A 288,358-nucleotide genomic window follows, 5' to 3' on the forward strand; every position below is an offset into this window, starting at 1 on the left:
GTAGAATGCATATTGTGAAATTAGAAACACTAAATTAAAACTTCCAAAATAAATCACTTATTTAATTAAAACATTTGTATTTATGTTGATGATTACTGATTACACTACCAGACGTCTCCGGTTTTCTTTTTTGGTCAGCTCGTGGATTATATTTTCTTTCGTCTCATGTTCTTCTTTGTGTATATGCAAAAGAGCTAACCTATTCAATCTTTCCTGTGCAGCCATATTCTGCAAATATCTAAATATTTCAGGGACGAAAAAGAGCTTTCTGGTATGACAGTGGTTACTAGTAAGACAGAAAACAGTTTCAGCACTCTTATGTATTGTTGGTAAAATATCACTGTCGCGAAATGTTAAGTGCAGAAATGAAGTCAATTGGTTCAGAATGATTGTTCTCAGAATTTTTTAAATATATATATTAATGGGAGCATCAACACATTGTTAGAAACTATGTAGTTGAAATTACAAGCAAAACAATGAGCTACCTAAATCTTCGTTTACATGGTTGCCACAATTAATCACAAGTTTTAAATTTCAAAATTTCTGTGGGGGAGGAGGATTTATCCCCCAGTCCTCCCCTCTGCGTACGACCCTGTGGATGTAATATTTCTTCAGATGTGTCTTGGTGCAGGCCAGGACATAGCTTCTACTTAAGTTGCTGCCCCCCTCACGTCTGAGTCAGTATGGAAGCTGCTGAGGTATGTCGAGTAGGCCCTAATGACATTCGGAGCACGAGTGTGTGTCTAAATTTACACAAGGTGATACAGGGCAGGTCGCATTGCAGTAGCATTTTCTAGCCCAGTAAGGAAAGCAATGACAAACTACTTCACTTCTTATGGTGTCTACTCTTCATTACAGCGCCGCCATAGGCTTTTGCGGTTTCCTATAACGGCGCGCTGAGTGGCTCAGACGGTTGAGACGCTGGTCTTCTGACCCCAAATTGGCAGGTTCGATCCTGGCTCAGTCCGGTGGTATTTGAAGGTGTTCTAATACGTCAGCCTCGTGTCGGTGGATTTATTGGCCCGTAAAAGAACTCCAGCGGGACGTAAAGCCCATTATTATTATTATTATTATTATTATTATTATTATTATAACAACTGTACAACCTCTTGTGGTGCTGATGGAGCGGTGGCGTAATGTTAGAGCCTCCAATACAGACGGGTCTGGGACTTACGGGGGTCAGCAGTTTTCCACGCAAGGATGAATAAATAAATAATTTTACCGGAATGCCATTCTGAATGGGAACGGTTGCATAACGATGCTTTTGCAGAATCGGCTGAAAACAATTTTACAATTCGTAAGTAGATATCAGGTGAATGCTGCAATTATTATTATTATTATTATTATTATTATTATTATTATTATTATTATTATTATTATTATTATTATTATTATTATTGTGTCGAGTCTAGCATAGCCGTCTCTCGTAACATGTGTGGCACTCTCACAAAACGCACTGAAAAAAATAAATCATCATGACAACCTCTACCGAACGAGTTGGCCGCGCAGCTGTGAGCTTGCATTCGGGAGATAGTGGGTTCAAACCCCACTGTCCGCAGCTCTGAAGATGGTTTTCCGTGGTTTCCCCATTTTCACACCAAGCAAATGCTGGGACTGTACCTTAATTAAGGCCACGGCCTCTTCCTTCCCACTCCTAGGCCTTTCCTATCCCATCGTCGCCATAAGACCTATCTGCGTCGGTGTGACGTAAAGGAAATTGTAAAAAATTGTGACAACCTCTATAACTAACTCTAAAAAGCTCTAAAAAGCTGCAAGTGTTCCAAACTTACGCACGGCTATCTGATTATCTAGGTACCTAGGTGTTAATATAAGAAAGATCTTTATTGGGGTAATCACATAAATGGGATTGTAAATAAAGGGTACAGATCTCTGCACATGGTTATGGGGGTATTTAGGGGTTGCAGTAAAGATGTAAAGGAGAGGACATATAAGTCTGGTAAGACCCCCAACTAGAGTATGGTTCCAGTGTATGGTACCCTCACCAGGATTACTGTCCGGCTCCATGGCTAAATGGTTAGCGTGCTGGCCTTTGGTCACAGGGGTCCCGAGTTCGATTCCAGACATTTGCACCATAATAGGTTAATTTCGCTGACAGGGGGACTGGGTGTATGTGTCGTCTTCATCATCATTTCATCCTCATCACGACACGCAGGTCGCCTACGGGAGTCAACTCGAAAGACCTGCATCTGGCGAGCCGAACTTGTCCTCGGACACTTTTTACCAGGATTACTTGATTCAAGAACTGGAAAAAATCCAAGGAAAAAGCAGCTTGATTTGTTCTGGGTGATTTCCGAAAAAAAGAGTAGCGTTACAAAAATGTTGCAAAGTTTGGGCTGGGAAGACTTGGGTGAAAGGAGACGAGCTGCTCGTCTAAGTGGTATGTTCCGAGCTGTCAGTGGAGAGATGGCGTGGAATGACATTAGTAGACGAATAAATCTTAACTTTATTCATGAACACAACAGGCGTTCAGCTCCAAACACATGTTCACAATAAAATAATCCAACCTAAGCCACCTCGTTCACACAATAATTAAAATAATCGTAACACAAAAGAAAATAATAATAATTTCTAACTACTGCTACTGTCCAGCCGTGTCATCACCCCTGGTGAGAAGAACGCCGCCCTCCCGAGGATGACACGACCGGCCCTATCCGTGGGGTCCTAAAATAGACCCAACAATCCTATCAGATAACAATGCGTTTTCTCTTCTCACCATTCCATTGCGGCGGTCCTCGTGTCACTGGAGCCGCTCTCCTCCCATGTCCCGCCTATCTCTTTTTTTTTTCCTTTTTTTTTTTTCGGGGGGGCCCCCGAAGCCCGCTCCCCCCGCGTGACCAACGACTCAATCTACATGGCCTCCGACATGCTATTATTTCTAAGAAGAAGAAAGAGATAGCAGGGAAGAGTGGGAAGTGATACAAGGAGTATCTGCCTGTTTCCATGTCAGACACGCTACCAGGCGAGATTGTATTAGGTATATGGTGTTGAAGTATGGTATTGAAGGGTCAGGGAAAAACCACATAGGCAGAAAGAAGAAAGAGCCTACATGTAAAACCTGACATCTTGTGATAGCACATGCAAGGATGTGGGCTGGAAAAAGACCAGAGTTTGTGTTAGTTAGGAACAGGTAACATGCACAATACATAAACCAATTCCTTGCCATTCCATCACCTGGGGATCAGTCCGTCTGGGCACTGCTGTGACTAGCACGGTCCTTGCCGGCTGCGGAGCCATGCGTCGAGTACCACTAGGGCCTGTCGCACGACTCCACCTCCTTGGGGTACCTCGTACCCAGTCTCCGATCCCGGAGAATGAGGCCAAGCCCGCCGAGGCGGGGGCCTCCTGGAAGGGGGTGGGTCATGGCGCCGGGCCTCCTTCCTCTCTGCCCGCGCCATGGCCCGGTAGACGGGGCAACTGCGATGGGAGGCCGGGTGGCCCCCCGAGCAGTTGGCGCACACCGGCGCGTCTCTAAGTGTTGCGCAGGCCGTGTAGTAGTGATCACCACCACAGTCCCGCTATCTCAACCTCCCATCTTCTACTTATGGGCCCGTCCCCCACCCCGCCTTTTTACGGGTATGTCCTACACTCCCTACCCATCCTCCCTTCCCATCTCCCACTATACATGAATAGTGAGAAGAAAAAGCACATGCCCTGTGTACTCCTTGGACGCGTCATGAAGCACATCTGATACTCCGGAAACGAGCCCTTCAGGGCACCACAGTAGTCATCCCCTGTCTCTTCATGGCACGTCCAGCGTCTTCCCTTATATTAGTAGACGAATAAGTTTGAGTGGTGACTTTAAAAGTAGGAAAGATCACAATATGAAGATTCAAGAGGACAAATTGGGGAAAATATTCGTTTATAGGAAGGGGAGTTAAGGATTGGAACAACTTACCCAGGGAGATGTTCAATAAATATTCAATTTCTTTGAAATCATTTAAGAAAAGGCTAGGAAAACAACAGATAGGGAATCTGCCACCTGGGCGACTGTCCTAAATGCAGATAAGTATTGATTGATTGCTTATTACGAGTTACTATTTCTTCCACCGAACGATCATTTTCGAACTAGAACTTATAAAGAACTATGACATGATATGACACAAGACAGACTTACTGAAATCAACCTCCACAGTATCGAATTTGAGCAGCTTACATCATCCACAGATGTCGGTGAAATCATCAATACTTTTGGATCCCAGAAAGCACATCGCATGACCGTGTTTCATTGGACCTTGATATGAATACAGTAACGTTTATAAAAATAAAAACATTAAAAATGATGTATTTCAATCCCTACAAAATATTTAATTTTTAAAATAAAATCTATGAATTAGTTTTATAATCTGACAATTTTCTGCACTTACAGCACACTATTATAGTTTGTATTAATTTTTTTGTGTATTTGCTGCAGTTAAACGTAAGTGTGTTATTGATGGGTTTGATACAATTTCTTTGAGGAGCCCGAGCATGTATCATATTCGTTACGGCTCTTGTGTTGGAGGATCCAACAGCCCCAGGCTGGAGATATGACTGGCAAAATGTCTGGTAGATAGTGATTACCTCGTTCTGATTCTCCCGTGTAACAGTATTTACTGCCGCCACTAACGTCTAACGCTGATGGACGACCACCTCGAGTTTCTCTTTTACAATCACTCGCTTGTCTCAAAGTTCACTGCACCATTTCAACAATAGTTACAGGTATCACACACACTTTATAAATAAGACTGCAGACTCATAATTTTCTATCACAGAAATTGAACCACTGCGCACACCTCCTTTCACAACTTATTTAGTAGTCCATACCTCCATCTTGATTCCGTGTAGCTGACGTAAGTAAAATTGAAGTTCAGTATAACATTGTTGCTGACTGCGTTACCTCGACTTCGGAGTAATATAAAAGAGGAAAACTTCCTTCCTGGCTTATCCACGGGGCATCCGGACATTTGCTGTCACCACCAAATCACGGGCATTTGCGGTCACCAAGATATATTTGTGGTCATTCACAGAAATTCCCCAGCAGTCACAGGAGATTTGCGGTCAGTGCAGCAGAGGGTGAGCCTCAGTAGCTTAATCTCGCGTATCCCCGCTAACCAGCCTGGGCTCCTGCTCGCTTGCTTCGAAAACGGCATTTTTCTCTCGAGTGCATTATTTAGAAACTGATACCTTCAGCCATCATTGTGCGCATCACAATGGTTGTATGTAGAGAAAGCGTAGGGAAAGTCAACATGGAATCGTTACTTGGGTGTGTGTGAAGGAAAAGAACTGTTTGTAATTGACCAGAGCGCCACTGCATTAGCGCTGCGCCTCTTCCAGCGGCTGTTTGTATCTCGGAAGTGTTCGGGCACCTTCGCGTGCCATCGTGTGAGCGAGGGTTGACGCGAAAGCAGCATGGCTGCCGGACTATGATAAAATGTGCTACGCGGACAAGTTCTGTAAACATCTAAACCATCGCGTGAGCGACAGGTTAAACAAATGTATCACGATGTGTATATAGTGTAAATAAACCTAGTATATGTATAATTAAGTACAGTTCATCTTTTTATGTGTATGAACCAGCATGTGGTTCCTAGCACCACGTGTTCTCAGGGACCTGTCCGTATGAGGTCGGAACATGGTCATACCGGGCCGGATTCTTTAAAGTGTCGTAATGCTATAAGTTTACGTGGTCCTCCGGTGTTTGTGAGTGTATGTTTCGAGTGCTGACAACCTGTGGAGAGAATATTGGAGCACGTGTATCATCATCCCTACGGCATGCTGAACTGACGAGGCGGACAAAGCATAAGTGCACATCACAGCAGTATACCAGAGGTCAGTCATTCCTTTAATTTTTCCTGTCTTTCCTAACACATATCATGGAGTCTAGTGAGAAAAACCTGTTAGTGAAACAACGAGCGGTCATTAAAGGGTCACTGACACGTATCAGTAAATATGTAGACAAGTTTGTGGCGGGCTCGGATATTAATGCAGTACGTAGCAGGTTGAAACAATTGCCTTCACTCTGGGAAGAATATAAGCATGTTCAGTGTAAACTCGAGATTAATGACGACGAGAACTACGAAAATCATGAACGGGATAGGGAACAGTTTGAAGAAAACTATTACGATTTAGAGGCGAAAATGACTACACTGATAGAAAAGAGCACAGCCCCCGAGCAGAATATCGATCAGTTATCTCAGCATTCTTGCGGTAATTCCCAACAAAATTCCATGGAAATACGATTGCCCGTCATTGACCTCCCTACATTTCATGGGCAGTATGAGACTTGGACTCATTTTCAAGACACCTTTCAGGCTTTAATTGTTGACAATTTAAAACTATCAAACGTTCAGCGTTTTCATTATCTACTTTCAGCACTCAAGGGCGAGCCTCATCAATTAATTCAGAACATTCCTGTTTCTAACTCTAACTTTGTAGTAGCTTGGGAAGTCGTATGTAAGAGGTACAACAACAGAAAACTGATAGCAACACAACATATCAAGGCTCTATTGTCATTACCTACATGTCACAAAGATATAGCATCAGACCTTAGGAAGTTGAACAACCACTTAGTAAGCAATTTAAACGCTATTCAGAACCTCAACCTTTCAGTGCCTTTACACGAAGCCTTACTCCAGCAGCTGATGTTAGACAAGTTAGATCCCGCTACCCGTAAAGAGTTCGAAATGAAAGCTCCAAGCAATGATTTTCCGAGACTCGCTGAGGTATCCACCTTTTTGGAAGAGAGGGCACAAGTGTTAGAACTGATGATGGCAACACGGGAACAGAGGGGGAGCGCGGCAAATCCAGTTAAGCACCAGTATGTGAGAAACAATGAAAGCCCAATTCGAGTTAACTCATACGTATCTACAAGGGGGAAGTGTGACTTTTGTGACTTAGATCATCCGTTACATCGGTGCGAAGGATTTCTGCAAGCTAACACAAGAGAACGGTATGATTTTGTCAAAAGAAAGGGTTTATGTTTTAACTGTTTTAGGCATCATAGTGTCAACGTGTGCAAATCTGATAGCTGTAAGACTTGCCAGCGTAGACATCACACTTTGATTCACTTTGACAGTGCCACACACAATCAAACGACTACAAACAAGGATACCCAAGCTAGTAGAGGTACCGGTATTAGAGACGACGAACAGGGTGAGAGTAATGCTAGTTACTGCACACTAAAATTCAAGCCACAGTCTCAAGTAATGCTGTCTACTGCAATAGTAGGAATTGCAGACAACAATGGTCGAATTCACCAGTGCCGAGCTCTACTTGACAATGGATCGCAATCACATTTCATAACCGAGTCACTTGCAAGTAAGCTGAGGCTGCAACGACATAGAAACTGTATTCCAATTAGTGGTATAAGTAACACTGCTGTCACCGCATCTCAAAGTGTTGACGTTCGTATCATTTCTAATGTGTCCAGATTCGAAACTGTTATAACGTGTTCTATACTCCCTCACATAACAGGTGATATTCCCGCGAACCATATTGATTGTAAATCGTGGAACCTGCCTGAGGATATCACATTGGCGGATCCTCACTTCAACAAGCCAGGACCAGTAGACATGCTCATCGGTGCGGAGATTTGTATGCAGTTGTTGCAGGAAGGGTGGCGGAAAAACTGCAATGAGCTACCCATCTTGAAAAATACTGTATTGGGATGGATACTGTCAGGTCCAATTAAGTCGCGGGCTCGGACTAGTGAGAGAGCAGAAACTCCACCCACTTCATCATTTTTCCTCAGACAGGACGATGACCTCAATAGGAAGATGGAAAAATTCTGGGCAATAGAAGAAGTGACAACTAGAAAAATGCCCCTAACACAGGAGGAGCAGTACTGCGAAGAGCATTTCGTAACTCACACCAAACGGGACAACAGTGGACGTTTCATTGTAAGGTTGCCTACGAAGGCAGAAGGTCTGCAACTTGGAAACTCTTACAAAATAGCGGAGAAACGATTCAGACTACTGGAACAGAAGCTTGAGAAGAGACCTGATCTGCGAGCTGATTACGTGAATTTCATGGAGGAGTATGAGACCCTGGGTCATATGAAGCTGGCCCCAGATATATGCAAAGACGAAGGAGCATTCTGCTATCTCCCACACCATGCAGTTTTGAAGGCAGAGAGTACCACTACTAAGACATGGGTTGTATTCGACGCGTCTTGCAAAACTGACAGTGGCGTTTCCCTCAATGACACTCTCGCGGTGGGACCTACTGTTCAACAAGATCTACTATCAATTGTGACAAGGTTTCGCACACATCAGATTGCGATGACGGCAGACATTACAAAAATGTACCGTCAGATCAGAGTAGACGACAAGGATGTTAACTTACAGCGTATAATCTGGCGAAAACATCCATCCGAGCCTCTACGCACCTACCAACTGAAGACCGTAACATACGGTACATCCTCAGCGTCCTTCCTAGCCACAAGGTGTCTAACTCAACTGGCTGAAGAAGAAGCCCACGTGTTCCCTACAGCATCTCGCGTGTTGAAGCGGGACTTCTACATGGACGATGTATTGTGTGGTAGCGATACAGTGGAAAATGCTATAGAGCTGCGAGGAGAACTACAAGAATTGCTGCAACGCGCAGGCTTCCCGCTCCGCAAGTGGACTTCGAATCACTCCGCTGTACTTGAGACGATACCAGCAGAACTGAGAGAATCACAGTTACCCCTACGATTTGACAAGGAAGACAATATTAAAACGCTAGGATTGCTGTGGCATCCCTTGCTTGACAAGTTCCAGTTTGAGGTTCACATCAAGGAGAACAATGGAGGCCCTACGAAACGAAATGTGCTTTCAATTATAGCCTCTATATTTGATCCACTAGGGCTGATAGGACCAGTAATCGTAATGTGTAAAATTTTCATGCAGCAGCTGTGGCAAGAAAAACTAGAGTGGGATGAACCACTACCATCTCCTTTACTTGAGGGCTGGATTAAAATCTTTACTGATCTTCCAACACTGAACAACATTCATGTCGACAGGTTGATTCTTTGTACGGGAAGAGTCGTCCAGATACAAGTTCATGGCCTCTCCGACGCGTCTGAACGGGCCTACGCAGCATGTGTGTATATCCGCAGTACCAATCAACACGGTGAAGTTTCGGTACATTTGGTATGTTCGAAATCCAGAGTTGCTCCTCTGAAACAACACTCTCTACCTAGATTAGAACTGTGTGGGGCTCTTTTGTTGGCACGTCTGGTGGATAAGACTACCAACACCCTGAATCTGAAAATTGACAATACTTTCTTGTGGACTGACTCGACCATAGTACTCTCGTGGCTTGCAGCTGAACCCACGAGATGGAAAACGTTCGTCGCAAATCGTGTCTCTGAGATACAGCAGTTAACTAGAAGAGCCGAGTGGGGTCATGTTATGTCAGAAGACAATCCGTCCGATGTTCTTTCAAGGGGAGAAGGACCACTCAGCCTACAACATAATGAACAATGGTGGCATGGACCGGCGTGGTTGGTGCAAGACGCAAGTACCTGGCCCACTAAGGATTCAAACGATTCTGCAGACGAACTTCCAGAAAGAAGGGATACGGTACAATGTTTACTCAGTGCCACTCCATCTGACGAAGTCACGACACGGTTCTCATCTCTCCGTCGTCTACAGAGGGTGATGGCTTATTGTAACAGATTTGTTTTCAATTCCAGAAGACACAACGTAAGAAGAACAGGACCATTATCTGCAGAAGAGCTAGCAATGGGACTTCAGATATGTATCAAACTTGCTCAACGTGTGACATTCGCAAGGGAAATAGGCGAGTTGAAGTCGAACTCATCAGTTTCACCGCAAAGTTCAATAAGAAATCTGGACCCATTCCTAGATGGGAACGATGTATTACGAGTAGGGGGACGCTTACAAAATTATTTGAAACCATTTGCAGAAAGGCATCAAATCATATTACCTCAGCGTCACAATATAACCAAGTTGATTGTGGCTGACGAGTATATTCGGCTGCTACATGCTGGTTCGAATCATGTAGCAGCCTCTCTTTAAGTCCAGATATTGGGTAGTGAGCATAAAGAAAGTGGTACGGAGTGTCATTCACCAATGTGTGAAGTGTTTCAGACTACGAGCCTCAACAGCAACGCAGCTCATGGGGCAGCTACCGTCTCCTCGAGTGACTCCATCGCGCCCATTCTTGAATACGGGAGTTGACTACGCTGGCCCGTTGTACATTAAACAGGGTGCAACCAGGAGCAAGGTCAAGGTAAAATGCTACGTAGCATTGTTCGTTTGCCTTTGCACCAAGGCAATACACTTGGAATTAGTTCGTGACTTGACCACACAGGCCTTTATTGCCGCCTTACGGAGATTCGCGGCCAGGAGGGGGAGGTGTACAAACCTATACAGTGACAATGCTACTAACTTTGTAGGAGCTAGAAATGAATTGTTGAAGGTGCACCGGTCGGAACAGTGGAAGACAGATGTTCTGAACAACGCAGCGCAAGAGGGATTCACTTGGCATTTCATTCCTCCTGATTCGCCTCACTTCGGGGGACTCTGGGAAGCTGGGGTGAAATCCATGAAACATCATTTACGAAGAACCGCTGGCAATGCCTGCTTGACATACGACGAGATGTATACCCTACTTTGCCAAATAGAGGCATGCCTAAACTCAAGACCGCTCGTTAGACTCTCAGACGACCCTGATGAACCCTCATACCTGACTCCTGGCCACTTTCTGATCGGAGCCCCCCTGCTATCCTTCCCTGAACCTGACCTTAGTGATAGTGTGCACTGTTATACTTCCAGATGGCGCTACATTCAGGCGCTGCAGCAGAACTTTTGGAAACAGTGGTCTAATGACTATCTTAATAGCTTACAACAGCGTCAGAAATGGTTGACGAGTCAGCCTAACCTTCAACCTGGAACTATCGTCTTAGTTAAGGACGACAACAGTCCTCCTCTCTCTTGGCGACTTGCAACGGTCGAGGAAACTCATCCTGAGAAGGACGGACGAGTGCGTACGGTTACAATTCGCACCAGCAATGGAATTTTGAGGCGTTCTGTACATAAGTTATGTCCATTGCCAGCTCAAGACTGATACTTGCTAATACATTCAGTGTTTCATTTCATGTTGGTGTTAAATTCTTTGCTCTTGTATTGTAAGATTTTAATTATGATCAGTGTCCTTTATTGTTTGTGTCAAGTGCGGTACTTTTTATTGTAGGACTTGAATTTGTTCATTTAGGTTTCATTATTTGAACATCTGTGTACATTTTTGCTCAGTTACTTTGGTTGAAGTTGTGCGTGTTTCATATCGGTATATGTATTGATGGTGAAAGAACTTCATAATATGACTATGTGTTCATTTTAAATTCAACATTTCTTGTTATTGTTAAATGTGATACATTTAGGTGTGGCGGTGTGTTTGTAATTGACCAGAGCGCCACTGCATTAGCGCTGCGCCTCTTCCAGCGGCTGTTTGTATCTCGGAAGTGTTCGGGCACCTTCGCGTGCCATCGTGTGTGCGAGGGTTGACGCGAAAGCAGCATGGCTGCCGGACTATGATAAAATGTGCTACGCGGACAAGTTCTGTAAACATCTAAACCATCGCGTGAGCGACAGGTTAAACAAATGTATCACGATGTGTATATAGTGTAAATAAACCTAGTATATGTATAATTAAGTACAGTTCATCTTTTTATGTGTATGAACCAGCATGTGGTTCCTAGCACCACGTGTTCTCAGGGACCTGTCCGTATGAGGTCGGAACAGAACAAGTCATGTTTTTTGGAATCATACAATTCTGCAATTTATAAACAAAGTATGAAACATCCCAATGTACAGTATATTGTGTTGAAAATTGGATTAGATGAGATGACGGGTTTTTTAGTAACAATGTCTTGAAGTTGACGCATGGTTGAAACGCATTTAAAAACGGACACTTTCTTGCGTTCCACCTGCGACAGAAAATATTCATATAATTACAGATTCAAAATCTATCGTAAAATGAAACTTGAAGTGAGGAAACTGATAACGTCATTGGATTTTCTGTAGGCTTATTGGTTATTTAATGAACAATCTCCAAACTCCAGTACATATAATCATTTGGTCGTCAGTAAATTATGTTTTAAATTCCTGATTCCCATTACACATCCAGAATGTTAATCTAGAACGATCGAGCAGGAGCTCAGGCAGGTTCGCGGGGATACGCGAGATTAAGTTGTGTGTGTTTTTATGTTTTCATTCCCCGCCCGTAGGGCGGTGCGGGTCCCCTAGAGATTGACGCGCGCTCTCTCTCTCTCTGTCGGGCCGGGGAGATTAAGTTAATGAAGCCCACCACCTGCTGCAGTGACCGCAAATCTTCTATGACTGCTGGGGAATTTCTGTGAGGGGGCACAAGTTTATCGCAGTGACCGCAGATATCCGGCAACCATCCACAGGACAAACATACTCACCACTATACACTGGTAGTGTTTTTTATACTGCTGATAATAAGAGTTTGTGTCTGACATTTCTTAGGATACGTTTATGCTGCAGCCTGGCTGCTGGCACATCGCTAAGCCTCGCTGCTCGATGTTAGGCGATGATGAAACAAACCAATGGATCTCAATCGGTGCTTTTAGCCTGGAGCCCGGCTCATAGCTGCGCTGATGGCTGCTATCCTCGCCACATCCATGGTCTCAAACACGTTTGATTTTCGAGCCTGGCTCTTCGCCGGCTGTCCTGTAACTTGGACTGTGATTGGTTATTTCAAGGTCACCCGCTCTCCCACTCTTCCCCTCTTCGCACTCTATACACACTTTCAGTGATCATTTGCTCACTTGCTATCTGAACCTGTCTTCGAATGCAATGCGATTTGGAACCCGTGGCATGCCCAAGAGTGACGAGCGGCCAGTAGACCTTTTTCTACGTTTTATGAGGGAGAGTGGCTTGTTTTATCATGTTTAAAAGTGAAGTTTCTATTTTTGTTTTAATTGGTTTATTGTTAACTAATTTGTTTACTCTACCGGGCGTTTAGCTATGAGCTTGCATCCTGGAGACAGTGGGTTCGAACCCCACTGTCGGCGGCCCTGAAGATGGTTTCCCGTGGTTTCCCATTTTAACGCCAGAAAAATGCTGGGGCTGTACCTTAATTAAGACCACGGCCGCTTCTTTCCTATTCCTGGGCCTCTCCTACCCCATCGTCGCCATAAGACCTATCTGTGTCGGTGCGACGCAAAACAGATAGCAAAAAAAAATTCTTTTTCTATCGACTGTGTGTTTATCTTTGCGTATTTTTAATTTGAATTAAATATATTATTTTACTTCTATGTCAGTGCCTTATTCAGTTTTATTACGTTTTACTCTTTTTAATTTTAGAGGAAAATAAGGCATTGCGAATTAGATCCACTACTTATTTTGAATTCATAATAATTTTCCCCATCATTATCATTTTTCTAATTCTAGTCAGTGGGTTAATTATAATTCTTAATCTATTTCGTCTTATCTCGTACCACCAGGGGCCGATGACAGCCTACTTTAAGCAACAAGCATCATCATCATCATCATCATCATCATCATCATCATCAAACTATGGAATGACGTTGCAAAAGAATGCGGAACGATTACGTCAACTTTGTTCTTTTATTCTTGCCATTTAGGGGACCTCTATCATTACAAGCAGGTGATTTATATGAAGTACCTCGTTTTTCATGGAAAGTTCGACAGTTATTTTTTCAAACTGTAAACATATTTTGTTTAGGAGACCTAACTAAAGTCAAAATGATATTCTCCATAAAAACTTATTTTACATTATTCAAAAGTACACTATTAAATTACGAAATGAGCATTTGTAACGTCATTCTTCAATCAACTCCCGCTGTAGAAATGCACTGAAAAATCCAGGCGAAGCATTTTACACTTTTTATTTCACATTCAGTACACCAAATTATTGTAAGATACACTCGCCAACAGAACTGCGACTCACTCGTTAAAAAATATCTGAATTTATTCCGCACTTCAGAAGCTTCAGCTGGTGCTGTGTTGTTTCTCCTCGACGGGGTAGCTCTTGGAAGTACGTCTTCGTAGTCTAAGTGTTCATACCCTTTGTTTCTATAATCAAATTATGCAAAATACAAACCACCTTAACTATCAGTTCCTCTGTTTTGAATTTTCGACTACAGCTGAGAGCTGCCAGCAGCGTGCGCACGGAGCTGCTGCAGGGTAAAAGCTCCATGGCGAGCAGCGTGGCTATAGTCAGCAGCAAGATGTTAGGGCGGCAGCATAAACGTACCCTTAGAGGGAGGTCCGTTTACTGCCTGCCAAGGCGGGATAAAGGGAGTGGCTGTGTGGTTGCCATGGAAACGAGGGTGGGGCGACTGCGGTTGCCATAGAGATAAAACTTCAGATCAGCTCGTCTTGCTGGGAGTTGCCAAACCTGTCACTGTCACTGATAAGAACCTGATTGTTTGTATAAGAGTGATCGCAAATGGGACGACACCGCCTGGCCAGGTAGTCTACAACAGATCACAGCGGTCAGAATGAAGGAGGGAACAAGTGAGCCGGAAGCGAGGGGTAAGAGTATGTAGAAAGGAATGCTGGAATGTGGCAACATCGTGATATGGCACGTGCAGTGCTCCTCCCTCCAACCTTACCTGTCAGACGCCAACTTTAGTTAAGTCTAGTATAGTCTTGTCTGCCTCTGGTTCCTCACCTTTTCTTAGAATTCCCTAGACACAGAGTCCTACTACCGTCTGTATACCTTTCGTTGATTCTCTACGCTCTAGAGCTGGGATCTTGGTTTACTAATGTCGTAGACTTGGATAACACTGGGGAACAAAATATTTTTTTTTTTTGTTTTGTTTTTGGTGTCTGGAATTTTAAAACTGATTCTAGGTATATTTGCGCTGCTGAATCCAAAACTGCTGTCCATTTTGCTCTAACAGCTCAAGCTTTTTAGACATTGTTAATTTTATGCTAATGTATTAATTTATTGTTTCTACACATTATACATCTGCATGCGTAAATTACATGTCTGGAATGTTTTATTTCTTTGTAGATATATAAATGGTTTCATCACGAAGAACATTTATTACAACCCTGATGTTTTTTGTTACATTTATGTGGAGTACGCGTTCTCTCCGTGAAAACAAGTTATAACGGACTTCGTGAAAAGAGACTATTTTTCTTACTTCGAACTGAAACTGGGGGATGAAGATAAGTCATGGGCGCCACATTTCATATGTAAAATGTGTACGGAGGACATGCAACAGTGGACAAATAGACAAAGGAAGAGCATGAAATTTGGTATTCTGATGGTATGGCCTGAACAGACTACCACCAGTAGCGTAGCCAGCATCGACCGATAGAGGGGGGGTTATAGTTACAAAATGAAGGTGCTTGTGCGTGTGTGGTGCGCGCATGCATGAATGTCATTTTAAGGACATTATACAAATAAATTCTGTCGACATTCAGATTGCAGTACCGATACCCTACAAAACCTTACATTAAAATACAGAACAAGAACAATATGATCTCGATGAATAATTCTTACGGCGAAAAGTATGTTTACAATCTAAAATTCAACTTTTGAGGCTTCTTAGAAAATAGATTAAAGAGAAGATCTGTTGGTTTTTACAATTAAGTCTCTGTGAATGTTCAAAAGAGCCAACCCATTGAGTCAACTTCCACTTGTTTATTGCCAATTTCTGTTTATTTTATTTTGTAAACATTTCATGGGGAGGGGTTCTGACCCCCAGTAACCTCCCTGGCTAGCACACTGATGACTGTTAATAGTAAATATAAAGGGCATCAACTGGAAAAACCGGAGTCAGTGTAGGTACTCTAGCCTTCCTGAGCTTTATGAAGCGACACATACAAAGGGCACTAGGAAAGTTTTGATGTGAGTGAACGCTTTAGACTTTTTCAAAATAATCTCTACCACACTCAATACACTTTTCCATAAGCCCACGTCGAAACCAGTCACTGAACCAACTCTGCCACTTTCCTTCGGTTACATTTTCACACTCTAATCCCATTCTGCCAGAAGCTCCTCGTCGGACGCAAAACGCCGCCCTTTAAGCGTCATCTTCACTTCTGAGAAGAGTGCGAAGTCACATGGGGCAAGATCAGGACTGTATGGTGGGTGATCAAGCACAGTCCACCCTGATCTGGCAAGAAAATCCATTGTTACGTTCGCACGATGTGCTGGAACATTGTCGTGAGTCAAGTGTTGAGCCGTGACTTTGGACGGAGCTGCTTGAGAGTCTGGATGACCTGAGGCAGACAAGTCTCACCGTACCACTTCGCAGTAACTGTCTTTAGTGTTTCTAGCACAGCCCGACTCAGGATGCCCCGTTTAGTGAAGAATACTGCAATCATCTTTTTCTTCACTGACCTTGACTTTCGCACAGTCACAGGAGAACCCTCATCTTCAAACAGTCACACATTGTTCTGGGATTTTGTTGGGACATCATAACAATAAAGCCAAGTTTCGTCACCTGTAACGATGCTATTGTTCCGCGAAGTCCCATTTTCAAACTGTTTTAGCATTTTTCGGCACCATTTCAGTCGATGTGCCCTTTGTTCCTCTGAAAGTGAATGGGGCATCCAAAGGGAACAAAAATGTCTTAACATGGAGATGGTCGTGTAGAACTGAATGAATAGCTGGTGCAGGGATGTGGAGAGTCTCTTCTACTTGCCCATATGTCTACCGCCAGTCTTGCTGCAACATTTTCCTCACAGTTTCAATGATTTCCTCAGTCACTGATTCAGACGGTCGCCCAGAACGAGAATCGTCTTCAACCCCAAAATCTCCCCTCTGGAACTCTTTGTACCAGCAGAAATTTGTTGTCCGATGTGGACAGTCTTTCCTTAGCACAGGAGTCATTTCCTCCAGGCACTGGTCAACAGTTAATCCACGAGCAAAATTGTAGCGGATAATTGCGCGATATTCACCTTTGGACCACACTGACATCTTAACTTGCTTTCAACCCCACTGCTTGGTAACAACCAGTGTGAAGGTCGCACTTGGCTGTGTTCTAGACCGGTTTGCACACCTCTTTTCATACATCACCATAACAGGGGTGTCCAGCCAAGCGTTTTTGCGTATTACAAAACTTTCCTAGTGCCCTTTTGTAAATAGGGTAGTTAGTGGAAGGCTCTGATGGACAACATGAGAGTGATTATCAAAAGACCTTCTTCAAAAGGTTTCAGTCTGACTGAATTGAATGATCTAATTACTGAACAAGAAATGGATAAAAACCAACTTAACATAAATAAACGTTATACCAAAAGTACTTGTTATCTTAATGAAGTCTGGTGCTTCTTTGTCTACGTTGTAGGCTTAATTACAATATAATAATGTATGTCCCAGAATACTTGTTGTATTAATGAATTACTGGTGTTTCTTTGTCTATGTTTGTTGTAGGCTTAATTTAAGAACCTAATATGTCACAACGTGAGAAGGAGAGCGGATAGGAAGGAACTATTACCATTTTCAGAATCTACAACCCAAGAACAGCCCAAAAAGGGACTAATAGGCCTATATTAGATACCAACATTTGTGTTCCCCACTGAGATCTTTCTGTATCCATTATCATTGTAGACCTCACCTTCTAAGCCAACAACTTCCCGCCAGTTAATTGCCCATCAATTTCCAGCCTTTTTTTTTTAAAAAAATGTTTATATTCGAAAACCAAGGTTCTCGTGTTACAAACAATCCTCACTGTCTCATAGCTTTCCTCTTCGAATTCCCCCCACCCTCATTCATGGCCTTAACTCCAGGCGAATGTTTTAGGGTTGCCATCCGTCTGGGTTTTCCCCGGACAGTTCTGAAATGAAATCAGTTACGCGGAGTAATGGAACCCCGGACTCTTAAATGTTCCAGAATTCGAAAGCTTTAATTGTTATGTACCTTTCCATTAAATATTTCTTCTCTTTAACTATAATCTAGCCAATGATGTAATCCCTCTGTTCTTTGACTGTCGATTACCGATAATAATTAACCTATTATTTCCAACACCAACATCATAATACCATTGAAATGTATATGAAGTTTAGGCGATACTCGCAATTGCTTATTCTCAAAATTGTCCCGAGTTTTATGAATATTTACGCTCTAAGCCCTTGCTACTGCAAGCTGCCGAAAGTAGAGTACAGAAAGTATTCATGTCAGTTCATGAGTGAACAATGGAGTTGACTCTCTTTGTACAATATGTGAAGTAGTTGATGGAGAATTTATTGTGAGAGCTGTTCAAAGTCATAACTTAGTGTGGTAAATATTAATTTGTTTTGTGTAATTTTTTCCTTTGGCATGAATATAAATCATCTTACAGTGGTTGTTTTAATATATTTCAGCAGGTAATCCTTCAAGTTATTAAAATTCGTATGTCCTTCTCTCCTTTCTGTATCCGGGAACTAGAAATTATAGGGTGAATACCGAGGTCGTACTCGCAGGGTAAAAATGGAAAGTCAACATTGACACCCAGGCAGCCTGAATTGAATAGCTTCAAATCGAAACAGTTGCACACGGTAGCTGACGCCGTGTTATTATTATTATTATTATTATTATTATTATTATTATTTAACTAGAATTGTAACCAGAGATTAGAAAACTGGAGTTTCCAGCATGTGGCGAGAGAGCTGTCATTGCTGCTGTATTTATTCAAGAAAACAAACTGTACCTTTATATTATCATTTCACCTGCCACCACAGACTTGTAGTGGAAGCGACTAGTAGTGGAAGCTGCGTTGCTTCTGTTTCAGTTCCCTGTTCTGCCAAGGCTTGCTATTACGAGTATCTAGAATAGGACTGAACTAATCTAAAGTACCTGGAATTAAAGTCTGTGTAATTTCAAATGTCGGGTCTTGACTTCTCCGTGAAGTCAGTCATGGTAGAACACTAAATGAACTGTGAACATTTGGATTTATTCTTTATGGGTGTTTCATCGTCTCAGATTTTGCCGCCGATGCTAAACGTTAATGGGAACCTGTGTGATTAAGTTGTACTTAGGAGTGTGTACACATGCAATGTTGTTCGTATCTTCACGATAAGATTTGTTATGAGAACCTTTAAGTGCATCCTTGAAAGAAACGACGCGCGTTACATTTCGGCTTATCGTCCATACAATCGGTTTGGACTTGCAGCTTCTCGTAAAGAACATTTACAGCTCATCCTCTCTGAAATAATTCGATAAACGACTTTCAAGCCAGTTAGTGTTTGTTACGCCCACTTATCAAACATATCCCTTGATAAATTATTCCAGTCCCTGATTCCTCTTCCTATAAATGACTATTTGCCCCAATCTGTCCTTTTGAAATCCAATTGTATCTTCATATTATGATCTTTCATACCTTTAAATGCTCCGTTCAAGCTTATTCGTCTACTAATGTCATTCCAAGCCATCTCTCCGCTGACACCTCGAAACATACCGATTAGTCAAGTAGCTTGTCTCCTCACTCCCAAGTCTTCCCAGCCCAAAGTTTGCAACATTTTCGTAATACTACTACTTTGATGGAAATCACCCAGAACAAATCGTTTTGCTTTCCTTTGGATCTATTCCAGTTCTCGTATCAAGTAATCCTGGTGTTGGTCCCATACACTGGAAGCATACTCTTAAGTGGGGTCTCACCAGAGACCTATACGCCCTCTCCTTTACGTTCTTACTACAATCCCTAAATACCATCATAACCATACGAAAAGATCTTTAAAATATTTACATCGTCGTTGATGTGATGTAATGGTTCCATTACACTTGTAGGTGAACTAATGGCAGGAGCGGTATACCTAAAATATTGATCAGAATTCGCCACCGGTCTAATTTAGATGCAACGACAGTTTACGTAAAATATCTAAAACATGATTTCATTTTAATTAACATAAAATACTAATCGGGGAGAAGTGTGATTAGCGCAGTGGCTTATCAGCTGACTTTCCAACTGGGTCGATCCTGGGTTGGAATTATCACTTGAAATATAACGTAGATTCTAATTGGATTTCCACATGTACAGTTGCCATAGTGACTGAACCATACAACAAATTCTTGCGAATGAAAGCCGCTTCTTACCCCCTTATTTAACAATAAATTTACAGATTTCCTCCTGTACTCAAGATCTACAGTAGTTTCTTTTTCTTCTGTTGACTGAAAGCATAACTTGAACTGGTTTGTCAGGTGACTGCGGTGTCACTTCACTGGATTGACGGGAATCACACTCTCGGCTCAAACTTGGATCCGTAACACCTCTCGTACCTGGCAATGGCGTGCTGCCTTCTCTTTCAGATAATTTAGATGGGGTGTCACTGCTTCCACTATCACTTTCACTATCACTATTTCCCTCTAGACACGACTCCGAGACAATGCTGGCACCCATGCGATGATTTTCAATTAGTTGGATCACAGGTAAACTAATCTCCCTTTCTTCCGAAGTTATTTCAGGGGAAGAAGAGAAAACTATTTTTACGAAAATAACGTAATGCATACTCTAGAGTAGAGGTGCTCAGCTGGGGTCCCGTTGAGGCTAGCCCAGTGCGGCCGGGCTGGCTTGACGTAAATGCGGGCAGCTTACGTAGCAAGCATACGTCACAGTGAAGCGAGAGAGCGAACTCACTTTGTAAGAAATGGAACAGTGACGTTCGATTATCAATACGAAGCTCTCCTCCACTACTCAGCGAAATGCTGAATGGGATTTAGTATTAGGAAAAAACAACGTTATAATCGCAAGAAAACCGACCTGTTCAAGATATTCCGATTTGATTTATACATACGGCACTCGATATAAACAGCCAGTTTTATTTTCTTATATTTATGTATTCAGAGAAAACGTAACACATTATAATTTTTGTTTTACAGTTCACAAAGGTACAGGGTTTAAGCGTACAAGCTACGATTTACAATTCCTTGGATGGGAATGACAATATTTCCATTTCTTAGAAAGTAACATTCCTATTATTCATTTAGCGAAAAGTAATATATTTACATAATTCAGCAAATTTATTGCTTGATTTTGCATAGTGTTGTAGGTCTAGTTGTGGTATTTGAATTTCTCTGTTCACTAAATTTGAAAATAGTATTTAAAACTTATGAGGTGTCCGATGACAATATCGAACCTCCAAATAGCGAGGGTGTTTCATCACGAGTGGGGACATAGATATTTACTATCCAAGATTAAAGTACAACAACAATGTCAATGTATTTACCAAATAGATGTACAGTAAATAAATAACCTAACTGATGTTATTCCCTGTAAGCATAATTGGATTGTTGGTGAGAGTATCAGGTAATTTAAACGCAAGCAACCACAAGCCACAGCTTATCACCTTAACTCTGTATTATACTAGAAATGCTTCTAAAGCACCTCTTAACATTTAATAGTGAAATTGTAATTCATTACGTACATTACAAAAAATTAAGGTTGTAGGCCTCTTTATTGTATCCGATCAAAATACATAAACTGCAATGCAAATAAATAACTTATTTCTTACATCGTAAACTGAAAATGACGTGGATTTCTGCCCTCTTTCTTTCATTATTTTCTGCCTCCATTTCAAACTTGTAGTTCGCCTCAGTGATCGAGAGTGTCTGGGAGAACTTCGCCCAATCTTCACGGCCTGTGACGTAGCCACGTCACTGTGGCTGAATAGCATACGCTCATCGCCTGCCTGACCGCCCGCGTACAGTGCTGGGCACCCGCGGGACGAAATACCAGGGGTGAGCACCTCTGCTCTAGAGCCTAGAACATTAGCCAGATTCATAACTACTCTATCAAAGTGATACGTGTTAACTGCTCATGGTAACGCGCTCTCTTCAACTTGTCACTTGGGCTGTCCACGTCCAGTCTTATTAGACATTTCCGTGTCGATTTCAGGATCTTACAGCTCGAAAGGCAGCTAAATTTTTCTACATTGCTTTCTTATGGTCCTCCCATCCTCTCTGCGAAATTTCATTGTCAGTTTCGATATTAACTTATCGATAGTTCCCTTGTAATCTTAAAGAAGACGCTGCTTTTCAATCTGCATCTCCTATCATATAATGTGTTGCTTTTTCATACCACAGACCCACTGTACAGCGACTCTGTCTTGAAGTCCGGCTCCATGGCTAAATGGTTAGCGTGCTGGCCTTTGGCCACAGGGGTCCCGGGTTTGATTCCCGGCAGGGTCGGGAATTTTAACCTTAATTGGTTAATTTCGCCGGCACGGGGGCTGGGTGTATGTGTCGTCTTCATCATAATTTCATCCTTATGGATGCGCAGGTCGCCTACGGGAGTCAAATGAAAAGACCTGCATCTGGCGAGCCGAACTTGTCCTCGGACACTCCCGGCACTAAAAGCCATACGCCATTTCATTTCTGTCTTGGAAGAGGTGTAAGTTTGTTTAGAATTAAGGAATAAAATATCAGCAATAACCCCATCATGTGGTACGTAATCTATGTCAGCAGCATGGTCGATTGCAGGGTCCGAGACGGCAAAAGTTTGTACGATCCCAAAAGACGTTGTTTCTTTCTCTTTCCAGATCATTAATATTTAAAAATGAAATCTATATGCCATCATTAATAATTTCGTGTGGCTATTTCTAGCCGAGTGCAGCCCTTGTAAGGTAGACCCTCCGATGAGGGTGGACGGCATCTGCCATGTGTAGGTAACTGCGTGTTATTGTGGTGGGGGATATTGTTATGTGTGGTGTATGAGTTGTAGGGATGTTGGGGACAGTACAAACACCGAGTCCCGGGCCATTGGAATTAACCAATGAAAGTTAAAATCTCCGACCCGGCCGGGAATCGAACCCGGGATCCTCTGAACCGATGGCCAGTACGCTAACCATTCATCCAACGAGTCGGACATGCGATTATTTATATCGTGTCTGTAGCCAAGGACCTGCGGTGTTACGAGGAATCCAAATGACAAGAGTATGACTTATCATTTTTTTTTAACTCCATGTAGAATGGACAAGATTCGAATCGCGAATGCCTTGATGAGAAGCTAGTGCCAATGTCAGTTCGTTAGCACGCCCAAACTTCAGCAATCGGAATTCTGAAGAGGTATAAGGTGCTTAGCCTCCAACAGCAGGTTGATTTCTGGAGGCTAAGACGCTCGGTCATAGAGCTAACCCTTCTTTCGCACCTTATCTGTGGGTTTCTATGGACTTCCATATCTAGCACGAAAATACTTCCATTTTTGGGACTGACAGGCTGCTTAACGTAGATGGTCGAAATCGGAGTTGTATCGCGGTGCAGTCATTTAGCATTATTAAAAGTCTTGAATTGCGAGACACGTGTCAGTAAGTAAAATTCAGGCACTCAAGCACCTCTTTAAATCTACTCTATAGCAATCGGAAAGACTTTCAGCATATATCATTAAGAAGAAATGTAGGACATTAAAAAACCAGGGCGTGTCTTTTAAATATGTAATTATTGTCTCCATTATATTTTCAGATACATCAGTGATTTTTGGTTAGTTTTCCAGCCCGACACCTTAGCTGATGGTTTTCTTCCGTTCAGAGGGCTCCGAGTTCGAGTGCGTTAATTTCTGTAGCTCAGAGACTGGTTGTTGGTGTTCGTCTTAATACACACCTCTTCATTTAAGCACAATACATCAATGATTTTTTGTTAGTTTTCCAGCCCGACACCTTAGCTGAATGGTTTTCTTCCGTTCAGAGGGCTCCGAGTTCGAGTGCGTTAATTTCTGTAGCTCAGGGACTGGTTGTTGGTGTTCGTCTTAGTACACACCTTCATTTAAGCCCGATACATTACACTACTAACCACCATGGAAACGCACAATAGTGAGTACATCCTTCTACTTAGGTTTGTCGTCAGAAAAGGGATCCAGCTTGAATCTGGCCTTACTCCATGTGTATAGTACAGGCATTTTCCAGTTGTGCACCTTGCTTCTATTAAATGGCGTCGGCACTGTATTTAGGAAATATTTCTGTCCTGATTCATAGTTCCGAGTTCACTTTAATTTACAGAGGGCAAATATCTTGGAAACCTCCTTTGTTATGCAACTACATTCAGCTGAGCGATAATGCCGGTAGAATTGTGTAAGAATTCATTAAAACGCTATTAACTCTCTAGTGCATAGCAGTAAGGTTATATTTCAAGGTTATCGTGGTGAGAACTAGCGGATACGATTTTCTTTACAGTACATCTTCTATATCCGTAGTTGAATGGTCAGCGCAGCTGTCTTCAATTCAGAAAATCCAGAGTTCGATGCCTAGCGAGTCGGGTATTCAACATGCAATAGTCGAATGCATCCCTCTCCATTGGGTTGAAATCTAGAAGGGCATCCGGTTGTATGTGCTACGAATATCGCAACCGAGACCCCACCAGAGTGCGAGGAAAGCAACGGAGGATAATAATAATAATAATAATAATAATAATAATAATAATAATAATAATAATAATAATAATAATAATCCGCTAAAGATATCGAATAAACCGAGAAGAATTTCAGTCATGTTAACAAGTCCAGTAGAAAAGGGTACTCATGTTATTATTAATGTCGTGTGTCTATTTCTAGCCGGGTGCAGCCCTTCTAAGGCAGACCCACCAATGAGGGTGGGCGGCATCTGCCATTTGTAGGTAACTGCGTGTTATTGTGGTGGAGGATAGTGTTATGTGTGGTGTGTGAGTTGCAGGGATGGGACAGCACAAACACCCAGCACCAAGAAGGACCTGGGACCTGCAAGAAGTGAACATAATGTAACAAGATATCCACGAGAGAGCCACATTCAGAAAGAAGATGCAAACATTTGAGTAGTTTCAGGAACCATAAACAGTGACCAAGAAGAAGCAAAATTGGGCGGATGAAAAGAAAGAAAGAAGCTGCAAGCAAGAGAATAAAGGGAATTATGGAGCTAAAAGAACTGAAATCCTAGTTATTTACGAGATCCATAGTTGGCCAAAATCGATTCAAAATAATAATAATAATAATAATAATAATAATAATAATAATAATAATAATAATAATAATAATAATAATAATAATAATAATAATAATAATAATAATTTGAAAAGTGGTACGAGAACTGGAACCGGGTCCACTCAGCCTCGAAAGGTCAACTGAGTAGAGTGGGGGGAGGTTCTGTTCCAACTTCACCGAGCTCGATAGCTGCAGTCGCTTAATTTCGGCCACTATCCAGTATTCGGGAGATAGTAGGTTCGAACCCCATTGTCGGCAGCCCTGAAGATGGTTTTCCGTGGTTTCCCGTTTTCACACCAGGCAAATCCTGGGGCTGTACCTTAATTAAGGCTACGGCCGCTTCCTTTCCACTCCTAGACCTTTCCTCTTCCATCGTCGCCATAAGACCTATCTGTGTCGGTGCGACGTAAAACAAATAGCAAAACAAAATTTTAAAAAAATAATATTGCAACTTCAACCACCCTCGAATCGGAAGTAGTGTTCCGCGGTTTCTCGCTTGTCCGGGTAAATGTCGGGATGGTACCTAACTTAAGGCCACGTTCACTTCCTTCCCACTCCTAGCCCTGTTCTATCCCATGTCGTGATCTTAAGGACTGGACAGACTGGGGACTTGGGTTCGATTCTAGGAGCAATACAACAAATCAGACTGATCTGACACCAGTTTTCTTAGCTTAGACAATCTTACATGCTTTGGTTTTACATACGTAATTATATACATATTGCATAAGAATCGATCTTATTTCAGAGGGAACTCTCTACTCTTCACAAATGTCAAGTGATTTAACAGTCTATACTGTATAATTCCCTCTTTTAAAATGTCTTGACGCATCACCTTTAAACTGAGAAGTGAAATACAGTTGATACTTAGCTCGGTTGGGCGTCTTCTCTCTTCTTTCTCGCGTGTTTCCCCTCCGCACATTTGGTTGATTACCCAAAATAAAATGAAGATCCACAGTCTCGACCTCCGGGCCTTCTACATGAAAGTAGAAACCAACTCAAAATCTAAATTCATTTTCCTTTAATTATGAAAATGAAAACCTACACCCTGTTTTCCAGTCATTGACCGGGTCAGGGATGGAATGAATGAAGCAGATATAGGGAGATACGATGCGGTCGCCACTCCCAAAGTGATTTATTAATGACTGATAGATGCTATGAAATGATAATGGAGAGTGTTGCTGGAATGAAAGATGACGGGAAAAACCGGAGTACCCGAAGAAAAACCTGTCCCGTCTCGCTTTGTCCAGCACAAATCTCACATGGAGTGACCGGGATTTGAAACACGGTATCCAGCGGTGAGAGGCCGACGCGCTGCCGTCTGAGCCACGGGGACTCTGCCTTTAGTTATATTCCTGCTAATTCGAACTCCTGCGCTGGTTGTTAGTGTTTCTGCTGCCCTTCACAGTCCTGCGAACTCAAACAACCTAGTCCTTACTGAACTTCTCTCTAGTCTCATGTTCCTCACTTCGCCTGGACTTTCGGTTTATCCTTTTACCCAGTCTTACGTTGAACTCCCTGAACCACTTCTCGGATCACTCGTTACTGGGCGATATGCCCGAACTTTCCCTCGTCTACGGAGCTTCTCCCTGTTCGGGTTCTCAGTCCTCACACTCTCACTATTCTTTATTGTTCTCTCTCTGCGAACTTCACTCTCACGCCTCTTATGAAGCTACTTCCGGCGCGCCCCAAAAATTCAGTTTATATATTTTTTCTGTCCTTCTGGAAACTACATGTGTTCTCCCAAATAACAACCCCCACTGCTTCATAACCCTGATGTGTTTTAACCTGATTGGTTCTCGTGCTCCTCCCACCATCACGCACCTATTCTGGAAGGTAGTCGAAGGATATATATTTTCTACAGCAGACGCCGAAGTAGCTACCCAAACTGAGCTGGACGCAACACATGCAGGAACTCAAACCAACCCTACACCTCTAACATTCACTAAACTTTCACAGACTCACCCAAACCAAGCACATCAGTCAGCACAGACAGACGATCTGCCAATCATCACAGACTCACCCCTCTCCCCCGCACCAGCATCCGAACCCGGGACTGAGACCCCATTAGTCTCACAACCGTGTACGGAAACACACTCCAGATACACTCAGACTGGGAGCAGGCGTAAAAAACCTGCCCCCAAGTTCAAGAAATCACCAACATCCAACACCAACACCACAGAGACTCGAACCCGCACACCTTCCCACACATCACTCATCACACAGTGCTTCAATTGTCTTCGACTGAACCACTCTGCAGCCTCGTGCTCAGAGGCTCAACGGTGTAATCGGTGTGGCGGTCCCCATCGTCACACTGAGTGCACTGTACCACGCAGCCAGCCGAGGTGCGCGAACTGCCAAGGCAGTCACGCCGCCTCATTTCCTGGCTGCCCGTTCTTGAAGAGGGCAATTCGAAGCCATTACAGACGCGCCAGGCACTTACAGGCTCACCACAACACACCACTGACACCACTCGAACCCAGGACCATCCACCAATGCACATACCACCCAGCCCTGCCAAGCTTCCCACGCCCTGATCAGCCTACTTTCCAAGCTAATAACAACCACGGATCAGCCTTTACTCCCTACTATGCCTGCCAAGCAACTGATCCTCAACTAAATCCCGCCCAGTAACAAGAAGCAAAGGCCTCATTTCTCACTTCCTTTAAAACACTGGAACATACGGAAGCCGAGGCGGGAGCACTACATATTAATGCTGCTTATTCAATATGCTGTACTTTCCAAATTTAACACCTACAGATGCTGTCAAGTTATTAATTAACATCCGCAGATACTTGCACTTTTAAAGTAAAAGTGCAAGTTGCGAACTCAAGATGCGATGAAGCGTTACAAATTTCCTAACGTAACAATAAGCTAGGCTAACCCTGCTCCAACAGGGTTAGCCACATCGTTCACTAAAACAAGCTGTGCTAGCCATGTTTACTGAATGTGAATTTTGCCTTAGGCACCTAACACACAAAAACACTACTCACACCAACAGTTAAGCAACATCGGGAGTGGTCACCCACTGGATGGGTGTCCGCAACATGTACACACACATACATTCAACAACAACACGTCACTATCAATATACTTAATACTATCAATATACTGAAAAATTAACACACAACAGATAAATCAAATATTCGACAATACACACAACTGCATAACTAACATTAAAGGCCGACAGAGGAGTCTCGAAGAGACACCGGTATCGGCACAACACTAACACCTATCTCTCGAGATAGGTAAAACATACAGAGACCTAGGGGATACTGGGTTCTCCCTTCATAGTCTGTATGACGTATACGGTCATACCTAAAAGTTTTGCGACAGCAAGACGCTGACACAGTATTTCACCACATTGTACATAATACTGTTTCCTCTAAGGTTTTGCTTCATGCTGAATTTACTGCATTAAATAATGCTTAAATACACTAATATGTAATCACTACACACTTGTTTACTTCACTAACACTTGATCACTATTACTTCATGAAGCTGGAATACATTGCCCTTAATTTTAAATACTCTTTTTGAGACCTCTTTCTCTTGGAGGTCGCGGATTCGAGACTAGCTCGTGTCCGTTTGCTCCACACTTAGGGACGGAAAGGCGCGTTATGACCCGCGATCATGACACCCATCGTTGCCATAAGACGTACTGTATCTGTGTTCGTGCGACGTAAAGCAAATTGTACATTTATATATAATTTATTATTTTGGTTTAGGTCCCACTAACTATTTCAGCCCGCAGTTCTTTTCATCATCATCATCATCATCATCATCATTTGTTTACCCTCAGGTTCGGTTTTTCCCTCGGACTTAGCGAGGGATCCCACCTCTAACGCCTCAAGGGCAGTGTCCTGGAGCTTCAGACTCTTGGTCGGGGGATACAACTGGGGAGTATGACCAGTACCTCGCCCAGGCGGCCTCACCTGATATGCTGAACAGGGGCCTTGTGGAGGGATGGGAAGATTGGAAGGGACAGGCAAGGAAGAGGGGAGGAAGCGGCCGTGGCCTTAAGTTAGGTATCATCCCGGCATTCGCCTGGAGGAGAAGTGGGAACCCACGGAAAACCACTTCTACCCACCTCTACTCATTTGACCTCCCGAGGCTGAGTGGACCCCGTTCCAGCCCTCGTACCACTTTTCAAATTTCGTGGCAGAGCCGGGAATCGAACCCGGGCCTCCGGGGGTGGCAGCTAATCACGCTAACCACTACACCACAGAGGCGGACCCGCAGTTCTTTTACGAGTCAGTAAATGATGTGGATGATTTTGTCCCACAACATAACTTGGTTATAATTTTAAAGCACCTGTGTGATTGAGATGCGACTGAAATATGCATGCTTATACATTATTAATGCAGTGAGATCGCTGTTCCGATCAACGGTTTTCTGTATGAAAAAAAAAAAAAGCCGAGTTCTCGGACGGAACTATCTTTACATCGGTTTGTTTTCAGACCGACTAAGTTGTACGGTTGAGTGAGCTCAGGATATCGTATTCGTAAGTTAGAAATAGCGAACATCAAAGTAGCGAGAATAATCATTGCTGTTACAAACACGTGGGCGCCTCCGTGGTTCAGACGGCAGGGCGTCGGCCTCTCACCGCTGGATACCGTGGTTCAAATCACGGTCACTCCGTGTGAGATTTGTGCTGGACAAAGCGGAGGCCGGATAGGTTTTTCTCCGGTTACTCCGGTTTTCCCTGTCATCTTTCATTCCAGCAACACACTCCATTCTCATTTCATAGCATCTGTCTTATCAGTCATTACTAAAATCACTTTGGCAGTGGCGCATCGTATTAATAGCCTATATATGATTCATTCATTACATTCCTGACCTGGATACTGACTGGAAAACAGGTTGTAGGTTTTCATTTTCACAAACACGTGGCAACAATGGCAGGAGGGTGCTCAGAGCATGAAGATAAGTTAGGAATAAACAGGCTGGATTAAGGAGTACGCATAAACAGACTTAAATGGTGAGGTCATGTGAGGCGAATGGAGGAGAATAGGTTACCTTTGAGAACAATGGACTCGATCATGGAGGGTAAGAGAGGTAGATGAAGACCAAGACGACGATAGTCAGACTCAGTTTTTAATAGTTTAATCATAAGAGGCGTAGAACAAGACGAGGCCACCGCGCTAATTGCAAATAGAGCTTTGTGGAGTGCTAGTAATTCACAGAGGCTTGCAGACCTCACGCTAAAAGGCATAACAATTTAAAATGAAGATGTATGTGTATTGTATACTCGTAACTGGTCAAGGATTCGCAGTGACAGTTTTGATTGCATCTTGAATATGGCCATAATGTCCTTATATTTAATTTAGTGATCAATAGGTGTCCCTTCACATGGTTGAATTCCATTAAAATAATACATACGGTATTTCTGCATGTGGTGAATAATTCAGGCCTGATAGAGCGGCAACGCAACCATATTTCCACTTCCTGTTTCATTACTGACGAAAGTAGGCAATATCATGATCTATGGAATACTGATGGTCAGATGTGTATGTATGTATGTTCAGTCTTCAGCCCTAAGGCTGGTTGGATCCTCAACAGCTCTGCCATCAGCTGTCATTGATGGCCTAGGCATCACTGAAGAGGCGTACTAGGGAAATGAGGAGTGAGGTAGTTTCCCGTTGCTTTCCTCACCGAGCCAGAAGTTGCTATTACATATCAGTCTGCCAAGCCCACTGAAATGCATGCATCAACCGACCCTATGAGCAACGTTTTCACACCATTCATTGCAGGGACTGGCTGCACAAGGAATGGCATTACTAGCATCGCTCATACCTCAGTCACTTTCATATTGTCAAAGCCAAGGATAAGACAGAGACAGATCAATGAAAGTAACAAAATTGCTCTAGCCCATACCAGAAGACATAGTGCACTGTAAACACTAGGTCCTGCCAGCAAGGTAGGGAAAACGTTTTGGAGAGAAGGAAAATGAAATAGGCCTCTTAAATCCAGTGGCGTAGGAAAGAGAAACGCTCTGACGCTGAACATTCCAGTTTGCTTCTGCTTAGCTCGTAAAATTTCATTCTTAAAGTAAGAGGAATTACGTACAACGTGTAGGCCTACCTAATAGCCTTTGTGTTGGGAGCCTCGTTCAGTTTTTCTGGAATTATGCGCTGGCCTTTTCGCGAACAAGAAACATCGGAATAGGGGTAGCGTGCCTGCTTCTTACCCGTAGGGTAGAGCCCTGCACGGATGCAGATATCCGCGAAGTTACGTGTCTTGGCGGATACAAGCTCTATGGCAGTGCGGATAATTTTGCTGATAATTTGTAAATAATGATGTTTTAATTTTTACTCTGGTATTCTCTTATTTTTGCTTGTGATTAGGCGACCCTTGACAGTGGTATGGGAGAATGGAGATATATTAAGAGCCTTGAGACCATAAAACAGTAAATCTGACCTGAGCCTACCTGATTCCTGCCTACAGTTAATGGAAGGATGGATCAAAGGTCAATACGTTGGTATTTGTCGCAAGAGAAAATCCCTGGTAAACCTGTGACTGTAGGGGTTCTGGTGCCAGGTGTCAGGCCTGTTGTGTTCTGCTAACAGATCTATCCGTTTCAATACCTTAGGTGTAATATACTGTAATTAAATATTTATATTTTCGGCGGATAACGATTCGCGGATGCGGGTGCGGATGAAGGAAGTGCGGATGCGGATATAATTTTGTATATCCGCGCAGGGCTCTACCGAAGGGCTCGGGTTCGATTCTCGGCCAGGCCAGGGAATTTAAAATGGATCTGAGGGCTGGTTCGAGGTCCAATTGAGGAGCTATCTGACGGTGAGATGGCGGCCCCGGTCTAGGGAGCCGAGAATAACGGCCGAGAGAATTCATCGTACTGACCACACGACACCTCATAATCTGCAGGTCTTCGGGTTGAGCAGCGGTCGCTTGGTAGGCCATGTCCCATCAGAGCTGTTGCACCACGGGGCTTGGTTTGGTTTGGTTTGGTTTTAAACTGATGTACAAAGTCACATAATGACACACCTAACGTATTTGATGAGTTTGAAGATGTCCTTTTGTACACTGTGTATTATATTTAGTAGGCTTTCAGAACAAAGAAGTTTTTTGATCACATATATAGTTAATATTCCCTCCGCTTGACGTTCAGGTACGCAACTGTTCATGTAAAACAATGTTGTAAAGGTGGTCAGGAAAGATGCATGCGCGAAGCGCGGCGCGTCAGAATTGGATCTCCGTTGCCGTCATGCTGCGTCGCCATTCTCGAGGGAAGGGGCGTAGTTGCAGGCAGTGTGATATCATCACTGACGTGGCATGAAGGCGGCCATGGTTGGCATTCGGGCTGATATACGTGGGATTTTTTCGAATGAGGTTCGAGTTCCACATTCCTGGCTTTGATCATGATATCAACAACCATGTAAAACCACTACCTTGCTTTCGTTTTCGTCTTGAAGAGACGTGAGATTGCCGCAATTTTTCTATGATAGTGTTCTTTAATGTCCCAGTAACTTCTGACATAATGCCTCTTAAGGGCCAACTGACTGTGTAGGATTCGATCCCAGAGCCTTAAGGATAGAACTACGCTAATACTAGGCGTCTCGTGATCGGTGGTGGTGATGGTGAAGTTAATTTATTCTATTAACTTCACTAAATAAAATACATTAAATAAGTTTGGTGGTCATTGTTTTAAGAACTAAGCAACCTCCCCTCTTATCATTAATCAGAATAAAAATGAATGTTTCCCACTTACACACAAGGAAAATGCTGGCTGGGGCTGTGCCTTAGTGCCACGGCCGCTTGCAATTCCTAATCCTTTCCTATCCTTGCGTCGCCGAAAACCCTCGATATGTTAGACTACTAGCAAATAAATAAATAAATAAATAAATAAATAAATAAATAAATAAATAAATAAATAAATAAATAAATAAATAAATTCGGGTATACGACGTTGTTCATGGTGATTCGTCCGTCGAATGAGGACATTAAGAAGGTTATCTTTTTTTTGACTTCATAAAAACTTACTATCAAGTATTTACACTGAAGTGAGATAAATGCTTGCCTGTTACTATTCTAACATTGCCATGGTAAAATAAACTAACTAATTAAATTATCAACGTTAAATTGAATAATTAATAATACAATTAATGTTCCTCAGCCGTATACGGTGGCATTGATTACGAATATAAACTTTACTTTCACCTTAATACGCATCCTCGTAATTAGTAATACACAAAGAAAATAATATTATATCGTGTGGTAGGAACTATTTGATAAGATAACCTGAATCTTACCATTTGGGTCCAGGTAACATTTTCAGTCTTTATTTTCTACAACGATTTCTGAGTTTCGTTACATTATTTAATTAATTTCAACATTTCTCCATATGGGTAGATATCAGTCCTAATTCTTTTCTTGACCTGAATTTCCACATTATAGCTTAATATCAGTATAATATTGGACTCTAGTAATACAATTTCAAAAGGAATAGCGCTAAACAAACGAAAGCACCCGGGAACAGGTATAACACCGCGCTAAATTTTACTACATTTTTAGTAACCTTATTTCCAACTCAATAAAAATGTAACTACTACTTCCGCATAACAATACCGTAGTTAAAATCCGTTATACTGCGTGAGAAAATATTTAACTTCTAGTTTGCGAAACTGCAGCCTGCGTATCTGGCGGTTTATCTAAAGGTCGTAGTACAGGCCCTAAATATGTTACCTTGACAATTATATTACCAACATTTCCGTATTGCACATTCCTTATTTCATGAATATTTTTTTCTGCCAGTGTAATTGTAAGTGTTACGGAAATATCGTGCATCACAGAGGTGTAAGAAGGTGGCGGGGTGAATGGGCGGACAAGGAAATGACTAGAGTATTAGTTAAAGCAATAAATTCTGAAATTTATATCTATCTTTTCTGTTTAAAATTTGATAGATTGAAAATCTGAATAAATAACAAGTGAACTCATCAGCTCTGATAACAGCAATGGACTATAAGTCCAAAAAACAGGTATAAGGACAAGAGAAAATAATCCACACGATAATCTACAATGAATGAGCAATATAGCTGTACACCGGTACACTTTCATAAGAGCATATTTGCTCCACTAATTTACATCCTAGGAGACTGGACTCCAAAAGTTACTGTAGTCCAGCATCTCAGAGGCACCAAGCTTCTTACAAGGTTGTGCTTGCCAAACTTCAAATAATGTACTTGCTGTCACTTCTGCTCAACAGTTTGTTACACACTGCCTATAAACCATTACAAATAAACAGGGGCAATGACTGCCCATTCTAAATGGCCTTAATGTAAAAAATAACAGGTTAAATATGAATAGACAAGAACAAACGGCTAGGAGGCGAAACACTTGTACTCCTTTTTGAAATACTTCTAAGATCGTAAGTGGGCTTATGGCCCAAAGTTGCAGAGGCTAAGCCTATTCTACAGAGGGGTGACTAAACGAGAAATATTAAATCCCAAAAGTGTGTTAAGAATTTAGAGGTTTAGACAATTTTAGTCACCCCATACCAAGTTGAGGGGCTGCCTGGCCGAGGCGGTAAAGGCGCGCTCGGTTCGCCCGGAAGTACGTGGGTTCGAATCCCCGTCAGGAAGTTGTAAAATTTAAGAAACGAGATTTCCACTTCCGGAGGTGCATATGGCCCTGAGGTTCACTCATCCTATACCAAAAATGAGTACCAGGTTAATTCCTGGGGGCAAAGGCGGCCGGGCGTAGAGCTAACCACTCTACCCCATCACGTGCCGAGGTTAACAATGGTAGAAGCCTTTACCTTCCACTCCTCCAAGGGCCTTCATGGCCTGTACGGAGGTGACTTTGCTTTGCTATACCAAGTTGAATGGGAATCAAGAGAGGTGATCACTCTTTGTTGCCTTAATTTACATGTTTCCCAGCAGGGATTAGAACAGATTCCACAGACTTACCGAAAATCTACCTTTAAACCTCAAGCTGTCTGCCAGAGCTATCACATATTAAGAAAATGCTGCCATTACCTTGTTTGCTGGACTTTCCCAACGCCGAACTACGGCCTCTGTCTCCTTAATACACGTTGCACACAATCCACTAGAGCGATGAAGGTGGCAATACAGCCTTTAAGCGCCCAGCTTTTATAGCGTTTCGAGGGGAAGTTTCCAGAAATCTTTACAGATAGGCCGGATGTCTGTACACACCCGCAATTCCGATTGGCTCCAGATCATCTTACATGCGGTGCTGGATATCCGCGCATGTATGGGATGCTACAGGGTAGATTTAATATATTGTAAATTTAGACATAGGGGGCAATAGTGGCTTGTTATCTTTATTACTAACCGATGGTATGTACTATGGTGGAAATAAATGTATGTATGTATGTATGTATGTATGTAATTGGCTCGAGAAAATATTCACTAAAATATCTGATTGGTTAATAACTAAGGAAGAAGGAAGCAGTAGGAGTGTTGACAACTTTGGTACATGAAAAAAACAATCTACAAAAACATAAGGTTTTCCATCTGTTGCAATACACATTTCTTAATAAATTATTTAGAGTTCGACCCGCTAGAGGGAGCAACAAAACCGATGATAATCTAGCGGTAGAAAATCCAAATATCTTGTATAGCACTAGTTCAAGTTCCATAAGACAGATGGCCTTCTAGAAGACGCGCAGTTTAACAGGACGGAGAAGCTGTACCCCCGGAACAGACCTCCACACCGAAAGATTTGAGCCACACCTTTCCCATCACGGAAACAATCCCAGTACAAATAAATGCCATGAGAGATTTGAGGCGTAGATCGCGACTAGGAAAGGCCAAAAAATAGCCTTGAACCGGAAAAGAGCCTCTTTACAAATTAAAAATAGTAAGGGACTAATTCTATAAATAATAACATTCAAGTGCATGTAATAAGGGTTTATTAAAATAATAAAATAAAGGTAGAAAAAAAGGAAAATAATCAATAAAATGATAACGGGTACATACATAAGCAGTCCTGGTCCAGTTGATGGCACAACATTGTTATGTGAGCATGAAGTTACCAAACCCATAAAACATTAAAACTTTCGGCGAGCTCACTCGGTTAAGTACAATATCATTACTGAATGTGCCAGTACTAATATTGGTGCCACAGATCTAAGAGATCGTTCTTTCCACGAGTATATTTCTTTTTTCTGCTATTTGCTTTACGTCGCACCGACATAGATACGTCTTATGGCGACGATGGGATAGGAAAGGCCTAGGAATGGGGAGGAAGCGGCCGTGGCCTTCATTAAGGTACAGCCCCAGCATTTGCCTGGTGTGAAAATGGGAAACCACGGAAAACCGTCTTCAGAGCTGCCGACAGTGGGGTTCGAACCCGAGTATATTTCAATTCATTTTTTCACACAACATCGTTCCGACACTGCCCTCATAGTAACAATCACCACAGGTCTAACTCCCACGCAACAAGGAGAAAACCCCGAGCAGAAAATAAAATAAGTAAGATATCAGTATGGCACAAAGAGAAACAAATCTGGACCAAGGAGATAATGTAAATAACCAAAGGGGAAAATCCCCAGGCATGCAGATAGCCTAAATGAAAGAAACATAAAACATGGCGGCCCTATAGGTAAGCGAGCGGCCAAGACAGGTGCGCAGACAAAAGAAATAGCACCGTACGAAAATGCAAGAATAAGATACAGAAACAAGATCAAAATGTAAATTCAGCTGATTGATACGTCATTCTTTCACTCCCCTCTCATACTAACATTTGCGCACACATTCAGGCACAGCCGGGATCGGCAAGCAATATGAGCACCAGCGTCAGTTAAACGACGAACTCAATTTCCCAGCAAAGAAAGGAGAAGGATGATAGTATAGGCTATTCTATAAGTCAAAAACGCTACTCCGATCTGCGTGGGGTCCATTTTTATTCTTCACTCAAAACCAAAACAAAGATTCGAGTCAAAGAGATAAAATTAACATCTCGTCGGAAAGATACGATCATCCGTGTCCAACATCGAGGGAGCTGCCCTCTCTAGTATAATCACGGAAGTAGTTAAGTCATTCAAGGTGAGGCCGGAAAGGGGCCATTAGCAATAACAGAACAGTAATATTTATGAATTTGCCACGCAGATATGGCTCAGATTTTACCACGGTCTGAACAGGTTTGAAGTCTTGAACCTTGGAGCACAGAAATGTTTAAAATATCTTGATGGAGTGTCTCTTCTAATGGTTTTTTGAGGTAAAGTTATCTTGATGGTGTTTGCGAAGTAGTAGAAGTCCGGTCAGTTGCGCCCAAAGTTGACGGCAAGAGCGGCCACCACTCCCGATGTCAAGATGGGTTCCCCCGGACCCCCAAGGTACCCTAAGGTACCATCCTCTCGTATATTGAGAGGAAAAGCCAAAGCGATGGTCACCAAGGACCAAGTAGCATAGTTCGGCCCGAGGATAGAGTAGGTGGTTGGAGTTCAGCTTCCAAGCTACTCCCAATGAAAACAGTCTCCAACTTGGCAAAAAAGGAGTCTTGGCCGGAGCGAGGCGGTCCCATACCCCGCGCCGGCATCCCTCGCCAGTTGACACGACGTAGCCTCGGGTGAAAGTAGGGCACTCGAACATGAATTTTTGGGCGACAGTAACTGATTCATAGACAATGTTACATGTGGTGCAGGTAAGATTGGTGGTTTGAGGACGAGTGCACGGGGTTTCTGGCTCAGGTTTGGAGGCAGGGGTGGTAATGGCAGAATTGAAATAATCTAAGGGAAGGTATTCACTAAAGGATTTCAACAAAAATGGAAATTAACCTATGATATAACTTAAATACCTACAGAATTTCACAAACCTCAGGGGCAGAAAGCCTCTTTTAAACTTGCTTACCTAAAACTTAAACTAATAAGATGTTAATGAAAGAAATATAATTAAATCCGCAACGCCATCACTTGGTGGCATATAATGAAAAGCAACAGTCTTCAGACAGGTTTTACTTGAGACAGGTGAAAACAAAGAATCCTTTCTGTTTCAGGGTTACTCACCATGAGGATGACAGGAGTAAGAAAATCAAGTATATCGCATGCAAAGTCCTTGAAATCTGGGAGAAGCTTGCCTGCTAGAGCAAAATTTTAAACCATGACCTGATCTCCAACTTTTAAATTGGTGGGTCTCCGTCCACGAGCATACATCATTTTTACTCTCTGATGAGAGGCTTTATTATAATTTTTAGCTCTTCTCCACAGATCCCGGATATTCTCTGGGTCTATTATCTCTGGTAAAAGCTTATTAATTGACCGCAAATTGGACAAGAGAGTGCTGGGAACAAACTTAAACATAACAGATGTGGGAGAAAACTTGTGTGACTCAGGAACGGCCGAGTTAAAGGTTAATGATAACCATTGTAAGGAAGTGTCCCAAGAGAATGATCTTCGTGGTGGAAAGCAATCAGGCAGGGCAGATCGAAGATTACGGTTAACTTGCTCAGCTAGAGATCGCTGTGGGTAGACGCAGACGTCGTGACATGTGAGATAGGTAGACCGAAACAGAAATTACGAACTAAATTTAGAGGTGAACACATTAGCGATATAAGAAACAATATATTGACGGTCCAAAAAATGCAAAAATAGTATTGAGACAAGAAATGGTGGACAGAGCAGTGGCAAGCCTAGTCGGAAACAGCCATGAGAACCGTGTGAAACAATACACCCCCCCCACACACACATTGATAGATTTATTCCCATTCTCTTTAGATTTAGGGAAGGATCCGATTAATCTGTGTACAATCGCTCCATAGGGCGAGATGCTTGGTGTGATGACAATAGCCCTTAGTAGACAACGTGGGCTTGCTAATCAAACAAGACTTACATGCTTTAACCAGTTCCCTAATCTCGCCGTCCATACTCTTCCAAATAAACATTTCCCTTATCTTCTCTCTAGTTTTGAAGATGACCGAGCTCGATAGCTGCAGTCGCTTAAGTGCGGCCAGTATCCAGTAATCGGGAGATAGTGGGTTCGAGCCCCACTGTCGGCAGCCCTTAAGATGGTTTTCCGTGGTTTCCCATTTTCACACCAGGCAAATGCCGGGGCTGTACCTTAATTAAGGCCACGGCCGCTTCCTTCCAATTCCTAGGCCTTCCCTACCCCATCGTCGCCATAAGACATATCTGTGTCGGTGCGACGTAAAGCAAATAGCAAAAAAAAAAAAAGTTTTGAAGATGCCCAGATGTCCCCCCTGATGGGGTCTCATGGTAATACTTCAAAATCATAGGCACTAGAACAGCTGGAACCACAATTTGCACCTTCTGATCGTGCCTCGAAAGGGAACACAGGACCCCGTTCCTCAAAACATACCCAGAAGAAAGGGTTTCCATAATAGGAGCCATCACCGGATCTTCACGTTGGTATTTCGCTATATCATGAAATAGCATAACTGCATCAGTCAAAATTGCACTTATACTAGGAGGTATGGAAACAGAAGGTGAAGGACTTTCCTCCGGGTCAACAGAATGGAAAACGCCAGCAAACATTCGGCTTAATCCATCGGCGACCTCATTCTTAGATCCCCGAATGTGTCGCATATCAGACTGAAACACTGAAATTCGAATAGCCCAACGGGCGATTCGCCCAGTACGGCGGGATCTAGCCAAAACCCAGATCAGAGCCTGATTGTCGGTCTCTAATAATTCAAATTTAATATGCTCAAGGTAAAGACGGAGTTTTTCCAAGGCAAATGGAACGGCCAGTCCTTCTAACTCGTATATAGTTGGCTTCTTGAGGTGATACGTTTCTAGACGCACAGGCGATGGGCCGCATTCCGAGTTCAGATTCCTGAAGAAGAACCGCAGTGACCGCAGATGAGGCGTCTGTTTGTACAATAAACTTCTTGGAGAAATCAGGCATAACCAAGACCGGGGCGTTACAGGGAGCTAATTTCAGATCCACGAACGCAGTTTGCTGCGACGGCCCCCATTCAAACTTGACACCTTTCCTACGGAGGTAATTTAAGTGTGCCGCCCTATTAGCGAAGTTGGGGATGAATTTCCTGAAGTAATTCACAATGCCGATGAATCTAACAACCCCTATAACATCTTTGGGAGGTTTGAAGTTACGGATTGCATGCGTTCTGGAATGATCGACTTAAACTCCGTCAGGTAACACAATATGCACCGAGAAGGACATATATGGTTTAGCAAAAGATACCTTCGATAACTTGACCGTCAATCCCGCTTTAGGAAGGCGTTTTAGAGCTTCCTTGAGATGAGCTAAGTGTTCTTCAAAGGTCTCAGACAAAATAACATCATCGAGGTAATTGTACAGATATTCAAATTTAATATCGGAGAAGACCCTATCTAGCACCCTAGTAAGAAACGCCGCGCCTATGGAGAGCCCGAAACGCACGCGGTTGTATTCATACAAATTCCAGTCGGCAGCGAAAGCAGTCAGATGCTTCGATTCTTCCGCCAGAGGTATCTGGTTATTGGCTTGGTTAAGATCTAGGATCGTGAAGAACTTAGCAGTATGAAACCAAGAAAAAATGAGTGCGTGTCGAGAAGGGGTACTGATTGTAGAACGACCTGTAATCAATTACTGGCCTACAGCCGCCTTGAAATTTCGGCACCAGAAAAATGGTTGAAGAATACGCCGACTTGGAAGGTCGAATGATACCCATCCCTCAGCGTTTGGTCTATAATTTCTTTTAGGGCCTTCATTTTAGGTGGAGATAGCCTATATGGAGGAAATCTTACGGGAATCGATTCCTAACCTCGATCTTATATTGAATTAAGTCAGTCGCAACAAGCTTTTCCTAAAACACGTTGGAAAATGACATCATTTACGAATGCAATTAGCCTGATCCTCAGGTAGATGGCTAAAGTCTAACGACATCTCACTCTGGGTAGGCGAAATCATAGAAGACGATACAGAATTTCATTTTAAAAGAGGTATGTGGAAATTATTCTTAAATTTGAACGTGCAGGATTTACTATTAAGATCGAGCATGACATCGGAATGTGACATGAATTCTACCCCTACTATCACAGGGCATGACAGTTCTTTGGCGACAAATAACCTTCCATGTAAATTTAGAAATTAGAATTTTAGCCTGGATAAATCCTAAAATTTGTAGTTGAAGAATTAGCCGAAGCACGTTTTTCAGAAGAAGAGACATATTCACGACATCTACAACAAAAGTTTAATTAGGAATACCATTCTTCAGAAATAATGGAGCCAACACTTCCTGAATCTAAAAGAGCCGTGACAGGTTCGTTATTTATTTCAGTTTTGAAGAAGGTGACGAATCCTGGAGTATCGGTGGCAATTTTGAGACATTCTTTAGGACCTTTAAAGATGTTTTAGAGGATTTTCCCTCAGAAAATACGATGCCAGAGTTAAACTAGACTGAGCCTAGAGAAGCAGATAGTGGCGACGACTCGGCCGGCCACCCTAGTCATTACCTATTGCTTTGGTTAGCAGAGGTAGAACCAGAAGTAGAGAAAGAAGGTGTACTATTTGCTGGGTAGCATTTTTTTTAGCGAGGTGTGTGAATGACCCGCATTTGAAACATCCTTGTGAGGACGACGCTCCATTTTAGGTCCATTAGTGTTTAAAAAGGACACTTATTTCTTAGATGGTTCGCCGACCCACATGCATAACATTTGCGAGGAGAGAAAGTTCGGCGAGGTAGTTGCCGAGAAATATTAGAAAAAGGTGGTGGTTCCCGAGCGACTCGCAGAGTATCTGCATATCTCACTCTTTCCTCGGACACGGACATAGCCTCAAGTTCAGCAAACGTTCGCGGATGGAAAGCAAAACATAAATATGATCTGTAAGATGGCGAAATCCCTTCAGTGATAGTCTGTACTATTTGACTTTCGGAATAATGCAAGGCAAAACTCTGGTGTAAAACTTAATGTCCTGTACAATGTCCGCTAGATTTTCATCTATCCTTTCGACATGGAAGTAATATTTCTATATCAGAGATGATAGAGCTCTCGCAGGAATGAAATTTGCCAACAAATGAGCATGAAATGTTTCAATTGAACTCCTTCCCGATATGACTTTGATGATCTCATCTGAGAGGACACCAAGAGAGTATGGGTAAATGATCTGTAAGATTTGTGAGTGCGTCAGCGCAAGCACCAAAGCATGCTCCTGGAATTCTAAGAGGAATCTTAGGAAAATATGACGTCACTTGTTGAATTTACGATAGATTTCGAAATCCCCTTAAGCAACATGGCTGAAGTGTGGGGTAAGCTGTTAAAGCCGGTGATATGACCGAAGGGGGCGTCGAAGATTGAGGAGGGTAGAAACCTGCATTACTAATTTTAAAAAAAGGAGGAAGGCGTTATGGATCACCAACGGGGTTTACAACTTGTTTGGATAGGGCAGACGCTTGTGGTTGCTCAACCGATTCCCTACTAACAGAAGACTTGTTAGGGTCCTCTTCTGTACGGACATGCAATTGGGCAGCATAAGCGCTCTTCCCACTCGCATTATCGGACAACAGTTGATTAACTTTATTAGATAACTCAGAAGTTATTCAGCCAGTGCGTTAGCCATACTAGACTGTTCATCAATGAGTTTCAGAGACAATAGATCCCACACTCTATTTTAAAAGTGAAATAGCCTAGCTTGAACACGTTTAAATTGGTTACCGGAGGGTTCACCTCCTTCAAAAAAATCAGAACAAATGAAAGTTCAGCAATGTTAGTGGTGGTCGTGGATAAAGCGTCACCAACTTCCATCTCCCCATAAAAAGGAATACTAATAGGCAATTCCAAGGAATCTTTAGAGTCTACATGCATCTGTTGCAAACGTGCCACAAGACTGGACCTTTCTGATAGCTGGTTCATAAATGAGTTCTTCCTTGCGCGAATACCAAGGGGAAAGAACCTCTCTAGGAAGAGATATAACGAGCGAAAATTTTCACAAAATTCAGGAAAATCAGAAAACAGAAAATTTCTAGTGTTCAATTTCAAATTATAAGAAAAGCCGTCAAAAGGGGCTTCGTCCAGGCCCATTCAACCACGCTCTTCTACCACTTGTTACGGGAATACCGTGGATCACAGAGGTGCAAGAAGGTGCCGAGGCGAATGGGCGGACAAGGAAATGACCAGAGCATAAGTTAAAGCACAACATTTTGGAATGTTATTTCTTTCCTTCATAGATAAAAAAATCTGAGAAAAAAGTGAGCTCATCACCTTTAATAACAGCAATGGGCTATAAGTCCAAAAAAACAGGTACAAGAACAGGAGATAATTATCCACACGATAATCTACAAGGAATGAACAAAATAGCTCTACACTGGTACACTTTCATAAGAGCATATTTGCTCGACTAATTTACATCCTAGGAGACTGGACTCCAAAAGTTACTGTAGTCCAGCATCTCAGAGGCACCAAGCTTCTTACAAGGTTGTGCTTGCCAAACTTCAAATAATGTACTTGCTGTCACTTCTGCTCAACAGTTTGTTACACACTGCCTATAAACCATTACAAATAAACAGGGGCAATGACTGCCCATTCCAAATAGCTTTAATGTAAAAAAGAACAGGTTAAATATGAAAGGCCATTAACAAAAAGTTAAGAGGCGACACATTTGCACTCCTTTTTGAAAAACTCCTAAAACCCTAAATGGGCTTATGGCCTAAAGTTTCAGATGCTGAGCCTATTCTACAGATGGGTGACTAAACGAGAAATATAAAATCCCAAAATTGTGTTAAGAATTAAGAGGTTTAGAAAATTTTAGTCACCCCATACCAAGTTAAATGGGAATCAAGAGAGGTGATCACTCTTTGTTCCCTTAGTTTACATGTTTCCCAGCAGGGATTAGAACAGAGTCCCCCGACTTGCCAAAAGCTACATTTAAACCTTAAATTAGGATACATAAACTAAAATAAGTTTGAAACCTTCCCCTCAAGCTATCTGCCGGAGCTATCACATATTAAGAAAATGCCATTACCTTGGTTGCTGGACCTTCCTAACGCCGAACTACGGCCCCTGCCTCCTTAATACACGCCGCACATGATCCACTGTAGCGATGAAGGTGACAATGCGGTCTTAAAGCACACAGCTTTTAGAGCGTTTCGAGGGGAAGTTTCTAGAACTCTTTACAGATAGCCTGGATGCCTGTACACGTACCCAATTGTAATTGGCTCGAGAAAATATTCAGAAAAAAATTCTGATTGGTTATAAATAAGGAAGCAGTAGGAGTGTTGATAACTTTGATACAGGAAAAAAAAATCTACAAAAACTTAAAGTTTGCCACCTGTCGCAATACCAATTTCATAATAAATTATTTAGAGTTCGATCCGCTAGGGGGAGTAACAAAACCGACGATAGAGACATCTAGCGGTAGAAAATCCAAATATCTTGTATAATAGTGGTTCAAGTTCCAGAAGACGGATGGCCTTCTAGAAGGTGCGCAGGACGGAGAAGTGTACCCCCGGTACAGTAAGGATAACTTAATGCAAGTATCGAACAAATGGATTCCAATAATGGAATGCTCTATCCCCAGTTTCAGGTGATTCGGAACTAGGGAATGGCAGTATTCTAATCTATTCTAATAATGACAGACGTATTGAAACTTGACGCCAGATAGAATTCGGTCAAGCAACCGCGTGAGAATGGCTGTACCGGTAGATAATGAGCACGGAACTCGCTTAAATTCGTGTAAGTTGCAGTGAATGAGTAGCGAAGTCGGTAAAAGTCTTTGACTCCTCGGTTAACGGGATCTGATAGTAAGCTTGATTGAGATTAAAAAAATAGGAAATATGTTGCCTTGCGAATCCATGAAAACTATGAGTGTAAATCGGGTAGCAGTACAGATTGGAGTATGACCATTTTATTTATCACTCGGTAGTCAACAGCAGGGTAAAAACCACCTTGTAGTTAAGGTACAAGGTAAATAGGTGGCGAATGAGCAGAAGCATAATTAGAAGGACGAATAATCCCATCACTGATCATTTGGTTGATCATTTCCCTCAAAGTGCTCATATTAGGAGAGGCGACATGGTAATGATAAAACCTCACTGAGGTAGAATCCGTCTCTTCAATTTTATATTTGATGACATTAGTAACTCGTAACATCTCCCAGAATACATCAGGATAAGTTTCACACAGGCTGCAAATTATAACCGCCTGATCATCAGGTAAATGGCTAAGTCCTAATGGCACCTTATCCTGAGCAGGCGACACAACACTAGAGTAAACAGAATTACAGGTAAAAAGGGAAAATATGAACCAAGGCGAACGCTTTTATAGCCGTGAAAGTAGACCGGCACGACACATGAAATCAGCATGCAGAATAACATCACAGGATAATTTTCTTATGAAAAACAGAAATTTTCAAGTGAACTAAGAAATGCTGACCTTTCACAGAATATAAATCAATACTTCTAAAGTAAACGAGTTTGCGGAAAGACAATTCTGGACTGAGAGAGAGTAATCAGAAATTTGACAAGTGGACCACACACGCAAATACCAAGTTTCACTAATAATAGTTAGTACATTCTCGGAATTAAGAAGGTTAGTTACAGGTTCGTTGATAATTTCAACAAAAGAGAAGGGGGCGGACACACAAGTATTAGCTGAAATCTTAAGACATTCCACTGCACATTGGAAAGAACCAGAACAAATGCCATTCGGAACGGATGGAAAACAGGTACTGTATATTTATTCGACGCTGATTTGGGAACAGGTGGCTAAGTCACACGACCAAGTCAAATGTGAGTAGGTGTAAACTCAGGGTTCTGGACCAGGCCGGATCATACCCAGCCGCGCCGGCTCCGGACCAACGTCAACTTTTAACCATTCACATATAATTTTGCGTATTTTTCTCAGAATTTCATATCTCTTTCCCCAAAAAACCCATTTTAAAGAAAAATATCAAAAGTTAAAAAATTTCTATACAGTTAAAAAATTAAAAAATAATCAAAAAATAATTAGTTAAAAAATAAAAATTAACAGTTTTAGTAAAAATGACAAAAGTTAGTATTTCTATAAAATTAAAAAATTAAATAAAAATCAGTTTTTCCCAAAGGTAGTTGAAACCTTGGTATTTGATAGCATAGTACAGTGCTTTTCGTACCTATATGAGGTAGGCGAAACATGGTAGCCGAAAGCATAACAAGGTACTTTTCGTACCTATGTGTACTTTAAATTAATAAGCGCATTACATTTAGGACATATTAACTATTATTATTATTATTATTATTATTATTATTATTATTAATGTTATTACAGTATATCTAAAAATATTTTAAAAATGAAAACAAACAGTAATTAACTAAAGAAATTCTTTCATTTTCTCATTTAATATAAAACATTTTCAGTTACCATACTATGTTTAATATCATAGGTTAAATTCTTTTCACCCAACATAATTATACAAGCAAGTGTGTTATCAGGAATATTAGCATTAAATGTCGCACAGAGCTTCATAGTAGTTTTCTGAGCCGTTATCACATTTCTTCGCCTAATCATATTGATAACATGAATGGGGTAATAATTAATGAACTCCCGAGGATTAACAGAAGGAACTGATTTTAAAGCAGTTATGCGCTTAAATTGTAAAAATTCATTATGGGCTCTGAGATAAGTATTAGGAGGACTTATATTCCACATATCTTCTGGAAATATTTCGTTTCTTCCGTTTTTCACGTAAATATTTTGAAGTTGAACATGGTCAAACTTAGAAGAATCTAGATCTTGATTACCGGTACCTTTTTTGTTAGTTTTAAACACAACGAAATAAAATACGGAATATCAAACTGCATTGAATTGTAGTAGTTTGTAATATCTATTTCAAGTTCCTTTTTCTACTAAGGCCAGAGATTTCTTGAGTTTTTGAGTATTTTTGGTTCACTCAGGATTTTTGCCTTTCTTTCTTGGTCAAAAGCTGATTTTAAACAATTTAAATATTTAACAATTGGTATTCTTATTTCCATCGAATTTACAGTAACTTTTCCTTCTTTAGGTCGAGTTCCAGCAACACCCTCTCCTGTTGCATGTTTAGTGAACCATCTTTAATTAACCCTTGGAGGTCCATAAAGGATACCTTTCTTACCTATCAGCAATTGGCATGAGATCTGTCTTTTGGGTCTTTAACGGGTTCTTCGTCACTTGCTGAGGTAAGAGGCGGGTTTTAGTAATTTAAATCTATCTACCAAATGAAAGATCCAATCTAAAGAAAATTGTGATTTATTTAAGAATTATTTAAATTGAAACTTAAAAAAACAAAAAACTCGAACTTATCTTGTTTGACCAAAATAATCAACAATAATTACAACGCAGAGGAGAGATATGCTGGTTTGAGAAGCTTTGACTCAATTGCCTGATGGGCATCCTTACTAGAAACCACTGTCAATAAGTTAAGAATGAACTAAAGAAAGTCTGGAGATCTTTAAATTCGGCTTTCATGTGAAACTACATGTACCATCATAATGATTCGTGATGGTCCAGCCCTCGTAACACGAACTCTGGACTCTTAGTATAATTAAAGCAGTCCAATCGGCATGGACCCTTAGTTGAATCGAATCGATGTGACCTGCGACTATGTCATGGACCGACATCTAACTTTCTAATTTACTTTAAAGTCATTGTGGATGATGACCGCAAGGAAAATGATGCTATAATGACATATGGCCTGAATCTAAGTCACTGAGGTTGACGACCCCATGACCATCCAAGTTTCTAAGCTGAAGGCTAAATACAATTAAGTTAAAGTAGTTGATGACCACGGTTTCCACTTTGATAATCCCCGCACATTTATGCTCGAATCAATCAAAGTCAAATAATACAACAACCAACAACTCTCACAATACTTTGTGGCGGTAAAATCCTGTGCATTCGGACACGTTCTCTTAATCGTTACGTTAACAATTGAACTTTCCCATCAAAATAAACTGAAATTTCCAGAATACATTTTCAAGCTAATCACTTGGCTTAAAGTTATTTATGAACTACGGTTTCCACTGAGTTCACTAAATAAATTTAAAGGATTTTTATAAATCCTAATTAACAACAAATTCTATCGCCGCGGACGAATGGTTTCTTTAAAAAGTCCCTACTCAAATTCTGACGTAGTTATATTATAATGTTTAGCGTCGTAGTAACTGGACACAAAATACATTTCATTCCTTTCCATTATTATATTTGTTTCATGACTTCACACCATAAGTTTAATTTAACATTAGCTATTATTAATGAAGACTTCGTAGGCCTCCATACGTAATACCGTCGGGGTCGGAAAAGAACAAGAGTGGGCAAGGGAGGCCGAATAAGATAGATGAAAGGGAGGAGCCTGGCGCACGTAAGTGGAAGTAATGCCAGGACTCAGCTAAGGGCCTTGTGGTCGCACACCCACTCTCCCAAGTTCAGAGCCCTTTGGGCCCATTTTAGTCGCCTGGATACCGTGGGTGTTATTTTACAGCCCCCACCCAGCATATGTACCGCCGAAGGGACAGAGGGTTCTCCACTGAGAGCTTGGAACATTCCGCTTAGTCAAGCTTCTCGTTTCCTTAATGCCAAGTCTCCGCAGACTAGAGTTTGCAACATTTTCGAAACACTACTGTTTTGTTGGAAATGTCCGACTCCTTGGCTGAATTGTCAGCATTGAGGACTTAGGTTCAGAGGGTCCCGCATATGATTATCGGCCGGGTCGGGGATTTTAATCGCATGTGATTAATTCTTCTAGTTCGGGGACTGGTTGCTCGTTATATTCAGACAACATACCACACTAACAGCCACCACAGAAACACGTAAGAGTGAGCATATCTCCACATAGGGTTGGCGTTAGGAAGGGCATCCGGCCGTAAAGCATGGCCCATTCCACGTGTATTACATAATTCGCACACGCGACCCCACAAGGTGTGAGAATAGCGGAACAAGAAGACTTTTGTTTGAAATCACAGGGTCCCATACACTCGGAGCATACTCTAATTGGGGGTCTTACCAGAAAATTACACGCCCACTTTTATATCCTTACGACAACCACTACCTACTCTCATCACCATATAAAGAGCTCTGCTTCCATTATTTACAACTTACGCACTTTGTGTGATTTCCCAATGCAGACATTTCATTATATTAAGACTAGGTTCTTAGATTGATCCCCAAGAGGTACATTCGTACCATCAACACAATAACAATTAAAACTCAGAGGACTTTTCCTCTTGGTGAAACTCATAACCTGACTTTTCACCCTTTTCCACCACTTTCCCCCTCCTGTCCATCTTACAATATTGATGTTCTTTTTGCATTCGCTCAAAATCCTGGAAGTTATTTATTACTGTATACAATATAACATCGTCTACAAAAAGCCTTATCTGTGATTCCATTTCTTTACTCATATCATTTATATACTGCCCCCTTTTCCGTGGTCGCTCAGCCAGCAGGCACGAGGCATCCCAGTGTGGAAAGTTCGTGTGACCGATCACTCTGTATCAATCCAAACCAAACCCCATGGCACTACAGCCCTTGAAGGGCCTTGATCTACCAAGCGACCACTGCTCAGCCCGAAGACCTACAGATTACGAGGTGTCGTGTGGCCAGCACGACGAATCCTCTCGACCGTTATTCTTGGCTTTCTCGACCGGGGCCGCTATCTCACCGTTAGATAGCTCCTCAATTCTAATCACGTAGGCTGAGTGGACCTCGAACCAGCCCTCAGGTCCAGGTAAAAATCCCTGACCTGGCCGGGAATCGAATCCGGAGCCTCCGGGTAAGAGGCAGACACGCTACCCCTACACCTTCACTCTGTATCAGAGCATTTAATTAATAATTTATAGTCATAAGGGATGTGAATGGATAGGCTTGTGGCAAATGACACAGCAAATACAAAACAGGGTGAACATTTATTAAATAAAATCAATCAATAAACAATATTATTTCTTGATGAAACCATCTGCCGTTGAATCATTTAACAAAAATTTGTAATCTCACTTTTTTTCAACAAGTTTGAAATTTGTACAGTAAGCCTTTGGTTTTCTTTCTCCCTGGTTCCTATCTCTCGGATGTTAGTTATATTACCTGAAAGAAAAAAATCTCTATTAATTTTAAGTCTTGAAATTATTTCCATAATGATGGATTAATATTTCCTAACTTCTTCACATCAGGTAAATAAAGCTTAATCACTCGAAATTCCCCCCTCTCTCGAGGTTGAATATCATTAGATTCCTTCTAATTCTAGCTCATTATTAATCATTCATTATTGTCCCGGGGTTTCCGCGGATCACAGAAGGATAAGAAGCGGCTAAGGTGAATGGGTGGACAAGGAATTAACTAGAGCAGAACTTGACATATTTTGAAATTTTATTTCTTTCCTTTTTTTCTTTTGTTTAAAATTGGAGAATAGAAAATCTGAATGTACACTGACTGACAGTGACAATGCAACACCAAGGAGGAGTGGTTCGAAAGGGATGAAAGTTGGGGGAAAAAACAGAGACGGCACGGATGAATAATTGATGTTTATTTCAAACCGATATGCAGGTTACACAATGCGCACGGCATCGACTCAGTAGGATGTAGGACCACCGCGAGCGGCGATGCACGCAGAAACACGTCGAGGTACAGAGTCAATAAGAGTGCGGATGGTGTCCTGAGGGATGGTTCTCCATTCTCTGTCAACCATTTGCCACAGTTGGTCGTCCGTACGAGGCTGGGGCAGAGTTTGCAAACGGCGTCCAATGAGATCCCACACGTGTTCGATTGGTGAGAGATCCGGAGAGTACGCTGGCCACGGAAGCATCTGTACACCTCGTAGAGCCTGTTGGGAGATGCGAGCAGTGTGTGGGCGGGCATTATCCTGCTGAAACAGAGCATTGGGCAGCCCCTGAAGGTACGGGAGTGCCACCGGCCGCAGCACATGCTGCACGTAGCGGCGGGCATTTAACGTGCCTTGAATACGCACTAGAGGTGACGTGGAATCATACGCAATAGCGCCCCAAACCATGATGCCGCGTTGTCTAGCGGTAGGGCGCTCCACAGTTACTGCCGGATTTGACCTTTCTCCACGCCGACGCCACACTCGTCTGCGGTGACTATCACTGACAGAACAGAAGCGTGACTCATCGGAGAACACGACGTTCCGCCATTCCCTCATCCAAGTCGCTCTAGCCCGGCACCGTGCCAGGCGTGCACGTCTATGCTGTGGAGTCAATGGTAGTCTTCTGAGCGGACGCCGGGAGTGCAGGCCTCCTTCAACCAATCGACGGGAAATTGTTCTGGTCGATATTGGAACAGCCAGGGTGTCTTGCACATGCTGAAGAATGGCGGTTAACGTGGCGTGCGGGGCTGCTACCGCTTGGCGGCGGATGCGCCAATCCTCGCATGCTGACGTCACTCGGGCTGCGGCTGGACCCCTCGCACGTGCCACATGTCCCTGCGCCAACCATCTTCGCCACAGGCGCTGCACCGTGGACACATCCCTATGGGTATCGGCTGCGATTTGACGAAGCGACCAACCTGCCCTTCTCAGCCCGATCACCATACCCTTCGTAAAGTCGTCTGTCTGCTGGAAATGCCTCCGTTGACGGCGGCCTGGCATTCTTAGCTATACACGTGTCCTGTGGCACACGACAACACGTTCTACAATGACTGTCGGCTGAGAAATCACGGTACGAAGTGGGCCATTCGCCAACGCCGTGTCCCATTTATCGTTCGCTACGTGCGCAGCACAGCGGCGCATTTCACATCATGAGCATACCTCAGTGACGTCAGTCTACCCTGCAATTGGCATAAAGTTCTGACCACTCCTTCTTGGTGTTGCATTTGCTCTGTCAGTCAGTGTATAACAACTATATAAGGTGCTCGTCAGCTCTAACAATATAGTGGACTTGGAAGTCCGAAAATCAGGTACAAAACTTGAGAGAATTACTAATGTTAATTCACACAGAAAAGAGTTGAATTATTCTTGGCAGGTACGAAATTTACAAGAGCACGATTTGCTCCTATCCTTCACACTACAAGGGAATCTGCACTCCAAATAATAGTCCAGCCTCACAGAGGCATCAATTTCACATGGCGCACATAAGTTCCACCTGGCAACCTATCGGTTGTCCTCCATTACAGTATTCACATACAGTTGCCCCGACGTGGGCTTATCTATTGCTCAGCAGTTATATAATTTACTGTTCCCAAACGGAACTAACACCAGAAACACATACTGAATAAACAGGGGTATGGTTGCCCATACTAAATGGCATTAATGTGAAATCTTGGTTGTAACAGGCCATAAACAAAATGCAAGGAGTTGAAACACCTGCACTCCATCTAGAAATAGTTAAAATCCTTAGAGGGCTTATGGCCCAAAGATAGAGAGGCTAGTCCTAAACTACACCACGGTGACTAAATGAGGAACGTGAATGCCAAGTAAGTATTAAGAAAATTTAGAGGTTTAGAAACTTTGGTCACCCCATGCCAAGTTGAATGGGAACCAACAGAGGGTACTCACTCTTTATTCACTTACATTATGTATTTCCCAGCAGGGAATAGAACAGAGTTCTCATACATGCAGAAAATTCTACATTTAAACCACCAAATTTAGAAAATTACATTAAATAAAAGAGGTTGAAATCTTCCCCTCAAACTATCCACCGGAGCTATCACATGTTTATGAAAATTTTGCCATTATCTTGAATCGCTGGGCTTTCCTGGCGCAGCCGCGCCGCTGCCTCCTGGTTCACGTCATTTCACCCTCATCACACTGGAGCAGTTCGGACATTACGGCCCTAAAGGGCCCAGCTTTTATAGTATTTTTAAGGGGAACCTTCCAGAACTCTTTACTGATAGGTTGGATTCCTGTACACACTCCCAATTTTATTTGGTTTGATAAAATATTTACAAGTTTTTGATAGATCGATTACAATTGAAGAAGGAACCAGCTGAAGTGTTGACAAGTCCGATACATAAACAAAACAATCCACAAAACCTAAGGTTTGCCAGCTGTAAAAATAAACATTCCTTTATCAAATAATTAGAGTTTATCCCGCTAGGGGAAACAAATTAAGCAATGATATAGACATCTAACAGTTGAAGACCAAATCTTGTAGTACACCAGTTCAAGTTTGTTTACCTAGTTGGCCTTACAGAAGGCTCGCAGTTTAATTGGCCGAGGAATGTGTACCCCCGGTACAATTATAATGGAAGCTTGAATATCTCCTAGATTATTCTGTTCTCAATTTGAATTAAATCAAATTCATTCTGAACATTTGATCATATGGACTCATGCCATTCCGTCTGTTTCACCGGTTGAATTGCACGCATTCGCTTCATTAACACATTTTTCAACTCATAAAAGATAGCTGAGCAAATTAGTTATCAGCTATTCTCGATCTTTATTCTCGTTACTTCATTACTTCAGTATTATTATTATTATTATTATTATTATTATTATTATTATTATTATTATTATTATTGATTAACTGAGATTTGAAGATCATGACTAAACACTTCTTTCTTTCTTTCTTTCTTTCTTTCTTTCTTTCTTTCTTTCTTTCTTAATCCGTTTATCCTCCAGGGTTGGTTTATCCCTCGGGACTAAGCGAGGGATCCCACCTCTACCCCTCGAGGGCAGTGTCTTAGAGTGTGAGACTAACGGTCGGTGAATACAAGTGGGGAGGAGAACCATCCGGGCGACCTCACCTGCAATGCTGAACAGGAGCCTTGTGGGGGATGGGAAGATTGGAAGGGATAGACAAGGAAGAGGGAAGGAAACGGCCGTGGCCTTGAATTACGTACCATCCCGGCGAAGAAGTGGGAAACCATGGAAAACTACTTCGAGGATGGCTGAGGTGGGAATCGAACCCCCTCTACTCACTTGACCTCCCGAGGCAGAGTGGATTCCGTTCCAGCCCTCGACCACTTCTCAAATTTCGAACCCGGACCTCCGGGGCTTGGCAGCTAATCACACTAACCACTACACCACAGGGCGGACGTGTCTTAACACGTGGAATTTATCTGCGAAAAATGTAGTTTCTACCATTAAACAATTCATGTCAACACGTAGCTGGACTCAGTTAATTCAAAATTAAGCCTGTCTTCGACAGTCAAAGTTACCAATTGGAAATTCTAAATGGACTATTAATTTAACTTATGAATAAAAGTTACACTGTCCAGGTTTTGTGTCGCATTCGAAGGGAATCAAAATAGGTATTGTAGTATTTCCAACGAGCTAGAATATAATACACAGAGTGGCAATTCCAGCTCGATTAGCGCTCCGGGCGGAGGCAAACAACATTACAGCCACCATGATATAAATGTACCAGCTAACGACAGCAGCTGTCTGGAGCTATTTGAGTAATCTTTATATATAAAATAACTTGTCCTGACTGACTGACTGACTGACTGACTGACTGACTGACTGACTGACTGACTGACTGACTGACTGACTGACTGACTGACTGACTGACTGACTCATCATCGCCGAGCCTAAACCGCTGGACATAAAGAAATGAGATTTTGGGCATAGATTCATATTACGATGTAGGTGCTCGCTAAGAGAGGATTCTTGGATATTCCATCGCTAGGGGGGTGAAAAGGAGGGTGAAATTTTAAAATGAGTGTACCTTTATCTCAAAACTTTGAATGTTTACAGGCGTAAAAATTGGTATTTAGAATCTTCTTTACAAATAAGGAAACACGTATTTTTTTGTTTTCAGAAAATCCCAATAGGAGGGGTGAAAAAGGGGTTGAATACCTTTAATCAGGATACCGGTACTTATATCTCAGAAACTGATGATATTACAGACCTAAAAATTGATACTTTTGATCTCGTTTAAAAATAAAGAAACACATATTTTTTTTGTTTTTGGAAAATCCAATTAATGTGAGGGTTTAAAGGGGGGGGGGTGAATATTTAAAATGAGAGCATTTATATCTCAAAATGTTTGAAGTTTACAGATGTAAATATTGGTATTTAGAATCTTCATTAAAAATAAAGAAACACGTATTTATTTGTTTTTGGTAAATCCCAATAGGAGGGGTGAAAAGGGGTGGAAAAGGGGTTGAAAACCTTTCATGAGGATACTTGAATCTCAGAAACTGAAGATATTGCAGACCTGAAAATTGGTGTTTGTGATCTCCTTTAAAAATGAAGAAACACGTATTTTTTGTTTTTGGAAAATCCAGTTAATGGGGGGGGGTGAAAAGGGGGTGAATTTTTAAAATGAGTGTATCTATATCTCAAAACTTATAAAGTTTATAGATGTAAAAATTGATATTTAGAATCTCCTTTAAAAATAAAGAAACTCGTATCTTTTTGTTTCCGGAAAATCCCAATAGGAAGGGTGGAAAAGGGTTGAATGCCTTTAATGAGGCTACTTATATTTCAGAACCTGAAGATATTACAGAACTGAAAATTGGTATTATGGATCTACTTTAAAAATAAAGAAACAGGTATTTTTTCGTTTTTGGAAAATCCAAAAAGGGGGGTGAAAAAGGGGGTGAATTTTTTAAAATGAGTGTGTCTACATCTTAAAACTTTAAAAGTTTACAGATGTAAAAATTGGTATTTAGAATCTCCTTTAAAAGTAAAGGAGCACGTATTTATTTGTCTTCTATAAATCCCAATAGGAGGGGTTTAAAAGGGTGAATAATGGGTTGAAATTCTTTAATGAGGATACATGTATCTCAGAAACTGATGATATTACAGAACTGAAAATTTGTATATGGGATCTCCTTTAAAAAGAAATACGTATTTTTGTTGTTTTTGGAAAATCCAATTAATGGCGGTTAAACACGAGTGACAAATTGGGGTGAATTTTTTGAAAAACTATTTCTACAGAATATCTTAGAAACGTAAAATGTTACAGACGTAAAAAGTGGGTATTTGGATTCTCCTGTAAATGTAAAGAAACATAGTTGATTTGGTTTTGGAAACTCCACTTAAAGGGAACTAAAAAGGGGTGAATTTTTAAAATGAGAATTTCTACAGAATATCTAAAAAACTTAACATGTTACAGAAGAGAAAATGGTATTTTTTTATCTCTATTAAAAAAGAAAATTGTATTTTTAGTTTTCGGAAATACCACTTGGGTGGAGGGGGTGGTAAAAGTGACTGAAAATGGTATTTATTTGTCTTCTATAAATCCCAATAGGAGGGGTTTAAAAGGGTGAATAATGGGTTGAAATTCTTTAATGAGGATACATGTATCTCAGAAACTGATGATATTACAGAACTGAAAATTTGTATTTTTAATTAGGCTACTGATATCTCAAAAATGAAGATATTGCAGACGTCAAATTTGATATTTGGAATCTGCTTTAAAAGTAAAGAAACACGTATTCTCGGAAAATCCAATTAAGGCGGGAAGCGCGGGTTTAAGAATTGAAAAATTAATTGACTTAATTGTATGAGATTACATACATTTAATAACAACTAAAGTTTTTACAGATGTGAAAATTGGTATTTGGATCTCCTTTAGAAACAAAGAAAAACGCGTTTTGGGGGAGGGGGGACATCTTGGTGGGCGGGAGTGAAAAGGAGTTGAATTCCTTTCATGAAGACAGATAAATCAAAAACTGAAGTAGTTACAGTCGTGATAATTGGTACTTAGAAGATCCTTTACTATTAATGAACGAAGTATTTTTTGCCGGAAAATTCACAAGGGGTGGGGGGGGGGGGGGAGGAAAGTGAAAAGATGTTTAAAAGAGTGAATTCTTTTTTATGGGGATACTTACAGTATATCTCAAAACTGAAGGTAATAGACGTGAACATTGGTGTGTGGATTCTCCTTTAAACATAAAGAAACACGCCTTCTTTGTTGGGGTGGGGGTAAATAAACTTAACCGCGGTGGGGTGTAAAAGGAGGTGAGACCAAATGATTTTGCTGTTCATAATGTACTTATAAGGAGCCTCCTTTGCTCAGGCGGCAGCGCGGCGGCCTCTCACAGCTGGGTTCCGTGGTTCAAATCCCGGTCACTTCGGATACTCCGGTTTTCCCTGTCATCATTCATTCCAGCAACACTGTCCAATGTTTCATTTCATTTGTCACTCATCTATCATTGCCCCCAGATGAGTGCTTCGGCAGCCGGCACAATTCCTATTGTCGCCGCTAGGTGGGGTTTATTCATTCCATTCCTCACCCTGTCGAATGACTGGAAACAGGCTGTAGATTTTCGATGTACTTATTCTGATCATAAACGGATCATTTTTAATCTTTCCAGGGTTCGTTTTCAACAGCCATCTTTTCCTTAGGAGAACATTCTTAGATTACAGTAGATTCTCCTTGCATGTAAATAAAAATTTAAACACATTTGAAATAAACGATAGGAATGAGATTGGCCGTCAAATTGTTGACCTCTATAATAAGGTCAATAATGCACGGAAGTATGTCATTCGTATCGCCAAAACTCCCGCACACTTGCCTACGCGCGACAATGGTGCTGGTCACATTGTCAACAATGACAATGGCAGCAGATGTAATTTACCCACAAGTAGCGGTCTTGCATCTCGATGTGGGTTCCAGAACATCTGATAATAATAATAATAATAATAATAATAATAATAATAATAATAATAATAATAATAATAATAATAATAATAATAATAATAATAATAATGTTGTGGACCGTCGTCAAATGTGCGGACCGCGCTGGAAACAGGTCCTGGACGGGTAATGACTAAGAATGCAGTCCGGCCGCGGGTTCAGTACCGCCAAGGCGCCCAAGAGGACACCACGCCGGATGTCCTGAAGGATTTGATCCATATTAAAAATGCTTATAGGAAAAGATGGCAAAAATTTAGGGACCCAACTGACCGGGTGAAATACCTGGACCTAGCCCGGGAAGAACGAAATCGGTTGCTGGAAAGAAAGATTGAAAAATGGGAGGAAACTTGCCGTAATCTGTTAGAAAACGAGTCAGATCGCGAATTTTGGCGGATTCTCTCAGAAAAAGAGTCAGATAGCAAATTTCGGCGGATTATATATAAAACAATAAGCATTCAGTTATAATTTTCAGTATAATACCGTAGCGAAGCACGGGTTTCTTGCTAGTCTCACATATATGTCAAGTTCATCGTTGATAGAAATTATTTTGTAGTTTGGCTTTATTTATTGTAGCGTGAATATGCCTACATTCTGTTTCGCACGCTTTATTCGAGCAAAACAAACAGTGTATCTTATTTCAGGATTCGCTACTGTAGAGCACAAATTTTCACTAGAAGACAAATAGCTGACTAGGCAGTGGGTGTATAATATGAAGAGAGACAAGTGTTATCCCAAGCAGCAAAGTACTCTGTTCAGAACATTCAACCCTTGTGTCCAACCCTTGTCCCGTTTCTCTACGGGATCGGGTGTTTAGTGATAGGAGATGTTACCTGCCCAAGGTATTGCCGACAATCTAGAATTGCTCTTCTTATCCATACGTAGTAGGGGAGGAGACAAATAATCCCACCGCAGAACAGCATACAGGAAGTGTTTACTGGGATAGATTGATCCATGGACAGGAAGTGGTGCCTCACTTAAAGCCCACTTTCACACGATCCACTGCTTTCTACGCCACTCCACTCTACTTCTCAGACACACTGTTTTTCCTTGCTGTCCACTTCCGGCAACTTCGCGGCAAATTCTAGTCCCCACCATATCTTTTTCATGTCATTTTGACTTTGGACTATGCACGCGAACGTTATCCTTGGGATTTATATTCTTACGAGAAGAAGTTTGAGGAGAAAGATAAGTACTAGTAGGGTTCATTGGGTACAGTTCGGTAAATTTGGGAATCACTTCTTGGGAAACTTCAGTCCACATTTTAAGTTTTTAAATTTTATTTTAATAGTCTGTCGTTCGTAAATCCCACAGACAAGGACAATTTTGTATTTCTACTATTAACTTTTCAGCATCTATGAATGGAACCGACATTTTGAAACAAAAATTTCGAACTTCTGGCGCACACGATGTTGACAGTCTGAACGAACTAATCTGATTTAGTAAGCTTTCGGTACAGACTTACTAATAAACGGTGTATAACTTTTATACAAAGTTTATACACCTTTCATGTACAATTTGTTACTAATAAACCGTGTATAAACCTCCTGTGTATACATATGTTATAGTTATTCACTGAATTATCTTTTACAGACCAGGACCCTTGTATAAGCGATGTATAGCTGCGAGTGAAGAAAAAGAAACGAATGATCAGTTTATTTTAGTGGCATTTACTGTCTGCAGTAATATAATCGTGGTGAAATATCCGACTTATCCAGTGAGCACACATTGAAAGAACGGAAAATAACGTTGATGATCTCAACGATATTTTTAACCTAGAGTAGAAGACAGAACATTTTGAGCTTATGGAGACTGGAAATGATCGTAAAATAAAACACTTTAAGAGGCAGAGCGATCCATTTCTCTTAGTTGACGGAAGTTTTGAAAATTAAATATCGATTTACGAAGGAGTATCCTCGAATTGTAATTAACACAGTCAGAAATGATTAATGAAAGATTCTGGCGGTGGCTTTATATCTCGTGACTTCAAGTTCTCACAACACTACGCAGTGCGGAAAGAGGTTAGGAATTATTATCAATGGCAGTTGTTATTATGGAACGTTTCTTCTTAATTTGAGGATTCATTTTGCACCCTTCTGTCATTGTTCTTTGAACTAAGAACCCCCACCACCACTACCACACACACAAGCACGCACTCGCAAACTACACAACTTCACAAACACAATCCACTTGTCCTCAAGAATTGTACATTTATTACTGATTTTTATTTGATCAGTATTATACTACCGATAAAAGGAACACTGCACTGCATACGACTGTCTGGAGATTTAAATGTGCACTGTTTGGGAGATAGCCTACTGACAAATCAGCCAACCAGCAGTGTCACGCGCGAAACCTGAACAAACGAGGCGTTCTTCCTGTCATAAATTAAGAACTAAGCGAGTTAAAGCCTTGAGGTTTGTTTTAAAAATAACTTCCGTATCCGAAGAACATTTGCCTCGCTTAGACATGTGTTCGACGTAAGATTTGGGAGAGCATTGTTCCTGACTATATTTGATACGTTTGCGAAATAACTAGCTAGTTCGATAGAAGGCAGTTCGGATTGCAGAAAGGTTATTCCACTAAAGCTCAACTTGTAGGGTTCCAGCAAGATACAGGTAATATTTTACATTCAGGAGATCAAATGGACTGTATCGGTATTGAACAATCTAATGCTTTTGATAGATTAGGTCATGTAGTTTGCTGAAGAAAATGAGGGCTATTGGACTATACTGTATATGAATGATTGAAAGGGTGGCTAAATTAAAAAAGTACAACTCACTATATTATAGTAGGTAACAATTAAGATGGGGGTTCCCACACGGCTCTATTATTGGACCTTTATGGTTTCTCCTTTGTATTGTACCCATCAATATTGGTTCTTATTTGATGGGAAAGAGAAAAAATTTCATGTACGAGATAATTTAGCTGACCTTGACCGTGAAAACAGCGAGGGAGCAGTAGTTAGTCACGAGGCTGAAATTACTTTCTTTTTTCCAATGCACATGACAAGCAAGGCTATGAATTACCGGTGAGGGAAGAAGAGTGCGCAGAACACTATTCCAGAAAAGAAATATTCTCGAATTCTCCACACCAAGGCTTACGGACCAATGACCATTCAAACCGTACTTAACAATCAATAGAATTGTGTCCGAAGTTAACACCTACTGGGATGCGAGCTAATAGAAGCAGTGAACCAATGACTACTAAGTCTCTTTTTACTCACTCACTCACTCACTCACTCACTCACTCACTTACTTACTTACTTACTTACTTACTTACTTACTTACTATTTAAAGCAGAAACAGGTTCCAAGAATGAACAAGGGGTGTGTGTATGCGAGGATTTTCAAAAGGCAGAAGTATTCAGGCAGCAGTATGTAGGCCGGAATATTGTTGGTTACAAGGATAATATCCAGATAGAAGAGTTGACTAATACTAAAAAAAGTATTAGAATTTACCTATGAAAACGACATTTACAATAAGATACAAAATTTGAAAACTAGAAAAGCAGCTGGAATTGATAAGATTTCTGGGTATGTACTGAAGACAATGGGTTGGGATATAGTACCATATCTGAAGTACGTATTTGATTATTGTTTGCATTAAGGAGCTATACCAAATGAATGCAGAGTTGCTATAACCCCTGTGTATAAAGGAAAGGGTGATAGACATAAAGCTCAAAATTATACGCCAGTCAGTTTGACATGCATTGCATTTGAGCTTTGGGAAGGCATTCTTTCTGATTATATTAGACATATTTGAGAAATTAATAACTGGTTCAATAGAAGGCAGTTGGGGTTTAGGAAAGGTTATTGCACTGAAGCTCAACTTGTAGGATTCCAGCAAGATATAGCATTCTGTATGTGGATGTGTTGACGGTACTCTCGTTAACATTGATGTGTGTCATCATCTGAGAGGTTATTTTTAAAGTTGCCAAAAAGGATGTCACGTTCTCCTTGACAACTTCCACCACAGCCAGCTTCTTGTAATAACATTTCTTTCCCATGATAAAAACTTTAACGGTACCACAATTATACCGTCAAGTTCACCCCGAAAAGTAAAGCGTTAAAATCATAGAGTATTAGGCCTACACAGTTTGCTCATTGAATAAATTCGATCGGACCGCTCATTCGTAAAGACTTTTCACTTTGCGAAGAAATTGAAAAGTACAACCTAGTTCATGGTGGAACAGAAAGACTTTGCACTTTGCAAGAATTGAAAAGTGAAAAGTGCAAAGTTGAAAAGTTGCAAAGTTCGTTGGTGGAACAGGCCCCAGATATCATAGATTCGGGTGGTCAAGTGTGTTGTATCGCGATTTGTTAGGCATTTGATAGGATAGGTCATGGGTGACTACCGGCAAAAATAGGTGCAATTTGACTAGACAAAAGAATGACGGAATGGGTGGCTATGTTTCTAGAATATAGATAGATTTTTTTTACAGCCATGGACCTGTTCCACGAACGAACTTTGCAACTTTTCAGCTTTGCACTTTTCACATTTCAATTCTTGCAAAGTCTTTCTGTTCCACAATGATCTAGGTTCTACTTTTCAATTTCTTCGCAAAGTGTAAAGTATTTGCGAATGAGTGATCCGATCAAGTTTATTCCATGGGCAAACTGTATAATACTCCATGGTTTTGATGCTTTATTTTTCGCGGCGAACTTGACAGTATAATTGTGGTACCGGTAGTTTTTATGTTTTGATCATGGGAAAAAAAGGTGATTACAAGAAGCTGGCTGTGCTAGAAGTTGTCGAGGAGAAACGGGACCTCCTTTTTGGCAACTTTAAAAATAACCTCTCAGATGATGACAAGCATCAATATTAACGAGAGTACCGTCAACACATCCACACACAGAAGGAAATTCACCCTTCATTAGAAATACCGTCGCTATATTGTGTGGATTATCAGGCCAACGTACTATCTTAGGAAATGTTACATTTACTAGGCCCTATAACATCTACGACTTTGATAACAGTTCTGCAAATAATTGATTTTGATGTCCCATGCACTGCTGCTACACCGTGCAGCTGGGCATAATTTCCTAACCGATGTAAGCATATAAGAATTTGTTCTTTTTCCCTAAGGTATTGACATCTGTTTGTTACATGTTTCGATAAACGACCGATCATTTCAAGAATATAGTCAGCCTGTGTTGTGGTAATATGAAAACACTCAGAGCAATTCCGTCGAAGTGAGGTTATGAAATTTTTTTTTTTTTTTTTTTGCTAGGGGCTTTACGTCGCACCGACACAGATAGGTCTTATGGCGACGATGGGATAGGAAAGGCCTAGGAGTTGGAAGGAAGCGGCCGTGGCCTTAATTAAGGTACAGCCCCAGCATTTGCCTGGTGTGAAAATGGGAAACCACGGAAAACCATCTTCAGGGCTGCCGATAGTGGGATTCGAACCTACTATCTCCCGGATGCAAGCTCACAGCCGCGCGCCTCTACGCGCACGGCCAACTCGCCCGGTGTTATGAAAATTAATCCTGTCTTTGTATGTTCTCTTGTTGGATTCTTCATCACTGTCCTCACTTGATGATAACAAAAGCTCTCATCGTAAGATGTTTATATCACTAAACCAAATTCTACGCCGAGAAACTACTGACATACTTGTTAATTAATAGATGAGAACCGGGCGAGTTGGCCGTGCGCGTTGAGGCGCGCGGCTGTGAGCTTGCATCCGGGAGATAGTAGGTTCGAATCCCACTATCGGCAGCCCTGAAAATGGTTTTTCGTGGTTTCCCATTTTCACACCAGGCAAATGCTGGGGCTGTACCTTAATTAAGGTCACGGCCGCTTCCTTCCAACTCCTAAGCCTTTCCTATCCCATCGTCGCCATAAGACCTATCTGTGTCGGTGCGACGTAAAGCCCCTAGCAAAAAAAAAAAAAAAAAAATAGATGAGAAGGGAATAATTTCTTTGTAAGATTTCTGAAAACTTTTCACTTCATTTCTTTGCACTTTGCAATGCGAAACCGATGTTTTGTCTCCCGTTACGATCTGACTCAACATGTCACCTTCTTCGGCATAACGAGTCAAAAACGTCATCAAACACTCAAATCTTCTGTTTTTGTGGTCCTCCGTTAGGATTTTAGGTACCGGTACCCAGCGGGGGCACTGTTTCTAAAGTTTAGGTTTTCAGAAAGAACGGAGCGGGCGAGTCGATAATCTTGAACATTTGAGCAAGCACAGAACAAGAAACCTATAGGTTAGCAACAGAGCTGCAACTGAGCACCGTTGTTCCCGAGGCATGTCGGCACACGACGCACGCGCCAACTACAGTGCTAGTGTCTACAAGAAAACGGCCCTTACTTATAAAACACGCCTTGTAATTTACACGATTGTGAACAACTGCAAAAATACTTCGACAGTATTGTGAGATGGACAGCAGGCAGTGGTAATGATGATAACTGGGTTAAAAGTCACGTTGTGAGTTTCACTAACAGGACAAATCCTCTCAGTTTTAATTACTGCGTTGATGTGGTGAAAGTGCCTTATGGGGATCACTGTAAGTAGGCCTACCTAGGTGTTAATATAAGGAAAGATCTTAATCAGAGTAATCTCATAAATGGTATTGTAAAAAAAGGGTACATATTTCTGCACATGGCTATGAGGGTATTTAGGGGTTGTAGTAAGGATGTAAATGAGAGGGCATATAAGTCTCTGGTAAGACCCCAACTAGAGTATGGTTCCAGTGTATGGAACCCCTCACCAGGATTACTTGATTCGAGAACTAGAATAAATCCAAAGAAATGCAACTCGATTTGTTTTAAGTAATTTCCGACAAAATGCGTACGTAAATGTTGCAAAGTTTGGGTTGGGAAGACTTGGGAGAAAGGAGACGAGCTGCTCGACCAAGTGGTATGTTCCGAGGTGTCAGTGGAGAGATGGCATGGAATAAGTTTGAGTGGTGTTTTTAAAAGTAGAAAATATCACAATATGAAGATAGAGCTGGAATTCGAGAGGACAAATTGGGGCAAATATTCCTTTATAGTAAGGGGAGCTAGGGATTGGAATAATTTACCGAAGGAGATGTTCAATAAATTTCCAAATTCTTTGTAGTTATTTAAGAAAAACTAAGGAAACAACAGATAGCAAATCTGCCACCTGGGAGACTGCCCTAAATGCAGATCAATGGTGATTGAATGATTGAAATAATATGGAAGTCTGAACAGAAATAAAATAGCGTTTTCTTTGAATAAGAATATATATATATAGGAAGAATGAAATACTGTATACTATCTATCATCAATCAATCAATCAATCAATCAATCAATCAATCAATCAATCAATCAATCAATCAATCAATCAATCAATCAATCAATCAATTAATCTATCAATCAATCACTACTGATCTGCATTTAGGGCAGTTCACTCACCATCGCTCATTCACTCACCTATTCATTCGTTATTCACTCAACCATTCATTCATGCTTATAGGCTCATTCGTACTTCCATACGTGCGCCCTATAATATGATACATTAATACACAGATACAGATAATACTACACGCAGATTTAACGCCAGTGAAGCAATAATGATACTATTAAAATAACTCTCCTATGCCCTTTTTAGTTAGGCGTGTTGTAATTTTTATAATTGGCCTAATAGAAATAACAGACTAACTTTTAAAAAACATAGTTCCACTAAATACATACCGGTAAATATACGGACAGATCGGTATTATTACTTAGGGCTACGCGCAAAAGGAAATAAAAACTGCCGTAAATGTTGAGCTACCTAAAGGTATAGGGCCTACGGCAGGATTACACAACAAAACTAAATACGTATTATTATTATTATTATTATTATTATTATTATTATTATTATTATTTTGCCAACTTGTAGAAATAAAAATTCGTGGTTTCCCATTTTCAGACCAGGCAAATGCTGGGGCTGTGGCTTAATTAAGCTCACGGCCGTTTCCTTCCAACTCATAGGCCTTTCCTATCCCATCATCGCCATAAGACCTATCTGTGTCGGTGCAACGTAAAGCCACTAGCAAAAATAAATAAATAAATAAATAAATAAATAAATAAATAAATAAATAAATAAATAAATAAATAAAAACTGCCGTTAAGTGAAATGCTGACATTTTGAAAGGATTAGGTACGCAAGGATTAATACGAATATGGCAAGCAAGAAACTATCCAATTAGACCTACGGTATTTTTTTTAAATGGTTTAGATTTCAAACTTCTTTCAAATAATTTAAGAAAATCGATATGGAATGTGCCACCTGGGCGACGGCCCTAAATGCAGATCAGTGTTGATTGGTTGATTTCGATGTCTGGAGTTCCAGAGAAGGGCTTCAACCCACATTTCGCATTATAGGCCTATCAATTGGAGCACGGTATTGCTAATAGTGGAGTTTCATATGTTTATCTGCTTTTTGCTTCAAATTTCCGTGAATTCGTTCTCTTATCTATTCTTATCTGCTTTCAGGAAGGTGAATGTCATAAATATATCGAGGAATTCCCGGAGAATAATATAGGCCTATCTTGGCATTAATAGATGTAGTTTTATATTTCCAACGATGGCGTAATTTTTATAATTATTGTTACTGGGGGCTGTGAAATAGTCTACTTCGTGAATTCTCTCTTCGATTTGACAATGCTGAGTGACGTCACGTTTCAAATGGGACACTGAATGATTACGCATGAGGGTTGTGCCAATATTGAAAGTGTAATAATTATTGACCGTATATGACGGTTGTAGTGTGTGCTACTTTTTAGCAGTATTTTAAAAAAAGAGTGTAATGACTGATTTTGGAAATATTTTCTGTTGTCGCGTTGAAGTGAAGTTTTCTCTTTGACGAGCATGGAGTTGTGACGTAGACAAGTGATCGGCCTAGTCAGTCTGCAAGTCGGTTAACGAGGAATTCCCCCTTCTAGTTGCGCGGTTTGGCGTGGGGAAGTACCAAGGCGTTATTTTAAGCAACATGATGAAGATATTCAATACCATAGAAATTAAATTTTGTTGTTATTTAACAATTTTAATGGTAAGTAGAGAATGATAGAGAGCTGAACTTATTTCCAGAAATGCCATATGTGGGCAATGTTGACTTGAAAGTGTTGTGAACATAATATTTCTAAAGGATTCGTCTTCTCATGCGTATTGGTTGGAAAATGGGTGATTTTTTAAAGTTAATTTGTCATGCCGCTGGAATTAGTAGCCTATCTTGAAGTGTAGGATCTCACTGTATGCTCCGTATGGGGTTAATGTGTGCTTAGTTTCCACTCTCATAGGTCGTGACCTCATCCTAGCTATTGTTCTCTTCTGTTATTTAAGTCTTATTGTGTATTGAATAAGGGGAATATATGCTGAATTCAGTTTTATTTGGGCGTGTACTTGTGATATAAGTTCGAATTTGGTTATGATGGAATCTCTGTGCCTTGTTTATTAAATACAAATATCTAACCTTAACCTCTTGATACATGGCAATGTGGTGCTTCGAGCCTGAATCGTTGAAGTATTATTATTGAAGTAAACTGAAATGAGACTCATTGCTGATATTTTACGGTTTAAACTTCTTTTTTATAATCGATTAACGCGTGGTGCTTATAATAATGGGATTGTTTTGAAGAGAAAATTGTTGTTGTTTGGAACAGATGTAAATAATGCTACGTTCTCTACATGTAGTTTCTGTTGATGGAAATCACTGTCATGCCTACATTAATAAATTCAGCGTTTTACTGTTTCTTGCTAACATTATGAGTCGTAGTTTAGCCTGAGTAGGGTTTATGTACATGTAGAGGTTAGGTTACCAAGATGCAGTCTAGCTTATTCTGTACTCTGTTGTGAGGTTAGGTCTGACTGTTTATTAGGTTTTGGAGTCTTTGCTCTCTTTTTGAACGCTTTTAGGAGTAAATTGTGCTCATAGAGTGTCATTTTCTATAACACTGATATTGCAGGGGTTCTAAAATAGTGATTCACTCCTTGAATTTCAGCCTGCTGTTTTTTGAAGTCCCTTATGTGTTACCATGCTGTTCTTTGACCTTCCAATCATTCTAGCTCGATCTACCAGCAACTTTTCAGTATTGATTATCCCTATATGGTGCATGAAAAAGGTCGGTGATGGTCAGAAATGCTTTGGAATATGAAAGCCACTTTTTACACTATTACTGTTTTGGTTTCATATGCTATCACTATTTTGGTTTCATATTTTTATCACTAATATGTTCCTGGTACAGCGTAATGTGGTCGTTTACATCACCACAGCTACGTATTAATTGTTATGATATTGTATGTGCCTTGATTGGAGAGAGGCTATTCTGTAGGTTTTAATTTCGTGGGCTATTTTTGAAATATACCTGTAGATACACTTGTGGCTTACGGTTCTGAAATTAATTTACTTTGCAGTGGAGTATTAGAAGTGACTAATGTTTCAAATCTGATGATGAATTGTTCATGCATCTGTCTACACACTGACCAATGTTCGATTTTTTATGTCAATAGAGCCAACTTCCTATAAATTGTTGGACAACATTCCTGAAATATTTTAGGCTAAGGAAAACTTTGATAAATCAAATATTATTTAATATGGTCGTCACTATATAGAGGAATGTTCATTATTGAAACTGTGTTTTAGGGGTGTTGGTGGTGGTTGTTGTTGTTGTTACTTTGTAACCATACTATTGTTTTTCATAGTTACCTGCATGGTTTGATCAAAATATATAGAGGAATGTTCGTTATTGAAACTGTATATTTTAGTAATGGTGGTGGTTGTTACTATTCATCCCAGTTCTTACTTTTGGAAAAATTATGTATCAATATCTGTTAAACATCCTTTTATTTTTAATTGGTAAGTTAGCACATCTTAACACATTTCTACCAAAATTTACCTAATTAAACTGTTTATTAAGAAGCACAGTATTTTGCCTTATCCTGTTGTTTACCAACAGAAGTGTTTCTGTCTTAACTTGCTCCTGCTAATAAATCCAAGTCCACCTTCATGGGTTACTTCTGATGACAGTTAATGGTGAAAACAGCATTGTGCGATCATGCGTCGTGGCATGAAAATGTCTCCAACCTCCATAATCCCGAGAAAGATCATTCAGCGGTGCATGTCTGTACAAGGGTAGTCAACTCTGCTGCTGCTTCTTCCTCCTGGCCTTTTCCCAATTTCCTGGGGTCGGCACTTTGTATGAAGGGAGGGGGCAACGACTTGAAAAAAAAATGATGAAACGCGAATCATATAGGTGGATTTCAGGGGACATACAAAAACGTTTATGAATTACATCCTCCTTGGAAAACTGCTGATATATATATACACACATTTATTCATAGAATAAACACTTTCCCCATAAGGAGGTTGCTCATGAGGATAAAGAACTGGGTCTCTCTTATAAACCCAGACCGACTGCATGGTGTTTGTACTCTGCACTGCAGCAGCTGCCTCAGGCCTGCTTTAAGCGTGTATACAATCTTGTATGAAATCTAATAAAAGATGCTGGAAGTGTCATCCTTCATAATGAGGGACTTTATTAACACCATTAGGATTTTGTGCACACCAATAGCGAGAGTTCTGACTGTTCACACGACCCGTTAGATGAAACCAGACGTCATCCTAAAAGAACACTAGCTGCGGGTCGAATAAACAATCATTCAATGATGCAAGATACCACTCGCAATATCTCACTCTTGTGGCTGGGTCAGCAGGTTTTAAACAATGGCCCCATGTAAACCTGTGCAGTTCGATGTGTAATAGATTTGTGGCTCTGTGTGCAAAAGTAACCGAAACCTCTGCTTGTGCTAATTTTGTGAGTGATTTATTCAACATTTGAACCAATGTCATCTAGCTTATACTCTGTGAAAACTGTTCTCGAGTGTGTGTGTTTTTATTGAGCACTGAGTTAGTAGTTTCAAATTTATTTACAATTATGTGAATTTGTGCTCATGAAGGTGGCACTTCACCAAGAAATTGCGGAACAAATGCATCGCATACCCATTGAGTGGACTTGTACTTAAAATAACTTTTACGTATGAAAAATGGTGTTGTGGTGATAACCGTCTCACCATGTTAACAGCTGAGATTCAGACTGGCTATTGATGCTAGGTCGAACATGTGTAAGTTCCTTGCAGTGTCAAGAACTATGCGCGCGCCTCCCGTACAGCTGTTTAGTTCTCGGAGAGTATAAACGCCGCTGGACTGTCTGGGTTTATAAGAAAGACCTGTATACTAAATACGTTAATGACTATATAAATTGTCTCGGTATTGGTAGTGAGCCTTTCAAGGCTTCGAGGACCACATTCTTCGTCAATGATTCTGGTAGTTTTAATCTGAGTGGAATTCTTCAAAGGACCTCTAGCACCGATCATAAGGCTTATCACCTCGATGTTATCCCGTCCGTATTCACGTTGGTAGAAGGGGACAAATATATGGGACAAAACTATATATATTTTTATAAGAACATCTGGACATATACTGTCTATGACCACAAGGATCCTGAATTTTACAAAAATGCTAGTGGATGTAATGTTACAACTTGGTAAAAATAAACTGTTCATATGCAAAAATAAAAGACTGCTTGGACTCTTACTTTACGGAATGCAAAACATTGCTAGGGGCTTATCACACAAAGTGGGCTAGATTAACAATTATTAAATATAAAGGTTATGGTGCAGAATGCTTAACGAGTCTTTGATAATGTCTGTTATGTTGGTGTTGAGTGTACTTCTGGGGATACCTAACCCTTTCTAAATGTTCCAGGTGTATTTTGTAGTACCTCCCTTGCTACAAAATAGTAATCTTTTAACTGATCAATGCTCAAGATGGATGTTATAACATACATCATCATTAGCCTATAGAGTGTTATGCCTTTCAGCGTTCGGTGTGCAAGCCTCTGTGAATTTACTAAATGTTGCCACAATTCTCTATTTGCAACTAGTGCTGTGGCCTCATTTAGTTCTATACCTCTTATTTTTAAATCGTTAGAAACTGAGTCTAACCATCGTCGTCAGAGCAGATGGTTACAGGTGTAGAAGTGTTGTAAGGAAGCCTCTCATTTAGCTTTCATAAGACCCAGTCCGCGACAACTTCTTGGAGCATATACCATTGCATGTGGACAGTCGTGAGGAAGCCCAATGATTCTTTTCACAGCTCTTCTTGGTAACTTAACTAAATCATCTAGAAATATATTTTTAATCTTTACTAACAGTGCACACTGCAGGGGATATATGAGACTTGGCCAAATATACTAATTAATGATGGAGAGTTTCAGATCAGGTTCCAGCAAAGGTGCACTACATAATTTCAAGTCAAGAACTGTTAAGATCTATTCAGGCCTCTCTAGATTTAGAGGAATATTTAAGGGGATTTTATTGTACAGGCAACACTTCAGCTCAGAATTAGTTTGATATTACATCTGACATTTATTACTGACTTTCGAGAACACTGTTAGGATTGGGCAGCTAATTTGGCAGGAATTTGTGTCCAAGCAAAAATTGTAGCAGTTGGAAGTACAGTTTTGTTTGTGCACTGCTTGGCACATTCTCTAAATATTTTGGAAGAAACAATTCCTTCAGTGTAGAATGAATGTTAAAATACATTGGGTGTTATTAAGGACTTGATCAATTTTGTGAAGGAATCTCTTGAAGGAACGGCTCTTCTTATTAATTTAAAGCATGATAATATTGTACGTTTTCAACTCCTTTGTCCCATAAGATGGACAGCAAGGTCCTGCATACTCTGTATTATTGAACTTGCAGTGAACTACAGGAATGTTCCTCGATTGTAAGAGCAATGGGTCTGATCACGGAACCATGACAAATAGAACACCTAGTGTGATCACTCTGCTCTCTCAACACTGTCGTTGGTGGCCCTGCTGGAGTGTGGTGCTGCAGTCGCAACGAACCAGCTCCAGCAACACTTGCGCCAAATAACGTGCGTGCGTTAAGCCATGGTGATATGCTTATCAAGGGAATCTGCTTGTTTTAATATATTTTTTTTTTTTTGCTATTGGCTTTACGTCGCACCGACACAGATAGGTCTTATGGCGAAGATGGGACAGGAAAGGCTAGGAGTGGGAAGGAAGCGGCCGTGGCCTTAATTAAGGTACAGCCCCAGCATTTGCCTGGCGTGAAAATGGGAAACCACGGAAAACCATTTTCAGGGCTGCCGACAGTGGGGTTCGAACCTACTATCTCCCGAATACTGGATACTGGCCGCACTTAAGCGACTGCAGCTATCGAGCTCGGTGAATAATATTTTCACAAGGTCTGTATTAGTATCTGTGCAGTGCTTCATGTGTGCAATCAACTATTTTTCTATTATTTCCAGAAAAAAAAAAAAAAGTCATACTGTTTTGTTCCTGGTTGTAAATCTGGTTACGGAAGGAAGCTTGATGGTAGAAGATTTTTTTTTTTACACCGCCAAAAGAAAATAATGTTTGCAAAGTGGGCAAGACTTATTCCGCAGAAAGATAAGCAATTTTCGGCCAAAGGCAGAATATGTGACCTGCATATTTCTGAAGTTATAAAGGCAGACTATTTTGTTGTGAATGGTGAAAACGTTGAACTTCCTTGTTATTCAAGACTATTTAAATATTAAAGATTGGGAAAGTGCTGTGTCGGAGTTGAGCCCCTTCCCCGATCCTTCAGTAGAAAACTTTAGTTTATCATGTGGCCGGGTACGTTGTTAGGCAATCCTCATTTTAGCAAGCTTATATCCTCTGTCCGTTTTCTCTGTCACGCAAGAGAGGGTCAGTTTTTAGTTCTTACAGAAATTAAAGACTACGGATCCGGCGGTGGCACGAGGTGTCTGGCACATCCATCTATAAGTATGTGTGACGTTCTTTCCCAGACTGAAAGGAAAATTTATGAAAAACTGAGCTCGTTTAGGTCGATATTGGGTGATATTTTTTTACGAGTTCTTGACTCGATTGAGGCCATTTAAGTTGTGCCATCAGGAGCTGGCTGTGTTGAACACACTTTGGACATTATTTTTGAACTGATCTACCACTATTTAAAGTGCCGATTCTTCTTCAGAGCGAGAGAAATCTGCAGAGTCTATTCATAAATTACCTATCAAAAGTGGCCTCACACTAGTTTTGGTGGGTAATTTAAGTCATTTACTTTATTTGAGGAAACTGTTAGTGTTATTTGCAATCTGGTGTATGTTTAGTGTTTTATGTGCTCTGTTTGAAATTTTTAAGTATGTAAAGCACAACATTGCTCTCGCTTTTCGCAATGTTCCATTTCGTCTCGTATGTTCTCTTATGAAAATCCATAGATATTTCTTTGTGGGGACTAAGAATAGTATTTACAACTCTCTTGACATTAGGCCTAATATTCATAAGTCTAAGCAGCTACTGTAACTGTGTAGCGGTGGTCTTGGGCTCCACTAGCGCCGCTCTGCGGGAGTGCGCTTCAACTCGGTGAGTGATCTCACTAGGTATTTTATTCATCATGATAGAACTAAAGCAAATTCTTTTCTATCATACATACAGTCTTCTAATTTATTTTTCACATTGTTAGTTCTGGTGAAACTGTTTTGACATATTGATACTGTAAATACTGCTTTGCAAAGAAAGGATCTTCATTTGTAGAAGTTTTCTAAAAATTATTTCACTGCTCTCAGCAGCAGTTCATTATCTAAGAGACCATTTCGCTGACCTCTATACTGAGATGATAGGAGATGTGAATAAAAATGAGTAATCTCATGAGCGTGTGCTTGCTGAGTGTTTTGGGTGTCTCGCATCCGATGAGCTACCACTCCGCATTTCGGGTGAATAGAAATGTAGAGTGCAATCATAGCATAAAGTCAAGTGTCTGAAGCACCCACTTAGTGTCATTGATCAAGGTTAGGCACATGCCACGTATATCTTTCGTGCCAGGGCTAAAGAGTGTAAGTCAAAAGTAACTGAATTTTAGGACATAAAATGTTTTTAAACTAGAGACTGTATTAATTGTAGAGGGTTTCAAATGAATAAGTCTACATAAATGAATTTCAGAAAATTGTACCTTCTTTTTTAAGTCATATATTGCTGTTGCTTATGTCATCTCACCTTTGTTGTCCCCGCTCTTTAATATGAACACCATCATATTCAACTGACACGTTATCATCTTCTTCATCGTAAAAGTATCCGATTTGAGAAATCTTCATCTTGGATATGCTTCACGATGTTGTGAAGTATGAAACAGCATAAAAAGACACACGGAATCTTGCTTTGCAAAATAGCACAGTGCTGTTTTACGTGACCAAAGCATCTTTCTATCACGACTCGCCCTCTTGTGATACAAGCATTATAAGCCGTCTGTTCAGGAGTGACAGTGTTTTGAAACAGGGTTATGAGCCACAGAGAGATTGCGTAACCTACGTCACCTAGCAGGAGTACATTTCCATTACGCCTGGTCATAACTGCAAACATTGGAGTTTTTCCAAATTCGGGAGTCATGGACAGAGCCAGGCCATAATATATCTACACTGGTGAACTCTTCCTTTCCATTGCAAGTGGTCTGTACATTAATGCTAGGGACACATTTTCTGTTAATGTACTCGTCCCCATGAACATGGCTTTATAATTTGTATATTAGCACAGTCCACAGCTCCGATAGTGTAAGAGAAGGTAAAACTTTCTTGCCACTTAGCCTGTGCTTCGTGCATCTCAGCAACGTTTGCTGGAAATTTTATCCAATTATCAGCTTTCATCTCTACTGACATCAAAATCTGCAATTCTTTTTTTCTTTTTGGTAGTGGCTTTACGTAGCACCGACACAGGTAGGTTTTATGGTGACGATGGGATAGGAAAGGACTAGGAGTTGGAAGGAAGCGGCTGTGGCCTTAAGGTACAGCCCCAGCATTTGCCTGGTGTGAAAATTGGAAAATGTTTTTGACACAGTGCTCTGACCTACACCGATGTCTTCACCAACTTCACACGTAACTAATGTAATGTGTAATGTGATAGCCAACCAGGCAAAAACTAAGACAAATAGGTATATTAACCTCAAGGTTAAAGTCAGTAAGATTGCTAAAGACATCTGGTTTTTGAAAGAATGTTCAAGGTGCGATGTAATACCGAAATTCTTAAGGTCTACCCAAAGAAAGAACATATCAAGTTCAAAATCTCTTGACACCCAAAACAGAGTAAACAAAATATGGTTAAAAAATGAATTAAAGTTACTGTACAGAAAAAAATCGCTACTAAACTTACAGCTCTACAAAGCACACTGAAGTACATCCCATTTTACATCGCCTTTAGACTGGAGCGCCATTCAACAACATACTATTGAAAAACTCTCCAACATCTTAGACAGAAAGCAGAAAACTCTAGAAAACAAACTAAAACACCTAATAGAAGATCAAAAAAAGTTAACTGTTAATGGAAAAAATTCCTTTAAAGATAAACAATCCCACGACAATTAATTTATCAGACACCAATTTTTCTGATAATGAAATGAACTTACTCAACAAAGGAACTAAGTTCAATTGGCCTAACCCGTACAAAATGGAAGAATTAACTATCACAATAGCGGAATCCGAAGCAAATATAGGGAAACTGCCGGCAGAAATACAAAATGACATTAAATATGAAGTAAAAAAGAAACTCCCAAGTTTAGTATATGTGATGTAAATATTGTGCAACACACTGTAATATCCAGAATGGTATATGTTTGACACTAGATGGTTCTAGAAAGTTCGTTACATTATGACTAAGCTATTAGGCACTAAAATTTACGAGAAGGTATCTTGTGACATATCCTTCCAGAAGCCTGGCCAGGCAACATATATGAAGAGACAGCCTCGATATCCCAGCCTACTCACTGAAGACTTCCTAGATTACATGTTATAATTCTCATGTTTTGGTCCGTATTGAAATGTACAATGAAGTCAAATAAATATTAAAATTTGACTTCCTAGATTCCGACCACAAACCTGTACTACTCACTCTCGACGCAGCCCCTACCCACGAAACTGAAATCATCCCACTCTACCTTCTCTCTATAGACTGGCAACTCTATCACAGTACCCTAAGCAACAACATTAATGGCAATCTCAGCATTCGCTCTAAGGAAGATACAGACATGCTTGCTACATACTTCACTAACTCAGTACGGAATGCAGCTAACTCTTCCAGTGTGGGACCAACAGTTAAAAAACCGAAGACTAGGACTCTCCCACTATAGATCCTACAACAAATCAAAATTAAAAAAAAAAAAAGACACGTAGGCTGTGGAACGAAACCAGGGATCTTTGCCTGAAAAATCTCTGGCATCGTCAAAGATGCAACCTACGTGTCATGGTAGAACAGCACTGTAGAGCTGCATTCCAATCTAGGCTATCTGTATTAAGCGCTACCGACGGCTCTGTTTACTGCATGGCTCATAGGTGTACAGGTGCCCATTCTCCACGGACAGCAGGGAGTAGCTTACACAGGCAAGGAGAAGGCTGAGGCACTGGCAGACACGATGGAAGCAACATGCGTTCGCAGTACCTAACTTTCTCATGACGACTTTATTGGTGAGGTGGAGGAAAATCTGCTTGAAACAAGACGACCCCCACCCGCCTATAGACTTTAAATTTGTAACACCGTTTGAGGTCTTGTCCCACATTAAGAGGCCACAGAACAGGAAAACCCACGGCCTGGAACGAGATTTCAGCAGTCTTTTTAAAGAACTTTCCTAAGAAGGCAATTACGTTTCCGACGAAACTATTCAATGCCATTTTTTGCTTCGCACATTTTCGGGTAGCTGGAAAACTGCAAAAGAGATCATGACACCTAAACTTCAATCTGACCTGACGTTCCCACTGAACTACAGGCCTATCTCACTCCTATCTATCATCTCAAAACTTTTTGAAATAATCCTCTTATCTCGATTCCAGGCGATTATTGACGAGCTTAATCTTGAGCCAGATGAGCAGTTCAGCTTCAGGAAAAAGCACGCCACTACTTACCAACTCCTAAGACTAATAGAAGACATTACTAAGAACTAAAATGACAGTAGGTACACCAGAGTCTGTTTTCTGAATATCTCCCGAGCCTTCGATAAGGTCTGGCATGATGATCTCATTTTAAAAATTAATTTTGGCTTCCCTCCCTATCTAACTGCTCTCGTCCAGAGCTACCTCCCTGAGAGGAAATTTCATGTCTCAGTAAGAAAGGCGCTTTCATTGCCAAGGAAATCACATCTGGAGCACCCCAAGGCGGTGTGATAGCACCAATCCTGTTTAAAATCTATATGTCCGACATGCCTAAACCTTAAAAGGCTAAGCTCTATATATATGTTGACGACACGGCTCTCTCTTCAGTCTCATGGCAGGCACCTAGAGTCGAACAGTACCTTTGTTAAAGCCTCTCCACTCTCGAGCCCTGGCTCGAAAAGTGGAGAGTCAGAATAAATGTAAATAAGTGCCATGCCACCTTATTCACCAAAAATCCGGGAGATAGTAGGTTCGAATCCCACTATCGGCAGCCCTGAAAATGGTTTTCCGTGGTTTCCCATTTTCACACCAGGCAAATGCTGGGGCTGTACCTTAATTAAGGCCACGGCCGCTTCCTTCCAACTCCTAGGCCTTTCCTATCCCATCGTCGCCATAAGACCTATCTGTGTCGGTACGACGTAAATCCCCTAGCAAAAAAAAAATTATTCACTAAACATTTGGGCCGGCTCGAGGGCAGTTTGAACTTCTTTGGAGAAGTAATCTGATGGTCCCTAAGTGTCACCCTACACCGAGGACTAACCTTTCGGCAGCATATATCACAAATTGCGGCCATGGCCCACAGTAGGGTCTCAAAATTATTCTCTCTATTGAAAGGTGAAAACAGCCTATCTCCAGAAAACAAATTCTTACTGTACACTTCATTAGGAAGACTGGAGTATGCCTGCCCTATATGGGGCATTGCCGCCGACTGGCACCTGAATAGAGTGCAAGCCATACAGAACCAGGCACTTCGCCTTAATTATGGGTCATTCAACATTAAAAACATGTCTGGTCCATATTGAAAGGAGATAACATACAATAAAGTGAAATTTGATTGATCCACCTTTTTTTCAATACCTAATATGTTGTTAATAATATAATCACAACATTTTTTTATTCGGTACCGGTTTCAGTGTCTACGGACACCATCATCAGCTGAAACAGGTTGCGTGAACAAAGATATACAAATATGTAGTACATATAATAGACCCTTAGTAATAAGTGACATTAATAGGATGAAGTAAAAATACAATGCTTAAAAGAATTTAAACAAGTTATGTGCTTGTTGGTCAAAGTATAAAATGAAAGGGAAGATATTAACAAATGTTTAAAAACTTGATCACTTTGGAATGGTTAAAAGTCTCAAGCATAGCACTGCTAAACACTAGGTGAAAATAAAACACAGACATCTAAAAACTGACATAGGATGCAGTCCTTCCTCAGAGTATTGATAATAAGGTAACATAAGTAGGTTTGATGGTGGCTTGTAACATCAACTCATAAAAAGAAGCTGTCATTTATGAGGTACTCAAAGAAGTGGATCATATTGCAGGCAAAGAGAAAGTGGCAATATGGCCAGAAAATTCTCAATCCAATTCGGAACCTCAAACGGCCTGCTGTATGCATGGAGAGTGGCAAGGAGCAAGGGTGTCGATTGGTACATGCTTAATGTCAACATTCACAATGAGTGTCACATTACAACCCTTACAGACAGATGACGGAACATGGCTGAGAAATTTTACAGGAAGCTACCCCAAGCGGGTAATCCACTCATAAACTCACTAGGTAACTACGAAACCCAAGGCCTCAAGTACAAGAGGCTGAAAGTTATCCTAAATTAGACAGCGCCTAGTGCTAGGCCGCACACTGGTCAATCACTATATAAATTTCCATATTCTAACCCACAACTAAAAGCATTCAGTCGGGATAAATTCTTAAGATGGGGAATTCAAGACCGGTACCGGTCGACGAGCCATAAATTTCACGGCCCTGGGGCTCCTCCTCATTGTGAATGAAAGAACAGGTGTGCGTGTGTGCGGTGGAGTTGAGTTATTGCAGTGATGGCAACTATTACGATTCAATAGTAACAATTACGAATCACCCATCGTAATTACGCCTTTACGAATCGCACACCACAAATTACGATTTTTTGTTGATTTTTAAATTAGTGTATGAAGTCTTTAAAAGGATACACAAGGAATGCCATTACAGCTTGAATTTACAGAATATTATTTCCGGATTTCTCCATAATCATTTATACCCCTTTTCTGTCCCTCGATTAAGAATATTTAGAGTATTCACATGCCGAACGCAGTGTGTGCTTCCAGTACCGGAAATATAGGCACCTGTGAACTGGTATAACTTGCGGAGTTGTTGTCTTTGTTTGTCCCGTCATCAGACTTCCATGAAAGTATGCGAGTTCTTTTGTCTTTGTTTTGGTGGCAAAGTGGTGACAAACACAGTTTAATTGTGAATACTGTGTGGGTGACTCTTGGAGAAGTATTTAGTTGCCAAATTTACATATATTGCTTTTCTAGGATATATGGTAATCGTGTGTTACGAAATGCGATAGGTTTGAAATAATGAAGCGATTTCTTGTGCAGGAAAATACATGTGATTACATTACCGTGACTAGTGACGCTAGTAATGAACCAAAAATAGTTCAAAAATTTAGGGAGGAATACTCGAAAGAACGGCCCTGTTTACTGCGTTTCTCAAAATCTCATTCACACATGTTTTGTAGTATGGGTAGCCGCGATTTTTCAGATGCGCATGATGAGGAAGAACAAGACGGAATTCCGCGCTAATATGAACTCTGAACTGTTAAGTGCTCTGTTAGTGCAGAGGATGCACATGATATAAGAAGAAAAAACATGTCACCAGTGTACGTTTACCAAACAGGAACTACAAGCTTTCAATGATGTTAGTAATATCTCAAAAAAGAAAATCTACGACCGCCGCCGCATTCCCCCCCCCACGGTGCCTTAACAGCTGCATTACGATTTGCCTTTCTTGAAAGTTGGCATCTCTGTTATTGTTTAACAGGGGTTGTTTTGATCAGTCTTGTCTAGAAGTCGTGCTGGAGAGTGTTTGAAGTATGTGAATTGCTTTTGTTGAGTTGGTAGTTGACATGCATTGGTTAAACCAAATTAAAATAATAAGGGAGTTAAATTTACCTCTTCAATACAAATTAAATAGTGTTTATTAAATAAACATTTAATGGGACTAGTTTCGACCTATTTAAAGGTCATCCTCGGCCATATCACTTGTAGAACAACGTATTTGAAACACAGTGGTTTTAACCCTTCCACACGGACTATCACTGACTCGCTGTCTGGCAAAACATAAGGTAATAATTTGCTAGACAGCTATAGCTGTGGAGTACCTTCACTAAATAATTTATTGTGTGAAAACCATTCAAGATATCGCTTTTAAATTTTGTAACAGTGGAAAATACATTATAGTTATTCTAAAATGATACAATGAGATCACCTAATTACACGCAAAGTCCCCCCCCGTTCAGAATGATACATGATGAAGCATCCAATATGGTGCATAAAGTTAAATTGCTTGTTCTTGAAGTCCGTCTGAATTGCTGGAGCTAATGGGACTCTTATTTTGTTGGTGGTGCAGAGTACGTACGAATTCACCCTGAATCTCCTAATTTATTTCATTTTCGGGATCCATCGGATCAAGATAATTAGATAGCAAATCATACTTCCTCTCAGACATACAAATTATAAACAATTTTTCACTAAATGGGATTGTAAGATAAATTGACATTAGTTGGAGTCTTACGTAATTACGTCGAGGCTCATAGTCCGAAACAGAATTAACTGGAGAATTAAAACTGATAATCATGTTATGTCCAAGTAGGCCTAATATTTTAAAAGGAGACGATACCTGAATGAACATTTACTGTCCTGTGCCGTATTCCGATTTCTCTCAGATTCATATCCTGTCCCAACTGCTTCCCATACCATTTTAATTATCATACCTACAACATCAAATTCACTATCATTACATTTGTCGACATATTGATGTACTTTGTAACAAATAACCTCCGCACTCAACTAGTTATGAGCAGCCATGTTGCTGCAATGTATTTAATTTACATTCAGTCAGCTGTCTCTTCTCTCTAAGAAAACGTATAAAAGAACACTTTATTTTAGGATTCTGTGCATGCCAGTTGTATCTAGGAAGCGTAGGGAATTCACTGGTTCCAAAAAGTTATATTTTTGGCAGACAGATGGCAGAGGAAGTTGGTTTGAAAGTCGAGCATGCTTTATTACGCAACCCGGGGGAGACAATGTACGACTCCAGTACGCTTTACTACGCAATCCGCGGGAAAGAGTTAAGGATGGTCTTAAATCATAGAAAAGTTTGACACTGTGAAAAAATTCTTTGAACTTCTAGTGTTCTACTTTTCGTTCATAAACATGTAATTCCGAGGCTTATCACTCAGTTGGTGTGGAATGCCATACAGGTTTTTAATGTCATGCAGAATAGAGTGCTCGTATGCGATTCCATGCTAATCCATACACCACTCACGCACGATACTAAGTGATAGTCGAGCTAAACATTTAAACTACCGTGTGTTCAATTTGTAGCACCCAATATCTCAAATATGTGTTAATGTTATGTAACTAGCATATGTCTAGGTTATGGTAGACGGGCGGTCTGTAAAAACGACAGGGCGGTGCGCCAACTAAAAAGGTCTTAGGGAGAACACTGGGTGCAGGTAATTTAGTAGGTGTTATTGATATAGTCTTTGGTTGCAGTGATTTGGGAACTAAAACATCATTTTTAATCTTCTGCTACCGGGCGAGTTGGCCGTGTGGTTATGAGCACGCAGCTATGTGCTCACATCCGGGAGATAATGGATTCGAACCCCACTGTCGGCAGCCCTGAAGATGTTTTTCTGTGGTTTCCCCATTTTCACATCAGGCAAATGTTGGGGCTGTACCTTAATTAAGGCCATGGCTGCTTCCTTCCCATTCCTAGGCCTTTCCTGTCCCATCGTCGCCATAAGACCTATCTGTGTCGGTGCGACGTAAAGCAACTAGCAAAAAAATTAATCTTCTTCTCAGTGTTGTTCAGCAGCACCGCTGATGGCAGCACTGCATCTTGACCCAAGAGTGCTTTATCACTCATTGTTGGTTTCTGTTGCAATCCTTTCATTGAATTTGTGAGTGTCACAGGTGTAAGTTTAATAGTTTTTGTCACGAGAGGACCTTCAGATTGCTGCAATGCAGTAACAATACTAGTTTTAGTAACTTGATCACCAGTACCAGCAGAAACTAAGCGAGGAGCTGGTGTAACAGTCTGTACAGTTACTGGAGCTGGTGGGGCTTTAATAGCAATTGTGACATTGTCCCATTCCCAGTTGCAGGCACTGTTATAAAAGTTAGAGGCTTACAATTATAATTATCATTATGTGAAATAGTAGCTGAACGGGCCTGTCCAATATTATTTACTCCATTTGTTTCGGACTCCTTTGGAGCTGCAATTCTAATTAAATTTTCCTCATTCATTGAAGCCGAAGGATCTGCCGTTTCTTCATCTCCAGATTCTGAAAGACTGCCTCCTGACAATATTTCTAAGTGAAGAGTATTAGCATCAGGCTATTCATTCTGGAGAAGGCGAGTCCAGATCTACTACTTCACTGCTGTCCCATTGCCTGAATACTTTGGGTTGTGGAAAATGTTCCTGTAGCCCTGAAGCTTTAATATTACAACTATTTTAACTCAGAAATATCATGGTTGGATGTACAATAATCTGTGGATTATTAAACTGGCTCATTTCACTTCACAAATATCACTGATCAGTTTGTTACCAGCCCACATCAGTGTACCCTTTAGTATTGGTTAAATTAGAATGTTTTTTAACATTTCAATGCAAAAGTCTTATGTATGTTAGCACTCTTGCAAAAACATGAAATACACTTAATATAAAAATATATCCACTAACAATATTTAAACAGAATTAAGAGTCAGCAGAGCAGTGTTTAAATACATTCGCTGAACTAAGCAAAGTTATTCAAAGAAGACATATATTATAAAGTTCAACATCTGGTCATTCAATTTCACCTATTGGTTCAGTGTGATGGGTGGGCTTGAACTTGTGATGATAAAGAAATTTGGCTGAATCTTTGAGACCACAACTTGCAGATCCCCTACTAGCAACAAGATTGAGAATTAATTTATCTGCTGGATGCCATTGCAAAAAATGCTGACACACATATAAGTGGATGTGAAAGTTAAAAGCGTGTCCACTGCCTTTCTTGTTAAATTAGGATATTTGTTCCCAGTATACATCCAGAAATAATCGTGAGACGACTTTGACAAGTGTGACGTTACATTTGTATCAAACAGACTTTGGATCCAGTCATATTCACATGAAGGTTATAGAAATTTATCTTCAAATTTCCAGCAAAAGGTTTTTGAGATTTTCTAACAATGACTTTAATCATACTTAAGGCCAGGTGATTTTCTTCCCGGAATTCATTCAGGCACCGGAACATTTCAGTTACCTTTCTCTAACTGGTTTTTGCACAGATCCAGTTTTTTCTTAAAGGTGAGTACTTTGGTACTTTGCAAGATGATATTTCTATTCTGACTTTGAAGTGATACATTAAGTTTGTTCAGTTTCTTAAACACATCAACTAAGGAGCACAGTGTAAGATTCCATTTCCCATTCATGAACAGAAATGCAGATGTAGGATTACTGTCAAGCAGGCAAACTGAAAGTTCATCCTCCAACTCCACAATGCGACAAAAGACTTGACCACGCGACAACAGACATACCTCCTTGAGCATTAAAAATGTATCATGCATGGGTCGCATCTCATCGCAAAGAATAGAAAATGGTATATAATATTGGCTTCAGGTTGTAATGCTTTTGAAGCCATTGCCCCCCGATGTATCATGCAGTGTGTGAATATTGCAGATTAATTGACAGTACGCGCTCTTGCTCTGAATCCCTTTTTAGTACCAGGAAATGCAGGCGTCCGATCTGAGCATATACCAAACCAAACCCCATGGCGCAACAGCCCATGAAGGGCCTTGGCCTACCAAGCAACCGCTGTACAGCCTGAAGGCCTGCAGATTACGAGGTGATGTGTGGTCTGCACGAAGAATTCTTTTGGCTGTTATTCCTGGCTCTCAAGGCCGGGGCCGCTATCTCACCGTCAGGTAGCTCCTCAATTGTAATCACGTAGGTTGAGTGGGACTCGAACCAGGCCTCAGATCCAGGTAAAAATCCCTGGCCTGGAATCTGAACATATACCAATGCAATTATTCCATGAGAGATTATTGTCTTGGAAAAAAAAAAAAATTCACAAGAGATAAAATATCTTCTGTTGTCCTCCCTTTTAGAGCTTTACAAAATAAAATATCATCATAAATATCATTTTAGTGACAATAGCGAACAAATACGAGAAGTTGGGCATGATGTACAATATTCACACTTTCCCAGGTTCGATTCCCGGCCAGGTTGGGGATTTTAACCGTAATTGGTTAATTCCAATGGCACAGGGGCTGGGTGTATGTGTTGTCTTCATCATCATTTCATCCTCATCACGATGTGCAGGTCGCCTACAGGTGTCAAATAGAAAGACCTGCATCTGGCAAGCCAAACCCGTCCTGGAATATCCCGGCACTAAAAGCCATATGACATTTCATTTGCAGACTGTAGGCCTCATTTGACAGAATCTACTTGGTGCCGGTACAAATTCTTATTTATTTAGAGGTCCCTGTCATCTAGGCCAACATGTTTCAATTATTTTGGACTATCATGAGGAAGTGTTATTAATAATTGTATATTAATATTCAAGGGCATTGCATCAATACACTGATCCGCTTTGTCTCTTGACAGTGGTATGATTTTCACACTCATTGTACTTTTCTCCATGCATGGTCATGCTCATCGTTACAGCTTCAGAAGAAGGAATTTCTCACCAATAATGTGTGACTACATAGATTTTGTAGTTAGGTAAGATACCTCTAAGGATGCTTTTACTGCTTTCTTATGAACTACAGCATGTTTTTCTAGGAATTTGACATTTCCTTTTAATTGTTGCTTGTGGCACCAAAAAAAAATAGACACGTTTACTCACATGTGCTGGATGTTTTGTGTGGCAGTGTCTTGTAAATTTTACTGGTTTCTGACTATCGCTGGCTAAAGTATTCAAGCAAAGAACATAGTGTGGCCACTCCTGGTTATTCACAAGAATGTTAGTGAAACCTAGATTTAGATAATTGTCTTGATATTTTCACACTTTTATTTTTGTCAAATAAATTACCTTACAGACAAGAGTTGAAGCAGATATGGACTGGAAACGTACAGCTAAATTTTGCATCCTGTTCTTTATTTGGTATTTTGTCGGAGAACAGGCACTCGCTGAAACACTTTCACTGGATTACCTTTTACCAATGTGATTTAGCCACTTGTCGATGGTTATGACAAATACGTTTACCACTGAAAAAGGTTAATTGCCCCTACTCAGAACGTGCAGAAATCCATCATTACATGTAATGAAATTCATAATAATCCATCTGCACAGCACGACATACTGTTCACTCATAGTCTTTGCACTGACTGATGCGTTCCATGCTGAGAAAGAAGTGATTCTCATAGCGTTGTGAGGCAGTAGGTAACATTGTCAAATGGCTTATTGTTATCAATTTACAAAGGGTGAAAGTTGGCACCGTGGGTACTAGGTTCAGATTTTATAGGACTCTGTGGTACTTGCTGTGCGGCAGCACCTATATAATCTCCGAATTCGTGTTGGCAGGACCTAATTACCAGCTTTTCTGATCAGCACTTGTGAAATTTTAAGAAGGGTAGCATTTTCCCGTGAAAGTATATTAGTGCTGAATAGGAGTGCGAGAGCTTGTTGTCTGCCTTACTGTACTGAAAATCCGTGGATACCTGTAAGTGTTGTTTGTATTGTCATATTAATTTCCAATTTAGCGATTACTCTCTGCACCTCAAACTTTGCGAATTACTGTACTTAATTCTAGTCTGGCCAGGGTGACCTGCTGTGGGATGGATTATACAGCCAGTGACTCAATGTGGAGTGTCGGGCGGTGGTAAATAACCCTTCTCTGTAAAGGGATTCTTTAGTCAGTGAAGGAAATACCACTGAAATCCAGCAGGCATCTTCTGTTCTCCAAGTTAAGTTGCAGCCTCATTGAGACCTGGCATTTATAATACTGATATAAATGGTTAATTATTGAACATTATCAATTTTCTAGCTAACTCATTCGTGGTTGCCAGCGTTTTGCCCCAGTGTGCTAAGTTGGGCTCATCAGTTGGTAACTAGCATACCCACCAAGATGCATGGCTAGTGCATCCCGTGGAGGCCACTGCATAGGCTATTTGGAGCCACCGGCGGTGCCAGTGCACTATGAGAGTCAGTCTCATTACCAAAAATTGATGCCTGCCTGGCCATCAGATGATATAGATATTGATTCCCGTAGGGAACCTGAAATATTTGTCCCGAATGAGTCTATTAGTGGACATTATAAATTTTCCAGCTAACTCATTCCTAGTTGCCAGGGTTTCACCCCAGTGTGCTAAGTTGGGCTCATCAGTTGGTAAAAAGCACACCCACGAAGACGCATGCATAGTTCAATAACGGACCATTTATATTGGTATTACAAATTTATTCATTCGGGACAAATATTTCAGGTTCCCTATGGGGTTCAATATCTATATCACCTGGCATTTACGTATAAAATGCCTTTGGGTGCGGCAAACCCACCATAACATTAGCCTATATGAAGCATCAAAGTGGTTCAGTACACAATAGCTAAGAAATACCCCAGAAGCGACACATATCTCTTGTGTCACAAGGGTGTTATAAGAGGTAGATGGAGGTCAACGATCCACTGCCCGACCCAGCAGCTTCCTGGATAAGGGATATGGAAGAAGAAGAAAAATTAGTAGAAAAAAAATTGATCTAAATCCTGATTTAGGATAAGCTATATAATTGTATTGTAGGTATTAGGCTACTCGTTGAGTAAAGCGGGGCTTTGTGGCTCAGATGGTAGGATGCTATCTTTCTGAGCTCAAGTTGTCAAGTTCAGTCCTGGCTCAGTCCAGTGGTATTTGAAGATGCTGTAATATGCCAGCCTCATGCTGGTTATTTAATAGGCATGAGAAAGACTGCAGGGCAAAATTCTGGCTTCTCAATGTCTCCAAAAATTATAGAAGGTGTTTGTGGGTCATAAAAGTACAGTATTAGTATTACACAACCCAGCATTTTCAAACTTTTTTTTGGCAAGAGGTGTGATAGGCGATCTTATCTAATTTTGGGTCACTGAACACGAATCCGTTGTATGTTTCTACATATCACGTCACGTTTTCTCGCAATAGGTATATCAAAATAAGAGATAAACCTGAATATTGCATATACAAAAGCATTGAAAAATGTTGGTAATTTTATATATACGTTATTTATAATTTTTTGTATTATTATATATATATTTTGAAATAGTTGAATATTGTCTTGAATTATTATATACAATGAATAATTATTGAGTATAAAATTACAATGGAATATTTAGCATTTATAGTAATATAATATTGATTTATACAAAAACACATAAACAAAGAACTCTGAGGCAATGAAAGCAATTTATTTTGACAATTAAACGTGTTTTACAAGCAAACAATGTAACTTTTATTCAGTTTGTTTGTTTGTCCAACCGAAGGTTCTTAAACACCAATCCTTGTCCCGTTTCCGTACGGGGTCGGGTATGAGGTGAGATGAATCTGTCATGGCGGGTTTTTATGACCGAATGTCCTTCCTAATGTCAACCTAATCAGAGGAGTTAATGAGATGAATGACGTGATATATAATAGTATGGAGAGGGTGAAACCCGGTGCTGGCACATAGCCTACTCCTGTCGAATAGCACCAAGGGGTCTGCTCAAGGCTTAACGTCCCCATCCGATGGACGAATCACCATCAACAGCGTCATATGCCCTCACTCCATATGAGCACTGCGGAGGAGTTTAGAATTGAATTCAGGCTTTTGGCACGCAATCTAGTGATTAGAAATTGTATACCACCACCTCCCCTGCCCTGCCGGCCAACATTCTGATGGTGAAATTTTTTTCGACCAACGGGACTCGACCCAGTTAACCTCGGTGTCAGACCGTTTAGATTTCAGCGCCTTAACGATAATAACCACCAGGCGGGCTATGTAACTTTTATTCAGTATCTTGATGAATTCATAAATGTGAACATAATAAACTTTAACAGTCCTAGATGTCCCCTTGGAATGAACGCTTGCCTGCCCAGCGTCATACTGCATCAAGTTTGTCTCCTGTTTTTTCAAACACCAACAGTAGTCGGTCATCATTGGTTCATCCCACCTCCTCTGGTATCTTCTTTCTGCCTCCTTGATGTTGTGGTGGGACCTCTCTCCCATCTCTTCACTAACAGCCCCAAGATTTTCCGGAAAGTGATCGAGATGAGAATGAAGGAACTGCAGTTTCAGTCTCATTCTACACCTCCAATTCTTTCATATCATCCAACATTGTTTTCACTATTGTTTCATATTGTTCACCCTTAACATTTCCTAGGAACTTCATTATGGCGTCTCTTATTGAATTCCATGCAGCAAGTTCCATGGCATTCATCCTCTGTTCAAAGTTCCTGTCTTTCAGAAGCTTTCTAATTTGTGGTCCATTAAAATGTGGAAATTTGCTTGCAATGTACTTGAAACGGGCTACTTTTGTCCGAGGCCTTAGCGAACTGCTTCACGATTCCCAGTTTGATGTGTAGCGGTGGCAAAATATTTTTTGTGGATCAGTTAAGGCAGCATTTGTAACATTTTGCACACCAGGTGTCAAAACTTGTCTCTTGGGCCAGGAAGGTGTAGACCAGTGTTTGTCCCTAGCCTTGCTGTCCCATTCACATAAATAACAAGGGAATTTAGTGTAGCCTGCTTGTTGTCCTAATAGAATACCACACTCCTTCAAGTCACCTCACAAATCACACCGGTGCTCATGATATTTGATTTTATCTAAAACAGTTTGCATTGTGGTAATATTTTGTTTTAGTGAAACGGAATGTGCCACAGGAATCAAAGCTAGAATCTTTCTTTATGAAGTAGTACAGCCTTTTTCAGCAAAGCACGGCCACTCTAACAACAGCCGATTCGCTGTTATCACAAAGCAGCACTGTGTCGCAGTGGCAGATTTTCAGACAGTAAATGGCAAATAACATGAAAACTAGATGTGATACAATAGAACCAATGAAATTTCTGAAATCAGGAGACCTTATTTAGTTAAAATCACATATCAGATGCTTTGCCACAAAAATCATGCTGGGTAGTGTTATTAATATTATTGGTAGTGGGGGTGTTTTAGTTGTTGGGGGAAATGATAATGATTTCATCAGAAATTAAATTATACATTCTACATGCGTAGTGCACAGAAGGTGGTATTTTAGTGTAGGTGTGTTTACCTTGAAATGGACTAGGCCTTGTGATACTCCATGGAACTCTGCCAGCTCTGTGAATGCCCCTTTTGGTACTTCATGGAAGGGGCTAGTGATTCACATGACCGGGAATTCCTGGCCGGCCTTTCCGTGTATTGTTCTCTTTGGCTGGTTTCCCTATGAGTTTCTTGGAGATAGAACGAGAATATGCTGTCTTTAGCCTCATTGCGAATATTCCAGTGCACATCGTCAGAGCTTTAAAAAGGAGGCTAATCACAGACAGTGTTGGAGTTGGACTCGGTGTGTTGGGATTTGGTACCATTGTTGGCTGTTGCTGGTGTCCCATCGGAGTCTGAATGAGTAGTAGTTGTTGCATCAGAGTGTTGAGTGAGTAGCTGGACTGAAGACGGTGTGCAGAACAGAAGACTGTGTACTGCCTTAGAGTACTCTCTCACTCTGTGTGCGCGTGCGTACTGAGGACCATCATAGAGTCAGCGACTGGAGCAGCTATCATGAATGTAATTGGAACATTGTTAATGGTCGTTGTTGTGAGGCGTGTTGTCTTGCTGTTTAACACCGTTGAGCTGTTGCTGTTTAGTTGTTCATTTTGTTTGACTCTGAATTACTGAGCTGTCTCGGAGTCAAAGCAACAAACAGCCATTGTGTGTGTTGTGTGGTGAGTAGGCCTGTGTTCAAATCTAGCTGTTTGTATGCAGTTGCTATGTGTGGTGACTGGACTTCGAAAAATGAAAGTAGGACAAGCCTGTTAATAGGATTATAGCCCTCTCAGGTAATTCCAAAGAGCCGGGACTCCCTGCTATGTGTAAAGAATGGAGACTTGTAAATGAACAGCAATTAGTGAGTGTGGTCATTCATGGTTGAATAGAATATTTTTTTTTTTGTTTATTGGGTCATCCTGAAATAAGTAAGTTTATTGGGGTCATCCTGAAATAAATAAAAGAAAACAGATGGTGTTTTATTCGTAACAATATAGAAGAGTGCAATGGCATTTTGACCTGTTGTGTACCATCTATCACAAAATATCTTTGTCTTCATCAGCATGTCTTTGCTCCCTGCCATGAAGCAAGGTCTATTACAGGGAAATGGCTTGTAGACAGTAAGGTTTCATCAATGGATTGACCAGCCGAGACCCCTTACAAGAGCCCCATTGAACACTTTTTGTATGAATGAGAACACCCATTTTGGCCCAGGCCCCAGTGGTCTGTGTGGTGAACGGTTTAGACTAGAGTTCTCAGGTCATAGGAACAGTCTGACTTCAGTTCTGAGTTTTATGGTGTCAGGTTACTTTAAATCATTTTAGTGTATAATTCGTCAGGGTGAAAAGAGATGAATGTGGTAGAGCTGGGGTTGATGAAGAGAGAGCATGTCTATTCATTGATGGCAGTGTATGAAGCTGTGGAAATTGTCCTTTTGTTTTTTCATGTTTGTGTTTGTCTCATCTTTCTGTTGCTGTCTCTTTTCACACCGTGACCTGCCATTGTGTTTGTCCTATTTTGTGTTCCTTTCCTTGTTTCTCCTGTGTATCTGTTTTTTATTATTTTTATTTTTACTATTTGCTGTATGGCGATGATCGGATAGGAAAGGGCTAGGCGTGGGAAGGAAGTGACCGTGGCCCTAATTAAGGTACAGTCCCAGCATTTGTCTGGTGTAAAATTGGGTAACCACAGAAAACCATCTTCGGGGTGCTGACACTGAGGTTCAAATCCCTATCTCCTGAATGCAAGCTGACAGCCATTTGACCCTAATCATGCAGCTACTCACTTGCTATCTAATCTGTTTATCTGTGATACAGGCATAATGAAACATGAAAGTAAATAAATACCACATGCAATAGATACAATTTCTCTAATAAACAAAGTTATTTAATTAGTTACAAACCGAAATAGTGACTGTGTGGTTTGGGTCCTGTAGCTATCAGGTTGCATTCAGGAATTAGTGGGTTCGAACCCCACTGTTGGCAGCCCTGAAGATTGTTTTCTGTGGTTTCCCATTTTCACACCAGGCAATTGCTGGGGCTGTACCTTAAGACCATGGTTGCTTCCTTCCCACTCTTAGCCCTTCCTATTCCATTGTAGCCGTGACACTTATCTGGGTCAGTGCAACGTGAAGCAAATTGAAGTAGTTACACAAACATTAAGACAGAATTGCTGGGAAATGTAACATTGTGCGAGTATTGTATTTCTCACAACTGGTATTTGCATAGGTCAATAACAGTGAGGAGTGTATGTCTTCAGTGAGTTTCTCTTCAGACTAATGACATGTACCAGATAACAATGTAACTCCTGAAATTTTGTATAATAAAGTTGCTTTGTTTCTGTAACCTCATTTAAGTTGAATGATCCCCTTCATAACATGATGAACATTGTTAACATTGATGCTTTCACAGCCCGTGCTTGTAGACATAACATGGGCTTTTGGGCTTATGCCGTGTCAAGAAAACAAGGTGAAACTCTTAACGTTTCGCAGAGAACTTTGCTCCATGTCTTTGGAAGAAAATCTTGAGTGTTCACAAGGAAGACTTCTACAATAATGAGGGTTTGAATTTAAGTATCCTTTATTGTTGGAGCTGTAGTGGTATGCTCATTCATCACCAGGTTGCTCGCTGTATGCTGGCACAGCACTAGTATTCCAAACGGGTGCTGATATCAACATTAAGATATTCTGTTACATGAAGTGTGTGTGAAGAGTAACAGAGAAGACATTAGACGAATCAGGAACAAATGTGGTAGCAGAAGTAAATAGAAACAAATAAAGTGCAATGAAAGACACCAGAATAGAACAGAGCTGAAGAATGGAAAGAAAGTGTGTGGAGAAAACCAGAGGATGATGATGTGAGGGGGGGGGTGTATAACCGGTGTACATTCGTCATGAAAATATGACACATAAAACATAGCTTGGAATGAACCATGTGGTGACGACTAATGTACTAATTTGGAAAACACCGAAACAAAATAACAGTAGAGAGAGGGCAGGGAAGAAAACTATCTTAAATCCTTAATGGCTGGCAACCATGTATTAGTTAATTGATAGCCAGTGTCCCAGTTGAAATTGTTAGGATTTTTAGATGTTACCACGGCTTCCCGTATAATCCTACACCTGTAGTGTTTAGTGTGAGTAAGAGCTGGAACATCTTGGAACACGACGACATGACCCGACAACAAGGCGTGCTCAGCTATTGCTGACCTGTCTGGCTGGTTGAGACGAATATTTCCTTGGTGTTCCTTGATGGGAGTCCCAATGGACTGGCATGTCTGACCAATGTATACCTTGCTGCAAGTACAGGGAATTTTGTTCACCCCAGGGTGTAATTGTTGGGACAATTTGTCATTGCTTTTACCTAAATTGTGAGCAGTTTTAGTGATGGTGCCAAACACGGTTTTTATATTTTGCTTGTGGAATTCGTTCTGTAGTATTGTGAATGTAAGGCAGGTAGGCAGTTCCATTCACCTCTTTCTGAGAAGTTGGTTAGTTGTCCTTCTGGGATGCAGGGCTCTATGAATCTGTGTATCGTTGTAACCATTACCCTTGAATGTGACTTGGTGTATGTCCATCTCCTTGTGGATATTTGATGCCTCACAAATTCGTGTCACTCTTGTGGTGAGTGTCGTGAGAATGCCATATTGTTGCGCTGGATGGTGGGGAGAATCTCCACGGAGATAGCAATTTGTGAGGGTAGGCTTACGAGACGGTATGTCCTAAAACAATGGTGACTGTAAGACAGTATGACTTTACTTAGACATACCAATTTGTAATTTTTTTATTGATGGTTATAATATATATATACGCATCAAAGAAAGGACAATAAGTTCCACCTTTTCAATACTATATATTGTTTAAAAGTTTTACATTACAGTTAAAACATCACAACTTTTGTACATTCGATACCGGTTTCAATAGATTCTCTGTCATTATCAGCCAAGGATAATTGTACAAATACAGGTATAAATCATGACTCTTTATGGTGTGATTACAATGGTGAATTAAAAACATACATTGTATGATTAAAATAGTATATACAATGTATATATTGCAAAATACATCAGCCTAAATGAAAATCCACAGCCTGTTTCAAGTCATAGACCGGGTCAGGAATGGAATGAATGAAGCCCCATCTAGCGAGGATAGGAATTGTGCCGGCTGCGGAAGCCTGTCACACTTCCCTAGATCGGCCTGAATATATACACTAAATAGTTACAAATAAATAAATGGAAGTCTAGCACGCCTGTTCTTCTGACTGGCAAACATTTCAATGACTCTGTTGTTGAAGTTAGGAATTTCGTCAATTTCCTCCTTATGAATTAAACAAACAGCGAGTGAATTCGGTCTATGTTGACCCATACTATTCTTAAAGTAATTCTGGACTCTTTTTAATGTGCTGAAATTTTGCTCTGCTTCTGCTGTTAAAACTGGAGTAGTACGTGCAATTTGTAGACTTTTGTGTACCTCAGAGAATGATTCTTCGCAGGAATATTTCATGAAGAATGTGCACAAATCACAGACTGAAGGAATATCTTTAAAGGTATCATTGCCATAAATCACTGAAAGTTTGTTTCTTAATTTCTGTTGGGAAATAAATGGACTGTAACTCCGTGAAAAAATATTTACTAAATTCGTTGGGAAAATTTCTCTGAGCGTAGTAAACTTTTTCGGATCAATAATTTCAAAACTACTAAATATGTGAGACTGTTGGAATCGGTCACTATATCACACACTTATTTGGCATCTACACCAGGGCTGTATTTAGATCTTTTTGTTGTTGGAGTAGAACATTCATCTTCATCCACTTGATACCTTTCCGTGTTCTCTCTTATTTTAGAAACAGCTGATTCAAAACGTTGTAATGCATTGGATATGGTACCTGCATCAGCACTCTGCATCTGAATCGTGTTATACTAAATATCAACATGTTTCATCATCTCATAGAAGAATTTCAGAAAAAACAAAAGTTCTGAATTGTTAAGTAATTTTTTAAAACCAAAACCCTCCCTTATTGTTACATCATCCCAACCATCCTTCTCAATCTTCTCAAAACATTCCAATAAATGTGATTTGTTTTCATGAACACTACTCACAACCCGAGACTGAAAGTTCCATCTTGTGGAAAAAACTGTTGGAATTCGCTTATTGCAAACTGATCGCAAGACATAACTTCTCTTAGGGGATGAAGAGAAAAACATAGTGAATCCTGTATAATGTTTGCGAAGAACAACGTAACAGATTTTATGTTCTTGCAAAAGCATTTCGTATGACCAAATTTAGTTGACAAGCGTAACAGTGAACGTACTTGGCATATGGAGAATTCTGCATCAGAGCCTGAACACCTCCCTTTCTCCCTTGGATCACCGCGGCTCCATCGAAGGCCTGAGCTATCAGCTTTTCCTCAACTGTGAAAGGTTCAAGCCGTTTCTTCATAACCTCTCTGAGACCATATGCTTTCAAAAGAAAGGAATCTTTCAACAGGCTTATTGCCCTTAATGTACACAATATGATAACAAATTGACTTTGGCAAGTAATGTCTGATGCTTTATCTGCCTGCACAGAAACAACAGTTGCAGCGTTGATATCTTTGACCCAGTCTTCAATGTACACTTGGTACATACAGTCTAATAGTTCGTTTTGTATAACGTGTGACATATATTTAGAAACTAATGTACAAATACTGTTCAGATGATCATCTAACACACTATCGAGATTACCAATAAGATATAACAAATCTAAGAAATTACCATGATTTGCTGAGTCCTGTATTTCATTATGCTAACTCGTGAGTTCCACAAAATTTTAAGCACTCTACTATTATCTAGTATGTGTCTATTTTTTGTGACTACTTCAGTATGTTTCTGGATTTAAATTTTATATGCAGTGTCAGTTTGTGCACCAAAGTTAACAGTCCCAAATATTTTATATATACAGGCATTCTCTAAGTGTAGTGTGCTTTCCTCATGTCTTTTAATTCGTTCACTTAAATGTTTTAGATCCTTACACCCAGTCGTTGACAACAATCCTTCACCTCGTAATAACACACTGTGTAAATGAAACAGACTTTGTTTCTCTTCACTCACTGTTAACCATGACTTTTTACTGAACCATGTATTACAGAAAGTTCTCTTTTTCTTGCCATCAAGTTGAGACAACGTGAAATCATTTGGTTGGTAAGCACCTAAAGTTTAATAATCAATCCACTCTGTTCATCTTAAATTAGACACTCACTTGTCCACCAAACAATTGAGAATTGCCGAACTGCAATAATGATACTTCTATACACAGCCTAATTAAACGAACGTGAAATAAAGCCAGCGCAGTCCCGCCCCGCAGTGTAGGGGGCAACACGCCCGCCTGTCACCCAGCAACCCCGGGTTCGATTCCCGGCCGGGTCAGGGGTTTTTAATTGTAAGTGATTAATATCCTTGGCCTGGGGACTGGGTGTTTGTGTCATCCTTAACGTTCCTTTCCTCACATTCAACACTCTACTCTTACACAATTCCAATTGCGCGCAGGTTCATATCATATGGTGCAAGTAGGGGCAAAAGATGTCTATAGGTCTGTGCCCCGAACGAATAGCATTAAAAAAAAAAGAAAGCGCAACGGGCCAGCTTCGTCCAGCCCCAAATGACGGGATAACTTGCCAGCAACACCCATCAACACTGCCACTCTTCCAGGCAGCCGAGCCAGTCGACTGATGTGCCGCTGAGAACACGTGGAGACGAGGTGGTTGGGGCCAGTAGAGTCTGGCCCGCTCACATGGAACAAAGGCCATTGATGGACTATTAGTGTTGAATATCATACCTGCTTCATAGTGTTTGCAATAACAACTACAAATAATAAATTACAGAGGATTACAAAGGTGGGGCCTGGCCCCTCTGGCCCTTACAGTAGATCCGCCCCTGCACAATATTATGTACACTTCTAACACTACACCATACTACGTAAAGAATGCAAATTTATGTAGTATATAACTTTAACTTCAATAAAACTGTGGAAATAATATTTGTTATCCTCTACACACAAAGCAAACATTACCATGTGCAAACCACACGTCCCATATGAATCATGCCATTTTCCTCCCAATCTATAGTACTATTAAGTTCCAAGATATTTTAGTTGGTCTTAGTAATAGTTTTATACTTACAGTTTCTCATAGTTATATGTTTTTTTTTTTCTGTTTCAGATGAGCAAGGACCATAGTTTATTATTACGACTTTTATGAAGTCATTGCCATGAAGGAAGATACAACTTCCGTGACAGTACCAAATAATTCAATAGTGGGTAATCTCACTACTACTGTGAATCAGGATATTCTTCGAAAGTATTCATTTGGGCGTCGAATCCCCAGAAGTGCAATTCCATACAATAATAAGAGGTTATCCCAGTTGAAGCTTTCCCAGGAATCAAGAAAAGCGAGGTCTAACAATGTTCAAGGACAATCTGAGTTGTCTGGTGAAGTTTTGGATATGCCTCCCAAAACAGATACTGTAATCACTGAGGCTTCTCAAATTCAAAGCTGTAAAAAGCAAGCTACAGAAGCGGAGAATGAAATGATGAAGAATATATCAAGGCCGACATCTAAAGCTGATACAATGTCGGAAGCTGCTATTTTAAGAAGTGTACTGCGACCTCAGGGAGTGCCTGTTCCTCCAGACAAAGTGGGCATAGTTCGTGAACCACAAGTGATTGTAAGAAAGTTTAATATTCCTGTATTTTGCTCCAATAATAGTGGTGCCAAGTTCACTAAGTTGAAGGAGCGTTGGAAATATCAACATGATGTAGTTGGCATGACTAATGTGAACCCCAACAATCCTCTTCATGCAATTTTGAAGTCAAAGCCTGTTGTTTCCTATTCAGTTGCCTCTTTTGTAAATGAATCAAACTTACCAAATGCAATGAAGTCAACTGGTATTCTTACTTCTGTTGGTAAAATGTCTACCAGTGCAATACTTCCAAAAAACCATACTGTAAATCCTAATTGGTTGCCTTCCGCTTCTTCCTCTTCCAATATCAGTGTCCTCCCATCAAGTCTTCCCTCAACTCCTACCGCTGTGGTTAAGCCTGTTCAGGTTAATCCCTCTCAGTTATCTTCTGCAAACTCAGTAGACAGTGGAAAATTTGTTATCTTAAAGTCCATGGATGACGGTGAGAAAACTTCTCTAATTACTTCTGAGAGAGATTGCGAGATCATAGACACAGAAGTAGCTTCAGTGAATCAGATAGCTGCTCAGTCCTTAGCCATTACTTCTCCCAAAATTTCTAAACCAAGAACAATAATTGTCCAAGGTACCCATTTATCCGCTCTAAAGAAGGAAAATGAGCCCCAGAATGGTACAAGATATTTAAACCCTTTTGCAGACATGAAAGATAAGCTTCCTATTCCAGAAAGTATTCAGGCAATGGATAGCAGTGAAGTAGTAGACCTGGGTGCACCTTCTCCAGAAGGAATAGAATCTGATGCTAATACTCTTCACTTAGAAATATTGTCAGGAGGCAGTCTTTCAGAAACTGGAGATGTAGAAATGGCAGATCCTTCAGCTTCAGTGAATGAAGAAAATTTAATTAGAATTGCAGCTCTAAAGGAGTCCGAAACGAATGTAATAAATAATATTGGACAGGCCCGTTCAGTTACTATTTCACATAATGATAATAATTATAATTCTAAGCCTCTAACTTTTATAACAGTGCCTGCATCTGGGAATGGGTCTGTGTCACAATTGCTATTAAAGCCTCAACCAGCTCCAATAACTGTACAGACTGCTACACCAGCCCCTCGTTTAGTTTCTGCTGGTACTGGTGATCAAGTAACTAAAACTAGTATTGTTACTGCATTGCAGCAACCTGATGGTCCTCTGCTAGCAAAAACTATTCAACTTACACCTGTGGCGCTCACAAATTCAGTTAATGGACTGCAACAGAAACCAGTGATGAGTGATAAAGCACTCTTGGGTCAAGATGTAGTGCTGCTGAAGAATGAGCAGAAGATTAAAAATGAGGTTTTAGTACTCAAATCATTGCAACCACAGACTATATCATTAACACCTACAAAATTACCTGCACCTGTAATTGTAACTGGTAAAAACGAAGGTAGTTTACCTTTGAAGATGAAGAATGATGTTGTGGTATTGAAACCTGTGCAGTTGCAAAATGGTAGTGTTCCAGCCGTTGGTGTGGGTGATCAGTTGAAAAGCAACAACCTAGCTCTACTTACTACACGTCAGTCCATTGCTATGCAGTATCAACGAGACATGATGAGGGCTCAGGAAGAAATTCATGTTCCACGATGTATATCTTATCCTGCACACAAAGTAGAGGTTGTTGACTCATCCACCCAGACATCCCTCTTCTCACTACTGGAGCAGGGTCGACTGGTTGAAATGACCTTCTCTGCAGATGGTAAAGGTATGTTTAACTTTCTAATACTGTCATTCTTTGCAGGGGATAACATTCAGCATTTGATATAATACTTGGGAACCTTTGTGATTTTATAAAAATGCACATGGTAAACTAATCCAAATTTCAAGCTTCTAGGAAGGCTTTTGTAACAAATTTCACACATTAATAGAGAGATTGACATTTTCTTTTTTGAAACCTACAAAATATGTGGATGTGATGTTCTGTGTGTTGTGAAATTCAGCATTCCATAATGCTCCCTTCTGTCAGATTTCTCTTCATTCTAAGAAGAGAAGTATCACATCCTTCATGTAGTAACCTATCTTTCAACTCTGGTGATGTAACCGATGTGTCTGCTCACCGCCACTGCTGGCTTGCCCACAGCAAGAGCTATGCAGTCTAATCTGTAGCATCCAGGTATCACTTTCCTATTGCTTTGAGACATAATTGAAAGAACACCTCATAGTGGAAACAGACAGCTAATTTTTTGTGTGTGGTCTTGTCATACCACGTTAGTTATATCACTAATGGTTCAAGGTGTAGTTTTCAATGTGAAGAGTGTGACACTTCTCTTGTAAACATGGTACAGTGAAACCTCGGAATGCGAGTAACTTGGTCTACGAGTGTTTTGCAAGATGAGTAAACATTTTAAATAAATTGTAACTTGATAAGCGAGTGACGTTCCTCAATATGAGCATCACGTGTGCTTATGTTTTCCCTTCCCCTGTTCGTTTGTTGAATGAATGAACGAACGAGATCTTTGGTCCTGTAGTGAAGAAATACCTTTCAGAAAATAATTTGCCGCTCAAAGTCTTGCTGGTTATGGACAAGGCTCCTGCTCAGCCTCCAGGCCTTGAGGCCTTTAGGACGACTTACTGGAGGAATTCAAGTTCGTTAAGGTTAAGTTCCTACCTCCTAACATTACTCCACTACTCCAGCCTGTATATCAGCAAGTTGTTTCGAACTTCAAGAAGCTATACACCAAAGCACTATTTCAGCGATGCTTCAAAGTGACAGAAGGAATAAACCTTACCCTCCAAGAGTTTGGGAGAAATCATTTCTCCATCGTGAACTGCCTGAAGATCATCGATAAAGCCCCGCTTGGGGAAATCTGTGGCCTTAATGTCTTCTTGGGCGTGACTTTGAGGGGATTGTTGGTGACAATGAGCCGCCAGTTGTTGATGAAATTGTGTCCTGAGGGATAACTATGGGACTGAAGGTGAATGACGTGGACATTCAAGAGCTGGTGGAAAAACATAGCCAGGAACTGACCACCAACGAACTGATGGATCTGCATCGCGACCAACAGGAAGAGGTTATGGAGATCTCATCCGGGCAAGAGGAGGAGGAGGAAAAGTCAATGGAATCTGGCGCTCCAACTGAGATTCGAGAGAAGTACAGAATGTGGGAAACGGTGCAAAATTTTGTAGAAGATCCCTACCGGAATAAGGCTGTAGCAGTGCGAGCGATGAATCAGTTCATTGACAATGCAATGTCACATTTAAGTGAAATCCTCAAAAAGAGGCAAATGCAACAGTCGTTGGACAGGTTCCTTATTAAAGTTGCACGAAAATAAAACAATCCCAGTAAGCCAACAGGTAGCAGTGATTCCGTTAATGAAATACGTGCTACACAGTAACTCTTCTCATGTCATCTCTCGTCTCCCTCACACCAACAATGATTCTGTTGTAAGGAAAATTGCACTTTAATTTGTTTTACCTTATATTGTGTTTAAGAAATGGTATGCGAATAAATTTTTTTGTGTTGTGTACGAATCATCCGCGTTTCAATTGTTCCTTATGGGAAAATTTGCTTCGATATACGAGCGCTTTGGATTACAAGCATGTTGCCAGAACGAATTATACTCCCAGTCCAAGGTTCCACTGTACTAATAAATGAAAGATCACAATGCTTCTTAAGTGTAGTGAAGTATCAAAATGATGTTAAGTATAATATTTAGCAAAAGAAAAATGTGATGTTAATAAATATCAATATTATTTGCAAAATAGATCAAAATTTGGTGTATCATAAGTTATTTTCCATGTCGTGACCTTCTTTAACTTTCCATACTGAAGAAGAAGTAACTCGAGCAATTTAATATTATAAGAAAAGTTGTAGTTCTTCTGAGGAAGGAAACTTTTGAAGTGCTGTGCAATCGCAGTATTTCTTATATCAAAAATTTATAAGCCTATCATAAGAGTACTTCTTTTCTCATAAATGGATCAAACCAAGCCAAACCCCATGGCACTACAGCCTTTGAAAGGCCTTGGCCTACAAAGCGATCGCTGCTCAGCCCGAAGGCCTGCAGATTACGAGGTGTCATGTGGTCAACACAACAAATTCTTTTGGCCGTTATTCATGGCTTTCTAGACCGGGGCTGCCATCCCACCGTCAGATAGCTCCTCAATTCTAATCACGTAGGCTGACTGGACCTTGAACCAGCCCTCAGGTCCAGGTAAAAATCCCTGACCTGGCTGGGAATCAAACCCGGGGCCTCTGGGTAAGAGGCAGGCACGCTACCCCTACACCACAGGGCCGGATATAAATGGGTCAAGGGCTCTAAGTATAGTACTGTATACTGATTTTCAGAATTTCAGCCGTAAGTCCTTTTTGGTTGTTTTTGCAGAGGAGGGAAGTTGAACCCAATAAGATTTGCTTTTCTGCAGTTATTTATGGATTTGTATGTTGTTAACTCTCAGTGGTTTGGTAGTCCCTTCTTTTAGTAGAAGGCCTGTTGATGCTAAAATTTTATGTATTTTTTATGATTTGAATTTGTTCTTTTGACTATAAATGAGGAGTTAGAACTTGAAATCAGTATGCTCAGTAAACAGACTTCTTTTTGTAAATAAATAATATATATATAATATATGTAATAATATATAAATAATATATCTATTGAACAACCAAGGCAAGAATACTGCTGAGACTGTATACATAGTTCTCCTGTTGTCTTCTGCTTTATATTTGGTGACAAGTTATATTTGAAAATTTTTGTCTTTGTTGTGGACTGATGTCAACCCATTTGACCTGCAAGATATTCTTAGTCATTATTCACAGTTCAGGTCCTGTACTGTTGTAAGTGTGTATGTTTGTGCTTTAGTTTATTGCAGCACTAGTATTGAAATTTAGATGTAAATAATTACATTTTACACACACATATATATTTATTTAGTACTGATTAGGTGGGAACATCAGAAAACTCTTGTATTGTGAGAAGTGATGGCTCATCCTCAGTTGTTTACACTAACTGGGAAGTATTATCAATTAAAATAGAACATTCACAATCATTAGATTTCATTACTTTGATTAACTGGGATGCTGGTTTATGTTTGACTGTATGAATAATTCCGTTGGTGAATATATTATTGAAGTCTTTATCCTTGGCTATTGCTTTATGTGAACGCGGTAAGACATAGTAAATATTCCTTCATGGGCCAACATGTGTCTGATAGTAAACACCATTTTTCAGTTATAGAACAGAATCTTCAAATCATTATGATTTTACAGAAAGGGTCTATACTTAGTGCTTTGGAAGAGTTTTTTTAGATAGCCAGTTCAATTAGAATGGCCCACTGAGAAATGTAATGTCTTATTTGAATGAGTCAAACCCTGTATTCTCAAAGAGTACCGTAAAGCAATTGCTAAACATGCCAGTAAACGTATACATTCCTCTAACCTCTCTCCCTCTCTAACGGTTTCAAACTTGATTCTGCCTCTTCCCCCCGCCTGCTCTGATGAACCTCGAAGCAAACATCATATAGCTGGCAAGAGTCAGTCTACAAACAGGGCTCTGGTTAGAAGGTCATCATGAGTGAGAGGGAGAAAGTACAAATCTTTACACACATATCAAGTTTTGTGTTTTGTGGTTACTTTCCAAATACAGTACTATTTTTCTGGTGCATGATCTGTTTCCTTTTCTGTTAATATTGCCTGGAACTTTTGGGTCAAACACCTTAATTTTTCAATTTCACTCAGTTTCCATTCTGATACAAGGATACTCTCCCCTTTCATAAGTCCCCACCGGTATTTTTCTTCACTATAAAACCAAGTGTCATTGGTGTCAACAGTAGTTTCTTTTTCAACATAAACTTGACTGACCATATGTAATAAATCATTTGGTCATTCACCAATGACGTAATTGTAAACAAGTTTGTTTGTGTCATGAATGTGTCGTACAATTTTATTGACAAAATTTTTGAAAAAATGGTGAGATTACTTGTCTATAAAGACAAACAGAGCTTTTTAGATTTTTTAAAGTGTATTCATAATTCATAGGGAAAATTCCAAGAAGCTTCAACAATAGCACAATGTAGATGTTTTTCTTAATCAGAGGTGCTCAGTTGGGTGCCCGTTAAGGCTAGTCCAGTGCGTCCGGACTAGCCTGACGTAAATGTGGATAGCTTACATAGCAAGCATTCATCACAGTGAAGCGAAAGAGCCAACACCATTGAAAGGGATGTGGAGCGGTTGACATTCAGTTGTGTCTACGTAGCTCTCCTCCAGAACGCAGTGAAATGTTGATTGCGGTACCGTACTGAACCATTCCCGGGAGTTAAATCTAAAGCTAACTTCCTAAGAAGTAAATACCAATGGTATATGGATGGGAAACAGTATCATTTAGTGTAAATAAGAAGCAAATTCAGGGGTAAAATAGATTTATTTAACTAAGCACATGATCCACACTAAATGAAATCAAATGATACAAAAATAATTCAAATTTGCCTAAAATTGTAATTCAAATAAGTATGTGCCAAGCACATCAGAAATAATTACATGTTTATACAAAGAACATAAGTCGGGTCACATACCGAAGCAATGAAATACACGTAAAAACATAATTAAAATCTTGGTAGGATCTACATCTTTCATGAGAACAATGCCGCTAAGTGAATATGCCGATATCCTTGAAGGGGTTGCAATTAACGATTGTCCAATAAACTATTCCTTGACAAGAAAATCATGCTAGTTTTAATCCATTATTTCACATATTTACATATACGAAGTAATTACAATAAGTAAATCCAGGGGTCCTAATCTTATATACTACATTGCTTCTACTGATAGACCATTTTGTTGCAAGTAGATCAACACTGAAGCTGGCTTCCCTTTTAAAAATATTAGCTCTGGGCTAAATTAAAATGCAAATCATTTACACAACGTTGACACCATACATGGACAACAAACAGGAAAATAACCACAGACAGATGACAAATAAAATAAACAAAATAAATCCTGACAAAGACAAAATCACTGGATAACTGAAAATAAAACTTACACGGTAAACACTACTTCATAATTGAGGTCATGAAATGCATGATCCATTCCAGGCCTTGGCTCCATTAATCTTGCATATCTGTCGCAGCGGTCGGTCCAACTTTCATTTTCACTGTAACGTCACAAGAATTCTACCTAGCTGAGAACTAACGGGGATAAAGGGCGGCCATTCATATAAGGGGCTCTGGGTGTGTACTTTCATTCACAGCAGTTACTAAGCCAGCCGTCTTTCACATTACGAGGGAAGGTTTGTCTCTGTTAACAATTGCTGCCTCGCTACACAAAACTAATTACATCTCCTATTCATGAAAATATTCTCTCTCAACAGAAACACCACGCCTTCATATTTCAACTTATTGGCTGCACAATTCTCTATCAAAGAAGAAGGCCTTCTATACTCGCAGCATGGGAGTTTCAATCTCAAATGTATCACAAAATTTCCAGGCGTACTCAATCCTGTTACCTTCTAAGCAGCTTTCACTCATAATTTTCCTTTACAGAAATTTTCACAGGCCTCTTATCCCCGTTTTAACACCCTTATCATGTACTAGGCAATATTTGCCTTTCTTTACACTCATATTATTCTCCAACCCAGATCGCCTGTCTTCTCTGCTCACTAAAAGAACCTAACTTCTCAACGTCACCTTTGCACTCATCTCGCATCCAAAATGTACCTGAAAACACGCTCTTACATGGAAATAAAAGAATCCTACGCTGCATTGAATATACTTATCCCACACAACATTAAGGTCGCATAGCCTCAGTAATGAAGAAGCTACCTTCCTGTATCACATCTAACACATACATCGGAATACCCTGAAAAAAAACACTAGTAAACACACACTCCTGTCTACACCTACTCACAACCCTTTACACATACATCGGAATACCCTGAAAAAAAACACTAGTAAACACACACTCCTGTCTACACCTACTCACAACCCTTTACCTAATACTAAGCTAACTCAGAAAAATTAAATAAAATTAAGGGCACTAGCATGCATTTGCCCTGGATCACCAACTACGTAATCTAAAATCAAGAATAGTTCAGCTCTAGCAAGCTGACATTTAATGTTAATTTACAATCTACATTGGTTGAAACTAAGTTGATTCCTTCTGTATAAGAACATGCTTATAATATTTACATTTTCCCTTAGCTTGGTCAATCTCTGCTTCGCACCCCCTACATGGCTGCAGCGTCAATCGATTTACACAGCCATCGTGCCACACTGGATGTGATTACAATACAGATGAACCACACATGAAGATACCACCTTAGTCCTTGTAGAAAACACTCCTAGAATAAATGAATATATGATAATTCTACACTTGCTCTGTTGTATACACGCACACTAGCTGAGCAAATATTACTCCACAAATAGTTAGATCACTAAGATATTGCTTTGTTCATAGTTGATGTTTCACGGAATAGAACCCTTAGCAATTCGTATACAAGAGCAATGATCGAAACAAATGCACACGCGTCAACCGTGAACACAATACGCGACCCGATAACTGTTGGCGTATAGCAAATGTTAATTCAGTTCACGAGAATTATATCGGTATACGCGGCAACCACCTTTTACCGTCTCTCAAACCTTCCACATACGCGGTGCCTACCGCACTTGGCATAATAGCGTGGCGTCACTTGGGCAACGGTAATTGTCACAATAATGGACTTTGCACTCTCTTATTTATAATGCTTAATTCACACCAGGATGGTGCATGTTAACACAGTTTTCATTATAGCCTCACTTTCATTACATTATTCTGACCATTGTATTTCTAATAGCGTCACTGTTGAAATGGATAACAGACAAAGAATACGGCAATCACGACTGACGTGGAGACTGTCTTCCGACCCAGAAACAAGTAACGCATGCCCACGCTTCCCCTGCTGCACCTGGTTTTATAGATTCACTGGCCTTATTCAAAAGAGGGGTTTCCCCAGTAGACTATGGTTTGGGGGCTCAACCGCTTTCTGGAGACAAAGCAATTCAGTATATAGATCGAAATTAGAAAAATATGATCTGATAAGTATCTCTAAATTCAACTATATCTCATTATTTATATTGAAACCGCAGAGCACAGGTTAAATAACAGACTTCACCCGTATTAAAATAGGTCAGCACTATGATGAATAAGGTTGGTGATCCGGAAAAATTTTCTTGGGGTTCACCATCACCGTACGCCATTCCTTCACAGCTCGCGATTAGCTTCAAACTCGCCGCACGTCACGCGATGCTGCGACACTCCCTGCAGACTCGTTAAAAGTGAATGAATACTGATCTGCATTTAGGGCAGTCGCCCAGGTGGCAGATTCCCTATCTGTTGCTTTCCTAGCCTTTTCCTAAATGATTTCAAAGAAATTGGAAAGTTTGAAATAACTCGCCGTTTCAAAGCTTGCTACTGACTGTCCTCTATCTCCACGTAGTCCAGAATGAAATCGTTGGCTAACCGCCTCCCAAACAAAGCCTACAAATATAACGATCCCACAGTGTTGCGCATTATTCATTTAAATATACATGGGGCATATATGTCTTGGTACATTATTTAAAAAAACCAACTTTTTCAAGATATCCTGGTTTGATTTATACTGTGTTTTTTTATATAAACAGTCAGTTTTTTCTCATTTATAATTATGCATTCAAAGAAAACTGGCACATTATAATTTTTGTGTTACAATTTATAAAGGTACAGGGTTTAAGTGTATCAATCACTACTGATCTGCATTTAGGGCAGTAGCCGAGATGGCAGATTCCTTACTGTTGTTTTTCTAGCCTTTTCTTAAATGATTTCAAAGAATTTGTGAATTTATTGAACACCTTCCTTGGTAAGTTATTCCAATCCCTAACTCCCTTCCTATAAACAGATATTTGCCCCAATTTGTCCTCTTGAATTCCAACTTTATCTCCATATTGTGATCATTTCTTCATTTAAAGACACCACTCAAATTTATTCGTCTACTCTTGTCATTCCATGCCCTCTCTCCACTGACAGCTCGGAAAATACCACTTATGATATAGATGTTGATTCTCATAGGGAACCTGAAATATTCGTCCCGAATGAATAAATTTATAATACCAATATAGTTTGTCCATTATTGGACATTACAAATTTTCCAGCTAACTCATTCCTGGGACCAGCGTTTCGCCCCAGTGTGCTAACTTGGGCTCATCTGTTGGTAAATAGCACACCTACCAAGACACATGGACAAACTTTATTGGTATTTATTATAAATTTACTCATTCGGGACGAATATTTCAGGTTCATTATAGGAATCAGCATCTGTATCAACTGATGGCCAGGCAGGCATCAATTTTTGGTAATGAGACAAAATGTCTCATAGTGCATTGGCACTGCCGGTGGCTCCAAGTAGCCTACGTAGTGGCCTCCATGGTATGCGCTAGCCATGCGTCTTGGTAGGTGTGTGATTTACCAACTGATGAGCCCAACATAGCACACTGGGGCGAAACGCTGGCAACCAGGTATAAGTTAGCTGGAAAATTTATGATGTCCAATAACGGACAAACTATATTTGTATTACATACCACTTAGTTGAGCAACCCGCCTTCTTTCTCCCAAGTCTTCCAAGCCCAAACTTTGCATCATTTTTGTAATGCTACTCTTTTGTTGGAGATAACCCAGAACAAATCAAGCTGCTTTTCGATTTTCTCCTGTTCTTGAATCAAGTAATTTTGCTGAGGGCCCCATACACTGGAACCATACTCTATTTGGGGTCTCACCAGAGATTTTGTTGTCCTGTCCTTTACATCCTTACTACAACCCCTGAACACCCACATAACCATGTGCAGAGATCTGTACCCTTTATTTACAATCTCATTTATGTGATTACCCCAATGAAGATCTTTCTTTGTATTAACACCTAGGTACTTACAGTGATCCACATAAGGAACTTTCACCCCGTCAATGCAGTAATTAAAACCGAGAGGATTTTTCGTATTTGTAAAACTCACAACCGACTTTTAACCTCGTTTATCACCATACCATTGCCTGCTATCCATCTTAACATTAATCAGGTCATTTTACAGTTTCTCACAATCTTGTACTTACTTATTACTCTATACGGAATAACATCATCCGAAAAAACCTTATCTCTGATTCCACTTCTTTACTCATATCATTTATATAATAAGAAAACATAAAAACCGGACGAATTGGCTCTGAGCTTGCATCCGGGAGATAGTGGGTTCGAACCCCACTGTCGGCAGCCCTGAAGATGGTTTTCCGTGTTTTCCCATTTTCACATCAGGCAAATGCTGGGGCGGTGCCTTAAGGCCACGGCCGCTTCCTTCTCACTCCTAGGCCTTTCCTATCCCATCGTCTCCATAGAACCTATCTGTGTCGGTGTGACGTAAAGCAAAAACAACAACATAAAAGTCCAATAATACTGCCTTGAGGAATTCCCCTCTTATTTATTACAGGGTCAGATAACTTCGCCTACTCTAAATTCTCTGTCCCATGATCCACCCTATGAAATGCCTTAGACAGGTCAATTGCAATACAGCCCATTTGACCTCTTGAATCCAAGGTATGTTCTGTATCTTGCTGGAATCCAGAAGTTGAGCTTCATTGGAATAACCTATCCTAAACCCGAACTGCTTTCTATCGAACCAGATATTAATTTTGCAAACATGTCTAATATAATCAGAAAGAATGCATTCCCAAAGCTTATGTGCAGTGCACGTCGAACTGACTAGTCTGTAATTTTCAGCTTTATGTCTATCACCCTTTCCTTTGTACATGGAGGCTACTGTAGCAACTCTCCATTCATTTGGTATAGCTCCTTCGTGCAAACAGTAATCAAATAAGTACCTCAGATATGGTACTATATCCCAACCCATTGTCTTTAATATATCCCCAGAAATCCTATCAATTCCCAGCCGCTTATCTAGTTTTCAACTTTTGTATCTTATTGTAAATGTCATTGTTACCATAGGTAAATGTTTCTTTAGCATTAGTCACCTCTATCTGGACATTATCCTGACTGAATATTTCTGCCTTTTGAAGATCCTCACATCTGCACTCTCACCTTGTTCATTAATGATTCCTGGAATGTCCTCCTGGGAACCTGTTTCTGCCTTAAAGTACCTATACATGCCCTTCTATTTTTCACTAAAATTGGTATGACTGCCAATTATGCTTGCCATCATGTCATCCTTAGCTGACTTCTTTGGTAGATTCAGTTTCCTAGTAAGTTCCTTCAATTTCTCCTTACTTCCACAGCCATTCCTAACACTTGTATCTTTCCAATCTGCACCTCCTTCTTACAAGGGAACATCGGCAATGGTTAAGTCGCCGATCGCGATGAAGCTTGGAAAACACATTGAAGTACACGTAAAAACGATGTCAGCATCAATTTTGGGTGCCAGCATTCATTAGGGCGTTAACTACGGGGCCTAAAATTTCGACATTTCAAATTCCGCGCGATCAGCGATGAATACCTGCTGGCCAATGCTAAGCCGGCAAACTGAGTGCCTGGAGACACGCCTCTGCACCTCCTCCCCTGCACATCTCCGCCCCTCCTGGTTCGTCACCGCACGTTTCCCCTCTCCCCGTACCTGCCCGTCGTCTTAGCTGTCAAAGAGAATCGGTGCTACACTTTGCGTACTCTTATCAGCCTTCCTCATATCCCGCCTTTGTAATTTCCACATTGTATTAGTCAGTTTACGTTTTCCGAAATGTTTATGAAAACGTTTGCACCGGGCGAGTTGGCCGTGCGATTAGAGGCGCGCGGCTGTGAGCTTGCCTCCGGGAGCTAGTGGGTTCGAATCCCACTGTCGGCAGCCCTGAAGATGGTTTTCTGTGGTTTCCCATTTTCACACCAGGCAAATGCTGGTGTTGTACCTTAAGGCCACGGGCGCTTCCTTCCAACTCCTAGGCCTTTCCTATCCCATCGTCGCCGTAAGACCTATCTGTGGCGGTGCGACTTAAACTAATTAGCAAAAAAAATGTATGGTGCCTGTTGTTAATTGTGTTTTGTTTCGGCTTTCTTTTCACTATTTTTTAATGTTTCGAATAGACCAAATATTGTTTTCGTTTACTATCAGTTATTGACGGGGAGTTTGTCCGATGTAGTGTATACGGAGTCATTTATTGTGTTGCCTTGTAATTGTTTGTTGTTGTCCCAGTTCGTACAATAGCCATTGAACTTTTTGCTTATGTAACTGCCATTATACCCAGAAGACAGTAGTGTGATACTTTAATATCGGTACTTGTTGAATACATAGACCTTCGTCAGCTATAACGCAAAAGTACCGGTACAGTAAGACTACAGGTCTGCCTCTATGATTACTGTATATCTACTGCATATATAAATGCACATCTTTTTTTATTTTTCAAGGCTTTTCTTATTACGTCAAACTTTACTACATTCCATGTCGTACTCATATCGAAAGTTGCCTATGCATTACATTTATTTATATTCGACAACCATTGCTGCAGTTGAAATGTATTGTGCCTGTCACTGCAAAACATAAATAAATCGTTCAGTACAAGCACAAATAAAAACGTTCTACCTGTAGGCCTATTCCTTATGCCAGAGTACGCAATACGGAAAATACCAGTACTTTTAAACTCGGAGTTTATAATTGTTGTCCGCGATGTCGTTTCGTTATGACACAACTGATAGCGTACACAAAATGGGTGGGGGAAAGGGGACATGGAAAGAAGATCTGGACCTATAACCAGGTTTTGATATATCCCGAGGTACCGAATCTCATTAGGCGGAGCGCACACTTATTGGACAAGGGACATGACACATGGGATGCGACAAAAGCGACATGTTCCAAGTGGATACAGCACGTGCAATCAAGAGGAAGCCCGCACACTTATCGGTCAAGGGCATGGACTGTCCCGTGTGTCAGCGGACATCCCCCGTCGAGGTATCGCCTGTTGCATTTCGTAGGACGTGTCCCATCATTCGCGCGTGAGTTTGGTGTAGTAATTTCAATATATGCAGCTCAATAGAGGCAACTACTGCAAATTTTATAGCGGAAGTGGAGAAGCATGAAGTGCTGTGTAATTACAGATTAAAGGATTATTCAAATAGGTCCATATGTCAAAATATCTGGCGAGAAATAGGCGAAGCATTCAGCATGGGTGTTATCAATAATCTTTCAGCTGGTAGAATAGGATCCCTGAATATTTTTTCTCAATTAGTGGCTTTACAATATACAGTAACTTTTGAAATGTCTTCCAGTTCATTCTGTAATAAAATGTATGAAATTATGAAGGATCTTAAGTTTCTTATAGCCAACACGAAAGCACCCTTCTCTTGGCAGTCCACGTTATGCGAGTATGAGTTGACCCAAAATCTCTTTTTTCGTCTAGTCACCCGACTTCTTCGTAATTCTCGAAGTACTGTAACAACAAGCCTTCCAAATCGCTAGAGGACATCTTAACTAATGGCCTACAGATGTGCATGTACATGGCCTATGGGACCCGGGACAGGACAAGTTATTTCAGTCGTGTCGCATGTCGCGTGTCCAAGAAGTGTGCGCACTGACTTACATTTATTGAGACTTCTACCCGGGCACGTAATTTCTTTACATAAAAAGTTATTTAACGTTGTTTAAAGGTGGGAGATTTATTTAGTGGTGGGTGATTTAATTTAATTCCACATGTATGTCCACTCTAAAGGACACTACGACAGCTTTAAGGCGTTTTAGCAGTAAATAGTTTAAGCGTAAGTAGGACGCGGTACCCCATCCCACGTTTGACCACGCCCGGTGGTACTTAACTTGGAGTTGTACCCACAAATGTGACAACTCACCGGAATTAGCAGGAATGAAAGTATAACATTTGAATAAAATATGGGTATATTAGTTTAGGTTATTTATTATCATTAGAGCCCGGATTTCCATGCACTATCAAATCTCAAAATATGCATGCATTCATGCACTATCATATTGCAAAACATGCACAATAAACTGGAAAATATGCACTATCAAAATTCAGTTCCTTTTGAAACATTAACAAAAACTACCCTAATTTCTCCAAATTGTCTTGATTTACGCTCATCCGTTTATCATTCAGCACATACTTAAGCACAGAAAATTATATTTTTACGTCACGAGAAGTGATAGATGCATAATTCAATGAAGACATTTGGACAAAGTGAGGTCAAATTGTACGTCTTTTGTATTTTCATCACAATACGTCTTTTATAAGCTTGACGAATTCAAAATCAGGATTTGAACAAATTAGTTTGTTCAACTTATCTCTATCTGCGGCAGCTGCTTCTCCATGCGATGATTGCAGACACATTTGAATGTCCTCAATAAGTGGTAACGATTGCTTGCTGCGATAACACAGACGTGTGACGATTGAGAGTTCCGGGTAGGACATTCCAGGATAACAACGGTAGAGGGTTCAATGAAAGACCAGAATTTGTAAGCTGCTATCCCAGTAACACGGCGCCACAGAAGTGCGATGCAAGGTTTCTTTTGTTCGTCTAACAGACGAAAAATGAGCCGTCAATGATTAATGCACAATTTACGGTTCAATTTATAGCAATGTACAACTGTAAAACTGGGACACCTTATTCCTAAGAATTAGATTTCGATGTGGGGCCTTCCGACTTAGGTCATTGTTTACTCAAGCAGCAGATAAGAAAGTGTTTGGTTAATTGCATTATACTGTAGGACCTGTACCGTATGTAGGCTACTAACTATGGTTGTCACATAGGATGCCAGGAATACATTCTCTCCGTCTCTCAGTAATAGACATACTGTAGCCTACAACGTGAAAAATTGTCCCAAATTCTGCAAACTAACATTCAGAAAATGCACTATAATGCAAGTTAACAATATATATGCGTCAAAGTCAGAATATAAGTAATATTATGCAATATTAAACGTCCAAATATGCGCTATTAAATCCCAAATCTTCCAAATATGCATTATGCATGAATTTTCTCCGAAAAATGCCAAAACATGCAAACATGCACGGAAAAAGAATGGTTATTTGGAATTGTTAAGCCGCAAAACGAATATTTGCAAAGTTTGAGAAGTGTAGCTAGCTTATTTAAAAACATGCATTTGCATGGAAATCCGGGCTCTAATTATCATTATGTGTGAAACGTAATGTCATTTAAAGGATTTCAATAATTATAGTACAAAAAGAAGCAAAGTATAGAGCCGGTCCCGTTCAACAGCTAAGCAGCCGGCAAGCGTGGGGAGAAGGGAAACGTGCGGCGGCGAACCAGTCGGAGTCGGGACGGGAGGAGGTGTGTCTCCAGGCACTCAGTGTGCCGGCTTAGCATTATGCCAGCAGGTATTCATCGCTGATCGCGCGGAATTTGAAATGTGCCAACTTTTAGGCCCCGTAGTTAACGCCCTAATGAATGTTGGCACCCAAAATTAATGCCGACTCGTTTTTACGTGTACCTCAATGTGTTTTCCAAGTTTCATCACGATCGCAGACTTCACCATTGCCGATCTTCCCTTGTTGGTCTCTTATTTCTCTGTTATAATAAAGTGGAACTTTACCATTCCTTACCACCTTTAAAGGTACGGACCTGTTTTTATATTCCTCAACATTTGCTTTAAACCAATCCTAGAGTGTTTACATTTTTATTTATTGTTTGCTGGGCTGAGTGGCTCAGACGGTTGAGGCTCTAGCTTTCTGACCCCAACTTGGCAGGTTCGATCCTGGCTCAGTCTGGTGGTACTTGAAGGTGCTCAAATACGCCAGCCTCGTGTCGGTAGATTTACAGGCATGTAAAAGAACTCCTGCGGGACTAAATTCCGGCACCTCGGCGTCTCCGAAAACCGTAAAAGAGTAGTTAGTGGGACGTAAAGCAAATGACATTATTTATTGTTTACCACTGATCATAGTCACTTTTAAAAACTCCCTCATGCCTGCTTTATCATCCATATGGTACGGCTTAATAGTTTTAAGACTTTTTCTATCACATTTATTTTTAACTACGACAAAAACAGCTTTGTGATCACTAGTACCATCTATTACTTTGGTTTCTCTATAGAGCACATCTGGTTTTACCAACACCACATCGAGTATATTCTTCCCTCTAGTTGGTTCCATCACTTTCTGCATGAGATGTCCTTCCCATATTAACTTATTTGCCATTTGTTGGTCATGCTTCCTGTCATTTGTATTATCTTCCCAATTGACATTTGGTAAATTGAGATCTCTTGCTATAATCACATCCTTTTCCATGTTTTTTCCCCACATAGCTGATTGTCTTATCAAATAATTCTGAATCAGTGCCAGCGCTACCCTTTCCTGGTCTGTACACTCCACACGCATCAAGTTGCCTATTATCTTTTGAAATGAGTCTTATGCCTAGAATTTCATATTTGTCATCTTTAAATTTTTTGTAGCTTACAATTTCTTTCACCAGAATGAATACCCCCCTCCCACCATTCCTGTTCTATCTCTGCGATACACACTCCAGTTCCGTGAGAAAATTTCTGCATCCATTATATCATTTCTCAGCCATCTTGTGTTGTCAAGTAGCAAAAATGATGTTAAACTTAACATTAATAAAATAAAAATGTGTTAAATGTTTATAAATATCAATATTATTTGCAAAGTAGATCAAAATTTGGTTTATTGTGTTATTTTCCAGGTCATGACCTGTTTTTAACTTTCCATACCAAGGAAGAAACATCTCAAGCCATTTAGTATTATAATAGCATCATGTGCATACTTTTTGGCTTCATTTCCTTTTTGTACTGTATGTGAAAGACATTTCATATTCTATGCTCATATGATTTATAACATAGTATATTTTTTCTAATCTGTTGAACAGTGATGGTAGGTTTTGTATTGAAAAAATGATCTTAGTGGCAACCCTATAATTAGCAAATTTATGAAGTAAAAAATAAATGAAAAACATTCTTTTTGAATTATTGTTATATATTAGTCTTAAAATTTCATAAAATGTCTGTTCATTTCTGACGTATTTCCATCTGTTGAATGGGGAACATAAGTTGTTGGGATTATGTAATTTTGTTGCCTCAAAACACACTTCTGGGATTTTGTAAATTATAAAGTTCCACTTTATTATAACAGAGAAATAAAGAGACTAAGAAGGAGGTGCAGATTGGAAAGAAATAGTTAGAAATGGCTGTGGAAGTAAGGAGAAATTGAAGGAACTTCCTAGAAAACTGAATCTACCAAAGAAGTCGTCTTAAAATGTAGTAGGCAGTTGTTTAATTTGTTCTTATTGTGCTACATTAAATTCTCAGTAAAATGGGGCTTCATGAAATTAGTTACACTAGTGTAATATACTTCGTGTTGAAAAGTGGATTTTCAGGTAGTTGTGCTCTTGATAGGCTAAGAGGGAACATCTTCAAATAGGTGGTCGGTTGCATAATTGATATCGCCTTAGTTGAAATACTCTATAGAGTAAATGTGGTTTGTGATGTTTTCTCGTGTCCTCGTGGGCCGATTCCCAGCGCACTCATTGCTAGTGCACAGAGTTCTGTACAAGGAATAGGAAAGTGCATAAAACAAGGGAACTTGGTATAGTAACTTTAACATAAATGTGGTATAAATTGCATATTGTGTCATTTAATATTCACGTTTCCGGCGTGAAAAATCCGTGATGTAATGAAATGTTAAATATTTTCTTCAAGACTTCAGTAATATCTATTTACTGTAATAAGATCACATGCTCTTCATTTTACGGTTTCATTATCTTGTCTTGTATCTGCTCCTTCTACCAGGAAAAAACCCGTATTAAGGCCTATCGTGTTTTGGTGTCATGTTTGGGTAAACTTCTTACAAAATTGTATCAAAATTCATAGATTCATAATCTTTAATGTTTGGGTAAAGGTGATGGGTTTTTGAGTTTTGATTTTATGACATTCAAATTTTACGCCTGTCTAATTTAGAAGACGCGAGTTTTGCTAGGTCAGATCCCCAACTACGCCAAGGTTTGTCGCGTAACTTAGCGGTATTTCTACGGGACTTCCCATAAGCCACTTGACCGAAGCAACAGCTGCATTTACAGGCAAAAAAACCGGGTATCGGGCGTTGGAAAATTTTAAGCCTCGTGAGCAGCGATTCTCAAACTGTTTACGCGCACGTTTTCCAGAGGGCACGGGAACGATTCTTATTGACAAATTGACAAAATGACAAAAGGATCAAGCGTCGTGATCAGTTTTCGAGATACACAATGTGAACTTTCTTCTTTGATAATCTGAGGAACACAGCACTACAGTAGTCATGTATATTGACTACACTACTACAGGTTTACCATCGGCTTTGCTGCATTGGGGGATTCTCTATTTTTATATTGAAACATGACTCTGCGAATCATTCTCAATAATGGAAATTGACGATTATTTATGATTTCAGGAAACCAACCAACTGTTGTGACTGTTAATGTTATGACATGTTCGACTCAAATAACGTATTATTTCTTTTCAATATTAATTACAATTTTAATTATGGTAGATATAAATGCATTACAGAGCCTCCGTGGCTCAGACGGCAGCGCGCCGGCCCCTCACAGTTGAGTTCCGTGGTTCAAATCCCGGTCACTCCATGTGAGATTGGTGCTGGACAAAGCGTAGGCGGGACAGGTTTGGTTCTCCAGGAGCTCCAGTTTTCCATGTCATCTTTTATTCCAGCAACACTCTCCTATATAATTTCATTTTGTTAATCATTCATTAATCATTGCCCCAGAGGAGTGCGACAGGCTTAGGCAGCCAGCACAATTCCCATCCTCGCCGCTAGAAGGGAGCTTCATTCATTCCATTCCTGACCCGCTCAAATGACTGGATACAGGCTGTGGATTTTCATAAATGCATCGCAGTATAGATTGTTAAGAATATCAACGGCTTCAATCTGTTTTAAATAGGTAATATAAATATTTCCTGTGTACTTACCTTTAGGATTTACATAAGGAGAAGTGAGTCAAAACCACAACTCCTTAGTGTTGATTGCCATGAGACCCTTTCCAACAATTCGTTGAAACCATCTTTATTAAAAGGACATTTTCATACAAGACATGAAAACCTGAAGAATAAGTCACTTGATTTGCTTAAACGAAAGGAAGCTCATGTAATGTATGGTAAGCAAGAGATTGCCTTATTTTCATCTGTGAATATGAGAATAAGCTTAAGAATAGGTAGGGCCAGAAGACCATATACTGATGGCGAGTCATGATTACTGCCTGTGGCTAAAGACATTGTGTCTAGTGTTATTGGTGAAAAACAGGCAAACCACTGTTTCTTGCAGAATCTCAGGTATTGCTAATTTTTTTAAAAGAACATCTTGTAACCAACCTCAAGTCCACAAAATACTTCGCAATACAGCTGGATGAAAGCACAAATATGGTGCATTTGATAGCATTTGTTATATATTGATTTTACTCCTGCAGAGGCGGAAGATATGCTATTCTGCAAGGCACTTAGAAAATGAACAACACAAAGATTATTTGACACTAAGGTAAGCATGGTGTTGACTGCGAAAAGTGCATTAGCGTGTGTACTGAAATATCATGAATAATCTGCATTAAGGGCTGTCACCCGGGTGGCAGATTCCCAATTAATTGTTTGCATAGTCTTTTCTTAAATTATTTCAAAGAACTTCTAAATTTCAGCGCATTCACAGTTGTCTGATTCAACGTCTTTGTTAGTTATTGCGTCATTCGGCTCATTTACCCACTGTCCACGTACACCGGTGATCTCGTGATTCGATGATTGAAGTCTTATACAATGATGCATCATTTGAACTGAGAGAATACCAAGCAGTTCTTTCCAATATAATAGCCTACAGAGTGGTCATGAGTAGGGCCCGGATTTTTATGCATTATCAAAGTGCGATATATGTACATAAAAATGTAGTAAATATCAATAAAATATGTAATGGTATTAATGCATTACATTTATTTCAAACATGTTCCTCTATTCCTTTTATTATGACACGGTGAAGATATGAGGGAATAAAATTGTTTTAAATACCCCCATATGGTACAGTATAGTTGTGGTTAATGCTTTAGATAATTTACATAGTCTACTGTTTTCTAATTTTGAGTGTAAGTATAGTTACTTATTAAATAATCAAATGGAGGGCATAATCAAAATATTTTAGACATATAAAAAAATGTTATACACTGTAAATCGCGGAGTGTTATGCCCATCCCTTGCTCCGTATCTCCACGGGGTTGGGTATGAAGCGAGATGAATGTTCGTAGCGAGTTTTTACAATCGGATGCCTTTCCTGGTGTCAGTCCGATCAGAGGGGTTAATAATAATAATAATAATAATAATAATAATAATAATAATAATTTCGTGTGGCTATTTCTAGCCGAGTGCAGCCCTCGTAAGGCAGACCCTCCGACGAGGGTGGGCGGCATCTGCCATGTGTAGGTAACTGCGTATTATTGTGATGGAGGATAGTGTTATGTGTGGTGTGTGAGTTGCAGGGATGTTGGGGACAGCCCAAACACCCACCCCCCGAGCCACTGGGATTAACGAATTAAGGTTAAAGTCCCCGACCCGGCCGGGAATCGAACCCGGGACCCTCTGAACCGAAGGCCAGTACGCTGACCATTCAGCCAACGAGTCGGACTAGAGGGGTTAATGAGATAAAATGAATGACGTGATACATGATAGTAGAAAGGGAGACGGTGAAACCCGGTGCCTGCATATAACCTGCTCCTGTCGAATAGTACCAAAGTGTCTGCTTCTGGCTTAACGTCCCCATCCGATGGACAAATCACCATCAGCAGCGTCATATGCCCTCAATCCATACCATATGAACACTGCGGAGAGGTTTGGAATTTAATCCAGGCTTTTAGCACGAAATCTAGTGATTCGAAGTTGTATACCACCACGCTTTTTCGACCAACGGGATTCGAACCGGTTAACTACGATGTCATACCAGTTGGACTTGACGCCTTAATGATCATGGCCACCAGATGGGCTGCAGTGTACTGTAAATCGGGGAGTATTTTGCACAGTTTATTGTTTCAGCTATTAATAAGCACGACTCATAGTCGAAGGGTAGCCGAAAGAGCTAACGAGGGGAACCCGCAAAGTGTATCAACCCGATTTCCCAGAAATTCGCTCAGTGAGGGAGGGATCGAAGTAAGTGAACACATGTTTCGGCTTATCCGTACACACTCGACCGTTTCAGAGAAAATGACTGTCGTCGAGAAGTTTCGACGTACTTTACGTACCTATTAGAGCGTAGCAAGTTCAACCGACGTGGTGGCGCACCGGCTTTCGCGGCGGCTTCACACTTTTGCGCCCAGTATTCAAATCCCGATGAATTTGTTATTTTTTCTTAATTTATTTACTTTTGTCCATTGACGATTACTACACGAATTATTTTGTTCGATGTCTTTTGAAAGATCGTTGTCCATATTTGTCTATTAATGTTCTGTCTGGTAAATGGATTTTAAAACATCAATAAATGAATGAAACAATTTATTTGAAGTTGTTTCTGGTGGTTGGAATTCATGTAGTCTGTATTGTCAGTAATATTGGTAATAATAATAATAATAATAATAATAATAATAATAATAATAATAATAATAATAATAATAATTTCGTGTGGCTATTTCTAGCTGGGTGCAGCCCTTGTAAGGCAGACCCTCCGATGAGGGTGGGCGGCATCTGCCATGTGTAGGTAACTGCATGTTATTGTGGTGGAGGATAGTGTTATGTATGGTGTGTGAGTTGTTGGGATGTTGGCCACAGCACAAACACCGAGCTACCGAGCCATTGGAATTACCAATGAAGGTTAAAATCCCCGACCCGACCGGGAACCGAAGACCAGTACGCTGACCATTCAGCCAACGAGTTGCACAGTAATATTGGTGATATTGCCTATTATTTCCGGATCATTGGTGTTCGGTCATCTAGCAAGTCTACCCGTTTATATCTGCTGCCCGCAAGGATGGTGTTGTATTCGACCGGTTCTTACCTGCCCGGCTGGTTTTGTTCCCTTGAGGGGATTAGTAGGGGAAACACATCAATTCATGTCGGTGCTAGTTCTCATCGACAAAGCGAACTGACTGGAATGGAGCCTCCAGCAAAACTGAACGCAAAAATAACGAAAACGAGCCCGCAGCAGGAACTCCAATTATTATTTTACTTGATATTTGCAAATAAAACTCATTCATTGAATAATTGATTGATTTCATTTCTGGTGTCGAGAAGCTAAGGTTAATTATATTTTGGGACTGCCCCGAATCCCTCCTGCCAACTTTTCATTCGCACTAGGATTGACGGTCGAAATCCCCATCCCCGGCCAAAGCGCTCCCTGGATCCGCTCCTTGTTGATTGCAAATTTGAATGTCAATTCTTGTTCATATGATCTACAAGAATGCTCTTATTATTATTATTATTATTATTATTATTATTATTATTATTATTATTATTATTATTATTATTATTATTATTATTATTCCGAGGTTTTGGTGGATCAGCAGAGGTGAAAGAAGGTGCGGGCTGGAATGGGTCTAATTACAAAGCCGAAAGATGCATTAAAATTTCACTAAAGGTTATATTTTCACAAAATACCAACTTAACTAGATTTAACAAGGAGTTTTAGACTTCAACCAATAACCAACAATAAGGTCCAAGACCAGGAAGGTAAAGATTTAGAAGCAATTTAACATATTTACACTAGGTGAAATAACAATAAAACAAAAAATCAGGTACAAGTATGATTTTCCAAACTCAAACACAAGTTCAGGGATCTTTACACATTCTGGTCTTCAAGCCCCAGTTTTACATTCCTTGAGCTATTAGCTCCACTTTACCACGGTACACACTTGATCAAAAGGGCAGAAAACCCCTTCACACAAGGAGCACTTGTTCCAACCTAACACAATCAGGCCTTCTAGAGGCACTTATCAAAATACAAAGAGGAGCCGACCTGCTCTCAATTTTTCAAGCCTATCAAAAGGCCATAGACAGACTTTACTACAAACTGCCCTCAAGGCACACTTACAAAGAAACAGGGGTATCTTGTAGCCATTCTACCGGGCCTTAGTGGACAAATACTAGGTTAATTTTAAATGGTCCAAAACGCAAAAGGAATGGAGGCGTGAATTAGCACTCCTAAATACACATTTTAAAACCTAAGAGGCACTAGGCCTATTGCACAGGGGCTAATCCCAATCTATGGAGGTGACTTGTATACAAAATAAATTTGACACATTAAGAAGGAAGAGAAAAACGGTTACGAAAACGTAGTCACCTCAAATTCAAAATAAAGGGGGGCTCGAGAGGGTAAAGCACTCTCTATCCCCGAATTACAGTTGAAGATAAATGAAGTTTTACAAGATGGGAAAAGGTTTACATGTTTTAAGTTAAACTCGGGTTAAACTGCTGAGCTAGCAAGGAAAAAAGAAAGATGTTAAACGGCCATTACCTTGTTGAAGAGCTGCTGTCCGAAGGAAGAGGCGCTTCCCGTCCCCTGCTATACTTCCATACACTAAGCTAGATGTTGTTGAAGTGGCGAAGAGCCGAGAAAATCATCAGTTTTTAAACCCTTGTGGAAGATTCGAGACTTTTCATGAATAATCAAGACACACCCACTCAACTTTATTGGGTAGCTAAGAGTTACACATGGAAATTCGAAGAAGAAACCTCTGATAGGTGGAAAATTAATTACAGAAATTACTGATTGGCTAAGTTGAAAACAGGCGGAAAGAGAGCTTAATATTTCCAACCCACAAATGAAAGAACAAAATTTAGTAAAGACTAAGACTTATAAATGCAAAATTTCTTCAATCAAAGTTCCTTCACTTCACGCCAGGGTGCATGATCATAGTTTTTTGGGTAGAGACATCTGTTAGCGAATGTCCACACTTCTTGATCCATAGAAGACAAAACACGTAGAAATACACACAGTATAGACAACTTTGTAATCCCAAAATTTATAGTAGAGACCTCTTCTGAGAAAACTCATGAATTAATACAGTTCTAAAAATTCACAGTTTCTCCCGTAGAGGAGGATTTTATTGGCGGAAGATTTAAATTTGCGGCGTAGAGTTGTACCGCCCGGTACAATTATTATTATTATTATTATTATTATTATTATTATTAGTAGTAGTAGTAGTAGTAGTAGTAGTAGTAGTAGTAGTAGTAATCATCGTCGTCATTATCATCATAGCGCAGTTCCGCTGGTGCAGGGTCTGCATGTTGGATTTTCATACGCCATTTTACTTGGTCCTGGACGTCATGTAGTCTCAAGCCGATGATCTTCATTGTCTGCATGTGTCGTATCTTGCCAGAGCTGCTTCGACTGTTCGCGCGGACGTTGGCCGTTGACGCGAAGTGAAGAGCCGAGTTAGCGACTGTCCCAGGTTCTGTACGCCGGTGACCAAACAATCTAAAGCGCTTCTCTCGCATTTTCTCCGCAATGGGCGCAATATCCATTTGTTACAGAAATCAGATGTTGGTGACGTGGTCAGTTAGGGTGATTCCCATTGCCCACTGAAGTATTCGCATCTCCATTGGATGCAGTTGGCATTCACTGATTTTATCCATTGTTCGGCAACGGGTGGGCGTGTTACTTTTCGGTATCTTGGATTTAAGGTGGTCAGGCATTCTTTTGTTACAAAGGACACCAACGGCTTCTCTCCACCGCATCCCGGTTGCTTTTATCTGCATCGCTGATACATTCGAGATCCAAGGTACGGTACCTGAAGCATTCAGTCTTCACCAGATTTTCTCCGTCGATTTGGATGGTGGTGGTGTTTCCTGATAAGTTTCCTGGTGTTGTCTTGGCATCGACGTGAAGGCCATATAAGGATAGGCGGTTTTTTCCCTTTAGGACTTGTTATTGGAGTTCTGTTCGGCTGGCGCCTGCGTGTAGGCATCACAGGCGTAAAGCATGGCCCAAAGAACACTCCTTTGTAGGTCCCTAGTGATGGTGTTCATGACGAAGATGAAGAGCGAGGTGAAAGTGCTGAGCTTTGATGGACTCCAACCCTAATAGGGAAACTTTCCGATGTGCCGACTGCATAACGTACTTGACTGCTAGTGTTCACATACAACAACCTGGCCCACTTGTTGAGCAGTTCAGACACGCCTTGATAGCTACCTACTAATTGGACCTTAAAAACATTATCATCACGGGATCATTGATTTACTTCTTAAAATCTTATTCAAGAAGATTAAAGGCCCAAATTCTATATCCACCTGTTTCTTTCAGAAGAATTGGCATTTTTTCCGTTGTCACTCATCTGCTGCCTTTATGCACGTTGTGTAACGTTCGTATCATTTAGGTCGACTTAGATGAACGTACGTATGAGGCACCGCTTGTGCAGCCTAGAGTAAAGGCGAACTGCGACCATCCTTGAAGTCAGGTTCTCTAGTTTCTTTATTTCAGCTCCGCGTGAGTCCTGATCTGGGTTTGAAAAATAAATACATAATGAACACGGTTACTTTCTTTCAAATCATATCGCCAGTTGCATCAGGACATACACAATAATAATCCTGGTCAGGCAAATCATTTGGGCATTAGCTTACTCAGAGCTGTTGTCTCCGATGTCTCAACATCATATACGACGGCAGCAGTAGTTTATAAGTTGATTAATAGTGAACTGCATTGTTAATCTAAGGAATACTCCTAGATGTGTCCTTGATTAGCAAGGAATGTAGGCTAATTAGCACCTCACTGAATGTAATTAATTTCGTTAGTCAGTACTGTTAACGGAAGGATGTACAGAAATACTAATGCTTTCATTACTTTGTGATGCAATTGTTCCAAGATATGTTTTATAGGCCTTTCTGTCTGCTTGTATCCCTTTGCTCAAAATGTAGTCGCGTCCTCAATTTCATCGGTACCGAGCTGTGTGGTTCAGAAGGTTGAAGCGCTGGCCTTCTGACCCCAGTTTGGTAGGTTCGATCCTCGCTCAGTGCGGTGGTATTTGAAGGTGCTCAAATACGTCAGCCTCGTGTCGATAGATTTACTGGCACGTAAGAGAACTGCGGGACAAAATTCCGGCACCTCGACGTCACCGAAACTGTCAAAAGTAGTTAGTGGAACGTCAAAACAATAACATTATTATTAATTTCATCGATCGATATGTGTGTTGCAGCTGTGTAGATAAGCTCAAAATGCACAGGTTTGGAGGGCAGAAAAATGTGTCATGATTAAAACGGACTTCCAACATTTTGTCAGTTCTTTTTGTAGAGAACGTTGCCAGACTGATCTGTGCATTCTCCCCGTTATCCCAGATGCAACTGATCTGGTAATTAATTCTGTCTCCTTATGTAATTACACGATCTTAATGGCCAAGATATCCGTAGCTCCTGATTGAACAGTTGCTGTATAATTTTATTAAGAACCTCAGAACACATCAAGGAAGACAGTCTCCGTAGCATGGACTTCAGAATCCTTTTTACGCAGCTTGTGCCATAAGTTTTAGGACTGTGCGATACGAGCAGACTCTTTAGATACACTTAATTTCTTCCACTGTTCCACTAACATGTGTCTCGTGCAAGATATTAGTCATGCCGCTTGAAGTGGTTTCTGTCCTTGAGTTGCTGAAGTTATCATTTGAATAATCGATCCGAGCCGCCTCTGTGGTGTAGTGGTTAGCGTGATTAGCTGCCACCCCCGGAGGTCCGGGTTCGATTCCCGGCTCTGCCACGAAATTTGAAAAGTGGTACGAGGGCTGGAACGGGGTCCACTCAGCCTCGGGAGGTCAACTGAGTAGAGGTGGGTTCGATTCCCACCTCAGCCATCCTCGAAGTGGTTTTCCGTGGTTTCCCACTTCACCTCCAGGCGAATGCCGGGATGGTACCTAACTTAAGGCCACGGCCGCTTCCTTCCCTCATCCTTGCCTATCCCTTCCAATCTTCCCATCCCCCTACAAGGCCCCTGTTCACCATAGCAGGTGAGGCCGCCTGGGCGAGGTACTGGTCATACTCCCCAGTTGTATCCCACGACCAAGAGTCTGAAGCTCCAGGACACTGCCCTTGAGGCGGTAGAGGTGGGATCCCTCGCTGAGTCCGAGGGAAAAACAAACCGAACCTGGAGGGTAAACAGATGATGATGATGATAATCGATCCGAACAGGAGTCTCCTGAAACATTACGGAGCACAGGCCACGGAGGTCAAGCATTTCTTGCTACCTGGACAGCCAGCCTGCTGTATAGAACACCTAGGCTGGTCTGTTATGTATTTTTATTTTTGTGTCTAGTTTCTTGATATCTTATTTATATTTAGCAAGTGGTATATACAGGGCTATCATACGTCCTGTTTTTTTCTTTTTCTTTCTTTCTTTCTTTCTTTCTTTCTTTCTTTCTTTCTTTCTTTCTTTCTTTCTTTCGGACATGTCCCCTCTTTAGACCCTCAAGTTTACCTCCGGGCTGGAGGGGTATTAATGAAATTTTAGTGAGTGTCCTGGTATTCGGCCTAATACATTCTCCAGCTCCTTATCTTATAAATATTACTATATTTTCTCTGAAACTTGATATGTACAAGTTCTTTCATTCTGACAACATATTTTACAAACTCACGTTCGATACGCATCATATCGCTTCCTCGTTCGTTCGCATCTTATTTTCTGTTGGATAATCAGATTTGACAACGTCGTTCTGAGGTCGCTGAAGTCTCTTTTATTTCGTAGTTAGCAGTCAACTAACTTTCAAGAAACTTTATTGTACCTTCTTGATCAAGTGAAATCGCAATGATATTCCAAAATGAAAGTTAAATTCAACAAGATTTACATTGGATTCCCAAGGTTTCAAAATGTTAGAAATGAGTGGAAAGGAAAGTTTCTGGTCTGTAAATCAGGCACACTCATCTCCATTGCTAATAAGATGGATAGGATTTACAGTACAACATTACGTGGAATCTGAAAAAAATACAGAAAGGCTCTACATGATATTGTATTTGTTCCTCGAAGTACACTTTTCGGAAATAATTAAACATACAGATATGTTTGTAGTTGTCCACAGAGTTCGTGTCTACATGGGAGGTGAATTACATTTTGATAACAATTAAAATTACGTCTGTTAACAGGAGATAAAGGAAATCAAAGAGGAATTTGGAAAAATGAATCGCAATCCAAGGAGAGGAAATCAAAACTCTGAGATTTGCCGATGATATTGTTATTTTATCTTAGTCTGGAGAAATTGCTGAATGGTGTGGGCAGAGTCTTAGATAAGGAGTATAAGATGAAAATAAACAAATCCAAAACAAAAGTAATGGAGTGCAGTTGAAGGAGGTCGTGTGATGCAAGAGATATTAGATTAGGAAATGAAGTATTAAGGGAAGTAGATGAATGTTGTTACTTGGATAGTAGAATAACTAATGATGTCAGAAGTAAGGGGGACATAAAATGCAGACTTGCATAAGCAAGGAAGGCCTTTAAGAAAATAAGACGAAGAGAGCAAATTTCTGTTCTTACTCATGTACAAGAGTTAAGACGAAATACATCAAGATATTTATAATTAAGTCGGTTTTCAAGCTCAATGAGGAATTAAGGAAATAAACACACACACACACACACACTCACCCCCACTCAGTTCAATTATGTATATCTGCCTTCATTTTGATATACACATGACTATAACCGTAATCTTGATTTATTCTAGGTGTAGGCCTATGTGGGTGTTCCTTTCTTGAAATTTGTTGTTATTCTTTGGACTCAAGTAAAACCACGCTGTAATAATAAACACAAGCAAGCCGTAAGTCAGTAAGAATACACAAAAGCAAAGTCTGCAAACACCATGACGTCAATATAAGGTTATGTTAGGTTGATAACGAAATTTCCTTCCGTTTCAGCTGATTCTCATTATGTCAGAAACTTATCATAGAAGCAAGTTGAAAATGCATTCTTACCTCCGATAATGTTGCAACTCCTGTTATCATTACGGTATATGTCTATGTTTGCTCTGATATAGGTATTAGAAAGATGTTTTTGAAGACTTTCATCTTGAGCGTGGCATTGTATAGAAGTGAAACATGGACGATAACTAGCTCAGAAAGAAAGAGAATAGAAGCTTTTGAAATGTGGTGTTACAGAAGAATGCTGAAGGTGAGATGGCTAGATCAAATCACAGGGTGTCGGTTCCCTTTTCGGAGAAGTTCTTGCAGATTTCCCTTGCTTCTTAGACATCACAACAGTAAATTCTGCACAGGCATTAGATGAAATAAGACCGTTATTAATAAATTTGTACGTTCATAATTTCACACCAACTACGTTATTAAATGCATTATTCGAACATGCCACTATTCTACTTACTCGGTATTATCCCGATTGATTTACAATCCAACAGAAAAAGAAAATATACCGTACATATTCTCGCAAATGTAATAGTAGTGACTTTTCACAACACGGCAGTGGCAGTACGTATAATCTCGCAAGTCACGACAAAATTATGACTACATAGTGCTAACATGTGAGATGAACGATAAATGTAAGACGACGTATCGGCGAATAGGGTCCCAGAACTATACGGTTAGCTACACTGAGTCAAAGCCAACAGTTGGAAAATAACTGTAAATCACTTCCTTCTGTATAAGGGAAGAAAGGGTATGGTTGTACCCTTAGTGTACGCGCTTACATGAAGAGTTTTTTTTAATACCATGCGCTCCTTCTAAGTAGATCTGACTCAGTAAAGAGGATATATCTGGATGTGTTAGAAGAGGGCAGATAACGAGGAAGAGAGAAAAGATTACAGAAAGTTCTTAACAGGTGTTAAAAAGGGAAAGACAAAGTGTGTGGGAGGACTGTTCATCAAGAATACTATGCACGCAACATTATTTTAGACACGTAAATGAGCGAATGCTATGGGTAGATTTAACAGTTGGAAAACTTAGGACGAGAATTGTCTCTGTGTATTCACCATGCGACAGTACAGATGAGGATGAAGTTGACAAATCTTATGAACCACTGAGTGACATCGTAGTCAGGGTCAACAGTAAGGATAGGATAGTGTTAATGGGTGATTTAAGTGCGAGAGTAGTAAATAGAATTGAAGGATATGGCAGTGTGATAGGTAAATACGGAGAAGATATGGACGCTACTAACAATAGGAAACTTGTACTGGACCTCTGTGCAGGTTTGGGAGTAGCAGTTACGAATACATTCTTCAAGTAGGCTACTAGGCTATTCACCGGTACACATGGGTGGATAGGAGCACCAGATCCATAGTTCGATAGCTGCAGTTGCTTAAGTGCGGCCAGTATCCGGTATTCGGGAGATAGTGGGTTCGAATCCCACTGTCGGCAGCCCTGAAGATGGTTTTCCGTGGTTTTCTGTATTCACACCAGGCAAATGCTGGGACTGTACCTTAATTAAGGCCACTGCCGCTTCCTTCCAACTCCTAGGCCTTTCCCATCCTATTGTCGCCATGAGACCTATCTGTGTCGGTGCGACGTAAAGTCACTAGAAAGAAAAACACGTGTCGTCACCCTTTTTTGGGGGGGGGGGGGCACAGTGGGGAAACTCAAACCAATGGAGTAGAGTAGTAGTAAGCAGTTTCACCTTTGCCGATGACTGGTCTTATTGGCAGACTGTGCTGAAAGCCTGCAATGTAGACCCACGGTGTATGGCACATTATAGTAACAACCATAGGTAATACAAACCCATGGTATTCGTCACATAATGGAATTACTCTCACGTAACGTAACCCTTGGAAAATATTGGTAACAGTGTGTATGATATGAAAATTAGCCTTTCCAAGACGAAGGTGATGTCGGTAGGGAAGAAGCTTGAGTGAACTAAATGTCAGGTTGGGAATACAAGACTGGAACAGGTAGATAATTTCAGGTATTTAGGATGTGTATTCTCCCAGGATATACACACTTGAGATTGAATCAAGGTGCAGCAAAGCTAATGCAGTAAGCTCGCAATTACGTTCAGCGGTATTAAGAAAAAAGTCAGCTCCCAAACGAAGCTATCTTTACACCGGCCTGCTTTCAAACCAAATGATGTAAGGAACTGAAAGGTGGGTGGATTCAGGTTATTTTATAAGTTAGAAATGTGAAGAAAAGTGCAGTGAGTATGGTTCTACGATTAGCGTTTCCTCGACTAAATGTATGTTCATAGGATGGAAATGAGAGGTGATCTAGTGCTACTCCGGAAATAGGAGATTGGAGCTCCGTTTTTTATCAGTATATTTGTTTTGTACTTGTTCGCTGCCATTCGTTAAGTGTGCCTCCCTGACGAAGACTTGTTAACAAACCAAGGACACGTTGCAGCACCTGATATGACGAATATATCTCCTGACACCCTCTCTTAGTCACCATTGCTCTGACGCATGACATTTTCATCAGCACTGACTGGCAAGTCACTCTTCAGCTTGATAGTTGGATGAGCTCTGACGGCAAGGTTGATGTACACTTGGCAGGTGGAGCATTTGAAATTTAATATCCAGAGTTTACAGAAGGAACTTCGGGAAATATTTTACTCGTACGGGCACAAAAGGTTATACAAGGGGATTCACCTAACATGTTACACGGAAATAACTTCTAAACCATTAAAGATATCGGCATTCTGTTTTCGTAGTCCTAAATGGTATCCAGGGCCTTGTAAAATAACGTGCTACTTAGTCTCATGGAGTGATTAATAACCGAAATATTGATACTAACTCCATATGTTTAAATGGAACGGTACAAATTCATACAGTTGGCCTAAAAGCTTAACCGCGTACAAGTTCAAATATGTAATTATTTTCAAAATCGGACAATTACTTTTTAAGATATAATTAAGAACAACATGCGCGGTTTTGCATGCCCCATCAGACGGCGTGAAGTCGGACAGGGACGTACTGACGCGCAAGCAGTTGCCTTGGGAGCGAGTTCAGCCACAGAACAGATACCAGCATGTACTGTAAACATAATGTGATGTATGGTAACATACCCTGGGTGTGCAACGTTATCGTATGGCTGGCAAACTCACAACGGGGATGGGAGATTAAAGTTGTTTTGTTTTGTTTTGACATCCATGTGTCGCAGGTTGCACTCAGTTTAGCGTCTTTTCCCACGGATGGGAATGGGAAGGATTTGGAAAGGACGTCGGCCGTGGCCTATCCCAATAGGTACGTATCCGGCATTTGCCTGGTGTTGAACATGGGACACCATGAAAATCACTTTCAGGTTGGGAGGGGCAGGACTCTAACCTGCGCTCTCCCGAATGCACGCTACTACAGTCGCGCTTGAGCTCCGCGGAGATTAATGCGTGTAAAATAAATAAATAATAGTGTTGCTGCCATCTAGCCCACCTGGTGGCCATGATCGTTAAGGCGCTGAAGTCTAAAAACGGTCTAACACCGAGGTTAGCCGGTTCGAGTCCCGTTGGTCGAAAAAATTTTCACCATCAGAATGTTGGCCGGCAGGGTAGGGGAGGTGGTGGTATACAATTTCTAATCACTAGATTGCGTGCCAAAAGCCTGGATTAAATTCCAAACCTCTCCGCAGTGCTCATATGGAGTGAGGGCATATGACGCTGTTGATGGTGATTCGTCCGTCGGATGGGGACGTTAAGCCTTGAGCAGACCCCTTGGTGCTATTCGACAGGAGTAGGCTATGTGCCGGCTCCGGGTTTCACCCTCTCCCTACTATCATATATCACGTCATTCATTTCATCTCTCATTAACTCCTCTGATGAGGTTGACGTCAGGAAGGGCATCCGGCCGTAAAAAACCGCCACGACAAATTCATCTCACCTCATACCCGACCCCGTAGGGAAACGGGACAAGGGTTGGACAAACAGTGTTGCTGCCATCTCTCACGATCAGCTCTGAACATCCCACATAATAAGTCGAGCTGTTTGTCTTCTCATGTCCAACCTAACCCAACCCAAATAATCCAGCATTGGCAACACTGCTCCTTCGCATGAAAAAACGAGGTGCGCCGTGCACTGCACACACACACACACACACACACAAAAGCAAACGGGGCTACATGACCACGCTGTTAAAGCCCCGGAAGTGAAATAACAACAAACAGCCGCGGTGGTCCGGGTTCAATTCCCGGCTCTGATAAGCAATTTAATTCTGGTTGGAGGGCTAAAATGAGGTACTCTCAGCCTCGTGAGGCAAAACGGAGAAGAGGTGGGTTCGGTACCGATCTCAGCTATCCTGGAAGTGTTTCCGTGGCAAATGTCGGGATGGTTCCTTAAAACAACGGCCGCCTCCGTCCCAATTCCTCAGCTGAATTACAAATACAGAACACTGCTACAGACACCACAATAACACAAGTTATCATACACATTCTAACAGACCGTACACTCACACACACACACACATGGGACTACACGACCACGATGTCGAAGCCCCAGAAATGAAATAACTACTATTCTCTGTACTCCTTCGAGTGTCTTAATCACGTACGTCCGGAGAGGAATCCGAACAATAAGATGCATTACTGGAAGTGCGAACGTATAAGCATTACTCTTCTGGAGTAGACTTAGTGTTTGAAAATGTGGATGTTGACATGCAATCGCAGTGTGAATGACGTTCTTCAAACAAATGGAAATAGTAAGTTAAGGTAGTGTATAGTCCTGACGCTCAAAGCATACCCACGCGGTATCCTCTGATCTCAAAACTTGGCCCACCCTGGTAATAATGAGGGTTGTCATTCTGCCCGCCCTAGTGATAATGAGGGTTGTCAGTCGGTTTCTTTCCTCTGGACACAAGAGGCGCGTGTCGTTTAAAAGGCAAGTGAGCTCTGTCAAAAGCAAGGTCGTCATATTTTGCGTCGATTATTTAAACATGTTAACATTTAATTTATTCTAAAGTCAAAATATAAATATAAAAACTGGATCATGAACCACAGCACACACCGATATCGCAGAATAATTTGTTTCGTGGTTAACACGTGCGGTAATCGTCGCCATAAGACCTATCTGTGTCGGTGCGACGTAAAGCAACTAGCAAAAAAAAAAAAAAAAAAAAAACACGTGCGGTGGTCGCAGATGTTGAAAGAAAGAAAGAAAGAAAGAAAGAAAGAAAGAAAGAAAGAAAGAAAGAAAGAAAGAAAGAAAAAACAGGAAGAAGGAATTGGCAAATAAACTCGACAAAGACTAAACTTAAATTGATACCAAAGTAGGCCTATTAAAATATTATACGTAATTTCATGCTGCTAATATCAGTATCTCGCTTTCAGTAAAGAAAGGAAAAGTACAACAATTATTTACAATTTGTTTTATGTCGCACCATCACAGATAGGTGTTATGGCGACGATGGGCTAGGAAAGGCCTAGGAGTGGGAAGTGCGTGCCCATAGCCTTAATTAAGGTACTTCCCCAGCATTTTCCTGGTGTGAAAATAGGAAACCACGGAGAACCATCTTCAGAGCTGCCGACAGTGGGGCTTGAACCCATTATCTCCCCGATGCAAGCTCACAGCGGCGCGCCCCTAACCACACGGCCAACTCGCCCAGCAAAGGAAAAGTAAAATCACGAACTAGGGACTGGGATGATAATAATAATAATAATAATAATAATAATAATAATAATAATAATAATAATTGCCCGCCTCTGTAGTGTAGTGGTTAATCTGATTAGCTGCCACCCCCGGAGGCCCGCATTCGATTCCCAGCTCTGCCACGAAATTTGAAAAGTGGTACGAGGGCTGGAACGGGGTCCACTCAGCCTCGGGAGGTCAACTGATTAGAGGTGGGTTCGATTCCCACCTCAGCCATCCTGCAAGTGGTTTTCCGTGTTTTCCCCTTCTCCTCCAGGCAAATGCCGGGATGGTACCTAACTTAGGGCCACGGCCGCTTCCTTCCCTCTTCCCTGCCTATCCCTTCCAATCTTCCAATCCCCCACCAAGGCTCCTGTTCAGCATAGCAGGTGAGGCCGCCTGGGCGAGGTACTGGTCATTCTCCCCGGTTGTATAATTTCCAGGTGTGATTCCCATGGTCTCCACATCACTGCATGAAGTGAAATGAAAAGCAACACACTTCACAAATATTAATTAACGAAGCAAAGAAATAATCCAAAACTTTCAAACAGCGAACAAAGCAAGTGTGAATTGTCTGAGCTGAAAAAAGAGACTGAGGTCTATTTAACAAGAGGTTAACAGAGTTGTAAGGATTTCTGAAGGGGAATGCGAACTTCCGTTTTAAAGCCCACTGCCGTCATAAATCACCCCCTGCTAGGCAAGTGAGTGGCCAGGGAGATCAAACGTTTGCCGAACTCTTTGAATGCCGCTGGGTACGCTTTGCCCGTCTCAGCTGTAGCTGCTATTAGAGGGCGTAGGAGGGGAAGGTCTTCTCCTCCCTGTGTCGCACGGGCCTCATGTTACGTACAGTACAGTTTTGGAGTACTTACGCAATGCCCTACACAAACCAAGAGAAACTGTATATGCTTCTTCTGTACGGAAAGTGTGGAAGGAGTTCTAGGAGAGCTTCGCAACTGTATGCTGAGAGGATCCCGCCCGGGATCATCCGTCACATAGGACAATATGACGTCTTTGCCGCAAGTTGTTGCAGAACGGACACTGGAATACTAATGTGAAGAGAAACAGTCGCACACCAGCGACAGGGGAAGAGAAGGCAATAGGTGTTCTGGCGGTCGTCGCCCATAATCCACATACTTCCTCACACGCAATTGCGCGTGATGCCGGGATAAGCCAGGCAAGTGTCATTCGCATTTTGCAGCGACACAAGTTTCATCCCTATTACATATCTTTGCATCAACAACTTGATGAGCGAGATAATAGACAACGTGTGGATTTCTGCCGTGCTGTTCTTTTGTGAGTACGGGACGACAGGAACTTCCTGCAGAGACTTCTCTTCACTGACGAAGCGACCTTCAGTAACCATGGACATATCAATTTACGAAATATGCACTATTGGTCTTGTGAGAACCCACACTGGCTCAGGCAGGTGGATCATCAGCAGCAATGGAGTGTCAATGTGTGGTGCGAGATAATCGGCGACCATGTAGTAGGGCCATATTTTCTTGAAGGTACTTTAACGGGGAACAGATATGCTGAATTTCTATCTGAAGTGTTACCGGTTCTCCTGGAAAACGTACCCCTTAACATAAGACAGGATGTGTGGTTCCAGCACGACGGGTCTCCTGCCCACTATTCACTTGTGGCCCGGCAAGTCTTAAACGAGATATTCCCCGGTCGATGGATCGGACGTGGAGGTGCCATCAGGTGGCCAGCACGGTCACCTGATTTGACACCGCTGGACTTTTCCTCTGGGGTACGTGCAAGGACATAGTCTACGCACAAGCTCCAACAATACCACAGGATCTCAAGCGACGTATCATCGCAGCATTTGCTGCAGTATCGAGGGAAACTCTTCGGTCTGTGACATCATCCCTCGCGACACGACTTCAACATTTCGAGCACATAATTAAATAGACAACCGAGCTCGATAGCTGCAGTCGCTTAAGTGCGGCCAGTATCCAATAATCGGGAGATAGTGGGTTCGAGCCCCACTGTCGGCAGCCCTGAATATGGTTTTCCGTGGTTTCCGATTTTCACACCAGGCAAATGCCGGGGCTGTACTTTAATTAAGACGACGGCCGCTTCCTTCCACTTCCTAGGCCTTTCCTATCCCATCGTCGCCATAAGACATATGTGTCGGTGCGACGTAAAGCAAAAAAAAAAAGACATATTTTGTATGCGGATCACTGAGACGCACGTTTTCAAACATCACCTACCTCGTATCTTTATTGTTGTGATAATTCAGTCTCCAATTAATGAACGATTGTCCGCCACGTAAATTACTGAACTCGTTGCCAACACGGTCTGTACATACAAAATGTCCGCCTTATAACACTTACACTGAAGAGACGTTGGTATGTTCTCGTGCCTACGCCCTTAGGGTCATTTCCAATGAAGTCTACCTCGGACATTATTCATTTGATTTTTTAGAAGGAGCTCTTCCAGTGTTTTGTGTTATGTTTATTTCTCAACTTATACAGTAGTATGTACTCTACACTAAAACCACTGACAGTTATAGCTTTCGTTATGTTCCTTTCAAGGCAAAGTACTTATTTTATTCCTTTTAAACACACCAACCCTCCCTGTCCTGTCATGAGTTCGCCTGGCATACTCACTTTGCAAACCCATCACATGTGTACGAAGTGCTTACATGCTTGGTATCTATTCTGTGGCTGAATTCACTCCCAGGCAACTGCTTGCGCGTCAATATGTCCTTGCCCGACTTCACGCCGCCTGATGGGGCTTGCAAAACCGCGCATGCTGTTCTTAATTATATCTCAAAAAGTAATTGTCGGATTTTGAAAATAATTACATATTTGAACTTGTACGCAGTTAAGCTTTTAGGCCAGCTGTATGAATTTGTACCGTTCCATTTAACAATATGGAGTTAGTATCAATATCTCGGTTATTAATCACTCCATGAGACTAAGTAGCACGTTATTTTACAAGGCCCTGGGTACCATTTAGGATTACGAAAACAGAATACCGATATCTTTAATGGTTTAGAAGTTATTTCCGTGTAACATGTTAGGTGAATCACCCTGTATAATCGTTTCATTAGCCCGCCTGGATGTCATGATCGTTACGGTGCCACGTGTTTGTCTGACGCGGTGGTTTGCTTGTTCGATTGCCGCTGATGGAGAAAGATTTGACCATCAGAATGTTGGCGGGCGGGGTGGGAGAGGACTGATGCCATGGTTAGTTGGGTCGAATCTCGTTGGTGGACAATCTTTTCACCATCAGAGATGGTGGTATACACTTTATCTTTAGATTCCATGCTGAAGGCCTGGGTTTAATTACACCTCCACAGTTCACATCGTGGGTGCAGAAACAATACCTCGTGTCACAATGCTCTTCTTACCCATTGTTTTTTTTAAGACGTGTTACGCTTCCCAGCCATATGCATCAGAACAATGTTCGTTGCGTTCATTTTCTTATGCGGAAAGTGTAAAGGAAAACGAACCTTAAGTGCAGTATACTGTACGTCACGCAAACATACATTCCTACAATTCGTCACGGTAAGGTTCATTTGCCTTTACACACATGCATAGGAAAATGAACACAAGGAAAATTGTTCTTATAGACTGCGTATCCGTAGGTGGCAGGGGAGGCGTGACCCGTCTTAAGGAAAATAATGAATAGGAAGAGCATTGTGTGATAAGAGGTTTTGTTTCTTCAGTGACAATATGGTGCCGACATCGGGTTTCACCTTCTCCGTACCTCATCATCACTCGCCCCCAGACGCGCAGGTCGCACATGGACATCAGTTAGAAAGACCTGCACGTGGCCTCTCTGAAGGATACACAATATAACACCACATGGTCTCATTAAACTTGACTTCAGAATAACACTTCCCTGTCAAGAGAATAGTCAAAGGATGGCGCTGTGCAACAAGCACCAATTTCGGGCCGACCGGGCGAGTTGGCCGTGCGGTTAGGGGCGCGCGGCTGTTAGCTTGCATTCGGGAGATAATAGGCTCGAACCCCACCGTCGGCAGCCCTGAAGATGTTTTCCGTGGTTTACCATTTTCAGACCAGGCAAATGGTGGGGCTGTACCATAACTAAGGCCACGGTCGCTTCCTTCCCACTCCTAGGCCTGTCATAGCCCTTCGTCGCCATAAGACCTATCTGTTTTGGTGCGATGTAAAGCCAATTGTAAAAAAAAAAAAAAAAAAAAAAAAAAAAATCGGGTCGTGATTCACTGATTTTGTAGGAAACGGCAATTATCTCCCCGTAACTTTCCACGTCTCACCAGTCTACTCAGCTCGATGATTTGGAGATATTGTAAGAATTTAGGTCGCTTGAATGAGCCTAAATCTCAACCGAGTCAGAATTGTCCGTCTTCGGGCACGGTAGGCATTAGGGATGGGATAGACGGTTTCTTTCCAATGTCATGTTTCTGTGTATGCGGTACAGTGTAGGATTAGGTTAGAGTATTAGGATATAAAAGTAACACAATACAAGTTGCAGATCAATTTTGGGGAGGAACATCCACTATACCTGCTGCCTCTTGCAGACTCTAACCGCAATAAGATTTATACATAGCAGTACTATATCTTTATCTCGGTTTCTTCTCTCCCACTCTCCCTTTCGCCAGGTCGTTTGCATTCTTGACTATTCCTAGAAAATGTTCGTAATGACTAGGGCCCGGATTATTTAAAAATGCATATGCGCATATGTAAATGCATATTTCGAACGTTAGTGCATATAGAGATATATTTTTCATGTGTGATCGATTATCTAAGATTTCTGAACGAAATGAAAATCTAATGAACTCTGTGGCCCGGTTGTATAAAACTTTTGATCTGAGTTTAAAGAGGAAAGTTCAGATTTGACTGCCGAATATTCGTCGGTTAATCTCCTTGAACTTAGATCATTATCATTCATATTAAACATTGAACTAGACCTGAAGACTTGAGAAGTGTTTCCTTGTATCGTATATGCGTAAGAATACCGTACCTTAATAATATCGAGGTGCGTTATAAATATATTGAATGCTAGTAGTTAAATAATGCTAAAGATCGCTCGATTTTTTCAGAAGTGAGGTTATGTGAATATCATATAAACAATAGCCTACTGCTATACTAACATGTTCTTACTTAGTTTTCTATTATGTTTCAAGTTTACAAAACAAAGCATATATATTTTCTTTAGCAGGGATGTCAGATTATTCCGACTTTTCGTCTGATGAAGAGTTGATTTTACAACGAGCTCCTCGCGTCTTTCGGCACAGACGGAATCCGATTATTGAATTGTGTGAAATGTTCAAAATAAGATTTCGTTTATCGAAAGATGTTGTGGAACGACTGGAACTAAAGTTAAGGGACACACTACAAAAACCTAGTCAAATAAATTATCCCCTGTCACCCATGTGTATGTTCCTAACAACTCTTAGGTTTTATGCTACAGTAAGTTTTCAAATGGTTGTTGGAGAGCTCTTTAACATTGACAAGTCAACGGCTTTCTCTTTCAACTTTGATGTCACCATATAGGTTCTTTTATTTTATATTATATGTTTGTACCTTGATAGTACAATATCCACCAGATCGCCCTTTTCTTTCTGTGTGAAGTTCCTTCCATGTTTACTTCGCGAGATTACAATATTATCTTCTTCTCCTTCTTTGACAGTCACGGCAATTTCGTATTTCATTTGTTGACAGTCACGGCCAGGTCAATCCCACTATTTAAGTATTATCCAACGGGCCGAGCTATTTCGTATTTCATTTGTTTTGCGGTGTTGCCACGTCCAATTTTTTGAACTCCGATTACATTTGAACTACACATGTGTAAACCGAGTTCAGTTTTATACAACGCGATGAAGTCGTAATATCAGTTCATTTTCAGAACTAAGTTCTTAATTGATCTCCAGTCAGATGTCTTTATACAACCGGGCCTTCATGTTGTACATCCCTTAGCAACTCGAGAAGCCTTCCCTGATCAAGGAAAATGCTTTCAGTGTCATAATATAAGGAGGTATACGAATAATGATCCCTTTCACAATAGCTACGTCCTTCTTTCTGACATTCCTACCTCCTTACAGTAGCCTCACAAGGTTTGCTTAAATACTGTAAGTGCGTTCATCTGTTAACTTGTTCTTCGTCTGTTGCAGTGTTTTTACCAAATAAAATGAAAACATGCCGGAAGACAAGAGCTCTAGGTCTTTTTAAAATTAAACTGTGGATATCAGGCAATAGTGACTATACAAATGAGGGTGATGCAGTGTACTGCCAAGTGTGCGACAAAAGTGTAAAATGCGATAAAAAATTTCGAACTGAACAGCATTTGAAAACAACTTCACATCTCAGATCAAAAGAACAGAGTAAGAATACGCAATACTGCTTTTAATTGACATGGAAACACGGCGTGAAGTTGTACACTTTCCGCTGATATTTGTAAAACTTTAGTATGAAGGTTGAATAATTCACATCTACGCTCGTTTCTTCAAAAGTATCGTGCTAATCAAAGGATACCAGATGAATCTACCCTCAGGAAGAACTATTTACTTTCAATGCACGCGAAGAACCCGGCAAACCTCATTTACTTTCGTGCTAAGTGCTAGAAAAATCCAACCACGCTACAGTTGCAAGATTTTTTTAACGATTCCCTGCGACTTCTGTGGCCTAGTGAATCCGAGAGTGATGTTACAAAGCGCTCCTTATTTAGTCATAGATGCAGCTTCGTATATGATGGAAGCAGGTCACTCTGCGATTTGGAAAAAAATACTCTAACATCACTATAACATGTTTGGCCCATGGATGGCATCATATTGCAGAAAAGATACATATCTTCTTTCCATCTGTGAACAAAGTAATTTCAAGTGGGGGGAAATACTGGTCCTAAACGCACTGGTTCGTGTAGAGTTTTACAACACTCATCTGCCTCAGATATCTCTTCCGCCGGAACCTGTTCTCACAAGATGGGGAACTTAGTTATCCGCAATATCGTTCTACCAGGAGAATTTTAATGAAGTGAAAAGTGGAGTTAAAAGTATCGGTGATAGTCATACTCCATGTGTTCATAAATCAAAGTGCGCATTTGAATCTGAAACTGGATATAAAGATAGTGCACTATTCGTCACTTTCGAAAGTGATTAAGGGCCTAGAAATTCGCGGTACACCTTTACACGAATCCCTTCAGTTAATTCAAAACACCCATTAGTTCTTTAAATGCTGTCTGGTGGTGAAACTGGTGAAAAAGTTAAAAGGAAACTCAGTGCGGTGTTGGACTCGAACCCAGGACTGAAGAAGATTCGATCCGTAAGCAACTACATAAGTGGAATCAGACAGTCTTTGCCAGAAGAATGTTCCGGGCAGTCACTGCCAGTGTACACCTACTGCCCAGTTACGTCCGTCGACTTAGAACAATCATTTTCAGCGTATCAGTTAATTCTGTCCGACAACAGAAAGTTATTGATCCTTGAAAATATTGAAAAAACTGTAGGAATGAAACATGATTATCAATTTAACACAGAGTTGAAATTAAAATAATGCGTTTGGTAAGTGCATTTTGTTTTATTTTAGTGCATTGTTTCAACATTCTTAGTGCATATGTGCATGTATATTTTTGGAATTTTTAGTGCATATGAATCCGAGCCCTAGTAATGACCCATATACACTCCGAAAACTAATACTTCGAAACCTTCATTTGTAAAAATCGCCGCGGTTGCTAGGTATCTCTGTATTCGTAGATGCCCAAGGATCTGTATTTGAACAGACACTCGGACCCAACATTATAAAAGATGTTGATGAACAAGCGTCACAAACACATCAGATGTTGCCAAGACGTAAACAGAGTTTAATCCAGAACTCTTTTTTTTTTTCCTTTTGTCTTTTTACGTCGCACCGACACAGACTGATCTTATGTTGACGATGGGTAGAGCCCTGCGCGGATATACAAAATAACATCCGCATCCGCAAAGGGTTATCCGCGGATATTATGATTATTTACCTACAGTCTTTGACACCCAAGATATTGAAACGGATAGATCTGTTAACATAACACTATAGGCCTGACACCTGGCACCAGAACCCCTACAGTCACAGGTTTATGAGGGACTTGCTCTTGCGACAATCACCGACATATTGAACTTTGTTCCTTCCTTCTATTAATTGCGGGCAGGAGCCAGTTAGGCGGAGGTCAAATTTACGGCTTTATGATCTCAAGGCATCAAGGTATCACCATTCTCCCATACCAATATCAAGGGTCGCCTAACTACAAGTAAAAGTAAGCGTATACGTGAGTGAAAATCAATGAACATCATTATTTAGAAATTATCAGCAAAGTGATCCGCATTGGCATAGAGTTTGTATCCGCATCCGTTCAGGGCTCTAACGATGGAATAGGATATGACTGGACTAGGAAGGAAGCGACCGTGCCCTCAACTGAGGAACAATCACAGCATTTGCTTGGTGTGTACACAGGAAACCGCCGAAAACCATATTTAAGGCTGCCGACAGTGGGGTTAGAATCCAGTATCTCCCGAATACAAGCTAATAGTTACGTGACGTAAAGTGTGTAGCCAACTCGCTCTGGAAATCCAGACTAACATCTCCAAAATCTTCGTCTTCCGCCATAGGATAAAGGTTGGGAATATGCGGTAAACAACTGTGTAAGTGGCTTGTCGAGCGTCTTATTCTGTATATTATTCTTTTGCCTTTGTACTGATAAAAAATATAACAGCTGTTGCTGCACTGCCTTGCAGGTTGCAGTCGATGACGAAGTTTCAGGATTTGATTTGATTTGATTTGATTTGACTTGATTTGATTTATTTATCATCAAGAGTTATTAATCCTCCAATTACAGATGATATAATACATTCAAATCATAAACAGTATTAACAGCACTTACTACTACTACTACTATTATTATTATTATTATTATTATTATTATTATTATTATTATTATTATTTATAACTAAGCCATATATAATGTATACATATTTACAAAACACATGCGGAAGAAAAAAAACATGAAAACAGAAAAGTGTTTATGCATTTGAAATGACCGAAGGAAGGAAGTATAACTTTCAGTTACCAAATGCGCAGAACAAGATACACGGAACACTCTGTCTATGAAGCGTCCATAAGATGTCTGCGAATTTCACTAGCTGACGAGTGAAATACATCCACCATCCCGCTAATTTCGTGCAGGGATCGTAGGGCCTGCACGAACCAAGAGTTCCTGCGTGATTCCGTTCTGCACCTGTCGGGTGTTGCGGGAAGGAACATGAATTGGCAGCAACTGGAGTAAATTGGGACAGTCAAGGAAATTACCGATATATTTGTGTATGAAACTGCGTTGACATACCTGCGCCTAGTTCTAAGAGACCCAATACCTATGTTTGTACAAATCATAATCTATCGATGACAGCTTGATACCCAAACACTTTTTCCCTTTTTACGGATCCAGTTTGAGAATCTGATCTGTACTCGCTCTCATTAACTAGGGGATCCACACTTCAGAGCAGTACTCTAGACTAGATCGTATAAGCGAGATATAAAAATTTTCAATGGGGCAACAGATTTAAAACTCTCGCAATTTCTTTTGAGGAAGCCTAACGTTTTAAATGCCTTGTTAACGATATTTAACACATGCTCATTGTAAGAGAGACACCACTTTGATGTCTGAAAATAATACCAAAATATTTAACACGCTTCACTTCTTGATCCTTTATATGATAATTGAATACATTAACTTGCGATTTTCTCGTGAAGGACATTGCACTGCAATTTGAAACATTTAGTGTTAAATGCCACTTTTTGCACCAATCACTAATATTATTGATATCAGACTGTAACAATGTAGAATACCGTAGCGAAGCACCGGGTTCATTTGCTGGTATGAAATAAATAGAATTTTTCAAAGTATGTTTGACAAATGAGGTGCGCCACAGGTTAGTTAAGTTGCCTAATGGACAACTTAAAAATACCAAGTACCATTTGTTATCCGTCCTGGTAGACAAAAACACAAAATTATTTCTGGAATTGTTATGTAGAAGTGTGATGCAAGTACGAATAGTTTCAGATAGTCGACAGAACGGCGTACGTGTATTACTATTCCATTTCCTGTAACTTTTCCTGTTGATGAAACATATTAAAACGAGCATTAATGGCTGGAATCCTCTCCATTCTTTAGACTACTGTATTACTCTCCTGACACCTGTTTAACGAGAGAAGATAACTGCTTTATTTTCTATCTATAATAATTATTTTGATTTCCTGGCACTATTTCTAGCCTTTGTTAGGCAGACCCTTCGCCATGGTGGGCGGCATCTGCCGTGAATAGGAAACTGCATGCTATTGTAGTGGAGAATAGTGTTGTGTGAGAGTTACAGGGATGTTTGGGACAGTACAAGTACCCTGTTCCCGAGCCAAGAGAATTAACCAATTATGGTTAACATCTCTGACCCGGCCGGGAATTGAACGCGGGTCCCTCTGAACCGAATAGCACTATGCAGACCATTCAGCAAACGAGCCGGACAATAATAATAACAATGATAATTGTTTAAGGATAAATAATATGCGTAATACGGGTATGACGGTGTGATCAGTGTGGTCTGAATAAGCCCATTTGTTGCGCTAAATTGCATCTAACGACAAGAGATTTCGGTAAGGTTAAGAGGGAGAGGGTATTAACTGCGGTCTGTTCGTACTTTGCAGGTCTGAACAACAGCCTTCTCTGACTGTATTCATAGTCATGATTCACTCATTTCTGAATTTAATTTCGGTGAAAACGAATAATGCGGACTGAAAGTACTTTCCCTATTGTGGCTTGTGGTAGTGTTCTGCTTCTGTATTACCCTGCAGTGTATCGATGTCGGCGCAGTTTGTTTGGTGCGCATGTCTCGGGTGGAAAGGGGCCAAAGACCTCGTGTACTTCTGACACGTGGCTGTGGTATCTGGTCGCAGTTCACGTGGTACGGTGCTCATGGAAGTTCCCGATGTACAGTACTACTATTATAGTGACCTTGCTTGTGCTCTTGATTGCTTGCCTCACTGCATAGGATTGTGCTTCCCGTAGATTTCTGTTCTTCGCTGGCAGCAGACCAAGTGAGTGGTTGAACAGTACGTTGCGACTTACAGTATGTTGTTGCTGCTGATATTAATGAGCGATCTTACTGATAGAGGGAGTGAATGAGTGAGTGAATTTAAAGTCTTATTTTGACATTAAATTTGTTTGAACGTGGGAAATGAAAGATTTTAAAATTATGTCCATTAGTAAAGGAGCCTGTTTATATTTCTCTACTTTCGGCGGAAACTAAATTTGAGGATGGAATGTATCTGAAGTTCACCGTCTGTGTTGTACAGTTATTAGTTGTTAATAATGCCGTGCAGATCTGTTAGATTTTCTTTTAGATTGCTATTTGCTTTTACGTCGCACCGACACAGATAGGCCTTATAGCGACGATGGGACAGGAAAGGCCTAGCAGTAGGAAGGAAGCGGCCGTGGCCTTAATTAAGGTACAGCCCCAGCATTTGCCTGGTGTGAAAATGCGAAACCACGGAAAACCATCTTCAAATCTGCCGACAGTGGGGTTCCAACCCACTATCTCCCGGATGCAAACTCACAGCTGCGCGGACCTAACCACACGGCCAACTCGCCCGGTATTTTTAGATTGAAAAAAGGTGATCGGCATATAAATGTCGGCTGCGATATAACTACAATAAAAGAATGGGGACACATATTGTCAAAATTTTAACGGTTGTTGATGGAATCGTTTTCTTGACTTTTCTGATCAGTCAGTTGTGTGTCAAAAAGGTGCATTCTGCGGTTTTTATTAATTACAGTACGTACTTGAGCAAGCATTCGGGAGATAGTGGGTTCGAACCCCATTGTCGGCAGCCCTGAAGATGGTTTTCCGTGGTTTCCCATTTTAAAACCAGGCAAATGTACCTTAATTAAGGCTACCGCCACTTCTTTCCCAATCTTTTTCCTATCCTATCGTTGCCATAAGACCTATCTGTTTCGGTGCAACTTAAGGCCAACTGTTAAAAAACGCCTGTTATATCCGTTTTCATACCGCGTTGGTTGCTTAATGCACCTGCAGGTAGCTACTGTTTTTTAAGGTGTCTTTTCCGTTTTGCGATAATTTACTGAGATCAGTCATCTATAATAATTGTGAGAAAGAAAAGCCTCTTAATATCTTCTTCTAACGGATTTATTTCACTAGATGAATATTGTTTACCAATCTTCTTCCGTCACCCTTGTCCAAGGAACGTCTGGGTTAGGCATTGGATCATGCACCTCCATTCACTTCTCACACCTGTCTGGAGACATAAGGGATGCGCGTCACTTCTGTGGCATCTGTCCTGATTCATTTTGACGCTTATTTGACGGCTATTATTACGGTGGGCTCACCACATCCAAATGCATTTTGTACCTAACTACCAGGTTGCAACGAGGCCGCCCCTAACCTGCGGAATTTCAGGATTTCAGTGGCGTGTCCGGCTCCATGGCTAAATGGTTAGCGTGCTGGCCTTTGGTCACAGGGGTCCCGGGTTCGATTCCCGCCAGGGTCGGGAATTTTAACCGTCATTGGTTAATTTCGCTGGCACGGGGGTTGGGTGTATGTGTTGTCTTCATCTTCATCCTCATCACGATGCGCAGGTTGCCTACGGTAGTCAAATCGAAAGGCCTGCACCTGGCGAGCCAAACATGTCCTCGGACACTCCCGGCACTAAAAGTCATTAGCCATTTCATTTTTCAGTGGCGTTTCCTCCACTGGGGAATCAGCACCCAACTAGAGGGATTCGCTCCTGCGTTCGAAGCCGTTAGCCCCTGTAGCGAGTCGGGTTATTTACGGCCGCTCAACACTCGACGTTGAATCGCTAACTATACGGTGGAAAATGTTTTTCCAAGGCCATGACCTAGAGTTTTTGTGCGCTTAGGAGTTTCTGGAAAGTCCAGATTAACTGTTAACGTCAGACCCCGAGGAAGTGTTTAGGAAATGTTTCAAGATACTAAGGATGCAAGGAGACATAATGTAAGTCGAAGTGTGTAGCTATACATAAGGGTAGATAAGAAAGAAAAAAAAGAAAAGAAAATGGACATGAATTAATGAGGCACTTCCAAGCACCCTAGAAACTTACATCTTGGTACCAGAGAACCTGGTACTCCCGAAGTTCCTAGACAAATCTAACATTCACCAAACTCCCCGTGGAGTAATCTGGAGGAAAGGTTCTAAATAGGGTCTCGGAAGGAAAATGGCGTAAGTACGCAAGTACTTTTTTGACCCAGTGGGTAACTTTTATCCAAGCGATGATCTTTGCTTATCGAGATACGAAGGAGGCAAGGAGACATAATGTAAGTCGAAGTGTAGCTATGTGTAAGGGTAGATTAAAAAAAAGAAAATGGACGTGAATTAATGAGGCACTTCAATTGTGTTAAACATGTCGCTTTCTCACTTTTACCTTCTGTATTCTTTGTCATGCCTATTTTTATAACTACCGTTATACTTTGCCACATTTATTAGTAGACAAGGTAAACGTGATTTTATTTTATTTTGCTTGAAGTTCATGAAAGTTCAAATACATTTTTACCACGAAACCCCGAGAAACTTGGGAAGCTTTTCATGATATCAAGGAGTTATGTAATTGATTAATACAGGAAGCTCCATTGACGTGATCCCGTTGGTTGGTAGTAGACGAGAAGGGCTGCTGCATACGTATTATACCGTAGGATTGATTGATTGATTGATTGATTGATTGATTGATTGGGGCCGTTGCCGTCCAGATCAGTAAATATCAGGATTAATTAAAATAATGTAGGTACCTGGTATAAGTTACATTGGAAGTCGAAGTATAGCGATGTATGAAGGTATAAAAACGAAAATAGACCCGATACCGGTAAACATGCCGTTTGGAACCTGAGAGCCAGAGGAACAAAATATATACAGGGTGTCCGAAAATACATTATGAAAATTTATGGGCATATGAAAATGAAAATCTACAACCTGTTTTCCAGTCATTGACCGGGTCAAGGATGTAATGAATGTATCTTAGTACGATGGGGTCGCTACTCCCAAAGTGATTTATTAATGACTGGTAGATGCTATGAAATTAGAATGGAGAGTGTTGCTGGAATGAAAGATGACAGGGAAAATGGGAGTACCCGGAGAAAAACCTGTCCCGCCTCCGCTTTGTCCAGCACAAATCTCACATGGAGCGACCGTGATTTCAACCACGGTATCCAGCTGTGAAAGGCCGACGCGCTGCCGTCTGAGCCACGGAAGCTCTTTATGGGCATAACAAACTCAATAATATAAGAGAGGATCCGTCATATATTTTAATCGCCAGGGGAAACTGGTTCATATCTCTTACGTCCTGAATTTGCAACAGAACGTTAGCGATGAATAGTGTTAACAGTGGCATTCAGAATTCCCAAGGAAAATGCACGGGGTACAACGGTGTACAGACATAAGCGCGTGACTGAGGACCGCACGGTATCGGCTGTTTACAAGTGCTGCAACACAGTAATATGAATTGGGTGACCCAAACATATGCGAATGAGGGGAGTGGACAAACCGGGCATCGGGAAAGAGCAATTTAAAGCATCATTTCCTGTAGGATTTGTGCTGCGTTTGTGCTCTGCGCCGCGGAAAAAACACTACAAAATTAATTACAAATATTACGGTTCATAGTATGTACGATACATACACAGAAGTCAATTATCAATAAACCTATCTCCTAAATAGCCTAAGGACTCTAAAGTCGAGCTGTAAAGGCCCGGCCTGTTACGTCAGGGAATCTAAATAATGTAAAGAATACGTTTGGCATTAGTAGTGTACTTTCCTGATTAACTACTACAATGGCCTACCAAGTGACCGCTGCTCAACCCGAAGGTCTGCAGATTTCGAGGTGTCATGTGGTCAGCACGACGAATCCTCTCGGCCGTTATTCTTGACTTTCTAGACGGGGGCCGCCATCTAACCGTCAGATAGCTTAACAGTTGTAATCACGTAGGCTGAGCGAACCTCGAACCAGCCCTCAGATACAGGTATAAATCCCTGACGTGGCCGGGAATCGAACCCGGGGCCGCCGGGTAAGAGGCAGCCACGCCACCCCTACACCGCGGTAAGGTGATGTAAATATCCATATATATATATATATATATGAAGGGTTTTGTCTGTACATTGCTCAGAATTGAAAAAGAATAGTATTTGTGTATCGGTCGTGTCCACAAGTGATAAGGAAATGCATTTTTTTAATTTTCCGGAATATGTATGTATGTATGTATGTATTGAACCCTTCTGGTCCACTATGAAGGATACCTACCTTCCTTACCTATCAGCAAAATTTCATGAGATTTCAGTAATTCTAATCTATCTACTCAAATAAAAGGTCTGTTTAAAAAATATTCCTATTTATTCAAGTAATCTCTGAAGAGTTAATCATTTATCATCGGTATCATTGGGATCCAATTGTGTCCACTGGACACCACAATCATCTTACACAGAAGGTCAGAACACTGGTGTGAGCCTTTGACATAACTGCCTGATGGGCATCCTTATTAGAAACAATTGTCTCAATTATTAATTTAAGAAAAGAAAGTCTGGAAATCCTTAGATTCGGCTTCCATGTGAGACTACATGTACCATCATAGCGATTCTTTATGGTCCAGTCCTCGTAACACGAACTCTGGCATCTGGTTATAATTAAGGCAGTCCAATCGGTGTGTGCCACACAGTGGTTATACGGCATGGACCCTTAATTGAATCGATGTGACCTGTGACTATGTCATGGACCGACATCTAAACTCCTAAGTTACTTTAAAGTCATTGTGGATGATGACCGCAAGGAAAATGATGCTACGGTGGCATATGGCCCTACTCTAAGTCACTGAGGTTGATGACCCCATGACCATCCAAGATTCTAAGCTGAAGCTTAAACACAGTTAAGTTACATCAGTTGATGACGAAAGTTTCCACTTTACTAACCCCAGCACATTTACTGCTCCATCAATCAAAGTAAAAAATAATGCAACAACAACAATGCTCACAATACTTTGTGGCAGTAAAATCCATTACCCTCTGATATGTCCCCTTAATCGTTACATTAACATTTACATATTCCCCCGAAAAATAAACTAAGATTTCCAGAATGCATCTTCAAGTCATTCGCTTGATTTAAAGTTATTTCAAAATACATTCCACTGAATTTAATAATTAAATAAATTTAAATGATTTAATGAAATCTTAATGAACAACAAATTCTATCTCCGCGGACGAATGGTTTCTTTCACAAGCCCCTACACAAGTCTTGACGTAATTCATTTTTTAATCATGTTGGATGTATATCGTCGGTAGCTGGAAAATTTTTACATCACTTATTTCCAGTATTTATCCTGTTTCGTGACATCACACTTAATTTTTTTTGCTAGGGGCTTTACGTCACACCGACACAGATAGGTCTTATGGCGACGATGGGATAGGAAAGGCCTAGGAGTTGAAAGGAAGCGGCCGTGGCCTTAATTAAGGTACAGCCCCAGCATTTGCCTGGTGTGAAAATGGGAAACCACGGAAAACCATCTTCAGGGCTGCCGATAGTGGGATTCGAACCTACTATCTCCCGGATGCAAGCTCACAGCCACGCGCCTCTACGCGCACGGCCAACTCGCCCGGTACACTTAAATATAATCTAATACTAACCATTATTACTACTTGGATAACCCTGATAATTAAGTGCAAAACCATAAGTAACTCGCCGTACAATGTAAACCGATTACGATGTCATATCTTGTCATAACATTTCCGTGAAGCTTTGTGCGCCCCTCACAAACAAAACAATCATTACCATCGCTCTATATTTTGGACAACCCTGAAATTGGCTAACCTCGCTCATTATACTCTTAAGTTCGTGGTCTCAAATTAACATTACATTCTCAATTAAACAAATTTACAGTATCTATTAACACGTTATTCCCGAATGAAAATTTCAACTAGATCCAAAAGTTAACGTTATCCCCTGCCAAGAAATGCAATATCGTTTCAATGCGTAACACACTCTGCACGTTCCGTTATTCAAGCTGCGAACTCCTATCAGCTGACGGCATTGAGCCACGACCCCCGCTCTGCTGTGATATGAAACATCTGTTTCGTCTTGCTTGACTGGTCTCTCAGAATGAAACCTTTTAGCTTCGCCGACATAATTAAACGAATACGATATTTCTGACCGGCAAAATGCACATCGATTATACTTCAAAATGCCCTACAATAATTGTACACGTCGCAAATTAATACCGGCATGGATTCTCTAGTTCTACTTTCCATCCCAAACATTACACAAAATCTTTTTCGGGCTTATACATATCCCGGCACATTTACAGGCTTCCAATCACCTGATTCACAAATCCTATCTCAACTCAACGACAACTCTGAACTCTGCCTCAACTCGAGGGCTCTCACTAACAAAGAAATGGAATAAAATATTTAAAATCCACGACGCAAAATACGCACAAATACGTTAATAATGAACACTTCGCATAATGATCTCGTATTTCCAAAACTGGATTTCACAAAATGACTGTCAAAATTCTACTATTTATCGGCAGTCAGACACAGTTTAAATGGACATGAAATAACGTTTCACTTCGTGACAAAATTCACCACTATATTCTCAAACCGACAGCGCTCTTCCACTCGATTGAAAATGGGTAACCATGGACTTCTTACATTAATTCCATCAAATTTCCAACAGAAAAATTTTACGTCAGATAAAATATCCGAATTTGACATCACAAAAGTATAGGCAATAAATTCACGGAAATGACGATCTACTCTGGACGCGATATCACTTCGAAGCCCTCATTAATAACATTTACATGTTACACGGCACTCGCAATATTTTAAGTCATATTTTGACATTCGCCAAAAAACATAGGGGTCACCAATGCGTCATAAAAACCCATTTCAAATGCACATAAGTTTGACATCACAAAACAAGATATAGTAGGTGGTAAGATGGCAAGGCCGTCGGATTCCATCCTTCGGCTCACCCGTGACCTTCCGCCGCTTATCTAGCCATTTTACATTTCTGGCTGCACATCATAATATTTATTTATTTTCCTGGAATAAAATATTTAAAAAAGAAGAAATACCCTTCACCTGTTGATTTTGTTGATCGCACTCGACTGATAGTATTTATTTCCCGCACACGAATTACTTCCCTTACCACACACAAATATATAAAAACTACTTCGGTTTCTTGACCGTCCTTTTTATACAATTACTTCTGCTCAAAGAAAAACTATCTCCACATGGAGTCAAGACCCCAGCCACATCGGCTAAAATCTGTCGGTTGGACTTAGTCTACTTTGTCGATCGATTTACAGAGCAGTTCAACCCTCTGTCTTCAGCCTCACGATACAAAATGCAGGGGTTTCAACATGGCGTCCCTTCTATATTTATAGACAGTACATCCCCCTCTCCAGGCATTTTCCCTTTGCCGCCAAGAACATTTGCGTAACTTTTCTGACTTAAATGAACAGTATTTAAAAGAGTTTTGGATGTAACCACATACTTGCTACATGGCTATCGGTAGTGTCCCTGGACATTTAAAATTTATGCACATTAAATTACAGTAAGTAACTGGTTAGATGACCTCATTTGATAGGCGCTACTTTTCTGTCGACTTCGCGTGGGGACGCTAGACCCACGCGCCCTTCTGAAATAATCCACAGAAATGGCTTAGCAATCTCAAATCCGTCTTACTAAAGACCATTTGTCTTAAAGATAAATACAGGACCATCATTATATTGCCTTCACCACTAATTCTTTCATTTAATTACACATTTATTCGACATAAACTTCCTTCTGTATCCTTCCACTGCCGACACGTGCGGATGACGTCACGTATCCCAGCGTGGGAATGAAGGTAGCCACCCCCTTGTCACGTGCTGCTTCCGTGATATCAAGACTATGTTCAAGCTCCTCATCACCATTGACATGGAGCCTTATGAAGTAGCTTTCATACTTAAAATTCTTAGGGCACAAAGGTCATGGGTTCAGTATGTATGTATGTATGTATGTAATGTATGTATGTGCACGCATCACGAGAAAACGGCTGAAGAGAATTTAATGAAAATCGGTGTAAAGTTGGGATATGAAGCACTACAATCTAGGCCATAAATAATTTTAACGCTGAGTGAAATGGTAGGTTAGGGGAAGGCCTAACATTTAATTTTCGAATATTTATATACTAGTGGTCCTATCGATAAATAATACATAACTAATATGATATGGAATTACATTTCCGATCATTTATGTCTTGCACATTTTTACCGTACCGGCTATGATAACACAGATATTCATGAATTTGTATTTTTTTTTTGCCAAGTCCATATGAACGCCGAGTCACGAGAAAATGGGTTAACAGAATTTAATAAAAATCGGTATAAGCCTATAGAGTCGGGGAATAAGGAACTACAGTCTAGGTTATATTTTATTCACCCTGAATGAAATTGTAGTTTAGGAGAAGGCGTCTAAAATTTAATTTTTAAATACGTATGTTATTGGTCCTATCGAAAATTACTACATAACGAAAGTTATAGAGAGTACAATTTCCGATCATTTGTGTTTTATTCAGTTTTACCGTACCGACTATGATACGAGTGGTATTTCAGAGTCGGAAGAAAACGAAATATGTAGGTCTACAATATCGAAAGCGCATAACATTGAGCAACAATAACATTACATGGACCATTGTTTGTTGTGATGTTCTTTGTCCCGTACACTTCCACTCAACTCCGATAAATGGGATTACTGATGTGTATCAAGTATAACAGCCTGACTGAATATTGGCGGGAAATGGGTGGGGAGTTAGAAAACTTTCTTCATTAGCATGCCATTCCGCTGGTTCATACATTTTCTGATACTGCTGGTACGTAACATACTGGTTCATTATAGTATTCCAGCTGAGGCTCAGTAGTAGTAGTAGTAGTAGTAGTACGACCTGGTCTAGAATTACAATTTAGGTCTATTATAGCACTACAATTCACTAAATAACTAAAAATTCAACCCGGAAAAGAGCCGTTTCTTAAGAAAAGTTTCTTCCTCTTCACTTTTATTAAATCCTACATTAATTTCATTCCAAATTAGCAGTGGAGAGGGAGGGGGTTTCTCCTCTGGCTTGGAGGAAAAATTTGCCTCCAAGTCAGATTTTCCGCCGCCATTGTATTGAATTGAGATTTTCCGACTCATCGGGTACTTCTAGGAAACAGATTAGTAAAAGGAGAGTGTTTTTGCTCTGGGACTCTCCACTGTTCGTCTCCCCCCGCCGAAAATAAAGAAGAGTGTTCACGGCTGTCTGCGGCTTGGTCATTCCAGCTGTGGAACTTTGGACTGTCAGATCGGCAGCGTTCGTTAAAAGCGAGAAAATTTGTGGTTTTTCTTTTGATCGAGTGTTTCATATGAAAGCATTGCTTTTAATCGCGCACTTCCTACTGACGTCATTGTAATGACATATGTTGACTTCAGTTCGGAAAACCGCAAATGCAATCTTTCTGAGTATGTAAAAAGGCAGGTGGAAAGTGAGTGGGTGCCATTATAATGAAAACTCCCCGACTTGATTGTGACTGGTAGGCAAGAGGGCCTACCATTACAATGAAAATTCCCTAACCCAGTTTTCACATGAGAAAGACGTACGGTGTCTTCTCAGTCTCATTTCTGAGCTATGCAATATTTTATTTTATTTTTTTAAGTCTGTCTCTGTAGATCTTTCGCCTCTACTTTCACCATATGATATAGAAAGCGCGTAAGTGGAATTACGGAAGTGTAGAGTGTTGAATGTGAGAAAAGGAAATGGGATATTAATAATTTACAATTTGAAAACCCTGACCCGGCTGGGAATCGAACCCGGGGCCGGCGGGTGACAGACGTTACACCGCGCGGCAGGTCTAATGCAATCTTACTCGCAATGTGTACGCTACTTAACCTAGAATTCTGTATACAGTAGAATTTCGTAGCGAAGCACTGGTACATAAGCATAGTTATATAGTAAACCTGTAAACGATGTGACCTTGCCGCGGTAGCAATGTTTATGCGTTCCAATTAAGCAGGTAACCGAGGCATAGGTGAAACCATATCGGACGGATTATCGGGTTATCAGTCGAGAGATCAGACTAACAAATGGATCATCGATGGGCGAGGGGGATAGCAGCCATTCGGAAGTAGCAAAGGCGGCAGTCTGGATGACTGATATGGCTTTGTAATTATAGTTTTGGTTTACGATGTTGATACTGTTACATGGCTGAAAGCAACGGGAAGCTAGCAGCCGTAAAGAGGTGCGAAGATTATGCAGCTTTCTCTGTACAATTTGTGGCGTAACCACGTCATCCCTCCGCCACAGGAACCTAGAGAGCAGCAGCTGGACCCCGCCACACTAGGCAACGCCGGTGAAAGCGTGTAGACTTCCCGCCCTCTTAGGTATAAATATAAGGAATGATCTTCATTGGGGTAATCACATAAATATGATTGTAAATAAAGGGTACAGATCTCTGCACATGGTTATGAGAGTATTTAGGGGTTGTAGTAAGGATGTAAAGGAGAGAGCATGTTTGTCTCTGGCGAGACCTCAACTTGAGTATGGTTCCAGTGTATGGGACCCTTACCAGGATTACTTGATTCAGGAACTGGAAACAATCCAAAGAAAAGCAGCTCAATTTGTTCTGGGCGATTTCCGACAAAAGAGTAGCGTTACAAAAATGTTGCAAAGTTTGGGCTGGAAAGACTTGGGAGAAAGGAGACGAGCTGCTCGACTAAGTGGTATGTTCCGAGCTGTCAGTGGAGAGATGGCGTGGGAGGACATCAGTAGACGAATGTTTGGATGGTGTCTTTAAAAGTAGGAAAGATCACAATATGAAGATAAAGTTGGAATTCAAGAGGACAAATTGGGGCACGTATTCGTTTATAGGAAGGGGAGTTAGGGATTGGAATAACTTACCAAGGGAGATGTTCAATAAATTTCCAATTTCTTTGCAGTCATTTAAGAAAAGGCTAGGAAAACAACAGATGGGGAATCTGCCACCTGTGCGACTGCCCTAAATGCAGATCATGATTGATTGATTTTTTTACTGCTTTCGCCGCTCAAATGTCAGACTTCAACTCTCGTGGGCCCAGCTGAAACAAATACATCGAGTGCTTTTCTACTTATTGTTATCTATGGACGGCATTGTAGGAAACGACAGTGTTAAGTTCCGTACAGAATGAAAGTGCAGTTCTATTCAAATGTTGTGTTTACTGTAGCTGGCAAGTCAGTAAGTGTAATGTTCCCCACATTTGGTGACCCCAACGTGATTAATATAGTTTTCTACTTAGTCAGTGCTATTCACACGCTAGTTACCGCCGTCGCAATGGAGCAATTACAACAGCAGCTATAGCAATTACAAGAGCAAAATCGCCTGCTACAAATGCAACTTCAACAGCAACATCAACAGCAAATGCCGCAATCACCTCTCTTAGAGGTTAGTACTGTAGTGAATCGTGTTGGAGTTAAATTACCTGTTTTCTGGCCAGACAAGCCGGCGCTATGGTTCGCTCAGGCAGAAGCGCAGTTCATTGTATCCGGTATCAGACAAGACGCAACAAAATACGCTTACGTTGTTTCTCAGCTGGACAGTCGCTATGCCGCGGAAGTTGAGGATATTATTACCAACCCTCCGGCGCAAAATGCATACGCGTACCTATGTACTGAACTCATTCGGCGTCTTTTCCTATTGGAAGAGCAACGCGTTCGTTAACTGCTCATGGAGGAGGAGCTCGGTGACCGAAAGCCATCCCAGTTCTTGCAACACCGTAGGTCTCTCGCGGGCAGCACACAAGTACAAGATAACCTCTTAAGACAGTTATGGATACAGCGCCTGCCCTCACAAGTACAGGCCATTTTACAAACACAGAGTGAGATGCCGCTAGATAAGGTTGCCGTCTTGGCCGACAAAATTCTTGAGGTATCCCGCCACTGTTCACGCCGCACAGTGTGTCGAATCCCATATCTAGGTGGAAAAAATTCTCTGCCGCAAATCAAAGCGAAACCTGGCTTATTCGATAGTGAACAAACCAGATGGTGCCCTACGGTCTTCCTTTCCACTTTCTGATGCGAAGGAGGGAGGGGGCAGGTGTTGAAACGTCTTCCTGGCAGTTATCAGCTCAGTTGATACGAGGTGTCAGAGTGAAGCGAACGTTGTGTTTCTAGTGAGTTCAACGAGGTGTTGTCTTCTGTGGCTCATGGAAAAGTGAAAAGAGGTATGTGTTCTCACTTTTATGCGTAATGCAAGCGTTCTGCACGAAATAAATTATTTACAATGCGTTGTAAAAGGAAGCGGATGTAGAAAATGAGATTGTTTTTAGATTTTGCTCGATAAAAAATTGAGTGCCACATAGTGCCACTTTACTTTCAACGTCATTCGATGGGAAATTTAATGTAGATTCAGGATCTGTAGTGGTTTGGTTGCTCACGAATGTGCATGATGGTTTATTTTCTTATTTTCAGTGACTATGTGGGCGTTACCGCGAGAAGAATTTTTCAATGCGAGGCGGTCATGTCGTAAAGAGGGGCGTTCAGAAGTCATATTTCAATATGTTATGAATAAATTTGCGCCTACAACTCTTACTGACACTCTGGTTTAGGAGCTAAGAAACAAAATTAAGTTGATATCCCATAATATTAACAAAAAATGGGAGAGTGCAATAAGGAGAGAACAACCATTCCGGGAAAAATTAGGCGATTGGTTAAATGGGACGAAGAAACAAAAAGTTCGTGATATTACCGAATCGCGTAGTTTGGAGGAAGTCGCGTTTGTTGCTGAAGATTATTTTCGATCAAACGGGAAAAGAGATGCAGCAAAAATCGTGAAAGAGCTTTATTTCTCCCCAACAAGAGGCACAAAATAAAGATTGTTGGAGGTTTCGTGAACTTCATACTCGAAAATGTAGCAGGGATTCAACGAATAGAGACCTGCTTAACATGTTGATTACATCAGATCCCTTAATAAACAAATACCGAACAATGCCACGTAAAACTCATGGTAATCGACCTATGGAAGCTATTGAGTTACTTAATGACTCCCAAGATCCTTTCACATCAAATGAAGAAGATCAGTATAGCAATGACTACGATGCTCTGGACTCGACAGACGAATCAGGGGACGACTGAACATTAGACATGTTATTATTAATTGGGATGAGATTTATGAGACAGTTACTTGTAAATAATATGTTCCTTTCACGTCTTGTAATACATGTTTTTGAGTGTAATCTTTTATGTGGAAATACAATATAATAATATTGTTTTCGTGTGTAAGGCGTGTTTACTAGAACTACGTCAATAACAGGACTGGAAAATGAAATTTTGTTATAAAGAAATATGATTTTGACGAATATATTTTTATTTTACAAAATAAATATTATTTTTGTTCATATTTCGTTGTTCTAAGTTTAATACCAATTTAAAACACGTTTTCAATCTGGAAGCATTTTACATACAGTGCCTTCATCTATTCCCTCAAGGTGTAACAAGAATACTGAACTGAAATTCTCATTGTTATTCATATTTTATCCAGTTTAAATAGTATGCTTACCACTGTCATAAACTATGATATACACATCCAAATCGTGATTTTTACGCCCGAAAATGGGCGTTTCTTTTGTTGCTTTCGGTCATTTTTTAAATCTCCCTTGCCCCTCATCCCTATATATTTACCCCCGTAGATCGTACACTTTGGACGATGCCAGACATCAGCGACCTCGAAAACGGTATATTGCCAACTTTTATTAGGATCCCAGCACTAATAACGACGTTCTTAATTTTTTCCACCTAGAATTGGGATTCGACACACTGTGCGCCGTGAGTACACCACCAGTTAGTGAGGTGAGCCAGCTCGCGAAGAGGATAGATGAACTTTCACACCAGATGGCAGCACTGCAAACTTCCTTCCGCGCACGCTCTCGTTCCAGGGATCGGCCAAGCCGTCCTAGCAACAGACGCAGATCTTCTCCGACAGCCAGTGCACAAGGTGTCTGCTGGTAACATCTCCGCTTCCGCGAAAAGGCACAGAAATGCGAATCACCTTGTAGCGTCCCGTCAAACTCCAACGCCAACCAGTGACGGAGGTAAATGGTTGCCCAACAGATGGAAACCGCCTCTTTATCACGGACAAGAGCAGTAAACATAAATTTCTGGTCGAAACTGGGTGGGATTTGTGTTGCTTCTCGCATAAATTCCTGAAGGGGCGACGCCATCAGACCAGTTATGAACTCGCAGCTGCCAATGATTCCACAATCCACATATACAGGACTCTGCACACGAGAACTTTCATGGAAATTTGTTGTTGCCGACGTCGCACTTCCCATCATTTGATCAGCCTTCCTCGCCTATTACCATCTTCTGCCAGACTGGCGAAACAAACGCTTGGTCGACGGCATCACAGGCTTATCAGTGAACGCCCAAACTGCTAACTCTCTACGGCCCAATGTGAAGGCTCTCAATGTACCGTCTACGTTTCATGAAATTTTAAAGGAATTTCCTGACCTCACACGTCCATCTGGAGCCCCGCGAGAAGCACGCCAATCTACGGTACATTTCATCCGCATTGCACCAGGACCACTTGTCTCCTGCCGAGCTCGTCGTCTCGCTCCGGATCGTCTCCATATTGCTAAGGAGTAGTTTGATGCCAAGCGTCTGAAAGGTACAGCGCTACGCTCTGAAGGTCCTTGGTCGTCACCGCTCCATTTGGTACTGACGAAGGATGGCGGCCCTATGGAGATTATCGTGCCCTAAACTCACGGACCATTCCTGACAAGTATCCACCTCGGCATCTCCATGATTTCAGCCATCAGCTCCGCGGACGCACTATTTTCTCCGTTATCGACATAGTGAAGGCCTACACCCAGATTCCCGTGAACCCAAGTGACATTCCGAAGACCGCAATCATAACGCCCTTCGGCCTTGCATGACCTTCGGACTACGCAATGTGGTCAAACCTTTCAAAGATTCATAGACGAAGTACTATCATGTCTGGATTTCACGTTTGCATACCTCGACGATATCTTGGTCTTTTCTAAGAGTCCCGAAGAACACGGGCGCCACCTGCGAGCTCTTTTCCACCGCCTCTCTGAGTATGGCATCCTCATTAACGCTGCCAAGAGTGTCTTAGCATCTCCAAGAGTCATCGTTCTCGGATACGAATTCTCCGCCGCAGGGACACGACCACTGCCGGAACGCATCACATCTCTGCAGAATTTTCCTCTCCCGAAAACTGCACTTGATCTCAGACGTTTCTTGGGAATGATCAATTTCTATCGCCGATTCCTTCCTTTAGCATCGCAGTACCAGTCTCCACTCCACGCAGTTTACGCGGCTCTCAACTGGTAACCTGGACACCAGAAATGGAACGCATCTTTGCCGCCTTTAAAGAAAGCTTCGCTCAAGCTATCCTCCTAGCGCATCCCGATCCGCACGCACCATTGGGATTGTTCACAGACGCATCCAACAACGCTATTGGAGCTAGCCTCCAGCAATTCGTGGACGATGCCTGGCAGCCTCTAGCCTTCTTCTCTAGGAAACTGTCTCCGAAGCAAACTGAATGGCCGACCTACTACCGGGAGTTGCTTGCAATTTATGAAGTAGTGCAGCCCTTCAGATACATTTTGGAAGCCCAGCAGTTTACAATTTATACAGACCACAAGCCCCTGACTTACGCCTTCCAGCAACGTCGCGACAAACTTCCACCTGCGCAGCTGAACTAATGATCGTTCATCGCTCATTTCACAACGGACTTTCAGCACATTGAAGGCTCCTCCAGCGTAGTCGCATGTGCACTATCTCACATAAACGGAATTGCCAGTAGGACCTTGGACTTCAGCGCTTTGGCACGATCACAGGAAGGGATGCAGAACTCCTGGATCTGTTGAACCGCGAATCAGCACTTCGGTTGCAGCAAGTCCGTATACCAGATATCAACATCACTTTGTTCTGCGACACTTGAACGCGTCTACCCAGACCATTTATCACTGCACCACTGCACTGCAGCTTTTGACTCTCTTCACGGTCTAAGTCATCTTGGTGCCAGTGCGACCGCCGGTTTAGCATCAGAACGCTTCGTATGGCCCCACATGCAAAAAGACTGCTGTACATGGGCACGAGCCTGCCAGGCATGTCAACGCTCAAAGGTCATGCGCCATAACAACGCTCCAATTGGCAACTTTACCCCAGCGTTTGCTCGCTTCCTGCGCGTCCATCTAGACATCATCGGCCCACTCCCTCCCGCTGGAAATTACCGACACTGTCTGACAGCAGTGGACCGTTTCACCCGCTGGCCAGAAGTCTGACCACTGGAACGCATCACAGCCGAAGACGTTGTCGAAGTTTTTGTAGCATGCTGGATCTCTCGCTTTGGATCACCACACCATATCACGACCGGCCAAGGCAGACATTTCGAATCTCAGTTGTTCCTAAACCTGGTGATTCTCACCGGAACCTCACGCTCCCGAACAACCAGCTGGCATCCTTGTGCCAATGGAATAGTTGAACGTTTCCACCGTCAACTCAAGGCAGCCATCATGTGCAATCCTGATATGTCTTGGCTGCAAGCCTTACCAATTGTCTTACTCGGTATCCGAAGTGCGCATAAAGATCTTGGCGCTTCCTCGGCAGAGCTAGTCTATGGAGAGAACCAATTCGACTTCCAGGAGAAATGCTTTGTGCCACGACAGACAACCGCCTTGAGGTCACTTCAAGCTTCGTAGTCAGACTCCGCCAACAAATGAGTCGACTACGTCCTTTGCCAGCATCACGTCATGATCATCATTCCACCTTCATCTTCAGGGACTTGAACACTTGTACTCATGTCTACCTACGTGATGACACGGTCCGCGGCATGCTACAGCCGCCATACACTGGCCCACATCGAGTGTTAGATCGAAGTGATACGGCATTGACTGTGCAGGTAAGAGGCAAGCCTGTCCGCGTCAGCATTGATCGCATAAAACCTGCTTTCCTCCTGGCTGATAACACACCCTTGCCTGGACAAAATACCACTCAGGAATATCGCATCAGCCCAGAAAACACTCTCCACAATGACACAGCCGCTGCACCACCGGCACCTAAAAGAGCTTCACCATCCCACGACTTGGCACCTACAACTCGCTCCGGCCGAAGAGTTAGGTTCCCGGACTACTTTCAGCCGTGACTATCTCGACTCCGTGGGGGGCCGGTGTGGCGAAACGACGTCATCCCTCCGCCACAGGAACGTAGACGGCAGCAGCTGGACCTCGCCACACTAGGCAACGACGGTGAAAGCGTGTAGACTGCCCGCCTTCTTTATGATTTCCATGGCAGTATAATTGAAACAAGATATAGTAAATAAATACATCGAGTGCCTTTCTACATATTGTTATCTATGCACGGCATTGTAGGAAACGACAATATAAAGTTCCGTACAGAATAAAAGTGCAGTTCTATTCAAATGTTGTGTTTAGTGTAGCTGGCAAGTCAGTAAGTGTTAACAAATACAGTGGAGACAATACGCGACACTCTGCGAGATATCGAGGGACAGCTATTAGAGCTCTTTCTAGCGCATTGACCTGAGAACTACTGATTCTGTCATAAGCACGTGTATTTGTGTGTGAAGTTTTTTGTGTTATTTATATGTTTTCAGTGAGTTGACATAATTAAATAGTAGCGTGTGTCATTCCTTGATATCTCCTCTCAACATGAGGGGAAAGGTATGTGCTGTGTTTGGCTGCAGTAACTATGAAGTAGAGAAGAATGCGCGGTCTTTCTTCCGTTTTCCTCGTGACAAGAAAATGTAAGTAATATTGTGTTTGCATATACATATATTCTTCCAGTGACAAAGAGATGTTTATAGTACTTCATAATATTCTGACCTGCTCGACCCATATTTTAACTGGCTTAAAATAAAATACGCATATTTTATTGCATAGTGCAGCAGTTAACCTTCAATACCGATGTGTTGTTGTAGGTGTGATCTGTGGGTTTGATTTAATTCAGGAGAATACATATTCATATGAGTGTGGCTGGTTGTGTTCCAATTTACCCCATTTGGAATGCCGTAATGCGTTGTCAAGCACTGAAGAAAATATGGGTGATTTCAGAAATGTACATATTTTGTTGAAACAATGTGATGATGCAAATTTGCTTTACCCTAATGTAATGGCATTATGGCAAGTATTGCTTATAGGGAAAGTTTGAATGTTTTTTAGCATCTTCTTTTTCTTTCTGTTAGTAGGCTTCACGTTAAAAGGAAAAGTGTCCGACTCTTAAATGTAAATTCATTGAATCATATGTGTAAGGAATGTGCCGATATTTTTATTGACAAGTGTTTTAATATGATGATACAATGCTTTTAAATGAGAAAAAGGAAAAATCTAGCCATGGACGTTCAGGCAGGAATTCTAAAGCTAAAAAGTAATGCATAAATGAAAGATCAAGCACTTTCACAGCAGTCCATTTCACATCTTGATTATATGTCTAATTTCAGTCTTCGAATAATAACCTTTTAAATAATTCTTCATTCATTTATCCAGAATTGCTTTAGCAAGTTTGAAGTTAATATCTTAGTAACACTTTCTTTCTAGACGTAATTTATTTATCCATTTCCGTATATACATTTCCATTGATATTTGAATTTAGCGCGAATTTTCAGGTCAAGCCACAGGAGCGCCACTTGTGACTTGTCTCTCATTTTAACAAGGCTAAATCCGGAAGTGTCGCGTATTGTCTCTACTGTATTCGGTGTAATGTTCCCCACAAAGTGAATGGTGGATGGATGATGGCTTCATCCCAGGTAATATTTTATTCAGAGGTAATAAAATAGTCCTCCATTAAGTTGTTAACATATATTTCTGTAACAGTGTCGTTACTTTCATTGATTTGTTTCAGTTTTATCCTTGGCTTTGAAAATATGAAAGTGACTGAGGTAATAGGAATGCTAGTAATGCCATTCCTTGTGCAGCCAGTCCCGGTTATGCATCGTGTGAAAATGTTGATCATAGAGTCGATTGGTGCGTGCATTTCAGTGGGCTTGGCAGACTGAGATGTAATATCAACTTCCGGCTCAGTGAGGAAAGCAACGGAAAAGTACCTCACTCATTTCCCTAGTACGCCCCTTCAGTGATGCTTAGACCATCTGTGACAGCTTATGGTGGAGCTGTTAAGGATCCAACCAGCCTTCGGGCTGTGGACTGACCATACATGTTACAGCAATTAAGAATTAATAATAATAATTACGTCAACAACAACAACAACAGTGGAGGTACTCGCGATTGGTACGTTTGTACAAACTTCCAAATGTCTCCGGAAGTATTAGCTGTATCTAAAAAGTGTACATATTGTAGAAAATCTGCGTTTTTCCTTTTTTTTTCCTGATACAATTCGACCGTACGAGCTAATTGAGATACTGTATTTACAAATTTCTGGTTTTAGTGTTAAGTCCATCAGTGCCCAACCATATAGCGTCCTAAGGCATTGAAACTGATCAACAATAATATTACACTGGGGCTTTTCTTCTCTCTCCCGGTTGCCACTCGTCTCCGCTGGATGGCATTATTGCTACAAATCTCCATCGTCTTCGCCTTTTACCAATTACATTGGGGTCGGTATCACATGCAAATTTGGCCCAGTTTTACGGCCAGCTTCCTGACGCTAACCCTATGAGGAAGACTGTATTCACTATTTCGTGCCTGTGGAAATTGGTAGTGTGATGTGTTGTGTGGATATGAGAAGAAAATTGTTAAGACGAACACGGAGACACCCAGTAGACAGATGCGACCAAAATTCCCAACCTGGCCGAAGGCCGCTACGCTGACCATTTAGCCACGGAGCGGGACAAATTAGTTGATTTTTGTCACTGTTAAAAATATATTACAGTATTTATATTATGCGTGTGATGTTGTATTTTAACTGAATTTTGTGACCCCAGAATGAAACTAGTTACACAGTGCTTATATTGTATTATTGTGAAGTAGTGAACTACTCGTATATTATTATACTATATACCTAATACATGAGGAATTACTGTACGCAGTTTAAACAGTGTGTAGTATTGTATTCACACCTGTCTTTCTTTACGTAAGTATGGTGAACAAAACATTTTTTTACATTTCAAATATCCGGTACATAGTTGTTTTACCAAATTAAACATGCCAATCTTGGTGCATTCTATGAAATAAAATACACGACTGCAGTAAGAAAGTAAATCCAATAACCGCCTCAACTCAAGGAAATGCTTTTGATTCTCGTACGGTTTGGGGGTTATATCGTAAACTTATCTAGAGTGACATCCTGTTTATGAGGATGTAGAAAGTGGTAGACACGAACATACAAACTTCGTGAAGACGTAGAGATGTTGAGAAGGGAGAGCGGGCGAACGTCCTTCATCCTCCCCACCAGTTATTCCGGCTGCCTTTTTGGACCTTGTCCCACGCTCTATAGAATTCGGGAGTCCTGCGTTGTTGCCACATGTACACCATTATGACGCAGTTCTTTACATTTCGAAATTGGTTCCGAACTGTTAGTACCTGTGTCCCAACATTTTATAACGAAACGGTAATAAAAGCAGCTTATGGGAGGTATAAGTCTTTGTTTGAACCAATATTGCTTTTTTTATTTTTATTCTCGAGCGGAATTTTATTCACAAATCTCGGGCATGCGGGCTGTCTCGTACACTTCTAAGCCATGAACAACGACCTCAGATATATTTCTGAGTACAAGGGAGATTAGCCTGGAATTATATTTTACGATAAGGGGGGGGAGGGTTGTTGTGGTTTAGCCACTGGAACCCCATCGCGGGTGTCCTGGGTTCTACTACCGGCAACTTCGAAGAGATCTTCTAGGACCAGCTTAGATATACTCTTGCTGCTCTATAATTTACATTTCATTTTTAGGGAGGGTGCGATCAGTAGTTGAAAGGAAGTTGGATGAAAACCAATGTGGTTTCAGACCACAGAGAGGCTGTCTGGATAAGATTTTCAGTATGCGCCAGGTAATTGAAAAATGCTACGAGAGGAATAGATGTTCACTATACTGGGGGACTATGGAATTAAAGGTAGATTATTAAAAACCAATCAAAGGCATTTATGTTGACAATTGGGCTTCAGTGAGAATTGATGGTAGAATGAGTTCTTGGTTCAGGGTACTTACAGGGGTTAGACAAGGCTGTAATCTTTCACTTTTGCTGTTCGTAGTTGACATGGATCATCTGGTGAAAGGTATTAAATGGCAGGAAGGGATTCAGTTAGGTGGAAATGTAGTAAGCAGTTTGGCCTATGCTGACGACTTGGTCTTAATGGCAGACTCTGCCGAAAGCCTGCACTCCAATATCTTGGAACTTGAAAATAGGTGCAATGAGTATGGTATGAAAATTAGCCTCTCGAAGACTAAATTGATGTCAGTAGGTAAGAAATTCAACACAATTGAATGTCAGATAGGTGATACAAAGCTAGAACAGCTCGATTATTTCAAGTATTTAGGTTGTGTGCTCTCCCAGGATGGTAATATAGTGAGATTGAATCAAGGTGTTGTAAAGCTAATGCAGTGAGCTCGCAATTGCGATCAACAGTATTCTGTAAGAAGGAAGTCAGCTCCCAGACGAAACCATCTTTACGTCGGTCTGTTTTCAGACCAACTTTGCTTTATGGGAGCGAAAGCAGGGTGGACTCATGATATCTTATTCATAAGTTAGAAGTAACAGACATGAAAGTAGCAAGAATGATTGCTAGTACAAACAGGTGGGAACAATGGCAAGAGGGTACTCGGAATGAAGAGATAACGGCTAATTTAGGAATGAACTCGATGGATGAAGCTGTACGCATAAACCGGCTTCGGTGGTGGGGTCATGTGAGGCGAATGGAGGAGGATAGGTTACCTAGGAGAATAATGGACTCTGCTTGGGAGGGTAAGAGGAGTAGAGGTAGACCAAGACGATGATTGTTAGACTCGGTTTCTAACGATTTAAAGATAAGAGGTATAGAACTAAATGAGGCCACAACACTAGTTGCAAATCGAGGATTGTGGCGACGTTTAGTACATTCACAGAGGCTTGCAAACTGAACGCTGAAAGGCATAACAGCCTATAATGATAATGCATGTATGTACGTTGACTGAGCAAATGTCATGGGATAGCGGAGCACTGATGCGCAGGTGTGTTGTCTGCGCACCACATGCCCCCTGTGCCAGCGGCAGTTGTATAGGAGACTTTGTGAGCAGTGACTGTGCATATGACAGGTGTAACATAGAACGTCGTCGTGAGCTGACACCGTTCGACCAGCGTATGGTGGTCGGTGCCCGACGGATGGGAAGTTCAATTTCGGAAGTGGTGCTGGAATTCGGCTTCATACGATCAACCGTGTCCAGGGTGTATCGTGAATGGTTGAATGCGGGTGTCACCGTCCACAACACGAACGACCGGCGTACAGCCACCCTCGATGACCGTGACCGGCGACATCTGAGACGGATTGTCAATAGTGACAGACGGGCAACCGTGCAACAAATCACGGCTCAATTCAACACAGGCCGTGCTAGACACGTCTCCCAGTGGACAATCGGTAGGAAGATGGGTTCTATGGGGGTATGGGAGCCGGCGCTGCACACGGGTGCTACTGTTAACCCAACGTCATCGGCCACAACGACGCGCATTTGTCGCCAGTCACCAGTGATGGACATTGGAACAATGGCGTAACGTAATATGGTCGGACGAATCACGATTTCAACTGCACCATGCCGATGGGAGACACCGTGTATGGCGCAGACCATATGAAACGATGGATCCCACCTGCCTCGAAGGTGTGGTCCAGGGCGCTGGTTTGTCTGTTATGGTCTCGGGTGCATTTTCCTAGTATGGAATGGGCCCTCTAGTTGTTCTGGAAGAGACTTTGAATGGTACGTGGTATGTTGAGCTGCTCGGAGATCTTCTCCACCCATTTTTGGCCTTCCAGCTCCCAGACGGTTCTGCGGTGTTTCAAGATGATAACGCGCCGCCACATCGCTCCCTCGTCGCCCGGGGAAGGTTCCAGGAACATGCAGCGGAGGTCCAACGACTACCTTGGCCACCCAGAAGCCCCAATATGAACCCTATCGAGCATATCTGGGATGTCCTGCAACGTAGGCTCCGTGCCATAGATCCTGCACCCACGAACAGACCAGCATTGGCGGCCGCTCTGCAAACGATTTGGTGTCAGCTGCGTCCAGGGGACTACCAGGGACTTGTCGACTCACTTCCACGGCGTCTCGCTGCAGTTCGCAGGGTCAGAGGAGGCCCCACACGTCATTAGGTGCCTATCCCATGATATTTCTTTTAATCGCTCGCGCTGCTACTGCATTATACCACAGACATTTTTTCGTCGCTCGTAGACAAAGATTGCCTTTTGTTAGTACTCGATGCTGCCTTTCCATTTTGTTTGTGTGACGTAACAAAATAGTGTGCATGTGGGTACGAGTCTGCTCGTTCTCTTATTTAAGGATGAGGAAATTTGACTTGTTCTTCTATAACACACAGTTCAAAATTTTTGTTTGTTTATCATGGAACTGTCGAACACATTTTGTTTTACTTCTTGAACAAGTCTCTGTCTCTCTCTCTCTCTCTCTCTCTCTCTGACCGGGCTGAGTGGTGCTGGCCTTCTGGTCCCAACTTGGCAGATTCGATCCTGACTCAGTCCGGTGTTATTTGAAGGTGCTCAAATTTGGCAGCCTCGTGTTTGGTAGAGTTATTGGCACGTAAAATATCACCTATGGGACAAAATTTCGGCACCTCGGCGTCTCCGAAATCCGTCAAAAGTGGATAGAGGGACGTAAAAACTATAATATTAAATTACTCACTTTCTCTGCCACCTGTGTTCGTGAATAGTGCTTCGATATTTGTGTTAAAATTATTGGAAGGCCTACAATATCAAAAGCTCATAACAATTGATCAACTGTAACATTACACTGACCGTTGTTTGTTGTGATGGTCATTGTCTCTTCTGCTGCCATTCATCTCCGATAGATGGGATTACTCCTGCGTACCGAATATAACAGCCTGCCTGAATATTGGCGGTAAATAGCTGGGGAGTTAGATAACTTTCTTCTTTAGCATGCCATTCCTCTGGTTCATACATTTTCCGGTAGTGCTGATACATAACACACTGGTTCATCATAGTATTCCAGCTATTCGATTCCTACTCTTGGCGCTGATTGGAATGAGCAGTGTGCACACTTACCGGAATAATGGCAGAGGAGTATTCACGGCTGTCTGCGGCCTGGTCATTCCAGCTCTGGAACTTTGCACTGTTAGATCGGCAGCATAGTATTATTTGGTAAAAGTGAAAAAAATGTGTGGTTTTTCATTTGATCGAGCATTTCTTATGGTAGAATTGCTGTTAATCGTGACATTCCTACTGACGTCGTTGGAAGGACCTATGTTGATTTCAGTTCGGAAAACCACTACGGCAGTCTTTCTGAGGATGTAAAAAGGCAGGTGGAGAGTGAGTCTGCCATTATAATGAAAAGCCTTCAACTTGATTGCGCTTGATGGTGGGCAAGAAGGTCTACCATTACAATGAATATTCCCTAACCCAATCTTCACATGAGAAAATACGTACCGGGCGAGTTGGCCGTGCGGTTAGAGGCGCGCAGCTGTGAGCTCGCATCCGGGAGATAGTAGGTTCGAACCCCACCGTCGGCAGCCCTGCAGATGGTTTTCCGTGGTTTTCTATTTTCACACCAGGCAAATGTTGGGGCTGTACCTTAATTAAGGCCACGGCCACTTCCTTCCCATTCCTAGACCTTTCCTGTCCCATCGTCGCCATAAGACCTATCTGTGTCGGTGCGACGTAAAGCAAATAGCAGAAAAATAGAAAATACGTATGGTGACTTCCCCATCGCGTTTCTGGGGTTAACGTCAAGAACTAAGCAATTTAATACATTCCTACTCATAATGTGTACACTACCTAACATAGAATTCTGTATACACTGTAGAATTTCGTAGCGAAGCACGGGTACATCAGCTAGTTGTTATTAAGTTCATTCCCATTTCATGTTATGATCAGTTGGGATGTCAAGAATTGATCTTTATAATCTTGTTGGTACCAGTCGTTTAATGTATAGGATTTTAGTGCTATCGAAGAGGTACCTATCTGGTCTTCATGTGAAGCGCAGAGAGACGGCGGAAGGGAGCTACTGTCAGACGTTTACAAAGAGACCGTGGAACAGGAGTGGGGGGGGGGGGGGGGAATGTATTTTTTTAAAATCGCTAATCATGCCTCTTGCGGAACTATATTGCCTCCACCCGTCTGTTCGGGCTGTTCATATGTTTAGCCACTGCTCTCACGTTAGAACCGGATTAAATGTTTAATAATAATGTTATTTGCTTTACATCCCACTAACTACTTTTTCGGTCTTCAGAGATGCCGAGGTGCCGGAATTTAGTCCCGCGGGAGTTCTTTTACGTGCCAGTAAATCTACCGACACGAGGCTGACGTATTTGAGCACCTTCAAATACCACCGGACTGAGCCAGGATCGAACCTGCGACGTTGGGGTCAGAAGGCCAGCGCCTCAACCGTCTGAGCCACTCAGCCCGGCGGTTAAATGTTTCATTGATTGCATTATGTTGGCCTGTGGTTAAATAATTAGTGTAGTTTAAACACGTTCCTAATTCACTTGCCGAACTTTTTCAACGGTGCTGGCCGTCGTAACACTGCCTAAAAAAAAAAAAAAAAAAACAACCCTGTACTTTCGTGAAACCAGCATCTCGAATATCCCATTGACAGAGTGTGTTCGGTGGAATGGGTTTGTTAATACATATCCTCCCCTGTGAACCATTTGACTTTGAGGCGGTGGGGATTCTTGCGCGTTCCAATGAAGCAAATACTCTAGCCAGATATTGGATCTGTCGAGAGACCAGACTGACGAATGTTCATCGGAAGGAGGGTAGCAGCCTTTCGAAGTTGCAAGAGCGGCAGTCTAGATGATTGACTGATATGGCCTTGTAATACTACTTAGCATGGGTTAGGTCTGTTGATACTGCTACATGGCTGAAAGCAACGTGAAAGTACATTCGTAACTCCCGAGGACATGCAGCTCTCTCTGTATGAATGATGTACTGATGATGGCTTCTTCTCGGGTGAAATATTCCGGAGGTAAAATAATCGCCCTTTCGAATCTCCGAGTCAGGATTACTCGAGATGGGACAATAATCAGGAAGATGGATACTGACATTCTGCGAGTCGCAGCGTGGAATGTTAGAAGTTTCTATCGTTGTGGTAGGTTAGAAAATCTGAAAATGGAGATGGATAAACTACATTTAGATGTAGTTCGTATAAGCAAAGTACGTTTGCAAGAAGAGCAGGATTTTTGGCCAGGTGATTACAGGATTATCAACACAAAATCAGACAGGGGAAATGGAGGAGGTGGTTTAATAATGAATAAGAAAATAGGGCATCGGGTAAGCTGCTACGACGAGCATAGTGTAAGGATTATTGTTGTCAAGATAGACACCAAACCAATGCCTACCACAATAGTGCAGGTCTATATGCCCACTAGTTCAGCGGATGATGAAGAAATCGAAGGAATGTATAATGGTTAATACAATATGTAAAAGGTGATGAGAGTCAGTTGTGATGGGAGACTGGAATGCAGTGGTAAGATAAGGAAGAAAAGGTAATACAGTAGCGTGATTGGGATTGGGGCAAAGGAATGAAAGAGGAAGTTGGGTGGTTAAATCCTGCAGCAACCATAATTTAGTCCTTGCTAATATTTGGCTCAAACACCTCAAATGACGGCTGTATACGTGGACGACATCTGGAGACGCTGGAAAGTATCAAATAGACTATTTTGATTAGGCAGAGATTCAGAAACCAGGTGTTGGATTGCAAGATTTTCCCAGGAGCAGACATGAACTCTGACCACAAATTGTTAGTCATGAAATGCCATCTGAAATTGAAGAAAGGAATGCAAGAAGATGGGATCTCGACAAGCAGAAAGAAAAGTGTGTGAGGAAGTTTTTCAAGGAATGTGTTGCATGAGGACTAAATGGAAAGGCTGAAGGAAGCATAATAGAGGAGGAATGGACAGTCGTGAAGAATGAGGTCAGTATGGCTGATGAAGAAAGGTTAGGAAGAAAAGAAAGATTAAGTAAGAATTAATGTATAACTGAGGAGATACTAGACCTGATTGACGAACGCCGAAAGTACAAGAATGCAAAAAATGAGGAGGGCAGGAAAGCACACAGGCGATTAAAGAATGAAGTGGATAGAAAGTGCAGGACAGTTAAGAAAGAATGGCTGAAAGAAAAGTGCAAGGACGTTGAAGGTTGCATAGTCCTAGGAAAAGTAGATGCTGCATACAGCAAAATCAAGGAAATCTGTGGAGAAAGGAAATCAAGGTACATGAAAATTTAAGAGCTCAGATGTGAAAACCACTTCTAGGAAAAGAAGGCAGGAAAGTGTTTAAACATTGTATCAAATGCAGAAGTAGGTGATAATGTTCTGGAACAACAAGCAGCTGTTGAAGCTGATGAAATGGGAGACCCAATTTAGAGGTCAGAATTCGAGAGAGCTTTGAGAGACCTAAAGAGAAACAAGGCACCTGGAATTGATGCATACCGTCAGAGTTACTGACCACCGTAGGAGAAACCAGCCTGGGGAGGTTATTCCATTTAGTGTGTAAGATGTATGATACAGGAGAAGTTTCATTTGATTTTCGATAGAATGTTGTTATATCTATTCTCAAGAAAGCCGGCGCTGGCAAGTGTGAAAACTACCGTTAGTCTAGTATCCCACGCCTGTAAAATTTTAACTTGTATTATTTACAGAAGAATGTAAAGACATGTTGAAACTGAATTGGGAGAAGATCAGTTTGGCTTCGAAAGAAATGTAGGAACACGTGAAGCAATCCTGAATTTACGTCTGATCTTAGAGGATCGCAGTAAGGACAAGTCCTGGTACATGGTGTTCGTAGATCTAGTAAAGGCATTCGATAATGTTGAGTGGACCAAGCTATTTGAGATTCTGAAGGTGATCAGGATCGGATACTGAAAACGAAGAACTATCGACTATCTGTATAAAAATTAGTCTGCAGTGTTGAGAATCGAGGGCTTTGAAAAAGGAGCAGTAATCCAGAAACGAGTGAGGCAAGGCTGCAGCTCTCCCCCCCCCCACCTCTCTCCTTTTCAGTGTTTATATAGAATAGGCGGTAAAGATTTTTTTTTTTTTGTGCTAGTGGCTTTACGTCGCACCGGCACAGATAGGTCTGATGGCGACGATGGGATAGGGAAGGCCTAGGAGTTGGAAGTAAGCGGCCGTGGCCTTAATTAAGGTAGAGCCCCAGCATTTGCCTGGTGTGAAAATGGGAAACCACGATAACCATCTTCAGGGCTGCCGACAGTGGGATTCGAACCCACTATCTCACGGATGCAAGCTCACAGCCGCGCGCCTCTAACCCCACAACCAACTTGCCCGGTGGTAAAGGAAATTCAAGAGGAATTTGGATAGGGAATCACAATCCAAGAAAAGGAAATCGAAACCCTGAGAGATTTGCCGATGATATTGTTTTGTCCTAAACTGCAGCAGGTCTGGATAAATTACTGGTATGGACAGTCTTGGTAAAGGAGTACAAGATTAAAATATATAAGTCCAAAACAAAAGTAATATAGCGCAGTCGAACGAAGTTAGGAGATGCAGGAAATATTAAATTAGGAAATGAAGTCTTAAAGGAAGTAGATGAATGTTATTACTTGGATAGTAGAATAACTAACGATGGCAGAAGTAGGGAGATAAGATGCAGATTAGCACAAGCAATGAAGGCCTTTCTCAAGAAAATAAATTTACTCACTTCGAACATTGATATAGGAATGAGACGTTTCTGAAGACATTCGTCTGGAGCGTGACAGTGTATGGAAGTGAAACATGAACGACGACTAGCTCAGAAAGAAAGAGAATAGTAGCTTTTGAAATGTGGTGTTACAGAAGAATGCTGAAGTGAGATGGATAGATCAAATCACGAATGAGGAGATGCTGAATCGGAATTGATCGATTTGGCTAAAACAAAACCAACACGATAAGCCTACGATTTTTGACTGACCATTCTACAAAATAGTTGTTCATTGTCTTTTACTTCTACAGTATAAATGAATATTTACTGGTTTAAAGTGGTTCTTGACCTACATGCAAACTACAAGAGACGATGCTGTGGTAGGCCAGATTTCATTTTAGTGAAAAAATTGCAAATGTAAACGAAATATGATTAAAGGTAAAATCGTCTAATTCATTTGTTTTTACTGTGGTCTAAGTACATGTAAACTTCAATCGGTATTTCTGTAAGAATCAGCTACAGTCAGTGTATTTGTTTGCTCATTTTTGCCTTGATGTGTCTGTTTGTAGCGAACCACGTGGTGTTTGCTAGTTTTCGGGGGTTTGTCCATACATGCAAGGTGCGTTGCTGATTGATAAGACCAGTATGTTTTTGTGTTGTATTAGCGTAGTAAACAGTCCTGACATGAAGCCAGTTATGTAATGTAAACAGGAACACACACGCCTTACTAGATTACGTAAGCAACCAAGCAAGCTAGCATGTCGTTTTAAGTGACTTTTGATATCGTAATCATAGCCACGAGACCTCTAGTTTACGCGGAAGTTGAAGCACAGTGACGTGACATTACAAACCCCACATGCATTGACCGGGATTCGAACCGCGACTGCCTTCATGAGAAGCGAGTGATAAAGCCATTCGGCCATTACGTTCTGTATGCTGTACGTGTAGTTCACTTACGGCTAAGAACATATTTATCATCAGACTTCTCTCACATACTGTTTCCTTGGTAGTGTACGAAGCGGAATTAATTTCAGTCCATATGGCACGAAATCTTCTTGCCACGAAGTTCCTGATCATTTTTTCATTACTGAATAAGATTTTGACTATTGGAACGAAGTAGAGAACCGCTCGGATTGCAGTTACTAGAATCCGCAATTGTATCATGAACAGAGGCTTTCTCAGAAAAAAAATCTTGCTGGACATAGCGGGGAAACACCAGATGCGTTGCAGAACACCCGTTTCGCTCGTCATGTTTCCGTGTTCACTGTGTGACGTGATACTTGCTTTTATATTGGGTGCGCCGATCTTAGTTGCTCAGACACCATCATACGGTCGGCGTTCGAGTAGAATCGTTACATGACTGTGCCACACCGTGCATAATTAAAACAGGGAATCCAGAGGAAAGAAAATGAACGAAATATAGCACCAGTAATAATTTCCGAGGTGGCGCCTCCGTTCTTGTTCATATCGATATGCAGTTACTTTTATTTTCCAGCAGTGACTTACACTGTAAGGAGGGCGAACACCCACCTTGAACACACCTCCAATTTCTTCTTTTTCCATTGATTATTTTCTGACCCAGTAGGATCGTGGGTGCTAATTGTTTTGCATTTGTGTACTCGGCTCAGTTTTACGGCCGGATGCCGTTCCTGACGCCAATTCTCTATGTGGAGGGATATGTTCACTATTGTGTGCGTGTCTGTGGTGTGTTGTATGATCCACTTTTGAAGCAGGATAATTTCATCGTTCGTAATACAGGGTGCGCACAAAGTCCGTATACCCCTACTCCTTGTTGGGGATTGTTGCAGCATCTGACCACAAGCATCAACACGTCTCTCCATATCATCATCTGATTATTCATTGTCACTCAGTGGACGCCAGCACTTCATTTTCAGATCCACTTTGATGTGTTTCCTCGTGGTTGATTCGGAATCCCCAACTCTGACGCACGTTTCCGTATAGGATTTGACCGGAGATTGTTCGATAGATTTTTCTACGTCAGCACAAAGTTAAAGTGTGGTGAATGGTCTTTTCCACTTCACGGCGCGTCGCGAACACTGCCCTTTAAACAGGCTTTCTTTTCCCTCGCTAACAACGTCGTCTTTGGCGGTGCTGCTTTCACAAATCCCGCAACGAAATCGTCCCTCACATTTTAAATAGATTTGCCACTAATTTTACGCTCATGAATCCTCACAGCGGCCAGCAAACGTTCTTCAATCGTGCTATCACATGTATCAGCCTTTCTTTCAATGGCTTAGTACCAACACCTATGATGTAAGTCATATCACGCCAACACCAACTGCTGTCAACAATCGAAGTTGATAACAATGGGTGTCTGACAATAGAAATGAATACTGAGTAGGAGCATATGGACTTAGTGCACAATCTGTATAGGCACATATACAGTGATATTCAGCTAAGATCCAAACCCCCAAACCCCATGGCACTACAGCTCTTGAAGGGCCTTGGCCTACCAAGCGACCGCTGCTCAACCAGAAGGCCTGCAGATTGTGAGGTGTCGTGTGGTCAGCATGACGAATCCTCTCGGCCGTTATTCAGCTAAGATGCCCATCTCAAATAATTAAACCGTTCGAGATATCGCCATTCTGTTTTCACTTTCAGTAATGTTACTAAGGGGCTCAAATTTGAATTTGCAAACATTTTCCATGGCGTCAATATCTGCTGAGATAACGGCACGTTTTCACATAGAACTACGCTGTTTTCTATACCTACACTTAAACTTACAAATTTTATATAAATTCAGCTCCGTGATTATTTTGAAAATCGGACCATTAAAAAAATCCCATGGCGCAACAGCCCCGAAGGGTCTTGGCCTACCAAGCGACCGCTGCTCAACCCTAAGGCGTGCAGATTATGATGTGCCATGTGGTCATCACGACGAATCCTCACGGCCGATGTTCTTGGGTCTCTAGACCGGAGCCGTCACCTCACCGTCAGATAGCTCTCAGCCCTCAGATCCAGGTTTTAAAAAATCCTGACCGAGCTCGATAGCTTCAGTCGCTAAGTGCGGCCAATATCCAGTATTCGGGAGATAGTGAGTTCGAACCCCACTGTCGGCAGCCCTGAAGATGGTTTTCTGTGGTTTCCTATTTTCATATCAGACAAATGCTGGGGCTGTACCTTAATTAAGGCCACGGCCGCTTCCTTCCCAGTCCCAGCCCTTTCCTGTCCCATCGTCGCCATAAGATCTATCTGTGTCGGTGCGACGTATAGCATATAGCAAAAAAAAATCCTGTCCTGGCCGGAAATCGAACCGGGGCCTCCTGGTAAGAAGCAGGCACCCTACCCATACACCGCGGGGCCGGCACAATCGGACAAGTACTTCTCGACAAAATGCAATGTATTCAAACGTGCTACATTTGCTAGCGGGGGGTACCGTGTTCGATTCGCGTTACGTATCAAACATGAGCTTGATAGCGACTGCAGCTATCGAGCTCGGTCAGGATTTTTTAAAACAATGTTGCTTCACGTTCGCCTGGCATTGGCCATTATGGCCTGGGACGTAACCATAACGACACTGTGGCTGAATAAAGGTGCCCATAGACGTGCAGTATTATTGCGCAAAATGGATTGTACAATATATTGTTAGCTGCCCACAGACATACAATATTATTGCACAACAATCGGGTTTGTGTAATAAATAGAATCGTGTGGAGGTAATATTGCTGGTTGTGCAAAAGCGGTCATACACGTACAATATGCGTGGCAGTATATAGTCAGTCTGCCGGTATTTTGTTTGGTGAACACATTTTTTTTGTATCACGAAGCCGCTTGCTTCACTTCCTTCCGGAAGTTTACACGCAGAGAACTGTTTCTTTTAAATCACGTCTTGCTTGTCGGCGTTCGGGTATTTTTCGCGATATTTCTCAATAAGCACCTCGTTCTGTTCACCTTCTTTAACGCGATTACTGTAATTTTTGCTCTTAACGTCCCATAGAGTCGGAAGGCTTCGATAAACTAAAAAATGAACTTTTTCACTGCCTGTTTGTCTGCCATCACGAAACGTTCTCCCCCACTTGTTGATACCAATATTGACGGGAGGGCGCGATATTGCACAATATTGCCAATACACGGCACAGTATTATGCGATTTGTGCAATATATTTCAAACTTTTTTGATTTCGTACAATATATTGCACAACCCTTCAATATGAAATACACACTATCAATTATATTGTACAAACATCGATTATTGCGCAATAATATTGCACGTCTATGGGCCCCTTAACATACGCTTATCTCCTGCCCTCCCGCTTACTGTGCTTTGTGCCCTCGAGACGAAATGCCCGACGTGAGCATCGCTGTTCTAAACAATGCATGCTGCTCATCTTTCTGCATACTGCTTACTGCCAAGCTCGCTGCTTGCGGTATGAACTTACAGAGTCTCGCTTATAAACAGTGGCGGAGGGGCGGGGGGGGGGGGGTGCTTGTGAGGGGCCCATGACTGTTTCTTAATTCAGTAGCTGCAGAGTGATCTTTACATACGGTATGGATAAAGCTACAGCACACAACGGACATGGAAATCAAACTGAATGACTTAAAAATGAGGATGATGATGATGTTGATGATGATGATGATGCTTGTTGCTTAAAGGGGCCTAACATCGAGGTAATCGGCCCCGACTTAAAAATAGAAGCTAAAGAAGTAGGCTTAAAGATTAATAACAAAATGACTAAGGAAGTGCGCATAAACCATCGTAACAATTCTACCTTGACTAAATGGAAGGGATATAGAAAGGGTAGAGGAATGTTACTACTTAGGAAGCCTGGCAAGTCAGATTGGAGGTACTTTTAGGGATTTGGTGAGTCGTATAAATAAAGCCAAAGGAGCTTTTGCGCACTTACGACCAATATAGAGATCCCCTTACATTCGTATAAAAACGAAGCTAAGGATATTCAACTCAAATGTTAAATCTGTGTTGCTGTATGGAAGTGAGACCTGGAAAGTTACCAAAGACATTACCACAAGGGACAGACTTTTATAAATTAGTGTTTGAAGTGCATTATGAGAATATGGTGACCAAAGACCATCTCGAACAAATACCTTTGGGAGGCCACTAGTCAAAGCCCCATACAGGAACAGATAATGAGAAGAAAATGGAGATGGATTGGACACACCCTGAGAAGACCTCAAGAAAGTATCGCAAGGCAAGCATTGAGCTGGAATCCACAAGGTAGTCGCAGGCAAGGCAGACCGACGAATACCTGGAAGAGAACCGTAGACAGGAAAATTGCTGGAGTTAACAAGTCATGAAGGGATGTGAAAGCATTTGTGGCAGGTAGAACAAGCTGGAAAAATTTCGTCGAGGCCCTATGTTCCACCTGGAATTAAAGGAAATAAGTCAGTAAGAAAGCACACAACACAGTATTATTTGTATTACAGAGGGTTATTCCAAACTTAGGCCATCGTAGTGCACAGCTTCTTTCATCAGTAGCAGTACAGTAGTTATTTCTGAAAGAATGTGGGTTTCCCAACCTGTTCCAATAATAACCATCCCTTGCTGCCACTCACAACAACTACCAAGACTTTTGAAGTAATTAGCCAGTTCTGAGAACCCAGTAGTCAGCGAAGATGCGATAACAAGTCATCTAAATACTGAAGTTTCGAGCCTGTTTATATGTAACTCTCGGCAGTCAGTGTAGCCAAGTAGCTTTACGATGGACGGTTGAGTTGTGAATTATTTGGTACTAGGAACGAGATTATTTCTTGATATTGTGACGGTCAACGTGTTTTGGTTACTATAATTGAATATGAATTTCTTGTGTGTGTGTTCGTACCATATACGTGTATTATTTAATTTCTTCGGATTTGAAAACTAAATTATGTAATAATTATTAGTATTATCTTCGTTGCCACGAACCTGCTACGCAGGCGTAGCAGGGGGAGAGGTGATACTCCCACGTGGCGCGTTCCAGGTGGCGGATAGGGGGGGGGGGGGCAAACACACACACCTGTGGGTGGAGGAGGCAGACGAATAATACACCCACGGTATCCCCTGCCTGTCGTGAGAGGCGACTAAAAGGGGCGACCAAGGGATGATTGGATTAGAACCATGAAACTACTTTTGATTAGTACCATCACGCGCGGAACACCATCGGTCGCTTTTACTTGCGAGTAGTACCACTCTGTTAGGTACTCCATATTTTTGTGATTCGTGGCACTCGAGTGGGGTTCAGTGTGGGTTTCCAGTACCCGTGAGTTGTGCCCGTGTGTGCAACACCACAGGTCTGGGCGTTGCCTGTGAGTTGTACCCGTGTGAGCGACACCACGCGTCTGGGCGTAGCCTGTGAGTTGTACCACTATACGAGCGACACCGTAGGTCTGCGTTGCCAGTGATTAGTACCCACTCTGTAGGAACACCACGGGAATGCCGGCGCCCGTGATTAGTACACCTAGGTGAGGAACCTCATCGGTTTGCGTTGGCTATGAGTGGCGCCATTTTGTGAGAAACGCCATAGGTCTGCGTTACCTTTACGATGTACAATACTTGTGAGTAGTACCCTAATGTTTGGAACACCGTGAGTTTACGCTACCATTGATTAGTACCGCAGCTTGAGAAATACCATGGTTCTACTTTACTCACGACATATACCGTTCTGAGGGGCCTTAGACAGATTTTGGACGCCTTTAGACATCAAGCATCCTCGATGCAGGATTGTGCTTCATGAGTGGGCTCTTGGTCAGTAATGAATTATCTATGATCTTTTTTGAGTTGGATCAGTCCTTTTTTGTTTGCTCGTTTTTGTTGGTTTTTTGTTTTTGGTTCATGTCCATCCATTCCTTCTTCATGACGATTTTTTTTATTTTGGTCAGTGGATGATTTTGATTTTTTGTTTTAATTTCATTTCGTACCATTAGGGGCCGATGACCTCGAAGTTAGGCCCCTTTAAACAACAAGCATCATCATCATCATCATCATCATCATCATCATCATCATGTCTTCGTTGCCTCTTTGTTGTTCATTTTAATAATATAAAATTCTGTACTACGAAATAAATTTGTAACTTTCCTTATCAGGAAACGAGAGACCAATTTTCAATTATTGCTGGTTTGGGGGGGGGGGCGAGCTTCTGAGCGCCGCTACTGTTATAAACCCAGACCGAACGCACAGTGTTTGTAGTCTGGGCTAAGGCAGCTGCAGTATGGGAGGCGCGCGCATAGTTCTTGACCTTGCAAACAGCCTGCACGTGTTCGACCTGGCAAGCATGAGTCGCCAGTCTGAACGTCAGCTGTGAACATGATGAGACAGTTATCATTGCAACATATTTTCGTATGTAAAATTTCTGGTTTCATCTTAATGGTCGTGTGAACAGTCATAACTCTCGCTATTGGTGTGCAGAAAATCCTAGTGGTGTTTGTGAAGTCCCTCATTATGATAGGAAGATTGTTATTTTGGTGTGCTGTTAGTGCAAGACGAATAATTGGGCCTATTTTTTTCGAGACGACAGTAAATCCATTGAAGTTCCAAGATGATATTTTGACGCCGTTCTTCCATCAGTTAACGGAAGAAGAAAAATCGCGTGGGTGGTTTCAGCAAGATTCAGCCCCTGCTCATACAGCAGAGGATTCCCTTCTTACAATCTCGGAAGTGTTTGCAGACAGAGTGATCGGTGCTGATCTATTTCTCCCCTCGTTCTCCAGATCTAACACTGTGTGATTTTTACTTGTGGGGTAAACTAAAAGAAAAAATGTATCGAACAAATTTTCACACATTGGAGGAACACTAGGGGCTGCCTGGCCGAGGCAGTAAAGGCGTGCTCGATTCGCCCGGAAGGACGTGGGTTCGAATCCCCGTCAGGAAGTCGTAAAATTTAAGAAACGAGATTTCCACTTCCGGAGGTGCATATGGCCCTGAGGTTCACTCATCCTACACCAAAAATGAGTACCAGGTTAATTCCTGGGGGCAAAGGCAGCCGGGCGTAGAGCTAACCCCTCTACCCCATCACGTGCCGCGGTTAACAATGGTGGAAGCCTTTACCTTCCACTCCTCCAAGGGCTTTTATGGCCTGTACGGAGGTGTCTTTGTCTTTTTGACCCTCGAACACTCCTTTAATATACAAAATAAGTTTTAACGCATGCTTACGTTCCTCGACAACGGGTTCATGGGAAGATTTTATTTATTATTATTATTATTATTACTATTATTATTATTTTGCATATTGTTTTACGTCGCACTGACACAGGTAGGTCTTATGTCGACGATGGGGTAGGAAAGGCTTAGGAGTGGGAAGGAAGCGGCCGTGGCCTTAATTAAGGTATTCAAACGTGCTACATTTGCCAGCCAGGGTACCGTGTTCGATTTGCGTTACGTATCAAACATGAGCTAGCTGTTGACATATAAAGTTGCTTCACGTTTGCCTGGCATTGGCCATTATGGCCTGGGACGTAACCACCACGACATTGTGGCTGAATTACATAAGCTTATCGCCTGCCCTCCCTCTTACTGTGCTTTGTGCCCGCGAGACGAAATGCCCGGCGTGAGCATCTCTGGTGTGAAAATGGGAAACCACGGAAAACCATCTTCAGGGCTGCCAACAATGGGGCTCGAACCCACTGTCTTCCGGATGCAAGCTCATAGGTGCGCGCCCCTAACCGCGCGGCCAACTCGCCCGGTAAGAACAAAATTAAGACGCTATAGGGCCGATTACAGAAACGATGACCAGTTTTAAGCTTTAGATAACGTCTACCTAAACAACATCTAAATCGAGCATGATCTTCCATTGCATAAACAATGTACAGACTGTGTTTAACTAGACGTCATTTAAAGTTTCAATATTGGTTTGAAAATGGAGATAGATCTTTCATGCAACCAATGAAATTCGTCGGTGCGTGCGCCGAACGCCAGTCAGCTGTTTGTCTTCCTACACATTCCTCGAATATGGTTAAGCATGAGTTTTTTTTTTTTTTTTTTTTTTTTTTTTTTTGTGCTTGCCCACAGATAGGAATATCGCTTTCGGTGGAAGTTAAATTTCATAATATTATCGACACTAAAGCGACACGCCATCGTACGGGGAAGTGAAGCTTTGATTATAGCGTTATTACGGTGAGTGTAATCTACTCGCAAATAGCTTCGACGAAAAGATGACACGATAGTAATGTAATGTGTAACTGAATGTGTTGTACGCGCCATATAGCTGTAGCTTGTATTCTGGAGATCGTAGGTTCGAAACGCATCATCGGCAGCCTTGAAGATTGTTTTCTGTAGTTTTCCTCCTTTTACGCCAGGCAAATGCTAGGACTGTTATGGCCACGGCTCTTCTTCCCCAGTCCTCCTCTTTAAATAATCACCACCACTTGCTTTTTCCTATCTCATAGTTGCCGAAAACCTATCTGAATTAGCGCGAGGATTATATACAGGCAGAAGCGAAATTCGCGCACTCGGAGGTCGCAGCGCGACTCCTCACATGCCAGCAATAAAAAAAGTCTCTCAAAACATCGTCCTGCGAGTATATCCGGGAGAAAAAGGACGTTGAAGAGTAGCAATCTGGCAACACTGTAGCCACATGTAGGGTAACTACCTCTGTCAGCACATGTTAGTCGTGCTGTACAGTTGGTGCAGTAGATAGAGTTTTGGGTTAGCATGCAGGTCGAGGGGTCGATCCTAGGTTGAGGCTGTTTTTTATTTCGTAAATGTAGTCCAGGTGGCATGGTATCTGGCATCTTAATCAACAGCGATTGCAGCGGGTCCTCTAGAAACCATTTGCACTTACATACTACGATCCTAGAAATGGACGAACATTCATTTTCATTGATCAGCTTTGAAAGACGCCCTTTCCACGTCGTGGGCGTGAATTTATTCGCACCACTTCATCTACTAGATGCGTTACAACGTGTTCAATACTAAATTTTGTAAATGTAGGATACTTCATAGAGTAGTAAAATTAGCGTGGAGTGTTGGTGAGGTACCTTCATATTGGGCAAAAGCAGTAATTGCCCCTATCTATAAACAAGGGAACAGGAAGGATTGCAACAACTATCGAGGTATCTCACTGATTAGTATACCAGGCAAATTATTCACTGGCATCTTGGAAGGGAGGGTGCGATCAGTCGTTGAAAGGAAGTTGGATGAAAACCAGTGTCGTTTCAGACCACAGAGAGGCTATCAGGATCAGATTTTCAGTATGCGCCAGGTAATTGAAAAATGCTACGAGAGGAATAGGCAGTTGTGTTTATGTTTCGTAGATCTAGAGAAAGCATATGACGGGGTACCGAGGGAAAAGATGTTCGCCATACTGGGGGACTATGGAATTAAAGGCAGATTATTAAAAGCAATCAAAGGCATTTATGTTGACAATTGGGCTTCAGTGAGAATTGATGGCAGAATGAGTTCTTGGTTCAGGGTACTTACAGGGGTTAGACAAGGCTGTAATCTTTCACCTTTGCTGTTTGTAGTTTACATGGATCATCTGCTGAAAGGTATAAAATGGCAGGGAGGGATTCATTTAGGTGGAAATGTAGTAAGCAGTCTGGCCTATGCTGACGACTTGGTCTTAATGGCAGATTGTGCCGAAAGCCTACAGTCTAATATCGTGGAACTTGAAAATAGGTGCAATGAGTATGGTATGAAAATTAGCCTCTCGAAGACTAAATTGATGTCAGTAGGCAAGAAATTCAACAGAACTGAATGTCAGATTGGTGATACAAAGCTGGAACAGGTCGATAATTTCAAGTATTTAGGTTGTGTGTTCTCCCAGGATGGTAATATAGTAAGTGAGATTGAATCAAGGTGTCGTAAAGCTAAAGCAGTGAGCTCGCAGTTGCGATCAGCAGTATTCTGTAAGAAGGAAGTCAGCTCCCAGACGAAACTATCTTTACATCGGTCTGTTTTCAGACCAACTTTGCTTTACGGGAGCGAAAGCTGGGTGGACTCAGGATATCTTATTCATAAGTTAGAAGTAACAGGCATGAAAGTAGCAAGAATGATTGCTGGTACAAACAGGTGGGAACAATGGCAGGAGGGTACTCGGAATGAGGAGATATAAGTTAGGAATGAACTCGATGGATGAAGCTGTGCGCATAAACCGGCTTCGGTGGTGGGGTCATGTGAGGCGAATGGAGGAGGATAGGTTACCTAGGAGAATAATGGACTCTGCTATGGAGGGTAAGAGAAGTAGAGGTAGACCAAGACGACGATGGTTAGACTCGGTTTCTAACGATTTAACGATAAGAGGTATAGAACTAAATGAGACCACAACACTAGTTGCAAATCCAGGATTGTGGCGACGTTTAGTAAATTCACAGAGGCTTGCAGACTGAACGCTGAAAGGCATAACAATCTATAATGATAATGTATGTATGTAGGATACATCTGACCTAAGAAACGGTGTCATACTGTATTACAGTATGTAATGTCCGATGGAAATTAGCAAGTAAAAAATGCGCCTCAACCCAGGATCGAACCCTCGACCTCCTGCATGCTAACCTAAAACTCTACCCACTGCACCAACTGTACAGCACCGCTACTAAGTGCTGACAGAGGTAGTTAGCCTACATGTGGTTACATATACTCTCAGGACGAATTTTTGTGAGAGTCATTCTTTTATTGCTGGCATGTGAGGAGTCGCGCTGCGACGCTCGAGTGCGCAAATTTCGCTTCACCATGTATATAAACCACACACAACCTACTTTTGAATTTCCACTATTATGTGTGCATGTATGCTTTCTTGGCAGTAAATATATGTGAATCCCTCCCGGTTGATGTATGTGGCAAGCCCTGTGACGATTGGGATAAGTAATTCAGACATGTACATAGTCGAAGTGACCTATAATTCCATGGAAATTACCCCATGTATAATAAAATATATCGATTGCCAAGAATTGTATTCAAGTTGACAGTTACCGAATTGTTCCTTTGTCAGTAACAAGTCTCTTGAAAAGCGAAATATTATTTTAAGCTGTACCTCCCCGTACAAGAATTGCTGCGATTTCGCAGCGGGCGACCCACAGAGAGGCCGTCGGACTAACCTTTATTCCCGGAATCGTCTCAACATGATAATACAAATTACATGTTTCATGATACATAACCTCTGATTGTAATTCGCTCCTCTCTTTTTAGGTTAAACAACGTTCTCGACAGTGCTTAAACACGGCCGGTTGAACATCGGGTTTAGACAGTGTCTAAGTGGTAAATAACGTCTCTGCAATGCGGCAGCCATACTTACCGTAATCGTCTAAACACCGTTTCTGCAATCGGCCCATAGTGTTTGGGTAGAACGCGTATATCGCTGAGAATAGTTAACTTACGATTATGTTTAATGTCTCAATTGACAGACGGAAGAGGAGGCTACCTGTTGCAAAAAATACAAATAATAATAAAATAAATAAAAAAATCTGAAACGTAGTTGGCATGAAGTAAATGAAGGTGCATCTACCTACATCAAGTATGACTTTGTTTGTTTGATCTTACTTTTACTTGTAATATTACTCCCGAACTCTTAAATTATGTCTTTTTTTTTCAAATCACATACCCATACGGCACAGAGTTATTACCCACAGTCCAAGTGTACCACGATCTATTGAATAACATTTATTATCCACATAATATTTGTCTTTTATTTCTAATACGCAAGTCTACGAAACCCTCTAAATCCTGCGGCCGTTACAATAGTGGCAGCCTACAGCTAGCTTTTTTCGCACCCTAGTATATTAGAATATTATACTCCCACCCCTTAGTTCTGGATCACATGAAACTGGGCAGAGTGCGTTCATTTATTACAATCCATTTTTTTTTTGTGTGTGCAAGGATTTGAATTTTCCTTATTATCGTTTTTTAATCTAGTACTACATTAAATTATACTTAAACCCAGTAGTGTTTATTGCCCCTTCTATTTTTTTCTCCTTTTGTCCTAGATGTTATACAGTGTTATATAATCTCGGACAAGCATGTATCCTACCCTTCATAGGTAAAGTTGGTGCTTTTTCTGATTTCTCTCATTTTCTTTTGGCATTTTGATATACTTCAAAAAGATATGCTGCTCTTCTCGCTGTAATCCACTCTTTAATAATTACCGAGCTCGATAGCTGCAGTCGTTTAAGTGCGGCCAGTATCCAGTATTCGGGAGATAGTGAGTTCGAACCCCACTGTCGGCAGCCCTGAAGATGGTTTTTCGTGGTTTCCCATTTTCACACCTTAAGGCCACGGACTCTTCCTTCACACTCCTAGCTCTTTCCTATCCCATCGTCGCCATAAGACCTATCTGTGTTGGTGCGACGTAAAGCAGCTTGCAAAAAATTTACAATTGTATGTGTATTCACTACCCATATATTTAACCCTACATACTCTCAGTAGACGAGCCTCTTCCATTGACTCTCCACACATTTAACAACGATTTTAGTCATTTTTCTCTCTTAAACCCTCGTTCTTATATATATGCCCATTCACCACCACACCATACCTCTTATGGCGAGGATGGGATAGGAAAGGGCTAGAGTGGAAAGGAAGTGACTGTGGCCTTAATCAGGGATCAACCCTAGCATTTGCCTGGTGTGAAAATGTGAAACAACAATCTTCAGGGCTGCCGACAGTGGGGTTCGAAACCACTATCTCCCGAATGCAAACGGACAGCTGTTGCATAGGCACTTGTTTGGGTTCTTATCTATTGTAAAGCCGATTGCACACAGTGGAGTAATGGGAGGTGAGTCCCTTGGGTTAGCGAAAGGTATGAAATCTCGGCGGTGGGGGTACGGGGACGTACAGATATCAATTCGCTGTAGCGACGCTCTAGACACTGGAGGGGATCTCCCGACTCGCAGTGTTTGTTGCCACATGCCAGCGAAGGTCAATCCCGATAGTAGTCTTTACTCGTGCGCTGCGAGTGTGTGGTGTCCGTCAGTGCTCGGTTCTCTGAGGTGTTATTTGCACCTGGATATTTCTGGCTGTCACAGTGTACGTACGTTTTTTTCTTTTTCTTTTCAGTTTGATGGAGGTTATTTTCATCTTTGGCTTTATGTGATACAGTACGGTACCTTTCTTGTGGGGTTATTTTTGAAACGTTGAACGTTATTCTTGAATTTAGTGTAATAGAAGTTGGTTAAGTTTGCAATTGCTTAGGGTGACCAGCATTTCAAACAAACGCACAGCAACTGTATTGTGAAAATGGACTACATAATATAAGTACAGGAAAGAGAAAAAAATAAGTGTAGGTTAAGTTGATACGAGCAGTACCTACCATACCTAAGTAGGAAGAAGACACTTGCAATTAATGTTACATACTCAGAGTTCCTTTTCGAAAGCCATGGACAAGTTATGCATTGAGTATACGGTACAGTACTGTAGATTGCCGGATTGCCGACGGCAATCTAGATTTTTTTTTTAAATCCGATTAATTCGGACAGTAAAAAGTTAGTCAAGTGAAATGCGAACTTAAGTTTATGCCATTTGCGTTTTCGTTATGTATCACAACGTAAACTACGGTATATTTCAGTAGACATTTAGCAATAATTAACACGAGCCAAATTCAGAAATACATTATGTACGGTAACAAAAGAAATAATGTATATAGGTTAACTATTAATAATAAGAAATAATGCAGTCTGGTTATGAAGGACTATGTTTAAGAAGAAAGTGATAGAAATGAGAAGTTTGGTGCTTTTAATGGAAACTTCAATATACGTTTTTCACTAAATCCCGTGAGGATCATTATGACTCAGGCGAGACAAAAAGTATGGCCCAGCAAGGGTTGTGAACCTGCGCTGTGGCTCGAATATTTTCATTTGAATTCTATTATTCTTGTATTTAACATTATTGTTAATCTATTAATGATTACAATTTAAGGTTTTCTCACTCTTTGTTAAATGCATTTTATATGACCGATAATCCTCGCCGAGCCATGCTCCACGTTTGTTCAGAGGTCAGAGGTTCGGGTTCTTCGAGATTTTTCCTTTGTCTGTCTTATTCTAATACCTGCAGGTACTTTTTCAATCACTCAATCAATACTGATCTGCATTTAGGGCAGTCGCCCAGGTGGCAGATTCTCTATCTGTTGTTTTCCTAGCCTTTTCTTAAATGATTTCAAGGAAATTGGAAATTTATTGAACATCTCCCTTGGTAAGTTATTCCAGTCCCTAACTCCCTTTCCTATAGATGAATATTTGCCCTAATTTGTCCTCTTGAATTCCAACTTTATCTTCATATTGCGATCTTTCCTACTTTTAAAGACGCCACTCAAACTTATTCATCTACTAATGTCATTCCATGCCATCTCTCCGCTGACAGCTCGGAACATACCACTTAGTCGAGCAGCTCTTCTTTCTCCCAGTTCTTCTCAGCCCAAACTTTGCAACATTTTTGTAATGCTATTCTTTTGTCGGAAATCACCCAGAACAAATCGATCTGCTTTTCTTTGGATTTTTTTTTCCAGTTCTTGAATCAGGTAATCCAGGTGAGAGTCCCATACACTGGAACCATACTCTTAGTTGGGGTCTTACCAGAGACTTATATGCCCTCTCCTTTACATCCTTACTACAACCCTTAAACTCCCTCATAACCATGTGCAGACATCTGTACCCTTTATATACAATTTCATTTATGTGATTACCCCAATGAAGATCTTTCCTTATATTAACACCTAGATACTTAGAATGATCCCCAAAAGGAACTTTCACCCCATCAACGCACTAATTAAAACTGAGAGGACTTTTCCTATTTGTGAAACTCACAACCTGACTTTTAACCCCGTTTATCAACATGCCATTGCCTGCTGTCCATCTCACAACATTATTGGTTTTTGTTTTAATGAGTGCAAAGATGTAATTTAGGTTTTGTTGTGAGCAGTTTATTTTGTGATGTTCTGTCAAGCCTTGAATGCTAAAAATGTAACATAGATTTTGTTTTCTTATGTGCCTCCTTATGATATGTGTCGTCTTATATGTGCAGGTGCAAAAGTTGGTCCAACTGTTGCGATGCCATCTTCTACGGTGCAGCTGACTAATTCAACTAGTGTTGGCAAGCCTGCAACTTCAATGAATACCTTGCCTCCTGGGAAGCGTGTTGTATCAGTGGAATCTGGAGGAAGGGCAGTAACGATTGGTGCATCTCCCTCTCCTTCAGAACCACTATGTAAGAAGTTGAAACTTGAACAGACTGAATCCAATCCTGGAAATATTTTCAGACTGCTGCGTTCTCCTAATAAAGTAAAACTACCCAGTACAGACAGTTCAGCGTGCCAGAACATTAACAAGCAAACTCTTAAGAATATCAATGACCTAATGGTATGTGATAATATCATCCAGCAACACAATGCTGCTATTGATATGGGTTCTGTGGACTTGATGAAAAGCTCCTCAAAGTTGGAACTGGAAGGTGTAGAGGCCATGGTAGTGGATCCCAGTGATATACTGCCAAATAATCACTTGAATAACAAACCCAAAGTGCCTTCTATCAACAAGAAGTTTGTTCTCCAATCAGCATATAAAGATTGGACAAACTGCCTTGTTCCTGACGAAGATGGAAATGTGTAAGTATTAAAATGAGAATTTGTTAACTTGTAGTGAGTGTGATGAAGCTTTCTGCTTCTTTGAAGATTAAGAGTACTGTATTCTTCTGCTTTGCAAATTAAGAGTATTGTACTCTACTGCTTCAATATGTTGTGATAGTCTTGATTAGATGTTGTGATAATCTTGGGTTAGCAGTCTCACGAGTTACTGCTTTGTAGGTTAGCTAAAAGTTAATAAAGAATACGAGATCCAATGATGAACAGTACGAGAGTCAAGATACATTTTGGTGCACTGGGTAAAACTTCAATATGGTCTCTAACTTAACATACACTATTTAGGAAGTTGAATCTTTTAAATCTTACTTTGTATGGCATGGAGTTGTTAATTGCCATTGCAGAGGGAGGACCTCCCCACCTGCCCTAAGAAGTAACTTTATTTTTATAGTAAAATATGACAAAACGGGCAACATTTTCCAAAGTAGCTGGTTGCACAAACACTGCTCTTGGCTGAAATCAATTCTGTATGGTATCACTTCCAGAATTCAACACAGATTTTATTACCAACTGGGAAACATTAAAAAGGCCCAAACAGTAAGACCAATGGTCTGCCACAAAACAGTGGCCCTGAGTTTTGTTAGGTCAATAGAGAAAGAGTGCTGGTATTTACATCAAGTGTTAGTAGCATTGTCTTGAGGAACTGAGGGTAGAAATAAAGAGTGGACTCCGCAAGTATTATTTCATAATATTGTGATATCGTGAGTGTCGGATGGGTAAGTGCCAGATATCCCAAACAAAGGATACCGATGAATGAGGGTGGTGAATGCCTCAAATAATGTCACACTAATAGTAATCATGCGCGACCAATATCAATCATATGGTGGCATCCTAGTAAACTTGGTTACCATCATATACGAGTTTTGTCTGTACATTGCTCAGAATTTTAAAAGAAGGGTATTTCTGTATCAGTCGTGTCCACAGTAACAGGGAAATGCACTTTTTTTACTTTTCCATAATCTGTCTGTCTGCCTTTGCTGACAAGATGTAGTGTTTACAGTGCACTATGTCTTCTGGTATGGGCTAGAGCAATTTTGTTACTTTCATTGATCTGTCTCAGCTTTATCCTTGGCTTTGACAAAATGAAAGTGACTGAGGTATGAGTGATGCTAGTAATGCCATTCCTTCTGCAGCCAGTCCCTGCTATGAATGGTGTGAAAATATTGCTCATAGGGTCGGTTGGTGCATGCATTTCAGTGGGCTTGGCAGACTGATATGCAATAGCAACTTCTGGCTTGGTGAGGAAAGCAACGGGAAACTACCTCACTCCTCATTTCCCTAGTACGCCTCTTCAGTGATGCCCAGGCCATCTATGACAGCTGATGGCGGAGCTGTTGAGGATCCAACCAGCCTTTGGGCTGAGGACTAAACATACACAATCTGTCTGTATGTAGGCCTACAAGCATCACAAGAAAATGGCTGTAGGGAATTGAATGAAAATCAGTATGTAAAGTCGGGAATGAGCCGCTACAGTCTAGGCTATAAATCATTTAATTCACAATGAGTGAAATGGTAGTTAAGGGGAATGTCTGAAATGTAATTCTCAAATATTTGTTATTAGTGGTCCTATCAATAAATATAGAATAGAATTAGATTAGATTAGAATATAGAATAGAATTTCCAATAATTTTTGTCTTGTGCATTTTTACCCTACCGGCTATGATAACACAGATATTCATGAATTTGTATTTTTGTTGCAAAGTCCATATCAACGCCGAGCCACGAGAAAATGGGTAAACAGAATTTAATGAAAAGCACTATATAGAGTCGGTGAATAAGAAACTACAGTCTAAGCTATAAACAGTTTTTTTCACCCTGGATAAAATGGTAGTTATAGAGTATACAATTTCTGATGATTTATGTTTTATTCAGTTTTACCGTACTGGCTATGACGAGTGGTATTTCAGTGTCGGAAGAAAACTAAATGTGAAGGCCTACAATATCGAAAGCTCGTATAAGCGAGTAACAATAACATTACATTGATCATGGTTTGTTGTGATGTTCTTTTTCTCTTATGCTTCCACTCGTCTCCGACAGATGGGATTACTGCTGCGTACCGAGTATAACAGCTTGCCTGAATGTTGGTGGGAAATAGAGGGGGAGTTATAACTTTTTTCTCTAGCATACCATTCCTCTGGTTCATAAATTTTCTGATGCTACTGGTACGTAACACACTGGTTCATCATAGTATTCCAGCTATTTGATCCCTACTCTGACTCGCTGATTGGATTAATCAGTGTGTACAATTAACAGAATAATAGCAGACGTACAGTTTTGGCCTATTCCAAATTATAGCACCACAGTTCACTAAATAATTCAATCCTGAAATGAGCCGTTTCTTAAGAAAACCTTCTTTCTTTACTTTTTATTATTAAATTCTACATTTATTATATTCCAAATCAACAGCCAAGATGGGGTTTATCCTCTGGGTTCGAGGAGAAATTTGCCTCCAAGTCAGATAGGTTTTCCACCCCGCCAGTGTAGTAAATTGAGATTTTCCAACTCATCGGGTATTTCTAGGAAACAGATGAGTAAAAGGGCTATAGTTTTTGCCCTGGGAATCTCCACTCTTTGCTCCCCCATAGGACATCACCAAAATACAACTCTAATTGTACATGTAAGGTTTGCGCATGACCATGTAAATACAGCATAATAACTCCAGCTAGACATGAGATTCTGATGGCACGACAGATAATCACCACTTAATAATACCTGAGACAGACAGGCGTCTCGTGCAATGGCAGTAATTTAACATAAATGAAGGGATATGAGAGGATTCCCTATGTCTACACATAGTAAGATCAAATACGGGATGGCTGGTTTATTGACATACTTTCTTGGCATTGTTGTGGAGGCGCAACATTACATTGTTAACCTGTCAGTGGTTGCTAGGATGCGAGTAACGCGAGTGGTCGCGCATTAAATAGTAATAAATCGCAAATGGTTATAACTGTATCTGGAAAAAACAATAGGGAACATGCATGATCCGGGGTTTTAATTAAAAATATGCTAATCTGATTCAAAATTTCATGCAGAATTCAAAAATGTGATCAGAATGTACAAATAATAACTCCAAACGTGATAAAAATCTACGAAAATGTCACGTCACGCAAGCACGCGATCTCATTGGTCTGACGTCATCGTACAGGTTGACTGAATTAGCAGACGAAGTAACACATAGTGTGCTGTGAGAAGCAGGATACACTTCGCGTATTTCTACTTTACGTTAGTGTCTAGTATGGTTAAATTCGAGGTCTATACATTGGATAATAATCTGAGTGGTATATTTTAGACTTAAAATGAATCCTGCGCAGACAGTGAGGCAGAAAACTTATAAATGGTGTAGAGTTCCGATGTGCAATAGCACATCGCATACCATACCAAACAAATTGTTTATAAATGTTCCAAAGACGCTAAAACTAGGGAGAAATGGATTTTGGCGAGCCGGAGAAATGCTGGTGATATATCGGAAAAGTCTACAGTTTATTTCTTTTTTTTTTTTGAAGATTTTAACGTAAGATGAATTTGTTTGAATTTTCAAATCACTTTTCCATGTCAGCTGTTCTAGTGGTAAAACTTTAAATTTTAATGTATGGTACTTTATTTAAATGCTTCAATTACATCTTGGAATATGAAAGTAAAAAACAGTGCATTAAATAATGCTGATTATTAAAGTATTCTCCAAACCTAACCTATGTTTTGGGTGATCCATGTCAAGATAATAAATCAAAGGGGTTGTGAACCATTTTGACAGTTCTAATTCTACCAATATATCTTGGCATGGGACAGTTATGTATGTCTTTATTGAAGAGCTTAATTGGTAAAGAAATTTAGGCTATATCTAAATACTCTATAATGTAACAAAGAATAGGCGTGTACATCATGAAAGGAAACAACGTGAATTTAACAAATATATAACTCTACACAAAACCAATGCTTGTCTGTTGGGGTCTTATAAGTTAACAATGCTCAATTATAATAATTATCATAATATTAATGAAATAAATAACATAATTGCACACAGGTGAAAACAGTGATGTAGGTGTTTAAAATATTATCCAACTTAGCCTAAGTTTTAGGTTATACAAGCAAAGTCAATAAACCGAAGGGTAAAAATACCGCGCGAGTTGGCCGTGCGGTTAGGAGCGCGCAGCTGTGAGCTCGCATCCAGGAGATAGTGGGTTTTGAACCCCACTGCCGGCAGCCCTGAAGATGGTTTTCCGTGGTTTCCCATTTTCACACCAGGCAAGTGCTGAGGCTGTACCTAAGGCCACGGCCGCTTTGTTCCCATTCCTAGGCCTTTCCTGTCCCATCGTCGCCATAAGACCTATATGTGACGGTGTGACGTAAAGCAAAAAAAAAATGTCACAGCACCCAAAGACATTCCTGTATTGAGCGACTAAAATGTCACCGGGACACTTTTCTTTCCTGATATGCTCAGCTTGTTAAAAGCCAAATGTAATTAATGTTATTGGCTTCACGCCCCGCTAACTACTTCTACGATTTTCGGAGACGCCGATGTGCAGGAATTTAGTCCTGCAGGAGTTCTTTTACGTGCCAGTAAATCTACCGACACGAGGCTGACGTATTTGAGCACCTTCAACTACCACCGGACTGAACCCGGATCGAACCTGCCAAGTTGGGGTCAGAAGGCCAGCACCTCAACAGTCTGAACCACTCAGCCCGACTTGTGAAAACTAGATGAAGTCATATTTATCTTTATCATGTTTAACTTTTTCCCTCCACAAAGATATTTAATTCTCTTTCATGGGCCCTGGAAGTGGCTAGGCCAGTTGTCCCAACCATAAATATATATATTTTTGGGAATGATAGATTATAGCCCTATAGTACTATGATCTTTCTTTCCTTCTTTCTTTCTTTCTTTCTGTCTTTCTTTCTTTCTTTCTTTCTTAATCAGCGTATCCTTCAGGGTTGGTTTTCTCTCGGACTCAGCGAGGGATTTCACCTCTACCACTTCAAGGGCAGTGTCCTGGAACGTGAGACTTTGAGTATGGGATGAAACTGGTGAGGAGGGCCATTACCTCGCCCAGGCGGCCTCACCTGTTATGCTCAACAGGGGCCTTGTTGGAGGATGGGAGGATCGGAAGGGATAGACAAGGAAGAGGGAAGGAAACGGCCGTGGCCTTAGGTGCCTGGAGGAGAAGTAGGAAAATACGAAAAACCACTTCGAAGATGGCTGAGGTGGGATTCGAAACCCTTCTACTCAGTTGACCTCCCGAGGCTGAGTAGACCCCGTTCCAGTCCTCGTACTATTTGTTTTCAACTTTCATGGCAGAGCCGGGAATCGAAACCGGGCCTCCGGGAGTGGCACACATTAACCACTACACCACAGAAGCGGACTAGTACTATAATGCTACCTATATGTTTATGTTAGTGCTGAAATCCGATTTCTTACTTTACTAATGCTGAAAGCCCGAAAATGTAATGTTGTTCTTTAATAGGGGAATCAGTCTAGAAGGAAATGTTGAAAGTGATGTGATATCTATCCACGTTCGTTGTTATCCTAATACTATGGGTTACAGTACATAATAGACATAATACATAATAGACGCCACTTACAAACTTGCTTGTTATCCGCGAATTTCTGCGGGCACAAAAGTCACATTTTTCAAGAATGATGACATCTACACATGGTAGATTGTCTGACTGTGCTGTTTCGAACCTTTCTTCTGTCATTTCGAAGTTATTCGCGATCGTGAATAATAAACAATCGGCTTTTAGCAACGGCTATGCACAACGGCTGATAGAGCTCCATGCGGTACTGGATCGTGACGTCACAGCGCGCCGCTTACGTCAGAGGCCGTTTCACTCGCCTTGCGGAAAGGCACTATTAAATATTTTTTTAATGGTAGAAAACAAGGCAACATACCGCAATGTAATACGTTTACGTACTATTTCATTGGTGTACTTTTCAAAAAAAATATTTTTGAAAATGATGCATGTTCCCAATTCCTAACTTTCTAAATTAGTGCATGCTACTTTCGCAATGCCCTTTACACAAAGAGGATGAGTTACTATATTTTCAGCACAAGTACGTGAGCGTGGATTTCTTCTTGGCGGGTGTCTGCCCCACTTTTTCACCTTATCTTTCCCTATATAAACATTATCACTAAACATGAAATTCTCATTTACCTCCAACATACAGTAGGTTGTTCGCCAGCTACAGATTGCCATCGAGGTACGGTTCCATCACAACGTTCTTCTGTCTCGGGACTGTTCAGTAACCGTTTTATGTTCACTTTCACAGTTCAAGTCGCTGTTCTTGCCCTCGAGTTGATCACTAGGAATTTCATCAAACCAAGCTAAAATGTCATGAAGCCATCGTCGTGCACTAATTACACAACATATTAATACAATAAGATGCCAGAACTGAAACATAATACAATAGCGAAACTATAACATAGCCTACACAGAAAATAGCGCCAACGTGACTGATCACGCGTGAAGCAAACTGCTCACCATTTTTGACAGTCGGTGTTAATTCCTCCCTCCCTGTCCCTTCTCAAGGATGCAGATGTGCGTTTCAGTGCATTCATCCTTCCCTCGAAACTGCAGTGCGAAGGTACTTCAGGGCTCAAGTTCTAGACTTCTTGCTGTATAAAAAAGCGGATGATTTTCAATGACCGCGAGCATTTTGCTCATGTAGCGACCAGTGGTGTGTTAATGCAATAAGAGGGGGTTGGTGATAACGGCCATATACTGATCTCTAACGATGACAGTAACGTCCGTTAAATCTTGAATTCAGTTCACAAATAATTATAATTGAAGTTAGTCCATGTGAAGAATTTAAAATAAGTCTTTTCATTCACATTAAATTAATGAATGATAACAAGATTTAAAATGTAATACTTGAAAATCTTACAGGAAAATGACTTGAAATACCATTTGAAAATCATGGCTTGAAAAATATGAATTTGAAAATATGATTTGAAAATTGGCTTAAAATACACTGACTGACAGAGCAAATGCAACACCAAGGAGTGGTTCGAAAGGGATGAAAGTTGGGGAAAAAACAGAGATGGCACGGACGAATAATTGATGTTTATTTCAAACCGATATGCAGGTTACACAATGCGCACGGCATCGACTCAGCAGGATGTAGGACCACCGCGAGCGGCGATGCACGCAGAAACACGTCGAGGTACAGAGTCAATAAGAGTGTGGATGGTGTCCTGAGGGATGGTTCTCCATTCTCTGTCAACCATTTGCCACAGTTGGTCGTCCGTACGAGGCTGGGGCAGAGTTTGCAAACGGCGTCCAATGAGATCCCACACGTGTTCGATTGGTGAGAGATCCGGAGAGTACGCTGGCCACGGAAGCATCTGTACACCTCGTAGAGCCTGTTGGGAGATGCGAGCAGTGTGTGGGCGGGCATTATCCTGCTGAAACAGAGCATTGGGCAGCCCCTGAAGGTACGGGAGTGCCACCGGCCGCAGCACATGCTGCACGTAGCGGTGGGCATTTAACGTGCCTTGAATACGCACTAGAGGTGACGTGGAATCATACGCAATAGCGCCCCAAACCATGATGCCGCGTTGTCTAGCGGTAGGGCGCTCCACAGTTACTGCCGGATTTGACCTTTATCCACGCCGACGCCACACTCGTCTGCGGTGATTATCACTGACAGAACAGAAGCGTGACTCATCGGAGAACACGACGTTCCGCCATTCCCTCATCCAAGTCGCTCTAGCCTGGCACCATGCCAGGCGTGCACGTCTATGCTGTGGAGTCAATGGTAGTCTTCTGAGCGGACGCCGGGAGTGCAGGCCTCCTTCAACCAATCGACGGGAAATTGTTCTGGTCGATATTGGAACAGCCAGGGTGTCTTGCACATGCTGAAGAATGGCGGTTGACGTGGCGTGCGGGGCTGCCACCGCTTGGCAGCGGATGCGCCGATCCTCGCGTGCTGACGTCACTCGGGCTGCGCCTGGACCCCTCGCACGTGCCACATGTCCCTGCGCCAACCATCTTCGCCACAGGCGCTGCACCGTGGACACATCCCTATGGGTATCGGCTGCGATTTGACAAAGCGACCAACCTGCCCTTCTCAGCCCGATCACTATACCCCTCGTAAAGTCGTCTGTCTGCTGGAAATGCCTCCGTTGACGGCGGCCTGGCATTCTTAGCTATACACGTGTCCTGTGGCACACGACAACACGTTCTACAATGACTGTCGGCTGAGAAATCACGGTACGAAGTGGGCCATTCGCCAGCGCCGTGTCCCATTTATCGTTCGCTACGTGCGCAGCACAGCGGCGCATTTCACATCATGAGCATACCTCAGTGATGTCAGTCTACCCTGCAATTGGCATAAAGTTCTGACCACTCCGCATAAAGTTCTGACCACTCCTTCTTGGTGTTGCATTTGCTCTGTCAGTCAGTGTGACTTATGACTTCCCTCGCCCACGGTTCTAAAGCAAAATCCTCGCATCACTATCAGCATTCGCTTTCAGTTTGTTGCCAGTTAAACAAATATATACCAATTAATATTACATCAATGGCAGTAACATCCATGTATTCTTTTTAATATGAAAAAAGATTTTCCCTCTACCAAATCACGTAGTTCAAAGTAAATATCGATATCATGAAATTTTAATGACTCATTTTGAAGATATGACATGCAAATATGACATCTCAAAGTAATAAATGAATTATACACCAACATGCTAGCAGAAATAACAATAAAGTGGCATAGACTCATTCCCTAGAATGGATAGAATAAATTCCCAAAATACACTTCAGTTGCATAGCCATTATGATCTACAGTTCCGGATCACTTCATTGTGAATAGCTGTAATAAATCATCATGCACATGCACAATACTACGATCATGACGCTGGTCACAGGATCTGGTCAGGTTTCTGTAGAATGTTCCTAAAAGAAATATAATGAGAGCAGAACTTGATTCACAACTAAGTATTTTTTATTTTCCACCTTGTCGATACACTAAATTGCTTAAGGCAACGTATTGGTTAAAAGTGGTACATGTTTCATATATTATAAACATCTTCAGTCACATAACAATGTTTAGATGAAAAATTCATATAATGACAAAGTATCAGTGCTTTAGAGGAAGTAGAATTTTTATATGTGAAGTTTCTATACCCAACATAATTCTTTTCTATCTCTATAAAGCATAGATTCAAAATAAATAAATAAATAAATGAATTAGATCATAACACAAATCACGTAGGTATCACAGTCTTCGCTCTTCCTGTAATGAAATTCCTGTACTACTTTACCATAATTCTGTTGCACTACGCTGCAGTAAAATTCCTACTCTACACTGCAATCCAGGTACAAAATCTAGTAATTCTACGACGTATAATTATTATCTTGAAGATCCTAATTTACTCTGACCAGTGTAACATTATTGAAATTAAATATATTGACTGAACTGAGGTACAGTTAAATTATTCAAAGTCTTTCATTGCATTTGGTTATTAAATGAAGATTATCATCCCTAAATAATTTGATTTCACTCGACGACACAATATCAATTTTATATTTCTAAATATTCTACATGTTCTGCTCACTTACTATATTAAATGTAATGTACAAAGTTCAACAAGTACACGAGCGTGGATTTCTTCTTGGCGGGTGTCTGCCCCACTTTTTCACCTTATGTTTCCCTATATAAACATTGTCACTAAACATGAAATTCTTATTTACCTCCAACATACAGTAGGTTGTTCGCCAGCTACAGATTGAAAGAAAATAACTGATTATTAAATAATGAGGCAAGGACTCAGCTTTCGATGAACCGGCCACCACCGGTGTCTGGTGTCATTTTGTAATCCATCCTGGGCGGTGTTCTTATGCTTCACTTTTCATTCTATCTTGATGACGCACACAAATTAAGAACACTTTCACTTCTATCGCACACTGAAAAATAACATCACTCATTGTTATGCATAGGTCAAGCACAAATAAATTAAATATCAGTTATAAACACACAGTACACGCTAAAGAAACCATCTCAAATGCAGTATTAACAGAGAATCACAGTTAATAGTTCTCTCTCCGATATTAGAATTATTGTTGTACGGCAGTTCGCGACTCGTTCCGTCTTCACGGCGACAATACGCGCATGTATAACATGGCGGTTATGAGTGCAGATATGCCAGTCCTCGGCGTTTTCAACTAGTGTCAATCCCATTCAAATCAAGAGTTGGCAGTGACAACAACTGGCTGTACAATGTCGCCGCATTTATACAACTCCGGTCATGTCAGATCTTGAATCTTGAGTTTCTATACATAGCTTCTTAAATATAAATGTGGCAATATCATATTAAATTATGGTGTGAATTATAATGTATTTTCTACACTCATAAATTCTGTTATCACATATTACATTTAAATAAAATTGTCATATTGACAGGTTGGCATTGTGTCGCATTCCAAAGATATTATTGCTATGACTTATGTTCTCCATGAATCAAAGATTGTTTATTCCAAACCCATGTGAGGAAAATGTCACAGTATGTCAGTTTCAGTGCTGCTATTCTTATCCATAAATGATTCTGGAGGAGAGATGTGTTCATTACGCCTGCCAAGGTCCAACCCACGTGCCCCTAGAAGTATATTTACTTTTATAACCTAAAGTATTGGTCCAGGCCATTATCCATTGCTTCTGCCAAGAATCACGAGCATTGGCCGACGTTACCAACCCCCGCAAAAGAAGACTGAAGAGGCCTGCGAAGTTTGAAAGTGTCATGGCATTGGACAGTAACCTTACACTTTCTCAATTCCTCCTTTAATCTCGGGACTTACAGCAAGAAATAAAGGTCATTTATTAGCTTTAATGTATTTTTGCATATCCAGGCCAATCTCTGCCATGAGAACAGAGGGGCCACACTCCCTTCGAGAGGCTCTTTTCTTTTAAATCTAAGAATTTCATTTTTGTCAGTATTGAACTGAGAATGGAAGATAGGAAACTTAAAAGGGTCCACCTTTTCAATACAAATAAATGTTATAGTTTATTTACAACATATATTTACACTTGGAACTAGTTTCGACACTGTTTGGCGTCATCTTCAGCCAAAATGTGGGAAATAGGCATAGCATGTAGACATTTATATTATACAAGGTGTTACATCAGTGTGAATAAAAGAGAGAATATGAAGGCGTGAAGTACAATGTCAGTTTCAGAATGGTCATGAAGGGCGAGTCAAAATTGTATAAACATGAGATAACATAAACACATAAACAAAAAACATATATACATATAAACTGTAACAAAACCATGCGGAAGTACGAGATGATTGGCATTTGAGATTCAAATTATTTCAGACACTCTTCCATTGAATGTTGCCTGCCGCGAGTGTAGATTTCAATAAACACAATCGTCTCAAAAATGCACATAACATTTTAAACATTCTTTAACTGCAAATTTCACCTTGTACTACGGAAATTTGAATATGTTATTTGTATTTGAAAGTATTATTTAACGAGTCCTAACTCGTATGAATTATAGCTTTTGTTTCATCCTTCATGGACTGTTTCGAAATGGCATTACTGAATATCTACAATTCAAACCTTCACTGCCAAGTTCATCTGGCACCATGAGTTCAGATGTCACGTGCAGTTCTAAGATGCTGTTAAATCCTCACGCGCATTTGAACTACACTCGCACCATTGGCATTCAACGAATGATTGAACGCAGACCTTTTATGCCAAATCCATCAAGAACCTACATTTCCGAGTGTGTTACATGTGTTTTTTGCATTTATCGAGTCCAAACTCATGCTTGTGCAATTTCTGTCTCACCCTTCACAGTTGTTTTTTTTGAATTGACGCTTATTGAATAAGTGATTTCAATCCCTAACTGCCAAATTTTATCTCAACCCAAATATTTTTAAAATGTTACGTGCATTTTTGAGACGATTGTGTTTATTGAAATCTACATTCGTGGCAGGCAACATTCAATGGAAGAGTGTCTGAAATAATTTGAATCTCCAATGCCAATCATCTCGTACTTCCGCATGGTTTTGTTACAGTTTATATGTATATATGTTTTTTGTTTATGTGTTTGTTATCTCATGTTTATACAATTTTGACTCGCCCTTCATGACCATTTTGAAACTGACATTGTACTTCACGTCTTCATATTCTCTCTTTTAATCACACTGATGTAACACCTTGTATAATATGTCTACATGCTATGCCTATTTCCCACATTTTGGCTGAAGATGACGCCAAACAGCGTCGAAACTAGTTCCAAGTGTAAATATATGTTGTAAATAAAGTATAACATTTATTTGTATTGAAAAGGTGGACCCTTTTAAGTTTCCTATCTTCCAGGCTCTTTTCTATCACCGCGCCGCATACTGTCTGCATGGCAAGAAAAAGGTAATTTAGTAGTTGTAACCTGTCTTTGCACATCCAGGCCAATCTCTGTCATGAGAAGAGTGGCCCGTTCAAGGTTACTATACCATAATATCTCATTTCACTTGTTATTCTTTAAAATAACATTTTCTTAGGATTTCGCCAAAAGTGATCTTTGCTCCAATACGGCTGATGATGACCCCTAGATGGGTCGAAACTAGTACCGTGTAATTTATAATTTTGTGAATATATTTTAGTATTGAAAAGGTGGAAACGTTTACGTAGTTATTATTATTACTTATATATACTATCCGCATGGCGAGAAAAAGAAAGTATAACCTTATCAAGCCAACAACTAAGAGTTTGCAGCAGTGCTATTCTACTCGCCTCTACTTAACCTCGGCACTACTAGTGGAAACGTAAGTATTAAACAATGGACCGTCGCTTTGCGTGCGCCACATAGTGTTGCCTTGTGTTACTATCATTGCGGAGTGCACTCTGTAGCTTTACCAAACTGAGTAAGGTGCTAACAGTGACAGAGCGTCATTCTCTTTGCCTGCTGCGGTGCTTTCTTGTGGTGCTAGCCTAGGGACTATACTGACAGTTTACAATATTGTTCGTCTCCGTTGCATATAGCCCACACGTCTTCTATGGGATTGATGTCAGGGGTAGTTCCCTGGCCACTTAAACACACTAATATTATCACTGAAGAATTTCTTCATTTCCTTTGAAGTGTTAAAAGGAACTAAGTCTTGCTGAAAAATTCTGCTGCCATCTGGAACCTTTTCTACAGTTAACGCAGAACTCCAATATTTTGATGTACTGGTCACTTTTCACCATGCTATTGGCTAAGATACCCAGATTTTGATGCAAGACATACCTAAAAACAATTTCATGATTCGTTTTACACGGTTTGTTGATGTAGGAGAGCGTATATTAAGCAATGCAACTAGTGTTTCTTCCATCGATAAACCTGGATACAAATTATTATGGTGTTGGTATTACTCATTTTCCTAATTCATATAATTGAGGTGGAAGGGTAGGTGGTGGTGGTATTGTTGTTGGTTCATCAATCCATAGACTGGTTTGATGCAGCTGTCCATGCAGAGCTATCCTGTGCTAACCGTTATATTTCTGTGTAATACTCCATCCTACATCTACTCTAATCTGTTTGTCACATTGATACCTTGGTTTACCACTGCAGTTGTTACTGCCTACACTTCCTTCAAAACTAACTGAACATACATTTTCTTGGATCAACATTTTAATAATAATAATAATAATAATAATAATAATAATTTGAATGATGTCCCTGAGAACAACAGCCCATTAATTGAACAAGTCCTCAATTTACTCACTAATCTTAATATAAATCATAACAATTTCACAAAAATCTTCAATTATAAACCTTTAAATACCCCTCCAGTCATTATAACAGATTCCACCTTACCCCCTACCCATAATACAACTCCGCCGCTAGCTTCCAGCGCTCTCATTGTTGCGCCTACCCCTCCCGTCCCAACTTTCTCTCTGCCTAGGCAAGCACACAGATACAACACACGCAGCAACGGGCATAAATTTAACAGACCCCCTTGAACGGCTAATGTCTCCGCTCAACGCTCATCCAACATAAGAAGTAAGCGATCTTAGTCTCCTATTTGAACACCCTATTTTCAAGGCCCGAGTACATCGTTTTCCTCTTTCCATTTTCAGATTTCAGTTCACGCACTTGGCATCTTATTTTTTCCCGTTTTGGTCTTGAACTCCCAGCAAAAATGAAGCGGCTTCAGGCTTGATCAATCCTGTTTGAAGTGTTAGTACTCCACGTCTGCTACAATATACGATTTCTCTTGCCCGTTCTCACGTATCTATACAAGAGTGGGATTTAATTATTTCTTCACTTAAAAGAATATAACCATCATGTTTTGTTATATATGAACATTCTTATTAACTGACTGGCAGCCATGAGTTTGATTATTACACTGCCAGCTCTGTGTTGTACCTTATGTTTTTAACCTCTGGCAACACGATTACGTGTTTTTTCTAACTCAGCCATGACGAACACTCTTATATATTTTCACTCTTGTTTTTATGTTTGAACGTTCTGATTGACTGACTGGTAACAATGATGTCCTAATGATTTTAATTATTTCACTACCAGCTCTGTATTGTACTTTCTGTTCTTATCTTCTGTCTCAACTCGATTGTGTTTTTTCTCTTAGCCATGTTGTAACATTCTGTTTTTTCACACTACTTTTAAGCCTATTTTCATTTTCTAAATATAAATGTTGATTCTTAGGGTGCCATATATGTTAAGAACACTAGGTTCAAGGCCCTGACCTAACTTTAGGCTAAGATTTATTTTCGGCTGATGATGCTTACGACTGTTAAGCGAAACATGTCCCATCTTACAACGCCTGTTGTAATGTTTATTTCCTAAATATAAGGAAAGATAAGTATTGGAAAGGTGGTGTTAACTATTATTCTTGTTTTAATGTTCATATCTGATGTCCAATACAGTCTACAATGAGATTTATTACTTGTAACTGAACTAGTCCTGAATGTCTTGAGATGTGTCCCATCATTCTGTCTCTTCTTCTGGTCAAATTTCACCAGATCATTCTTCTCTCGCCACTTCGAGGCAGTATCTCTTTGTGATTTGATCTACCCATCTCACCTCAACATTTTTTGTAACACCACATTTCAAAAGCTTCTATTCTCTTTCTTTCCGAGAGAGTTATCACCAATGTTTCATTTCCATGCAGTGCCATGCTCCAGAAGAAAGTCTTCAAAAATGCCTAATTCCTATATCAAGGTTCGAAGTGAGCAAAACTTTTTTCCTTAAGCAAGGTCTTCCTTGCTTGTGCTAATCTGAATTTTATATTCGCCTCACTTCTGCCATAATTCGTTATTCTACTACCCAAGTAACAATATTAATCTACTTTAAGAATTCACTCACCTGACTTCATTCGACTGCATTCCATTACTTTTGTTTTGGATTTATTTTATTTTTATCTTGTATTCCCTCCCCAAGATTGTGTCCATACCATTCAGCAATTTCTCCAGATCTGCAGATTCAGATAATTCCATCGGCAAATCTCAGAATGTTGATTTCCTCTCCTTGGATAGTGATTCCTTTTCCAAATTCCTATTTGACTTCCTTTATTGCCTGTTCTGTGTAAACGGAAAGGAGAGTAGACAAACTGTAGGTAGCCTTGCCTCACTCCTTTCTGGATTTCTGCTTTTTCATAGCTTGTTATTCTTATCACTGCAGACTGATTTTTTTAAAATATATTTTTTTTATACAGATTGTAGATAATTCTTTGTTCTCAGTATCTGATCACCTTCAGAATCTCAAATAGCCTGGGCCAATCAGCATTTGAATGCCTTTTGTAGATCTATGAATGCCATGTGTGTAGGATTATCTTTTTTAATTCAGTCCTCCAAGATCAGACGTAAAGTCAGTATTGCTTCGCGTGTTCCTACATTTCTTCTGAAGCAAAACTCCCAATTCAGTTTCAACTTGTCTTTTCATTCTCCTGTAAATAATGTGTGTTAAAATTTTGCAAGCGTGAGATACTAAATTAATGGTGTTGTGGTTTTCACACTTGTCAGCACATGATTTCTTGGGAATAGGCATAACAATATTTTGTCTAAAATCGGATGGTACTTCTGTATCATACATCTTGCACACTGAATGGAATAACCTCCCCATGCTGGTTGCTGCTACGGTGGTTGGTAATTTTGAGGGTATGTCATCAATTCTGGGTGCCTTGTTCCTCTTCAGGTCTCTCAAATCTCTGTCCAATTCTTACCTCAAAATTGGGTCTCCCAATTTCATCGGCTTCAACAGCTGCTTCTTGTTCCAGAAACTTGTCATCTACTTCGTCACCTACTTCTTTCCCTTGATACAATTGTTTAATATTTTCCTGCCATCTTTCTGCCTTGTCATTTTTCCCCAATTAGTTTCCCATCTGAGTTTTTAATATTCACACACCTTGTTTTCCCTTCTTGAAAGGTTTCCTTGATATGCTGTATGCAGCATCTCGCTTTCCTAGGACCAAACAACCTTCAACATCATTGCACTTTTCTTTCAGCCATTCTTCCTTAGATGTTGTGCACTTTCTATCTACTTCATTTTTTAATCGCCTATGTTCTTTTCTGCCCTCATTTTTTGCATTCTTGTACTTTCATAGTTTGTTAATCAAGTCTAATATCTCCTTGATTCTTAGTTGATCTTTCCTTTTTTTTTTTTCTTTTTTTTCTTTTCTTTTTCTTTCCTTTCTTCTTCTAACCTTTCTTCATCAGCCGTACAGACTTCACTCTTCACACTGTCCATTCTTCCTTTGTGTTTCCTGCAGCCTTTTCATTTAGTCCTTTTGTAACATGTTCTTTGAAAAATTACTTCACACTCATCTTTCAACTTACCTAGATCCCATCTTCTTGCATTCCTTCTTCATTTTCTTCAACTTCAGATGTCATTTCATGATGACCACGTTGTGGTCAGTTGACGTCTGCTCCTGGAAATGTGGTTGCAATCCAACACCTGGTTTCTGAATCTCTGTCTAATAATAATGAAGTCTTTTTGATACTGTCCAGTATCTCCAGGTCTTTTCCATGTATACAGCAGTCGATTGTGGTGTTTGAACCAAGTATTAAAAGGACTAAATTATTGGTGCAAAATTCAACAAACAGACTTCCTCTTCCATTCCTTCGTCCCAATCCAAATTTTCGTACGGCGTTACCATCTCTTCCTTAGCTTACAACTGTATTCCAGTCTCCCATCACATATTGGTGATAATATAGCTATAGTATGTGCAATACTTTTGATAAAATTTGAGCTGCATGGAAACGTGTGTTGCCAAAGCTGTAACTTGACTGACACTGCAGAGGGGGTGGGGGTGATGAGACTGTGTGAGTTAGGAAAATAGAACAGGTAGTGCTAGTGAAATGTTTTCCAGTGGCAGTCAGAGAATTTCTTTATCCTACTGTCATATGAAAGTAAACATCTCATAGAATTTATTAGCAAAATAACTAAATTAGATATTATGCTAAAATGCCAGAGTATCTTGTTAAACTGTCTTCATCCACACATTGCATTGGTAATATGTGAATATGTCTCCCAACATTTTAATGTTGTATTGTTTTGCTATGGTAAACTGTTTGCCTTGGTCTAATGGCTAGTGTAGTTTGTTAGATAGTTGACTTTACCCAGAATTTTTCATTGTTCTTTCAAATTAAGTTGTAGCTTGCTCTGTTAACTTTTGTATAGGAGAGTTGAACTAGCTTATAGGATCAGTTCAGACAGTAAAACTCACTTCACTGAAAGAATACTGCTTTAGAATGATAACTCTGAGGAAAGTTCTTCTCTCTTTTCAATTTCCATTCTAGAACATGTGAATGAATACTTAAGTTTTTGAAACATTGAACCAGAAACTACATTGAAAATAGAGTATGGGGCCATCATATCACTTAAAAATACATTGCTCCTACTTACTTACCCTCTGCTCACCTGCTTCATAGGTCAAGCAAAAGATCAAAATTTAGTTTTATTTTAGCCTTTTTAAGCTCACCGGACAAAAAGTTAGTCGACCTGCTGCGCACGCACAGATGCAGCAAAGTAGTCCCGTGCTCAACTGGCATGCATGCTGCCTCTACATGAACCTCAAGCAGTAGTGATCAGTGAGTCATTGATGTTTTAAGCGGATAGTGTACATGGGTAGATGTAAGGATGTGAGAGAGGTGTAAAAAGGAGTGATCATGTTTGGCCGTGCCTATGGCCATATGAGTGTGAAGTTGCTGGATTTGTTGGTGTTTCACAGCGGAGTGTTCAATGTGTCTACAAGCAGTTGTGTACTACATGTGACCACAAAACATGTCAATTATGGTCAGAAAAATATCCTGACGGAGAGGGACTGGAGACACACCGCACAGCTTGTGAATCAAAATAGCTTCCAAACCCGACAGGAATTGCTGTAGTCAGTGAATGAAGGTCCATCCCAACCTGTTACTGAGAGAACATTGCGGCGGGGGACTACGTGCAATGAACGGTTGGAGTCGGGTCACCTCGCAAGAGGCTATTGCTCACACGCACATAAAGCTGCACGTCTTCAGTAGGTTAGAAATCATCGAACGTGGACAGTAGCTGAATTGCGGAGCATAACGTGGTCTGACGAATCACGTTTTTGCCTGTATTCCAATGATGCACATCATCGATTGCACCGAAGGCCAAATGAAGCATTTTGTCCTGGATGTGTGCAAGGTCAGGTTTAAGCCAGAGGTGGGTCTGTGATGTTTTAGGGGTATTTTTCATATCATGGATTGACTGGGGTGACCGCTAACATGAACTAGCATGTTTATTTAAACATTCTGTGCATGCCTTTTAGTCCACACCTGCATGATGAGTATGCTATTGATATCCCAGTTTTTCAAGATGACAACAGCAAATTTCATCGGGCTGGACGCATATGTTATTGGTTACTATGTTACACTCCTCCATCCTATTACATCTCAGTTGGCCTGCAAAATCACCTGCCTTGAACCCTGTTGAAAATCTGTAGGACATATTAGAACAGTTGGTAAAATGCCAACATCAGCATCCCTGCAATTTGGTATAATTGCGCGATCAAATCCTCAGTGAGTGGCTTAACCTGGATGCGACGTACCTGCACAACCTTGTGGACTTGCTTCCTAACTGAATCCAGGCGGTTATCAAGTCCAGAGGCTGAGTTTCATGGTATAAAATGATGCTTGTAATGATTTCTCCAGGGGCGGCTAATTTTTTGTCCGGTAAACTAATATGGATGATTTTTCCTTCACGGCAGCGATCCACATGTAATAGCCATATGGTTCTAACTGTTAATTGCGGTGAATGGGAGTCTTGAGACAGCTGTAGTTATTATTTGAGGAATAATAATAATAATAATAATAATAAACAGTAAAAACTTAAAGGTAAATTTACCAACCCTTTTCAGTAATTGATGTCAGTGATTTTGGAGGAGAATGTTCCAGAGCATGTCCAGTGTTATGTACAGCTTCTTCTGCGAGCACTGTACGTGGCTGTATACTTGTTATCTTGAATGCTTCCTATTTCACAAAATGTGTTCACCAATCTGTGAACCAAACTTCAAGTTCGAAGTTTAATATCAGGGAATCATTCTTGAAACAATCTACATACAACATGAGCTAATTCTGTATGGATATACGAATCATAAATTTATACTCTTTGGGAAATAGAATATCTGAATTGAGCCATAATAACTTAGGTAATACACTGCGTTACACCTAAAGAATGCTTAACCCATTCGCATCCTATTTAAATACCGTAGCAGTTCACTGAGAAAACATTTAAATCCCACACTTTGGCAATCGTCTGCACAGTAACTTTTTCAATAAGTTATCACTAACCCCGCTGTATTCACTAAACATATGTACAACAGGGATATTGTCATTTTTTGTGCAGTTCCAGTCATTCAAGTTAGTCTGCACCAAGGTACGAACTCGTTTCAAAAGACTTGGCCCACCGTCAACATTTGTATCGCTTTCCGTGTCATCAGCACTATTACACGCATCACTCAAACTAAGACCGTCAGGGTCTATTTCGTCGTCACAAACATCAGTCTTCATAATCATTCTCTAAAACACTATTAGCTTTCGTATTCTATCTTCATCAACACCAACACATCTGCTTGACGCCATGATTGCAACTGACTTGAGCAAAATAAGATGAACAAAGATTTTGTTATCTCTTGTTCCAGAAGTGTGTGATGACCTGAGCGCAGGAAATAAAACTGTAGTCACATGTCTAAACTTCAGCTCAAAATGCATAGAAGTGGCATCTGTGAGTTAGTAACTGAACTACATGTGTTGATACACAGTAGTGCCACGCCACGAGCTGAGCTTGTCATTGGATTCATATGCCACGAATAACTTTTGTGAGGTAGGGTCGTCAAATGATGCGATTGGGTTAATACACTGCCACCTAATGAAAACTTCATTAAACACAAGAATATGTATTTTCAGTTCCTAGAATTAACCTGGTCTCCCCCCTCCCCCAGCTCCCCAGATGGCTTTCAACCGTAGGAATGAGATGTATAAGACTAGAACTGAAGAGCTCAGCTACGTTCATGCGGAGCTGTTCCATGAAGGATTAATCACCTGGTGCTGTGTTTATTTGATTTGTATAATTTGATTGTAAATATTTCTTTATTTCACAGTCCACTTCATAACGCTGTATTAGATGAAGACCTGAACCAAGTAAAGAGGCAGTGTTTTGTGCTTGCAGCTCGCAAGGAGTCAGTAGATATCCGAAATGCAGAAAAACAGGTAACTTTCTGTAAAAGTAAATCCAAATATAACTTTCATTGGATTGTTGAATGGCTGTTTGGTGTAGAAATATCCTAATGGTAATTTGTCATATGCAATAAATTTCATATTGATCCGTATTGGCAGCTAAATCACAATTCAGCTAATTCACTTATTCATGAATAGGTGGACCTATTCCTACCCCATTAATTGTGCAATTGTAATTTGGACAGTTGTATATTTTTTTATATGGTAATTTAATCAGTAGTATGGCTGATGTCTCTAGATCATAATTTTTCAGTGGAGTGACATCACTGACTGAAAGGAAGTTAAAGAAGTCAACAACATCGTTAATTATCCAGTTTAACTACCATAAATTAATTTCCATAATCTGTATTCGCGAATAGTATGCATTTCCAATTGTTTTCCTGTAAAAGATATCTTTAACATAATTTGTTCTGAAACTGGGGAACCTGTTTTGGAGTTTTTCCACTGTTTAGGAAATTTATATTTTTCCAAGCAAGGGAAATTAAAAGGAAGAATAACTTACTGTAGCCTTTTTATCTCAAAGAAACAGGAAACTGGATATAAAAAGAAAAAAGACTGCAATTATGTTCATATTTGTAAAAGCACTAGGGGAGGTGAAGGACAACGATATTACAGCGAGTTTCTCTCATCATTTGGCTGAAAGGTGCGCCAGCTCATCTGCCTCCTGTTGACTCATCAAACATTTTCGCAGCCCGCTATGTTGAGCTCTTCGAAACCCCAGTTTCTTGTCCAAGTCGTCTTAGGGATTTTATAGGTGTATTCCATCTACCACTCCTTTCTTTTGTAATGAAATCTAAAATCTTGAGACTTACCAGCATGAAAAGGGTACTATAACAGGGTGATTGGTACTATAACAAGTGATTATAACATGTCTTCAGTCAGTGATAGTATGATCTGTTTACTTAATGAGTAAAAAGTATATGAGATTAGAACATACACGAAGTGTGGGCCATAAAGGTTGCTGAATATCACCCCATGTGATTAGTGTGGGATTTCATAAAGGACTATGCTTTTGTTCCACCACTTGCAAAAATAGTGGCCAACTTGTACGCATGCATCACAGCAGCATTCACGTAGATTGATCCCGACATACTAGGCAGAGTATGGCAGGAGCTGGAATATCAGCTTGATCTGTACTGTGTTATATGCGGGTCGCACATTGAACATTGGCATAGACGAAAACTTGAGTTCAGTTGCTTTTTGGGTATGTTCACATTGCACATTTCCTGTCTGCCTAAATTTAATTCAAGTGCCATAATTTAGTAATGAAATAAGGACCATCATATAGAATTGCCCTGTAGTAAAATACTGGATGTGATATTAGCTAATATATCTTAAATGTACATGTTAGAATTATCTATACCCTAATAACAGATGATAACCATCATCCTGCAAAATTTTTTTTTTTGAGTTACATCCAAGAAGTGATATGAAGAAAGATTAATGTGATTTCAGTTTGTGTGTATAGTTTCTCCAAGACTGATTTCTACAGTCTCTACAAAATGTTGTAATGAGTTGTATGGAAGGTATTATAAGTGTACAGGTCTTACAGTGGGGTGATAAGATAGGGTAGGAAAGGGAGGAAGACTGAGAATGAAATAACCGTGGCCTTGATTCAGGTATAGCCCCAGCATATTTGCCTGGTGTAAAAATGGGAAACCACTGAAAACCATCTTCAGAGCTGCCAAGAAGGGGCTTCGAATTTGCTACACCCCCACGATGCAAGTTGACCCAAAACGCGTATTTATCTCTCTCAGCTAATCCTAATGAAGCATTAGTTGAAAATTTAAAATATTTGTTGACATTTTTCAAAGAACTGTAACCTATTTTTAAAAAATTTACTCAAGAAAGGGCACCTAAGTCGAGGCTGTTAACGGTGCAATACAAGGATTAAATATTGGCAGAGTTTACAAAATATTTACAATACAATAATATCTCATTTCTTAGAGAAGACACTTCATAATGAAAGCATTTGTCTTACGTTGGTTCACAAAGGGTGTTATTAATATTTTGAAATTGAAGGAGTACCTCAGAAAATGTCTGAAATATCTCTCGAGATTATCCAGAACAATGGTAATGTGTGTTTTTCTTTAAACTGATTAGTATAAAAGTAAAAACAGATACGTGTGAATAACAATGCTTAGTAAAGTAAGAAGAGATAAGCATTCCTTGTTAACACAAATATCGCTGAAAGATCTTTAGAACAACTAGAGTGTGAGCAAATATGGCATAACCTATGAATAAAATTCTGAAGACCATTACTAATGAATTTGCTAGCCCACTGACTGAAATGTTTAATGAAAGCTTAAAAAATGGGCTGTGGAGTGTATCTGACATAAGACACAAAACAAAAAGAGGTATAATTGGGTGCACCTATTCAATACAACATTTAATGATAAATATATTGTTCTGAAAAAGGCATCTGTTTTATCACTAATTTATTTCAGGATGACCCAGTAAATGCACATACACATGTATACACACAGGTCAATTCATCTATGAATAGCCTCACTTACTAATTGCTGTCTATTTAAAAGTCTCTCTTCTGTACACACAGCAGGCAGTCCCGGCCAGTTGGAATTACCTGGGGACGCTATAATCCTTACTTTCACTTCTCCAAGCCCAGTCGCCCTATACAGCAGCTGTGTGCAGACCTCTGGGTTTGAACTCGGTGCTACTGGCTATACAACACACGATGACTATTCCTTGGTTCAACTCCAGAGACAGCCAGTATTTTACAGAGTCACCTCTAAACAGCAACATCTCAACAGTATTCAACAGCAGAACGATACTCACAACAGCGAATATTGACATAGGTCCAGTTACCCTCACACTCGGAATAACTGCTTCGTTTGCTGACTCACGGCAGTCCTCAGTATACAGAAGTACACACAGAGTACTTTCAGGTACTATGCAGTCTTCTTTTCCGCATGCCATCTTCAGTCTAGCTACTCACTGGACTACAACCACAGCTCCTCATTCATACCTCGGCAGACACTAACTACAGCCAACAGCTCTGTCCCCCTCAGACCAGCCGCCAAACCCCAACACACACTCACTTAGACTCCACCATGGAGTCCAACACTGACCCCGAGTACAACACTGACTCGTGAGTCCAGTCCCAACTGATTGTCCATGGCTAGCTTCCCTTTTTATAGCTCGGGTGATGTGTACGAGAATATTCACGATGTGGCCAGAGACGGAATATTCTTGTTGCATCTCTAAGAAACTCGCAGTTAAGCCAGCCGACAAGAACCATATATGGAAAAATTAAGAGATAAGAATTTCATATTGTTTCGTATTGAAGCGAGGTCACTAATAAGTTAAAAGTATAAAAAAATAAAGTAATGGAGTGCAGTCAAACGAAGTCAGGCAATGCAGGAAATACTAGATAAGGAAATGAAGTCTTCAAAGAAGTTGATGAATGTTGTTACTAATGATGGCAGAAGTAAAGAGGATATCAAATGCAGACTAGCACAAACAAGGAAGGCCTTTCTAAGGAAAAGAAATTTTGCTCACTTTGAACATTAATATAGTAATTAGAAAGTTGTTTTTGAAGACTTTCATCTGGAGTGTGGCATTGTATCGAAGTGAAACATGGATGATAACTAGCTCAGAAAGGAAAGAGAAGCTTTTGAAATGTGGTGTTTAAGAAGAATGCTGAAGGTGAGATTGATAGATCGAATCGTGAATGAATAGATACTGAATCGAATTGGTGAGAGATTAATTTAGCTAAATTTGATGAGAAGAAGAGATAGGACAGGACTTATCTTACAACACCCAGGGCTTGTTCAGTTGGTTTCTGAAGGAAGTGTAGGCAGTATGAATGGTAGGGGAATCACCAAGTTCAGGAATGAGGCAAGCTTTTATCTCTGTGAACATAGAAATCTCTTCTAAAAAATCATAAAATCGACTTCACACTATGCAATGGCTGAGCCAACAAACTTCCGTGAAGTGTAGAATGTTACCATATTCTCATACTAGATCACTGTGAAAAGTTGTGAACTGCCTGTGGTTCAGGGTATGAGTCCTAACAAAGTTGACATTTTTTGTTATAACCTTGATGCAGCATGTAATGTATTGTAATAAACCTACAACCAGAAGCTGCCAGTTTAGATATCAAGAGTCCTAAAAGTTTCACCATCGATGTTGGTCATTGCTGGAGCCCTATCTTTGGCTACACAGCTTAATTTTTTCCCTTGAAAGACCAAAATGTCAGATGGTTTTGTCCACGGCTAGTAATACATTGCCCTCTTGTCAGGGGAACGAGATTAATCTATTCGTCCTTCAGTACCGAATTTTCATCAACTCATTGATTGAATATTAAAAGTTGAGCAACGTCCGAGATATTATTGCTCTCGTCAAGGCCGAATGAAAACGTTATAATCTTTTTGACGACACCTTCTAGTTGTTCCACAAAATTATCCACAATATTTTGAATGGTCCATGTAATTGTACGTCAGGAAAGATTTATGAATCTTTTAATTACAGAGTTTGAATTTCATTGTTGAATCTGTATTGACGGTTGGACTTCTTACGAAATTGTACAAAAACTATTTTTAATCCTCCTAGTGAAAATGAAATGTCGTATGGCTTTTAGTGCCGGGATATCCCAGGACGGGTTCGGCTCGCCAGGTGCAGATCTTTTGATTTGACTCCCGTAGGCGACCTGCGCGTCGTGATGAGGATGACATGATGATGAAGACAATACATACACCCAGCCTCCGTACCATTGGAATTAACCAATTAAGGTTAAAATCCCCGACCTGGCTGGGAATTGAACCCAGGACCCTCTGAACTGAAGGCCAGTATGCTGACCTTTCAGCCAACGAGTTGGACATCCTCCTAGTCAATACTATATATTTTTTACATTCAGTTAAGACGAAAGTTCACATAAATAGACGTTTCGACCTGGCATTAGGTCATCCTCAGTAAGACATATATGATGTCTGTGGACAATGCTGCACATTGTTGTTGTGTCCGTCCCACTTCTAACATTATTGTATGAAACTAAAGGGATTTCCGCGCTTCGTTTGTTCACGAAGTTGGAAGAAACAAAATAGGGAGTGCGCGAGGCGCTCGCACGTCGACCGACGGCAGGTTAACAGGCAGGACAAAGACATCGGACAGAAAATGGGAATTGCTTAACAGTATCATTGGTCACTAAATTTTATCCTCAAAAATGATTTTACCTTGATCATCAAAAAGGACATATTAAACGTGTGTACTGCCTGTTCTTGGATAATATGGTGCTCATACTTGTTCTATAACAGACACTGTTAAACGGAGTGTCTACCAGAGAAGAATTGAAAGAACTTTTTTAGGAATTTCCCTATAACGACCCCTGCAAAAAATTGAAATTGGGTGGAAAATCTGAGGAAAGAACTTTGGAGGAGAAATCTGGGCTCAAAAGTAAGTTGGGCAGGTCAAATAGTAAGAATGGATCCAGTGAAGTGGACAAAGGTGATAACTGAACAATACCCCAGAGATGGACAGCGAGGCAGGGGATGCTTTTCAACCAGATGGTCTGATCTCCTGAAACGCATTGTGGGACCAATTTGGATCAGTACTGCACACGACAGGGATTTAGAAGAAGTTTCGGGAGGCGTTTGCCTTTTCCGAAGGATTTTGATCTGGACTGAGGGCTGGAATGGGTTTCATTCAGTCTAATAAGACCAACTGAGGAGCTGTCTGTTTCAGTATGAAAAGGCAGCGTACTTGGTCACAGTAGCCAAGCAATGTGTCTTGGAATGTTGTCACATTGACGGCATGACACTTCAGTATTTGTTGAGCCTCTGGCTGACAGCCTTCCTCTTGGAAGGGCTGTATGTGCCACATATAATCTATTAGTAATATCTTCCATTTCTTAATAATAATAATAATAATAATAATAATAATAATAAAATAATAATAATAATAATAATATTTGCTTTACGTCCCACTAACTACTTTTTCGGTTTTCGGAGACGCCACTTCCATTTCGTTGGTGTAACAAATTGTACAGTGATGCATTATCATTGCTATTAGTGATAATATTGCTGTTTATGTGTCATAAAAATTGTTATAGCACTATATTTTATAACAACTTAATGGATGTATACATTTTTGTTTGTTTGTTTGTTTGTTTGTTTGTTTGTTTGTTTGTTTGTTTGTTTGTTTATTTTTTTATTTATTTATTTATTTATTTATTTATTTATTTATTTATTTATTTATTTATTTATTTAATTTATTTGTATGTTTTACTTTTCTCCTTTAGCTTAATTGAATTTGTACTTGCTTTTTAATTTCACATTGAACTGCATATTAAAATTGGAACATCAGTTCTGTTATAGGCCGATCAAAAAATAGTTACTTTTGTATTGTATGGCACAAGGAGTTGGATACTTCCCTAATTTATTTGGATTGTTTACATTGCAACATTATCATAGTTTCCACTAATTTCCATTTCAGACACCCTTACATCTGGCTGTATGGTTGGGCTGCCCTCAAATCGTGCATACATTATTAAAATTCAGTGCTCAACCTGGATTTGTTGACTTCAAAGGCAATAATGCTTTGCATCTTGCAATTGAGAAAACTAGCAATTTTGCATGCTTACAGATACTCCTCAATGAATATAACTGCAAGGAATTCATCAATAATCTCAATCATGATGGTAAGTTAATTAAACTTTTTTTTTTTTTTAATGCTTCAGAAAGTTACAGGGGGTGGAACCATGCATACTCGGTTATTCTGATAGGGATAGAATATTCAAGGCTATGTCAATGATTTTGAGCATCTTTGTATTTAGCCATCTGTTAAATTTTGCATTAAGAAAGTATTTAACTTCCTGTTCTCATTTTAGCCATTAACGACAGACATAGAGTAAATAGACTGGCAATGAGCAACTAGAGCTGCAGCTAGAATTTTGTGGCGGTTGCCGTATTACATCACTACACTGTTTCAATGTATAAATGTTAAAACTTAGCCGAAATATGAATAATGGAGGGAAATAATGAAAAACACATCAATTATTTAGGCCTATTAAGATGATAAACGTGTGTGTATGGGGTTTTATGTCTAAGGCATGAGTGCTTAAAAACATACCGATATCTATTCCATACAGTTGAGCTGTGACTTCAGTAGATATGCTCTGTTCTATGTCTGTTCTTAAATCACATACTCTCTCTAAAATACATCTCATACTTGTTTTTATACTTACAATAGGCCTGCGTGAAGGTGACTTCTCAAATACCTTTAAATGTCTTGTGTTTCATTGTATGTATATTCTAGGTAAGAATATTTATAATAGTTCAAAAACTGGGTACAAAATTGGAAAAATCAAGTAGGAAGTTGAACATATTTGTATTTTCCATATCAAAGCAAAATTAAATGTTTCATTCCCTACCCAAAGTTTTTCATTTTTATACCCAACTTTTGAACCGTTACTAATATTCTTACAAATAATATAGACAGAATGAAACATAAGAAGGACAAGAAAGTAAAAGAAACATATGCAAACAGCTGGATTTGGAACAGTCAATACCTCGATGCTTAGATTCCAGCACTACCCACTGAGCTACGCACTAGCTTGCTACTTCATTAACATTCCGTTGATACAAGGCACTTGAAATAAATCTCAAGAATGCCTGGATATCTATCCCAATGAATATAGTATTCTGCAATGGCACTGCTGGTAGCTTCAAATAGCCTACGCAGTGGTCTACATTGTATGCACTGGCCATGCATCTTGTTAGGTGTGTGCTATTCGCCAACTGACGAGCCCAAATTAGCACACTGGGGCGAAACGCTGACAACAGGAATAAGATAGCCTGAAAATATATTGGTATTAAAAATTGACTAATTCGAGACAAATAATTCAGGGAATCTATAACCATATCATACTATCATATTCACAAAGATGCACACACACAAGATGCTGTCAGTTGTGTACACTGTTTTATTTACAAATTATATACACATTAATAGTTGCACATCAAATGAATCACCATCTTGATCTCAAACAACTCAACAACCCAAGACTGTCCTCTATATACCTTGCCTGGCCAGATTTCCAGAAAAATATTATTTGATATTTAGAAATTTCATGATCCGTTTAAGTGGAATTACAATAATTGTATTATTAGGGGTCCTCCTATTCAATATAAATACATTTATTAATATGAATAGATCACACATCGTTCACACGAGGTACTAGTTTAGGCACTTAACTTGTGCCATCATCAGCCAACAAGTCAAATCAGGTAAACACAAACGACTTTAAAATAACTTTGAAACACACTGTAACACCTGCATAGATGAATATTAAATAAAATATGGTACATGATGATATTGCACTTTAGTATGAAATCCTTTTAAAATTTTTAAAATACAGCAATCATCAAATGTCATCATTAGATCTGCTGCTGTTTGGCTCCACTCTTCAAAGAATGTAGTCGTTGCTCCGTCGTCTTTGGAATGTAAATTTATTGTTTCTAGGAGTAGCTTTCAACAAAGGTTTTCAGGTTCCAAAACTCCATATTGAAGTGAGAATTACCAATAACCAAGTCCATCACATGCACATTTATATTTTTTCAGAACCAAACCAATGATTAAACAAAGTGTCAACTTCACATGGCATTAAAACTCTGCTGCATACTTTCACAAGATTAAAGAACTAAAGACTTACACAAGCTGGACAAACCACTTAAATGAGATTTCCGAAAAACCAAAAGCTCTATTTGATTTCCTCATAGCATTTTTTTTAAACGTACAAGTTCCAGGCAGTAAGTCGGTTTTTCGTGCTATGCTATCGGCAGCCCTGAAAATGGTTTTCCGTGGTTTCCCATTTTCACACCAGGCAAATGCTGGGGCTGTACCTTAATTAAGGCCACGGCCGCTTCCTTCCAACTCCTAGGCCTTTCCTATCCCATCGTCGCCATAAGACCTATCTGTGTCGGCGCGACGTAAAGCCCCTAGCAAAAAAAAAATTAGTTTTTCTCGTTACTCCTTTCTTCTACAACGACCCCCCCGGATCCTCCTCGCACTACTGCTCCTCAGTCTCTTCTCCCACTTACTCCTTCTCCCCCACTCCTGCCCCACCCCACTGTGGGCACTTGACTCAAGCATATTATTACTCGCAGTGCTTCAATATGCTACGCTCGGTCAACGACCTTTTGAGGCGAGTCTTACATACTCTCTTTCTTGGACACAATCTTATATCTTGCCTTTCCCTCCATGACATTATAGCTGGTATATTGTTCTCATCATTCACAGGTTCCGCATTTGAACTGGGAAACGTAGTTCTTGTTGTACGTTCCCGCCTCGTCAGGCTCGTTACACACAGAACAATATCATCGAACAGGACACTATTCAACTACTTGTATTCATGTTTCTCATGATTGCATCTCACTATACGCAGTATTATGAAGTGTATTTAACCAAGCACAACGAGTTTTAGAACAAAACTATTTTAATAGCTTCATGTGTGAATGTAAATTTGAACTCGCTCTAAGATTACAACTGTAATAAATTTGATGGCACATTGTACATTCGACCCGCAAGTCTTCGACTTGTTGAGAAAGGAAGGATAAACAGAGTATCTTTCTTTTTTTAGATATTCATTTTAAGTGTAATGCCATAAGATTTCAACTTGTGAAAATGTTAATATTTATAATGTTTATATGATTGCCAGTTTTCCAACGCCTTTGTTCAGCTGATGACGCAGTATAGCGTCAAAACTAGTCCTGAATAAACATAATATATTGTAATTACATCTAGACAACAAATTGTTTAGTATTGAATAAGGTGGACCCTAAAACCTTTTATTAAAACTTTGTAATCTCAGTTCAGTACGGATAAAAAAATGAATTTTATTACGTTATATAGTCTGTACCTTGCTCAAAATTTGAAAAGAATGATATTTCTGTATTGGTCATGTCCACAGTAACAAGGAAGTGCACTTTTTACTTTTCCGTAATTTCTGTCTGTCTGTCTGTCTGTCTGTCTGTCTGTCTGTATGTATGTATGTATGTATGTACAGGCATCACGAGAAAACGGCTGAAGAGAATTTAATGAAAATCGATATGTAAATTCGGGGGTGAGTCATTACAATCTAGGCTATAAATAATTTTATTTATGCTGAGTGAAATGGTAGTTTAGGGGAAGGCCTAAAATTTATTTCTCAAATATTTACATTATTAGTGGTCCTATAGATGAATACTACATAACTAATGTTATATAAAATTAAATTTCCAGTCATTTATGTCTCATACATTTTTACCGTACCGGCTATGATAACACAGGTATTCATGAATTTGTATTTTTGTTGCTAAGTCCACATCCATGCCAAGCCACGAGAAAATGGGTTAACAGAATTGAATGAAAATCAGTATATAGAGTCAGGGAATAAGAAACTACAGTCCAAACTATCAACAGTTCTATTCATCCTGGATGAAATTGTAGTTTAGAAGAAGGTCCCTAATATTTAATTTTTAAATACCTCTGTTTATTGGTCCTATCGAAAAGTACTACATAACAAAAGTTATAGAGAATACAATTTCCGATCATTTATGTTTTATTCAGTTTTACCGTACCGACTATGATCAGAGTGGTGTTTCAGAGTCGGAAGAAAACTATGTGAAGGCCTACAATATCGAAAGCACATAACATTACATTCACCATTGTTTGTTGTGATGTTCTTTGTCTCTTATGCTGCCACTCAACTCCAACAGATGGGATCACTGCTGCGTACGGAGTATAACAGCCTGACAAAATTGGTGGGAAATAGCTGGGGAGTTAGAAGAAAACTTTCTTCTTTAGCATGCCATTCCTCTGGTACATACCTTTTCTGATACTGCTGGTACGTAACACACTGGTTCATCATAGTATTCCAGCTATTTGATCCCTACTCTGACGCACTGTTTTGAATGAGCCATGTGCACACTTAAGGCAGAGGCTCACTTAGTAGTAGTAGTATGACCTGGTCTAGAGTTACAATTTAGGTCTATTCCAAATTATCGCAGCACAATTCACTAAATAACTCAAAATTCAACCCTGAAAAGAGCCATTTCTTAAGAAAAGTTTCTTCCTCTTCACTTTTATTAAATTCTACATCCATTTTATTCCAAAGTAGCAGTGAAGACAGGGTTTCTCCCCTGGCTTGGAGGAAAAATTTGCCACCAAGTCAGATAGATTTTTCCGCTGCCAGTGTAGTGAATTGTCATTTTCTGACTCATCAGGTATACTCCTATTAAACAGATGAGGAATAGGGCATAGTTTTTGCCCTGGGACTCTACACTATTTGACCTCCCCCCCCCCGAAATTATTGTTTACGGCTCACGGCTGTCTGCAGCCTGGTCATTCCAGCTCTGGAACTTTGGACAGTTACATTGGCAGCATAGTACTGTTCGTTAAAAGTGATAAAATGTGTGGTTTTTAATTTGATCAAGTATATCATATGATAGCATTGTTTTTAATCACGACATTCCTAATGGCATCATTTTACTGATCTGTGTTGATTTTAGTTGGGAAAACCACAAAGACAGCCCTTCTGAGGATGTAAAAAGGCAGGTGGAGAGTGAGTGTATGCCATTATAATGAAAACTCCCAAACTTGATTGTGACTGATGGTAGGCAAGAGGGCCTACCATTACAATGAAAATTCCTTAAGCTAGTCTTCGCACAAGAAAAGGCGTTTGGTGACTTCCTTATCGCATTTCTAGAGTAACGTTAAGAACTACACAATTTAATACAATCTTGCTCACAACGTGTACACTACCTAACCTAGAATTCTGTATACAATATAGACTTCCGTAGCGAAGCACGGATGCATCAGCTAGTACAATAACAAAATGCGGTCAAAACAAGAACTTTGAAATTGACAAGTTATGCAGGGTTGACAGGCCAGAAATTGGGTTGTGTGCCACCAAATCGTCGCTGGCAGGCACGTGAGAAGAGACTCCGTTTCCGATGTTTCGTCTGCTTGCGATTCCATTATAAACAAATTTAGACTCTATGAAACTTGAATAAAGATAACTCCGCGACTGTACCGTACATGTACTTCACGAAAACAATAAGGCTTGTTGACAATTGGATAAGAAAAAGTAACAAAGAAGTAGCAATATAAGTTTTTATTTCTAAAGAACTGAAGTAGGACGTACGCGACAATAAGGGATATGAGACACTCGTTCATTGTCGTTAATTGTCTACAATGACTTTATCTGTTGGCTGCTCTGAAGCAACCAGATTACAGTATTGATATCAAATTACATAGTTTAGGGACCTGATGAAAACTTCGAATTACATATTAACAATTAACCGATCGAAATAACATATGAAGGCCTATATTTGAATTCGGGGAATGGCATTTACTAACCGACTTCAAAGTTTGGAGTTTTCACTGTAATGTAGCTTCCGTATTGAAGAGAATATCTTTAGACTGTCTTCTGAAGGTAATTAATGAGGAACAATTTCTAATTTCAGGGCTTGAAGCATTCCATATTCAAGCACCCTACATAAGGAAAGAATTACTGAATGCAGGTGTATGATGTGGAGGTATTGCAATTATTGACGCAGATTGCATGTTACGGTCATGAAAGGAAGATTAGAAACTGAAATTACTGGAGAGATATTCCAGTATATTTTCAGTCGAGAGCCAATAGATTAGTGTTGATACATGCGGATTTCTCTGCTGCTTAACTTTTAACCAAGAATGTTATGCATAAAAAGGGGATAGATACGATACAGAGTTCAGTGAAAAAATAAATCTAATACAGGAGTCTAAAGCTCTCTGCAGTTTCTTATTTTGTTCACTGTTAGCACCTTGCAACACATAATCACAGTAGTTAAAAATCGGATGTATCCATGTTTGATTGAACCAGTCTTATTTTAACTTGAGAGATAATCGGACTGGTGAATCGTAAGGAGATGAAGTAATGAATTTTCCTGCATATATTAGTGATATGCTCATCTCAGTTTAAAATTTCATTTATAATGACCACAAGGCTGTTTACAGGTTTACAGAATGGAGTGGTAACACAATTAAGTTGAATAACTGGAAGTTGTCGACTGTGTAAATGGGCAAGCAGTTTTCTCTGCCCTGGTATGATATGAGGGCGAATCAAAAGGTAAATTACACTTCCAAGTTATGGCGATTTATGAAAATACGACTATGACAACATACAATGCAAGTTCACTTTTCCACACAGTCTCCAAGAGATTGCAAACATTTCTCGGAACAGTCAACCAACTTTTTGATTCCAGATGTGTAGTAATCACCTCCAGCGCTATGTAACTACCTGGTGACAGCTGCTTTCACCTCCTCTATCATTTCAGAAATCGTCATCCTCCGATATTCTCTTTTCGGCTTACCGAACACATGATAATCATATGGTGCTCAGTCTGGACTGTATGGAGGATGTTGCCATTGCTCCTACTTGAATCGCTGCAGCAGTTCGGACATTTGGCAGCTGCCCAGGGATAAGGCTACATTACTACCTGTGTTAGCCATAATCTAAAATAAACAAGAAGCAACTTCTCATGGTTTCCTAGCATTTGACTGGGATGGTTTTCTGTGGTTTCCCATTTTCACACCAGGCAAATGCTGGGGCTGTTCCTTAATTAAGGCCACGGCCGCTTCCTTCCCACTCCTAGCCCTTCCCTGCCCCATCGTCGCCATAAGACCTATCTGTGTCGGTGCGACGTAGAGCAAATAACAAAAAACAAAAAACAAAAAAAACATTTGACTGGTGTGAAAATGCGAAACTACGGAAGAGCATTTTAAGGGCTACCGATGGTGGGATTTGAACCTACTATCTCCCGAATGCAAGCTCATAGCTGCATGACTTTGCTCAGGTTTTTAGCCGTTTCTTCTGACAGTGCCAACAAAATTATTGGAGCATTAATTGCTTTACTAAAAAAATGTCAGACCCAAACAGTCTTCTGTTTTAGTACAGAGATGTTCATGCTGTGAAATCCATTTACCTGCTCAAAAAGCTGATACTGATTTGCCAGTCAATATTGATATTTATCTGGTTCAAATTTTCTGTTATCCAGAAAAACGTTTCAAAAACTTAGCACTTTGAAAGTACATACAAATGTGTGGAGCTAAATCTAACAAGACTTTAAAGTATGTAGTATACATTGGCTCTCTCTCCTTGAATGTATCACCAAAGATTCTGGATCAGTAGGTAGCCTTAACTCTAATGTTTTACAGGGGACAAAAAAAAAAAAGTTCACAAACCAATTTGAAGGAGTGAGGGCTTGCTTTCTTGATTCAATGATAAAGTTATACTGTTACTTTCTTCAGTGTGTACTGTCCATTTTTAATAATATAAATTTATTATTACAACAAGATTAAATTGTGCTAGGATTGATGTTGCTTGGAGTAAAGTTGTAAATTTAAAGAATGAAAGTGGTCAAATGAAGCATAACACTTTCACTAACATTATGTTAGCTGTTTTATGTCCGCCTCTGCAGCATAACGGTTAGTGTTATTAGCTGCCATCCTCTGAGGCCTGGGTTTGATTCCTAGTACTGCCAGAAATTTAATCATGGCAGGCGGGCTGGTATGTGGTTGAAATGGTACATGCTGCTCACCTCCATTGGGGGTGTGCCTGAAAAGAGCTGCACCACCTCGTGATGAGGACACGAGTTTACTTTAGCTGTTTTATCAGTGCCACACAGTAATGCCCAAACAGCAAGAATCTTTAGCATTGTGAAAGAAAATCAAAATGAATTTAGGTCTTCACTAAGTGCAACTTCATTGTCATTGTTCCTCATTAAGAAACTAAAGATGGTGTCAGATGGTGGTGTATGTTTCAAGAAACTATTCACTGAAAAGCAGTTACAAGAGGTGAAGCATGGTACAACACAATATGTACACCAGAACAGCTAAACAGGTAGTTAAACATGAATATTTCTTTGTATTTTAAAATTGAAAATTCGAGGCACCCGTGTTGATCCTTCCCTTTGTTCTGTGATTATGCTGATTACCGATTCCCCATTCCGAAGATTGACACGTCTGTAGTATAGTAAGTGAGATTGAACCAAAGTACAGGAAAGCTAATGCAGCAAACTCGCAGTTGCGATCCATAGTATTCTGTATGAAACTATCCGTGTGTATATTAGCTTATAACAATATAAACTTCAATTTTTGACATTAACTTATATTACATGTAATGAACTTCATGGTGGTCCGTATTGAAAATGGTATATTTTAATAAACTTAATTGTATTAAGATAATATTAACTTGCATCTCGGTGCTTTCAGTATTTTTGTCACCTCATGACTTCTTCATTTTCAGATAATCCTCTTAATTTTATGATTCAGTGGGTAATTGCAGTATTTGATTTTTTTTGTAGGTTTCAGTCCCCTTCATCTATGCGCAATTAATGGTAAATGTGAGGAGTCTGTTGCTCTCATAAAAAAAGGAGCAAACATCAACCTCAGGGTAAGTAAAATACTGCCGTTATTTAATCTTCTTTTCTGTTTTAATTTTTTTACAAGTATTTCACAAGAGTTTCTTTTAGATTGTAAAGTATTATGAATTTAACTAGATCATTCATTCCATTCCTGACCTGGTCAAATGACTGGAAACAGGCTATGGATTTTAATTTTCAAGTAATTATATTACGTGAATGCTGTGTTAAAATACTGTCACTGCATTGATCACAAAAGTTGTTCCTCTTCTGGTGCCATCTTCTCATAAAAGGTTGGTGACCATCATGAATTAAGTTTTCCTGCTTCGTTTTGTATGTCCAAGTTGCTGTATCGTGTATGTTCACTCCATGTAAAATCAAAAGCAAGCTTCCTTGATATGGTACACTATTCAGGACAATCATATTTGTATAGTGTAGTGATTCAGTATGTGTTTCACACCAAAAATGTCAAGCGTTCAAGGCCATGGGACAGACTCCTTTGCCTTTTACTCCTCGTAGACCAAATTGGAAAGCAGTAGAAAAGTAGAGATACAGTACAAAGCTTAACCCTTTGCACTCCATTCTTTTTTTCTGGTTTCTGCACTTTTAACAGAAAATTACTTATTTGTAATACAATGGATTTGTCCCAAACAACACACAAAATGTGTTTAATATGTTGAAATGAATATCTAATTTAGTTAATAAAGTGTGTTTGAGCTATCTTCAAGTCATTTATGGCCTGTAATTCACCAGGGTATGGTACGTTCCTTTGATTGAATGGTCAGCGTCCAGGCCTTCCAGTTTAGAGGGTCCCAGATTCGATTGCTGGCGGGGTCAGGGTATTTAATCACGTATGATTATAATTGGAAGCAAGAGTTTATGGTGATAATTCTTTAAAACATTCTCATTAATTTTATTAACTGGTGGTATTTTGTATTGGAAATTTTACTACAAATTCTCAGTAATTTTGCACTTTCCTCAGGAAAAACTATTTAGTAACGAATGAAATGTAACTAAATAATTTATAATGATTGAGTCGACACATAATGAATATATCATCTGTGTTTAAAAATTCATCGCCAAATGGCAACATTCATTAAGATTTTGGTATCTGGTATATCAATTAACAATCACCAAACTGCAGCATACACCAGGTAGTGACATTTTCATTTTTCATAGTTGTTCTTCTGTTTGTTACAACTAAACTATATTTAGAGAAAAATCTCTCCCTGTCAGCATTTGATACCGGCAACCAGAGGCATTGGAGGGACTTTTCACAGAAAACACGGTAAGAATTACCTTCCGCTTTCAATGCTAACAGTGCAGATACAGGTTTTTTAAGAAATCTTTTTCATGGCTCAACTGTTCAGCAATGCTTTCGAAATTCCTTGTATCAAAGAAGCAAATCAAAATCATTAGAACCTGTTTTGAAGGCATTTAGTTTATTGAACTCTGACATGACATTACAGTATTTAAATCACTGATGCTTGATTTTGTAACTATCCTGAAGGCTCAAACAAATTATGTAAATCATTAATTGCTATCATATCATCAGTTTTTCTTTCTTTTTTTTTTCAGCATTATGGAATCCAGTGTAGATAAAGGCAACAGCAAGGTTTCAAATTCTTTTCCAGTTTATTTTGAACATCGAGTGCCATGCTTTTAACAAGTTCATTTACTCTATTTCCAAAGAGGCAACTCTTTAATGTTTCATATTTGGTTCTCGGTGAACTAATTTGAGAAAAAAAAAAGTGAGCTAAGGGTTTTTCTTTAGATTGAAACTCAGAGTTTGCATCTGATATTAACCTCAATTATCAGAAATGAATATTGTTTGTATCTTTGCAATTTTGCAGTATTTAGCATCACTCAAGTAATTATCTAATAAATTTTGTACAGGAACTGAAAGAATTTCCTTCTTAGAAAATAAATTAACAATTGCATCAAACTATTTAGAAATTATTAGGTATTTACTTTACTATTCTTCAAGCCTACGAATATATTGAGGCTCCTTTTACTATTAGTGACGCTGTATATGGATCAACCTTCTTTGTTGCAACTGGTTTCCATGGACTCCACGTCATTATTGGAACTACCTTCCTATTATGTTGTTATGTTGATTATTTGTGTATTGATTGGGGTGGCCTTCCTTACTTTATTATTCTTTATATTTTCATCTACCCTTATTTTATTCGCCATTATAAATTACTATATTTTTTTATATAATATTCCCTCACCAACAATGAATCAAATCAGCTAGACCAACGTGTCAGTATAGGCAATGGGAAGAGTTTTACCTCTAAATCTGGATAGCTGTTAGCAAGGTTTGTTTATATTTATTTTTTTAACTGTTGTGCATTTTGGAATACATTCTTGAGCCTGGAGACAAGTGTTTAGTTCTTTCAAGCTTTTCTGCCATATTTCTCCTAACAAATTGAACTTATGGCATCAGCAGGTGAATCCATACAGATATTCTGATTAGGAGCCTAGATATAGCTGCTGTCAAGTTTCACCATCTAAAGTTCCTAAAAGTACTGCAAGACACAGTTACCACTACGATCTCTTGTTTCATCGCAAAAGACAGGAATTGGCTTGCCATCAATGAGTCTTTTATTTGTAACTTAGCTTTTCTGCACACATTGGGAGATATTTCCTCAGCCAGTCAGCGGTAGGTAAATCCCTGGAGCCTGGGATGTATTTTTTCATATACAATCTTACAGCAGGATTATCAACTTTCTCTTGAAAATGAAAATTCACAGCGCCGTTACCAGTCCTTCGACCGGGTCAGGAATATATTGAATGAAGCCCCATCTGGTGGTGAGGATAGGGATTCTGCCAGCTACTGAAGGCTATCGCACTCCTCTGGGACAATGATTAGTGACTGACATATGAAATGGAATGATATTGGAGAATGTTGTTCGAATGATAGATGCCGGGGAAAATAGGAGTAGCCAGAGATAAACTTGTCCTGCCTCCGCTTTGTCCAGCAAAAATCTTGCATGGAGTGACCAGGATTTGAATCACAGAATCCAGCAGTGTAAGGCCAGTACTCTGCTGCCTGAGCCATAGAGGCTTGCTCTCAAGGCGAATATTGGCCTAAAATAAATTAATTTTCATTAGAAAATGTGCGTAAAATATGTATGAATATAAATTTAGATATTAATTCAGTCATGAGAACTTGGGCCTATTTGTTTGTGTGTGCGTGTGTGTGTGTGTGTGTGTGAGAGAGAGAGATACTAAACCTACATGTATCTTAATGGTTTTAATTAAACTAACCCTAATGAAATAATTTTTAACTTATAACTGGGGAGGAGGGAACAATTATGGCAAGTTAAGGCATTGAATTCAAGAATTACTTATTAAATAAAATATTGGTTTTTTTCACAAAAGCTACTAGTTTTAGCGAGTCAAGCACACATATTAAACAACTTTAAATTTACTTCACTTCGTGACTTCAATACGTTCCATTTTTCAAAGTTTATACAATTTTTACATTGATACAATTTTTACATTGCGTAATTGTTAAACTGATTGAATAATATTCTAACTCTTAATAGGTAGCATATTCTAAAGAATAATTTACAATATTAGTAGCCGTACCTTGATAAACATTTCTTTTGTGTCCTTAATAAACCCCACTTTGTCACTTTTTGCCTTTGCACTTGAAGTGAACCTTCGATGCTCAGTAGCCTCAGGTGCATTATTTGTTTTAGCTCAATTTCCATTCGCTTAACATGACCCTTGGTTTTAATATGCTTTTCACAAGCATGATGCCTTTTCCATTCAATTCTTGCATTGCAGTATTTACAGAGCACAACGTTATTAGCACTTATACAAAATCCATGTACTCGATGTTGTTCAACATGTGAATTCACATTTATTTTGCTGTGCGTTCCCAAGTTTAATTTTCATATGAGCAGGCTACCTCACTTTAACCAGCTATATTATTCTCTATTCTGGATACTAAACCACTTGCTTCAAAGACTCGCAGGACAAGTCAAGAATATTGGTAGTAAAATCTTAGTAATTAGCAATAATATCCTTTCCCAAACAAAATACAACAGGTAAGGGGAATCCCAAGTAACAACCATACAATCAGTCTCACTAAAGAAGTTGGAAGCAGGAGAATTCAAGGAAAATACCTGTCCCCATCATTGAACAACAGAAAAGTCTTCAACGACGTATGTTCCAACCTGTAGTTTAATGCCTTCAGCACAATTTCAAAATAGAGTATTTATAACTTCTGATTTCCTGGCATGCAGTTGTTAGTGTTTAATTGAAGATTTATTTGGAAATTTTCTTTCATTTCAAGCTTTATCATTTATTGCCAGAAGAAACAATATTCTCGAAAAAAGGCCAAGAATTGTCATCACCGCTCCCCAGTCCACCCTGTTTCCTTGAATGTACCTCCCTAGAACTTACATGTATCATTGCGGTTCAAGTGAAGGCCATCTGAGCGTATATTCTGCCCATCCATTAGGATCTACAAATCTCACTCCCAATTTACCAAATACCCATGCAATAGTCTCATTTAAATACACTACTCATTCCAATCAGTGCCTCAGAGTAGGGATTGAATAGCTCGAATGCTCTGATGAACCAGTGTATTACGTACCAGTAATATCAGAAAATATATGAACTAGAGGAATGGAATACTAAAGAAGAAAGTCATCTAACTCCCCAGCTACTTCCCGCCAATATACAGGCAGGCTGTTACACTCAGTACAACCAGGCGAGTTGGGCCATGTGGTTAGAGGTGCGCAGCTGTGAGCTTGCACCTGGGAGATAGTGGATTCGAATCCCACTGCCGGCATCCCTGAAGATGGTATTCCGTGGTTACCCATTTTCACACCAGACTGTACCTTCATTAAAGCCTAGGCCGCTTCCTTCACACCCTTATTCCTTTCCTATCCCATCGTCGCCATAAGATCTATTCTCCGGACCACCTTTTGAGCAGACTAAAGCGGAAGTGAGTGTATAGACCAGGGGATGGCGCAGGCGACAGGGGCAGCGCCTTCGGTGTTGTCACACGGTAGGTGAGGGGGCAAGGGGGGTGCGCTACTCAGAGCGAGTTTTGGCAATGGTGCAGTCAATGCGGCTGCCATACTTACTCACTCAGTGGATGTCCTGAACACGTGGGTGCAGTTTCAATCACAGTCTGTTTAAAAAATCAGTGAGAGAATTTTATCAGTGTGCTTCGCTTTTACAAAAACAGTGTATGTGCGTATTGTGTGCTTATTCATAATCCTTGTAGTCTCTTGTACATTTGTAGGTTTCTTCTTACTCGTTATTGGATATTATTGTGCAATGGATCCGAACAAAAATTCACCAGACTGTTATCAGTTGAAGAAGAAACGCAAGATTTTTACTTCCTGCAAGAGAAATATTATTCTGTCTGTTTATAAGCATTTCCGAGCGAATAGTGTTGACGGCGGGATTAGTTTACCTCGTGTGCTGACCCCGGTTCTGATTCTGACTTGGGTGTGCAGCCACTCGATAGTGACACAGATTAATTACTGTGGCACAAGGTAAGCTGACGCTGAAACCTCCTGCATAATAATAATAATAATAATAATAATAATAATAATAATATGTAATAATATTTTTATAAAAATATATGTAATAACTAATTTATTGAAATTGTACTGGACAAAGCGGAGGTTGGGACAGGTTTTTGCCTGGATCCCCAACTTCATCTGTCAGTTCCAAGTTAATTGCAGTACGAGTAGGCCCATATATAATCCTCACTTCTCTCCCTTTTTCATAAATCGCTCGTGAGTAGCAACACATTTCAATCAGAAATCAGGCCATATATTTATATAATAATAGTGAATAATAAATAATAAAATATGATGATGATAATAATAATAATAATAATAATATGTAATAATATTTTTATAGTCCGCCTCTGTGGTGTAGTGGTTAGCGTGATTAGCTGCCATCCCCGAAAGTCCGGGTTCGATTCCCAGCTCTGCCACGAAATTTGAAAAATGGTTCGAGGGCTGGAACGGGGTCCACTCAGCCTCGGGAGGTCAACTGAGTAGAGGTGGGTTTGATTCCCACCTCAGCCATTCTCGAAGTGGTTTTCCGTGGTTTTCCACTTCTCCTCCAGGCAAATGCCGAGATGGTACCTCACGTAAGGCCACGGCCGCTTCCTTCCCTCTTCCTTGCCTATCCTTTCCAATCTTCCCATCTCTCCACAAAGCCCCTGTTCAGCATAGCAGGAGAGGCCGCCTGGGCGAGGTACTGGTCATTCTCCCCAGTTGTATCCCCCGACCCAAAGTCTGAAACTCCAGAACACTGCCCTTGAGGCGGTAGAGGTGAGATCCCTCGCTGAGTCCGAGGGAAAAGCCAACCCTGGAAGGTAAACAGATTAAGAAGAAGAATATTTTTATAAAAATATATTTGTAATTAATTTATTGAAATTGTACTGTGAAATTGTAGTCAGTACATTAAAATTGTGAAAGCCTCTGTGGCTCAGGTGGCAGCGCGTCAGCCTCTTAACGCTGGGTTCCGTGGTTCAAATCCCGGTCACTCCATGTGAGATTTGTGCTGGACAAAACGCAGGCAGGACAGGTTTTTCTCCGGGTACCCTGGTTTTCCCTGTCATCTTTCATTCCAGCATCACTCTCCAGTATCATTTAATTTCATCTGTCAGTCATTAACCATTGCCCCAGAGGAGTAAAACAGCCGGCTCATTTCCTGTCCTCGCCCCAAGATGGGGCTTCATTTATTCCATCCCTGACCCGGTCATTGACTGGAAAACAGATTGTAGGTTTTCACATTTAAAATGTAATTCAGTAAATTAATTGTTTAAAGATGTAAGCCGTTAAAAAACTGTATGGGATTCTAACGCGCATACGTTAATGTATTAATTATTTTAAATTCATTCGTAGTTCAATCAGTGAGCTGTGCTGTATTATAGTGGTGAAGTACAACTTTCAATCGCGCGCCGGCTCATTTGGCAACCACGGCGAGTGTGACGAGACAATGACGTCACTTCCGCTTTAGTCTGCTCAAAAGGTGACTTCTCGCATTCTAATGCCCGAGTGCACCAAGCTCGGTAATTATCAGCCTTTACGAAACCGTGGTAAAACTTTTACCGTGGTATTGTCGTAAAAGCAGGGCACCATTACTATCACCCGGTTTCGTTACCACAGTTTCTTGACGCTTGATTTTCTCGCTATTATTCCCCTTGGAAGAAATTCGAAGTAGTATTCAGGAAGCAGTGATCATTTCGATAGTCACTTGTCCCTCGTGTTTACATTTTGTGACAGCGCAAGCAAGTTATCGACTCCTTAAAATGGAAAATAATGTTCGACATGTTTTGAATGTTACATCAAAGTCCTAAAGACATGGAAGGGATCCTCCTTTTCCACACACAATATTGTCTCTCGACAACGTTCCTTGTGGCAATATGGGCTCTGTTATATCGTTCTGCTGGGGAGGTGGGATTCTGAACAGGTGTAAGGAGGAAGGTTTTACATGGGTAACCATCACCCAAAAGATAGCATTAGCTATTTCTCTCGTCACAAGACGCGCTCTCAGCCGAGAATTGTCAAATATTGTGCTATCATGAGTCGACCCTGGCCATCTTGCTACAATATCTCGTATCGTGAGGTTCGAATCGCTCACAGTTTGCACGTTTAGCGAGAAATAACCTTTCCTATTTCTAAATACCTCCCCATTTTCACCTCCGGGAGACTGTATTCGCACATGAGTGCAGTCCAGCGCACCCAATACACCAAGGAACCCAGCTATTGTATGAAACTCTTCCATAACCTCTCTTTGTTCCTGCTGCGTAAGTGGAAGTTGAATGAACTGTGGCGATAACGACACAAGTAGATCAGAAACCTTGTGTATTATGCGGCATACAGTTGTTCTGCCAATATCACAGACGTCACCGATCACTTCTTGAAATGTTCCAGTTGCATAGAACCGCAGCGTTATTAAAAGACGATTTCTAGGCGATATAGGACAGTTTCTCCCTGTCGGGCATTCCAATTGTTCACCATTTAAATCTAAAATGTAATTCACTGTTTCCTTACGCAATCTAAATCTTCTCTGGAATGAAACATCGCTTAATTCTTCAAATAAATAGCGTCTCTCTTCTATAATTCTCCCTTCATTTCTTTCAAACTGATTAAGATACTGGAGATATAACCTATAGTTGTTAAGCTCCATCTTGGAATCTTTAACCACAGAGCACAAATACAACTTTACCGCGGTTTTCTTAGTTAACCGCTCGCTCACGGGCGGTAAACATTATACCGCGGTAAACTCGAAACCGAGATCTATCCAGCCATTTCGACGTGGTGGTGGAGCAAACAGACACGAAAAGTAAAAACCACCGATTCTGTCTTTAGTTGACCCAAAACGGATAAATATCTGAAAAAATGGCAGAACAAACGAAATTACAGACAGCGGACCCCCTACAACTTTATTTATATAGATTATTGTATTTTCACACAAGAAATTTGGAATCGCCAGAAACAAAGCTAATACTAAGATATGATTCCTGAACATACAATATTGTCCTGAAGAACAAATAAGTAAATGTTCAAATTAGGGCATTCTGTTGAATTCCTCTGCCATAACTGAATCTCGTAGACGTTCAGCAGTTCTGCAATGTGTTGGGACATGGTTGTTGGCTGAGGCATGATATCTGTTGCAGATACTTTTCCATACATATCTCCAGTGTCAACCAATGCCTAATGATTAATGTTGATTTTATGTCTCCATAACTACTTTTCTGATTTTCGGAGACACTGAGGTGCCGTAATTTTGTCCTGTAGGATTTCTTTAACTGACCCGAGGCTGACTTACAAGAGTATCTCATAATAACACTGGGCTGAGCCAGGATTGAACCTGCCAAGTTGTGCTCAGAAGATCTGTGCTTGCAATCTGAGCTAGTCAGCCCGGCCAACCAATGTCTGAGCAAAGTCCAGAAAGCTATCACCACTAGCTGTCTCATATGACCTTAAGTCTCAAGCACACATATCAACAATCAAGTCCTAAGTAGATTTAGGAAGACTGTATTCTTTTATGGGGGATATTTGTTGTTAGATATGCGCGGATGAGAAACGTTCGACGTGCCAGACAACCCTTTAGTGTTTGCATGCATGAAGTTCACTGCATATAATACAGCACACAAAACGAACCTTTCCCATCACTGTCAACTACAGACTTGAATACCGACCAAATACGACTTTTAAGTTTGGGATCTGGTTCAGAAGTCTTGTATTTCCAATTTTTGGTTTTTCCTTTACTTCATGTTTTCTTGCCATGGTTTCTTTTCTTCTGGAACCACAGTCTGCTTTCATTTCCGAAAACAGGATAGATAGGGGAAATCAAACAGAAAACTACAGAAAACCTGTTCGTTTCCACTCTAATGAAACTCACTCTACCAACACACAGTACACATTGAAGCAGTCAGCCCATAGTACTACCACAGCACTGTCATTGGCCCAATGCATACTAATGACATTGCGCTGCCCAGCCCAGTCCATGCCATGTATTGCCAAAGCAGCTCGTGGGCTGGGCTGTTGTCCTGGACTCTAGCGACTAATACTGGCGAATTACTAAAATTTACCTATGATCATAAAGACATTTACAAAATGATACAAAAGTTGAAAGCTAGAAAAGAAGCTTGGATTCATTAGATTTCTGGGGATATATTAAATGCAATGTGTTACGATAATGCTATATCTGAAGTACCTATTTGGTTATTGTTTGCATGAAGGAGCGATACCAAATGAATGCAGAGTTGCAATAGTAGCCCCAGTATACGAGGGAAAGGGTGAAAATCATAAAGCGGATAATTACAGGCCAGTCAGCTTGTCGTAAGTTGTTTGTGAGCTCTGGGAAAGTATTCTTTCCGATTATACTAGACACGTTAGTGAAATTACTAACTGGTTTGATAGCAGGCAGTTCAGGGTTAGGAAAGGTTATTCCAGTGAGGCTCAACTTGTATGATTCCAGCAAGATATAGCAGATATTTCATATTCAGGAGGTCAAATGGACTGTATCACTATTAACCTATCCAAGGCTTTTGATAGGGTAGATCAAGGGAAATTACTGATGAAAGTGAGGGTTATTGGACTAACCAAAAGTGTGTTTGAATGGGTGGCTAAATTTTTAGAGAATAGAACTCTTGAGACTTAGAGTAGGTGAAGTGTTACCTGATTTTGTAATGATATTAGGAGGTCCCACAGGGCAGTATTATTTGACTTGTCCTGACTGATTCTTCATCACCGAGGTAAAACTACTGGACATAAAGGAATGAAATTTTGGGGATACATTTATATTACAATGCAGGTGCTCACTAAGGGAGGATTTTTGGATATTCGGTTGTTAAGGGGGTGAAAAAAGGGGCATGAATTTTTAAAATGAGTGTATCTATATCTCGAAAACTGAACAGTTCAAGGACACGAAAATTAGTATTTGGAATCTCCTTTAAAAATGAACGTGTATTTTTTTTTTATAAATCCACTTAAGGGCGGTGAAAAGGTTTAAAAAATGGTTGAATACCTTTGATAACAATATTTTATTTTTAAAAAACTGAAGGTGTTACAGGAATGAAAATTGGTATTGTAATAATTATAATAATAAAAAAAACTTATTTTTTTCGTTTTTCGAAAATCCACTCGGTTGGGGGGGGGGGGGTGAACTGGTGTAAGAAAAGGGGGTGAATTATAAAAATGAGTATATCTCAAAAATTTAACGGTTTAGTCGTAAAAATTGGTATTTGTAATCTCCTTTAAAAATAAAGAGACATGTATATTTTTGTTTTTGGAAAATCCCCTTAAGGGTGGTAAAAAATGGTTAAATACCTTTTATGACAATACTTATATTTCAAAAACTGAAGTTTGTTACAGACATGAAAATTGGTATTTGGGATCTGCTTTAAAAATAACAAAACACATTTTTTTTAGGAAAACCTCGTGAGGGAGGATAAAAAGGACTGAAAAAGGGGTTGAATTCTTTTTATGAGAATATGTCTCAAAAGATGAAGATGTTACAGATATAAACATTTGTATTTGGAATCTTCATTCTAAGTAAAGAAACATGTATTCTTTTGTTTTTGTAAAACCCACTTAGGTGGATGAATGAATTAAAAAATTCGTTGAATTCTTTGTATGAGGATACTTATATCTAAAAAATCAAAGATGTTATAGACATGAAAATTGGTGTTCGGAATCTCCTTTAAAAATAATAGAACAGGTTTTTTCTTTCGGAAAATCGACTTAGGTGGAGGGTGAAAATAAGTAAAGGAGGAGTTGAATTCTGTTTGTGAAGATACTTATATCTCAGAAACTGAAGATGTTACAGGCGTGAAAGTTGGTATTTTGAATCTCCTTTAAAAATAAACACACAGGTTTTTTTTTTTTTTTTTTTTTTTTGGAAAGTCCGCTTAAGAAGAGAGGTATGTGAAGAAGTTGAATTCTTTTTATGAGGATACTTACGTCTCAAAAACTGATGTTACAGACATGAAAACTGGTATTTGGAATCTTCTTTAAAAATAAAGGAAATGTATTGTTTTTCTCTCGGAAAATCCACTTAAGGGCATGAAAAGAATTGAAAAAGCAGGTGAATTTTTAAAATGTGTACCTGTATATGCACAGTATATGTCAAAAACTTAACATATTACAGATGTAAAACTTGGTATTTGGAAGGTCTTTTAAAAATTCAGGAACATGTTTTTTATTTTTGTTTTTCAGAAAAGTCACTTAAATGGGAGTGTAAAGAAGTGAAAAAAGAGTTGAATATTTTTGTGAGGGTACTTATATATGAAAACTGAAGACGTTACAGGCATGAAAATTGGTATTTTGAATCTCCTTTAAAAATAAACATGTATTTTTTTATTTTCAAAAAATCCTTAAGGTGGTGTGGGTAAGGACTGAAAATTGGGTTGAATTCTTTTTATGGGGATACTTATATCTCAAAAACTGAAGATGTTACAGACATGGAAATAGGTATTTGGAAACTCGTTTAAAAATAAAGAAACATAGATTATTTGTTTTTGGAAAATCCACCTAAGGGGAACTGAAAAAGGGACTGAATTTTTCAAAATGAGCATATCTACAGTATATATCAGGGGTGGCCACTAACCTTACTTCTGGGAGCCGCAAATTTAGGATACAAAAAATTGGGAGCATGTTTAGAAAATAGTTTTATAAAATGAAGACACGTTTTTCATTTTATAACAAATGAAGGAACATTTATTTTCTACACTACACAGAACATTATTTTTCAGGTACACATCAAGGAACGAGATTTTACTTTTGAGAAGTGATTTTTCTGAGTGTTCATTTTTGCTGTTAGTTTTTTTGAAATCTGGCTGATAATTGGTAAGCGCAGTTCACACAATTTCACTTAAATGTTCATCAGTTCATTCAGATCGATACGTATATTTAATGAATTTAATCGTTGAGTATAGTGATTCACACACATAAGTAACCAAAGATTGAGATTAGTCTTTTGGCACACTGTTTTGTTAGTGTGTATTTTTCTTCTGGAGCATTCTTCCAAAATTCTACGGTAGAAGTGCCACTTCGTTTGAGTCCTTTTAATCCTTCGTCCTCTTGCAGTTCTTGTAGCTCCAACTCTACAGCTGCTGTATCCTTTGTTATTGGACATGAAACAGGACAGCCATCGCTCACATCAACAGAAAAAGGATTTTCCAGGAATGATCTCAAATCATTAAAACTGCCATTGATTTCTTCAGCAAGGCCAGATATTTTACTCATGTAATCTTCAGTTTCCACCTGAACGCCAGGAAGGCTTTCAGTAATTTTCTTCAAACATTTGAAGTGAGAAATGTTTTAGCCTGAAGGCTTTTCCCGAAAAGCTTCAACGTGCTATGAAAGCCAAATACAGTCTGGGCCAATTCAGAAATATCTTTACAAGGAAGATATTGCTTTTGAGCGGGAGAGTGTGTCAGTGAGCCAGTGTTGTGAGGTGAAGCCAGTCGCGTTCACGTATAGGCAGTAGCGAGTGTCGATTCTGTACTGAAACAGCACACAACAGCACACAGAAAAGTATTGACACTTGCTACTGGCTATACGTGAACGTGACTGGCTCACTGACCTACAGCGCTAATAACGTTAAGTCGCATATCACTGCTACTGACTGACGCCAGCCGCGAGATGTCGTTAGATTCCATTAAATTATATCATTTAATTTTACTCTAAGGTTGGTGTCGCGCCACACAAGACTGACTCAAGAGCCGCATGCCGCTCGCGAGCCTCATTGTGGCCAGCCCTGGTATATATCAATAACTTAACGTTACAGATGTGAAAACTGATTTTAATTTCTTTAAAAATAAGGAAACAAGTAATTTTGTTTTCAGAAAAACCACTTGAGGTGGGGGGGAGCGGGGTTAAAAGGTCTGAAAAGGGGGTTGAATTCTTTTTATTAGGAATCTGATATCTCAAAAACTGAAGATGTTACAGGCATGAAAATTTGGTATTTGTAGTCTCCTTTAAAAATAAATACGTATTTTTTGTTTTTGGAAATTCTACTTAATGGGGGGGGGTGAAAGAATTGAAAATTTAGTTGAATTCTCTGTGTGACGATACTTAAATCTCAAAAACTAAAAATGTTGGAAACATGAAAATGTGTGTTTGTAATATCTTTTAAAAATAAAGAAATGCATATTCTTTTGTTTCTGGATAATCCACTTAAGGGGGGTAAAAGAATTGAAAAATTAGTTGAATTATTTGTGTGAGCATATTTATATAAACAAACTAATGCTGTTGCAGACAAGAAACGTGGTATTTGGAAAGTCCTTTAAAAATACAGGAACATGTTTTCTATCGGCAAAGGCACTTAAAGGGAGTGAAAAGTGAAAATGTGTTGAATTATTTTTTTATGAGGATACTTATATCCCAAAGCTGAAGATGTTACAGACGTGAAGATTGGCATTTGGAATCTCATTTAAATGTAAGGACACATTATATTTTGTTTTTGGAAAATCCACTTAGGTGGGGGTGGGAGGAGGATTGATAAAGGGGCTGAATTCTTTTTGTTTTTTCTAGTTATATCTCAAAAACTGAAGATGTTACAGATGTGGAAATAGATATTTGGAATGTCCTTTAAAAATAAACATTTTTTTAATTTATATTTTTTAACTTGAGAGAAGACTGTTTCTCATCTGTACAGTTCTATGTCGCATGGTCATCTTTTCCCCAAAAGGCTATACTACAAACGTGGTTTGCAAAGAGTTTCTTTGGTGAGTTTTTATAGTTTAGGGATTTTCAGATAATGTCTTGGTACAGTACCGAGGAACGAATACTTTTATCAAATTGCGAAATCAATGCGAGCTAAGCCGCGGGTAACTGCTAGTGTATATATATAAATGATATGAGTAAAGAACTGAAATCACAGATAAGGCTATTTGTGAATGATGTTATACTGTAAATTAGTTGCAAGATTGCGAGCAACTGCACAGGGACCTAGACAAGTTGCGAGATGGACAGCAGACAATGGTATGGTGGTAAACAGGATGAAAAGTCAGGTTGTAAGTTTCACCAAGAGGAAAATTCCTCTCAATTTTAATTACTGTGTTGATGGTTTGATAGTACCTCACAATGATCACTGCAAGTACCTGGGGGTTAATATAAGGAATTATCTTCATTGGGGAAATCATATTAACAAGGTTGTTATGAAAGGTTGCAGATCTCTTCACATGGTTATAAGGATATTTAGGGTCTGTTTTTCCAAGAGTATGCACTTAACGTTAGGACCATCATAACATGAGAAAGAAATCATAAAGTAACAAATAGTTTGCACAAAGGTATTTATTGATACCCTGGGCACTACATACATATTAGCAAAACACAACTCAAATGGTAAAACAGTAGAAATAATATAAAATGTAAAATGAGAAATGTGCGCTCTTGGAGGCATATGCCTGTAAGAGTGCGCAGTAGGTCCACTATGAGTGTGCACCTAGCAGGAATCACATTTGAACATGCCAGCGCCCTCATAGCTAGAACAGGTATCATACCACCACTATTTACAGTCTTTACATTGAATCCAATCTTCAATTAAAGGTTCTTCATACTTTTCATCACATTCTGGGCAGAAGATACTGTCCTCTACTGGTGTGCATCTTGTGGAATCTGTAGTATCAAAAAACCATTTCTTTTTTGTAGACTTGCTGGATTTCTGTCCTTTCTCACTCGCGTTTGACGTGGAAGCCATTAACGCATTTTTAAATGGAGATCCCGTCATAACTTCAGACTTTTTACCTTTCCTCTTTTGCTTCTCTTCGTGAGTTGCTTTTGGAAGAGGGAGGAGAGTTGAAGGTGACTCTTTTCTTATCTTCTGCATTAGGCATATCAGCATTGACACTGTTTTCTTCAGGTTCTTCTGAGGGTGGAGGGCGGCTCGTAACGGTCGAAGGTTCGAAATCTTCATCTGAGAAAACATCCGGGTTGTATGGATAAATCCCCGTAGCCTTGAAAGAATTATTTGCTTTTTCAAGCGTTGCCACTCTTTCATAGGCAGAACGGAAAAGAGAGGAAAGATCCTTCAGAGTGATTGCTCTTCCAGGGTGATTGAACATCCACTTCTCACATTCAGTTGAAAAAGCTGATTTTAAGGGTCCAAAAAATCCATTGTCAAGGGATTGCAGCATGTGACTAAGCATGTGGGTGAAGTGTTAATAATGTAATGAACTTGTCCCTACAGAACATACTTGCATCCAAACTACAGTGCGAGATATGGTTGTCCACAATAAGCAGAACAGGATCTTCTTCACTTGGTTTAACAAATTGTTCAAAGTGTTTCAACCAGTCGAGAAAGAGTTTTGTATTCTTGTAGCCCGAGTCTGACATAAGTGGCAGGGTCCCTTCTGGGCCATCTTTGTACAATTGAACATTCATTCTCTTTCGGGGGAAGATGATGGCAGGAGGAATGAAAATACCAGTGGGAGAAAAGCAACACACAACTGTCACCGTTTGACCCCTCTCAGCTGAAACAACCTTTGCAACATGCCCTTTTCCTTTTGGCGAAATAACTTTTGGAATGCGGTTAGGGACAGTGGAAATGGCACTCTCATCTATGTTGAATGTCCTGTGGGGAGAGATATGTTTCTCTTCTATTACCGTCTTCAAATTAGTGTAAAATCTCCGGCATTGTACTTTATTGAACCCTATGGCTCTAACTAGACTGCACTTCTCGGGAGCGCGAAGTGCGAGGTGGTTTCACTTGCAAAACCCATAGACCCAGTTTTTTCCAGCCATTTTTCTTTTTTCATTGAAATTGTGGGCGATTTGCAAAACCCATAGACCCATTTTTTCCAGCCATTTTTCTTTTTTCATTGAAATTGTGGGCGATGTTGTTGTTCTTTGCGAATTGACACGCAAGCTGCATTAGCTGCCTCCGTGTTATGCCATAAAACCTAGCATCCAAGTCCTTCACATGCTCTGCTAACATCTGTTCCTGATCAGGGCTGAATATTGGCTTCATTCTTCTGAGAGATGTCGGAAAATTGCCCTGAAAATACAACGGATTGGTGAAATTCCTATGAAATGTAGATATTTAAAAGATAAAATAAAGCAGATACAAATTTTAATCAACTCCTTTTAACCCCAAGTGTGTACTTACAGCTTTCAGTCTTTTCCGTAATATTGATTCATTCACGCCAAGTGATCCAGCTATTTTTCTTGTACTGTCTCCTTTCTCTAGTCTTTCCCAGCAATCATTCAAAACAGCTTCGGTGAAAATAAGCTTTTGATTTGATTTTCTCTTATAATAAGACATTTTAACCCTGAAAAATAAAATGTTAAAGCATAAGACGATGCTTAAACAAGTTGTCCCTTAAGAGAGCGCACTGATGTCCTACAAGAGCACGCGTGTGCTCTTGCAGGACAATCCACTGCGCGCTCTTAAGACTTGGTAGTAGTTTTATGTTTTACTCGCTAGATAGCACGAGCATGCAGGACAGAAGGTTGAACTGTGTCAATAACAAAGGTAATGAACTCTTCTAACACAAAAGATAAACATATCAAAGTCTTCCAGGGGTGTGCAAGTACTAACTTACAGGTTTAGAATATTATACGAAAGTGAGTGAAAACAGATTCTTACCTATAACAAAAACAGTAGAAATCGCAAGGCTTCAACGATGCAGTACATGGACAATGGCTACGCACAGTCGACTGAATACCTCACCACAGATATCTTACGCTGCTGCGAACTTTAGAATTTTTAACTGTGCACTCTTGTGAGACCGCACACTCTTAAAGGAACTTACCCTAGTTGTTTTAGAGATTGTAAATGAGGAGGCATGTAAATCTATGGTAAGACCCCAATTAGAGTATTGTTCCTGTGTATGAGGCCCACAGCAGGACTACTTGATATGAGAACTGGAAATGATCCAAAGGAAAGCAGCCCAATTTGTTCTGGGAGATTTTTTTATAAAAGTGTAGTGTTACAAAATTGTTGCAAACTTTGGTCTGGGAGCTGTCAGTGGAGAGATGGCGAGGAGTGATATCACAGTAGTAGACAAATAAGCCTGAGCGGAGCTTTTAAAAGTGGGAAATCATAATATGAAGTTGGAATTCAACAGGACAAAATGGGCCAAATGTTTTTTTTATAGGACAAGGAGTAGGGGATTGAATAGTTTATCAAGAGAAATGTTTGATAAATTTTCAAGTTCTTTAAGAACATTTAAGAAAAGGCTAGGTAAACAATCGATAGGTAATCTGCCACCTGGGCGACAGCCCTAAATGCAGATCATTGATGATTGAATCTCTAAGATTATAATAGAAATAATAGAGAGGAACAAACAAGTGCAAATAGTCGTACACAGTATAGAAAGATATGAACATCTAAAGAAATAATAATGTGTACCTTTCACTGTTCCTATATATTAAGAAACTCTGTATTGATACTTTGATACTCTCACATAATTTACAGTTAAATCTTGTAGCTCTAATATGTGTCTGTTGTTTCAGGATGCGAAGAGTGGGCGAACCGCACTATTTCATGCAGTCGAGGCTCGAAACTCAGATCTATCAAGGTTATTAGTGCAGTACGGGGCTAGTGCATCAGTGTCCAATTATGCTGGTCAGACTCCACTTTTAGCCACCAATGACATGTCTATGTTGGGGGAGCGTGCCATGGCTAGTGTAATCATGTCACGGAACTCATTATTACGTAGCAGGGAGAGGTGCGAGGCTACAACTGCAGTTACAGGCCCAGTCGACCAGTCGTGGAAGATGTTAGAAGAGGAGGATAGATGATGCAGTCCTTCTGGACACGAAATTGCTGAAGAACCACAATGCCACCTTATGTGAGCAGACTTCATGCACTGAAATGTCCAGGACCCAGTCCTCAAGAACAGCTCCAAGTTGTTTGTATAGTCTGATTAGCTATACATGCTTACTTGAACCACTAGAGTATCGGAATGATTAGTGACATAGCAGAATTGACATAAGTGATTAGGTTTTTCCAGAAATTTCACACAGAAGGTACAAAGTAAATTCTAGGCTATGGATTGTGATAGTTCTGAACACATGTTATTATTGAGAGCTATGTAGCTGTACATAATTGATGGTCATGGAAGTCCATTTTTTGAGGTCCATGATGAGATAAAATTTGTACAATATGGCATAAAAGCTGTGTGCCTAGTTTGACAACAATGAATAATTTTTATTGAATGGCAGCTGTTTGTTTCATTATATAACTACTTAGTGTGACTGTAAACTTACCAAAAATTACTATTATTTTGTTCCTCGGAGCAGCAACACCCCTTAGCAAAGGATTGCTGTTCTGTAACAAACACCCATTCACTATATTTTGCTCTCTCTTTCCAGTTTTCCACAGCCCTATGTTTAATTTGCAGTCGCTCAACATTATGCAACTTGGTAGACATTTATTGATGTACATTTTAAGAGATCTCTCTTTAAAAAATAAATTTGAAAAAGGATAAAATTAAGGAAATGGCAGTCTAGCAAAATGCGTACTTGTAGAACTGTAGACTGTATGTTGCAGATTTTCTTGTTTTCTGATATCTGAATGTATTTCATGGGGAACTTTCAGTTTCCAGTATTATTCATCTCTTTTTTTCTTAGAATATTCCACATGTACATTCTGTTGATTGTATATTATTCTAAATACTGTTTGATTGTTTGTTAATAGAATAACTAACCTCTTTCTTTTAAAAAAATTATTCATGAAAAATTATGCACTTGGAATATTTTTATTGTCTCTAGAAGGGTTTGCTATTCATTAAGCAAGGATCCTGTAGGTGTACCAACGGGAACAGTAGGACTATTTTGATCAATATAATTTATAAAATATGAACAAAATCTCCACCAGTAATTAAAATATGGACAAGCTTTGTTGAAACTGACAAAATTTATTCTTGTGATATCTTGAAAATTTCCGAGCTTTATAATCATGATCACTCTACACAGTAAAGTTAAATCACATTCCACTCACTCACTCCGTAGGCTTCTGAGGGATGTGAAGTTCCTGTGCCAATCTCACAATCCTCTTCCAACCTTTTCAATCTTGAGCCTGTTCTTCCCAGTTATCAATTTGGAGGGTCCGGGATACCTTGTTGATCTCCTTATTCCAGGTGCTTCGGGGTCTTCCTGAAGGTCTTTTCCCATTAAGAGATCCCTTGTATAGATTTACTGGTGCTCTGTTTTTCTGCATCTTCAGTACATGTCCACCCCAGCGCAGTGTGTTGGATTCTGTCACACCACAGTCAAACCATAGTTAGAGTAATATACTATGTAGTGTATTAAGTATAAATGCTCAGGTAAGAAAGTTAGTAGGAATGAAATATATGCAGTCTTAATGATTTAGGTGTATGGGGTTAAGAGTGGATCCATCTAGGCAGCCTTTCTCATTCAGTCTTCCTCCAGTAGAGATTGTACCAATATTTTTGGTCTATATAATATTTTTTCTGTACTCTTGACCATATTCTTATCAGGTGAGGATCATTTTTTACATAGTAAGGTACAAGATACCTTTTTCGTTGCAGTTTGCAGCATAAAATGATTCATGCATTTCATCACTGTTCTTGGATTTTATTCTTCTTCTTCTTCTTCTTTTATGACCACATAGGATCACTTTAGTCAGTCCGTCGTTCAGGTCTCTTTGAAGGGATTGTTAGTTTTTTACCAAACTTCTTTTTCTGTGAATCCACCTTTGTGTTAACTGAAATTAACATACCTCGCCTATTAGATTTTGAAGCATGCTTTTTTTTTCAATGGTAATTGTTTTTGTACAAATGGTGCCTTTTATTTAATTGAAATACACACACTGAGAAAAAAATGTTCCCTTTCAGACAGTTAAAATTAACAAGTCACATGTTTTATATGCTTCTTTTGAGAGCAATGTTGTTTCAATTTTAACACATTGGAGACACGGTGGGCCGAAAAAACTCGAATTCTTATTTCCAAGTCGTAATACCGCGGAAATGTTGCGAATTGGGGAGAATAAAATGGGGTAAAAAAGAAACAAAATAGGTTCATTTCTTCTGGTTGTGCACGTGCTCTAAAATTTGCCGAAATTCGGAAAAATGTCTATTTTTACGATAATTTTCTACCTTGCTTAACCTGTCAATATTTAAATGTAATAGCTTTAGTCAACTCTTACTCGAACCAATACTGATTTAGAAAAAAGAATGGTCAAATCGATTAAGGTCTTCCTCTCGTGCAACAGCCGTCAAAAATCTAACAAATTATCGCGCTCGTCGTAACTCGCTCGGGTTAAAGACTCTGACGCTCTGCCCACCTACCACCTTCGCCACCACGCCGTGCCATTGTTGTGTCAGTCTGTACTTATCCCTTGTGTTTGATGTGTGTTTCATTCGCTCTTCCAATTACTATTGTGGCTTTTGCATCTACTGTATTTCGATGTTTGTTTTGTGTTATGACATTTTTGTGTAACTTCGTGACTTAACGGTGGTATATTATGGCTGTACCTCAGAAACTCATCACAAGACAGGTATTTGATTGCCCTATATTTGTGCACCTAAAGACTTTTCATCAAACAAGCTAAAGTTAAAGTTAAATTTATCCTTCTAGTAAAGGTAGCGATAGCGACCAAGTTATTGGTGTTCATCATCAGTTACATTTGAATACGAGCATGAGGGTTTCAGATGAGATTCAGATTCATTATCCAGAGTTAAATGGCTGTCACGCGATCTCCTTTCCAATGATTAAATACGTTTCTTCGTTTCAGAAACATGCAACCCTGCGTTTTTTCCTATTCCGTGTGGTCCTAATGAGTAAACAAATATTAGCTCAATAGCAGGTATTTTGTTAGATTTTGCACATAGTTGACAGTCGTATCACATTTATTTAAATCAGGGGTTCTGTTACAAATGCAGTTAACAACAGTGGGGCATTTGCAAGCTGCTACGTCAAAAAGCAATGAGCAGTTTTGCTTAAACTCATTCAATTTTCTACTTAAACGAATCTTTATTCTTATCCCGAGTATATGATTTTCGAATGCTGTCATATTTATAATGCAATGCTTTTATAAGTTGCACAGTTTTCTTATCTGTAACCGTTGGACTGGATGCGTTCTGATACAAACCAATTATTTTGTTGCCTGCTGTACTGGCAACATGTGAAAAACTGATGCTCTTCTTATTAACTTTAAGCGCCAAGTGATATCTCTCCTGTGAACAACACCGAAACACGTCCTCACCAGTAGGAAGCTTGTTTGATGAAAAGTCTTTAGGTGCAGCAAATATAGGACAATCAAATACCTGTCTTGTGATGAGTTTCTGAGGTACAGCCATAATATACCACCGTTAAGTCACGAAGTTACTCAAAAATGTCGTTATACAAAACAAACATCGAAATACAGTATATGCAAATGCCACAATAGTAATTGGAAGAGCGAATGAAACACACATTAAACACGAGGGATAAGTGCAGACTGACAAAACAATGGCACGGCGTGGTGGCGAGAGTGGTAGGTGGGCGGAGCGTCAGGGTCTTTGACCCGAGCGAGTTACGACGAGCGCGAGAATTTTAGATTTTTTGACGGCTATTGTGCGAGAGGAAGACCTTAACTGATTTGAACCATTCTTTTTTCTAAATCATTATTGGTTCGAGTAAGAGTCGACTAGAGCTATTACACTTAAATATTGACAAGTTAAGCAAGGTAGAAAATTATCGTAAAAATATACATTTTTCCGAATTTCGGCAAACTTTAGAGCATGTGAGCGACCGGAAGAAATGAACCTATTTTGTTTCTTTTTTTAACCCTGTTTTATTCTCCCCAATTCGCAACTTTTCCGCAGTATTACGACTTGGAAATAAGAATTCAAGTTTTTTCGGCCCACCCTAACGGGCATGTTATTTCATTGCTGCTGACAGAGCTCAGAGAATCTGCGGGCGCATGATTTCACTGTAGCTAAAAATAGTAGCTTTCATTTCAGCGATCTGTGACTTCATTAAAATACTGAAGGATGATTCTTTCTATAAGCATAAAATGTACTAGTTATGAGCATAAGTACAGAGGTCTTCTTTCAAGGCAATTATATCACGGCCACATTCCTACATAACCTGAGGCTGCGTCGCTCACTCTCAGCTGTGAAATGAGTGGGAAAGAATGTGCTTGCAGACAGGAAGAGGGGGTGTGTTCGAGAGGCAGGCTTGTTTGTGTCATTCTTGTGAATATTTAGCATGTCTAATTAAACTGTACGAAATTCAGACGATGAGTAATTCAAATTGGTGCAAAATGGGTTCTTTCATATAGTTTTATACCACTCCCCAAAAATTTGTGTTTTATTCTGTGTACAGACCTACAGAAACGACCTGTGAGCCCGTCATCAAGTAACGAACAGCGGCAAATTACTGGTTGTAAACAAGGATATCTGTGCCAATTAATCAAGGTGGTTCCACAGACTTAAGAAATACATACATACCTTATTAGTACAGTTAAAACTTCTATAATTCGAACGTCTCTTACTCAAATTTTCTATAACTCGAAGTTCTGTTACTTAAAATCTTTGATATCTCAAAGGATATTTCAAGATCAGGTGTGAAACTGTTTTCTGTACTTGATTATTCCTAGATACAATTAGTTCCTGTGGGAGAAACCTAAGTCAAATTATCTCTTTATACAAAATGAAACTCGCTCTACATTTTAATCTGGGTGTATTGTCTGTCTACTCAAATGCACTTTGTGACCTTGGGTAGCCATGTTCCAAAGTACCTTAAAGCCCTACTCGTAGGTCTCTTTGCAACCTTCAGGAAGCGCTTTACAGTACGGGAAGACAGTCCTAAGTTGGCGAGAATGCATATAGCTGTTAATCTGTTCAACATCTAAAATGAGAATGGCTTCTTTTGTCAGAATTTTTAATACAGTATTGAATAATATTAGATAACATAATTTTAGATGTTCAGAGAAAAAAGAATGTCAAGAATTAGGAAGTAAATAACTGTACATCTGGTATTTTTTTCTGGAGCCATAGTATTATGTATGTGTTTCTATACCTTGAATTTTTGATAACTCAAAATATTTTCAGCCTCCGCAGGCATTTTGAAATATCGAAGTTCGATTGTATGTTTTAATAGATGTGTCCTCAATATTTGCCAAATTTCAAAATATTAACCTAGCATCTGTAGCTGCATCAGAATTATGTTTAGTTTGTAGAACTCATTATTTTCATAAATTTATATTTAAAAATGGTTGCACTGTTATGTAAATTAAAACCAATTTTCTATAGAGGAAAGTGTGATCTTTCTAAATATTCCAAATGTTATTACAATCATTGCTTTCCCTAGCATTGAAACATTTTCAAAACCTTTAAAAATCCTGCAAATGCTGAATGGTAGCACATTCAAATATGGCCATCTCCAGTGTCCTATGTGTTAATATTCAGTGAATCACAAAAAACTTATTTCATGTTCAGTCTGTGTTGGAACACGAGAGACTGAAATTAGAGTGTTAGGGCCTACTTCATTTCAACAACCTATGAATACTTCTTTGTTACTCAGGTGTTCTGTAAATGAAATACTACACAGCTTATTCACTTAAAATCACTAAACAGTATTATTTAAAAATTAAACATTATAAAGAAACAATATTAAATAATACTGGAAAAGAATTCATGCGCAAAACACCCATTTAAGTAAGAATTTAAAAAACAAAAGTGAAAACCTGTTAATCAAATAATGACTTTCAAAGCATAGAGAATGATTCATGAGTAAATAAAAAAAAATGGGTAGGTATACTGAGACTCAGAGAAAATTGCTGCTATCATAGTTTGGGTTGTTTGCATGCTAGGCATTTGTAAAGCATGAAATCTACAGATTCTTTTTTCTCATATTTGCATTAAATTTTGAAAATTCCTCCCAGATGACTATTAAACTCATGAAGATCAGGATGTATCTTTGTAAAGGATGATTTATGGTACTCCTAGTTCTTCACCACAGTCAACTAAGATTGTTATTCCATGCTAAAGGGTTTTGTACATTTTGTTCTCATGACTTGGATATATTGATGAATAGTTAATTTGGTACAGTACCCTGATGTTTGTCTTCTTTCACAAACAAATTCCATTATTTTTCTGAAGAATGAAAAGATTACACTAGGCAATTCCAATTTTTTTGTAACTTCGTTTATTGCACAGTTCTAAACAACTCCTTTTAGGTGTCATTCGATAACAATACACCTAATAAGCATAAACTACTTACATAACCAGACTAAAAGCATATTACAGTGTATACCATGCACAGATATCATTTTCAAGCTCACCAAACAAAATAAGGAGGTCATTACTAAATTCAGAGAGATTTTTGGTACCGTATCCTGTGACTTTAAAAACCAACTCAGTGCGTTTGCATAATACTAGCATTTGACGCTCCTATATAGAAGAAAGAATTACAGTCAATCATCATCATCCATTTCCCTCATCAAGCTCCAGATGAATTGGAATGTTTGACACCTTTCCATCTTCCATGTTCCAATACAGATTTCTTTAAATTATACTATTCTTGATTATTTTCCACCACCATAGTCTGGATCTCCTTTTTGCCCTCCCTCCTACCTGGATCTCTATCATCCGCTTTGGCATCCTTCCCTCTTCCATGTCTGGTACATGTCCAAACCATCTACGTTTATCCCTCTTCATTCTGTTGTAAAGCTTTTCCACTCAGATTTCCTTCCTGATGTCCTCATTTCTTTGTAATTTTTTGTCTTTCCTATCATACTTAATATTTTTATTTCACTAGTCTGGATTTTATTCTTGAATTTCTTTTTTTTTTTTTTTTTTTTTTTTTTTTTTTTTCCCAGGTCTTCTCTACATGTCAGTATTGGGCAGTAATACATCTTATAAATCACCTTTTTACACTTCATTTGTACTTCCTTCCTCCAGGTTTCTTACATATTGGTAGGATGCATTTCCCTGTTGAATCTTTTTACTGATCTCCATGTCCATGTGCAAAACCACCATTTTATGTAGTAAGAATAAAAAACCAATAAAAGACAATCACGTAATGACTTTCAAAGCATAGGGGGCAACATGTGAATAAAGCAGTGGATGGTACATATGCCGGGAACCTAAGAGAATTCCTGCTGTCATAGTTTTTGTTGTTTGTATGCCAGGCACTTTTAAAGTGTAAAATCTACAGATTCATTTTTCTTACATTTGCATTAAATTTTGAAAATTCCTCCCTAGATGACAAACTCTTGAAGATTGGGATGTGTCTTATGCGTAGGGCATACCATTGTACCTGAATGCCTTCATTATGAATATCAACAACAAATGTAGATATCACAATAATACGTTCAGGAAAAAAGTGTAATCCGGTAACATCATGAAATTTGTCAGGAATTTCTATCAATTTAGCAAGGTGCAAATCAAAAGCCATTAAAACCATCGTCACCAAGCTCATAAATTGATATGTACATTTCCCATTTAACAATATGCAAGTCTCCCTTGCTTCCTGTATATGGCACCATTTTTAATCAACAACAGATGAATTACCTCCAAATACAACAATCTCTCTATGTATTGTGGCCTTTGTTGCTCTGTAGAGCAGGAGGTAACCTTTCTTATGTCTGTAGTATGGCATTTTTAACCAACTTGCAAACATGGCCAGAATGACATCACACACATTCACAGTAGCAGCGATAACACTAGTGGCATGGAATGGGTGACTTTACAGGTTTGTGTGCCTTGCTAATTTTTAAAAGAAATCCTGATAAGTTTAATGATGTTACTGTTTTTTCTATTTGTAACAATGTCAAGGATAATTACCTTCTGCTCAACAGAGCACCAGAGGCCACAGCAAGTAAAGAGATTGTTGTATTTAGTAGTTATCATCAGATGAAAGTTTAAAATGGTGCCATATAAAGGAAGGAAGGGAGTCCTGTACCTATTGTGGGGCAGGATACGTACTTATGTAGTTTATATCGACAGTTACTGTTGTAGATGACAGTAATTGAGGTTTTGCTTCACTTTGGGTGCATTTACCACGTTGACTTGCTGAATATATTAGACAGTACAGTACTATGAATATTTCACATTTACTTACCCTGTAAAGGCCTCCATTCCAAACCCCCCCCTGAAACCAGCTCAGTTCACTTCGTGACTTTTTAACTTGTTTTTAGCAGACTGCATTCCTGGTGGGTCCTGCAAAGTTATACTCGCCATCACTATGGCTGGTAGGTAGCGATGGCTCGAACCAGTTAATTCGTATGAACTACTTTACTCATTCACACTCTTTACTGTGAATTGTTCAAATGGAGTAGTTCGTTCATGAAGTAATGAAGCCTGACAAAGCTGCTCACTATGTCGTTCAGCAGCGAATTCGTTTGCAGTGTTTCACTTACTCAATAAAGCTTCATAATAATTATTTCCAACACTTACAGCATCTAGATGATTGTTGATAGGAACAAGGAAAAGATATGCTAAACAGAGAAGCCTGTCTCATGTAAAGAAGGAAGTACGTGTTAAGAACACAGTTGACAGATAGGATGGGCCTGGAAGTGAAGGGGTAATGAGTGACGCAGATAGTGGGAGGGGGAAGAGAACGAGCTAGCAAACGAGCGGCAGACAAATCGAATGAGTTGTGAATGTTAGTGTGGGAACTGTGAAATGTTTAGAAGTACCAGTTCATTGAAATTGAGTAGTTAGTTCACACTTCACAGGAGTGAAGGGTTCATTTTGAACGACTCGTTTACAAGCTACCCTTCACTACTGGTAGGGTAGGAATGATAGAATTGACAACTGCCCTGTCAGTCTCGGATAGAAAGAATTTTGTAACAACCTACTGTGACCCCTGATGAAAATTTAATCTTTCTTAAATGAAACAGCACTTGGCTGAATTACTGTACATACTTACTGAATAAACTATTTACAAGTGTAAGATTGTAACACAGCTAAGGCATAAGATGTCAAAAAATACACCAGTATATTGAGAAATATCAGAACGGAAGGGAGTATCCCTTATACTTCAACTACTTTTCTTTTCCACTGACACCAGGCGTATGTGTCTATCAAAATTTTTTTAGTTTATTGATGTTCTTCCAGTTTGATGTTTCAGTTGTGTGTTTGTTTTTCCCTGTTGATTCAATACTTATCACTTACTGACATTGAAGCTTTATAAATGTCACTTGTGTTTATATTATGGCTACCTTTACAAAGGTCAGCATTCCTAAGTAACAGTTCCATTCTGTGAAACACTGTTAACATTGATGCTATATACCAAAGACACGGAAACTTGATATCGATCATCATTGATCTGCATTTAGGGGTGTTGCCTAGGTGGCGGATTACCCATCAATTGTATACCTAGCCTTTTCTTAAATGTTCTTAAAGAACTTGAAAATTTATCAAACATTTCCCTTTATAAACTATCCAATCCCTTACTCCTTGTCCTATACAAAAATATTTGCCCCATTTTGTCTTGGTGAATTCCACTTTATCTTCATCTTATGATTTTCCACTTTTAAAAGCTCCGCTCAAGCTTATTTGTCTACTACTGTAATGTCACTCCACGCCATCTCTCCACTGACAGCTCCCAGCCCAAAGTTTGCAACAATTTTATAACACTACACCTTTATCAAAAATCTCCCAGAAAAAATTGGGCTGCTTTCTTTTGGATCGTTGCCAATTCGCATATCAAGCAGTCCTGCTGCGAGCCTCATACACAGGAACAATACTCTAATTGGGGTCTTACCATAGACTTACATGGCTCCTCCTTTACACTCTTTAAAACAACTAAGTATCCTTATAACCAGTGTGCTACCTTGTAGAGGTATTGTTTGCAATGGAACCACACCATTAAACCCTTGTTTAGATGCATGCTCCATCTTCATACTTTCAGTTTCATCAGTGTTGATTTGAGCAATGAAATTTGAAATAATTGTAATGAGTCTGATTGATGATACTGATACAGTATTCAAATTTATGCGTGTTATACCAAGTTCATTTCTGCTGATAGAGTAATATAGAGATCAATTAGGAAAATATTTAAGAATATATTTAAATGTTGTGTTTAAGTGGTCTGCCTATTCAATACATGGGCCTACATATTTATTTTGATACTTCTACTTCTTGGATCAACTAGATCAACATAAATATGTATGTATTTAAGTATATTCTTAAATATTTGCTACTTGATTTTTAAGTCAATATGGGTTTTTAAAAAATGAAGCTGTTGAAGCTTGTTACTTGTAAATTTAGAGATGTACACTAAGACAAGTACTCTAACTCTGGTATCTGCATCATACTGCTGGAAATAGATATGAAGCTTCAAACATTTGGTTGCAGAGAATACATGTTAAAATATAATTCCTCTGGTGATTCAGTGACCAACTGAGATAGATTACCATCCTACAATGATGATAATGCTCTTGTCTATAGTTCAGAAACATGATCATCAGACAATATTCTTGCATTTTACCAAATCAGTTAGCAGTAGTTTTACTTCCAAGTTTATCAGTATATAATAACAAAACATTCAGTAATGGCTACTGCATCCCTGATATGTGATAGTTGTGAACAATTTCTCTGTTACAGTTTACTTTACTACAGTAGGTGGGGGGGGGGGGGGGGGATGAGGGAATTGTATAATATATTCTGTTGGCTCTGTTATATGCTCTAGAGTATTATGGTCAATAAAGAATCTCAGGCTATTAGTTATTTTAATATAAATGTTCATGAAAGTGCTCATATTTTATTATATAGAAGATATTAAATGGAATCTAAACTCAGGTTTGATGAAATATGATCTTCCATCATCATCTTCATTTCCCGTTTCCAGCTTCCCGAAAGGTGGATATTTATATCAAAATATGATCTTTATTTCTGCAAAATAGAAATTACTTTATCTCAGAAATGTATTTGTTTATCTGTAGTCATCAGTCTCTGCATTTTATTTTATATATATTTTCCATTACTATTGCGCTATAAATTTCTGTAGTATTTCAATATTACTAAAAAAGAATTGTATGGTTGACAAGAAACTTGTTCTGTTGTTAAGTTGGAGAAAAATTTGTATGTTGAGTGTTCGTTCTTCAAAATGGTACCTAAGAATTACCCTTACATTTAATGTTGTGTAATGTGTTGTGTGTATTGATTGCATAAAATCAACAAATGCATATCACGAGTCTAAGAAACCCTTCCTTGCTATCCATTTAGAATGTGTTTAACAGCCCAAGTTTTAATTCTTAATTTAATTTATTTATTACCTATACAGGTGTATGTATATATTGAATAAAACTTTGTTTTATTATGTACTGTATCTTTCTTTCAATCACCTATATGATATTTTCCTGTTATCCTTGTTAATGCATTGGCCACAGGGGTACAAATTACCATTGACAGATGCTGCTATATAACTTTCCCTGCTGGGCTGGCAGACCACTGAGCTGTTGACTTCATTATGCTAGCATACTGGTATGGACTCGGCAAATCCTGGTATGCTTGGTTTCCAATTTATAGCTTTTATTAATTACTAGCTTATGTACCCGTGCTTCGCTACAGAATTCTAGGTTAGGTAGTGTACAGGTCGTGAGCAAGATTGTATTAAATTGTATAGCACTCTCTTAACGTTACCCTAGAAACGTGACGGGGGAAGTCACCAAACGTCTTTTCTCATATGAAGACTGGGTCAGGGAATTTTCATTGCAATGGTAGCGCACCTACCATCAGTCACAATCAGGTTGGGGAGTTTTCATTATAATGACCGACACTCGCTCACCACCAGCCTTTTTACATTTTCAGAAAGGCTCTCTTAGTGGTTTTCCCAACTGAAATGAACTTAGGTCATTACAATGACGTCGGTAGGAATTACTCGATCAAATGAAAGACCCTGCATTTTCTCACTTTTAACGAACAGTGCTACATTGCCGATCTAACAGTCCAAAGTTCCAGAGCTGGAATGGCCAAGCACCGACAGCCGTGATCCGTGAAAACTCTATCTTTTTCGGAGGATGGGGTTCGAATAGTGAAGAGTGACATGGCAAAAACTATGTCCTTTTACTAATCTGTTTCCTAGGAGTATCTGATGAGTCAAAAAAAACTATTCACTACACTGGCGGCGGAAAAATATGACTTGGAGGCACTTTTTCCCTCCAAGCCAGACGAGAAACCCATTCTTCACAGCTAATTTGGAATAAAATGAATGTAAAATTTAATAAAAATGAAGAGGAGGTTTTTCTTAAGAAACAGCTCTTTTCAGCGTTGACTTTTGAGTTATTTAGTGAATTGTGGTTCTATAATTTGGAATAGGTTTAACAATTCTAGACCAGGTCATAACACTACTACTAAGTGAACCTCTGCCGTAACTGTGCATACAGCTCATTCAAAACAGCGCGTCAGAGTAGGGATCAAATAGCTGAAATACTACGATGAACCAGTGTGTTACGTACCTGCAATATCAGAAAATGTATGAACCAGAGGAATGGCATACTAAAGAAGAAAGTTTTCTTAACTCCCCAACTACTTGCCGCCAATATTGTCAGGCTGTTATACTCGGTACGCAGTAGAAACCCTATCTATCGGAGTTGAGTGGCACCATAAGAGACAAAGAACATCACAACAAACAATGGTCAATGTAATGTTATTGTTGATCAGCATTATGCGCTTTCGATATTGTAGGCCTTCACATTTATTTTTCCTCTGACTCTGAAATACTACTCTTATCATAGTCGGTACGGTAAAACTGAATAAAACATAAACGGTCTGAAATTGTAGCCTCTATAACTTTTGTTATGTAGTACTTTTCGATAGCACATGGGCGCCCGCAAGGGGGGGCACTTGCCCCCCCCCCTGGAATTCTAAAGATGTTGATGTTCAATTGTTTAATATCATACCAGATTATTTCATAAACTGATATTACTGACAGTCATCTAGCATATGTTATAACTGGAAGTTTCTGTAAACAATTTAATGTTGCTGACGTTATGTTGGTTTTTATATTCAAGAAAATTGTTAATGTGCCCCCCCCCCCCCCCCTGGAAAAGATCCTGCGGGCGCCCATGAGAACAAATAACCTAGGTACCAGCATTTAAGAATTAAATTTTAGCTGCCTTCCCCTAAACTACCATTTCATGTAGGGCAAATAAAATTATATATAGCCCAGACTGTAGTTTCTTATTCCCCGACTCTATAGACCAATTTTCATTCAATTCTATTAACCCATTTTCTCGTGGGTCGGCGTTGATATGGACTTAGCAACTAAAATACAACTTGGTTAATATCCGTGTTATCAGAGCCGGTACGGTAAAAATGTATAAGACATAATCGATCAGAAATTTAATTCTATAAAACTTTAGTTACATAGTATTTATTGATAAGACCGCTAATGATATAAATATTTGAGAATTAAATTTTAGGCCTTCCCCTAAATTACCATTTCACTCAGCGTGAATAAAATGATTTATAGCCTAGATTGTAGTGGCTCATCCCCCAACTTTACATACCGATTTTCATTAAATTCTCTTCAACTGTTTTTTCGTGATGCGTGTACATACAGACAGACAGAAATTACGGAAAAGTAAAAAGTACATTTCCTTGTTATTATGGACGTGACCAATACAGAAATACCATTCTTTTCAAATTCTGAGCAATGTACAGACAAAACTCATATATATAGATTTCTACCTCCTTTTTATTAGCAATATGGGAGTATTTCTTCCACCAGTTTTGCCATATGATTTGGCGTGGTGGGTTAGTTAACCTGCAAGTGGGTTTTTGCTGACTGTCAGGGAACCCATTAATGATTTTCCATCTCAGGTGGTGATGGTGGTGATTATTGTTTTAAGAGGTAGTACAGCTAGACAACTATACTGCACTAACATTAATCCGGGGGGGGGGGGGGTGCTGAGTGGCTCAGATGGTTGAGGCGTCTGACCCCAACTTGGCAGGTTTGGTCCTGGCTCAATCTGGTGGTATTTGAAGGTACTCAAATATGTCGGCCTTGTGTCGGTAGATTTATTGGCACGTAAAAGAACTCCTGTGGGAATAAATTCCGGCACCTTGGCTTCTCCGAAAACTGAAAAAAAAAAAAAAAAAGTAGTTGGTGGGACGTAAAGAAAAGAATATGAATATTATTATTAACCCACCAATGCCCACCGTATGATATACGCAAAACGTGCTTTCCAAATTGCGTTATATCACCGTAACTGTTTTTTAAAGGCATCATTTAGCGCGTCAGGGACGCAAGTAATGTTTCTTAGCTAATGGCATTGTTGCTTTCCTCCAGTTACGACGATAGTTGACAAGAAAGTGCGGGTAACGCAGCAGGCTGACAAAAATATGATGTGCCGGTGAGTATAATTATTGTGGAATTGAGCTATGAAAAATTAATCATATTTTGGTATATTTGTTATGGGAATAGTATGAGGATTTGACCTCGTATGATAGTTACTATCTTCACTGATCGAGATGGCATTCAAACACAAATTTCTTTTAACGTATGAAATATCATACGCTGGGCATTCGCAAGATGAAATTTTTTAATTTCAGATAAATAATAATAATAATCGTATGGCCTCAGCTACCGTGTGCAGACATTTCAATTTGACGCCATCTGGCTGTCTGCTCGTCAATTTCGACGTTCCGTTTTACTCTAGGGCCCCACTAGATGGCAGACCGAGTAAACCGAAACTCTCTTGGGCGTCTATGGCTGAGATTTAATGAATTTTGTCGGGTAAACACCAAATGTGTCACCAGAGATCTTTTACATGCCGACATCGTACGACATGGAGTGTCGAATGGACTTTTTTCCGCCCTTCAAAAATCCGACTACCTCTGCCGGGTTTTAATTTCAGATAAAATACAGTAACAGATGGGGAGGCCATTCTGAACATTCTAGACAGCTTAGAAAATGATGATTGTGATGATGACCCGTTTTCAGAAGCAGATGAAATAGTGCTTACGGGTGCTGTTGATGGCAATGACAGTGATCAAGATGGTGGGCCTAATGATGATGATGATGATGGGCCATAGGGAAGGATGTACTTCGACAGGAAATCAAGGTTAGAGGTGGCTCGGAAGAGTGACTCGATGTATGCATTTCTGAAAATTCAGAGAGTATTTACTACAGGTGATGTGAATCAAATACCTCTACAGAAGGCTCCAACAACTACAGAATCCACTGATGTATCTTCCGAATGAAATAAATCCAGGAATCCACAAAATAAAGTAAGAAAAGTAAGAAATTGGGTAAACAAGGAGCTTAAGAGGGAGCCTCCGTGGCTCAGACGGCAGCGCGTCGGCCTCTCACCGCTGGATACCGTGATTCAAATCCCGGTTGCTCCATGTGAGATTTGTGCTGGACAAAGCGGAGGCGGGACAGGTTTTTCTCCGGGTACTCTGGTTTTCCCTGTCATCTTTCATTCCAGCAACACTCTCCATTATCATTTCATAGCATCTATCAGTCATTAATAAAAACCACTTTGGGAGTGGCGACCCCATCGTACTAACAGCCTATATCTGCTTCATTCATTTCCATCTCTGACCCGGTCAATGACTGGTAATGATGGGCAAACGATACCCGTGTTCGAGCAGGATCGAGCCGACGCGATACGCGCCGAGGTTCGAGCCTGTTCGAAGCAAGTTCGAGCAGTCACGTGACCGAAGGCGGAGTCTGACTCGGGCTAAAGCTAGTGAAGGGCGAACGATACCCGTGTTCCAGCGGGATCGAGTCGACCTGTGGCCGCTCGAGCTTGCTTCAAACAGGCTTGAACCTCGGCGCCTATCAGGTCGGCTCGATCCCTCTCGAACACGGGTATCGTTCGCCCATCATTATCTGTAGCCCGAGTCAGACTCCGCCTTGGGTTACGTGACTGCTCGAGCTTGCTTCGAATAGGCTCGAACCTCGGCGCGTATCAGGTCGGCTCGATCCCTCTCGAACACGGGTATCGTTCGCCCATCACTATCTGTAGCCCGAGTCAGACTCCGCCTTCGGTTACGTGACTGCTCGAAATTGCTTCGAACAGGCTCGAACCTCGGCGCGTATCGGGTCGGCTCGATCCCGCTCGAACGCGGTTATCGTTTGCCCATCACAAGCTGTAGCCCGAGTCAGACTCCGCCTTCGGTTACGTGACTGCTTGAGCTTGCTTCGAATAGGTTCGAAACTCGGCGCGTATCGGGTCGGCTCGACCCCATTCGAACACGGGTATCGTTTGCCCATCACTAGCTGTAGGCCGAGTCAGACTCCGCCTTCGGTTACGTGACCGCTCGAGCTTGCTTCGAACAGGCTCGAACCTCGGCGCGTATCGGGTCGGCTCGATCCCGCTCGAACACGGTTATTGTTTGCCCATCACTAGCTGTAGCCCGAGTCAAACTCCGCCTTCGGTTACGTGATTGCTCGAGCTTGCTTCTCGGTGCGTATCGGGTCGGCTCGATCCCGCTCGAACACGGTTATCGTTTGACCATCACTAGCGCAAATACGTGAGCATCGTGTCGGTAGATTTAATGGCAAGCAAAAGAACTCCCGCGGGACTAACTTCCGGGACCTTGGCGTCTCCGAAAACCGTAAAAGTTGTTAGCGGGAAGTAAAGCTAATAACTAGGGCCCGGATGTTGATGCCGTAAAAAAGTTTTTAAAATGCCCTTAAAATGTTAAAAAATGACTTTAATAAATGATCTAAAAATTCGAAAAATGCACTATAAAATGGAAAAAAATGATCTTATAATAATAAACTCACCAATATTTAAAAAATGACATCTTTAAGCTCAAACTGAAAAGTAAATCAAAATAGATTTCTAGCACTTAACAAAAGGTTTATGCTCACTTTAGTCTGAGTTGCACTGCACTACGAATGTCATTCTGATGTTGTCAAATGTAACTGATCTGCGGTTATCAGCCAACAAGTTTTTATATCTCGAAAAGCTGCGTTCAACATCAACTGATGTGATCGGAGCGTACTTGAAGTGAGGAAGGTCGTTTGCTGCTAAATCCTCCTCAATCCCATGCATGCAGTAGTTTTCACCAGAAAGAATGCCTGAGATTTTGCGTAATGTTTTATACCCGGTGTTTTTGTCCAGCACTTTTTTCAGTTTTGATGCAATACCCGCAGCAATTTCGCCACGATTGTTGCTAAGACTAGTTTCCACCTGGTTGATTAAGGAAATGGAATCAACCATTTCTTCGCCCGTTTTCTCCATTGATGTAATTGTTGCTGTCAACAAGGCGAAATTTGATTTTATGAATGCCAAACTACCTTCAATGTTTGTTTCAGACAGCATGTCCTGGGCAATTTTTATTGCTGCAGCTTCTTCACTGTCTAAACTCTGCACTATTTCCTTTACTAACTTGAAGTTTTCACAATAATACATACACGCGTTTAACCACGTGCCCCAGCGTGTTATGATAGGTTGTGGAGGTAATGCAATGTCTGGAGCTTCAGTTCTGAAACGTGCGACTCGCGAGGGTGCTTTTAAGAAAACCTTCTTAACGTTCGCTATAAGCCTGTCTACACTGGGGTAAAGAGCCCTTACTTCTTCACAAACTCTATGCAGTCCATGGGCAAGGCACGTAACATGGACCATTTTAGAGTGCCGTCAATGAATTAGCTGCTCGTACCATATACGGTGCAGCATCAGTTAAAACTAAAAGTACATCGTCATGTTTGATTCCCTCAGGCCACAGGAGAAACATAGCACTGTCAAACAGTTTTGATATGGTAGAATAATTGGTCTTTTCTAACACTTCGGTAGTCAATAAAAATATTTCACCTGGTGTATGCACTTCTAAAGTTCCGATCACAACGTTGCCTATATAACGACCCCTAGCATCTGAATTTCGTCGATTGACATCCATATTTTCTTCCCGCGAGTTTCACATCTTATTTTGTTTAATGTGTCTTCGTAACACTGCGACAAATAATTCTTACGTAAAGTTGATTCGTCTGGTATTTCTTGATTCGTATGTTTTTCCAAAAATCCACGTAATTTCGGGCTGTTGAGTGTATACAGCGGAATGTTTGCAGATACAAATACATCACACAATTCTTTACTGAACAGTGAGGACTTGCCGGAATTCGAAGCAACTGAAGGCAGTAAGCGCTGAGTTGCAGGTTTATTTGAAACACGCTGAAGAGCACGAATGTGTTTATCGCGACCGATATGTTGCGTTACAGTAAATCTTCTTTCAGCAGCTACTTTAATTTCACACAATTTGCAAAACAATATGCTTCCATCGGTGGAAAACACATTGTCACCAAATTCAGATACTAGTTGTTTTAAATGCACTGACACACTCGGTTTTATTTTAGGCATTTTGAAAGCCGTCGTCGTGAATTATGTGGAACTGAGACAAGAATATAACAAACCCTTCCCCTTTCTACCCCGCCACTGCTGTCCTTGGTCAACAGAGCAGGTAATATTCCATTCCGCTAATAACTGGTTTGCAACGAAAACAAGAGTATCTGCATACCTACCCCCCATAACCTTCTTCATCCAAGATATATATTTTACTATTAATAGCAATACTGAAATATTTTATTTCAATATTTTAAATTATCCTGTATCAACTACTAGCTTGTTCTTAACTCTGAGAGACGTAACTGCCTCATGTAAAGCTATGACATGACTAAATCGGGAAAAAATGACCTTAAAAGGCCGATTTCTCTAAAATATGTCCCAAAAAATCTACCAAACTTAAAAAATGCTCTTAAAATGGAAAAATAGCAAAAATGCAAGAAGATGCAAAATAAAAATGGCATATTTGAAGACGGGGTAACCCGGCCGGAGTTTATATCTGCTTCAGCATTGTTTTAGACAGCTCAGTAAAAAGATGACATGTCATCAGCATCCGGGCCCTACTAATAACATTATTTTTCTTTCTTGGCCCTAATGTTTTTTCGAGCCCGATATCCCCCAGCGATTTACAAGGATGTATGGGGTGTTTATTTCCTGCCTAGGGCCATGACCATAGAAGTAAAGAACTCCATTGCTCGTTATTGGCTTTACGACCCAGTAACTAATTTTTCGGTTTTCGACATAGTTATCTTTAATTTTCCATCTTCTTCTTCTTCATCGTCTTAATCTGTTTACCCTCCAGAGGGGTCGGTTTTTCCCTCGGACTCAGCGAGGGATCCCACCTCCACCGCCTGAAGGACGGTGTCCTGGAGCTTCAGACTCTGGTCGGGGATACAACTGGGGAGGATGACCAGTACCTTGCCCAGGGCCCTGTGGGAGGATGGGAAGATTGGAAGGGGTAGACAAGGAAGAGGGAAGGAAGCGGCCGTGCCCGTAAGTTAGGTACCATCCCGGCAATAGCCTGGAGGAGAAGTGGGAAACCGCGGAAAACCATCTCGAGGATGACTGAGGTGGCAATCGAACCCGCCTCTACTCAGTTGACCTCCAGAGGCTCAGTGGACTCCGTTACAGCCCTGGTACCACTTTTCAAATTTCCTGGCAGAGCCGGGAATTGAACCCGGGCCTCCGGGGCTGGCAGCTGATCACACTAACCACTACACCACAGAAGCGTACTAATTTCCAATCAATGAATAAACTGATGGTTGCATAACGTAATGCTTACACACGTAAAATCGGTATAAACTGTATACCTCAACAGTAGAGTAACTATGTAGACCCTGTCCAGGCGGACATTCTGAGCCTTTCACCAGTCTAATGCGAGCGGCCGTCCACTGTGCTATTCATGAAAAACATATGTCGACGTCGTTTTATGTGGAAGTGTCTCCCCTTCATTTGGAATGGTGTCATTCGACTAAGGACGAAGATTATGAATTTTTAAGTGTCTTATGATGGTCAATGTATTTTTACTATCATTTTTTAATATTTTATCACATCGTGCGCATGTTACTCGTTTGTCTGGAAGCTCTTCACAGTAGTCCCAAGTTCATGACCTTTTTCTACCGGCCATTGTCTGCTCTGTCTGAAGTAATAACAAATTCTTCTATTATAATGCATTACTAAATATTAATGAGAAAACAATAACTCGTAGCATACGAAAAACATGTTAACTATCGGTGCTTGAAAGTAATGATTAACAACATTAAGCCCGCAAAACACGACAAAGTTATACAGAAACACATTTCTGAAGAGCGGACAAAATATAAAATGCAAAGGTACATTAACGAAATAAATAGTTTCCCATAAAATTGCTTTTACCAATCTGTCGTTCGCACTGCCAGGAAGACTTAAACAAATACTATTTCCGTTCACTGAGAACGTTGTGTTCACCACCCCACACACGTAAAGATACCGAGTGTACCTAGTAGTAGTCTAATACGACGAATGGTCCGTCCACGCTCCGCTTAGTCGATGTGTGGTGTCACCTGACAGTTCGAACAGGTTCGATACGGCATCGGGCATACATAGCGTATCGGGCCGACTCGAGCCTGCTCGAACTTCCGTATCATTCGCCCATCACTAGTATTCTGTGTGCTTTCATTCGCAGAGATAAAATCCGTTACACTAGTACAACGTAGATTTCGGCGTGAATATGGACTATTACTAACTGATGATGTTCCCACTTACGTGACAATCATGAAATGGGCAGGCGCTTTCAAGAATCTGGGACCTTGCTGTCGATGTCGGGCCGCTACGCGAAGCACGCAGTTTCAGAGGTTACTGTTGATTTAATCCGTGAATCCTTCATGCGGAGCCCTCGTAAGTCAATTCGACAAGCAAGTAGGCAGTTACAGTTACCTCGTTCGACAGTACACGATGTCGTCCACAAAATGTTGCGCTTACGGGCGTACAAACTGCAGCTTCTTCAGAAAATCAAACGTCAGGACAGGCCGTTACGTTAGGCATTCGCGGAGACAATTCTGGCAAAAATTGATGGAAACGAGGCATTCCTCGATTTGGCCTGTTTCTCGGACGATGCTAGATTCCATATTTCCGGCACGGTAAACAAGCACAATTGCCGCATATGGGGATCTGACTCCCCCCCACTTAGTGATAGACTTGGAACGGGGCTCTCTGAAAGAGAATGTGGTGTGTTGTAAGGGATTTCTTGAATCGTGAGTCCCCAGATCGCTGGATTGGGAGAGGTAGTTCATCAATTGTTTGGCCCCCTAGAAGCCCCAACATTACGCCACTTGATTATTTCCTGTGGGGGTTTGTCAAGAATCAAGTGTACCAGACACCAGTTCGTGATCTACCAGATCTGCGTCATCGCATTCGTGCAGTGTTGATATATCTTCATTTCTGCTCGTTACACAGGTTTAGGTAATCAAATTATACCAATGAAACACCACCTTCTTCACACACAACCATTTATTACGAGCGGTTCTTCTTCTTCTTTGTTAGTTGTTGGACATCGTCGTAAGACGCTACGTCCAGTCACTGGTTTGCGGGTTAATTATAGTCTAGGAGAAGTGCCAACTTAGAAGAAGTGAATACACTACAAAAGAGTAGGGTTAGCTATTTAAGGAAGCTAATCACAGCAGGGAGTGATGAAACTTAGAAAAATACAAATTTATTTAGGCTAACCTATCAGGGCATAACACAAAAACACTGGGACACAAGGTTCTAATTCTTCACGTCTGTGCGGTCTGTCACGACGTCTTACTACAAACGAACTAGACCGGACCACAAATAAGAGTTGGGATGTGAAAGTACGTACCTAGAGAAAAGGAAATGGTTACAACTGGATGTTACAGGTAACTAAAAATTGAGTAGTAAGTCTACAACGCGAACAGTCGGTTGGTACACTAAACACGAAACATTTAACGGCAATTGGTAACTCGCGTTAAGAAGCTTAGCTATGAACTCGCGACGTTGAGGTTCATATATCTGACACTGAAAAAAGATGTGATTTACAGTACCGTGTGCATGTCCACATGGACATAAGTTACTTTCGATAAGATTAAGGCGATAGATAAGTGCGGATGTACATACATGATTTAAACAGAGTCGTATGGTTGTAGTAATATGACGCCGAGTGTAGTTACCAAAAGCGAACCACGGTTTATTAGGAATGTCAGGCATAAGCGTGAATAACTGCTTACCTTTAGTCTGTGATGTTCGGCGCCATTCTACACTCCACTGATCGTGGATGAAGTGACGACATTTTTCCCATAAGTCTGTGTGTGGAACTGCGATGTAGTGTTCTAATCCGGTACCCGGTGCTGCGTCTTTGGCTACGGAATCTATTGTGATGTTGCCGTGTATTCCAGAATGGCCCGAAATCTACGCGAAAAGTACTTTAATATTGCGGAGGGACAAATCATAACTTAATTTGCGTAAATTTTGAATGTACCAATTATTTGTATGTTCGGGATTGTCTAAAGCCATCCAAGTGCTTAGAGAGTCGGTACAAATTATAGCTTTGAATATTCCGGAATATTTTATGTACAATAAAGCCTGGCGAATTGCGAATATTGCCGTGAAAGAAGAAGCTAGGTGTGGGAGAGTGTATATTTTTTCACATCCAGTTGTGTTGAGTAAAATGTAGCGCCTACACCAGTTGGAGATAGATTCTTTGAACCATCCGTGTAAAAAGTGATATACTGCTCGTGGTTACTTAACGCAAATTGAAATAGACTGTTCGTGACATGACTAGTTGTTCGTAGTATTGGAGGACGATTTTCGAAGATAGTGTGAAGAATGTCGGATTTAAATGTACTTGCTCGAAAAGGTATAGAGTATTTCGGGTGGTTTAATGTTTGTACCATACTAGTACTAAAGTAACCGAATTGGTTAAATGCCCATAATAGAGCCGGTTGATGTTCTTCATTAACATTCCGGTTTTGATAATATTCGTGTAACAGCTGTAGTTTCGGGAGGATTGGGTGGCGATATTTATTTAATTTGTTTAGAATATATTTGCTGGCGAGTAGTCATCGTCGAAACTTTAATGGCGGTTCTGATGCTTCAGCTAAAAGTGCGTTCGTTGGGGAGGAAGACATAGCCCCCATGATTAATCTGAGTATTTTAAACTGAAAGATATCAAGTTTGCGTAGGTGGCTAGTAGATGCTATATCAAGAAAGTGGCAGCCATATTCGAATACTGACCGGATGATATTTTTATATACCGTAAGAAGGACATATGGATCCGATCCCCAGGTGCGTTTAGTGAGAGATTGAATAATATGATATTTAGTTTCTAATTTGGAAAGGATATATTCGATATGTTCTTTTCAGAGTAATTTTTTATCAATTTTAATTCCTAAATATTTGATCGAAGTTTTGATACTAATCTCATGGGAGTCAGAGGTTATTGGCGTATGATCATAATTTCGTTTCCTCGTAGAAATTATTGCGGAGGATTTTTGATATTCTATTTCTAAATTATGATGTAGAAGCCATTTATGGAGGATCGTTAGTGTACGTTCAATGGTAGTACGGGATTCGATTGCCGATTCTTTAATGGAATAGATAACTATATCGTCAGCATATTGTAGGATTCAAGCCTGTAGAGAAATCACCCGCTCTAAGTCAAAGGTATATAACAGATATAAGATCGGGCTCAAAATGTCACCTTGTGGGAGACCTTTGGAAGTGTACCTGGAATCGAGAATCTGTCCATTCTTCTTTATAAAAATGTGACGATTAGTAAATAATTGCCGTATGATATTAATAAACGGAATAGGAAATTGCCACTTATGTAATTTGGCAAGTAGTACTCCGATGTCCACATTATCATATGCTCCTTTTATATCGAGAAACATAGCCGTCAAAACGACACCTCGACTTCGAACGAGTAATACGTCTGTAAAAATATGTTAAGAGCGTCTGTCGTACTTCTTTCAAAAACCCAAACTGATAAACTGGTAGTATATTATAATATTCTAAGCACTATAGAAGACGGTGCAAGAGAATTCGTTGGAAAGTTTTACGAAGGCAGGATCCCAAAGCGATCCCTCTCTACCCGTTTGCGTCTTGAGGATGTTTATCTTTTTTAATATTGGTATAATTTGAAAATCATTCCAATCGACAGGAATTCCCTGGCTATCGAGTATGGCGTTAAATTTATTTACCAGCGTTTGCTTAGCGTGGGTCGGTAGATACTTCAACATTTTATAAGTTATAGAATCTCTGCCCGGACTAGTATCTTTTCGATGTTCAAGTGCCATATCGAGTTCATGGAGGGAGATATTCTGTAATAGACCAGAAAATTTTGCGGAGGCAGGTATAAAACTATAGTCGTAAGAAGGTTCCACGTAATCTGGTGTTAGGTGGTGATAAAATACCATTAGGGTCCGATTGAGAAACAAAATTTGTGTGAGCATTACTTAGATGTTTGAAGGCTGCCCATATACCTTTGATAGGAGTTTGTCTATTGAGAGATTTGACAAATACCTTCCACGCTGTTCGTCGTTTTTCATTTAAAATGGACTGGATAGAAGCGACTATTTTTATACTGAATATAGTGATCATAAGTGCCATACGTTCTATAAGCTTTTATGGCAGCTTGTCTTCGACGAACTAAAGAAGCGCAAATGGAGTCCCACCAACGAATAGAATTGTTCTGAGTTTTAAATTTCTGCCTGTGTTCACTGGGGTGATAGGTATCTAAATAAGAATGAATAAAGTGTAATAGTAGATCATAGTCAAGAATATGTGGATCTGGAAGTGTAGAGCGTATTTTATCTGCGAGAAAGGTCGTGAATAAGTCAGAATCAAACGAGCGGAGATTACGGGATGCAGTAAAGTGAGAGACATTTCTGTGAACCTGTGGGCCTATATCTATTAGTATGGGGAAATGGTCGCTTTGATAGGTATCATAAATTATACTCCAATTTGTTTTGTGTGCTAAATCAACTGTGCAAATAGTGAGGTCTGCTGCACTTTTATTAATGTAAGGAGCTGTTAGACGAGTAGGAGAGCCGTCGTTGAGGATAACCAGTTCCTGTTTTACGGTGATTTTTTCAATATTCCTCCCTTTGGGGCAGCTAGATATGTTCCCCCAAAGAGGATTGTGGGCATTCAAATTTCCAGCTATGAGGGTTTTTTTGTGAAAATTGCGAAAAAACGATGTCCCATTGAGCGTAATTACCTTTTATCCACGGAGGGTAGTATATTGAAACCACGTACCAATCTTTAATTTTTACTGCAAGGGCTTGAGTTCCCGGTATGAGATAGCTTAATGGGGCTTCCTGAAAATAGATGTCTTGTTTGAGTAAAATGCATGTACCTCCAGAGATGGGTACATCGTGCCGTAGTGCCGTAAAACCTTTCATACGAAAATGAAAATGAGATTTCAACCAAGTTTCGCTCAATAAAATTACCTCAGGACAAAAAGAATTGAACAAACTCACTAATTCATGTTTCTTATTTAGAATGCTCCTACAATTCCATTGCAATAACCGCATGTTTTACTTGGAAGTAGTGGAATATCCCAATAAAAAAGAACCTCATCATGTAATGACTTTAACAGATGCTTCCATTGGACGTTTTGTCCCGTGTGTTCCATTAAATCTTCAAATTTCTTAGAAACGTTTCGACATTTTTCATTAGAATTAACATTTGAATTACAGTGTAAAGCCGTGACAGAGGGAGATGCTGATATTTGTGCGTGGCGATCCGAAGGTTGCCCTTGGTGACTGGACTTCCATGAGGTAGATGCAGTCTCGTTAGGATTAGCAGGTATTAATCTCACTACTGGAGTGCCAGAATGTTCGGGAACCATCTTCGGATTACTGATCAAATTCAGATATGCTGTCCTGTCATAACCTGGTTTAACGGGTGGGCAGGGAGGGTTACTAACCACCATAGTAAATTTACGCTTTCGAGGGAGAGTTTCTTCCGATTGGGAAGTTCTATTGGGTAAAGGAGGGAAAGGTTGTGGATCATAAGGGGGTTGGATATGGACTCTAATGGGGCAAAAGAACTTTTTACTTCTAAATATGATTTGTTTTCAACACTCATAATTCTTTTGATTTCTTTCTGTTTTTGTGGATTTCACATCGTTCAGCCTCCGCAGGATGATTTTCTGCACAATTAGCTTATTTAACTAGTTGGTGAGTGCAATCTTCGGTAGTGTGATTAAGGGAACATTTACCACATCTCGGCTCCCTTGAACGACAATTAGTAGCGGTATGTCCATACCGCTGGCAGCGTTTGCATAATACGGGAGAGAATATAAAGGCCTAAACCTCTAAAATGACTTCAAAAATGGAAACACTTTTCGGAAGATGTTGACTTTCAAATACAACCTTCACAGTACCTGTAGGGATATATTCAGTCTTTCCCTCTTTCAATGATAGTCTATTTAGACTTTGTACTTTCACTACAGGATATGTGGATTCTAAATAGGCGAGAATGTCGGATTCGGAAATAGTAGTGTCCACTCCCCGTACTACCCCTACGTGATAAATATTCGAGGACGGAATAAAAGCTTTCAATTTCTTTTCCTTAAGAATGGGATGAGAAAGAAAGTCGTTTGCAGCTTTACTAGACATGAAAGTAATTTGGATCCTCTTCCCTTCCTATGGATGGCCTTGACTTCACCAATTTGCCTCTCATAGAAAATCCGACCCAGAGTCATAGGGTGAATATGTCCTATTTTATTTTGTGATTCGGTCGATTCTACATATACTATGTAGGGACCAAGATGAGTGGTAGGATATCTAGATACAGGAACGTGCTGACGTTGATCCATGTCACGTATTGTATCTTGAGAACTGTCTCCTTGGGTATCAGTATTACTAGCGTCCATTTGTAAGTCCTCACTCAAGGAATCATTGCCAATATCAGGAGGTCTTCCTAAAGGGCCACCGCCACTATCTACAGACATAGTACACCGAAAGGTGATTACACTATACTATCACCGAAACAACTACAAGGGAAGAATAACTAGGATACAAATACAAACACAAAACGCTCTACTTATCTACAGACGAGAAAAAGCCAATGCACAAGTGACCGGAGAGAGACGTGTGCACTGCACAACAGCCGAGCACCGAATGTTGCTATTACGAGTGGTTGACTACAACTGACATTGGTTCACACACATGGCAATTCAAAACGCCCAAAGAACAAAACAAACGAAGATAAACCACTCGACTAATTAATATGAATTACCAACACATAACCTCAATGTTGCATTCCTTAAAATATGTACAAGATATGATACATGACATTTTATTTTTATGAGAAAACCACAACATTCCAACATGAAGCTATCGCAAATGTTACGCCTACAATGCTGCAGAACACTCGGAGAGATTTGGAATACCGATTAGATGTCTGTCGCGCCACTAATGGTGGGCATATGGAGGTTTATTAGGTATGTAAACAAACATTTTGAGTTACCGTACTTGTAGAAATAAACCGCAAGTAAATATCTCCACTACTTCTCAAGTTATTAAATTTTATATTATTATAACTTAAACCCGGACACCTTGTATAAATAACCAATTAAAGTCTATTGCATTAATAGGATTACATCTTTAACACGGCCCGCCGATAGAAGAAAGAAAACTTTATAAGACAAAACCTTTACTTTAAAACTACCGGTACCAATAAATCCTTGTGAAGTCAGAGTAACATACTTCTCACAATTCAACTCGAAGTTAATTTCAAATATAAAATTTCTCCACCTTTTTCAAATAATTTAATTACAACTGGTTAGTGTAAATGATTACCACGGAGTTTCCACAAAGGAATCAAATTCCTAACTCACGGGTCAAAAATTAATATTGACATAACCTGTCCCAAGGACAGACAAATCAACTCAAGCGTGGTAAGGAAAGATAAAATAAGGTAACTTTAAGAGAAAGGATCGCTTGACGATACTCCACCAAGATGTAGGACCATTCCGGCAAATTTGATTAATCCTCACTCAGATCAATCAACAAGCTTATTAATCATCACCATCACATAAAGCAGGCTAAATTGCATTAAATTTGTCTTTAAAACGATGCCATATTCTTCTTCTTCTTCATCCATCCCCTTTTCCAGATTATCTCTGTGTGGGGTAGTGTACCAAAGCCCTCCACGTTTCTCGATCTTTCTGTTACCGAGGTAACGTGTTTCTGGCTCTCTCCAACTATATTTTTGAACTGGCAAACTTGACGTGGAAAATGGTATCGATTGAAAATTCTTTCCAACTTATCTTCCACTATTATTTTCTATGTGACTTGATGTCACATATTTTATTTTTATATCCTCTACGTCAAACAATTCCAACTGAGGTGCTCCCACGACCCCGGCAGCAGCACCGGTGACGTGGTGGGGGAGGAAGTGAAGCGGCAGAAGCAGAAGCACAGGTCGTCAAGTCAGCGCGCAGCTTTCGAAAACAATATTATTTATGACAATTTTGTGAACACATAAACAAACAATTTATTCTGTACATACATTGTGTTTTCCTTAATGGATTGTACATTTAGCGTTTAAGTCTCTTGTTGACATGGTTTTGCGGCAACTAATTTACCAATATTGGGTACAATCGATTTAGCAGTAGAAATTCTAAGTACAGCCTCCAAGACAACATCGGACAGAGAAGTCCTAGTTCTATATTTCTTTAAATTCACAATTGAAAACATCTGATCGCTTGCATAAGTTGTACCGAACATTGGCGCAAATTTTAACGCAAGTGCATGAAGTCTGGGAAATTCCTGTGGATGAACACCTTTGTTAAAGGAAATTAAATCACAGTTGTAGTGGTAGTACCTGTCCTTTAGGATTGCGTTTCACTGTAGTTTTATCAGCTCTCTTTGGAAATATGATGGTGTATTAGGACGCGCTGAAAATGGGGTCATACATATTTCAAATTGAGGTGCCATGTCATTCATTTCTTTGCATCGGGCATTGAATTCCTCGTGCAAAGTCTGTAACGACGTCTGATAGTCTCCAAGATTTTCGTAGGTAGACAAATGCAAAGATTTTAATGAAGTAAAATTGTCAAAATTTCCGGCTTTAAGCTGACTTTTCAACAACAAACTTTGCATTTTGAAAGCCTTAATTCTATCACTAGGGAGCGAATTTTTATGTAATTTACATGTTTTTTGCGTAAGTTTTAACTCAAGGTACAAAGTTCATTATACCTATTGTGCATCCCCAAATGTAAAAAATCTTATTTCACGTAAAAACCCATATTTTCACATTTTAAAAATGTAAATACATATTTTAAGAAAATCTATATTAAGTACATAAATCGGCAATATTTGTTAATCACTAAAATTTAAAATGCTTCTGTATTATAAAATAAAGCTCATATTTTCATTTTACGATTACGGCATTGTTTCTAACAGTGTATATGTATATGAATGTTTCGGCTATTTATAGACTTCCCTCCAGAAGTTCTAAAACTTGCTGGTATATATATATTTATTTCGTGTGGCATGAGGATACATTGTTACAATTTGGTTATTAACAAATATGTACAATTACACGAAAAACAGTTTCATCTATACACACAGAACAAGTACGTAATAAACAAACTATATTTATACATTTGAGCTCATCAATATCTGCATTGCTGCTAAAGCTGAATGTCCAGTTTTGTTAGCCAGCTCACAGCTTCATTACTAGCCTCGTGGATATCCTTTATTGTCCCACTGAATCTTCGGAGTGGGCACTCTGTGACGATATGTTGAGCGGTCTGAGGCACGTCAGAGCAGTCGCAATAAGGATCGCTGGTAATCTTCCACTTGTGTTTCCAGAGGTTGCATCTGCCATGTTGAGTTCTGATCCGATTAAGTGATGACCAGATTTTTCTGGGTAAGTTGAAACCAGGAGGTTGCATAACTGGATCCGAAATTAGACCTAATCTGTCAGGGTTTGAAGCTGCCCACCCATCGCGCCAGGCAGTGTTAGTATGAAATTCATCTTGGGCTAGCCTCTTTCCTAGTAACCAAGAAGGCTTCCTAGATTTCAGCCTGAGATCTTCACGTAGGCAGTCTTGATGTATTGGTAGAAGAGGATTGTCACAGCATTTAAGCCATTCTTTCTTCAGTGCCATTTGTCTTTGGAGATGAGGAGTGAAATATTTGAAAGAACTGGTAACCAATCCAAAGGTGTGGATTGGATGGTTTCTGATATAGTCCTCATTGTATCGTTTAACTGAGTGTCTATCTTCTTTGTATGGGCACTGTTGAGCCATACTGGGCAGCAGTATTCGGCTACTGGGTATACTAACGCAAGTGCTGTAGTTCGGAGGGTGGATGCAGATGGGCCCCAGCTTGTTCCTGTGAGTTTGTGAAGGATGTTATTGCGGGTTTTGATCTTGGCAGATGTTTTGCGTACATGTTCGCTGTAAGCCAAAGATCGATCCAAGGTAACGCCTAGATATTTTGGATGAGGATTGAACTTCAGTATATGACCTCTGAATTGAACCTGAGGGACATAATTGGCTTGTCTGTTGCTCAAATGAAAGCAGCTGACCTCTGTTTTTGTTATGTTTGGTTTCAGTCGCCAGGTTTTAAAATAATTATCAATTCTGCAGAGATCTTTAGTGAGTGTGGTTTCTGCTCCAGCAAAATCACCAGACTGGGCTGCCAAACAGATGTCGTCAGCGCATATAAACTTCCTAGCATTAGTTGAAGGTAGATCTGCTGTATATACTTTGAAGAGCAATGGGGCCAGTACCGATCCCTGTTTTAATCCGTCACTCAGTTTGTAAGTTTTACTTATGTTGCCATGTAGGAGTACTTCAATCATTCTATTAGCCAACATATTATTCAGCAGGGTGGCAAGCGTCTTACAGAGGATTAACTTCAGGAATTTGAGGATCATTCCTTTTCGTCAGACTGTGTCATAAGCTGATGACAGATCTACGAACACTGCTACGGTCTTCTTTCGATCTTGAAATCCCCTCTCAATATGGGTGGTTAGGGCTAACACATGGTCGGTACAGCTGCGGCTTGGTCTGAAGCCAGCTTGTTCAAGTGGTATGTGCTCTAGGATTTTGGCTGAGATTCTATTGTATATTACTCTCTCCAGTAGTTTGTAGCAGACACTTAAAAGGGCTATGGGTCTGTAATCTTCTGCACTGTCTCCACTTTTCCCTGGTTTAAGGATTGCTACTATTTTTGTTCTTTTGAGTATTGATGGTCACTGGCTACGTCGTTACATTTAGACAGCGATTTGATTTGCTGCACAAGAAGTTTCATTGCATGATGTCATTCCAACTCGCGTTTATGAGTCAGGCCGCTGGGGTTTTGTTTGTAGAATATCAGAGAAAGGCAATCACGGAGAGGTATATCTCGATATCAAGACTCCATTGTGTATTCTTTTTAGCTTGAGTGGGCCATACCTTCCTCCGGCGCCATTTTTGAAAACGTCTAGAAAATGCAACGTGCACAGTTGTTCGGGTCCATAGATCAATCCCGTGGTCGTGTGATTTTGTATGAATATCTAAGAAATATTTCCTTCTGTGTCCACTGCTATTCTTTGTATTGAAACAGTGATTCACCGTAAATGCATGTGTCGTAACCTCCAAAAAATTCCAAAAGAGAAGTCGAGTACAAGTTCGCTTCTTCAACAAGGTGTAGTGGAATTTAAAAGCATTTTCACTACCGATGGAAAAGTATTGTTTTGCCAACCGTGTGGTAAAACCGTAAGCGCAGATTAACGTTCTCAAGTAACCTAGCATTTGTCTGGAAATAAGAATACTGCGGCTGCTTCGCATGTGCGTTCGCGACAATTACTAATAGCTGAACCAGGTACTTCAAATGCAAGCCCATCTAAATATTCCCAGTATTATTTAGATGTGTGCAGAGCATTTGTTTGCGCCGACATTCCTCTTGACAAAATAAATAATCTGGGACTGAGAAATGTCCTAACAAAGTACATTAATTTTGAGCCTCCAGCCGAATCCACATTAAGGAAAAACGATATCCCAAAATGTTACGATGAAACTTTACAGAGAATTCGGGCAGTATGCGATAGCGAAAAACTGTGGGTGAGCATTGACGAAACCACTGATTCAAGTGGCAGAAAAGTAGGAAATGTTGTAGTTGGTGTGTTGAAGAATGACAAAACTGCTTGTGAACATTCTTATTTGCTAGCGTTTAAAGAAATTCTTCCTGCAAACCGTGTCACTGTAGTTAGGTTATTCAATGAAGCCATGCACTTTTGCCATGTATTACTTTTCCGTACTGATAATGCAGCTTAAATGAAAAAGGCAGCCGAACGCCTTTCTGTGAGCTTTCCGTAACTTGCGTAGTTCATACTCTACACAGGTTATGTGAAACTGTAAAGGTTCAGTATCCTCAAATGGATAAATTAGTGTCTAATGGCAATAAAGTCTTCGTAAAAGCACCCTCAAGAATCGATCTGTTTAAAGAGAAAAACACGGATCTTGCGCTTCCTCCTCTGCCTATTGTTACGCGATGGGGTACCTGGCTTAGCGCTGTGGTATACTACGCAGACAATTTCGAAAGTTTTGCATCCGTTGTAAATGCACTAGGTAAAAACGACGCGTCGTCAATTGAGATTCCTCAAGAGATACTGAAAAACAGCTCTTTGAAAAATGATTTGGCGTTTATATCTGCCAGTCTAAGCTTCTTATGTAAAACTATAGACATCCTTGAAAAACCCACTAATCTGTTGCCCGAAACAGTGAAGGAAGTGCGCGCTGTTGAAAATAAATTAGATCCACTCCTGGCTTTGCAGGTACAGGGCTGTTAAAGGCCAAAAATATCAAAATTTGTTCAGGAAAAACAGATGATTTCAAACGATGTGCCAAATTTCTAATGTATTAGAGGGTGCTCATCTTGCCAAAATTGATGGCGTTAGTGTTCGTGACATTCCTCTCTTTAGCTATGCACGTCTTACTTCATGTGATGTGGAACGATCGTTTTCGCAGTATAAGGCGTTCTTTAGAGATAATCGGCATGCATTTGTGATGGACAATTAGGAGATGACCTTTGTTGTTCACTGCAATTCCGAGACTACTCCTAGCAGCTAATATTCCAGCGTGTGATGGGTGAGTACGAACTGGTACCATTTTTTCAAGGATGATAGGTTGATTTTGCCATATTTAAACAGAACATTACCTTTTTAAAAAAAGCCATTCATAATATCTACTCTGGGATATCAAAAATTAATATACCATACAGCACGTTTCCATACACAGACACAAATCTGCCTTAAGGAGCACGTTTGGTAGCACCATATTCTAATACTTATTTACTTCGTGAGCGCGAGTAGTTATGTGATATTTAAGGGGAAATAATTTTAATTTTTATCACATATTTTAAAGTTTTCAGCACATAAAAAATAAATATTGTTGACCCTTTCAATGAAATATTTAAAGCATTCAAATAAGACGTTATGTCCGCCAAGAAAGCGAGGTCAGCTATCCATTGTTTATTCCGCAAAGTTGGTTGTGGAGAACCTTTCATCTCCATGAACAGAGCAATTTCTTCAATTATTGCAAAGAAGGTGTCTAGCACTTTCGCGCAACTTCACCAGCGCACAATACAATAAAAGGGAATGTCGCTCCATTCTGCCTCGAGAATACCTAATAAAAGAAATAGATAGTGTGCAGAGGAAAGCAGCAAGATTTGTAACAGGGGATTTCGGAAGAAAGAGTAGTGTATCAGAAATGTTAAAGGAACTTGGGTGGGAAACTTTAAGTAAGAGAAGCGAGAAAACTAGACTTATAGGATTATATAGAGCCTATACAAGAGAAGAAGCATGGGGAGATATCCGTGAGAGGCTTCAGTTGGAAAATAATTATATCAGCAGGACAGACTACAAATATAAAATTAGAAGGAATTTTAGCAGAAGCGCTTGGGATAAATTTTCATTCGTTGGAAAGAGTGTGAAGGAGTTGAACAGTTTACCAGGGGTAGTGTTTGATCCTTTTCCAAAATCTGTACAGATATTCAAGAAGAGAATAAACAGCAACAGAGAAAATAAATGAAGTGTTAGAGGGCATTCGACCAGTGCAGGTTATTGTAAATAAAAAAATGTGTGCCAATAAATTAATTCCATCCCCTGGTCTAAGGAGTTTGGACAGCCAAAGTAGGGGACTGCCTGTTGGGGTGAAGTACAGTGGGGACTTCGAGGGCCCTCGGACCGCTACGGTAGCTGTGAAGACCCTTCAGGAACTCTGAAAAGTGGTGACAAAAGGGGCTCTGGTTAAGACGCAGCAGGTCGTTATGCTACTTATGTTCCAGAATGGGTAAAAAATAATAAATTAAATAAATGCAATGTAAAGTTTAATCTTATACCAGTTGTATAGTATCATTTGAAGTAATTCCACATACTGTACATCAGTTGACTATATTTGTAAGTAGTAGAGGAGATATTAAAGTAGAATTTTGTAAACAATATAAATTTATTAAGGATGAGCTGTGTGTTTAATAGAATTTTTTTTTAGCGTAAATTGTATAATATTGTATTTTGGGAAAATGTTCTTCTCTTGTTAATTTAATATTTAGTGCTTGACAATAATGTATTTCAGTGTACCATTTGCCTCCGAGGTAGACACCTCATTTGCAAATAAAGATATTTTGATATAATTTTTTTTGAGATCTTTTAAAAATTCTTTGAAGTGCTGATGGTTCAAACCTTGCTTTCTGCAAAAATTTACACAGTTTGACACAGTATCCATAACATATTTAAAGCTGCGAAAGTTTTTTGCAATAATTGTTCTTGATGTAAAACAAAATGTAGTGCGTGGACTAGGCGAGGAAGGAGGGGAACGGTGCTGCTGAGTGCAGCGCTGGTGCGGCCCGGCACTAAGTGCTGGAGTCGGAAACGTCTGCTCTATGTCCTATGCACTAAGCTCTTATCTTTAAATGTCATATCATGTATTTCGTTAACTCGCCACGTCCATAGAATTTTGTAGATCTGGTCAAATCTCTTCATGATATCTGGGCAAGCCATTTATCAACATATTCTCTCTGTTCCATTTCCAATCATTCATAGATTGAAACGAGAATGCGTGCTTGCTTCAACACTCTTTGCTCTCTATCTAGCTGTCATGCTATATGGAACATCTACAGACAACCAGGTGCAAAGTTCAGAAATCGCTTCGATGGGGGACGGTTCAATCTGACTAGACTTCGCTCCCACAAGCTTACTAAAATTTCCTCTGTTACGGAATTGCAGTATGCAGATGACGCTGCAGCACCTGCTCTCACATCTGAGGAGCTGCAACAGTCAGTCAGTCAGTTGTTTCAAGAGTGATTGCGATCGCTTTGATCTCCCCATTAGAGCTCAGAAAACCAAAGTACTCTCACAGCCTTCACCTGGATAAAACCTCCCACCTTTAAATATCTCCATTGTGGATACTCCACTGCAGCAGGTCGATCATTTTTTATATCTAGGAAGTATCCTTTCAACAAATGCTAACTGCTAACAAGATGTTGATCGGAGACTTTGTGTTTCCCACTCAGCATTTGGACGTTTATCGCATCGTGTCTTCATGAATAAGGACCTTACAATGCGTACCCAGATCATGTTTTGCCATGCTGTTGTCACATGAACACTGCTTTATGGTTGTGAAACGTGGACCCCTACCATCAGAATATCAAAAAGCTTGAGCGCTTCAATATGCAGAGACTTTGATCCATCTTGAACATTAAATGGGAGGACCAGGTCACTAAACTTGCAGTTCTTGAGAAAGCAAATGCTATAAGCAATGAGGTTACCATCATTGGCCACCGTCTCAGATGGACAGGGCTCTTCCATTTAGAGTGAAACCAGGCTTCCTTGTCAACTTCTGTACGGTGAACTCTGTTCCGGAACAATAATTCATGGATCCCCTTTGAGGCGTTTCAAGGATCAGCTAATGCATACTATGAAAAGAGCTGGAATTTACATTCAATCCTGGGATATGCTTGCCGAGAATTGTACACTCATATGAAACATATTCACAAAGCTTTGCGAGTGTGAAAATGTAAACTGCAAGAGAATATGTTTACTAGGGTGGGAGTTGCAGACAAATCAGTGCCATTAATATGTTCCCCACGTATAGTCAATTGTAAACACTGTTTGTACATCAGTTTCGGTGTTTGAAGAGGAACGACGGTAACGTGAAGAGGATAAAGGACAAGCACGGAAGCTCCGTATAGCTCAGTTCCTCCCTCCTCCAACCATTTCGTGTGATTTGTGTGGACGTATGTTTCATGGTAAGATTGGTCTTCTAAGTCATACGAAACATATTCACAAAGCTTTGCGAGTGTGAAAATGTAAACTGCTGAAGAATATGTTTATTTGGATGCGAGTTGCAAACGAATCAGTGCATTTAACATGTTACCCACATACAGTCAAAAGAGGTGGAGACTAGTGAGTTAAAGGAAAATATAAAATTTGAAAGTGTGAGTTAATGCAACGTGGCCAGAAATAGAGGTATTCGAGGAAATTAAGTTCAACCATGTTTGATCAATCGAGAATTTATTTCAAACAGTATAAAAAGAAAGATGCGTGACGAGCTCTGTGAACGCCATCAAAGTTGATGAGGAAGGACATACCGGTACTTGGTGACACTAAGCAATGTTTTGATAGTTTATTATCAAATCATATTGGGGGAATAAAAAGAAACATTGCGGCTGAGCGCAGAAATTTGCCACCTCTGCCTAAAAATATGCAAGGAGTTCACGATGCTCTAGCCATTATGGGCATACGATCCAACTTTGAAGAAAGTATGTTTCTTGCAATGACAGAAAGAATAACATTATTATGTTTTCTACTGCGTTAAATTTGAAGTACCCGTGTAAAAGAGAAAGGATTCACATACAAACTGCTCGCAGAAAAGTTAACGTTATTCTCCCTTGGCTCAACGGCAGTATGAAATTGAATTCCATCAATACACTGAGGATTAGTACCTATCGATGCTTGTAAAAATAAAAGAGATGGCAAATACTGTACGTCGGATAAGTTTGCCCATAGTTGAGCATCGAGTCCTGGCAGAGTTCTTGGCATCTAATGATGTATAAATATCAGACACCCATACGTGGGATAGGTAGATTCACTGGCACATTACGGTGAGCAAAATTCAGGCACCCAGAATCTCTACAAGTACATACGATGAAAGGGTCGTTAAACACATACATTATTATTATTATTATTATTATTATTATTATTATTATTATTATTATTATTATTATTATTATTATTATTATTATTATTATACCGGGGGTACCTCTACGCCGCACATTCGAATTTTCCGCCTTAAAGTACTCCTCTATAGGAGAAACAGTGAACTTAAAACTGGACCTACTTCAATTTTTCCTCTGAAGATGTCACTGTGTGAATTTCGACTTGTTTTTGTTTACTATTTATCAAGAAGTGTGGACATTCTCTCATAGATTTTTCTACTAAAAACTATGATGATGCACCCTGGTGCAAAGTGAAGGAACTTTATTTGAAGAAATTTTGTCCTCATAAGTTTTGTCCTTACTAAATTTCGTTCTTTCATTTGTGGGTTGGCAATATTAATCTTTCCTTCCGCCAGTTTTGAACTTAGCCAATCCAGAATTTCTGTAATTAATTTTTTACCAATCGTGTCTTTCTTCTTCGATTTTGATGTGTGAATGTAAGCTCCCCAATAAACTCCTGTGGGTGTGTCTTAATTATTCATGAAAGGTCTCGAACCTTCCCCGAGGGTATAAAAACTGCTGATTTTCCTGTCTCTCGGCCACTTCATCAACATCTAACTTAGTGCATGGACGTGTAACAGGAGGCGGGAAGCGCCTCTTTCTTCAGGCAGCAGTTCTTCAGTAAGGTAATGGCCGCTTAACATCTTTATTTCTTGCTAGCTCAGCAGTTTAACCTGCGGGAAAGGTCCGAAACTTTTACAAATGTAAATTTGTGCCGGCTTATATAAAAACTTCATATATCTTTAACTGTAAATCGGGGATAGAGAGTGCTTTACCCTCTCGAGTTCCCCTTCATTTTTATTTGAGGTGACTACGTTTTGGTAACTGATTTTCTACTCTTCCTTAATGTGCAATTAACATGTTACCCACATAGTTTGGGAATAGCCCCTATTTCATCGGCCTAGTGCCTTTTGGGTTTTAAAATGTGTATTTAGGAGTGCAAGTACTCGCCTCCATTCCTTTGGTATTGCGGGCCATACACTTAACCTGTTCTTTTTCTGCTAAGGCCCAGTAGATTGGGTACAAGATACCCCCGTTTCAGTGGTGTAATTTGTGCCTTGATGGCAAGTGATGCAAAGTATGGTATGGCCTTGACGAGGCTTGAAAGACTGAGAGCGTGTTAGCTCTTTTCTAGTGTTGGAAAAGTGCCTCTAGGAGGCTTGATATTGTAATTAGGAGCAAGTTCTCCCTGGATGAAGGGGTTTTTTGCCCTTGAAGGTCTTGTGCTTGGTATATTTGAATAATGAGCTCAAGCGAGGGGCGTAAGGCCCAGAATCATTCTGTATCTTGGCTTTTCCTGGTCTTGTATCTGATTGTCGGTTATTTGTTGACTTGTTGTTATTTGTTTAATTTTGAAATTCTATGTGAAAATTGTTAAGTTTTGCTATTTTCGAAAATATAACCTTTAATGAAATTTTAATTCATATCTCGGCTTTGTAGTTAGACCCATTCATACTGGCACCTTCTTTCACCTCTGCTGTTCCACAGAAACCTCGGAACAAGTGGGAGCAGAGCGTGGTTGAATGGGTCTCAATTTAGCCCCTTTTGACGGCTAATCATTCTGCCCTGGAATTTTCTTTTCCAAATTTGTCAATCTTCTGTCATCATGTCCGGCCCTCGCGAAGTCCTCCATCCCGGCTATTTGCGCAAGGAGGAATTGATTTATGAATTAACTATTAGAAATGTTCAATCTGGAGGCACGGTTGCGGCCGATACCACCAAGCTTAAGGATTCCCTTGATTTGCCGATTAGTATCCCAACCTTGGGAGAGAAAGATGTTGATGATGCTCTCTCCACGATCACGGACAACACTACTGAGCTAGCATCTGTGGTTAGTTTTTTTGAAGTGAGTGATCCTTCGCCCAATCAACTTAAAAGAGTACAAGCTAGACTGTTCCATTTTTACCATAGAGTTAGTGATCTATTGTCTCTTAAGTTAAACGACGTTCAGGGTAAGGAGGCTAGCGCTCTTGTTGAACACATTTCTAAAATATCCAGTAAGGTTACTAAATTGTTATCTGGATCTGCTACTCCCAAAACCGACCAGCCCACCGTGGTAAACATAGCTAGCGTAGAGGATTCTTCCAAGGGTGAAGAACGTAGAAAATCCGTGGCAACTCAACAAACTTCTGCCCCATTAGAAAATGAATATGAGCGTCGTACCTCAATCCCACCATTTGTGTTGAATAACGCTGTCTCTGAAGCTTCTTCACCCCCTAGGCCGTTAACTGTGATGTCACCCGGGTTTAGTAGTTTGCCTCATCCTTTGGCTATGTTACTTAGGGGAATTTCTAAATTTTCGGTCAATTCTACTAGCGAAGTTATTTCATTTCTACGATTTTTAGTCGAGTTTCAGGATCACGCTCTTGTGTTTTCGCTTTCCCCGTGTCAAATCCTTCAGATTATTTACCCTTATTCCATTGGTGTCCTCTCAGACAAAATAGTAAGAGCAATTGCTGAACAGTCATCTATAGAATATTTCCACGCCCATTTGCTAGCAAATTTCATTCCGGCTAGGGCAAGGTCCTCTCTAATACAAAAATACTATTACCGAGTACAGCGTCTGGATGAAAATCTCGCTGATTTCATCCAAGACATTAAGTTTTACACTAGGGTATTTGCTCTTCATTTCCCAGAAGATCAAATTGTTCTTACCATTGTGGAAGGGATTTCACCTCCCTACAGGTCATATCTGTGTTTTGCGTCGCGTCCTCAAACCTTTGCTGAATTAGAGGCTATGGCTGTCTCAGCCGAAGGAGTTAGACGAAAACTGACGAAAAATGGCGGTAAATTGTACTTGTTTGTAAAAATTATTTTCATCACTGCTGTATCTATCTGATCAAGGCGTTGCTATAAGAGCCATACTGACGGTGATAGTAACTACTGTAACCTCCTACGAGTACGATGCCAAGACTCAGCTGAACTACAGATGTGGCTTCAAGGAGAGTCTTGTAATGGACTCACCACTTCGCCGATATCTACGAGAAATGGAAATACGCCGCACTCTTCTTCTCAGCTACTCACGTCCGCTGTGGACTGTCTGCTAACTGCTTGGCAAGTCAGCTAATACCCCGATGACTTCACGCTGCATAGCTCTTTCAGCTAGCGCATTTTCTCTTAATATTTAAAATTCTTCCAGAAGGTGCTGCTCCCGCCTCCCCTCATTTCTCGCCCTCTACACTATCGTATATAACCCCGGCTTCGCTCACATCCAAGTGAGTCAGGTTTTACATGTAGGAAACTTTCTATTCCCGCCTATGTGGTTTTGTCCTGACCCTTATTATCCGATTACACCACTATTGATACCCACAACCACATATGGCCTGGTAACATGCTGAGCACGGGGACAGGCAAATACTCCTATATTATCACACTCCCACTCCTCCCTGCTTTTTTCTTCTGAGAACTAATAATATGCCGGAGGCAATGTAGAATAGGACGATTGCTACGCGTGGGGAGTGGGCTACGGGGCCTCCCCGAAACAAACACATCCAACTGAGATGGACTTCAGCCTGTGTAGAAGGCGGGACGAGAAGTGTTTTCCTTTTCTTATGCAGCTATGTACATAATTCTTCTTCCTGCTGCTCCGGTATCATGTACCTGGACGTAAAGTATGACTGACATTTTTATTTTAAAATCTGGCAAATGAGAACTTTTATTTACTTCATAGCTATGGGGAGCATGCCATTTCCAAGCAGAAACTCTATCTTTCTTCACCGGTCTGCGTATGATGAGTAAGGCTTCAAGCATTCTGAGGTGCGTGTGTTTGGTTTCCATTGTCTTTGAGTCCGAATCGTCTGTAAACATGAACTATGTTTTGATCCATACAGTTTTTTGCCCGTTCTGAAGTATTTAAAGGTTAAGTGAGACTGTCGTTGAACAGCCATATCTGATAACTGGAACTTTCGATATCCTTGTGGACCTTGCTATTATATAATCCTAAGTGCCAACAGACTGTCATCGGATGCAGTTATCTGTTCATGTTCTTTCATTCATGAAATGTATATTTTCTACATGTGTAAGCAACGAACTTCATCTTTGAAGTGTTTTGTTTTGAGATTTCCGCCAGAAACGTTTTCTTCCACTTGATATTTAAAATTATGTAAAGTCTTGTGGCTATTTTCCAGCTTTGTTTACGACTTTGCCTTTGGACGGCTATCTGTCTCTGTTACCCCCAATTCCTTTCCCTTTTTCTCTTATATTTGTTCTTTCGATTTGAAGTATGTGCGATGGTTGGGAAACATAAATATTTGTAAAGATCAGTAGATTAATTGTAAATTTGTAAATTTTGGTATTGTTATTTTTAAATAGATGTTCTCAGAGCTATAGCTGCTCTTTTCTCTTCCCTTGGCAATCCTGCTACCGAGCCTAAGCTCAACACTTACTTATTGCGCCCCTTATTTAATTCCAACATGGATTTCAAATCTTATTCTTGGTATTCCCAGTTATGGCTTCCACTGCTTTGTTGTTAATTTCTGTTTGAGCTGTCATCAAGGGTTTCGTAGAAGCAAAAAAAATCCTCCTCAATTACTAAAGAAATTGTGACTAATCGTAAAGAAAATGAAAATTCTTACCGTAATACCGGATAGTTGTAGATCAAAACAGGATCTTCCTTACGTTTTGAATATTCCAGTTACGACTGACATATGGTTTTGCTAATGCACGGAACGAGCTAAGAGAATCCGTAGCAATATAACCCAAATCAAATTGAGAGTACTTATACTCCGCACGGCCTTACTTCTAAATTGAAGTTTCGCAAAACAAATGAGCATCGCCTTTCCTCTGTTGCCAGCGCTCTACACCCGCGAGAACAGCTGATGCAATACGACCGCGGTAAACAGCCCTGATGAATATGGATTGAAAACAAATTCACAAAAACTACACTTACTAGCAACATCTGACACTAAAAGATAATATATTATTAAGAATAAAAGAGAATGAGGAAATAACACATCACTCACCGCTAATGGCTGGCACAGGAAGGAGGTTATGGCCTACAAAGGGAACACTCCATTGATCTCAGAGTCGCTGGAATCCTCCAACAATGTGAAAAATACACTAATTACTGAAGGAAAATTCAAAAGATCGCGAACCGTACCGAATAGCATACACGCTGAGCAAGATAGGTTAACCACGTGGTGAATGTAAATATTAGAGTTGGCAACAAGGCTGCGAGATCGTGCTCTGCCGATATAAATCGATATGAATGACAGCTTGGGATTGGTTGGATGTCTATGCTTCAGCGCATAACCGCCAGACAGAGCCAAAATCAACCAAAACGTCAATTTAGAAGTAGAGCCGTACGGAGTATAACTAGTAGCAGAGCCTGTCTAATGGGAAAAACCTCTGCCGTAAAGGATGGCGCCGATAAGGGTAGAGTAAATAAATTAGAGATATTTAGAGAAGGCGCGTAGACAGACGTTCCCACTCCTACTGAACTGCGATGTTTTGATCCGTCGGTATAAAACACAGGTGAGAGAAAATGGACATCCTGGGAATACAATGGGCGAATAGTTTTAAACAGGGAAGATGCAACCTTAGAGGCCGATGTTTTGTTGGAACACGTGGTGGGAAGAATTAGGGGGGTCATAAAAATTTGCCCGAAAGTATGTAAAACAATAGTAATGAGAAATCGATTGTATTATGGAGAAGCATAAGTCCGAAAATGGTTTATAGGCCCATAAGGGAGCAGGATAACGATGTTCAGGGGTACTTCGTTCCCGATAATAACGTAGAAGGAGGCTTAATTTAGATATGAGAGGGTGCGAGGTGATCGAAAAGACTTTCAGAAAGTATCTTGAATCGATGAATCTCCGTCTGAACAGCAAAGAATTCAGAGGCTTCGACGAGAATGGCATTATTTGGTGAAGTGTGTAAAGCTCCCAGGATCATTTTGATAAATTGGGACTGAATGGAATCCAGTTTGGATAAACTTGAATGAGCGGTCATATCGAAAAACATGAATCCATAACCTAAGACGGATCGAATGATATTCCGATATAAATTTAATAGAGTAGTGGGATATGAACCCCAATTTCTCCTAGTAAGCTAAGTAAATAAGGAATTTTTAATAAAAAATCTTGGCTTCCAAGTCGCAGACGTGTCGCCGCCATGAAAGATTTTTATCCAGGGGTATTATTACCTTGACACGGCCTAAACCCAAAAGCCTATTTCACATCTATTCCTAAGTACCTTGCGGAATCTTTAACAGCAATGGAAAAACCATTATAAGTAAAAGGTGGTTAATAGTTTCTATGGGCCCGAGGAAAACAAACTGTCCTCCATTTTTCATGAGCCATGTCTAACTCATGGCCTTGGAACCAAACAGACATAGCCTGTAGAGTAGAATGTAAAGCAGTGTATATACTATCGATTGAGAATTGGCTCACATATATAACTAAATCGTCTGCGAATGGCAAAAATCATGCCTGCCTAGTTATGATTGTCTCTAAAGAATGTGAATACAGTGTGAAAAGAATCGGACTTAAAATATCACTTTGTAGCAAACATCGCGAGTTCGAGCGCTCCTGAATATTTTAATTTAACTACCCACTCAACTAACATGTTATAAAGACGGGATATGAACGATGGCGGGAAATGATAAAGCAGAAGGTTTTGTAGTAGAACGTGAATATTAACATTGTCACATGCACCTTTCAGTTCAAGAAAGATAGCGATTCGTTTCGGCAACGAGCAAGTGTAATATCTGTTAGCAGAATGTTTATAGCATCTGTAGTGGATCTTCCGGGGATAAACGCAAATGGATATTTAGACAACAAATTGTAACAATCCAAATTCCATTTTAATCTCTCTATTATAAATTTTTGAATATTTATTCGAAAACATATTACAAGATAAATACCCCTACAACTACCTGAATTTAAGGGTTTCAAAATAGGAACCAGCAGAATTCATTAAATCTCTTTGGAATCTTGGACGAGGATAAACAGTTATTAAATATCTGAAATAAGCAGCTTTTCGCCGTGCCCGGTAAATGTCTAATAAGTTCACAGGGAACATCATCACATCTTGGAGCTGATTTACGCGCAGAATAAATGGCTCTCTCTAATTCGGTCGTATCGATTGGTGTAATTTGTATGTTTAGTTATCAGCCGAAGGCTGGTTGGATCCTGAACGGCTCCGCCGTCAGCTGTCATAGATCGCCTAGGCATCACTGAAGAGGCGTACTATGGAAATGATGGGTGAGGTAATTTCCCGTTGCTTTCCTCACTGAGCCAGAAGTTGCTATTGCATATCAGACTGCCTAGCCCACTGAAATGATTGCACCAACGGACCCTATGAGCAACAGTTTCAGACCATTAATAGCAGGAACTGGCTGCATAAGGAATGGCATTACTGGCATCGCTCATTTATCAATCATTTTCATATTGTCGAAGCCAGGTATAAGACAGAGACAGATCAATAAATGTAACAAAATTGCTCTAACCTATACCAGAAAACACAGTGCACTGTACAGACTAGGTCCACAGCAAGGGCACATTGTGGTAATAACAGAAGCAAACTTATTGGAGGTAGGAAGAGTAATAAAATGATAGTAGGGAAGGATCGAATCAGGCGTCAAAGTACAGAATAACTGGGTGACGGCTTTTCTATTCCCACTATGACGATCAGGATCCCGAAGGAAGTGATGGGAGAGATGAGAAATAGCCATCCATATAGTTTTAATAGGGGATTGTCTGTTCAAGGATAAAATGAAAGTATTCCATGCCTCACGACGTTTCTTATTAAAGGTCGCTTGAATTTGAGCAGCTAACACTTTGTAGTGTACAAAAGCTCGTATGGACCCAAAACCCCGAAACGAATGAAGTGCTTTCTTTCGCTGAGTGATAAATGTGGCACATTCCTCATCCCACCAACGAACGTATATCATGGGTCCCGAACTCAGGCTGGCTCGGCGAGGGTGAAATTGGTCTAAATACTGAGTAATAAGACTAGTGAAATCGTGATAAGATAAGATAGTTTGTTGGCAGTGAGATAGCCGATCAACTAGGAATGATTGAAACTGCGTGGATTTAAAGTTTGCCATTTTTCTGAAAGATACTTTTGAAGGTTGTATGGTCGAACGACTGTTTAACCGGGAAATGATGATAGGGAAATGATCGCTGGAATGGATATCACTCAGGACTTCCCACGAGAGAGTGTGTGCAATCGAACACGTACATAGAGTTATATCCACGGCGCTTCTGTTTTGTAGTGGTGATGTCACACGTGTAGGGCATCCATCGTTTAAGAAGTGGAGATTTGATGATGATGCTTGTTGTTTTAAGCGGCCTAACATCGACGGTCATCGGCCCAAGTGGAGATTTACACAGTTCACTAATTTGACAATTTTGTTACATTTCGGGCATGATTAAGGACATCCCAAGCTAGGGCGGTGTGTGTTCACTTATCCGCCGGGTATAAAGGTGTTGGGAAATTGCGATTAAAAATATTTCCCAAGTGTCAAAGGGCCCCTGCCCTTTGGGTGGACAATAGATAGAAACGAAATGTGTCGTACCAATCTTAATAGCTACTACTTTGGTTCCCGAAATTCTGTATGAAATAGGCAGTAAAGTAAAAGTGAGGTGAGATGCGATAAAAATACAGACACCATCATTACCATAGGCATCGTGGCGGATACAATAATAATTAGGTATATGGATACGGCTAGATGGATATAGCCAAGTTTCACTGAGAAAGATGACTTCGGGTTTATGCGAATTAATAGGCAATAATAACTCGAGCCTATTGTTGAGAATACTATGAGCATTCCATTGTAAGATTATCATTACTGGGGTAAGTCAGGTATTGAAGAATGAATTAGTTTTAA

General features: G+C 40.3%; 1 protein-coding gene across 4 annotated transcripts; it reads left to right on the forward strand.

Annotated features, from left to right (window-relative positions):
- The first annotated feature begins 66,158 nt into the window (after nucleotides 1-66,158).
- On the forward strand, nucleotides 66,159-242,786 carry LOC136856840 (uncharacterized). 4 transcript variants are annotated; one of them, XM_067135011.2, is made up of 7 exons: nucleotides 66,159-66,292; nucleotides 95,856-98,074; nucleotides 187,406-187,985; nucleotides 208,583-208,691; nucleotides 215,169-215,373; nucleotides 224,060-224,148; nucleotides 242,077-242,786. In XM_067135011.2, exons 2-7 carry the CDS (start codon nucleotides 95,905-95,907, stop codon nucleotides 242,362-242,364), a joined length of 3,441 nt encoding a protein of 1,146 aa, XP_066991112.2. In that variant the 5' UTR covers nucleotides 66,159-66,292; nucleotides 95,856-95,904; the 3' UTR covers nucleotides 242,365-242,786. The 4 variants fall into 4 exon arrangements, with proteins under 4 accessions (XP_066991112.2, XP_066991113.2, XP_066991114.2 ...); XM_067135012.2 differs by lacking the exon at nucleotides 242,077-242,786 and adding an exon at nucleotides 225,695-226,008; XM_067135013.2 differs by lacking the exon at nucleotides 215,169-215,373 and having other exon boundaries at nucleotides 242,077-242,214.
- The last annotated feature ends 45,572 nt before the right edge of the window (nucleotides 242,787-288,358 follow it).

This window comes from Anabrus simplex, chromosome 1 (genome assembly GCF_040414725.1).
Source record: "Anabrus simplex isolate iqAnaSimp1 chromosome 1, ASM4041472v1, whole genome shotgun sequence".
In the NCBI taxonomy this organism is placed as follows: domain Eukaryota; kingdom Metazoa; phylum Arthropoda; class Insecta; order Orthoptera; family Tettigoniidae; genus Anabrus; species Anabrus simplex.

What these genes read in the sequence shown, in the direction of transcription:
- LOC136856840 (XM_067135011.2), top strand. Translation starts at nt 95,905, where the DNA reads ATGAAGGAAGATACAACTTCCGTGACAGTACCAAATAATTCAATAGTG. An exon ending in CCTGACGAAGATGGAAATGT is followed by an intron (nt 187,986 to 208,582) that starts GTAAGTATTAAA and finishes TTTATTTCACAG; the next exon opens with TCCACTTCATAACGCTGTAT. An exon ending in TCCGAAATGCAGAAAAACAG is followed by an intron (nt 208,692 to 215,168) that starts GTAACTTTCTGT and finishes TTTCCATTTCAG; the next exon opens with ACACCCTTACATCTGGCTGT.